The sequence below is a fragment of the Acipenser ruthenus genome, chromosome 7, assembly GCF_902713425.1.
Source record: "Acipenser ruthenus chromosome 7, fAciRut3.2 maternal haplotype, whole genome shotgun sequence".
NCBI classification, from domain to species: Eukaryota; Metazoa; Chordata; class Actinopteri; order Acipenseriformes; family Acipenseridae; genus Acipenser; species Acipenser ruthenus.
In genome coordinates, this window is record NC_081195.1 from 4516216 (window position 1) to 4804573 (window position 288358).

At 37.1% G+C, this 288358-nt stretch overlaps 5 protein-coding genes across 13 annotated transcripts in view; 2 read left to right on the forward strand and 3 right to left on the reverse strand.

Moving 5' to 3' along the window:
- Positions 1–42314: 42314 nt before the first annotated feature.
- LOC117415253 (homeobox protein Nkx-6.2-like) lies at positions 42315–45200 on the forward strand. The gene is made up of 3 exons (XM_034025350.3): positions 42315–43083; positions 43620–43792; positions 44341–45200. Exons 1-3 carry the CDS (start codon positions 42669–42671, stop codon positions 44587–44589), a joined length of 837 nt encoding a protein of 278 aa, XP_033881241.1. The 5' UTR covers positions 42315–42668; the 3' UTR covers positions 44590–45200.
- Positions 45201–47767: 2567 nt separating this feature from the next.
- LOC117414695 (inositol polyphosphate-5-phosphatase A) lies at positions 47768–181043 on the reverse strand. Its single transcript, XM_034024461.3, has 16 exons — positions 180488–181043; positions 144370–144411; positions 132994–133094; positions 132357–132444; positions 104836–104899; positions 103922–104025; positions 98738–98790; positions 97478–97597; positions 88357–88441; positions 70798–70893; positions 70224–70298; positions 60100–60173; positions 52403–52514; positions 50303–50371; positions 49451–49535; positions 47768–49348 (listed from the first exon to the last, which is right to left on the reverse strand). Exons 1-15 carry the CDS (start codon positions 180560–180562, stop codon positions 49455–49457), a joined length of 1239 nt encoding a protein of 412 aa, XP_033880352.1. The 5' UTR covers positions 180563–181043; the 3' UTR covers positions 47768–49348; positions 49451–49454.
- Positions 181044–207902: 26859 nt separating this feature from the next.
- Positions 207903–221144, reverse strand: LOC117415927 (PWWP domain-containing protein 2B-like). Of its 6 annotated transcripts, none has more exons than XM_034026865.3 (4): positions 220652–221144; positions 219124–219424; positions 214037–215653; positions 209277–211676 (listed from the first exon to the last, which is right to left on the reverse strand). In XM_034026865.3, the coding sequence occupies exons 2-4, from the start codon at positions 219264–219266 to the stop codon at positions 211604–211606; spliced, it is 1833 nt and encodes a 610-aa protein (XP_033882756.1). In that variant the 5' UTR covers positions 219267–219424; positions 220652–221144; the 3' UTR covers positions 209277–211603. The 6 variants fall into 6 exon arrangements, with proteins under 6 accessions (XP_033882757.1, XP_033882758.1, XP_033882756.1 ...); XM_059026153.1 differs by lacking the exon at positions 220652–221144 and adding an exon at positions 219979–220629; XM_034026866.3 differs by lacking the exons at positions 209277–211676; positions 220652–221144 and adding an exon at positions 207903–209270 and having other exon boundaries at positions 219124–220628.
- Positions 221145–221265: 121 nt separating this feature from the next.
- Positions 221266–232781, reverse strand: LOC117416032 (leucine-rich repeat-containing protein 27-like). 2 transcript variants are annotated; one of them, XM_034027048.3, is made up of 11 exons: positions 232537–232781; positions 232104–232371; positions 231790–231920; positions 231175–231233; positions 230430–230582; positions 228963–229206; positions 227144–227281; positions 223332–223437; positions 222150–222298; positions 221828–221954; positions 221266–221526 (listed from the first exon to the last, which is right to left on the reverse strand). In XM_034027048.3, the coding sequence occupies exons 1-11, from the start codon at positions 232575–232577 to the stop codon at positions 221428–221430; spliced, it is 1515 nt and encodes a 504-aa protein (XP_033882939.3). In that variant the 5' UTR covers positions 232578–232781; the 3' UTR covers positions 221266–221427. The 2 variants fall into 2 exon arrangements, with proteins under 2 accessions (XP_033882939.3, XP_033882941.3); XM_034027050.3 differs by lacking the exon at positions 227144–227281.
- Positions 232782–233778: 997 nt separating this feature from the next.
- Positions 233779–288358, forward strand: part of LOC117416033 (serine/threonine-protein kinase 32C-like) — a 57874-nt gene continuing 3294 nt past the window's right edge. The window contains exons 1-12 of one of the 3 annotated variants that reach the window (XM_059026154.1): positions 233779–233833; positions 234770–234989; positions 262619–262674; positions 275120–275271; positions 280003–280176; positions 282070–282107; positions 284691–284780; positions 285517–285620; positions 285723–285839; positions 286938–287063; positions 287428–287559; positions 288023–288090. In XM_059026154.1, coding sequence (XP_058882137.1) covers positions 234908–234989; positions 262619–262674; positions 275120–275271; positions 280003–280176; positions 282070–282107; positions 284691–284780; positions 285517–285620; positions 285723–285839; positions 286938–287063; positions 287428–287559; positions 288023–288090 — 1139 coding nt within the window. In that variant the 5' untranslated portion in view covers positions 233779–233833; positions 234770–234907. Of the gene's footprint in view, positions 233834–234473; positions 234990–262618; positions 262675–275119; positions 275272–280002; positions 280177–282069; positions 282108–284690; positions 284781–285516; positions 285621–285722; positions 285840–286937; positions 287064–287427; positions 287560–288022; positions 288091–288358 lie in introns of those variants that run through there. The other 2 variants (XM_034027051.3, XM_059026155.1) reach the window with 2 other exon arrangements.

A 288358-nucleotide genomic window follows, 5' to 3' on the forward strand; every position in this document is an offset into this window, starting at 1 on the left:
TAAGTGATCAGGTGGATGTGTATGAAACGCAAGTTCCATAGAGATTACTGACAGACAGCTAACCCGCACTTTCGTCACGTGAGGGCCTTCTGCAGTGCCTGTGCTTCTAAAATAGCCTATATGTACAATACTAAATCCATATATTATGTTATTTTATTTAGCTTTTTATTCTTTTAATATGCAAATAATGTATGTGATGCTGAGGCCTGCAAGAGCTGCTTTAATAAATATTAACATGTATCAGCTTGCACCCATAAACTAATGTTATTATGCACCATAATGCTTCAAGCAACTTCTCTAGGTATTTAATTAATGCAGGTACGCGAGCTGTTGTGAAGAATTTTATTCAATTATTACTTACATTCATGCCTTGCCATATTTAATTGAAACAATCAAAACAAACAACACAACTATAAAATGACATACATTTTTTTAGATGAGGAGGAAAAGCATTATGGTTTTAATTAACACTGAAATTTGCATTTTTTAAACAGTGTATTTACATAACATTCTTTAACCATCTGCCATTATATTTCCAAGCATACAGCAGTAGAGGTTTGATATTGAATGGGTTCCAAGTATTGTACATTGCTGTAGTTTCCTTTTAGTCTCAGAATGAGGAAGACATTGGAATAAACCATGGTTAGAGACAATGCAAAGTGTTACCATGTCACTTAATGTGCTACAGACTCATCACACTCACCTCCATAACATGTACAATAATGGAATTAATCATAAGAGGGAAACTAGAGGATTATCTATATGGCCATGTCATCATAGGAGACAAAACGGATTCAGAAAAAGGTGCTCTTGTCTGACAAACCTCATAGACTTCTTTGAAGAATTGACTGCAAGGATGGACACAGAAAAGAGCCTATGACATCATATACTTGGTCTTCCAAAAAGCCTTTGACAAAGTGAAAAGCAACCAGATTAATCCCAGGGCTATGAAGACATGCTGCAAGAGCTGAATCTATTTAGCCTAGAACAAAGAAGAATTAGGGGGGACATGATTAAAGTATTTCAAATCTTAAAGGGAGTTGACATAGTTAACCCGAACCAATACTCTGAGCACAGTACAGAAACCAGGACAAGAGGACACAGTTGGAAATTAAGCGGAGATAGATTTAGAACAGAGGGAAGGAGACACTTCTTCACACAGAGAATGGTGCAGCTACTAGAAACCGGACAAGCTTAGATGGGCTGAATAGCCTCCTCGTAAATTGTGTTATGTTTTTAATATCTACCAAGCATTCTCATTTTTGGTATAACATGTGTTCTAGCTTTCAATAACATACATTGTTTGGATACCTCTGCATTGAAAATGTAGTGCAAAAATGATTAATAGCATGTCAAGCCATGTTGATTAACTTTACAAAGGGGAAGTGAAGGAAATCAGCTTCATTGTAGTAGTGAGGATATCAGGGGAGATGTCAATTTAGATGATTTACAACACCACTCTCTAGCAGATATTCTCTAGCAGGAGAGGATCAATTTTGAAGGGATTAATACTTTGCAGAATGTTAATACATCCTCAAATTGTGAAAAACTAGCCTCTACGGCTTTGGCATATGCTGTAGCACATACACAGCTACAGGAATCAGGAGACTCATTTTGTTGTTGGGTTTGGCACTTAACTCTGCTCTGCTTTTTACCTCCACATACTGCAGCAGGCCTGTTTCCATCAGAGCCCTTTTGTAAAGAAGGAGTATTCAGTTCCTGGGTGGTATTCATCATCTTTTATTTAATTTTATTAGTTCCCAGTGGCTTTGTGAAAATCCTGATAATTAACTGTTTTTTGACGTTTTGTCAGGTATTGTACATATTAGAGTGGATGGTGAATAATAGAAGTGTTTTAAGGTGTTGGTTTACCACCAACTAATTCCATGTTTTACTCAAAGGAAAGTGTTAGATTTAAAATCTCAACAGTGAATCACAACCCCATAGGACTCCATATGCCATTTAAGTACTTGCTAGTTTTTTCTCCAAAGAACACTCTGAACCTCTTCTTTTTATTATTATAATGGCTGCACATCGAAACACCAAGATCCTGTGACATTTAAGCTTTTTGCCTCCTATTGATGGTTTAAAATTACCTTTTTGGGGCAATTTCCACTCAGGTTTTCTTTAGTGAAATATTGTTTCTTATACATTAGTTGTTGTATTAGGTAACATACGTTCTTTCAGTATGCTAAACTAAGACAATAAAGAATAAGCATTTTATACTGACCAACACAACTAACACGCAAGTGGATCCTGTGCTTTTGAGTATTTTCGTGTTAATTGTTGGAACACATGCTAAAATCTGCAAAGCATTTGTCTGCTACCATTTCACTCGCAACATCACGATAGCTGGGGTCTGTCTCCCTGTAACAGATATTGAGTAAACAAAAGTGCTAACAAGTTGCATTCTCTAGACATAGCAGACTGTTGTTTAACACAATGATTTCATTCAGATCAAACAAGCCTATACATAACCTATTTGCAGTATGATTTCCACACTTGGTCTCAAGAATTACCTAAAGGGGTGTGACAGAATCTATGAGAGCTGTGTAAAGGGAACAGAGTGCCCCAGACTGGATGGTCTGACAGTTCATTTCAGGGAAAGGTGGGAGTCAGACATTTAGAAAGGGGGAGGGGCTACGGTACACCAAGTCATCACCCCAGAAGGGAAGTGATGTGGCAACCGCGGATTGGAGGAGAAATGGTTGCACTTGCTAACCAAGGGGGCGTACAAAAGGGGACGTGGCTAGGCAGTCTGTTCCTTTGTTATGTTTAAGTTCAAACCGCTAAAGGAGAACCTGTTTAGTGTTTGTTTGTTTTGTCATGTCTAATTATATACTTGTTTGTTTATTAGACGGCTAACACGTACCGGGAGCTGTCGCTTAAGGCCAGCACCAACCCGGACAATACTTCACAACTGTACACAAATAAATTGTATTTCACCACTTGCACATTAGCACTCGCTCTGGACTTGTGATCGTGTGTGTGTCTTCGTGTGTGTTCTACTGTGTTTATTATTTCGAGACTGTAACCCGTTGTTTGAAACAGTGCAATACACATTGCTGTATATTGCCTGGGATTATTCTTTGCGGTCGCCAGACCGGGATTACAAAAATAAATAATTGTTTGGATTGTGAACTTTGTTGTCTGTCTTCTGTTTCGTAATCACATCACCACTACACCTGTGCACTGCAAACCACTATGCCACAAGGGGCAATTGATGCATTTCAGTGAAAACAGATTTTTGATTTTGAATATATTCAAGATATTGAATCATAAGCATGTACACAAATACCATGACCATACATGGGTATGGATAATAATACATTGGTATTGATTACCCTGTATCTATATAATTATGAGACAAATAAATGTAATTTGCTATAAATGTACTATTAAACAAAGTGGAGTGAATAGGTAAGTTGAGGGGGGGACGGAGGGGGGTGATGCTGGGACGCCAGAATCACTGCCGAGCCCTCTTGAGGTGTCGTGGGCTAGTCGACGAAACACCGAGGATGAAAGGTGCTCACTTGAAGACCTTAGCGCAATCCGGACGGTTGTCACGTTGATGTGCTGGGGAGGCCGCACTGTGGTTGATCCCCAGAGCCAGCATCGCAGCCGTTGTGGGTGCTGATGCGCTAGGGAGGCAATAAACTGATTCCTGGAGCCAGCATTATACTTCAGCCATTAACACCAGACAGAAGGATATCTACATCATCATATGGAAGGAAACGCAAATGGATAGAGGCACATATGGATCACATTAGTTTACTGTAAAGCTACATTTTAGTTGGTGCTTATCTTGGCGAGAGCCGTGTTCAAATTAGCATGAAGTTTTAACATCTACTCTCGTGTAATGGAAATCTTAAACAACTATTTCAGATGTATTTAATTACTGAAGTATACAGAGAGAGTGATCAATCTGCTTTATTGCTTCATGCCAATGGCAAGCAATGTTGAGGTATTTAATTAACATCAGCTTCTTAGGGTTCAGGCAGCAGTAAATGTTAATGCAAAGTGTAATGCTCTTTTTTAATTTTTATTTAAGGAACCTGGCAGATGGTGGTTGAATTAATTAACATTTGAGACAGTATCCTGCTGTAAACGTCTACTGTGCTGTCCACTCACATGATAAGCAAACAAATATATGGCATTATCCTTTGATGCCATAGTTCAGAAAATAACAGATTTCAGCACAAAACAATTGCCTCCTCTGCAATAATTATTACTTTGAAGGTGGACAATAGAAATATGAAGACAAAAGACATGGCTTGTTTTATTATTTCTACATAGAGTAATTATTTTTGTGATAGATAATGAGTCAATGTTAAAGGCACGTTGCAATCTAAGTTACAGGCATATTAATACAGAGAAGAGCTTCATTTGGCAGGAAGAGTTGAGAGTTCAGCACGTTAGCTTTCCATGTTCAAGCTTTTTGTCCATGTCTAAAGAACACAAGTTGTCAGCAAATTATAGACCTAAGCCCACTCAAATAATAGTTTGTCTTTATCACATATTTAAGTATATCTGTACATTTTAATGTACCATCAACCATGATGTGCAAAAAATATCATCACGTTAAAAAACATCCCTTTCCTTTCCATTTTAAAAGGTAAGGGTTTGTTACAACCATTCTTCCTCCAACACTGAGTTTGAATCTTTTTTCTTTGTATTCTTTGAATCCAGCTGGCATTATCTGTGCCTGGAGAATCTGAGATGTGTGATCATTTTGAGTTCTTCCTGATTTCAAAGAAATCACACAATGCAGTGAACTTTCAACTCTGCTGGCCCCAATTGCAAGGTCACCGCATCATGTGATTTCTAAGGAATCAGGAAGTTCTCCAAAGAAGTCGGCGACTTGGATTCGGCAGTCCCAAATAACTGCATTTTTTATTTACATATATTTTTTTAATTTAAAGCTGTTTACCCATCGAATGGTAGACTCAAACACCTACATTCATTTTGGATATTAATAGTTTTGTACTTTAAAGGAAGCCTTAATATTGTGAGTGTTGGACTGGTAGTTTCTTGGAGTCACATTGTATTTTGTCTTAAAGGTAATCTGCAATACAGAACCTACACAGTGTTATGTTTTGTTTGAAAATCAATAACAATCTTATTGGCAGGCACCTGTGCAGTTTATGTACAGAAAAATATGTTATATGGCTTAATGGCATTTGCGAATAAAGATCCATTGCAAAAGACTGTACCTGACAGCTATCAAAATACAACACAAATACAACAGTTTATCATGTGGTTAATATATTTTATAAAATATGAAAAATATCATTTTGGCTACGAATTAGCTTAACAGCAAAAAAAAAAAAAACTATTCTAGCAATAATCATCATTACTCTTCTCTGGGTATTTAATATGGTGCTGAACAAACAATTACTGCTACATGCAGTGTGAGGGAATGGTAATGAAGACAGGCATTTATCTAGCAGACAAGTATGAATGCAAGGGAGCAATATCAATGTATGTATTCCTTTGGTGAATGTCAAGGCAGAACTAATGAGCACCTAATTTAACGCCTGAGTTCAACTTTGCTACCTCATTAAATGTGAAGTTGAAGGCTGACAGCCTGACACAAGATATTGGAAATTATATATTTTAGGTCAAATAACCCCAAATCAATTCAAGAGTGTGCAAACTAAAAATGAATTATGTCAAGCATGTGGTTATGCCATAGAATATGATAGGCGTTTACAAAAAAAACCGTTTTCAGAGAATAACGTTGAGCATTTGCAGTCTGTTGCAGTGCTGAAACATAGCAAGGACAAATATTGTTTGGTAGTGTAGTTATTAGCGTGAACTAGTAGATGTTTTCATTTAACACAGCTATCTAGCAGCAAAAATTATATTATGTCTACAGCTCTTTATTTCTATCTGTCTGCTTAATACAGACATTGAACAGGCATTCTGCTCCTACTGGGAATCATTACCGGAGCTGCAATTTGGTAGACTATCCAACTCTTTTTGTAAAAAAAGAAAAATGCTTCCTTTCTTTAACCATCATTTCTTTTTCTTTTTTTTTTTATAAATTTAGTCGTCTCCAATTATTTTTACCCCGGTTTTCACCCCAATTTTAGCATGCCCAATTATTATCTGTATTCTCGGCTCACCGCTCGCAACCCCTCCGCCGACTCGGGAAACGGAGGCTGGAACACGCGTCCTCCGAAACGTGCTCCTGCCAAGCCGTCATTTTTCGCACTGCAGATCCACAGCAATGCCACCAGACCTATAGTGCTGGAGGACAACACAGATCTGGCGGCTCCACTGCAGAACCACAGGCGCCCTATGGGCCACAGGGATCGCTGATGCGCGGTGAGCCGTGGATTCTCCTGCCGACCTAAGCCCTCCCTACCCGGGCAGCGGTCAGCCAATTGTGCGGTGCCCTCCAGGAACTCCCGGTCACGGTCGGCTGTGACATAGTCTGGATTCGAACCTGCGATCTCCAGGCTATAGGGCACATCCTGCACTCTGCGCGGAGCGCCTTTACTGGATGCGCCACTCGGGAGCCCCAACCATCTTTTCTTCTGAGTAATTATGACCCCCTTTTCACTGTCACCAGGCAAAAGGTATACTCTCTCCATTTATTTCTATAAAATCACCAGCACCACCTGTCAGTCAGCACTGGCCTACGTTTCTTTTCTGTCCAATACATTACAGAGGGTGTTTGGCTAAATTAATACATTTTCAAAACTGCATCGAGGGCCACAGGACTTTCACTTTTAAAACTTTGTACTGAGGGGTTAATTTAAAATACAGCACCAAAACCGTTGGGAAGATACTATTAGCAAACATATGGTCTGGAGACAGAGAGAGAGAGAGCTTAAGGCTACACATACAGTTATCCATTGTGAAACCCTCAGGCTGAGCAGACACAGTGCCAGGATGTAGAGAAGAGACACAAAGCCTGTGGCTGAAAATCTGCACACCACCCACAAAACAATATAGTGCTTGAGGATACAAGAAACGCCCACAGCCATTGCAATATGTAGCAAATAAGATATACTGCAGAGGTTAGAATTATTTACTTTTTTCTCACTGAATTATTCATATGTGTATTGTTTACAAATAACAACACAAATTGTGTATCTTTCCACAGGAACTGTATAATTATATATATATATATATATATATATATATATATATATATATATATATATATATATATATATAGTGACAGACCAAGGGGCAGGGTGATCAATGGGAGATATGTGAGGGCAGATACTACAATTACCAGAATCCCAAGTTACAGGGTGCAGTCAGCATACCTGCACAGGGTGTGGCCGACTCCCATAAATAGAGGCCAAATTGGCCAGATCAGAGAGGGAGTTGGAGGAGACACTATGTGCTATGTGCTGTGTGCTGTGTGCTGTGTGCTGTGTGCTGTGTGAGAGAGAGAGAGAGAGAGAGAGAGAGAGAGAGAGAGAGAGAGAGAGAGAAAGAGAAAGAGAAAGAGAGAAAGAAAGAAAGAAAGAAAGAAAGAAAGAAAGAAAGAAAGAAAGAAAGAAAGAAAGAAATTTGTAAACTTGTGTATGACCTGGACTGTTTGGACTTCCTTGCTGGCTATATATACACTTTTATCAGGACATATTTTCCTCTATTGAAATTATACATTTTTTAAAATGTTATTTTGGCACACCATGTTAACATACTGTACTGAATCATAGTACAATTATATTAAAGTATTGTAAACACAATGTTATGTCTATCAAATGATAAGGCATAGTGAAGAGCAGCTAGACCTATCCAGAACTGAACAGCATTTAACCACCTCATCTTCCTCCATAATCATTTGAGTGGGATTATTTTGTGATTTTGTACATTATTTACTATAAGGTACTAGAATTGAACCTCATTGTTTTTGGTATAAAAGGTATTTTTTTTTATATCTATGTAAAAAAATGGCCTCCTACCTTGTGGCCTAAGTCTGTCCACTTCATATCCACCTGTACTCTTGTCCTGGTTTATGTGCTTCACTTGAAATAGTGGCTAGCATTAACTTTGTTGACTCCTAAGATTTTAAAAAAGACAACCATCCCTAACTCTTCTTAGTTTCAGTTTCCTCATACTGTCTTCATAAATGTTAGCTCTGGGATTAGTCTAGCTGCTCTTCGCTTGTAGTGAGGGGACCAGTCTCACCAGTGTATTAAGTAACCCCATCACAACCTCCCTTTCTGTTAGGCTTTTTAATGGCCTGCCAACCTCCCACCCCACACTACTTTGTAGTCGACAGTTTACTACAACACTAAGGACTTCTTCATTGAGAACTTTTTCCAATTCAGAACCAACCAGTGGGTGTTTGAATCCTCTATTTTTTGTGACTGGCATGCAACAATACATTTATTAACATTGAATTGCATTTGCTACTTTTCTGCCCAAGTCTGATGGTGGTTTGAATCACTTTGGATAGGTGTAAGCCAGCTCTGTATGGTTCTATCAAACTCTGTATCAACTGTAGGTGAGAGCATGAGACAGGTGTTGTTAGTGCTGCAGATGGAAACATGCTGTATTCTGTTGATAGAGGTTGGTTTGGCTTGTCATGACCTTGTAGAGAGGCACACACATTGTTCAACTGTCTTCATACCACTTTACCTATGTGGCGTCAAATACAATCAGTGTCTAAGCTGGAAGGAACCTTAAATCTCTGGTTTTCCATAGCGACAGGAAGTATTGTCATTCAACAATGATCAAATTTAGCAACAGCATATAAACAAACACTACCAACACATCAAACACATAAATATACATTAAAATACATTAGTTTAAAGCTTTTCAAAAACCTTTTTTTTATTAAAACACATTCAGTGATGTGTTTTCATCAATCACATTGTACAGTATCTACTGTATTGTATATTCAAATAACTTGGCCAATACTGTCCATTACCCCGTTTCAAGCTATATAACTCAGTCACCTCTCTTCAGTTGACTGTTCTGCGCTAGCTCAGCAGACCATTTAAACATCAAAGACCCCATAATGATTTGATGTCTCTTTCTGATGACATGTTAGTTCCAGGCCTCTTTCATATTCATGTTTCTCCCTGTGCAGAGAAACACTTTCATGTATATGCATTTTTTCTTATCTCTTACATTAGAAATCCAGATAATCATCTATTTCTTTCATGAGAATGCAACTGGAAAATTAACTATTTGTTATTTTACTTGAGAAGAAAACTTGATAGAATATAAACCTCTGTAAACAGGCTATAATTTTATCCAGTACTGAACTTTAGTACAGACTCACACCATACCCGGAATGCTGATTTCCTGGACATAGATTAATTTTTTAATTGGTATTGTGGCAATGTGCCCCGTCCCTGTGTGCATTTGTGTGTTGCGTGCGTGTGTTAATGTTGGTGTATAGTCATTGGTACACGGGATATAAACGGGTCTGTGTTTCACGTGTATTTAAAAAGTGTATATTTGTATTTAGGCACGGGATTGCACATCACGCACGTGCATTTAAAATATAATATGTGAACACGGGGTTTCACGTAATGAATTCACGTGCTGGGATTCAAGTGAATAATTAATTAGTAATTGAATCCCAGCACAAACAGTATAAATAGATGCACGTTTAGTCACTCGTGGTTGGTGTTCGGTGAGTGGAGAACGGGTTAGGAGACGGAGGATATTGTAAAAGTAAAATAAGTAGTGAAATCTGCTCACCGTGTTTGTTTGTCTGTGTAGTCCGTTTTGTTTGTCTGTTTATTTTGGCTCAAGTGCCTGTTTTGTGTTTTGTTACAACCGTTTATTTTCTGTCTGTTTATTCATTAAATGCTGAGCGAAAGCATTCGCTCAGCTCCACCAAACTCCACATCTCTCTGTCGTTTGTGTTCCTGTTTCTGGTCTGACGCCACCCACTCCGGCCGTCTTTGTGACAGGTATCCAAAGTCACTTGAGACCATTTATACAGTTAGATTTCTTCCACGGATAGAATAAGGTACTGTTATAAAAATATTGTTCATGGCTTTACCTTATTGTCATATTATAATGCAATAATTACTATATTGCTGTATCCTATTCCAGAGTAGAGTGAAGTGTTCAGGTTGCATCTGTTTTAGGGAATTAACCTCTTCATACAGAACAGAAGCAACATCTCCTTGACTTCTCCTTGAAGCAACATCTCCTTGGGTTTCAGGCAACACCTGACAAGGTTTCTATGACTATACATCACCTGAGTGCAATGGGAGTCTCTTGGTTCATGTTTGCAAATGTGGTTGATTCTATAACTTCTAATTGTGTTCCTGTGGCAAAGTAGTTTGTAGTGCACAGGTGCAGTGGTGATGCAGTGCTCAGAAATGATAGATACAAGACAGTTCACGGTGAAAAAAGCAGCTCTTTATTTACTGACAAATAATAATACCTGGCTCTACACAATGACGTGTATCGCTCAGGCAAACCACGGGGTTCAGTCCCGAAATAATAATACATTAAACAAGACACACACAAACACAACATGGTCACAAGTCTAGAGTGAGTGCTCTTAGTGAAAGTGGTGATCTACAGGATTATACGTGCACAATGGTGAAGCGTAGTCCGGGTTTAATTGCTGGCGGTTTAGCTACAGCTCCTGGAGGTTAGCCTTCTATAATGACAAGCACAGACAGTTAGAAACAAACAACACTTAACATGATACACTCATCACAGTCTATTTCCTTTCTCAGTCATTCTCATAACCACATCAAAGGAACAGATTACATCATCACATCCCCAATTATACCCTTAGTCATGTCCCCTGCGATAGCTAGTTCAGTCACGTCTCCTCCAATCCATGACTGACACATCGCGTACTGCTTTAGGGCGATGACTTCGGGCATTGTGACTCCGCCCCCTTCCTGGATGGCTGGCTTCCGACTGACCCTGGAATGAACTGCCAAACCAACCAGTATGAGGCACTCTGTTCCTGTTATACAGCGCCCTCACAGATCGGGAGGGAGATTGTTGACTAGGATTCATTCACTCTCTGTCACAGTTCCCCATTGCATTTTTGTGTAAGGTGCATGCATTTGATCAGTGCTATAGGTACATTTAAAACAACCCACTAACACTGTAACCTTTATAATAATTAACCACCAACATCTATTGATACATCTTTACTGTAATAAAATGCTTGTCATTTCTAATATCTTATTTGTCACACAGCCTGTCTGCGTACAGCAGCCTATACTACAGCCCCAGCAGCTTAACCTTTCCACGTGCCTTCCGTGATCATTGCAGGTTTATCAACATGTCCTGATGGAAATGTCACTTGTCTTTTTCAGCTGATAAAAGATAGATATCTCATTAGCCAGCAGGTTGTGTGTGAATTGCTCTGATATTTCATACTGAGGAAAAGAGACATGAGAACCAAGTAAGAATTTAATTAAATAGCACTGCATGTTAATATAAAGGTTGCTGTTTTCCCTAATTGTTACATGTTAATTTTCTTTTCCAATCTGGCTGGAAGTTGTGAAATAACAGAGCTGCGGGAATAAGGTATAACAAATGCTTGGGTAGACCTCCAGGAATTGGTTGGAGATGTAAGATATAGATAGCTGTGAGCAGGAGTAGGTGAAAATCTGTTGGGATTTCTATATAGAGTACATCATACAGCAAAAAGTTCCCTAGGTGATAAGATGTGGTGAACATTTTTTTTTTTTTAATCATAACATATTCATCTTTAAGTGCCATTTTGTAACCAAGTGAACAAAATTATTGTCTCCCAGGATCTAGTGACAATGAACAGCTGGACTTGCTAGAGGTATTAATGGAGGTTTTAACAATGGTAAAAGGGTTTTGTGAGTCCTTCATCTGTGTTAATGTTTTGAGCTTTATTATTTTTAATATGCAGTATTTTTTCAAGCCCTCTTTCATCCATCAGTGCTTTATTTGTTTGGAAAATAGTAGCACATGTTTTCGATTACTAACCACTCAGGTCTCAGTTCCCATTTATTCACATCACAAACACAAATGTGCCTGCGTAACATCACCCACATATATTATAACACCCACATAGCCTTTCATTTCCTTTATGCAACATGGTACAATGAAATCTTGGTTAGGTGTTATCCATGTAATCATGTAGTGGAGAGTGCCCAGTAAAAAGCCAGAACATTTTTTCCCATTCCCATCTCTTAGCTCGTAACTAGTTACCAGAGGTTGTTGGATTTTTCATCAGGCAAGATGGTTAGATATGAGGTTAAAAGATATTGCTGTTACATGTGTGGTAGATTGCAACATCTGTGGTTGTTACACGCATGCTCCAGACTTCATTGTGTGCAGGAGAATGGCAGAGGACAAATTAAACACACAAACATGGAGCAGCCCCGGCTTTTGAACCAACCGTGTTCAATGTCATCAGAATGGGGGTCTAATCTCCAAAAGGTTTGGAAATCCAAGACAAAGTTATATCGAAGGCTGAGCATTCTTTCACTTTTTTAGGTTCACCTTTCACAATTTCACTACTGCTTCCAATGGGACCACAAGCACCTGCTCTATTCTAACTCATACAGTAGAGCTTCTAATAGGTCCTCCAGGTAGGCAGGTAGTTCTAGACATGAATCAATTCATTCTCTGTACTCCAAAAGTACATGTTTGGGGGTAGGCCATTTGAGTTTCGTTATGAAAAAGCTCTACACTACCTCAGCAGATTTTTGGGTGAGAGCACTTTTGGGAATCTCTGATGACAGTAATAAGGAGGAACCGACTTCCCCACATGTGCCTCCCATCTGGTTTCATGAGTTATCTGGCTGAGGTCAAGATAGCAAGCTGTTTAAAATGGTTTTCTTACATTTAACTGTTCCTTTTAGTCAGCATGAACTCATCCACCACACTGAGTCCACTCTAAAACATTTTCAAATTAACAAGAAGCTATTCTCATACATTGTAATACATACATTAAGAGTGATGTTTTAGTCCAGTAATTTCGTTACCCCAACTGATGGACAACACTCCACTTCTTTAAAGGTTAAAAGACAACATATCTGAGTGATTTCTACTGTATAAGCAGGCATGGCTTTAGTTCAGTCACTTTCTGGCAGGCATTTAAACTATAGGTATTTTTCCATTGCTAAATTGCATGACGTTAGTCAAAACACATATTCCATGATTCATATAAATAAACATAAACAATTTTAACATAAACATTTTGCAATCATTTTTTTCTAAAATAACATTCTCTGTTTTAAAAAGAAAAGTTCACACTTGATATAGATTTGGTCTGTTGCACAAATAATGGTAATTGTTGCCCAGTTAATATACAGTATTTATTACTGCACATTGCAGACCCGTTTTATGGGTGTAAAGCCATATATAGACATATATTAACAATCTTGTATGGTTTTCCACACGTACATATGTAAAGTCAACAGAAAAAAATACCATTAGCTTTTTCAAACAACAGGTAATTTTACAGAAGAAATGCAGGTTTTGGGAATAATGAGAATATCATCTGGTTTTAAACTACTGGCAAAAACAAACAGAAATGAAGATGGAATATCATAAGGTTTGCATAGCTGATGGTTAAAATTCAGAATACACTTTGGCCTTTCATAGTAATATTAGACTGGCTCAAGCTATTTTGACATCCTTCTTAAATATGGAATATTTTTTTATAATCTAGTGTATATTTACCTCTCATTTTTTAAAGTCTCCTGACTGCATTAGCAAGTAGAATTATGCTTAGCATAGTGAATCATGGACCAGAGGAACTGAAATCGATAACGTGCTAATTTTGCTCTGAACGTGGCCCACGTGAGTAAAAACACTTGCAAGAAAATATAATGATGCTGACCACTGGTGTAAAACATAATGAGGCATGTAGCCGGACATGGAGGAATTGAATTAGTGCTGCTTGAAATACTGAATGCAGTAGGGATTCAAGGAAATGCATGCACATGGATTAGGGAGTGGTTAACATGTAGACAACAGAAAGTACCGATTAGAGGAGAAACCTCAAAATGGAGCGAGGTAACCAGTGGAGTACCACAAGGATCAGTATTAGGTCCTCTGCTCTTCTTAATGTACATTAATGACTTCTGGTATAGTGAGCAAACTTGTTAAATTTGCAGACGACACAAAAATAGGAGTGGCAAACACCGTTGCAGCAGCAAAGGTCATTCAAAATGATCTAGACAGCATTCAGAACTGGGCAGGCACATGGCAAATTACATTTAATAAAGAAAAGTGTAAGGTACTGCACACAGGTAATAAAAATAGCCATTATAAATACCATATGGGAGATACTGAAATTGAAGAAGGAATCTATGAAAAAGATCTTGGAATTTCTGTTGACTCAGAAATGTCTTCTTCTAGACAATGTGGGGAAGCTAGAAAAATGCATTAGTAAGACCTAGAATATTGTGTTCAGTTCTGTTCACCTCGCTACATAAAAGATATTGCTGCTCTGGAAAGAGTGGAACGAAGAGCGACCAGAATTATTCATGGTTTAAAAGACATGTCATATGCAGACAGGCTAAAATAATAGAATCTATTCAGTCTTGAACAAAGAAAACTACGCGGCAATCTGATTCAAGCATTCAAAATTCTAAAAGATATTGATAATGTCGACCCAGGGGACTTTTTCGACCTGAAAAAAGAAACAAGGACGGGGGGTCACAAATGGAGATTAGATAAAGGGGCATTCAGAACAGAAAATAGGAGGTAGAATTGTGGGAGTCTGGAACCAACTCCCCAGTAATGTTGTTGAAGCTGACACCCTGGGATCCTTCAAGAAGCTGCTTGATGAGATTCTGGGATCAATAAGCTACTAACAACCAAACAAGCAAGATGGGCCGAATGGCCTCCTCTCGTTTGTAACCTTTCTTATGTTCTTATGTTCTTAATCAGTCACTGCTCTGTGCTTTGAAAGATACACCTGAATATGATGAAACCAGCTTACAAAACTGGAATGCTGTCTCACCTAAATGCTGCCCCTAAATCTATGAATGTAGTCATTTATGAACAAATACATGAGGACAGTAATAAAATTGGCAACGGGTAATGCGAAACAGAACTCTGGGAGCTGGATATCTTTCTCTGTGTTCTTGGTTAGAATCAAAGGTTTTTAATGAACCTTTAAAGACTATACATGGGTGATGTGAAAATGTATCCTTTTAGCAGCTTTTTAAGTAGGATCAAATGCAAAACAACCCAAAACTGCCCTTAGGTCTTTATTACAATTTTCACACTACCTCTATGGATAGAGTATATGTTTGTGAATTGTTTTGTGAATGATTTAATTGTACAGGAGGTGAGTTAATCAGTTAATTGATTGTTTATTTAAAAGGGGTAAAACAACATGCAAGAGGAAACAGAGGAAAAGGTGCCGACTGCTATCTTTTTATATTGGAGGTGAGAATGGATCTTTAACAATAAGAAAGAACATTAGCACTGTAGTTTAAACCTCCATTGTTGTTCTTGCTTGTATTTAGACCTTTTAACTATGGCAGTTTATTAATGACATGATTGTAAGCCTGACTACAGCTGCTTAAACACACAATCTTTTAAAAGTGAAGTCTTATTGCACAAAAAATCTAAAGCAGTACAATAAGCACAGAAAACTTACAGATTCAACTTTGCATTGTTATTTAATATAAGCATAACACTTTTACATTCACACTTGCATGAAACAGTAACAAAGCATGTAATTCAGGCAAAATTTAATTTAAATAGAGAAAAATAATTGCTATGGACGTTTTCCTGGCCTTGTTCAAAAACCCTCAATCTTATAATACAACTCTATGTACACTACATCAGGGGTTCCCAAACTTTGCTTGCTCATGTGACACTGCATTAGCCAATACAATTGAGGATTATATTCAGATTATTTAAAAATGCATATGAATATCAACTTCTTTCAAGCAACTATTGCCCTCTGACATCACAGGTTAATGAAATATATTGGCTGTAGTTTTCAATTTACAGTGGAAAACTGTGACAGACAATGGACAATAAAGCCCAAAGCCCTCAAGGGAAAATAATTATCCTATAAGCCTCAACTCCATTCATTATTTGTATATTATAACCTGGTCAAGTCATGATCGATAGATCATTTTTTTTCTACTAAATTCCAGGGCTAACAAAAGTCACCGATAATATTTAGCACTTCATCACTGTAGTCCAGAGGAGCTGGGTTATACACCACTGATACACAAATAGGACAGGTCAGGGGTAAGTTATCATCATCGGTTTTCATCTTATTCCAGTCTACCTTAACAACGTCAATAACTGTATGCAATTTAGTTAATTAAAATCATTGGACAAAACACCCACAGCCATAATACAGAACATTAATTTGCTTGAGGTTGTTCTGTTAAACACCATTATCAGAACCTTTGATAACAAAACCAGAACTCACAAATTAATTTAATCCTAATTACTTGTCCTCTACAGTACTTCTTTGGGGTTGCAATTAGGTCATTACTGCTTGTAATTATTTTACTTTTATTGTATCCATACAAATCTGAAAAGAACAGTATAATATATTTGGAGGATAATTACTGAAATGAACAATTGACTATTTTTTCTTGAATAGGATTCTGCACATTAAAACTCTCTGAAAGAAGGGCATCACATTTCTGAGCTAATCTGACGACCAGTAAGATTTTGGAATGTCCCTTTTATTTTATTGTACTGAATGCAGGGTTTTAAAAAAAAGTTTTTATTTTTTGTATTATTTCAGTTCTCGAATCTATGAATATAACACTACTGCTCCAGCTCCCTTTTAATGTTCGGGGGCGGGAGCTGAGGCCCTTCATTGTCGTCTATCATTACCAATGTCCTATTTAAACTCTAATCACGTACACCTTCCTGTCTAGTGTTTTTGTTTTTTGCAAATGTTCAGACTTCGTCAAATCGTGCTTAAACCTGCTTTCTTAAGCATGTCTAAACTTTGTCACCTTGCCTTCTTGTCCGATTCGAATGATTTAAAGTAATTAACCTCTGTTCCTACCTGCTATGAAGATACTTCTCATCCTATGGTCTCTTTCTCTCTGGCAACAGCAGCTCCATCGCCAGTCAATCCTGCAACCATCCAGTCTCTAGCCCAGGAACCGCACCGTTCAAAACCGCTCCTGTACTCACTCTCTGCTGCGTCTCCATTATAAAGATTGGCCCATCGCCAAAGGCATTAACATTCCCGCTGGCAGTGATCGCCTAGCTCTTTTTAACTTCTACTGTGAATCTTTGTCCGCAGAACATGTCTTTCCTCCTAGCCTGCAAGCAACTTCAAGCAGACACTCCTCCCCCGCTCCATACACCACACACACTCCCACTGAGCCTTCTCAAATCTCTGTTCCATCTGGAGACACCATCTTCCACCCACATTAGAGCATCTTCAACGATTTAAAAGACCTCATCCAGCCCATTGCAAACTCTATTTCAACCATCAATGCCTGGCTCGACAACTTAGAAAACCACGTCATACCATCAACATCAGTGGCCATTCTTACCTTCCCTTCAACCTCTAATCCTGCAGTAGCTTCCGCTTCCGGTACCTTGTCTTCGGTCCCCACTATTGACATCCCGCATCAGCAATTGCATCTGGTTCCCACTCAGTCTCTACCATTAGGCCTCATTCTCTCTCACCTAATATTCGAAAACAAATACCTGAAGGTAAAAATATCAACTTAGTTTCTATACTTACCTCCACTTCTGAGTTTCTGGACCATCGTGTAGTTGATTGTGGGGACCTTTCAGTCACTGTTAAATCCCGTGACCCATGCCTTCTTAAGAATTTAACCCTGGGGGAGTTTGTTCTCTCTTTTTCTATTTACCGTGACGTTCTCTGCCTAACAGCCGCCACAAGTTGGATCAATATTTATTTTACATTGTGGAACTCTCAGTTAGATAAGGGGGTACTATGTTCTATGAGTATCACAAAGCATTTTCAGCTAAAGCTGCTTCCATTTTATCATCAAACCATATAATCGACTAGTCTTCCCCTGACCTCTTTAACTGCATTTTCAGTGATTTGCGAACTAATGCCTGTGGCGTTTGCACTTCCACAGCACATTCTACCTCCCTCTGTCCAAAAGCAGCTGCAAGCTCATTTAAACCTGGTCAATGCTCCATCCCTACACGCTTCAACACAAGATTATCTGCTCCAAACCCCATCCATTCATCAGCTCCACCTGACAGATCCACAATCCATGACAGATACAATCGCAATATTAAGCTCTCCGGCACCAAACAGATCTGTAATAATTTCAACTCTGCTGTTTGTTACATCAAATCCTGCAGATATCTCCACATCTGCAGCTTCTGCGGTGACGCTTACTCTGCTCATCTGCTCATCTTTTCCCACATGAAAATCAAACCTACTGTTAGTCTCCACACCCATAAACGTTCCAGCTCTAGCAAAAGCGCTTCAATATCATCCAGACAAACTATTTACTTCTTATCTCATTGACGGCTTGTCAAATGGATTCTCCATTGGCCTTTCTGAAATCCCATCATCCTCTTACACATGCCAAAACCTTCACTCTGCCTTAAACAAACTGTCAGCTCTCTCATTCAATCTGAAATGAATCTCAGTCTCTCACAATTTTATAATTCAAGCCCATCACCTTCCTGGTACTCACAATAACGCTGCCAATACACCTTCTCATCTACAGGTATCCCGATTTCATCAACTGGTCCCTTCAGTGTCCCCACTCCCTCTTCAAACTCCATAAATCCGACATCTGCTGTTCAACTGAATTCAACACTCTCCCACCTGCAATCTGCCCGACACTACATGGCCACGGCTCGAGCTCCTGCTATTAAATCATCCTATACTACTGGCTGGAAAACATTTGCAACCTTTTGTGCTCAAAAACCATATCCAACCTGTAGTAGGGAAAGCCCCTACCAAGTGCGAAATGACTGATGACTGATAGCAGTTCAAGAAGTTTATTACAATGCGCGCAAGGGAAGAGCAGCAATGACAACAGTTCACTCTCTCTTGGTTATTGACAAGGTAGCACAATATTTATACAATACTAGCGTAGCAAAAATAGGCAGATTAACACGTCAGCATGGTTATAGAACTTTCTCGATGATGAAGATTTCCTTAAGGGGTTATTTTTAGTTAGGCGGTTTCACCTCAGAGTAGACATAACAGTGCCCCAGTCACATCTTATCTCTTGAGAAACACATTTCAAGCAATTTCAATACAACAAACTGTGCTCAAAACACCACGTGATTCTTCTTAACCCTTTAGATGTCACATCACATATTAGCTGCATCTTCAAACCTATCTCGTTTAATCAATAACGGGTCTTAGCTTTCATCGTCCATGCAAGAGATTCTGTTCATCTGGTCCCTGCTACCATTAAATCATATCTCTGGAATCCAGTACTTTTACCACCTCATGTCTGTGCTTCCCTCAACTCTCCTATCCATTCCATCAGTTTGTTTGACAAGCCGAGGGATCCTCAAGAGTGCCCCCCCCCCCCCCTCCCGCTTCACTCTCTCGCCTACCTATATCAACAGCCAATCTACATTATTTAATCTCAACCCTCTGGAAAGGCTGCTTGATGACCTGGTTATGGAAGTCACGTGCTTAACAGCATCCTTCGGCTTTCTCAGATGCTCAGAGTTTACCGTTACATCAGCTTCCAGCTTTCCTGCATCAGGCATCTGTCCCTGCAACCTTTTCCTGTTTCCAGACTCACACTTCCACATCTGGATCCGCTGACTGGTGCTAAGTAACGGGAACAGAGTACTCTGGACTACTTGGCCTGACACGTTCCGAGGGCTAAAAGGAAGTCAGTCATGTAGAAAAGAGACAGAGCTTCGGTACACTAACTCATCAACCCGGAAGGGAAATGATGTGGCAGCCGCGGAGTGGAGGAGCGGCTGCAATCATTTACCAAGGGGTCATGAGTGACGATACAAATAGGGGTCGAAGCAATGTTATCTGTTCCTTCGTTTTGGTTATTTATGAAAGCGACCCGGAAGGACCTGTATTGTTGTGATTAATCGTGAGTGTTTGTTTTGTTCTGTCTATTTGTTTGTTTGTATTCACTAGACAGCTAACATGTTCCGGAGCTGTCGCCAGAGGCCAGCACAAACCCAGAAGAGCACTGCACTCGTATCACTATAAATTGTATCTGTACCACAATCATTAATTCACGCACTAACCAGATTTGTGTATGTGTTTTGTGTTTAATGTGGGGATACAATAACAGGACTATTATTTTGGGACCAGATTATAAACGTAAGTAATGCACGCCGCTGTATTACTTACCAGCAGTATTACTTACCAGCAGTATTATTTAATGTTTGTTTTGCCGTCAGGCACTGGACAAAAACAAATAAAACAAACCTTTGCACCTGGATTACAATCTGTAATCTGTTCTTTAATCACCTGCACCTGCACACTATTAACCACTTTGCCACACTGTCTTACTGTCTGTGACTGTTTAAAGGTGTTCTGATCTTGGACCTGATACAATAAAGTTATGTTAACAATCATTAATTGGGCTTGGCAGGATACTTTTTAAGCAGTCATGCAAATCCAGTTTGAACTTCTTAATAAGATGATAATCTGACAAGTAAGTTTTTGTGACTTTCTGAATTTGGTCTTCTTTAGAGATCTAAGTAAGTGCTGCAAATTATCAAGTCCTTTCTACATCTGTTTTAGGGACAATGTAGAGGAGGGAAATAGCTCCAGGGAGGTCAAAGAATAACGATCAGCATAACATTCTTTTAGCATTTTGAATTACTGGAGCACTTTGATCAAACATTTTTGTTATATAAAAAACTGCATGCTAATTATGCTTTGAGAATTACAAATTTAAAATCACGAAAACGTTTCTGACTAGCTCTAAGCCTTTAGAATCATTATAATCGTATTCCTTTGAAATTATTTCTTTCATGATAAAAATTAAGTTATCCACTGTCTAAACCATTTTTTTAAGACCATTGTTCTTACTTCATTAGAAAGCAGGTGATTCTTTGCCATGTCGGAATAACCTGTCCTCTATAGAGTGTGCTTTATTGTAATGGTTTCAAGAGGTTTGATTGGTTGTAACTACAGATGGTGGCCTTAATACATAATACAGGATTGAAAATAATATTGTTTAGGTGACTTATTAAGAAACAAGACGGTAAAAATAGCCTTTAAGTATGTATATTGCAGTGATTGTAAAGCAAGGCTGGACTGTAATCCGAATCTTCATATATTTCAAACATCTTAAATGCCTTTGGTGTATCGACATAAAGTTAAACTGCATGACTTTCCAAGGATTCTCTTTAAAACCCTTTCTCCAAACAACAGAAGACTACTAATGTGCAGTGATTAGCACAAATCTTTTCAAACACATTTTTGTTTATTTTAGCCTCGCTCATAATGAAAAGCATTATCATCTTATTCTCACTAATTCATTTTCTTTCTTTTTTAAGTTTCAATTTGCTACCAGTTTCCTGCGGTGCAAATAACATAATCAATGAGCTGTGAACGTGCTTAGATACTGCTGATCTTGCATATATCATTGTTTTAATTCCCTCACTGATCTAAAATGATTTTGGTGCATGTCCACAGAGGCTTCCTCCCCCTTGTGTTGGTTTTTCTCACAGTGGTCCGTGATTCTCTTTGTGGTGGCGAAGCATTTGGCAGCAGCATCTATCAAAACATACTGTCCTGTTGTAGGCTTCCTCATTCAGGGAAAGGTGGCTTGGACACCTTCCTGCAATGCTGGCAACCAACTCCTGCCAGCTTGATGAAGCAGGGCCAAGTGATCCATAAGAGTGTAGCCACATGCCAAACATATTTAACCCTCTGAGGCCTGGGATCGTGTTAACACGATCATACTGAAGTGGGCTTCTAGGACTGCGATCGTGTAAACACGATTAAAAAAAAGCACTTTGTTTTGATGACTTACAGGGCCAGCGTACTTTGCAGTACAGGCTTGAAATACACATCAATGGATAGGGGAGGGGCTGACGTTCACTTCCTGATTATTATTGTTATTATTATATTTATTTATTTATTTATTCATTTTTTTTGTGTGGCATCACTGAAAGGGGAATTTAGTGTCTAAAGGGCGGAGACAGTTTACAGCAGCCCGGCAGGAACTTACTTAGAGCTAATAAAAAAGGGGAACACTGTAAATGTGATGTACTTGACTTGTAATTATATTAGAACATTTATTCTGTCTCATGTGTTTTATATATATATATATATATATATATATATATAATGTTTTTACAACATTTATAAATATCAAGAAACGAGTGGATATAAGCATATACTAGTTCATGAACTAAATGTATCAGGCATTTTTTTATTACTGATAATAAGACTGCGCATTGGGGTATATGGTACCAGAAGCTCGCAGATATAGCTTGGCGCTAACCCATGCAGAGCCTTAAAAGTCAGCAATACGATTTAAAATTTTGCTCTGAAATCCACTGGGAGTCAATGCAGCATGACTAAGACTGGAATAATGGTGTTGCTGCTATATTCATATATTATGCACTTTCCACTGTATTTAATGTACTATTTCATGTATTATGCACTTTCCACTGTATTTAATGTACTATTTCATGTATTATGCACTTTCCACTGTATTTAATGTATTACGCTTTTTTTTACTGTATATCATGTATTATGCATTTCTCTGTGTTTTAAAGTATTATGGATTTTCTTGTTACTGCATCTTGTAAAGCACTTTGTGGTAGTCCACTATGAAAGGCACTATATAAAATAAAGATTGATTGATTGATAGTGTTGCAAGGTTTAAATCTGTCCTATTGAGGCAACTGTAAAAGCAGGATATAGGCCACAGCAGCATTAAACAGAGAGTGCACCTCATTTCAAGACTGTTTATAACAAAGAGCAAGTTTGCTGCTCAGTCTAACTGCACATGCAGGATACTGCAGCAATACCCAACTGACTTACAGTATATACATTTTGTACAAGGCAATTCATGTCACATTTAAGAGGTCCCTATCTTCCATATTATATTATTTTTTTCATGATATGTGGTTAGAGTAACTTTTGGGTTTATTGCTGTTCTTTGATTGCCCTGGATGGTTTTCTTGATGCACTGCCACATAAACAACATTAAATAGTGGAACAGATGGGAGTTAAATGTATTTTCATGTAACTCTAGAAAAATCAAAGAAAAGGTAATATTGAAAATAAACTGGATTCAAAAGTAGTCATTAATGCAGACATATCATCCTAGGTGGGCTTGACTTTGACCATTAAAAGTTGGATTTGTATTTTAAGAGATATGTTTAGTTTCTCACCTTGGAATGCAGATCTAAATGTTACTCTGTTTTTAAGTGGGGCGACTAATACAGTAACAAAAAAAGAGATAACAGAGATGATAACATTTGAAAATAGGAGATTTTCAAAAAGCCAGTGAAAGTCTTCCAATGAGTTCTTATTTTTAATGTCAATGTCTACTAGGGCAGCAGTGTGGAGTAGTGGTTAAGGCTCTGGACCCTTGATCGGAGGGTTGTGAGGTCAATCCCAGGTGGGGGACACTGCTGCTGTACACTTGAGCAAGGTACTTTACCTAGATTGCTCCAGTAAAAACCCAACTGTGTAAATGGGCAATTGTATGTAAAAATAATGTGATATCCTGTAACAATTGTAAGTCACTCTGGATAAGGGTGTCTGCTAAGAAATAAATAATTACACTATTTTGAGAAATACAGTATACTCAATTTAGAGTATAACACAGTTTTATAAGAGTGTGTTTATTTACGGTTGTGCTAAATTAACTTTGTCCTAATCTTTATTAAATCAATGTTCCATACCTCATCGTTCAGACCGGGCAGTTGATGAGCATTTTAAAGCAAACACGTTTGTATAATGAATATTAGTTATGAAAACACATCATTTAAAATGGTGTTCAACCACCGTCTGCCCTTTCCTGTGTGTGACCACACGTACATCAGCAGATAGTTTTCTTGGAATCCTTCCAAGTAGTTCATCACGATTAAAAACTAAATGAGCCATGCAGCAACGTGACTATGAATTAAAAGGAGATGAAATGAAATCTGACTGTTAAGGTACAACTGATCACCCTTAATGTACCCAAACTTTTTACATTTCAGTAAGCAGCTCAGATGCTTTCATGGGTCACTGAGCAGAGTTTTAATTAGAAATGTATAATTGCTGGCTCACTTGATAAAAACACATAACAAAAACGAGAATAAAAACAGGAGGATTTGTCATCTTTCATCCACTAATTTGAGATTCAGTAAAAAAAAAAAAAAATCCAGTAGAAAGCCTATTTTTTTGTGGGGCATTTATCTAAGAGTAAACCATTTTATTGACCATGATTGCTATACAATATGTGTTGTATGGCTGCTTGCTGACATGAAGGAATATCAGGTATTACAAACAAGCTGCAATGTTTGATAAATACGTGATATAAGCAGGGCTTGGTTTTTAACCGATAATAAACGGGGAAAAAAAACCCAGAAGACCTATTTAGAAGATTCTGTTTTAATTTTTTTAATCCGATAACCGTCGGTTTTGGCAACATATCTAAAACAATGTCAGTCATGGAGCACTCTTTTTAAAGGAAAATGGCTTTCAGAAGGTGGGCAGTGTGCAAAGACATTGCAACTGACCAATCATCAAACCAAACCAGCAACATTGCGTCGCCAGTTTGCTTTTATGACGTTACGGTTTTATTCAGTGATAAACCGAAAAAGTTATTGTAAATATAAAACTGCTGTACAGTTCTGCGTAAGTTTTTCTTGTGTACAACGACTGTCTAATTATTATTATTATTATTATTATTATTATTATTATTATTATTATTATTATTATTATTATTATTATTATTACAGCTACATAAATATCAAACCTTAATCAGAGTGCCAGGACAAATGTTTAATCTTAGGGAAAAATGTAATAACAGTATGCTGAGATTAATTACTACAGTACACTATGTTCATACGATGGGGTGGGCAGAAAAAACAAAACAAAACAAAACAAAACAAAAAAAACATAAACTGTGATAGCTATGCGGGCGGTAATGAGCGTACAATGAATCTGTTACTTCTCCCAATTCTCTGATTACAAATGCATCCAGAGTTATACATTGCTGGAATCCTAATGTGGACATCCTCACTTCAACACAGTAAGTTAACGTTCCAGTATGTATTAGTAAAACATTCATTGTATTATAGAAACTGAAAATAGATGTGTTTGAGTGGTGTTTATCTTTAATAACCAAAAATAACCGATTTTGCCAGATAATAATAAAAACTGATACCCAATTTAAAATTCAAGCCCTAGATATAAGTAACTAATATTAATGCTATTAATGAATATTAATACAACACACATCTTTTACAATATATAAACAAGCAACAAACATACCATTTCAAAATCTTTTTTTCCTTGTATCTCTTTTATTTCAATATACCGTAAGTATATAAAGGTAACAGGAATGTGATTTATCATGCCTACACTATAATCAAGCAGTTCACTGCTTTTTGGTGAAGAACTTGCATCAAGGAAATACTACAATGGCAGGCATTGCTGGCAAACACATGGCTCTGGATTAGAACTATATCTGCGTGCTGGTGCATTTAATATATGTAGATTGAATTGAAATGTTAGTGGAAGCTGCAGCTTTCAGGCTTATTGGAAGAGTGCTAACAGTGTAATGTTCTGCTATATATCAGAACATCAATACTACATAAGAGTTGTTAAAGCAGAAATTACTAATCATTAGGCAACCCTCTAACTGTCAGACATAGTTAAAAGGGTTCGTAGAAAGTTTCTTGGCTTGTGTAACTTTGATGGCATTGGATCAATACTTGAGCCTTCTCCGCATCCTGCACAGATAATCAATCCTACACGTTACACGTTCATCATAACCCTTAAATAACAGATTGCAATAAAGATTGCATCAAGGAACACCAAAGACATTGTGTTGTCCACAGTAACAAGCACTTGATACAATTTAAAGTGTAAATTATTTCCCTTTGGTCAAGGTCAGGTGGTTATATGTATTCCTAGTTGCTACAAGTTACACTATGTAAGACATTCAAAAGTATTTATTTGTCAATATATGTATTTTCAAAATAGGAAAACATTTTAGGACATTCTCCTGTTCACTAGTACAGTGTATGTGCTTATCCACGGCTACAAAAGCACTCAATTTGTAATACTGAAAGAAACTTCCAAATCCTTTGTAATCGAAAAGTTAGTCAAAGAATTGTATACATTTCTTTTGTTTACCAAGTTATTAGTTATGGGTGCCCTCTGTTATAAAAGACATACAACTCTAATGAAATGCCTGATGAAAGCAGCTATTTTTTCTTTGTTACTCTGTATCTAAATTCAGTTTTCCAGTGATTGATAAAAACACAGCAGGGTGCCGGTTGGAGATTTATTTTATTTGTTGTAATTCTGACAGTCCTGTATAACCTTTCACCCGCATATTTTCTTTCCCTTTATAAAAAGAGAAACAATCCTGTTCACCAGAATACTTTCAATTACTGTTAGCTATTTCCATTTGAAAAACAACGACTTGCAACAACACGCAAATGTGTTTTCAATGCATACAGGATTTGGAATAAAAAAATATATTAACATTTTAATGGATGCTTGCTCACAGAAGTTACAAATAAATATAAATTGTATAACATCTTCATTTCAGTACCTTGAAATCATTCTTCTTTAAGGAGAGTCCACGTTTTTGTTGTAGTTGTTGTTATGTTATTATTGTTACACTATCAAAATAACTATAAAGATAGCACACATTGTCTCATATATCACTGTCACAAAGACGGCCAGAGTGGGTGGCGTCAGACCAGAAAAGGAATACACAGAGACTTGGGGTTTGGTATAAGCTGGGCGCGTGATCGCGCTCAGCATTTAATAAACAGAAAATAAAAGGTTTGAAACACAAAAACACGGGACACGGCACTATACGCCAAAATAAAGAGACAAACAAAACAGACTAAACAGTGAACAGACAAACGGACAAACACGGTGAGTGAAAACACTAATTACTTTACTTTTGACTTTCTTTTCTCCTTCTCTCTCTCCCGTTCTCCACTCACCGAACACCAACCCCGACTGAGTGAAACTGTGCATCTATATATACTGTTGTGCTGGGATTCAATTACTAATTAATTACTCACTTGAATCCCAGCACGTGAATTCATTACGTGCAACCCCGTGCCACACATTATACACATTTTATCTGCACGTGAAGTGATGTGCCATCCTCGTGCCTAAATATATTTATACACTTTAAACACACGTGAAACACAGACCCGTTTATATCCCGTGTACCAATCTATACACCAACATTAACATACGCACGCATATACACAACACAGAACACACAAATGCACACAGGGGCGGGGCACTTTGCCACATATACCCCCCCTTGTGCGCAGCACACATGGCCTCAACGGCCACCTCCCCCCTTAAATACCCAGCAGTCCAGGCCAAAGTCTCGGGCTGGGAAGGGAGGCTTCAGTGGGCCCATGGCTGGAAATGCTGTCAGCTCCCCTGCCGGTAGTGGCACGGCTGACAGCATGCTGGTCCTGTCCTGCAGCGAAAAAGCTGCGGGGGCAGGTGGTTCCCCGACCTCCCCCTTCTTCGTAGCCGGCAGCTCCCTCCTGTGGGGCTCCGGCCACAAGAACTCCTGCAGCGAAACTGCTGCTGGGGAAAGTGGTCTCCAGACCTCCTCCCCCTTCTTCGTGGCCGGCAGCTCCCCTTTCTGGGGCTCCGGCCACCGTACTCCCTGCGGAGGTACGGGCAGCAGAGGCAGCTCCTGCTCCTCTGCTCCGGGCGGTGGTGGAGGCAGAGGCAGCTCCAGCTCCTCTGCTCCTGGCGGTGGTGGAGGCAGAGGCAGCTCCAGCTCCTCTGCTCCTGGCGGTGGTGGAGGCAGAGGCAGCTCCAGCTCCTCTGCTCCTTGCGGTGGTGGAGGCAGAGGCAGCTCCAGCTCCTCTGCTCCTGGCGGTGGTGGAGGCAGAGGCAGCTCCAGCTCCTCTGCTCCTGGTGGTGGTGGAGGCAGAGGCAGCTCCAGCTCCCCTGCTCCTGGCGGTGGTGGAGGCAGAGGCAGCTCCAGCTCCTCTGCTCCTGGTGGTGGTGGAGGCAGAGGCAGCTCCAGCTCCTCTGCTCCTGGCGGTGGTGGAGGCAGAGGCAGCTCCAGCTCCTCTGCTCCTGGCGGTGCTGGCTCCCTCTGCTGTGGCGGCTGGGCATGTGCACGCCGTGCTGCCTTCAGCAGCATAGCGAGAGGCTGCTGGGGGACACCAGCATCCTGCCCTTCTCCCCCCCAAAAATTTTCAGGGGGTTGAGCCTGTAACCCCTCCCCTTCCGGCTCTTGGGGCTGAACCAGCAGGCATTTTCCCTCTGCTGGTGGCTTGGGTCCCAGGGCTGTGGAAGCCCCGACTTGCCTCCCTTTGGGCTGTGGACGCACCGACTCCTCCCTTTTGGGCTGTGGACGCACCGACTCCTCCCTTTTGGGCTGTGGACGCACCGACTCCTCCCTTTTGGGCTGTGGACGCACCGACTCCCCCCTCTTGGGCTGTGGACGTTCGGGCTCCCCCCACTCAGGCGTAGGACGTTCGGGCTCCTCCCACTCAGGCGTAGGACGTTCGGGCTCCTCCCACTCAGGCGTAGGACGTTCGGGCTCCTCCCACTCAGGCGTAGGACGTTCGGGCTCCTCCCACTCAGGCGTAGGATGTTCGGGCTCCTCCCACTCAGGCGTAGGATGTTCGGGCTCCTCCCACTCAGGCGTAGGACGCTCAGGCTCCTCCCGCTTGGGCTGTGGACGCTCAGGCTCCTCCCGCTTGGGCTGTGGAGGCAAAACCAGCAGGCATTCACCCTCTGCTGGTGGAGATGGGGACAGCAGGTACTCACCCTCTGCTGGTGGAGATGGGGACAGCAGGCATTCACCCTCTGCTGGTGGGCCTGCTACCTGGGCTGCTGTTCCTTTTATCGTTGCCTCCAGGTAGCTGAGGAGAAACTCCACACCTTCCTCCAAGGTGTTTGGGGTGTGTTCCTCCTGATAGGCCTCCCATCTCTCACTGTCCATCATCCACAGGGCCCGGACGATTATGGGCAGAGACTGGGCCTCCAGCCCAGCGTTCTCTAGGAACCAGCCCCGCAGTTTGATGGCGTCTTCTGCCATTGACTTTTTTTTTTTTTTTCCCCCAAAACAATATTTGTAATCTTTTTTTTTTTTTTTTTTTTTTTTTTTTAATCCAGACCCCTCCTGGTCTGACGCTTGGAGGCGCGGCTATCCCACGAAGACACCACGTGTCACAAAGACGGCCAGAGTGGGTGGGGTCAGACCAGAAAAGGAATACACAGAGACTTGGGGTTTGGTATAAGCTGGGCGCGTGATCGCGCTCAGCATTTAATAAACAGAAAATAAAAGGTTTGAAACACAAAAACACGGGACACGGCACTATACGCCAAAATAAAGAGACAAACAAAACAGGCTAAACAGTGAACAGACAAACGGACAAACACGGTGAGTGAAAACACTAATTACTTTACTTTTGACTTTCTTTTCTCCTTCTCTCTCTCCCGTTCTCCACTCACCGAACACCAACCCCGACTGAGTGAAACTGTGCATCTATATATACTGTTGTGCTGGGATTCAATTACTAATTAATTACTCACTTGAATCCCAGCACGTGAATTCATTACGTGCAACCCCGTGCCACACATTATACACATTTTATCTGCACGTGAAGTGATGTGCCATCCTCGTGCCTAAATATAATTATACACTTTAAACACACGTGAAACACAGACCCGTTTATATCCCGTGTACCAATCTATACACCAACATTAACATACGCACGCATATACACAACACAGAACACACAAATGCACACAGGGGCGGGGCACTTTGCCACAATCACTTATACAAAAAGAGACCCTATATATGCACCCTACATATGAACTTATATATCAATAATTAAACTAAAAGTGTTAATAGCTATGAGACTGATCTGCATTTGACATGCAACATGTTATAGATACTTACATTTACAAAGTGGTTACGGAGGATTATGCACACAGTGCTATGTAACATTAATGAAAGTGTTATGAGTGCCGATTAGTGTTCCATTCAAATAAAGCCTTACCAAAAAGCCTAACTAGGTGTGACAGGGAGATCCCTATCACTGATTCCTGAGCAAATGTGTGCAGCTGGGACGTGGAAGAGGAAATGCATTGCTAGGCAACCAATTGAGCAGTTAGGCTCGCCCAGTGCTGAGCTGATCGGAGAGTCCATATTGGCTGGGGGGCGTGTCCGGGAAGGCTGCGTGGAGTTCAAAAAGTGTCTGCGCCACAGCTTGAGGCTACTGCATGGCCATTGCTACACAGACAGGCGCGGAGTGAAAGATTTCGCTTGTTCACAGCGAGGAGAGCGTCCGCTCTGCAGGATTAACTACTACGGAAACCTTCAACTGCAAGATGGTGCTCGTGAAGGCATTACCCAGCTGAGGCTATGAGAAAGAGGCCAGAGTCGCCAGGAGGATGCCGAGACTTTGGGAGCAACAGCAGTAGGTTAGTTTAGGGGCGGTTGATCCCAAACAGTGTATAGCAAGGGTTTGCGTAGTTTAGTAGGTACCTGGAGTGGGAATGTCTCTTTTAGTGAGACTAGCACTTGCCTTTTATTTTTAGCTTTGTTTTGTTCTCTTTATTAAATCTGACACTAGGGCTACCGTTACTGGTACCCTAGTGACATCCGGTGTTAAATCAAATCTGTGCACCTGTGAGGCGTGTCAACACCCACTGTTCTGTGTCTGCCTCAGTATTATTAAGTGACCTCCCCCGTTACACTAGGCCACACTTATTTTTTATTTAATTCATATTCTATACAAATGTGTCCAGACATACTGTATTGATTTTATTAGTAGGAAGTGCAAGTAAATGTTTCAAAATGATTGCATTATGTTTTAGTTGCTATCTACCCAGTAAACGAGATCAGACATTTTCATAACTGAACTACAGTATTTATAGACATTTCTGAGTTCATGTAACTCAGCACAACAGAGCCAGTGTAGGTGAGTGCTTTCAAACTCTCTCAGCTAAAGGTTGAAAAGCTTTTTTATCTTGTACATATGACTGGATTAGCAGCTGCCACTCGAGTATAGGAAAACACAGCCAGCTGTCTTTACTGTGCCACAGCCAGCCCTGGAGTGAGCACAGGCACACAGTAATTGCTGGGGAGCTCACAGCTACACTAACATGTTGTATCCTAGCATAGCATCTGCGTCTTACCCTGTCCTGGCAAACTGAGTGCTTTCTCATCAGCCAAGGGGAGAGTGTGGCTGAGTGGAAGGGGAAGGGGTTTTACTGCTCATGGTACCGTTCCGTAATCATGTGGTTTGAAGTAAACATGTTTGACCAAGTGGTACTGGGCCACAGAGGAAGCTTTAGTAAATCATTTAACTGCTTGTCCTAGCGATTCCTAAAACGATGTATCCAGGACTGGGAGACGTGCATACGACTTTGAGGTTCTCGAAGAGCTTAATGAAAACCCCAGGATGTAGCTGTGGCCCTCTTGAGACTTGATGATTCCTGGATCTATCAGATGCAACCCATATGGAAAAGCATGCCAGTGCAGAAGGACATGACTGTTTTCCTGTGAAGGCTAATCCACACTGTGATGCTCGGAACCCTCCAATGTCTTTTATAGGTCTTTTGCAGTATACATTTTAGTTTATCTTGAATCGAGCTGCTGCAAGATGTTAATTGTGGCCAATTAGGGCGTAAATAGATACAATGCCAAAAAAAAATACAGATTTTAAGAATGTGTTTATTAACATCTATGTATTTAGCTAAATCTGGACTTTTTTTGGTTAAATCTAAGAAAAAATATACGATTTACATTTAAATCTGAGGAAAAACACCCGTTAAAATGTTAGGGTTGTTTTTATTTTATTTTATTTTATTTTTACAGTTGGACTAATTAGCTGTCATTTTATGTATTTATTTAAAATGTTCTATACTTTAAAGAAATAAATAAATAAAAACGTTTTATTTTTTACAGAACTGCACCTTTCATAGTCTCGCCCCGTTTACTGACTATCCCCCCACACTTTACACACCACTGGCCGACAGAACAGACTGCTTATGTAATCTTTGATGAAATTCCCCAGATATCTCCTAATAATACAATATAGTTTAGGCAAACGGAAACAATTCATGGTATCCCTGTAAGAATTAGGATATCTGCACCAGTAAACGAGAGATGAGTGATCACTAGCAGTGTTTGCAGATGGCTGAATGCTTTCACCACAGCAGAAATGTACGCCTAAAAAATTACCAGATTAATGACTACAGGCTACCACTTGCAACATCAGCATGTGCCTGCGGCAGGGGTGAAATTCTACTGGTACTCACCGGTACTCAACCGAGACTTATTTTGATGCAGGTATTGGGTACCGGGACTTATTATTATTATTATTATTATTTATTTCTTAGCAGATGCCCTTATCCAGGGCGATATACAGTCGTAAACAAATACATTTCAAGAATCACAGTGCAAGTAATAATACAATTAAGAGCAAGATAAATACAATGATGAATACAATGACTTTGGTTCAAGCAAGTACAAGTGTGACAAAATACAATTCAATAATACAGCAGATAACAGTGTCAGTGATAGTTACATCAGGATATAATTAAATACAAAATACTACAGATTAAACACTTGGCAGATTATAGTACTCTGAAGTACAGGATTAAATGCAGTAAAATAGGGGGCAGATAAGAGCAAGTAAAGCGCATTTAAGGAAGGGTGATATGTGTCCCAGGGGAAAAACAGAGGAGTTCTACAGGTGCTTTCTGAAGAGGTGAGTCTTGAGGAGGCGCCGGAATGTGGTCAGGGACTGGGCAGTCCTGACATCTGTGGAAAGGTCATTTCACCACTGCGGGGTGAGGGTGGAGAAGGAGCGGGCTCTGGAGGCAGGGGAGCGTAGAGGAGGTAGAGCCAGTCTTCTAGTGCAGGCGGAGTGGAGCGATCGAGTGGGGGTGTAGAGATGAGATGAGGGACTTATTTCATCTTCTTTTTATCCAATGCAGATGCATTCCTCCACTCACACAGTCCACTAGCGCAACGTTTCTCAAATAGCACTTTCATTCAGCACAGTTCATGCTGCTTGCATTCTGTTTCCTCATACTGCTTCTGTTTCTGTTAGCTGCTATTGGCCACATTAACGTCAGTATAATCACTGCATGTTGATTGGCCGAGCTTTCATTCTAATTAGAGTTCATTTTGGCATGTGTCGCAAATCTCTGCCCATTTTGCTTTGTGTCAGTGCTGATTGGTTGATCAACGAGACAAGACTTTAGCAGTGCGAAGTGAAAACAGCAGCATAAAGTAATTATTATTTTCTTAAGTTCAGAGAAACTATCTGAATATTGGAACAAACTTAGCTGCACATGAATCTAAAGGCAAAAATACAGGTCATAAATTACATAACTGAAAAATATTAGAAATAATTATCACAGCACATTTTGCCTTGCCAGAATTTGTGTGAAAATGTGTGTGGCAAGTGATGTGTGGGACAGTAGGGATTAACATTAAAAATAAAAAAAACAGGATCAACAAAGTGCTGCTTCAGATTTGGCAAGTCGGGGATACAGATGCAGGTGTGCTTCATGTTTTCCAAACACTGGCCCAACTTGCAAGGGAAATGTTAAGTATAGTGATCAAAGTTTAGTTTTGTTGTGATCCTAGTATTTTACATTATGACGACTGTAATTAGGGTTGCCAACTGGCCCCATAATTCTTAGACACTTTAAGACAGGTCAGGTTTTTCAACTCACCAATTGAGCACTTAGTTAGTAAAACCTGTCTGGGGACAGGAATTACTTCCTGTGAGGATCGTTTCCATCAGACCTTTTCAGCTTGCTGATTTGCTGTATTTGTCCGATTGGGGAGGGACTGTGTGAAGCAGGAAGAGATATTGAATAAACAGAAACTTAACCACAAGGTTAAACAAGAAAGAGTGTGGGTGAATGCAAAATTCTCTATAAATACTGAATTGCACTATTTTGATAGATATTGTTTACCATATAACATTTCAGGTAATACCATTTTTATAAATGTCGTTATGATGCATTCAACACATTTAATGAAGCCACTCATGCAATTCACACCCACTTCACTAGTTGATTTTAAAATCAACTTATTTGTTATTTAGAGGTGTTGAAAAAAACTTGACCTGTCTGAAAGTGTTCCGGAATTATGGGGTCACTTGGCAACCCAACTGTAATAAACGAAACCCATTTTCTTTGTACAATGGCCCCTTTTCTAAAAAAAAGTTTATTTAAGTTACATTTGAGTTTTCACTTGCATGTACATCTAAAAAAAACAAATAAAAAAAGGCATAAGTAAACCACAGTAATGATATTACTTTTTGAAAATGTGTCTTTTGCCACTTTGCTTATTGTGTAGGAACGACAATGCCACTGTTTCTGGAGTAGATCATGGTAATTAATCACACATAAATACATCAGAGAAGGACACAGAATATATTATTGTTGGATAAGTAATATGTACAAATAATAATAATAATAGAAATAACAGTGATATAGTGTATGTTCTAATCCAAGGCTATTATTGTAGCATGGCCAGGTCCTGTTGTAGGTGAGTACCCAGGGTCTGGAAAGTATGGGGATGATTTCAGAGAATATAATGGAGATTAAAATGGCCAAGTCAAGTATATCATTTTTTTAAGAGTAGTGCCTGGTAAATACAAAATTAGAGGGCTATTTTAGCCCCATATTGTGCATTGTTTGACAGACTTTTTGTATATTTTTTTCATAGCACAGTTTTTTTATGCAATGTTTTTTTTTTTGAAAAATCATTCCTTTTTGTGGCTATCTTGAAGGAAAACGCCCTCTCTACAGCAGTTACTGCATAGCGTAATATTTCTTAATACTTATCATTTAAGGGTTAACTTAAATGTTATACTGCAGTACATGGCTGAGTGAGACAAGCAGAGGTGTACAAAACTTTCAGTATTTTCAGCTTCTTTGTTTATGGTGAATCGGTTATTTTTTAAGGCTTATTTTGTATTCCTAAATGCTTTGTGTACCGATATGTATACATTTTTAAATTATTTATTCATTGTCACTCAAATTATCTCAATTTTTTTAATGTTTACACCCGGCTGTGCATATGAGTACCTGCACTCTTTTGTTGAGAATTTCACCCCTGGCCTGAGGAGTATTGTCAATTCCTAAAGCATCTAAAAGTGTTGTTGTTTATAAACTTTCTTATGTTCTTAAACTTGAGTCCTCATTATTGTACACCATTCATGTTCTGCATTGAAATCATCCCAGATGAATTCCCACCTGCAGCTATTATTGGATTTCACATGGAAATGCAGCATCAAGATGTGTCATTCTGAAGACAGGGTTCCCAATCCCTACCAGGCTTTCTTTGGTTTCTACTTTAAACTACCCTGAAATGAAAGCACTCTCTTTTAGCCAAACTAATCTACATTAATTTCTTGTGCGATTGCTTCACAGAGATGTGCCTATGATAACAGATGAGTTGTTCCTTTAAAAACACCTTCTTACCTCAATACAAATACATTTCCTGCTGCTTCTGTTTTTAAGCTCTTGTTTCTTTTTGATAGCAGTTCCTTTTCAGTCTTTTCTTGTAGTGTCTCTGTCAGTTCTGTTTACTTTTACTGACAAACTAAAAGCATATTCACACATGTCTGTAATGCATTGTGAACTAAAGCAAATGGAATAGAAAGATTAAGAGGTTCCTCATAGCAGTGTTCCATACATTTTTAATTAAAGCCAAGTGTGCATCTTCTCCTCACAAATGTTCACTTAAAAGCAAATGACAAAATGTATTTTTAACAAGGACAGCACTTTCAATCCAGGACCTCATTTTACTTAATTTTAGACTCTCAAGTCAATAATTAGGACCTGGATAGAACAAAATCCTTTCTGGGCTGGGATAGGGCAGCAGTGTGGAGTAATGGTTAGGGCTCTCGACCGGAAGGTTGTCGAGAGCCCTAACCATTACTCCAGGTGGGGGACACTGCTGTTGTACCCTTGAGCAAGGTAGTTTACCTAGATTGCTCCAGTAAAAACCCAACTGTATAAACGGGTAATTGCACAGACACAGGCAATTATTATTATTTATTTCTTAGCAGACACCCTTATCCAGGGTGACTTACAATTGTTACAAGATATCACATTATTTTTTACATACAATTACCCATTTATACAGTTGGGTTTTTTACTGGAGCAATCTAGGTAAAGTACCTTGCTCAAGGGTACAGCCACAGTGTCCTCAATTTAGGATTGAACCCACAACCCTCCGGTCAAGAGTCCAGAGCCCTAACCACTACTCCACACTGCTGCAATAAGCAAAACCTCCAAACCTCTGTGTTAAAATTGTATTTAATTAAAAATTGTACGTAGGTTTCTCGCAGCTGACCTAATTTGTTTCATTGGAACCAACATTTTCTCAAATTAGCTTCTGAAAAAGCTCTGAAGTCAACATCACCAATGTTGAACAGATGGGTAGTTGTCTATTATATTAAGAATAAGCCAATAGAAATGGCACAAGGAGGTGCAAAGTGCGCCACAGATGGGGCAGGGAATAGCCAGGCTAATTTGGATTGAGAAAAGACACAAAGCATTTCGGATGAGATGTAAAACCGAGGTCCTATTGTAAGTGACTCTGCAGCAGCAGTTGTGATGCATAGTTCACCCCCTAGTCTCTGTAAGTCACTTTGGATAAAAGCATCTGCTAAATGACTAGATGATAATAATAATAATAATAATAATAATAATAATAATAATAATAATAATAATAATAATAATAATAATAATAATATGGAATGTCAGCTGCATATTACACTTTAAAAATCAAAGCAAGGAAGCTGAAGAAAGAACATCAGATGTTTGAATGGCAAACAAGAAAAAAAAAAACTGGGCAACCACGTGTGTGTATAAAACGGCATATACATTTTTTTTTGGTCTTGGTTGTTCACTGTTATCCAAAACACCATTAATGAAAATAAAAGGGCTTCCAATAAAAGAAAAGAAAAATGTGTGCTCAATCTGACACAGTAGTTTTTTCCATATAACCTGCAGCATATTAATATACTTTTTGACAATGTATGTTTATCTTTTGATTTTAGTGTCTTTCATAACTACGTGAACAGGACTTCCTGAAGCAGATATATATGATCGTGCTCAGCTTGGGTGAAATGGTCTCTGTGATGGTAAGAGAAAACCACAACGTTCTCCAGCATGTCTGCTGCGGTGAAAAACACAGAAAGTTTCACTGTATGTAATTAGTCATGGTCTATGAAACCAGCCATGGGTCTTTTTTTAAAATTAAATTCCTAAACTGTTTCTTGGAAGACAGCCAGTTGTCGACTTGTGTGAAAACAGCTGTGAGAACTATAGCTGATACAACATCACCACCTTCTGGAATTACAGGGAACATGCACAACATATACTCTGAATTACTAATTGGCAACTATTTAAACGGTTCATGATATGGGTGGGATTTCTTAATTGATAAGCAGTCAGTCTATTGCAAGCGTTGTAAAATTGTGCTTATTATTGTAGTAAGTATTTAACATATTACTCACATGGTACTTTTTCAGAAGTTGGAAGTCAGTGGTATTTCGGACTATAATGCAGAGTAACAGCATAAATTACCAGCTGCAGCACACACACACACACACAATACCAACTTCAGCACAGACACAGATACAGACACTGAAATGCAGGTGTAGACCAGCGTGTAGTTGTGACGTGTCTCTCCCTCTGTCTCTCTCTGGATTGCGAGTGGAGCCTGCGCTTGTTGAGCCTGGATGATATCGAGCGGCTGGCGACCTGCCCTCTCCCCTTCACCCCTCTCCCATCTTCTCCTCTCCCCCTCTCTCCCCCCTCAGTCTCTGTGTAAAAGAATATAAGTACGCCACCACTGTTTAAAGAATAAAACCTCTCGACATTCCTGTTTATTACCAGCACCAAACCCACTGAGCAAAGGATTTAACAGCCCAAGATCCTAACCACTAGGGGCGCCATTTTACAACAAAGTTAAATATTTACTGACTATTCTTCAATAGTTTGGACTGGAGCATTTTATATGTTTGGTAAGGCAAACCACATAATTCACCCATTCTTAACAAATGCTAAGAACTATATAAAACAATTAACACATTTTCTATTTCTTTAAATATTTATGTTTAATAATAATAATAATAATAATAATAATAATAATAATAGGTCCCTAAAGGGCATATATAACATAACCTTCCATTGTATTTTAATATCTTCTTTAATAGTTAGCATAGTTGAGCTATGTGCATGTTTCTTTAGCCCGTATATATAGCCTACTATTAAAATTGCTATTTGTTTTTTCCAGATTCAAAATATTAATATGTGTCATAATATTATTTAAAAACGAAGGGCTTGACCAATAAAATGTTTGTAATGATAATGTGTCTGTGTGAAAAGACAAAAACTAGGAACTGTTTTTAATCTTCATTGTTTTTATTCTTGGCAAATAATTTAGGCTGCTTTAATTGTGCAGTTGTTCAGTTTATTGGGTCCTACATTAATAAAACAGTATGCTTAATTATATTATGTTTTTTTTGTTTGTTTTGTTGTTTTTTTGTGTATATATATATATATATATATATATATATATATATATATATATATATATATATATATATATATATATATATATATATATATATATATATACATATACACATAATTTCGTTGCGATTTAACGTCGGATCATGTAGGTTTAACCTGGTATTACTCACACACAGCTTTTTTAAGACTGTTTTTCACAGAAAATTGGGCATTTCAATTTACTTTAGTGAGACAGAATTTAACCACATTTTAAATATTCATTTACATGCGTCTGTAGATTCATTCATTTTCAGTCATTTATCAAAAGCTGTTGTGTTTTCTCGTTTGCCGCTAGGTGGCTCCTGGACTCTATGTAAGAAAGACAGATCAGTTCAATGTTGTTTTCATCCCGACTACTGCAGATTTGATCGCGATAAACTTGAGAAACACTTGGGGTTAAAAATCCGAGGGACAGTGTGCATGTATAGTGAAGGCATACGACTGAAGTATAGTCGTAGTAACATGAAGATGTCTTCAAAAGCGAAATTTACAGTAGAAATTAGAATAAAGTAGTCTTAAAGGAACGGATATAACTCGCATGGTGTGTCTTTTTTTTGTGACCCCCTACCCCCTCAAAAACATAAAAATAAAATAATAACGTATAGGCTCAATGTAAAGTTTTCTTTATCAACAAAACGGCAATACATAACCCCAACCACTAATATAAATTCATTGAAATGTGCAATATATACGTGTTATCTTATGTCATAGCAGGTATATGAACTGTACGATACAAATATATTGGCGCCTACGTTTAATCCAAAGGGGGTTTTGTCTACATGGCGTAAATTTAACTTTCCCACATAATAAGACAGATGTGAAGTGTAATAGAAACTTTATGGTAAATGTCATGGAATAAATAACCATGCCATCGATGTCTATTCCTATCTATTAATACAACACTCATAATTTCCTGTGGGCTTTCTGTGTCTCTGCGCATGGCATGTCTTTCCATAGTCGGCGTTCCTGCTCTGGATCCCAATGGAAAACTTGCGTTCAGGTTTTCCGTGCAGGTCTGATGTTTACATATATTTTCTGTGATTGTTGATTTAACGTGTTTTACCCCAATAATGTGTTCTCAATCCCAACAACTTTTGAAAAAAAAGAAAAGAAAACACAAATAAAAAGGCCTACATGGCTAAATGCATGGAGACTTCACAAAGCAGTATATAGTTGTTTTAAGAATGTAGCCTACAGTTTTAGTCTTCTTCGGTCCGGTAATACAAGTGTCAACCACACTGAATTAATTTTAACCATCATTGTCATTTGAGTTTACATTTGACATGTGTCCTTTCTTTTTTTCTTTTTTTTTTTTACACATAAGAACAGTAATTACATGTTATAGAAAAGACAAACGCGGTGTAAATGATTGATGTTTTTATTAATCAATTTTAAAAAAATGTTAAAGCGTCTGTCCTAATTATTAAATAAGCTCATTAAAAAAAAAAATACAAGGCATAAAACGTATGGAAACTATAATCTAAAAACAAACAAACATCTGTTCTGCATTCCATGCGATAAGGTAGGTCTATTTATTTATTGGACCACCACCAGATTCATAATGTGGAAATCTAAATTTAAGGACAAATAAGGTGGGTTTTCAGTGTGCACTGAACCAAGATGTATAAACAACACACACACACACACAAAGGATCAGTTATGTTGATGCATAGACTTTGCTTCATTTATGGTCACACGAGTACCTTTGTATTGATCAAGATGTTTTATCAATACGAGGTTACATTAAAAAAAGAATAAGCCTATAATTTAAATCCACATCATCAACTCAACTGACATTTAAAGTATATATTTTATTTGTGTGTTTGTCAATAAGTAAAACCATGCAAATCTGCCGATAAATAAATCAGACACATATTTAAATGTAGAGGGGGGAGTTATGGTAACAATCGCAAAGCATTGGGCAGTCGCTTCTTCTGTCCGCAATGTCCAACACATTATTCAGTGGCTGTGTGCTTGTAAAACATGGGTAATTGATGTTATGCTTTTTGTTGCTCTAATTTAACATATCTGCAAATGCATTGCCCGAACTAAAAGTGTAGTTTCCACATTTTGACCACCTAAACTAAAAAAAAAAAAAAAAAAAAAGTATGTTAAAGAATTCTTTCGATATTCTGTTTTCTGATGTTCTAGGATCCACTTGCTGGACCTTTTTATATTCTAACATTGCCATATTTGATACGAACAACATTTTCACATCTTGATAAAATATTACCGAAGAGGCCAAGAGCAGCTCTCAATCTGGTGATGTTTAATGTAAAGGGGCCGTGTATACAGTGCTCATCCTTTAAGCAATACACATAGAAAAATAAAGATCATAGGCTAGCAATGGAACTATACTGAATACATGAACAAAGCGTCATCATGATCATCATCATCATCATCATCATCATCATCATCATCATCATAATAATAATAATAATAATAATAATAATAATAATAAATTACGAATTGCACAATTATTTAAAAAAAATGTGTATGTGTGCATATAATTACAACTTAAATATTTCTGGTCATTTTTATATTTACTTATTTATGGAAATATGTGGGATCTATATACCACGAAGCTTTAATGTGAGTGAAAACGTTATCATACAAAATAATAAAACATTATATATATATATATATATATATATATATATATATATATATATATATATATATATATATATATATATATATATATATATATGACTTTGTGTCTGTTTCTGATACAGCATGCATGTAAAAAAAGTACTGAAATGTAATACATTTTGTAAATGTATTGTAATAAATATCAGACGGGATAAATTAGTTATTTGGGCATAACTTTAGGCGTTGATACAACACAATGATGTTTCTGAATTGTAATGTAATTAAATGACAATTGCACCCTAAATCTACCTCGCTTTTTAACATGAATATAAACATGTGTACAATAGTATCCGAATCAACCAATATGACAAAAAATAAATAAATAAATAAATAATAATAATTTAGGGTAATGCAGGAAAAGGAATACGATGAAGCAGTGACTTGCAGTTAACTCGCAATGTTTTATTTTGCTTTAGTTTTTGTTTTGAAAAAATAAAAACTTTTGTACCATTACCATTATTATTATTATTATTATTATTATTATTATTATTATTATTATTATTATTATTATTATTAATTTTCTAATTCGTTTTACAATTAAATATGTGGTGCTTTACTTTGAATAAGGTTGATAACGTACAGCACCAACACCATCTGTTTACTTTCTTTTGATTAACTGCCTGGAACATATACATGAAAATAAAGGTAATTTGAAATGACAATATGCGTAAGACAGTATTGTGCGCTACTTTAAAACATGCATACTACATATCCAGAGTTTTACACGAGGATATGCCTTGCTTCCCTTGCTTAAATATACTATATATTTGTATTCAGTTTAATGTACTGACTATGTCAGCGACCATTGGTTACAAAAGTAAATATATCTTTTTTTTATTTGTGTCAAGTCTTAAAACAATGATTTCTAAAGAACACTGTACCATTAATAGTTCTACAATAAAACCTTTATTGAGTTCTGCTTTGTCCAAGTGACGCGCATGCTAAGTGTCTGCATCAGTGCTCCAATCAGAGTGCAGCTACACTCAATTTTATCCAATGGGAGATTGAACATGCAGGTGGCAGTGCGGTTATCAGTGCATCCCGCACTGCTCTGATCTCAGCTTGAGTCAATTTCACAGGAAAGTCGACCCTAATGCTAGTCATCAAAACCATTAAAAGAGACCTGCTGATTTCCAAGTGGATATTCAATCTGGACATGCGAGGCACCACAAGTGACTAGCACCACCTATCTTAAAAGTGTATTTTTGGTTAGTGAAACTTTAGTGTTTTATAACCTAAATAGTGCGCAAAGAAAACTGACAAGATCTCCAAGATATCGAACAATTACACTCTTCAGTGTTTTAATCTCAACTTCAAAAGCCCCTACGGTACTTATCCTGGGTCTTTTAAAGCCAGGGGGGCTTTTGCTTGTTGATGATCACAAATGTTAGCGGTGGGGCAGATGGATACTAATCGCCAGAGTGCTTTCGTCTTGGGCAGTACACCGCTGGCAGCTCTTCATAACATGGCTGAAATGAAGACATCTTTATTTCCTTACGCTCTGCAGAATCACTCAGGTTTCAAGGCACCTTCGCTAACTAGCTTGAACGCTCAGTTTCCCTTGGGTACGCCACATGGAATTAGTGACATCCTGGGAAGACCCATTACTACAGCCAGCGGTCTTCTTTCGGGACTTCCTCGGATAAATGGACTGACCACTTCAGCAGGAATGTATTTTAACCCGGCTACCGTTTCTAGATACCCTAAGCCCTTGACGGAGCTCCCCGGCAGAGCCCCCATTTTCTGGCCTGGAGTCATGCAAGGGTCCCCTTGGAGAGATCCACGACTCGCCTGCCCGTGTAAGTTATTTTTTCCTGTGTTTAAGGGGGTTGCAATTTAATCAGGATGCGCCATGCTCGCACATGTCATGTCAATAATTTAACAAAAATACATACTGTTGTGTGTTGCTGAATGCATTTTATTTAATTTTGTAAGCGTACTGCACACATCATTCACGCCAAGTTTGTTCAATAATCGTAAATTCTATGTATTATATATGGATCCGTTGCTTTTCAAAAGTTAAGGATAGCATTGGTTTTTGAGTTGACAAACTCGTTTAAGCAGTTCTCCCAGTAAAGATGAACTATGTCAAATTAAAGTAGTTTTTACTGTCCTTAACTCATATTAAATAAACACGTAGCTGTTATATAGGCTTGTATCCCGCATAAATACATTGGCAGTATAAGTATACTATGTTAAGGTATCCATATTAAACTTAAGTTCTATTAAAATTGTTTAATTTTTTTGTTTTAGCAGTTCCATCCTACATTTTGTAACAAGTTAACATGAGTTTTTCTTCCTCCTTGATTGATTTTTTTTTTTTTTTTTTTTTTAGCTCAAGCTAACATGCTTCTTGATAAAGACGGAAAGAAAAAACATTCTCGACCCACTTTTTCAGGACAGCAGATATTTGCTTTGGAGAAAACTTTTGAACAAACAAAATATCTGGCAGGTCCAGAGAGAGCACGGCTGGCCTATTCTTTGGGCATGACAGAAAGCCAAGTCAAGGTAAAGTTCATTTCATGCATTTTATAGTTAATACACACGCTATGAAAATGTTGGTCGATTGCGCATGCTTCGAATTGCGTTAAAATAACTTCATGCAATTTTATGTTTGTTACTGTTTATCTCTAAACTATTCTTCCACTCATGGTAACGTTTAACGTCAACCTATACGTTTAATAAAACATGTCAAAACACTTACAGACCAAAAAAGATGCGGTCATTAGATGATTTCATATTTAAAATCCGTTTCCTTACACCAATGCAAATCGTTTGTTCTCGCATTTTAGGTTGAAATAATGTGGCCTTTAAGCAATGGGAAGTAGGCATGTGCGTTCCTTCTTAGTTTGTATACTATATTTAGTGTCATGAATCAAATAACGTTACATTTAAATGGAACTTAAAATAGTTTTAAAAAATGGATTATTTACCTATCGCATCTGATCTTCAGTGTTTTATTATGACATAGCCTATGTTATTCTAAAGACAAAGGCGATGCTTCACTTTAAACACTCTTTTTAAAAGAACATTTTCTTTTTTATATATTTTTACAGGTATGGTTTCAAAACAGGAGAACTAAGTGGAGAAAAAGGCACGCGGCAGAGATGGCTACGGCAAAGAAAAAGCACGATTCAGAAACAGAAAAATTAAAGGAGAGCTCGGACAATGAGGACGATGATGAATACAACAAGCCGCTGGACCCCAACTCTGATGACGAGAAAATAACGAGATTGCTGAAAAAGCACAAGGCAACGAATTTAGCACTCTTAAGTCCGTCCAGTAACAGCTCAGATACATTGTGATAAACACACACACACACACACACACACACACACACACACGACAAGACTGTACATATTCTAAGATGCTTTTAAAGCGGATTTAACCAGGGTATATGTAAAAAGGAAAGACATGCAACTAGGTGTTATAAGTGATGATATGTGTTGTACAGACTGTAATGTATGCGAGATGTATATATTTTTTACTGAGTTAAGTTATGGAATTGAACAGCTCAACGATACGAATGACCTGGAATGCAACTGATGGTTATTTGTTTTTCAATTTTCATTTTCTGCTTTTTTTTCCTTTCCCTTTCTCTTGTTTTAAGGCACCTAACAATCAGATATTGTGTTTTGTATAGACTGAAATACAACCGCTTGTAAAAAAAAAAAAAAAAAAAAAAAGTTAAATTTGTTGTAAATTTGAAATGTAAAAAAAAAAAAAAAAGAATACTCGGTTTCACACTTCAAACAGGCTTTTTTTTGTTATTTGAAGTAATTTATGTTTTGTACCGCATCAAACAGAAACAGAAAACACAAACTGGAAATTTGCTTTATGTTTAAAAAAGAGAATATTATTGCTTCCATGATAGTTGGGAAAATACTTTGTATTATCAATAAATTATTTAACAACCTTTTGTTTTTAAAATTTGATCTTATTTTGGTCTTTTATATATCTAATTTCACGTGTAAGTGAATCAAGTGAAATTAAGTTCTGGTCTAAGTACAATATATTAAAAGCTCAACCGTTTAAGTAGGCGGTAAGACGTTGCACATTGAGAATGTATTTTCTATAAATCCACTCTATTAAAATGTGTTTTCAAATGCATATTAGTTTTAAGTCGTTTACAACATGTAAAATGAAAGTACAAGTATTTTGATGATACACTAGTATCGTGTACTTAACATTGTACAACTCTGGGCTGGTTTTACAATTTAAAAAGTCATTTTTAGATTTTACAAGTTTGTTATCTTGATGGCTTTATTTAGTTTTTTAGCAGTTTAGTGTTATAAGGCATTGTTCATTCGTGAACCATTTAGTGCTAACATGTTTTTATTTTTTCTGAAAGAAAAAAAACCCGTAGATGTTGAGAATCTTCAAATAAGCCTATAGCTCCTCCGTGTGTTCTTGCTTCTCTGTACCATAGACGGTTTGTTTTAATTTTACAAAAAATAACGGGGCAAAATTAGCACTAATTAGCAAAATGCAGTTTTTAATTAACAATAGCCATTCTCTTTTAAAGTCATTTTTGAAAAATCTTTTCAAGTGTCGATTAACCCGTTCAATGCGGTTTTATATTTATTAGCAAGCCTGTTACCGGCTTGGATTCAGAAATATATTTTAAATTACAGCCTACATCTCAGTAAATATTGAACACATTAGACCTTTTGATAACATGTGTATCACAAATGTAAAACCAAAAATATTGATAGTTTAAAACAGACTCACAGAGAGACGCGATTGACAACCTTGAACACATCATACCATTATCTGAAGTTTTGATGTTTTAAGCATTACATAAATTATAAATAAACCACTTGTTTTGAGATGCTTCACAACGTTTGACCACCGATATAAAACGAACATGTTTGTTGCTGTACTGATTTATTGTATGGTAAAATACATAAAAAGTAGCCTAGATGGATTATGTGTATTTCGGCACACAATTTGTGTCTTTCTTTTAGTGCTGTATAGTATATTTTATAAAACGTTTAAAATTGGTCTTAAAAAAGATTAACAAATAACTGTGTAATCATCTTCTCAGATATATCCTGACTATTAAATCCTGACTATTAAACAGAATTAGACTCGCATTTTAGACGGAAGTCCTGGTTCACGAGTTGATTAATCTACCCTGGCCGGGATGTTTGTAGTCACATTTTTTCCTGTTTCCACTGTGTACAAAACATAACCGAGTTTAAGGGCAGCAACACATTATAATGATGCTATTTCAAAACAAGCTACGGTAACTATTATGGCAGACGTTTAAAATACAAATACCGGTATAGATACGACAGTTTCACAGAAATAAAATCGCCTTTAGTAATCAATAATACCACACTACTGAACACGATTACTGTGTTTTTCAGATTTCTGTTGATCAATTTAAAAATAAAATACTTTTCAATATATAGCTGGTGCGTAATCAGAACAGCGTGATCACACACACACTTTGTAAAGACGTTTTTATTTATTTTTGTATTTATTCTTTTGTAAAATGTTTGCTACTTAGTCTTTTTATTATTTTAAAGTGAATTATGTTTATTTTTATTTATTTATTTATTTATTTGTACTTTTCTTCATGTGTGCACTATAACAGTCTTAACGTGCAGGTCCAAAACATCAAACAGGTTTTGCTCAGAAAAATGTCCACTAATACCAAAATGTTTTGCACTTGAGAACATCTTACATCAGTAGCCCCCCCCCCCCCTTTTTCTCATGAGATCTATTGCTATGTTCTTGTCTGTGAACGTTCTGCCACGTTTGCAATTCGTCTCTCGATTTACCTATGACATTTTAAAACATTTCTTTACATTTATATATATATATATATATATATATATATATATATATATATATATATATATATACACATACAGATAGATAGATAGATAGATAGATAGATATTTGCCGCGTTACTTTTACTTTTTGTTAATGGAGAAGAGATTTTTCTATTCAACAAATACATTTATATTTCAAACACTTTCAAGTAATTAAAAAAAAAAGCTTAGTATTGTGTGGCATATTTCATTATATTAAAGACAGTCCATATTAAAACTAAAGTTAATATCTATTACTTCATATGCTTATGGTCTGTAGAGCGTTTAACCAGGCTGCAGTGTATCAGGTGGTTGCAGCTGCATTCATGTATTAGTGCTTTTATACGTCAGACCTGTGGGTTTGGAACTGGTCATTATATTATTCCTGTGGATTCAACTCCATATGCTGTTAAAATCTAGAAATCCTTTACCTGGCATTCCGGGGCATTTATTATATTCCATCAACATTGTAAGTGTTCAAGGTTTTACTTCGGGAAGAGTTCAGACATCAGACCAACCACCCTAGTAAAGTTTACTTGTAAAATAATAAATAAATAAATACATAAATAAATAACTTTCTTATTTATTGATGTATTTGTTTATTTTTAAATAAAAAGATGCGACACATTTGGCCAAACGTGATTAAAAAGGACACACACCATTTCACTTTCATCGGTTTTATTGCTTGAGAACCAAATAACCTATTCTAGAGGCCATGTAGTTCAAATGGGATGAATCTCTATTTGCTAGATGTGAAGTGTGGTTATATTGAGACGTTGGCACACTGTTGCATGGGACTTGCAGATAACTTTACAAGCATTGTCGTCTACAAACCCAGATCACGCTGTCAAAACATCATTTTGGCTGGCAGAAACAAAATCATTTTCACTTGTAGTGATTGATACCAAAAAATCAAGCATCACTCTAATGCCATCACGCAGTATGTGGACGCTGTAGTGTACTAAATGAAATCAATAAAAAAAAAAATACGTGTGTTTCATCAAAAGACTCTATCATCACTTTCAATGTGCTAAAGAGCTATGGTGGGATATTGCTTGCAACAGTATAGCATTACAGGTTGCAAATAGCTACTTACACAATGAAATTGTTATTTAAGGGTTTTCTGGACTTTATATATACAAATTAAAATTAAGCACAGGTGTTATCTAAAGTTAGACTAAACTAGGTTACGATGTCTCCCACAATATTATTCGTGTTTCCATATACAATACTTGGCACCTTTTATGCAGTAACAAAAATAGACAAAAACAGTTTACAAAATTCTTAAAAGTTACCCAAGCCTGTCTATAAACTTCACATTCAGAACCATAATATTATTATTACATATAAATAAGTTAGAATAAGAGTAATGACAAATTGAGACTGCTATATGTGATAAACAATATTATATATATATTTGCATTAACAATGGACCTGCTAAATACCTTATATAAATTCGGTTTGTTGTATATATTTTAAAATCGCTATACTTGAAGTTACTATCAGGTGATATGGCACACCAAAGCAGTCGTACTAAAAGGTATACTTACTTCAGCACTCAGTTTTGGTAAGATTTATAAATTAGTTTCTTTTAAAATGTATATAAAATGAGAAGAAGCTGATCTGTGATTCAAACCAATTTATCAAGGCAGTGTGTAGCATGCACATAATCAAAACAGAGGAAAAGGCAACCAAATAGAAATAGGTATCTATCCTACCACGGCGACCACAAACTATGGTTCGTTAAGGAAAACTGCACTAAAACCATCAATACCTCTACTTATACAATCCAATGTACAAAAAACTACTAGGATATTGATATACAACTTCTGCATTGCACTTTTATACATCTTTCACATGGAAATAGCTTCTTTATGTTGATGCGTTTTCTAAAAAGTTGTAAATGCGGTATCTAAAATACGTAGTATTTCTGATCTCTATTAGAGTTTTGGCAACAAGTTTCCGACACATAAAAAATATTCGCCATTTGAATTCTGACACAGGACCATACAAGACAGTGAGGTATGTGAGGCTTTTTCTTGAAAAGGGTCCAGACGTTGAAGCGTTGTGTACGATCAGCAGTCTAACAATGTGGCACTAAGGACTCGATTCATCACTACATCTGTAAAGATTGTATGTATTTCTCTATTTTTTTTTTCTTGGCGTCTCATTTTTTTTTCTTTTACTGCTTCTCAGAGGGTCGTTTCTCGTAAAATCTTCTCTCCCCATTGGCACCTTTTCCCTGTCAAACAACATATTTTACAGAAAATGAAGCGACACCACACCTTCTGTACAAAACAAAAATACTTTCAAATAATACAAAAAATAAAATTAAAATATTTACCACATCACTGCACGACACAACACTTGTGCTTATTTGCAATAGGTTTACCTGCCCCAGCAGCTATTTGAAATGATAGGAAAACAGGCTGCAAAAAACAAACAAACAAACAAACAAAAATCTTAAAACTTTGGATGTCATCATGACATTCACCACACTTAAGATGACCATGAGCATATATACTGCAACAAAGATATTAAAAAAAAAAAAAAAAATTACAATGATAAGCACTGTATATACTGTGGTACACTTGGAGATATGAGGATCTGCATTCTAATTATTCTTGCACTTAACAGCAAATATTATTGAATGAAAAATATGCTCAAAAACGGCTTTTAACAATGGCCACAGAAACAGTAGAACCAAAATGTGGTTAATTTTCTCCATGTGTTGGTATTTGGTATTCTTAACAGGTAGTCAAGTAAACTATTAATCTTTGCTGTATTCAGCTATCTGGCTAGCTCCATTGACTCTTAAACTGGCAAAATATGTAAAGATGAGTGAACTACTAAGGAAAGTGTGTAATTTAGACTGCATGGCCTCCTATTTCCACGTTTGATATTTGGTATAATTCTTGGTCTGAAACCAAATAAATACATGTACTACTGAAGGTATGGTAAAGCATATTGATAAACATGATGGCAAACCAGGGTAAATGATGGTAAATCAGTAGTATAACAAAAATGCCATGGTAAATTTGTATAAGGGAGATAAAAAAAAGACTATGACTAGTATTCTACTTTCTGACTTAATAATGAATAGATATTAAGAAATGTTACTTATATCTTGAGCTGGTTAATAAACTCAGTAAATGGGTGTATATACTTGCTAACAGGAGCAACGTATTGACTTTACCTTGTGGTCCCCCATGCACACGTTAGGTCCAATATTATCATAGACCACTGCTTTCTCATCATTTTCTGGCTGTGAAAAGAAAGAAAAAATAACAAATCACTTTCTCAACAAGGTGGCTATTCACAGCCCCGGGGGTTTGACAATCGCTTATCTGAAGAACTTGCTTTTTAGGGGCAGTGAGAAGGCAATCCCAGTGATTTAATACAAACACACTGGGTTTGCCTAAAACCTTTGCTTGGAATCTGGGAGGAACACTTTCAAGTAGTTCTCAGAAAAGTGCTTGATGTTTGCAAACACTTTTCAATAAGAAACGAAGTAGCGGAACATCAGTTGGAGTGACTGAGAGAATAGAAGAACAGTCGACATGGAGAACAATGACAGCAGTTTGAATTTTTTTGCTGCTGTTAAAATTGCAATCAAAAGATGAGGTAGTTCACCGTCTATTTTACAATGCTGTACCGGAGTCTACAGGTACATTTATAGGTCATTTTTGTGAAGGCTTAAACTAGGACGGCTGAGTTTACACTATAAAAAGTTGCCACAAATCCTTCTTAAAAGTGGTTAGTGTAAACAGGGTATTAGTACAGTACTTGATCGGGTAACACAGAAAGTTTGAAATGTAATGTGTGTTTAGAGATAGGCCTACCTACCCAAGTACAATAATAAACAGCTTAAAACCCTTACCATATTCTCAGCTGGTTCTAAAACCAGGGCAACATGATAGAACTGTGTTTTAAACAATATTGTGACCAATTAAAAAAATAATTTTATTTACATTTTTTTATTTTTTATTATTGAATTAGTGATTTAAAAACCATGGTAATATAACTGCTTGAAAAAAAAAACGTTTCCAACATACATCTTTTTAAAATATCGTAACATGTAAGTGATTATTAAATGTTTAGCACAATGACACGGAGACACACATAAATCACACATTTAGGTTGAACTGAAGAGTTTTTAAATATCTTTTTTTGATACAGTACGAGTCTCCGAGCTACACGCCGTCAAGTATGACCAGGAAGGCAAGACGGCATCGTGCCATTTAAAAAAAGAAAATGAACTATAAACTTGAACAGAAATTAACTTCAAACCAATAAGGGAGACTAAGGTTAGGATGACGGCAGAGTGCCGCTGTCTGCATTGAAATAAAATAATATTTCCTTTTGTACTGTATGCATGAGCACTTTCCAATATGTGTTGAGACCATCATGTCACTAGCTCTGGAAGCTGGGATACATTCATCAAACTGGACTTGATAATTTACAAAGGCAGCAGAAAATTGTGGATTTTCGGGCTGCATAATCTTTAGACAGATAAACAAATTACAGCAGCGCGCAAGCAGAAACAAACCTACACTTCGCTGAGCATTCATTACCGCATGCTCTCAGCTGGCGATGCAGCTCCCTGGCAGTGGGCAACCTTTGGTGTGTTAGGGCTCAGAAAGCATAAAATAACATGATGGTGAGTTAACGGACCGTGCCATGATAGATGATGCTGCATGAAGGCTGTTTACAGCCCCATGTCTGTACAATCTGTAACGCCTAGTGTGTGGTACTCAATGCGCCATGAGCTAATTCGTGGAGAGTTACATGGGCTTTATCTTCCTTCTGGGTTCTACATTACAAGCAATTAACCCGCACTTTAAAATAAGAACACTGATATATAGAACGTTTTAGGCAGTTAAGTCTTATATATATATAAAACTAGGTAGAAGTCACATGATGAATTATATTATTTTTGAACCTACCCAAATACAATTATTATATTTATCATAAAGAAATACACACAATTGAAAATATGTTTTTTTATTTTCTCTTTTTTTTCTGAGTAGATATTTTTCTCACCCTTTATTAAAATATATAATATTTGTATTTCTGAATAAAAAAACGCAATCTTTCTTTATTCAAACTAACAATATTTTCAATTGTTTACATAAAAACAGATTGTTTTTGTAGTTTTATTGTTGAAACAGAATGTAGGGTTCAGGCACCAATAATCAGATTTCGAATTTGTTGGCATCTTTTAAAACCCAGTTTTTGGTTCCAAGTTAAAGACATTACCCTCTAAGAATTGGCATGCACTGCAATGCATACTTACCTTTAAAATAAGGTCCTTTGCAGAATAGGACATTAAAATCCGATCGCACCAGGCTGGACATCTAGTATTCATGTACTGCTTTCCTTGACTGCTGTCTTCGCTATATGGATAGCTGGTGAAAAATAAATAGTTTATTCCATTGTAATGAAATGAATGAATGAATTAACAGAACAGACATATTGTAGAGCTATTTTTCACAGAAATAATTCTTATCTTGAAAATAAGCACATTTTGAAATTACTTTGTATTACAACTACGCATAGGTAAGGTTATGGATTAACATTCTAATAGAATTGCACTTGGAACACTATTTCTGAACATTAGAAACATTCCTCAGAATATTTTAGAAGATAACCAAAAAAGGCACAACACACTGTTGCAAGTCAGTTTTAGTCATGATGGCAGGCTTTGATGTTAATAGGCACTTGGTCAGCAGGTCTTTCCAAGACTGCAGAAATAAATATACATTATGTCCCCTTAATAATGATGCCCTATTGAAAATGCTCGTCTTGTGTACCTGGTGAATGCACAATGGGCTCATATTGAATACTCTTTTACTAGTGTATGCTGTACAAACAGGGATACTGCAATGTCTGGCCAAACTCACAAAAAAACTGCTGCTGCCTCTATTTCAAAGCTTCAGTTAAGCTCTGAGAACACCTCTGTGGCACCCACTCAACTGTACACTTTGAATCTTACTTTTGAGAAGAAATACAACAACACAAAAAGAAGAGTGAAACCTTTCCTTCAGGCATGAACAGAAAGAACTGTATTTACCGTGCTACACAACGTGATATAACAGAGTGATGGGAAGCAGTTCTGTCAAATGGGTTTACAAGCTGTACTGCCATCAAAAAGAGATTAGCTTTGGCAACCATCCAAGAGAAAAATGGTATGGAAACTACTGGAACAATCCAGTGATTTAAAGTACCCTTTACACCTCATCAAATTGCACAAGACTTACATTATGAGAATTCAATTTGCTACTTCAGTGCCACTGCAAAGTACACTGTATTTCACAGTATTTCTTACTTGTGTTAAAAAGAAAAAAAAAAAACTTTCTTGACAAGCTCATCATCTGTAATATACAGATCTGCTCTATATACTATAGTCAATATCCTATAGAAACTGTGCCATTGTTGACACCATTTGGATACAAAGTTAAAACAGTTACTGATAACTAAAACAAAATCAGAAAACAGTGTAGTTTGCTAACTTGAGGTCTGGTTCATTTTTAGAAGGCTAAAAATGTACTGTGTAGAGGTACAGTAGCTGGGTCAAGGGTTTGTCAGGCATGCATTCAGTGCCCATGCTTACCATCACAACTAAGAAAAAGTCCTCTCAATTTTGGCCAATATGGATGTAGTTCAAGGAAACCAAACAACTTCTACTTCTATAATTTTCATAAAATATTGATTATATGCAGGGAAGTCTACTAGAAAAGGAACGATTCCCCTTCTAATGCTAGTCATCAGCATTGTAGAAAACCCCTCGAAGCTTAATTTTGTGCTTGACTTTAAATTTTGTAATTGTCCATACTTGGCATGAAAATCCAGTAAATAAGCGGCTTAAACATTTGCACATCAAGGTACCAAATCCCTCCTGCAGTATTTGTGGCACCTACATGCTTTACTTTTATTACAGCTTGTCAGAAACATCATAACAAGACCTCCCGCAGATGATTTCAATTGTTAGGGTTTTACAGTTGTTAAGAGTACATTGAGTGACAGGTTTCCAAAACACAAACATGTCCCACATTCTCAGAGCAAACCATCCATGATATACGTCTCATTTGTAGCAAATCAGGAGTGCAAACACAGGCCCTGCAAACACCACCATTAGAGTATAATGCGTTAAACAGCTGCTGCTTGAAAATGTTACAACCATCGCCATGGCGACCGGGCTAACAGTCGGCTCAAAGGTCATAGCGGGAAGAGGAGAAAGGGGTGGTGAAGGGGTTCAACCAGGCAATCCAGCAGCAGAAGGAAATGTGGGCAAACACAGCTTTGCAATGCAAACAGATCAATTAGTTTTGAGGGCATTTACTTTGAATAAACTATTTAGGCTATGTGGTCATGTTCATGTTTTCAAAGACAACAAAGCTTCTAACACGGAACACAGACACATAAATTCGAACGGCATTAAATAATAATTTAGTAAAGGAACGTGTCCTTCCAAATCCAAGCCTCCCTTTTCCATACCAGCTTTCCTGGAACACCTCTTTAGAAAATAGTACTGATGCTCAGTGTCCCTTCCTGTGTAAACATCCTTAATTCAATCAATATATTGGTGCTTCACTCTGCCCTATAATGACTCTTATTGGCAGCACCATGTATTACAATAATGCAAGGTGTGGTATTCTAGCTATGCTTGCATTAGGGTTACAGGTAGCAAGAAGACACACTATTTTAACCTTGCATCAGAGACTGTGTTGTAACACACACTGTACACAATGAGCTTCTAGGGTAAAAGTAATCCAGTCTTAGAATAAATGGACAATTTACATACTATAGCAGAGGAGAATAGGGAATAGAGTACACTAGTAAATTGTATCAGGAGAACTATACAAAGATACCATATACATTTCACTGTTGATCTGATGTAAATGTTTTGTAAAATGTGTTTAACACACAAAACTACTATACAATTCGTGTGCCAGGTCCTGCACTACTAATTTACCTGAGACACGTTACATTGCACTGCTTGAAATCAGACTGGCTAACTTCAAACTCCAGTAAAAGCATCTATGTACTACGGCTGCTTCCTCTTCATATACTAGAGATCTGAACTCACACCTGTCAAGATACAAGAACACTACTTAAACACCTTGGTGGAGGGCAAAATGTAAAGTGGTTGTGTTGGTAGGCAGGTACTCGAACAGAAACTCTAGATTACATGACAGGCTAATGCAATGACAAACAAGAGAATGATTAATACCTCAGATTACTGTGCTGACAAACTTATCGGAAAGCAAACTTTGTAGACAGGTGTGAACTCTGAAACTCAGCAGCTCCTTATCTTGCCCTTATTACCAACTACAAGAGTAATTATAAGAATTAATGGGTCAGTGTGATAAACCTAGCAAATCGCCCACCTGTATCTTGGTGCCCCGAGTTTCTTAATTCCACCATTCACACCAATAGACCTCTATCTTTTCCCTTGATAATTCTGTACGTTACCGTCACCATGCTGATGTGGTGGAGGCAGCAGCGGCTGGATAATGGCCAATGACCAAGAATGACAGAGAATGACAGGAGCAGCTTTGCTTTTGCTCGCTTTTATCTTGGTGGCAACGGCTGCTAATGAGTGATGGCTCAATGCAACGGTGAAATGAAATCAGGCTGGTCATTGTTATGAAAGAAAAGAACTTGGGTTAACACCTTTTCTCTATATAGCTGAATAAGAGTAGAAACTGTCTTATCTTGTATGACACACACTGCATAAGGACCCAGGGCTTTTATTCATGCATTACTGTTTATTTAGTAGAAAATAAACTACTGAATGTTTGGGCTAGAATAAGGGTTAGGGAATAGGGATGCAGGATACAGTTACAGTAGATGGTAATTTTGTTAGGGTCTTTATCGTGCCTGTCTGTCTGTCACACTATACATGCTGAACACAATAACTACCTTGAATTTCTATACATTTTTCCAAGCTTTCATCATAAGACTGATCTTTAATTTGGGAGTAATCCTGTAAACTGTTTATTAGATACGGATTTAGACTGATGAGGCTGACATCATCACCAAGAACAACCAGTTACAGTACTGTCCTGTGTGACAAGCGATCTGGATTAGAATTATACAACTGCCAGATTTACATCTGGACTATGAGAATAAACATCTGGTTTATGAGTGTCACTGTTTAACACCCTGCTGCTCACATACATCTGCCAATCTAAGAATATGATTATTAAATGATTAATAATGAATAATCAAAAAGTTTTTAAAAGAAGTTTGCCAGTAAGACAGAACATTATGTGGTCCTTAATACTGCTTTAGCATCCATTAAACACAAGACTCTAGACTAGATGGTTAGATTTGTTACTGCAAATTTGCAGCATTAAATTGTGAGTTTCAATGTAAATACAGCACACAGGCTTTTTGGTTTAACTCTGTGCTAATATATCAATATCACATACAGCATATTGTGCAGATAATGAGGATAAAGGCAGGCTTTCTTCATCTGCAACAGAAAACGCTTTAATTTCAGTAACAGCTTACTGCTGGTTACTCAAGCTGTGTTAGCAACAATTAATTAGGCTGACTTCACTTACAATGCTTCATCTAGGCTATTACATGAACTGCATGCTTTATGTAATTCATTAGCCTGGCTTATTCTAAACTGTGATTTAGGACTCATTATTGTTGTATTAGCTTGAGCTTCAGGGAGCAGAAGTGAAACAAATTGGTATTCATAATCTATGAAGAATGCAAGCTACCAAATGGGAGCTCTAAATAGTAAAATACACAGGTGTCTTATGCATCCAAAACTAAAATGATTTAATAGCAAACAGTGATCAAGAAGTGCTGGGAAACACAAGAAAATGTTGTATACATTTTTTTTTTTATAAACCTAGTCTATACATGAGCTTACTGTACATGTACTTATTCTACTGTTAAACACAATATTGCTAGAAAATCACAAACCTTCAAACTACTACATGTTTTTTTTAAACCTTATCCATTATTTTTTTTTTTTTTTTTTTTTTAGAAATCTAAATTTTTCCCACGAGGGAAGATCCTCTCTAGCCCATCCTCACAGACTTGCAGAGTTTCTAAGATGTATGCTAACTTGCCAAGGCTGGTTCCAGCTTGGTCTCAGCTTCCTACTAAACACCAAACGGTGAAGAGACAACTGTATATCACTGCCCTGCTCCCTCCATGTCTGTCTAGACTTGGCAAACACAGCGAAGCAGGAGAGGAGCCATCCATTTTATTAGCACAGTTCCATCACTGCGCGGCTCTAACTGCACAATGATGCAGTGAACATGGGCAGCCTTTACCATAATCACTTCCTAATGGCATCCTAAATAACACTATTAGAAGCTAAATAAATTAGCTTCTATTGCTACTGGCTATGCTATACTCTGTATTCTACTGGTTTTCAGAATATACTTTTAGAAATTACATTTGTTAATTAGTACCATTTAACTGCCTCTATTTGCTGAACATGATAAATATATATTATTATTACCTGGCAACTTTTTTTTTGTACAGACTAAAAACTGTTCTGGTGTCTAGAAAGACCAATGTTTCCTCATTCAAGATGCCCACACACTTTTCCGCAAAATACAGACTGGAGTATCCTGGAGATGTTGGTTAAGGTTCACCCAATAGATTGTGATCTAGTACGGGAGAGACGAATTCAGATCCTAAGTATCGGCAGACATAGACATTATATAGTGAATATGTATTGTAATTGCATGTGTTTCTATCGTGAAGCAAAAGATACAGTTCAAGTTTAGGCGCTTAAGAACCAGACATGTTTAAGTCTGTTACACATAGGACCATGTTTTATCTTTCTATTGTTTGATATGCAGTTCCAACACTGCCACTGTACATCAATATCATGACACCCCAAGACAGTTTTCCAAGCTATGGGCCTAAGGACCTAAACAGACGACTGACCAGGCCTGGTCTGCAATTCTACTAGGTGAGAAAAATCAAGACCGATTTTCCCCGACTGAGAATGAAGTCTTTTTTAGATGACACCCCTACATTAGCCTGGTCTATTTTACGTTGTCTCTGTGCGAAAACAAACTGTTTTGACTTGTTCAGTCGGAGAGCCCGCACTCTAGCACTAGCCAGTCACAACTCCCTGGCTCCAGGACCACCACTAACATGGTAACACCAAATTCAGCACGGAGGTGAGCAGTGTTCAGACTTGTCACATCTGACCTGACTGATGACTTCTTGAACGTAAGCGATATGAATTTACAGCTTGTATCACATTCTTGAAATCCAAACACACGGCACGAGAATGTAACTTTCCCCCAGGGCTCCGGCAGACTATTCGCAGCTGCCAAGTCGAGGAGCACGGGAGTACTTGATATGGACATGCCCGGTTACATCACTGCAAAAGGGGAGAATGGCTGCATTTAGTGGCTCTGTACTCCAAGCTGAACATCCACCGATGCATATGACGTTTTGACATCATGGATGGGATTTATTTTGCAATATGTCCATTGTTTGATGGCATGTACGTGCTTTTGCATGTTTGTACGTGTGCATGCATTGTCACACATGTTATTACTATGTTAATACAGAACTACAATGACATATAAAACATGTATGTGAGAAGCATCAGTATAGCACTGGAAGTGCACTACGTACTGTGTTTGCAGGTAAACATGCATTTATTCATTATGTTTCATTGTATCTATATGATTTAGAACTAGTGTTGAGGATTGTCCTGCAATTGTCATGGAACACTGGCATGTTGAGTATCGTGACGGGTTGTCATAGAAAACATAGAATGAGGTGCATTTATTTCATATTGCCTTGAGTTTAAAGAAACAGCAGTAAAGGTTTGAAACACATTATCAGGTCCTAATAATCTGAAACTCATTTCAGTTTCTCTACCATTAGGTTAGTTTGAAGGCAATATTTAACCCATTTAGATTTCTATGTTATATAATTTACAATACAGAAGCAAATAATTCTGTCGAAGTCATATATTTCTACAAATAAAAGTCATAATGGTAGAATTCACTCTTACCTAACATGCAGTTCTCAAAATGTAATTTCTGTACTAGGCCTTGCAAAGTAATGCAAATAGGCCTTGTGATTAAGTCATGTAGTCATTTAAAAAACACACTGCACCTGCCAAAACCTTGACCTTCGACACCTGTACAGTTTATCAAATAATTAAAGTTTGATTACAGTATTTCATTATGTTCACTGATTGAGTAAGTACCGGTGCTAAAGGTCAACTGGCAATATCACACATGACTACCAAAAAACATTTCATACTAGAAATGTTTGCTTTGCTATTTGAGGTAATTGCAAATTCATTTGTTTGACTTCAAAATGCAGTGTCCCCTTTCAGGAGGCGTATAATTTTCCACTGTGTTAATGCTAAGGAAGGTCATCCTAAACACTTAAAAGCCACATACATGACTTCTTTGTGCATGTCCTTGTGTCTGAAATGTTTACTAGTGGAAAAGGATTTGATTCTGGGCCCGGTCAGGACAGGACTAAAGCTATTTCCACCTGACCCCCCTCCAGCTGGCATGCACACGGGCATCTAATTTGTCAGGCCCATCCTAGAAAGGCCAAAAGGATAGTGGGTTCAAAAGGTTAGGCAACAGCGCTGATGCAGCATAGGGTGATCTGTGAAGTGTGAAGAACTGCGCAGTATGACTCCACACACAATTATAATAAGAAAAGAGAGCCAGCAGGTATTTGTAAACAGCACATAAAGTAAATACACTGAAAAAAATCAAAAATCAAATGTAACTATCACTATACAGTACCTGCTCTCGTCTAATTCTTTAAAATGATTACGTGTGTTTAAAAGCCACTTGAGAAAAAATAAATAAACAATTGGAGTTTTTGCCACATCCTTTATCAAAAGTATTTTAGTTTAGCAATGAAAGGAGGCTGGCAGGTAAATGCGACATAAACCTGTGGCACGACAGGCAGACCAATGAACCATTCAGTGTGTAAACAAAGACAATACCGGCAACGTCTTACCTGGGAGGAAAGGAGATCTGGAGTTCATGCAGCCGATCTTTAAACACTGACAGCTCTCTGTCGTACTCTAAAAGCTGGAAAAAGGGAAAAACATACCATGAAAAAAGTTTCCACAGTTGGGAAATAATGGTGCACAGCTTTAGATTGAAACAATTCCTACTTTAACTAAAATGGGTACCTGATGCATTCGTTCCTATTCAATAATTATTTTTTTTGCTGTATTAAAATGTAATTTAAGCTTTGCTGGTTTGAGGAAATAATACAAAATAAACGTAATAAACAAACAAACAAGAAATATTCATGTACTTTTGAAACAATAACAGTGGTTGGAAATAACACAGGGAGATGCTTAGACTTTCAGGACAGGTGTGAGTCAAACAGCAACCAAATGATCCCCAAGTGGGGGGTAAACCAGTAACTGTTAAAGAGGTATTCCTATCAACCTTATCTGCCAGGGAATGATTATGATCTGACTGCAGTGCGAATCTACTCACTTCTTAATCTTGTCCACTATTCCTCTTCCCATTCCAACGAGTGTCACATTAAAAATCCCCCCCCCCTTTTTTTTTGACGATGGCCACATGTTTACCCGCTGTCTATTAATCATGTCCCATCTCACAGCTGTGCTGATACCATTGTACAAGTAGCAGCATTTCAGATTGATATCTGATTATGACCCTCTCTTCCCTCCTGCTAGCTCATCAATCATTTGTGAAAAGCTCAATTAGCAGCTACTTGTACACATTAATTATCTGTGTGAAAAGCAGGTACCTGAGACACCTGCATCGCTGATTACCTCCCTCCTTCTAGCCCACCCACTGGAGCCCTGCGAAACTGCTGTGATATTCAAATTGAAGGGTTCCAGTCCCAAGGCCACAGTCTCCTTTCCAACAGCTGTGCTGGATTGGGCTGGCCTTTCTAGCCAAAACAACAACAGGGGGGGCTTTTAATACTATATAATAAAAGCAGCAATAATCGTGATATCTCTCTAAATGGGGTTTTGAGTTGGCAGTGTTTCCAGTTCACCATTCCTGCTCCATGTTAACACCAATGATGGCAGCCTTTGTTTCTAACCTGGTGGCACAATCCAGTAGGGAAAATGTTCCAGGTGGCTTCAGTTGAAAAATTGAATCATTTCACAATTCTGCTAATCACCTGGTCCAATGCCAGTCTCAGGAATAAAAAAAAAACAAAAAACTAAAAAACGTTTCGATACAGCTGGTTGTTTCCACAGTTCTCCATTTAGGCAAAGTGGTACAAAGTGGTAGACCAAACTGCACTGATAATCTACATGTCTCTATATCCAGTATATAGTAAATGACATGTACAATGGTACAGAACAAGTGTTTGTAAAGTCTGGAGAGAGACACATTCACACAGCATTTACTGCAGTGATATGAAGGTGCTTTTAAGAGATATTTATTTATTATATATATATATATATATATATATATATATATATATATATATATATATATATATATATATATATATATATATATACACTGCCGGTCAAAAGTTTTACAACACCCCCATTTTTCCAGTTTTTATTGAAATTTAAGCAGTTTAAGTCCAGTGAATAACCTGAAATGGTACAAAGGTAAGCGGTAAACTGCCAGAGGTTAAAAAAAAAAGTTTAGGTTACCAAAAACTGAAAAATAATGTACATTTCAGAGTTATACAAAAAGGCCTTTTTCAGGGAACAAGTAATGGGTTAACAACTTACAGTTGTTCTGCAGCAATGGAAGTAAATTAAGCCTTGAAAGTTGATGCTAACAATTCCTACAGGTGTCCCAACTTTTGTTGATTACTTACAAACCCTCTGTCTGTATAAAAGCAGTGTTGGAACAGACTGTGTTACTACACCCTCTTAAGCATTATTTGGACAGTATTGTACTGCAGGAAGTAGTATATTGCTCTCATAATGGCGAGAAAAAGGCAATTAACAAAGGAAGACAGACAGACCATTATAACCCTTAAAAGTGAAGGTCTTTCCTTTAGAGAAATTGCAAAGAAAGCCTAGGTGTCAGTGAGTACAGTTTCCTACACCATCAAAAGGCACTTGGAAACTGGAGGAAACTCTGACAGGAAGAGGTCTGGCAGACCCAAAGCCACAACAGAATCAGAAGACAAGTTTCTGAGAGTCAACAGCTTGCGTGATAGGCGGCTCACAGGACAACAGCTTCAAGCACAGCTTAAAACTGGTCGAAGTAAGCAAGTCTCAGTTTCAACTGTGAAGAGAAGACTTCGAGCTGCAGGTTTGACAGGTCGAGTGGCAGTAAGAAAGCCATTGCTAAGATTGCAAAATAAGAAAAAGAGGCTTGCCTGGGCCATGAAGCACCACCAGTGGACTACTGAAGACTGGAAGGTGGTCTTATGGACTGATGAATCAAAATTTGAAATCTTCGGTTCATCACGCAGGGTTTTTGTACGCCGTCGAGTAGGTGAAAGGATGGTTCCTCGGTGTGTGACACCAACTGTCAAACATGGAGGAGGAAGCGTGATGGTCTGGGGCTCTTTTGCTGGATCCAGAGTCGGCGACTTGCACAGAGTGAGTGGCACCCTGAACCAAAACTGCTACCACAGCATTTTGCAGCGCCATGCAATACCCTCTGGTATACGCCTAGTTGGTCAGGGGTTCATCCTTCAGCAAGATAATGACCCAAAACATACCTCCAGGCTATGTCAGAACTACCTTAGAAGAAAAGAACAAGACGGTAGGCTTCAGATCATGGAATGGCCAGCACAGTCTCCAGACCCCATCGAGCTGGTTTGGGATGAACTGGACAGAAGGGTGAAAGCAAAGCAACCTACAAGTGCAACACATTTGTGGGAACTTCTGCAACAGTGTTGGGAAGAACTTTCTGAACAATATTTGATATTCATTGTAGAAAGAATGCCACAAGTGTGTTCGGCTGTTATATCTGCAAAAGGTGGCTACTTTGATGAGTCAAAAATTTAGATTAAATTTTGTTAAACAAAACGATTTTGCATAATTGAATTCTGCATTATTATTATTATTATTATTATTATTATTATTATTATTATTATTATTATTATTATTATTATTATTATTAGTAATAATAATAATAATAATAATAATAATAATAATAATAATAATGGTATGCCTTATGTATGTCGTATGTACAGCATGTAACATTTTAATATAAATGGGCCAAATGCACAGACAGCCCTGCATGTCAAGGCTGAATTCATAACCGTATGAAGCTCTTCATTTCGGGGTAACTTAATCCAGCCAGTGGAGTAGAACAGTAGGCATTACTCTTAAGGTGCTACTGTGTAAAAGCAGAGCATTTCTAGATCAGAAGGTGAGGTTTTCTGCATTCATCAAACTCATCCTGCTGGATTCATTTGAGAATTCAGCTGTGAATCAGAAATTAATTTTAAAAGACGAGGGAGAACATATGTGGGCACCCTCCAAAAGAAATAAAAATCTTCTACAAAAAAAGGCTTGTGTGTGATTTTGTAAGCCGGGATATGAAATACAATAACCATTCACAAACTGTACAGTGATGAATATAGAGAAAGTACTGTGACTCTTTATACTGGACCAATCTGTGTGAAAACTAGGGTATCTCCATAGCTATCCCAATTGTTTCAATGCCATTTTACTAATGTTTCTGTACAGATCTAAAACCTTGAAAACAAATGCAAAACTACACCTTACAATTTGTTAAAAATAATCATCTTCTTCTGTTTCTGTTTTATTTTGTTAAAGAAGCAAAACAAAATTAAATGAAACTTAGCACAGTTGTAGGGATTACAATTTGAATTCTGCACTTTTTAAATGTTTAATTACCAGCTCGGCTGGGACTGGCACCCCCCAAATTAGCAACAATAAAACAGACGTCAGCAATGCCTACTGTCTCCTAGAGGCATGGGTCAAGATTTTGCTTTTGCTATCAGTTATTGCAAAAACAATATGGGTTCATAGCAAAACAAAGTGATATCAGACCAACAGTTTTCATGTTACAATGTACATATCAGCCATATAAAGATATGGCATATCTACAAAAGGGGGCAAGCTTTTCCAAGCTGAGCCAACAATCCCTTTATTCTAACTTTGCTGTTTCTGGTCAGTAACAGGATATCTTTGAAAGTGAAAGTTGTGTAATTCATTTAGGAAACAGATAACACCAGAGGCTAAAAGTTCACCTACAGTTCATCTTGAGTCAATTGAGATGACGTTTTTTTGCCTGGCAGAATAGCACCAAGACCACAAATTATATCGATTATTATTAATATTATTTGTTTATTTAACAGACGCCTTTATCCAAGGCGACTTACAGAGACTAGGGTGTGTGAACTATGCATCAGCTGCAGAGTCACTTACAACTATGTCTCACCCGAAAGACGGAGCACAAGGAGGTTAAGTGACTTGCTCAGGGTCACACAATGAGTCAGTGGCTGAGGTGGGATTTGAACTGGGGACCTCCTGGTTACAAGCCCTTTTCTTTAACCACTGGACCACAGAGCCTACAGGTTCAAGGTTTCATTGCTTCACAGGGTTATAGTTAAATGGGATGAAATGACCTTGACGTCACTTGTATGTCTCACAAGCAGACTGATTCAAAGGCAAAGTGTGCCAATTTATAGGGCTTCATTTATTAACTTTAAAACAGGTTTAATGTAAGTTTTATTAATATAAATATATGAAGAAGAACAAAAATCTATCAGGTGCTATCTGTGGCCTGGCTTATAGAGATGTCAAAAGATGTAATTGTGGAATGATTGATTGGTAAGATATAAAAAAAAAAAAAAAAACATCACTGTGATGCTTTGTTGACATTAAAAGCCATCAACACGGGGGAAAATATTAAAGGACATTTCATTTTATTTTTGCTTTCCCTGCAGATGTTCCAGCTTTTCAAATTTTCATAAATTCTTCTTAAACAATAGGTGTATCTTTTTGTTTTGTAGTTTTGTATTTTGTTTTTTGCATTTAATGCAATATGGTCTAAATAAACCCTACAAAACTAAAACCTAATTGAGGTTTTGAATTATAGGAACACTAAAAAGTACATATACAAATAGATATTCAGCAGAAGGGAATATATTGCAATCATTATTATCTGGCCCCTGCTGGAGTTTTAGAAGACAAAACACAATTTAGAGGCTCACATGCTCTGTTAGAGTTGTCGTTTTTCATGGCGTTGGTACACAAAGGACTCTATTTAGATGTGCTGATGTTCAGATAAACCCTCCTGTATCTTAATATCTTCAGATTTGTATCTGTTGATTGACCTCTACTCCTCCATCGCACACTGTATGAAATACAGGCATCATTGCTTAAGTTCTGCACTGAAGTGCATTCAGGGCCAAGCATTTAACTGATAACTTGACTGACCGTTTATATTATTATAATAGGTAGACAATGAGGCCCAATTCCTGTACAATATTAGGTTTAAATATGTTTTTAACCTGCATGCTAACCTCTCCATCCCAGTAAACCCATTTTAAATGCACCATCAGTTACTAATACGGTTTACTAATATCTACTTTTTAAAATGCTTCTAATAATATTCAGTTATATGGTGAGTGCAGTTTGACTACCAGTATGCATGCTCTTGAATATTTATCTCTTGGAGTAAAACAAATGAAGTAGGTCAGTAGAAAACTAAAGTAGCCAATTCAAATGAGCATCCATAAAATAGTTATGATGCAGCTTCAGGTAAACACTGTAATCGATAATCCTACATTAGAGCATATACTTAACATACACGCTATTGTACAGTTATGCGCAGCAATACGAATTATACCTCATCTGTGCTGTGAAACTATTATATGTGCTTCAGTAAGGTCACTTTTTATTTAGAAGGGTGGAATATAACTACTGATGCCAGTGACAGCTGAACTATTAAAAGAGTCAAACCCTTTTTTATTTGATTACTGTTGTGTTCTAAAAGCATGCCGGGAAGATGGCTAATAAGCATTGCTGACAGAAAAGTTCATCACCTGCTGTAGGCTGTCCCCCTGTGCACAGATTCCTCCTTTACTGCAGAGACACCACACAGATACAGTTCAAATAAAAAGGTCCTGAAAAATCAATTGCACTTGAGCAGTGCAGGCGGATCTCCGTGCAGACGGCTGCTCAAATCTCTGTGTGCAATGGCTCAGCGGACCTGCAGAGATTCCCAAACACCATCGCAGAGCGGCTAAGGAAAATGTAATCTTCCCAAATACTCATGAGGACACTCCATTCTGGCTGCCTGACAGCCCCACTTATAATTAATTATACAATTTCGATGGGAATATCGACTAAACAAAGCTATAAATCATAGAAAAAGTCAATAGGCATGGACACATTCAATCATGTCCCAACCAATGATTACTCCTCTCAAAATACAATAATTATTTTCGAGAGCAGGCTTGAATTAAATTTCTGTCAGGCCGGTACAAGTCTAGTAGTTGATGAAGGATGCAATGGATTTTTTTTTTTTTTTTTTTTGGAATTTGTTGCAGGGACATTTATCCTTTTGGAAAGGTAGTTTGTTTTATAAGGATCACAGTGCTGCGTGTTTAACTAGACCATGACGATTAGATTATCTCTGATGGCTCATTATATCATTTATCTTTCTGTATGTAGTCGATCTGGAAGAGTACTTGCTCCCCCTCTTTTCGAAGCAACCTTGTGTCTGGATGAAACAACTATAGATTTTGAAATTTTACTTTGAGGCAGAGCAAAATATGAAGCTAACAATACGCACTTTGAAAAAAAATTATTGGCAGACCATAATTTTCCTGCCACTGAGATTCACAGTTTTATTAACAGGAACAACCCTGGTCCACATATTAAATTGAAAGGCACCGTGAGCATTTATTAATTGCTATTAAATCAGTTTTTATTAAAACATCGGCAGTATATCTGATAAGACAAGTTGTCATTCATGCATTCTGACATCATTAAAGAGGCATTTGACCCTTGTAGAAATTATTACAGGCTATATTTGTAAAATACAAGTCCATCCACAATTGAATCTTTATCCTTCTGCACCATTCACAATGGTCGCCTCTGTTGGCATAATTATTTTATCTTTTGAAAATAGTTCTTCTGCTGCAGTTCATCTGGGAAGAAAATGTCTTTTTGTAGCACAATGGCGTCTTTCAGGTTTAAAAAAAAAGATGTGTTAACAGATAGCAGCTGTTTAAAGTTGCAAAACAGTAAAGCAGTTTGAATATGAGCTACTCTGTAAATCCATTGTGCATCAGGGATTGCTAACTGGTACTGCAAATCACATACTGGTGAAGGCACAGGATTTTATCATTGAGGTGTCACCCTATTTCTAAACATACAGCAAGACTGACTGATCCTAGGGACTATACCCTCAGTAAATGAATAGGAAAGGGCTCTAATATATAAATGTACGTTTGTATATTCTTTCTAAATTATGCAGTAAATTAAAATAAAGAAGAAAGCAGGCTATACAAAGTCAAATTAAGAGCGACAAAATGGTTAACACTGTGGATAAGGAGTCAGGAAATCCTGGTACAAAATACTAGCTCAGTTACTGACTAATTCAGTTCAACATCTGTCCCCTCAGTTGAAAACCTTGGGAGCAATACCAAGTTAACAGGACTAAGAGGAATCACATTTTTAATGACACATCTAAGTCCTACCTTTATCAACAAAGCTTCCTCTAAGTTTACACTTGAGGCGCTTTTCATAAAGATTTAAATATTTAAAAAGTCTGTTTTTAACTATATATAGATCGTCAAAGTAATATTTTAATTTACTTTTTACAAATAAAAAAAAAAGTCATCAGACAACGGAGGCATTGTAATCGATTTGGTTCCGAATCAATTTTCAAGAAGAACTTTCTCAGAAAAAAATGGAGATTGTTAAAAAAAAGGAGGTACGTACCACAAATACCCGAACCGACACAGGAAGGGAAAGGATATACTCACCACTTCTAAAATTTTAATTATTAAAGATATCAAACTAAGGATATCTAACGAAGTCAACACAAAAACATGAGCGTTCCCAAAGTCACTGGCGAGCCACTGTTACACTGAAAACTTTTGGACAAACATGGATTTATGTTCAAATGGATAAGCAGAAGCGTAGGGATACAATACATCACAATGAGCAAGCAAGAACTGGCTTTCAGAGGGCACGATGAAGGCACCAATTCCTCAAATAGAGGTAATTATGTGGAATTACTTTCTCTGATACTTTCTCTGAAAGTATGTTAAGCAATCACTTGTCAATAGCCACAGTATTCTTGGGTACCTCTAACAAGATTCAAAACGACTTCATCTCTTCGGTGTCTCCGATTTTGCTAGGTGCAATAAAAGGACAAAGTACAGGAAGCCAAGTACGTAGCTGTAATGGGAAACGCAGCTCAGCTCTCTTGTGTTTTCAGGTGTGTGACTGACAGTGACCCGAATGAATGGATTTTCTGTGAAAATTTACTAAAAATAAATAATAATAAAAAGGCTTTTAAAAAGACTAAATTCCCATTTGTTTTTTAGATTCTAAATTCAATTTAAATTTATTAAAAATTGTGGACAGGTTAATCGACTGATTAATCAACTAATGCCCATAGATTAACCGATCAAAAATTTGAATCAAGTGACAGCCCAAACAATTTACAATACTATCATAGCATCAAAGAGTATGGATACTTTTGAATTAGTGTTTTTGGAGTTTTGTACAAAATTTCTGTTTCTATATCTATTTCTTGTAACTTTTTTCCTCATCCACAAAAGCAAAACTTTTGCTACAAAAGTTCTCCTATAATTATTTGTTTTCAAGAAACATTTTACAATCTTCTATTTTTCTTCTATTTAACTGGCCAGCTAAATCTGGAGTTTGTATGCAAATTAGCTCCACCCACTTTGTGCTTTCACGTGATTTGATTGGCTCTTGTAATGCTAATTAGGAAATATGCAAATTTCAGCAAGTTAAATATTTAGCTAAATGTTAAATCTTGTAACTAGATTTATCAATTATATCTTCATGTACACATTTAACAAAATATTTATTTATTTTCACAATATTTATAAATCTGGGGAAAAAATTGAAGATTTAAGTTAAATCTGGGAAAAATGGCATATGGCACCCCATATGGCGGCCCATATATATATATATATATATATATATATATATATATATATATATATATATATATATATATATATATATATATATATATACACCCACACAGATGTAGCCTACAGTTTCTGTTTCTTAACACCAGGGGGAGCTGGTTTAATTGAGACCCCCTGGGGAAATGTCTTACTGTACCCTCTATTCTATTGTGACCTCCCGCATGTCAGAGGTCAATGTTTTTATTTTCTGTTGTGAAGGTAAGCCACATGGAATTATTCTCCCTTTTTATCTATGTTGAAATCTTACTTTAAAATTGCCATCCATTGTTATTATCATTTGATATTAATAAGTACCTGTTAAACCTCCTTTGATTTATATTGGGTTGCGATGCAGTGATTTGTGTATGAAGGTATTTTTTATTTATATTGGTTTCCGATGCAGTGATTTGTGTATGAAGGTATTTTTTATTTACGGTTATACAGGAATGATGGGCATTTGTATTTTATTTTGGAAGATCTCTTTTAAATACATTTTAGTTTTTTATATCTGTTGCATAAACAATGTTTTTGTTTTCTGTTGTGAAGACTGGATGACTGTCTGGATGTGACTGCAGGAACACAAGAAAGAAAAACAATACAACTGTGTTTGATCACCCGCAAAAATCAAATGGTTGAATTACTTTTTATTTTAAACCTAAAATTAAGAAATAAGAAAATAACACAACGCAAAGTCACTAGCCAATAATAACTACTGTATGGTCTGAATATTATTTTAAAGAGTTTTGCTGTTACTGGTATAGTACTGTATTTATTTTTTATTTTTTTACTACAGGCAGAGTTAGTCTGTGTGTAGTATTAGTAGGGCTACATAAGGTGGTCTTGCATATATATATATATATATATATATATATATATATATATATATATATATATATATATATATATATATATATATATATTTATTAAGTAATGTGTCTAGTGATTAACTAGACCCATTACAACATGTTAATTGTTTGACAAAAGAGACCATTAACAAAAAAAAAAAAGTTTACCTGAATGCCATTGTTTTCTCGGAAAACATCTTGGTTAATATAATCAAAAAGCTTCTTTTCAAGTTGTAGTACAACCTGCAGATATAAGAGTATATTATTACATACAAACCAATGAACATGTGCTTGTTAGATGCATTCCATGTAAATGTACACATTCACAAGCTAAATAGTTCTTAAAGATATCAGTGATTCTAAGCTTCTTTGTATTACAGATAAGACAGCATCAATTTTCTAAAGTTCTAGTCTTATGCGCTCTCGAGGTAATACCCTCTAATTACTTCCATTGTTAAGTGAGCACAAGTCTTTTTGCACATTACATTCAACATATTTCAGAATACAACAATTTGGTTGTCTACTTTTCTAGTCATCCTATTCCTTATGCTATCTGTAAATAAATAGTATAATATAATCTGATTTATATAAAATATTTCACTGAGACATTCAGTGGCTGCATAAGAACTATGTAGGGTTTAAGTGTAAAGAGTTTACAACAATTTTACATTTTCCACTCTTGGTCTTTCTTGTTTGTTTCTCTGACCCATGTGTGTTTCTTGGGGTAAACTGAAATTTATACCTTTCGGTCATTATCCACCTCTCTGAATATTAACTTGTCTACTTCATTGGTGTCAGCAGCTCGAATGGTCTGCATCGTTGCTGAAGAACAAAGTATCTAAGGAAAAAGAAAGTCTTGAGTTAAGTTCACATTGCAAAAAATGAGACGAAATCAATTGTTCACAAAGAAACGACTACAAAGTTGGCGGAATGTACAGATAGTTTGAAAGTGAAACCCAGGAAAAACACGACAAGACAAACTCTTTTGCTTTTGTATCCCGAATATGAAGAGGGAATAAATGACAGGCTGTGATGTCTGAGAACACTGCTGCTATTGAAGAAGTTGATGAAATATGTTGAAATAGAGAACAGTTCAACTAAATATATTGTGTGTAAGTGTATGGAAATACACAACATGCATAATCAAGTGGGTAAGTTAACCCAACTATACTTGAAATCAAGAAACACGTTTCCTTTCAAATGAACAATGATATTTGACTATTAACAAAACTGCTCCTTATAATCCTTTGCTGACACCCAAGCACATTAAAATTCATTCTTCCTCAGCTGTCATCTGAAAATGAATAGCAGTTAAGAATTTGTACCATCTGAAACTGAATTTCCAATCAATAAGCCTTACCGCTGCACAAACCAAGTTTACAATTCTGACAACATTTCCATCATTCTAATGAAGCCAAGACCCATCTTTTCCCAATGCTTCTTGACCTTTAGTACTAGGATTCGATTAAATTCCTTTTTTAACCTCTTTTTAACATTAGTTAAACATTTTGCCATCTGTGTTTGAAGACAGTTTAGAATGAGATAATCCGCCACAAAACGGTTCCCATACCACACTGCTGCGACATTGGCCGCTTTAAATTCAGAGCACAGGTTAGTTAATCAGGTCAAGCCAATATAGGAAAAAAAAAGCTCTTTAGACTCAAATGTCACAAATCAGTCCGGTTGCCTGAAACGGCACACCAGATTAGAACAAACCCCCGAACAAACTTAAAGCAGAACAACCTCTCAGAGTCTCTAAAGCCAATTTCTAAAGGCCTAACAAATCGCTCCATCTTTCACTCATTTAAACTTTCCAAACGAAGGGTCAATATGGTCCCCTGGCATCCAAATGCTAATGCGCTTAAGTGTGCTTAAGCAGCTTTCCCCAATGAATGGGCCAAAGAAGGGCTAAGAAAGGGCAAGGCCGAGTTACGTTCACTGTAGCTACCCCCGTTGTGACAACAATTCAAGTTATTATTTTGAGTGTCCAGCTTTGCTATCTCCTAAATTAAGGATTTCTTTGGCATAATATAAATTTAGTACTGTTAAAGAGGGGACACTGCTTTTCACATCTGCTTCACAAACAAAAAAAAAAGTGATCTTATTCAAATTAGCCTTTGGAATTACTGACTTTTACAAGCGTTGGGTTTACTTATTCTTTTCAGAATCCCCTCCTGTCAGTTTCACAAATCCCAAACTCAGCCAACCAGAAATCTCTCGGAACCTCAGCTCAGGCAGCTTCACCAATAAACTGCTTATTTAAACAAAACACTATAGTTTTAGGGTAATACAAAAAAAAAAAAAGATTTCCCCATTCATGTTAAAATTGATTCTATATTCCAGAAGACGAACCCCACAGCAAGCGTCTATTAATTACTGGACAGCAGGGTCAAAGTTGCTTGTCAGTTGTGAGGGACTTCCCCCACCCATGTTTTAATGCAGTTGCTGCTCTATATAAACATAATGGCTTATGATAATGCACTTGCTGTAATCTTCTGATTCTGATTCACTAGCTTAAATTTGGAAAACCGTAATTCAAGTTTTCAGACCTAGTAATAAACATATTCCTCCTTTTTTGCCACTCGTCTAAACTGCTCTAGCTGGATAGTGTTTCACATTCTCAGCTTTTTTTCTAACACAAAATGTAGGTTAAAGAGTGACCTGTGATGTTTTAAAACAGTTCCCCCTAAAGGAAACAACCACAAGACTAAATTAAATTAGTTTTTCTTTAATCACAACACAATCACAAAGCTGTATTTATCTAATGTAATAGATTACATTTAGACTTAATATTTGCAGTTAACACATTAGGAGTAAGTTATCTCAACAATGTAGTTAAAGACGAAATTAAAATAACAGGTAGATGGCAGTTAAAAAATGCTCCAAAAAATTACAACGTAGTCTGTCCTCAAATGAGGACACTGGCACGTAATGGGTTCATCTTAATCATAATGGGAAAAAATAAAAATAAATAATAATAATAATAATAATTATAATAATAATAATAATAATAAGTTAAAAATGTCAACTGATCTAAACAAAATCATCCAGGTTATTCCAGGTGTTGCTTCACCCAAGACACAAGGCACATGGTTAGCACAAGCTGCCCCAGTGAATTTCCTCAAATTGTTGAACTTGCAATTACAACATACAATGAAGTTGACTGTTGATCCCAAGGTCATGTGACCACAACAAGACTCTGCTTTCACTGACAACATAGAAAACTGAAGTGTTACAAACTTAACTTTCCTTGTAAATTAAATCTTACTTGCAAAATGACATTAACACTTACAAATGTTCTAGGACACCTCTTTGCTTTTTAGACACTGAAACCAGCTGCTCTTTCTAAGGGGGCAATGGCTTCTTTCTGTTGCTGCTCTTTCTGTGAAACCCACAGCGCATCAGAGACACCCTGGAGAGGATCAGAGGCTTCAACATCTCCCTAAATCCTTAGGGATGAAGCTCTCTAACAGAGGACTTAAACAGTTCAGTTACAGATTGCAAACAAGATGTCTTTGATGACTAATACATTTTTTTGTTATACAAAAACAGAAAATCACTTTCCATTGCTGTTCACACAGGTTCTGTTCATCTAATTTGAGTCTGATTTATACACACTCAGGCTGTTAGATTTCAAAATGTCACATTTTTCAATCTTTGTCAGTTTTTCGTTAAGTATATGGAAAATTACAAAGCTGTACATAATTCAATATGTTAACGTAACATTATTCAGCAGGTTTCATTCCACTTTATGAAGCCAAATTAGTTAATTCTGTAGAGTGATGCAAAACCTTTGACCATAGATGTATGCATTAGATGACATGGTCAGCAGTTCAACGGTGTGATTTGGTTAGGAACAATATGAACCAGCCAGAAATCATTTCAGTTTCTCATGGCCTTTTACACCTCTTTTTAAGAATGATGCTTCAGAGAAGTGATATAAATTGTATGGATTCAATATGTTCAATATTTAATGCATTTTCAAATCTGATTGTATGGTTGAAGCTTCTATCTTAGATCTTATTTATGCTGGTAAAACAACACAGGAGGATTAGTGTGAATGGTCTTCAAGAAGAACCCAGTGGAGGTCCTGTCACTCGAGAGATGTAAATGTAACCATAATCTTAGGCATAACATCTGAGAAACTTCTTTAAAACAATCCTCATTCTTAAAAGTGCCATTCTTTCCCTAATATCTTATGGTCCCATTAAATTCATTTGTCACTGGCGGGATAATGGACAGGCCACAAATCACCAAGCTTTGGAGGGGGTCTGACAAGAGAACTCAGTGTCACCACAGGAAAACATTTGTGTGCTGGCTGTCGAAGAATGATACCCCTTTTTTAACTCCTCTGCTGCCCCATTCTCCTGGGCCCAGGAGGACAAATTGCCCTCCGTGGTTCCTTTTCAGAGGCAGTGCAGCGCGCAAAGAATTGGGACTGAGCAGAAACACAAGGAACAGGACCATAAAAATTCATCACTTTGGCCTCCTGACCTCTCTCTGCTGGGGGTTACAGACACACCCCTGTCCCAGTAAGCGACACTAGTGCAGGGGAGCGCAATTGAGCAGCCGGGCCCTGCAAAATTACTGACACAAAAAATATCTTAGCTACAGGAAAAGCCCACCAGATGCTGCATTGTCTTTTACTTTTTCTTTCTAAAGAAGTGGTTTGACAAAAAAAGAAGGGCTCTGCCACGTAGCATATTGGGTGGAATAAGTGGTGTTATTGTTTCAGGCCAGCTCTGTCACATTGCTGACTCCAGTACAAAGAGAAGCTGACGAAAGATTTAATCCTGACTTTTTCTTTAAGTCAGCAGCTTAAAACCAATCATGACAGATGTCTGCAAGACTGTTTAACATGCAAGATGCTTTAAACTCTCTCAAGGTAATAAAACAATTATTTATTTCTGTAGGTTGCCTTCCCGATAAATTTCATTTAAAAGAAAATACTAATGGCACTAAACACATGCTCCTTTCCACGCCAGATCTTTATTGCTCCAAGCAGCTCGTGTTTTGATTTCTTCTCTTAATGCTCATCTTTTAAAGGATGGCTAATGCTGTCTGATCCCATTCTAAGTGATAACAGAAGCAGCACACTGGAAAATAATCAAATGAAAGAGCTTGAATACAATATAAATATAAATATTATAATCTATATCGACCTTAGTAATATGTGTGTGTCTGTATCTATAGTAGACCAACCATCCTCAGTAAAGTAGGGTTTCTGAAACCTTCTTGAAATAATATTCACACTTTTAACCCTACATTACAAAGTCAATGTTCCTACATCCACAATTTTAGAATTACAAGCACTGCTGTGCACCTGTGATTTGGGCCAATTACAGATTATGCAAGTTAGTTAAGTAATATTTGTTGCTGCTACAGCTTGTTTTAAATCCCATCCATAATATCTCTGGAGAATGAATGATGATACTGTATGGTACAGCATTGATTTCACCTTATTAGTATTTTAAATTATACCGTACCTGAATTGCTTAGAAGTGGCAGTTTTCCTTAACACATCTTTCATGAGTGAAAAGCAGCCAGAAGCAAGTCTATCCATTATACAGTTAAATAAAATATGTGTTTGTCCACATCCCTTACCAAAAGGTCAAGGTACTGTAAAGTGTCTCCAAAGTGCTCCCAAAACACATCACATTTGGAACATTGTTAAACAGCACGTACCCTAGCACGGTATCCTTAATTCTGATGCTCTAGTATACAGTTAAAATGCTTTACAGTATACAGTTAAAATGCCAGCATGTGGTTATCTTTCCTAATGTATTTACTTTTTTGCTGCAAGAGAAGCTGCAGCTTTCTCCGGGAGACGAGACGTTTCACCTTCGCTTCAGCCCCACTTTGGCAGCCGAACCTGGGGCGAGCCCATTCCCTCTTCCCCTCGCCCAACCCGCTCTCCTTCTCACACTTGGTTTGCTTGTCTGTTGCTTCGAACTGAACTCCCGACCGCTGTTTAGCCAGGCTAGTTATAGTTAAAAAAACCTGCTAACTAAAACGATCCACGAGTGGGAATGTTACCTTTTTTTGTAAAAAAAAAAATAGCGTTGATTACATTGTGCTTTATACATGGTTAATTCATGGAAAGCTAGATTTTTGCTTCACTGTATGTGCATTATAGAGAGGGAGTTATTTTGTTTTGTATTTTAGTCAGATGTGTGTTGTTATGTGTCCCGTGGCGCCCCCTCCCCTGTTTATAACGCTCATATTGTTTGTCCTCCGAGACCTGCGTTATAGCGTATATATATATATATATATATATATATATATATATATATATATATATATATACACACACACACAGTGCCTTGCAAAAGTATTCAGACCCCTGACCAATTCTCTTATATTACTGAATTACAAATGGTACATTGAAATTTCGTTCTGTTTGATATTTTATTTTAAAACACTGACACTCAAAATCATTTATTGTAAGGTGACATTGGTTTTATGTTGGGAAATATTTTTAAGAAAAATAAAAAAAACTGAAATATCTTGCTTGCATAAGTATTCAACCCCTGTGCTATGGAAACTCCCAGTTTACACCGATGAAAGAAATTGCCCTAACGAGTTCACAATTACCTTACCATTGGCCTCCACCTGTGAACCATTAAAGTTGCTGTCACATTTTCTGGATAAAAACCCCCACTGTTGAAGGATCATTGGTCAGGCTGTGAATCTGAAGGAAAATGAAGACCAAAGAGCATTCTACAGAAGTTAGAGATAAAGTAATACAAATGCATAGATTAGGGAAAGGGTACAAAATAATATCCAAGTGTTTGGATATCCCAGTGAGCACAGTTGGATCAATAATCAGGAAGTGGAAGCTGCATCACACCACCCAGGCACTGCCAAGAAAAGGCCGTCCCTCAAAACTCAGCGCTCAAACAAGAAGGAGACTTGTGAGAGAAGCCATAGAGAGGCCAACAATCACTTTGAAGAAGCTACAGAGTTCAGTGGCTGGGAGTGGAGTAATGGTGCACCAGTCAACCATATCAAGAGCTCTGCATAACACTGGCCTGTATGGGAGGGTGGCAAGAAAGAAGCTGTTACTCAAAAAGTACCATCTGAAAGAACGTCTGGAGTTTGCCAGAAAGCATGAGAGTGACCCAGCTGAGATGTGGGAAAAGGTTTTGTGGCTTTTTGGCCAAAACTCAAAGCGCTATGTGTGGCACAAACCTAACACTGCCCATGCCTCAAGACACACCATCCCTACAGTGAAGTATGGTGGTGGCAGCGTCATGCTGTGGGGATGCTTCTCATCAGCAGGGACTGGGCATCTTGTTAAAATTGAAGGAAGAATGGATGGAGCAAAATACAGGGAAATACTGTAAGAGAACCTGCTTCAGTCTGCTAAAAAACTGAAGCTTGGGAGGAAATTCACCTTTCAGCAGGACAATGATCCCAAGCACAAGGCCAAAGCAACATTGGAGTGGCTCAAGAACAAAAAAGTGAATGTCCTACAGTGGCCCAGTCAAAGTCCTGATCTCAATCCCATTGAGAATCTGTGGCACTATTTGAAAATTGCGGTCCACAAGCGTCGTCCAACTAACCTGAACAATCTGGAGCAAATCTGCCAAGAAGAATGGGCCAAAATCACTCCGACACTGTGTGCAAAGCTGGTACATACTTACCCCAAAAGACTTAGAAGGTGGCTCTACCAAATATTAATGTGTGGGGGTTGAATACTTATGCAAGCAAGATATTTCAGTTTTTTATTTTTCTTAAAAATATTTCCCAACATAAAACCAATATCACCTTACAATAATTGATTCAGAGTTTCAGTGTTTTAAAATAAAATATCAAACAGAACGAAATTTCAATGTACCATTTGTAATTCAGTAATATGAGAGAATTGGTCAGGGGTCTGAATACTTTTGCAAGGCATTGTTTGTATATATATATATATATATATATATATACACACATACATACATACATAAATACACAAACTTTTTATTCTCATTCCCACCATTTCAGCCTATAGCCCAGCACAGAAACCTATACAGTTCAACAGCACATTGAGAAGTGAAGTACAGAGACCCAGCTCTGAAGTCTGAACTGCACTAAGCAACCATCTTGTGGGTGGGCTTTGTGATACATTTTACCAATTTTTCACGCCCATCCCTCTAAATGTGACCCTGCTCCAAAGCCTTTATACCCCTGACAACTTCACGCAGGAAAACATGCAGCCCCTCTGATAGCATGAAATCGAGAACAAAGGCTCTGCTGGAAGAGAAGGGGGCACTGAGGCAAGATACAGCCTGAGACCCGCCTGGTTCCAGCCAGAAACAGATGTTAGTTAAACCCTAACTTTGAGCAAGCTGAAAGGAAGGCCTTGTAGAAGAAATGGGCCTTAAACACATTGTTTTCAGGCATTTTAAAACAAAACAAAAAGGGGATTGGGCAATATGTCTGCCACAGATAAATCAATACAGAGAAAGCTACATTGAGGGCATGAATTTAAAGTGTGGCATTACGGTGCTCTTAAATATTACCTGATATTTTTCCTGGGTTGTGAAAAGGATGGGCGTTCTCTGATTCAGTGGGCTACTGTTTAACAGACCCAGTTACTGTATCTAACTTCTGAATTGGAAAGAAAAAGTAGTGCCAGTGCATGCTGCTGTGAAGCATTTCAAGTCATGGACTTATCAGTTTCTTCTTCTACAGGTCTTAAGTCACCGAGCTGAATGATTTGTGACAAAAATAATTACTCTTTTCCAAAGTATGCTGAACAGTTTTTTTTTTTTTTCCTTGATTTCAAGAAAATTTCAGTAATTGAAAAAACATCAGAATTAAATTGGGATTCTACCCCTTTAAGTTCAAATCGACAAATAAGGAAATACAGATTTCAATATATTGTTACATAACTCTATAAAACAGCAATTACTGTTCCAGGATCCACTTGGCACATAGCAGAGCCACTGAAAAAAAGAAAAAATTAATGTTCCCTTGCAAAGCACTGCATTAGTCAAAAAATAGACTGACATCATACAAACAAGTACTATTGAAACACACAAAGACCCACTTATGCTCCTGAGTTTATGGTACGTTGCATTGCACTAAATGAAAAGCCACTATTATTAGGAGTTGTTTTCTTTCAATTTTCTAAGCAATGGAATAAAATAAGCCAAAGCTTCATTAAAAAATGTATTTGAGCATCATGTGATCAAACTCTAGTTGTTGTCAAATAAGAAAGACTTGTTTCATAAGAAGGTGGCAGTGTTTCATTAATCTTTTTATAATCTTTTTATCTTTGTACCATAAACATACTCTAAACCAGATTAGTGTCTGGGTGTAGTTTTTGAAAAAGCTAAATGTACAAAAACCCAAACTTTTTAGAAAATGTGTGAAATCTATCAATTGCTGCAATAGTACAGCAATATCGACTCTCCGTTTTAGTCTCAGCTCAGAGCTGCAGTTCACTCTTCATTGCGTTCTAGTTGAAAGCAAGAGAACGAGTATCATTTCAATTAGGGGAAACCATGCCAAGTTCTTCTGACCTTGTTAGCAAGCTCTGGTTGCTTGGCTAGAAATTATAAAACCTGTTTGGCAATCAATAAACACACTTCTTGGTAACAATGTAATCAATCAACATATCAATTCATCTAATGTAGGAAAAATCAAGGTGATTATGCAGAAACCAGTTTCGCTTGATCAACAAAACTGATATGATCACAACATGGCACCCATATTAGCTCACATGTGAAGGGAAGAGTACTGTTACCTTTCCATAATATCTCAGACAGTTTATGAGATATGAACAAAAGTGGCAGCGGATTTAAACAATTTTAAATTAAAAAAAAAAAAAAAACACTTCAGTACAGGGCTGCTCAAAACAGAATTGTAATGTACTTAGATATCCCTTTGTTTTAAATATATATATATATATATATATATATATATATATATATATATATATATATATATATATATATATATAATATATATATATATATATATATATATATATATATATATATATATATATATATATATATATATACTGTATATATATATATATATATATATATATATATATATACTGTATATATCAATCAGCCTGCACATAAGATATCTGAAGCTGTTAGTGAAAGACAGCTAACAACTCACTTTAAACGGATGTTTCTAAATATTTATTACTGAAACAGTTTACAGCGTGACACAATTTGTGTATTGTTGCATTATTTCATGATGCTGACAAACTATGGTACAGCATGTTTTGGCAGAAGTGTGAGTTTGCAGTAGTGTGTTGATATGGCAGTAGTTATGGAAGCTCATATTGTACAGCATTTGGCATCAACACTCCACCTAACAGAAGACCTTTCATCAAGAATAGAGCTCTTTAACATGTGAGCATCCAGAAGAAAATTATTTTCTTTTCCTCATGAATAGCTGAACTAAAGGAGGAGGGGATGGGGGACATCTGTTCCGTTTATTAGAATCCCACTTATTTGTACTGTTTCAATTGTCTTAAAAAGAACAGTCAGTACTTTATTTTTAACAAAGTCATCATTAATGAATAGAATACTTTAAATTGTTTGTTGACTGGAATGTGTTGAAGCTCTCGAGTTAAGACCTCCCGTTAAAAAATAAATAAATAAGCAACCTGGCAACAGAGCTCTGCTGGAGGCCTCAAGGACAGTCACAACGAGGCTCATGGCAGAAGACAAAAAGGCCCCCAAGCTTCCAAATGTCCATCAATCACAATCAGTGTCACCTCTGTGATGAATGGAAGGTGTGGCAGCACTGAGCACCAGGCTGGGATGTGCGGTGATGACCGTCCCTGGCACTGCCGTCACCCTGTGTCACACCATCGCCCTCCGAGTCTCTCCAGCTGCCACTCTCCCAGACACAAGCATAATGACAAAAGAAAAGCCAGGGCCCAGTTCAAACACACGATTATTAATTACACTAATGACGCTTAGCACCCACCCCCTTATAAAAGAAAGCCAGATAATTGTGTTTAATTTGTGAATGTTTTAATTATGCAGCCGGAATCTTTTTGGCAAATCTGATCAAAGTGCCATCTCTTCAGTTCCGCCCTTTAAGCGCCTACTCCTTTTCTCTTTTTGTATTAATGTACATGTCAAGCAAAGACAGTGCTTGCGGTTGCCCACTGGGAATAGTATGCCTCTTATTGTTTCACTGTGTCGTCCTTCACATAATGAAGCTTTATAAGGCCACCAGTGCTGATAAAGTTTAATCTTTTCTGAGTCCAGAAATTAAAACTTGGTTTTACGGCCACATGCTGCCCTGAATCTCTAGGGGTCTAAAGCGTGCGCCCCCTCCCCAGGAACAATGCACTCAGCTGCTCCAATACTAGCCCACTCCCATCCTCTGGAATGATGGAATCAAAAATAATTGCATCATTTAATTTACTCTTGCAACAATGATATGGCTCATTGGCCCCTCGTTGTTTTGAAGATGAATTTAATTAACCTTCAATGAATCTTTGCCCGAAAGGCTGGCAGCAGCAGGGTTGGAATCACTAGTGTCAAAAATCCCAGCAAAGTGAGAGGTAATCAGTGATACCCTGATGGCTAAACGGATGGGTCCTATAATTAATTAGCTTGACTAATGTACTGTATACATAATTACACAACAATGTTCTGATTTATATTGGGGGGGACAAAGTGCCAATCAAAGAAAGGATAAGAAGGAAGACATTACATTGCAGGGGAAATTATATAGTGTTCCAAAACCGTTTTTTAAATCTCCTGTGCAAATTATTTGCCCTAAAAACATAATTTATAATGCAAATACACAAATCTGATGCTTTCCATGTATCCTGTAAAGCAGCTTGCCATAGAAAAAAGAAAGATTACCTTGCTCATTAAATACCATTTACTGCATTCATATTGAGAAAAGCCTGTAAACAGTCAGACCTTTAATTTCATGGTACTCAAGTAAAAGGAAGAGGTACAATGGGGAGACTGATGCATACACACAGAATAACAGCCAATCAAAAACAGAAACATATAACAGGATTTGTTTACACAGGAATGAAATCAAACATGCAAACAGCCCACTGTAATGAAGCTGTAAAGCGTTTGCGATTTAAAAAGGAGCTCTTACTACCAATGAAGACAGATTTCTAATGTAGGCTAGGGAAGGCCACATGTGAGAGCTATGCATAATGTAATCTGCCTGATAGCAATGATAAACTCAAATTGAAACAGGCACAAGGCATGTCATGTGTACAGTCTATCATGTCAGCAATTACCCTCTGCATTGGCCTCTATCAATCCTTAAATTGGACTGTACTGTATAAGACCACCCTTTTCAAGAAATATAATTTACATTTGATTTCATTTAATTACAAAGATTTTAAATATACTATGTGTTATCTGGGATAATACTCTTTAGTGGTGGGGTGGAAAAAGGTCATCTTCGCTGATCCACAAACCACAATGCTACATCCAGCAACTGGAATATACTGATAAATATACTGAGCAAAACCCAGGGCCACTAAAAGTCAGATATTTATTAAGATTACGTGTGAATGGCCTGAACATTTGATTGGCTAAAAATCAGACCCCTACTCCAATCACATCAACTATTCTTTAATAAAAATGGTTTTGCTGTTTTTATCGTCTGTTACCGCCTGCATTCTCTGGTAATCTCCTCTGCATCTCAAATCTGAGATCATTGTTGATGGGACTTGGTTTAAACAAGTTACAATGAGCTCTTAAGTAACAGATCCCATCAAAAACCACACAGCTATCAAGTCATGACACAGTGGATTTTATGAAGTAGATAGTGGGTAAACAATGAGGATACTTTTCCCAGAGCCTGTGGCACCTTTATAGACACTATTATTATTATTATTATTATTATTATTATTATTATTATTATTATTATTATTATTATTATTATTATTATTATTAATAGGTTGCGGCTTGATAATGGGCTGAGAGTGGTATTGGCGTAGCCCATCACAAAGTCCAGTCATGCCTTTATTAATTTGCTGTTTCCGCGGGAAGGGTAGACCACCTTCGGAGAGCTCAGTGACACCATTAGTATCCACGTGGCTGTGCCTTTTGTCCTTCTTTGAAAAGCCCTCTGAATAAGGGTCAATTGCAGTCAATTCTTTCTGTCTGCTGCAATTAATTGTTCCGCCAACTTCGGGCTAGTTATAGCCTTTGGTTACTGACCTCCCAGTAAAAATATGTGAAGAATTTTGCACCTGTCCAACACGGGACAATGCCAAGATGGACCCGAGCATCTAGATGACAGTGCCCTCCATTAGGAGTGTGTCACATGGGTGTATATGACTAAAGTACCTTGGGAATGAGTACCTACACAATGAGCAACGGGTACTTAATTCCCAAACAGCTATTGAAAAAAAATCGGTTACTGCCATATATACTTTGAGAAAAGATAAACCATTCTTATTTTGAAAGAATTTAAAATTGGAAACTGTCATTTACCAACAAAAAAAATAAGGACAGTATATCAATAATAATTAGCCTTTTTTTTTTAAACTGCAGTAAAGCACAAACTAAACTTAGATCTAAAGCAAGCAACAGTTGTGGTACATAAAATGGGTGTTCCAAATGCTTCTAAGAAATTAAATCCCATCCATAAAGCAAAAAGTTTTAAAAATAGCAAAAAAGCACATATGTAATTTGATTAATTAAACTTTTTTTTTCTTTCACTAATAATACCATTTATTTAAAATTTCTGATACCACCAGACATGTAAAAAAGTGGATCTCTGAAACTTTAATCCTCCTGGCTGGAGACTTTCATGGCCCACAGCCCAGCTACTGTGTGAAGCCTCCACTTCCTGCTTCCATTTCTGAAGCCCTGTTGGTCTAAAGCCCCCCTGTGGGGAAGACCCTCCCTCATGCCAAGAAAATCAATCGGGAACATCTGCCTGAACAACTGGAGGGGAAAGGGCACCTCTGCATGCTAAAGTAACAAAATGACAGCTAGGATCAGACACCAAGCTGTAGGTAGCTGAACACATTTATGGAAAAGGGGTCATGACCCTGTACATTTAAACAGCTCTCCGAAGGTGGTCTACCCTTCCCGCGGAAACAGCAAATTAATAAAGGCATGACTGGACCTTGTGATGGGCTACGCCAATACCAATCTCAGCCCATTATCAAGCCACAACCTATTCATAACAATAATAATAGAGTCTATAAAGGTGCCACAGGCTCTGGGAAAAGTATCCTCATTGTTTACCCACTATCTACTTCATAAAACCCACTGTGTCACGACTTGATGTGGTTTTTGATGGGATCTGTTACTTAAGAGCTCATTGTAACTTGTTTAAACCAAGTCCCATCAACAATAATCTCAGATTTGAGATGCAGAGGAGATTACCAGAGAATGCAGGTGGCAACAGACGATAAAAACAGCAAAACCATTTTGATTAAAGAATAGCTGATGTGATTGGGAGTAGGGGTCTGATTTTTAGCCAATCAAATGTTCAGGCCATTCACACGTAATCTTAATAAATATCTGACTTTTAGTGGCCCTGGGTTTTGCTCAGTATATTTATCAGTATATTCCAGTTGCTGGATGTAGCATTGTGGTTTGTGGATCAGCGAAGATTACCTTTTTCCACCCCACCACTAAAGAGTATAATCCCAGATAACACATAGTATATTTAAAATCTTTGTAATTAAATGAAATCAAATGTAAATTATATTTCTTGAAAAGGGTGGTCTTATACAGTACAGTCCAATTTAAGGATTGATAGAGGCCAATGCAGAGGGTAATTGCTGACATGATAGACTGTACACATGACATGCCTTGTGCCTGTTTCAATTTGAGTTTATCATTGCTATCAGGCAGATTACATTATGCATAGATATCACATGTGGCCTTCCCTAGCTTCCATTAGAAATCTGAAGACGTCTTGCTCTATTTACCCATCAGCGAGAAGGGAAATCTGAAACGAGGAAGATGCTGAAGTACAACATTTAATGTCCTTTCTAGTAATCGTGAAAATGTAAACGGGTGGGCATTGGATTGAAGGGTAAATTGTCTGAGATAATTCTATGACTTGGAGGTGTAAAAAGCAATACATTAGAATGGGCCTCATCACAAGTGAAACAAGTTTTCCTACATACTGGCAGTTTAGTTTTTAACACAACTAGGCATAAGCTGCTATAGATCCTGGTCAGTGATTCACAACCCCATTGCACTAGTGAGGGGCCTGACCACTCTTCAGATGCACCAGCACTGCACTTAGGAACAGTCCCATGCTGTGCTCTTACCGCTGCATCCAATCCATAGACAAATAGCATCCTTCTCTCTTATGCACATGTTAAAAGCATGCTTTCAAATACTTGGTCTGCTACAACAACTCAAAGAGTTGCTAGGGCATGGCAATTGAAGATCGCTTTGCATATAATTGCCATTGTTTTTGAGCAACTTTGTTCTGTGAAGTAAAAAGGTGGTTCCTTTCATCTGCCACCATGGGTGGCTTGAGGAATACAGAACTCAACAGCCCTTGCTGGAGAAACACGCTTGAAATTAAATAAACGCCTAACACTATGGGCAAATCATACTTTTTTTTTTTATTTGAGGACATATTTAGAAGCACTAAAAGGCCATTACTTTTTCCATTGTGTCTTTCAGTCCATATCTTTGCATATAGGAACCTATAATGTATGTTTACCTGTTTACTTCTTTTTATAATCTGACAACAACCTTAAAAACTGCTTTTAACAGGTCACCTTTTTTATTAAACTTAAAAAAGTATATTTGAATAACATTCCCTTTACAACCTACATCAGTTAAATTAATCCCTTCTCAATGAATAATCAAGAAATCACCATTATCTCTACACAACACAGGCTTTCGCTTAGCCTAACAACATGTTTGTGTGCATATTGTTTTCTTCCAGTCCAGGTTTTTGGGACCAGGCCATGACGATTCTCCTCTTATTTACAAGTCTGGATCTTATTCTGGCCCAACTCTGAACTATGGCCCAATGTAATAGTTACTAGCGAACTACTAGACAGCTCCTCTTTAGAAATAACAACTGTTGCACAATAGGAGTCAAAAGGAAACAGTGTAGCCTAGTGGAAAGGAGGCAGAGTAGCCTAATGAAAACAAGAGTGTATTACGGGTACCTTGGTTACTGTGGATCATTCCAATTTAGAGTTTGGTTCAAAACAGGCCTGTTAAATCTTTACATTAATTTTGAATTGTTTGATACTCTGTTAGACCCAGGAGTTATCTTTTATGTGAACTGTAAAGAAATACTGTTAATAATTGAAACTAAAACCTGGAGTCCAGCGACCTACAGGGGCCAAGGTCTGACACCCCTGGCCTATTGGTGCGGAAGCACTATATAACCTGTTAGCCTGAGCTCAGTACTAATAACTTCTGCAGTAGATTTTACTCATTGGACCTCACTTTCCCCATGGTGTTAAATAAATGAGAGATTATATTTCAGTGGTGCTGTCCTGTTTTGAGATAGCTGAGACACCAGATGTTGCAGGTATGGTTTCACTTCTTAATTACTGGTTGCTACCTGTTGACAACAAAGCTCATTGAAAAGGCTAAACATGTACACTGAGTTTTAATCTATTTAAACTCAACGACCTTAATAACGACATGTGAAAAAGCATTAACACCCAGAAATTTGTGTACCCAGCTTTTCAGTTGCCAACACATGCTCATTTAGATTTGTTTTATTTTTTTTATTGCTGAATTGTCTCACATTGCTTTCTTTTTGTTATTAGCAATTTCAAATGATACCACCCCTTTTTAAAAAACGCATTTAGGACTTGAAAAATAATAAGCATTTCCATTCTAACCTTGGTGAGACTGGGCAACACAATGCACTTGGTGGACAAACACAGCTGGGATGACCCTGATGAGGTGAATAATGAGCTTGAAATCTGCATTATCTGCTCAATGACAAAGGCAGGGCCAATTATAATTAGTGCCATCAGAGTCTGAGCTTGGACCTGCTTAGCTACTCAGGCTAACAAATCATTGAATGTGCTGTTTGCTCACTAAGGCTTTAACACCATTGAAGGAAGCGGAAGATTTCAGAGTCATCAGAAGGTTTGCTCCTCTGTAATAAATGCATTGGGGGCCGGACCTGCATCAGCCACCTGAAGGACCCACGAGTTAGGCTGTGCAAGAAAGTGTTAAATGAACATTAAGCATCTAAAGCAATCAGTAAAGTTAAGGTTTGCAAAATGCGGATTTATGGGATATTACAAAAAAGGTTTATTATTCCAGACATTATAATGTTTAGTTTTCCAAAGTTCAAAACAATAAAGTGTCAAAGCCAGGAAGCAATTACGTTTCCATAGTATATATTAAATAACTGTCAATACAAAATCAGCACTTCACAAAGATAAATCCACTGTATGTACATCTAAAAACATATGTTTGACATACAGACAAAGAGAGAGAGATTCCTCCATATACCCACAGATTCTGATACTTTCAACAGCATTACATAATGTCCTTAGCAGGTTTCATCACAATTGCATTTTATGTGTGCATTATGTGAGTTTGTATGCCTTTCCAACACAAAAATGCTTCATTACAAAAGACCTGCTCTGAAAATGCCAATCCTTTTTTTCCCCCCTGAATAACGTCAATTAAGCATTCTTTAAGCGTAATGGCCAAAGTGAACAGCTTGTTTGGATGGCATTGCACCAGCATGTTGCAGAGCCAGCTTCTGACTGACATTTACGTCCCTCTTCTGTGCCATCAGTTAAAAATCTTTGAGCATATGTCTGACTACTCTTGAATAGTAAGCTATATTTCTATTTTCCATATGTTTTTTTCTTCTTTTTTTTGACTGGGTTTGAAAATGAAAAAAATAAATAAAAATAAAATAAAATCTTGATTAATTAAGAAATGCAATATAAAAATGGTAAGCATCACGCTTAAAAAACAATCTATAAAGATCAATACAAAATTGTATCCCATGTTACCAGCTATGAGCCCTCATTTTATTAGAAACCAAGTCTGGCACACTAGCAGCGGGGCATGTGGCTAAAATGCATTCCTATTAAATAAGAAGCATTCTGATTTCCATGTCCTAACAACATTATTAATGATCTGTATTTCTTTTAAGGCAGTCAAGAAAGCAGAGTGGAAGTTTTTCTACAAACACAAAACCACTCTTGTATTTGCTGTGCATTCAAAGTATTAGCAAAAGGAAAACAAAACGATACATAGAAAATCAACAGCAATTGCATATTAGGCATCCAGTATAAAAATAGTTTTAAAACAGATGCCTCTACAATAAATTTACTACATTGTCAATTCACTGCAGAGTCTATCCAGTGACTTACCTCCACAACGAGCTTAGAATCCAACCTGAAGTTGAAATCTCCAAAGAGAAAGTGTGGCACCTTTTCAAACCTCTGGTCTGAGATCCTATAAAGAGAAAAGCATTTATTTCATTTTTTTTCGTCTTTACATGTAACTATACTTCATTTGTAAAAACAAAAATCAACTCAAATGTCTTCACTTCTGATAACAAAACAAAACACAATCCTCCTTTAGGGTGTAAATGTTAATCCTTGATGCTTGTATTTTGGAATTCCTGCCTTGCGTACAGTGCCACCTGGTGGTTGAACACTGTAAGGAATGTAACATCCTAAATTTCGACATAACCCTGCAATACAATAGTTTACAATAGACCCACCACTGAGGGGTTTCACCGCTACAATATGTCTGTCGACTGAACTCACTGCATCATTAAATTAAAACAAATAAAATAATATGAATTTTAAAATATTGTAGACCATATTGAGAGAGAGTACAATTATTATTATTCTTGGTCAGGGAGTGTAACAGGGCGAGGTGCCCTGTACATTGTTTTGTTTATTTTATTTTAGAGCGGGGTCCCCCTCCGCCCCTGTGTTTATTTTGTATTGTTTATTTATTTTTATTGTATTATATTTATGACGGCGAAGCGCCGGTTGTTTTGTATTTTAAATGACGCCGTAGCCGTTTGTTTATTATTTAGTAGCGTGGATGGGAAGCCCCATCCACACGGTAATTAATAAACTGGTGCAGATTGTGGCCGAGGGGTAAGAGAATAATTAATTGCAAGATAGTTAAACCCCTCGGCCACGATATAAAAAGGCTGCAGCTCTCCAACTCGAGGTGGGGGTTTTTGGAGCGGAGAGCGAGAGTGGAGAGGAACGAGAGAGTTTAAAACGAGTTGGAAAAGATTACAGGAACAGTGAAGGCTACAGCCCAGCCTGACCTGTATTATTATTTACTTTTGTGTTTGAGAGTCTTTTTTTTTGTTTAAATATTTTATTTATTTTGGTTTGTTAATAAAAACGGCAAACGCCACCTTTAACTGCAGTGCTCCTTGGTGTCAGTTTCCCTTCCTGCTTCTGCCTGACGTCAGACCACCAGTCACCCTGTCACAGGGAGTCATAGCCAGTCCACAAACAGAAACCAAAGGAAATAGCGGTTTATATTAAAATTCAACTAAGGAGCCTATTATTAACTTCTTTACCTAATCATTTACCAAAAAGTGACCTTAAAAAGTGTAAAGATAAGAAATTAAATAAAAGGACCTGCAGGTAATTGATGATACAGGATGCTTGCTGAGCAGATCAGAGGGATAAATCTTAATGACATTACTCTGATAACAATATATTTATGATGCCATAGAAAACTCTCTAGTCATAGCCTCTTCCTGCTATGATGTCATAAATCTAAAGGCAGGTCTTGGAATCAGGTCTTGGAACAATCACAGCTGCACAGAAATCTTTCAGAACATTCTTATCGTGCAATTGGTTTGCAAAATATGGAGCTTCCCTTAGCCCCTTTGAAGGAGGATCCCATTACCCAATTTTAAAGGGCAAGGGTCTAGAAGATGGGGCTTTGGCCTACAAGAGTTCTCTCATTTTAAGGTATTTTGCATCTATTTCTAATGTACCATCTTTAATAATATAATCTTCTGATATGCATGGTATTTCATAATGCTAAGCAACACACTGAACACTGAAGTTGTTTTTGAAGAAGGCGCTTACATTAAAACATGGATGCGAAGTAGGAAAACTTTCTTTAAAGTCTGCAGTAGTGGTCCCACAGAGTATTTGATACACACTGAAAACAGAGGAATGTGGCAATACACACGTTCACTGTAAATATTGTACTTTTGGCAGTCACTATTAGACAAATTGTATCTTATACAATTGCAATTTGAAAGTAACAATGCTGTATTTTTAATACAGTTGATTTTGGGGGTAATCTGTCAGTTAACTAATTCACAGTGTCCTGCATACATCATTGTTTAGGTGGCAACGGGATAGACCTTTTTTTTTTTATGCAACAGAAATTATAAAACTGTGTCAGGCTATCTTGTAAGGACAACAGCATTTCATTCTTACTAATGTATTAATACATGACATCATGCTCTGTGCTGGCTGCAGATGGTTTGTAGCTGCAGTAGTTGGTATACCTTTCTGTTTTTGAGAATTGTTTGTAAAACATTGTTTTCTGCAAAATATGCTGTGGAAAGAAAACTGTTTTTAATACTGAGTAACACCACAACACATTTGCAATCTTGTTTATTTGCTGATGCTAATTTTCAGAGTGCAATAAACATGTGTTCATTATTGGTTTTTTTGTGCTTGGATCATTTTTAAAACAAGATATTGTAAATGGAAGTTGACACATGCTGGTACTGTGATGATTAAAATACTGATTCATTGTTGCATGGTTACCCAACAATGAATGAAACAACTATTAACTATGGATTGGATTGATCTTACATAAAGTTTTATAGACAATGACAACGCACAATATTAAGTACTTTTCTGATCAATTAATATTCATTTCATAAGAACATAGCAATAAAATACTTTTCAACTATTTGTAAGCCTTAATTCAATAATAATAATAATAAAAGTAAATTTAAAAAAAAAAGATAAATAAATAAATAAATAAATAATAATACATTTAAAAAAAAAGAAACGTTCCACAATATTTTCAGGGTAAATTGATGTTTTAACCAACACCTGCCACATTACACAATGGTGTCTCTTAAAGACTTCCTCACTTCTATCTTCAAGAGTCGCCGCAAGCTAAGAAACAGCTCAAGAAGAACAGCATTAAGCAACCGATACACAAGCAAACTCTGGGTGTAGCGGTGCCAATGATGGGATCAGTTGACATGTGGCACACTGATTTGGCTAAACATTTCTCAGCACACATTGTAAGCAGAATCAGCTGCTTTATTCCCTTAATAGCCATGTCTAATGCGATAGCCTTGCTGGTTTTGTCCCAACTCAAGGTATCAGCTGCAGGTCAGAAGGTAACACTCTGTTTACACGATTATTTCCTAAAGCACTTATCTTTCCCTGCGGTGTGAAAGTTGACTTTGCTCCCCTTTGTGAGGCCTGAAGAATTGGTAAATTAGCCACACTGAGCTGGAGCTCAATGGCTTGAGGTGGGAGGTCTGTAAAGCCCCCACTGTGGTGCCCAGCAGGATGCTTATTAGCCACGTCATCACAGTTCATTCATGCAAACTGTAACAGTGTCACCAACATTCCCACACAAAGACAAAGTTCTTCACACAGTCTATAAACATGCTTCCCCTGGCCAATTCATCGCGCCTTGACACTGCTGAAAAAGGGTTTTCAAAACACTGGCTCTCAATGAGGGAGAGCTATTCGTCAGGCTTCCTGGGAAGAGACAAAACGGGGGTCAGCGAATAATTTAGAACACAGTGGACCCGCTACCAGGTTCTCACTAGGCTGTAGTCCAAACTGAGGGGACATTCTTTAATGTGGACAAGTTCACTTTCTAGTAGAATATATGACTCCTTTATATTTCATCATTCAATTGGTATTTGTTGTTTTACAGATCCTTTACAATAATAATAATAATAATAATAATAATAATAATAATAATAATAATAATAATAATAATAATAATAATAATAATTTCACTAATAATAAAACATTTCACTTTATATAGCTCTTTTATGACCAAGGCCATCCCAAAGCATTTTACAAATATTTGTTTAATCAATTTAATTTCAAATCAAACAAATAAATCTTAAGGTGACATTTAAAAACTGTCCCAATCTCAGACTCCCTAATAAGCTGCAGCAGGATTTTCCAAGCTAAAAGCTCTGTCACCTTGCATTGAGACCCTAGGACCAGGAGTTGTAATAATGATACTTAATATTATTGGGAGCAATATTAAATAATATATTTTTATGATTACACACTGCTTTAACCTATTAAACGAAGAATCATATATATGTATTTAATATAATACAATAGTGATAGTTTTTAGTAAATCCTGAATGCTCTAGTGTATAACAGTGACCCCAATGTTTCAGACAACAGCAGCATTTGCACACGTTCCATATGAAATAGCAAGGCATTGTTGTCTCTGAATTCACACACACTAGAATAGGAGTGAGGAGGAGCACAGCAAACTGTCAGGGAAGGTCACTGAAAGGTTACCGGACACAGACATGAACGGCAAAGACAGCTTCAACCACAAGATACTGCCCGGCCAGTTTGGGGGATTTAAAAAACAAAACAAAAAAACAAAAACAACTACTGTACACTTTAGAACTATGTGAAGAGAACACTTGGGTGTTGTTACACACACACACATCAGGGATTCCAATGTCAGTGATTCTAATGCAATTACTCACCAAGAAAAATGGTATTTCCCTTCAGAGCCCTCCATTCAGGATACAGCCCCCCTCCCTTACTCAAATAAACAACCGTAGCCAATCATTATTCCTAAGATTCTAAATCACACATGAGAAATTCATCAAATCACTGTTTAGGGTTTGTCAGAATTCTTCTACACCTTATACTGTGTACAGATGTGACGTCTCATGCATAGAACAACATTGTGTGTAGGGTTTTTATAAGAGTTATCGTTTTGCACGGTTTGAGCAGTCAAAATCAAACCAAACAGCGCAAAATGCCACCTTTCCTACAATAAGAGAACGTTTGAACTTGTAACTGCATTTTGTAAAGAGCATAACTCTTTTTGAAATACAGTGTTATAATTAAGTGAACTCATACAAAAGCACAATACCTTCTAATAAGGGCCAATTTCTGTTCTGTAATATATCTGATAATTATCTAATGATAATTAAAAAAAATAATAATTCTCTTGCAACTGACTTTCAATGTACTCGGGTTATTTTAGAGGTCTATAAAGTAAAGTCTATCTAACTGTAGTTGATGGTTTATTCTTGATAACCCACAGCTGACATTACATTATGTATATTTACAGAACATTATTCCAGCATATGCTAAATTACACCACATGGTTACTCGTCCCATTTATTTACGTGCTATGGATTTGCAAGCCTCATTACAACCAAACCTAATTTATTGCCATAATAAAAGGCAAGGATGCTCGATGCTTAAAACGAACACCCTGTCATTTACACAAGCTTCTGTACATTAGCAAAGAGAGTACTCATTTTATAACCCTTTACACGGTAATACGTTTAATGGATGCCTCCTAAATTGGAAGATGTCCATTTTAATATTCATTTATTTTGATTTCCTTGTAAACCAATAAGTACTGTGCTTCAATAGTTATAGATGTTTATGTTTAGATCATAAGGGTGAGGGAATAACAGGCTTGCAGTAATGCTGCTTCCAATTAAATCAGTCATACTACGTTAGATAGCTTCCTACATGGAGTAAGAGTTTTGACAGTATTTCACTCACAGAACTGACACCATCAACTTGAACTTGAAACCAATAAAAACATGTTTGAGTTTGTAACCAGAGGTTCTTACAGATTCTTGTACTAAGGGCCATCGATACCACTCATTTTTAGAATACAACAGACACCATGTGTAACATAATATAAATGTGTGTGTGTCTGTGTGTGTGCGTATCTATATATATATATATATATATATATATATATATATATATATATATATATATATATATATATATATGTCATACTGGTTTACAGCTTTTGATTTTAAAATATTTTAAAATGCTTTAAGAAAACATTCAGATTCTTTGCATACTTAAGACTGCATTTCAGTTTTGGAATGCAACAGTCTAACAATATAAAGGTAGACTATGTCACACAGCCCCCCACACACTGTTCTGTATTCGCAACTTACATTCTTCACAATCTCCATCTTCTGGTCCATTGTAGCAGAGATTACCAAAACAGAACAATTTGCAATACCCTGGAGAGAAAATGGTTGTAAGACTGCATTTACTTCTGATGCTGTCAGCTTGGAGTTGGCTTAGTTTCTAAGATCCCAACACAGGGCCCCCCCAAGGTGAAAAGCCAGTTCAGTAAGTCAGCCTTACATGACATTAATTCCCCATTCAACAGAGACCTTGGAAACGGTCTGGATATACCATCTGACAGCAGATATTTACCTCTAACTAACCGGACCAACTAATGGGGGGGACTTAACTGACCCTAGGACAAAAGAGACAAGATTCAGAGTCAGGTTGGCTATCAGCCTAGTTTCACAGGAGGATGTTCATTTGCACATTCCCTGTGTGAAAAGTGACAATCCTAAGAGCCATTTAAAACTTTACAACAGATATGAACCAGCAGATGAAGGGTCATCAAACTGCAGAAAAAAAAAAAAAAAAAAGACATTAACTATCACCCATCTTCATCAAGAACCCCCTCGCATTACACCAGCCTCCTCAGAGCTGAATATGTCTTTTGCTAGGAAACCGAGTAGCCTTTATTCCTTCATTCAGCTGCTTGTTCTGGGAAAAGCCCAAAAAGAAACATTTAGATTGGAGGGGTCTTTGAAAAGCGGTGACAGTTGACTGATGAGCATCCATAAAATGACAAAGAATTGTTGTGTGGAGCCTGTGCATCACCTCGACTCTCCCTGGGAAACTAATTGCCCTGAATTGTTAATGGTAACATTATTTTTCTGGCAATCATTTCTTTTGAATGCCCGAAATGAGCATGAAACAGCTCTTTTGACTGAACATAAAAGTTAAATGTCCCAATGTTGATCAAATTAACTTCAGCTATGTCACAATAGACTATATTTGTGAGAAAATAATGAGGGGGACAAAGGGGTGCTTTATGTCAAGATTTCACAGTTGTAATGTAAAAATGTTTCTGTTGAACTAGGCCAGGGCCAATTTCAAAAGGCAACAGAAGCACTGTCACTTGCTAATATATATATATATATATATATATATATATATAAAATCAAATATGGTTATTGCGCAGGAAATACAAAGGAAAATCAACAAACACAAACCAGAATGCACCTGGATTTTACAAGACATTTAGAGAAAACAATTTAAACAAAGCTGTCACAGGGTATCTGTGTTCAAACAAAGTATCTCTGAAATGCAGGTCAAAAAATATTAGCCAAAGTTTTAAAAAATGCCACAAAATAATTAGACGGTGTAAGCTCCAAGAATCTGCATTCACTGACAGACACACATATTAGTGACGCTTCACTTAGTTCAATAAAAACAGATACAAACTGTGAGAAGCTGGTCTGATCTAATTCAATGAAAGTTTAGCTCACTAAACTGTGTTCCTTCTCAACATTGTTCCCCAGCCTTGAAGCGTTTTGCCGATAAACACTGTTTAGCAGTTTAAAGGCTTGGGAGGAAAAGACTTATCAGATTTGTTTTCAATGGCACTAAATCTGCATTATTAGTTCAATGCAGATAAGGGGGATTCAAAGGCCCAGCTTGAAACCTCTCTCGCCTGTGATTATCCAGCACCAAATAGCTACTGTAGCTCAGCTGGAAATGTAGATCTACAACGCTTTAAAGAGAGATTAGAGCAGAGGGGGAGAGGGTAAAAAAAAAGTTTTTGCACTATAGATATTCTCACTTTCCCTTTTTCCTACTTTTTGGAAGGAGTGAGGGCAGACAATGGGCAAAGACGGTTCCCAAAACCTTCCTGAATGGGGACACTGTTGGTGGTAACGCTCATTCAAAGTGAGCTTCAGTGTATTGTCCTCCCCGATCAGCGGATCAGAATAGTGTTTGCTGGTGGCTGCCAAAAGGTTAGCAGCTCCGATGAAAGGACTTGCCTATTATTCACTGCTCCTACAGAACTCTCCTATTGTGTGGCTCGGCCCACTGCTTCAAGACGGAGGTCCGGATCTGTGGCCGGCTGCTCACTCAAAATGAGTGATTCATGCGGAATGTGGCCCCAGTGCGGTGCCGCAGTGCAAAATTCCAAGTTTCTTTTTTCTTTCTTTTTTTTGGGGGAGTGGGGGGGGGGAGACGTGATGGCTTGACGGAGGGATTTCGACAACTTTGGCATTGTCACATTTTAATGATATACATTGTGGCTCCTGGGCACAAGAACTTTAAAATGCTATTACCTTCTGACTTGCTACTGCTTCGTGGGAGGTCTCTAGGTAGCAATTTGTTAAACCTGGCAGGCAAAGTTTTTTCTCTCAACAAAAGATTGATCAGTAGCTTAGGCCTACAGTATTCAATAGTCTGTTATTTTAACATCTAGTTTTACTCTGAAGTAAAATATATGAAAATAAGTTTTAAAATATATTTTTAAAAAGTATGGCAACTTTCTGATCAATGCTTAACACGTAATTTTCTTGTCACCTGAATATGCAACCTGCTACTCTTTATTATCTGATCTATCCAGGAAAAGGCAGGCTTGAATCAGTCACAACCATTCTTGTTTCCAGTGACTGCTCCTATTCATTGACAATTACCATACATCTCAAAACAAGTGTATGAATTTAAAATAATAATAATAATAATAATAATAATAATAATAATAATAATAATAATAATAATAATAATAATTTCCTTGAGTAATTCAAATAGCATCCACAAGGGGGTGCTATGCGTAACACAGAACACACATAACGGAAATTTAAATACAATGCCCCTGAATACTCCAGATCACATTTTTTTTTTCTGGAGAAGCTAAATGACCTTGTTTTAACCAACATAAGTGGCAATTTGACTACTTTTTCTGTACTTCACAAGCTAGATGATTTTCCATTGTGATATGTTTGCTCTTCTCTGGAGGTAAAGAACTTAAACAACCACAAACCAGGATGCATTGATATTCCAGGCTTTTTACCTTGTACTTACCTTATTATACTGGGGTGGAGGGGGGTTGTCTCTTTTAAGTTTTTACATTTTTAAAAACATGTTACAAAACAGAAAGTAGGCCATTTTTTGGACCCGATTGACACACTTTGACCTTAGGGAGGCCATCGTGCTGGACAAAAATAGCTCTTATTTTACCTCACCTGGATTACATGTACCAATGCAAACCGCTTATCAAAAATCAAATACATTTTACTGTGTTACTTCACTGCACATCTCAGGACTTCTAGAGGCACCAAGGCAAACAGGTGCAGGTTATTATGTGACAGTTCAGATTTAAGTTGACATGGTTTCTTATTTATTAAAAAATGAACAAAGAGAAATGCATACTAAAGAGTCTTACCGATCTAGAATGTAACCCATCGCTTTCTGCCGCGTTCCTGAATAAACTGATGGGCTGGTTTCCCAAGCAATCAAATTGGAAGCATCATGGAAAAGATGAATGTTCACCAAGTCAAAAGCACTGTCAAGAAAACAACCATCACATAGTGAGTCATCGTGGAAATGCCCCCAGACTTAGACTGGAAATTAACCTCTGCAGGAGTTAAACCCCATAACTCAGCGCTTTATATCCACCGTAATTGCAGAATCCAATTCCACCTAAGAAAAGCAGAGGCTTGGGTTCACCCCCTCTGTTTTAAGGCACAGCAGACCTTTCTTACAGTGTTTTTTTGATTGTTTTTTTTTAATTATAAATGTAAAAGTCAACATACTGTACCTTTAGATATTACAGATAAAGCGTAATAATGAAACTACAGCATGTGCTTTAGGTTTGTTTAACACTGGAGTTATGAGGTTTCTCATGGCTACACTGACAAGCTATAAAATCTACCTGAACCTACATATTATCTACATGAACATTATATAATAATAGGCACACAAAATGGAACAAAAAGTATTCTTCTTTTTTTTTTGTTTGACCAGATAATTAAATACATATCTTATATTGATTACTTAAGCAAAAACAAATGATTGGAAGACATAAACAGCGTATGTCTGTAAGATTTTATTTCTTCCCCCCAGCAAGCATTGCTCACAAATCATCATTTAGTTATTCCATATTTGTCTTTGGGTCTGCCTGTGGTATCTCAAGAAGACATTACATATTTTGATTCTTATACTGTATTTGACTAAACAAAGTTTTGTGTGGTTTATGATGGATAGGTTTCTTGCATTATTTGCTGTTTTGACAGACACTGACATGAATTATAATGTTCTGTTTTCCACTGAAATATTTCTGATATATTCATAATCACTTGGGGCCTGCCTTTCACAATTCAGCCCTCAATTCCTTTACTTCCCTCTTATAGCTATTACATTTCTCTCTTCTCATGTCATCTTTATATTAAATTACCTCTCCTGAGAAGAAAACACTGATATTCATCAAATGCAGGTTCTTCCTCATGTAATGCCTTGTGTCATCTGTCATATGCAGCTTCTTGAGTAATACGATTATGCCTAATCCAATAGACCAATTCACTGCACAGTGTACAAGTAGACCCAAACTCGCACTCTACAAAGACTCTTGACTTTAAATGAAGACTCAATGCAATCTCTTTGAATAAGTGGATAGATGAATAGCAAATTGGAGTGGTAAACCTACCAATCAGCAACTGACCATCGTGTTCTGATGAAGCCTTTTCTGGACCATTTACACTGTGGAAGAAAACATCATTAAAAAACAGTACATAAGAACATAAGAAAGTTTACAAACGAGAGAAGGCCATTCGGCCCATCTTGCTCGTTTGGTTGTTAGTAGCTTATTGATCCCAGAATCTCATCACGCAGCTTCTTGAAGGATCCCAGGGTGTCAGCTGATTGGAACATCAAAACAATCTGTATTATAAAAAGGTAATTATAGGTATATATAGTCATATACTAATATTTCAAACAGTGTATCCTGAGTACATTCAAATGTCATTTTATTTATATTTCCCTAACTATTTTTTTAAATGATTATTTTTAATTTTTGCGATCAATCGAGAAGGTCCAGGGTTCTTTGCTCCCATATTGAGTTATTACCTGCCTTTGAGCTTTAAGGTAAATGTAAAAAAAAAAAAAAAAAAAGCAATTAACATTTTTGAAGCTACATGCTATTTAAATATTAGAAACCTTGAATTGCTTATTATTTCACTTCACCTACAATTTTTCACCAAGGGTACTATATATAAAACATCACAGTATATTGCATAAACCGATAAAAATATGTCAGATATTGATATTTAAATGTATATTACTTCTGAAAAACACTGTTATCAATTATGAGACATGAATTAAAAAATAATAAATAAATAAATAAATAAATAAATAAATAAATAAATAAATAAATAAGATTAAGTACCTTCTGCACGTAATATAATCAAGCCCATCTTCTAAATGAAAATTGAAGTGCTAAATAAACTACTTAATGGCTGGGCCACATAATTACAAATTGACTGCATGCATTAATAAACTCAAAAACCACATATGTTATAAATGTATGCATAAAAGGTACCTGATTACATTTCACATGCTTCCATCTGCATTACTGCAAGATGAACTAAATCAAATTAAGTGACATCAGTATACTAGAATTAATCCATATGGACTTTCAGAAAACATTTAGCCACTTGCTACTAATGTGTCTACACCCGTGTGAAAGAAAAGAAAAATAATAATTTTATCAGAAAGTAGAATTGTATTTAGAAAAGTTATTATATGAAGCCCAACTGGTGCCATGCATACACAGTATTAAAGATGCTCAATGCGATTAAGTTATAAGTAAAGATGATCTATTATATTGAAAAGTTTTGTATATTCATTTTAAAGAGTATTTTTGTAAATGAATCTTCATAATAAAGCAGTGACTGGATGTTTCACAGTATTAAGCAGGAAAGGGAGGGGGGAGGGGGTGCCACCAGCTCTTTGCACGATATGGCCCTTTTATTAAAATGTGGCAAAATTTAGTTTAAAGAGACATTAACTACAATCACACCATTAGCATTTATCACCTCCTTCTGACACCAAATCTGATCATTCCTGATTTATTCAAGCTCCTTATTAGATGGATGACAAAGCTGCCTTGAATTCATCATTTCTTATGAGTTCCTAGTGGAATGCTATCAGCTATCATTTTACACAGCCTTGGGTGCATACAAATGTATTCACCAAGTTTACTCGAGGTGCAGAATTAACAGTATCTTCTTTAATGTGACACTTGTAGACAAATTGTCAATAAATTGAAATAGTTAGGAAATACCGCTGATTGCATTTAAATTGTAAAGAATAAAATACATTGTATCCCAATGTATTGTGTTGACTACCACATATTAATTCTGTACAATGTTCAAATTCCACTTACTACCTATAATGTGTCTGTTATTTGAGAATCCTCTCCCTCAAATTTCTCATTACAATTTGCAGTTTCAATTCATTGCTGATATATTACACTTCAGGTAGACTGATCTTTAAAATGACTTGCGTCTTCAGTTATTAGAAGAATAATTTTGAAAAAAAGCTCAGCGTTTCAGACAACTATAAAGCGTGACACCTTTGGTCTTGTAAGTGAGTATGTCTGCAATCCTTCACGATGTAATATTCTCTTACATTTATCCTTATCCTATTACAGTTTATTTAACAGCTCAATGTAGGTGTTTCTTGGCTTTATATAGCGTTTGTCAATCCATAGTGAAGTCCAGCACCGATTTATATTGCTTACACATTTTAATCACAGTTGGTCCCCCTCAAGGGTCAAAGGACTGAGTTCTTTAGTTAAAGGTCACAGGACGACAAGCCTTGGTCTCTTCATTAGTTGATGAAGTCGCTTGATCAGCAGCAGGTCCTCAGCTAAGCCAATCATTATCAAGGTCCCCCCCCCCCCCCAGCCCAAGGAGAGGGGATAGGGGGTGTTGTCAAATAGATTTTTCATTACATGTAGCAAGCAGTCCATAAACTCTAGCAGTGTCCATTGATACTCATATCAAATGTCACAACACAAGCAGGCTGAAGGTTTTTTTTTGTTTTTATCACTGACCTTTTAAATCTACCCACAAGACCATTCCCATAAATAACCATGGTGGGCTTCACAGGAGTACCAAACCCTCTATATAATATCAACAGGAGGAGAGCGGTTACAAAGGGTTAATGTCAGACTGCACTGTGAGTAATAAGTAATACACACAAACCATGATTGATATTGTCCAATGCAGTGCCTCCATTTATCTTTATTCTATCATTCCATGCAGAGAGAGGGCCATATCGAATTAAAAAGTGACCCAGCAGGGGTTTATTGAAGTGACCAGAGCATGAGGAGAAGGAAGAGAATGATTAAAGTGGTCAAGCCTGTGATGCAATACTGGCTTCTTAAAGGAACAGCAGGGTTTATAAGGACTGGCATGTGGCAGGAACTGGAGTAAATAAATGAATAATAAAAAGACGGTGGGTCTGGAACAGCTGGCTTTACTAGTGACATAAAGATTTAAATATTCCTCACACTCCTTCAGACAGGCTGGAGTAACAGAATACAAAATATGTATTACTGTCTTTGCAAAATAACTTAAAGCAAATAGAAGAAAGACCACTGCAAAATAGAGTTGTTTATATAAATCCACAATATCTTTCCTGTACCAGCTTGACATAGCAAACATGGATCACTGGTAAGTGATTAAGGGTTGTTATCCTAAAAAAAACAACTTTCAGCAGGTAAATTGCCTTTGACATTTTCACCAAACATATCTTCATACTTACTGGTCTTACAAAAGAAGTACAGCAAATCTCATATACTGTAGATTTCTATGTCGTTATTAACAGAGAGGCTATTTATTTGTCTAAAGACATTTTGAGCTTCCCCTGTGAGACTGATATAGAAAAGAAACAGGTCTGATTGGGTAATACAGATGCAGACATGTCAGACATTAGCAGAAAGGTTTTATTGCTATTGACTCTTACGTGAAGCTCCATACGTCAATTCAGTTTTGGTTTTTGGGTTTTTTTTTTTTAAATCGACCAACAAAGAACCCACATACCGTTTTTGATTTCCCTCCTTGGTTAGTCTCCATGTGACATACCTGGGTCTGTGGGGGTCTGTGGGGGTCTGTGTGCTGTATGAGTGATTTGTTTGCTTATTTCTAGATTTAAACCAGAGACACAAGCTTCACTTTAGGTAACAGTTCTGACCCCAAACCCCATACAAACAGTGAAACCCATTCGTACCATGCAGGAGGGAGGATTTGTAGTTCTTTTTTCTTTTCAGAGATTGTCTACAGATGAATGTGCAGTGCTTTATCAAGACGTGGCATTTAGTTTGTCCCGGTGTTCTCAAAACAGGGGTACAGCGTTCTTAACCTAACATTTTATTAAGACTGGTCCCAGAGTCTCTGTTAATAGGATTCCTTTAGGCTGCAGATGGATTGCGAATACAGGCGGTTTCATCTACTAAAAGACAACATAAATCACCATTGAGAAAGGAGAAACCTTGCTAAGGTTATCGCCAGACTGCCTTCCTCATGAAAGGTTTGCATTAAAGCATTAGTGAAATTAATTCATCTTTCATAAGAGGTTTGAGCAGTTCTGTGATCTATGATAACAACCAGTTTCTCACTATGGGCTTAAAAAAAAAAAAAAAGAAATAGCTCTGATAAACTACACAAACCTGCTGTTTTTAAATGGCCTAACATTATCTAGAGTGCTGTTCCCAGAGGCATCATTTGAGATTCATAACCTGGCAGAGAAGAGACCATAAATCAAGACGAAAAGTTTTGTTAGTTTTCTTTTTTTTTTTTTTTTTAATTATTTCAATTGCATTATGCCTCAATCAATGTAATTACTTTTAGATAATCTTTAAGTGGCAGTAAAAAGGAGGGGAGCTATGTCTTAAACCAATATAGATCCTTTTGTGCATACAGATTTTCATTATCCGCTGAAGCACAGGTCATTTATGAGATGAAAAATCATCATGGCACGGGTTGCAATAGCAGAGCTATTGGCTGTAGTCTTTATTACTTCAACTCATTTTCTCACAGTGAGACAGCAGCAAGACCCTGGAAACATAACAGACTGGAAAAGCAAGGCTCTACTCTGAAACAGAAAATGGGGATACCGATTAGACTGGCACTGACTATACAGTGCAGTGAATTAACATGACGGAACATGCCTGGTCAGTTCTACTCTCTGATAACTCTAGAATGACAAATGTTCAGGAAAGAGAGAAATACTACAGCAGCACCTTACCTTTAGTGGTGTGAACAAGCTTGTCCATCACCCTATTAACTAACTTTGTACAAAACTGGATTTGCAACCTGCAGAACCAAATGGTATTTCCAAGTTTCTTGCAATTATTATCATTATTATCATTATTAGTAGTAGTAGTAGTAGTAGTAGTAGTATTTAGTACTACTACTCTAGTAGTAGAAGAACATTCACATTCATCAATAGTAAAAGTATATTATGCCAGTGTTGCCAATTATGTAAGAAACAATTATTTACGTTTTACATTGTTGACCATTCTTAGTGCTGAATTGCAATCCCAGATCAGTTTACCATACAGAACATCACGCAGATTGAGAGTGTTAGACCTTTACCTTTACATATTCAGGTGATTTCTTAAATAGTCCATGGTGCGGAATGCTGATTATTAGTTACATGTCATGAAAAGCTATTTGGATTCTAGCACAAGCTCTTGTGGTGTTGCCAGCTGCTTTAGAGCTGGTGTTTTATGAACTGTCATATGTGCCACACTGCCTGAGCTGGGTGTAATGTGACGACAGTACAGTATGAAGCTAAAAGAAAGGGCCAATGATAAAGTACATACCCCAGGGAAGTAGTCTTGTGGAAATTTCTCTTTTTCAAGCATTGGAGTGCTTTCTAGCGTATCAGAGTATATCTCTTTACCAGTAACCTTCTTGTATTTTTTGGCTAGGTAGGGAAACAAAAGTAATAATAGGATTGTGGTTATGTAAATTGCAACAATTAGTTTAATACCGGTATTATAAATATCCAGAGGTTCATTATTATTCATACATTAGATATTCAGCACATAGTAGACAAATACACACATAGATGCATGCATACATACATACATACATACATACATACATGCATCTCTTGAAACTGCTCCATCTACTGACACTTGGTCACCTAAATGCAACAGATGTTTATTATGGGCAGTGTCCCCAAGTGTTGAATTTAATTTTCATTGGCCTTTCATCAGTGATGGGGCTCACACAAGAAAGATTCAAAGCAAACATATTACTGTGTGCTAATTTTTTTACCGGTAATTCTCTAGGCATGAGACCAGGTTAGCCATGATAGAAAACAGCCTGATGTTGTAAACGCAGTGACTTCTGTTTCAGCTTCTCTTTCAGCTGGGCCAAAAATGCTTAGATATGATAACTTGGTATTAAATAATAGTGCCAGAAAGGTACGTTTCAGCGACCACTAAGGATAAGGCATCTGGCTGGAGTCTGCAGGAGCTTGGGAGCACCCACTGCTTAGGTTCGGTAACTAAAAGAGGGGAGGATTTGACTGTGGGAACAGAGGACGTTCTCTGACCTCCAGCCCTCCTAAAGTGGTGCAGCTGTAAGGTGACATTGGAATTGAGCATTTCAGATTGGATGTAAAAACTGGGGTAAAACCAATAAGATATTCTTAAAAAGATGCATTTCACACCCACAAGTAAATCGGTCAGATCCCCAAGCTCAAGTGCAGAGAGTTTGAATTTCTTACCTTTAAAATCAAACTGGTGGATGTTTTTCAAGGTCTCATGAAGAAAGTAGCAACATCCTAGTGCCTTTAAAAAAAGAAAGGAGAACTATGAACCTTTGAATTATAATTACGAGATGTACATGTAAAACGCACCAGCTTGACAATGATGTAAATAACTATATAATGCAATTAGACTGCCTGCTAGATTTTACAGAAACACATTGTGACACACAAAAAAGCTTTGACATGGGACTCAAATGGGGGTTTTCATTACAATGCTCCACGGTAGAAGGCTTTTCACTGCCGCTGGCCCTTGTCTGCCACAAACTATAAACTAAATGATGTTAACATCCCCTTCAGTACAAAGTGTACCTTATTACAACCTGCATGTTGAATCACTATCAACAGCAGTATTGGAATGCTTTCTACATAAAAGATCATGTATTGAATACTGTATGGTACTATTATAAATTGTTACACAGCATGTCAGTCCCATTATTTCCCTGTACTAAAACATGCGTGCACAGAGAAGCAGGTGTGAGATGACATGCTGTTTGTACTCTGTCATTTCAGACCTAATTCAGATGCCATTGCTGAAACCTAACCGGCAAGCTGAGACAGAGTGAAGTATGACCAGGAACAGGTCAGCATTAAGTACATTGAGGGTTAAGAGCAGCACAGTCTTACAATGATGGTCTGTTGTCTTTAAGTCATCATTGTCTTAGTGTGGTAGCGAAGTTAAAAAAACACTATGTCAGTTACAGAATTCCACCATCAAGGATCTAATTAATGCGTTATAGATGCCAGTACCATGCATGGTACTGGCATGCCAATGAGAAAAAAATCTGTTGCCAGAGATAATGGAGAATCCTAAGTGTGGTACTGAACAGCCTTCTCATATAAAACCATGTGACAATGGAGCCTTCAACTCTGCCAAGCCCACCTACTCTACATGTATACATGACTTGAATGAAACAAGGAAGGCTGTTCAGTTCCAGCACTTGGGATTCTCAAAGCAGCTCAAAACACAGGTGAAGGCAAATAGAGAAAACAATACATTAATTAAATACTGGAGCAACAGAACCCAGAGCCACTCAGAATGATTGCAAATGGCAGAAAACGTGTGAGACATTTATCGTGACTTATTCTTTAACTTTAAAAAGGAATTTAACTGAATGAGACAAAAAATAAATACAATTTTAAAAAAAAGTTGATTTCATAGTGATTAACTTTCATTCTCACTCTTTTTTCTTCTTTTTTAGCCCTGCCAAAACATACCATTTTTTTTTTTTTTTTTTTACAGCCTGCAGTTTAAGTTTCCCTGACAGTTTCAGGTTAATTCACTGCACACCCTTAGCTTAAAGAAAGATGCAGGGCTATATCCTCCACATTATTCTTCACAACATATGATAGAGATTTAGATTTTTACAGGTAGTTTAACAGACAGGGAATGATTACACACATAAATCTTTAAGGAAAATAGCAAAAAAAAAAAGACTCATCGCAGCGGGAAAGGATTTACTTGTATTTTGTCATTTTCTTTGTGGGAGAGACCTCCTGGCAGCAGGGCTTTGGCTCAGTGATCACTGCATTATTTATGAGAAGCAGCACTTCTTGAGATTAAACATTTGCTGATTTGTCAAAAGCACAAACATGAGGTCCTGCCTATCTCCTTGACATAAGTTCATCCAATGGAAAACACTGTCATGCATTTAACTGATGAAAACACTTCCTTGTGACCCAAACAGTCTAGTTTTTCCCCCTTCTTATGAAGGTGGAAAATCAGAGAGGACTGCTAGTTAAGAGAATCAAGGTGAAATAATAAGGACAGGTAGGATGACAATTGTTATTTGTTCACTTGTAAACCAGCCCCCTTTACCAAGATTATAAAAAAAGCACCTGCTGATTCTTGCAAATTAAATGCTGAAATATTTATTTGGGTATGGAGGGTGTACAAAACACAGAATTTGTTTGTGTTAAGATCAACTATAGTCAGGACAACACAATCTGTGCTACCTTCTACAGTATGAAGTGCACCTCAACGACAACCCCTGTAAAGCACCCCCTGGTGCATAAGATTCTTACTCTTGGACACAATAAGAAACAATGCATCTAAATTTATCTGAAATTGTCCCTGAAAATTGCAAAGCTAATTCAAATAACATAACAGATACTGCAGTTCCAAATATACATATTGAAACAATAATGGGCATATTTGGAGCATAAATGTACTCCAGTCTAATTATTATTATTATTATTATTATTATTATTATTATTATTATTATTATTATTATTGTTATTATTATTAATAATAAAGTAAAACTACGGCTATGCCAAAAAGTTTTGCATCACCTAGAATTGTAGGATTGAGACATTATAAAAATAAAAAAATAAAACATATCAAGATAATTTAGATATTCTCTTTAACATCATGTAATCAAAGAAGCTACAAAATGATATCGTACAAGTCTACTGGAAGCTATAATAGTAATGCAGTATTTCATGTTAGATTTCAAAATGTCACATTTTTCAATTTTTGCAGCAAAATGTGTTAACACTATAGGGTGATGCAAAACTTTTGGCCATAGCTGTATAACCATGTAAAAGTCATGCAGGTAAGATTATTTTTTTCATTTCAGATAAAAGTAGCTCCTTATTTCTAGTTACCTATAGAAGCAGAAATGATATACATATATTAAAAAAAAAACTAAAAAAAAAAACTGTACAAGGCTAACATTCACATAAAAAGTCTATACAACAGTCCAGTAGTTGACAGCATGTTTAAACATATATACATTTAAAAGTTAAAAGTGAATTCAAGTTTTTTTAATTCCATTGATCTTGCTCTAGATATTGTGGTCAGTTTTGCCCTGAGAATATAAATACATTATATTCATGCTGATAAACCTTTGCAGAGATTCCTGTACCAAGAGTATGCTTCAAGCAAAAGGTGTCCACAACGCATTCACTTATCCCATGACATCACTGATACTTTGTTTTTAAGAAGCTTACTGACTGGCTATGCCATTACCTCATTGGCTGTAATTGAGCCAACTAGACTTTATATGATTATTTTAAATGAACTGCAATAAATATATATTTTGTAATAAATGATAAACAATGGTATCTAAATAGTAATCTATGCAGTCATAAAATCTATACTTAAGCCCTGATAAATGTTTAATGTCAGAGTTCAATCCAACTTTTTTTTTTTCCTTCATGCAGAGCCTATTATATTAGTATGGTGCAATTAATCCATTTGTCATTAGACATGACAAGCTCAAAATATGAATTATAGTGGGTCTCTGCTGACAGGAAATGCTTATCTTTTACCAGTCTCTTTACAAAAGTGAATGTCAAGCGTATGTTTGTCACGTCTGGCTTTATTGATTACCTGCCAGATTCACTTGAAATAATTAAAAGTATATTTTACATATTTATAAACCAAACTGTCAAAAGTGCTACTTAATTTTCCATTAGCAAAATGCACTCTATTAACTGCTGCACTTCAGACTAGAGGGGGTTGGAATGAGTAATTACAGCAATTGTAGACAGAAAGACAATAACTGTATATTAAAAACAGGGCTTTATTGGTTATTATGGCAACAGTTTCTTATCAAGTCTCCATGTTGGAGAACATACAAAGGAAACAACATGCTATTTAAAAAGACTTTGTAATACGATATATTTATAGTTGACTATGCCCTCCCAGTGCTGTATTACATTTTTAAAAATATCACTCCTGTATTTCTACTGTTGCGCTGCCAAAAGTATTGTAGCATGCACGGGGGTAGGGGTCAGGGCTGGTAGGTGATGCAATCTGAAAGACATAAGCCTGATATCAACTACTGCAAGGGAGCCGGCACTTTTGTACAGTGGTATCGGCGCTATGCTTCAGAGCGGGAGGTCCCAGGTTCGAGAAGCCCCTGCCTGCAGGAACTGCTGTTCGTTACATTGGTGTTAGAGTGGATGCAGGTACCCCGGAATGCACTGTAGCCTGGTGAGGAAGTCCAAGGGCAGATTTGAGGCTGGCAGGGGAGAGTGTAGTGTGCATGGAGGTAAGGGTCACGGATGCCTGTGGGAACCATGCTTCATTACACTATAATACTATGTACTGTATATGTAAATGTGTAAAGCAGAAAGTGGGGCTCTGGGGGTGGGATATACATCAAAGTGGTAATGTAACTTAAAAATCAGAAATGTTGCTTTTGCGCCATTCCATTATTTATATTGGTCTCAAATGTGACATTTTTGAAAGAAACACACATGTATTTGCATATAACGACAAGATATCTGGTGCTAAATTAGATTGAAGAGTTTGCAGTTTGCAAGCCTTGCTTTCAGGTAGTGTTGCACTTCCTTGGTCATTACAACATGCATTTCTTTCAAAACTGCACATTTCAGACCTACTGTACAGTATGTGACACATAGAAGTGTAAGACAAGTAAGATGAAATTATGTAATTATTTTGATTAATTATGTAATTATTTTGTTAGCTACAACCACTTTAAAGGTTGCCTCACCAGATATTCCCAAGTTCATCCCATAATATAGATACATAGTAGATTGCCTTCATTCAAAATCATGGTTTTAAAACACAATAGCCTTGCATTATTTAGGTTCTGTGAATAGGTCAGGCAAGTATATTCTAATGCCAGGTGTAGCATTTACATGCATGTTTACTCACTATTGTGGATAAGCACCTTCAATTACTGTTACAAGGGCTATTAAAAAATAGCACATGGAGCATTAATGCAGTACAGTATGTTTCCCTGACATTAGGGAGAAACATGCAGTCAGATAAGGGTTATATAATTACACATTTTATAAAGATAATAAACCTTTCAAGACCGATAGATGAATGGTAACATATCTGTATAAAAGGCTCAATTAAGATAAGAAATTATTGATCAGTTAAAACCGTGTTCATGGTTTTGATTGCTAACAGGTAACATTGAACAGTTAATATAGTTTCTACATGAATACTTGGAGTAAAAAAGCATGAGACCTATAACATTGAAATGGATTCTTAAGATTTTAATTTAAAAAAAATGACCCATAACCCAAATATAAGAGTACAAAATTTATCAGATGCTGAACAGTCCTTTAGAAGGTGAAGGAGGAGGTTCTCTCTCCCTCAGGCAGTGTCTAATCAATTAATATGTGGCCAACAATACTTCATTGACAACATGGGGATGTAAAACAAGTTTGTATTTATTTAACCAGAGCATGGTTCAGTTTATAATGATCCCTGGCAAAGCAAATTTTAATCAGAAAGTCCCCACCCATTAATTACATTCATTGTGGGGTTTTGTGGTGGCACATTGTCTCCATAAATTCAAGCACTGTGAAGAAAATCTAAAGATAATGATCTTTAAAAAGAACTAAATAAAGCCCTCTGTGAGACACAGTGAAGGACCAAATGCAGTAACTTTCAGGGCCTGCTTGAGAGTAATGTGTAAAATATTTACATACTTTACATATTAACATATTTGAAGCATATCTGCCAGGCTAAAACGATTAGGGAATAACTCAGTGTTGAGTACTTTCATTTCCACTGAAGTCTTGTGGATCGAAATATTAAATCAAAATTCTGCTTAAGAGGTGTTTGCTCATGTTTTAAATCCACCAAGCTGTGGTGTGTAATTCATTTCTTATTAAACACTCATTTCAATGTTAAAATGTTCATTAGTTGTATAACATGCTTACTTTCATTTTGTCAGAGAGGAGTTGAAGCATTCTCAATTAGTCTATGTGTGTGTGTGTGTGTGTGTGTGTGTGTGTGTGTGTGTGTGTGTGTGTGTGTGTGTGTGTGGGTGTGTGTGTGTGTGTGTATGTGTGTAAGGTTGGCAGCAATCACAGGTGTGGCCACTCCCTTGCCACATCCTACTCAAGAAAGCTATTAGTGCATGTCCATTTAGAAATTAGTCATTCTCTTAGATAAAGTAGCATGGTTGCACAGTGTTTTAGTTATCACTTGTTATTCAAGTACTAAACTTGAGGGGAGTCTTCGTGGGAAAATTCAAACAGGACGCATGTCAGAGTCGGGAATGAAAATGCCTAGAAGAGAAAAACAGGCAATAGAGACACTGCTTTCAGTAGTGAAAAACAGATAGAAAAGCTGAACAGTATTCTAGTATGTGTTTGCCAACTTGTTCACAGTTCAATTGATTAAGTATTCTGGGTATTGAGCTCCAGTGTCTATTACTCATTGAAGGTGGAGAGAATGACCGGCTACACAGGCAAGACTCTCATTAAAAGTTATTCTGTCACTTTTTTTTTTATTTGCAAACAAGTGAGATTGCGAGTGATTTATCATTTCCTGAATGAGGTCTTATCAGTCCAAGTACATATCATTAAACTGCTATTGTTGCTCCGCATAAGGCCTTGTCATTTTGACATGTTTATACCTGGGACTCGGAACATCCAACAAAAGTATCCCACTAGATAAATATATTTAACCCCTTTGAAACTACAGCTGTTGAGTTTTTACAGGGGTATTTTTTTTATATATATTGTTACACTAATTCTCATTAATTTGTTTTTGAAGGAGAACTGTAAGACCTTCTACAGGCCTGTTCTGGTCATCTTTGATACTGTTCTAATCAACACAGGTTTGGGTTGATACTTAAGGTATCAACTGAACAACAACTGTTGTAGGAAATAGTTATTAATGCTAAACCATTGCTCTCTTCACAGGGCTAGTACCAATGCCCTTACATGGAGGGCAATTCAGCTGATCTAAACAATGGCTGAACTAAACAACATCACTGTTTAAATCATCACAACAGACCTCCTTCTAACATCCAATAGTACACGAAAGTCTCTTTAGTATATTTCTGCATGTAAAATTAAGTATGGCACAATGAAGGGCCTTATTCTATAATTCAAACAACATCTGTATTTACATCTGTCACCATTAAGATCAATGGGTCAGCAAGCAGTCTAATACTGGGTATTCCAACTAGCCACCATTGGGGTGAGGTCTTAAAGATCTGGTCTACTCTGTGAACTAAACAACAAATAAGGGTAACATGATAAAGTCTAAGCACCAACACCAAAAGAAAAATGAAGTACTCTTTCTTACTAGTAAGCTTAAAAAAATCTCCTGCTTAAAAACAGAGATTTTCTATTGGTGGATGTTGTGGGCTGCTAAAGCACCAGCTCTATGATAAATAAAAGACAAATTGCGAAAGTTGTCAGGATAAGATTATAAAACACCTGGTAATGAATTCCGAGGCTAGTCACAATGGCAACAAGTAATAACTATATAACTCACTACTTATCAACTTCTATTACCCCATTTAAGCTAAAAATTGTTGACTTATCTCAAAGACAGTCGATTTTTAAGAGTGGAATGATAAACAAGGGTGTGGATACAGACTCAAATCCCTTTCAAGACCTGGTTAACACAAAGCAAACACAGTTTGATAAGACAGACTCGCTGATACTGTACTACATACAGTATGACAAAAGGCTCTATATTGCTGGTCAGTATGACTGCAGACTATCCAGATCATTTTAAAATCCCTGGAACTCCAAAGACAGCAATGGATGATTGATCTACAAACTACAGAAAGCAGTTATGGCTAGGACTAAACAAGGAATAATTGGACAAAGCAGTGCCCAAGCTTGACCTGCCAACAATCGAACCCTTTCCAATGTTGGCCGCTTCTCTGGGAAATATTGTGCATTCATTTCATTTTGCCTCCCCTCCAACATCCAATGGTAGAAGTTAATTAAATTGCTTGTCCATTGTGTTCATCCACTTACAAAGTTAATGATATTGTGCTCCTGAATTAAAGAGCATTTTATAAAGCGTGCTCTATGGAACCTGGCAGGCAGTACATTGTGCAGTTGAACTCTGTCATATCTCCCAGCGGTGGGCCCTCTAATTAGGAGAGAAATGGATGTTTCTATCTGCCAATTTAGAGACAGACTCATCATTCCTCCAGTAAATCTTAAATCGGTACCGATCCAATGGCCGATCTAAAAACAAACACACTGTGTACTTATTTTTTTATTTAAAATACAATTGTATAAAATACACATCCTTCAGCTTGTTATGTTATTAAAATCAAATCCAGATTATTCCATAAAACAACATCTGCAGCTAAATCGTTTGTGGATTCTACCTTCATAAGTGGGTATATTTGAGTCCTCTATTGGGGTATTATTTTTAATCTACATTTTAAGCACAAGTCATTTCTACAGACCTATGTTGGGAAGTCAAAATCTGTAGGGTTTAGGGTCTTCCAAGAGGTAGAAAGTTGAAAGATATTGTGTGTAAAGTTTTTTTTTTTTTTTTTTTGCAAAAGCTAAAGTCATATATGCATTCAGCCAATGTTAGCAATTCATTTATGCAAAGTTATCTTTACTCTTGTTGTGCAATCAGTCATGTAAAAAATACATGAATCAACACACAGTAAAAAAGGATATCCTACTTCTTTAAACCGTCTTCAAATAAACCAGTTACTTAAATGCCTTTCAATGAATAACCACTTTCTCTTTGTGTGTATATATTATTACACAATCTAGAAAGTGCACACAAGATTTCTATTGTCTATATGAACTCTGGGGACATCCATTAGGAATTCGAATAGCATTACCCTCATTATTCTTTTGTTCTCTGCTCGCTTGCCAATACCATTATTTAATTGCTCCAAATGTACTGAGTAAAATACTTATTATGTAGTTATACTCATTAATTTAAATTGCATTTTGCTATGGATGTCCAGTAATTAAAAATAATATTTCAACCTGTTTGGTAAAGGTATTTCCATTAGTAAATGATAAATATGGAAATTACAGTTTGGGGCTCTAATTGATTTTTTTTTAATGCCATTAATGTTGACATGGAATAGCCATCTATCAAATGTATTGTCTGATTAAAATGTCTGGATTTTCATAGTTCATTTGTTACTTCAGATTTTCACTAAGAGTGCTGTAGCTTCTCAATGCCACTGCACAGCGTATTTGTTCACGGTTGTACTGAAATGAATGACAACAATTTGGTGGTTTTCCCCTTCAGAATCAAATCAGGCTTACATGATACCCAGGTCAGATCCATAATTTCTTTTTTAGCACCTGGAGGGGAGGGTGGGAATCAGACCATGCCCCCTCCCCTTTCGGAAACCCTGGTCTAAAAGTTGACTGATAGCCAGACATTTAATCAGATGTTACTGTGTTTTTTTATTGGGTTTTTTTTTTGTTTAGTTTTTTATGGTGTGGGATAACTCCATTTATAATAACTACAGATATATCTGTTTTGTTTTAAAGGTATGGGCCATTACATTATTAAATACATGACTTAAAAGTGATGCAGTTTTGCAAGAGAACTTGAGCTCAGAGCTCAAAGTAAAGGAGTAAACACAAAACCAAGAAGCCTATAATACAGCCACCAAATCAAATTAAAACAGTAGAGACAGGGAGCTAAATAAAACAGGTCCTTCACAATTTGTGTTTACCTGCGCTCACACACACACACAACGCTGCCGGGGTTAAAGGGGATATGTCAACGCATTGTTTTCCTTTAAGGGGTTCAATGTAAGCTAACACTCAATTTATATAAAAGTTGTGAAAGCAGACATGGTGTAGTACAGCACTCCACTCTAAGTACACTGTGTTACAGCTTCCTGTCAAACGGGGAGTGACTTTTTACTAATTACAATAGCGCCCATACAAGTTAAAAGCATCTATTCGTAATTACAATCGGTGACAAGGGGAGGAAGAATACAGTTAGAGGAAACAAAAAAAAAAGTGCCTCTTAAATGCTCGAGTCGGCAAGCTGTCTACACTGTCTTACAAATGAAAACGCATCTTGATTCTTATGCTGTACATACTGATTTCCAAATCACATGTTCGTCAATGCATAGATTATATTACTTTGTAAAATTATATGAACATGCATGTTAGAGTTGTATGTGAAGGTCTTGTATATATATTTGCTTCTTGCTTTAGAATAATAAAGTGTTCTCAATGCATTGAATATTGGAGATAATTACCTGTCCCATATTTGCATTGGAAACTGATTGCATCTGTCATTTGCATCAGTACTTTCTAAATTACTCGGGGGATGAGGGGGTGTGTGGATAGGACACACAATGCTCTGAATTGCGTAATAAAATCCTATTTTTGAAAATGGTGAAGATGAAACAATACAAATGTTCTGTATGATATTCACACTGTACATTGTTGCTGAAGGATTACTGTTTCAAAGAAAGGGAGCACATGTTCAGGTTAATATTGTGCAATCACTTTACATTGAGTGTGGTAATTCTACAGCCTTGCACTCACTTCACCTAGTAACCTTCACAAACTATATTCAATTTTCTGACAAAAATCAATTTGAGAAGGACCATGAAAAGCAAGAAAGGGCTCATTATTAGATAACCCCACACCACCTCTTTACTGCAGCTTGAAGCTGTATGCCTATGTCTGGGCCCTGAAGAACACTAAAAGCCATTTTTAAATCAATTAACCTGTCCATGTTTAATATTGTTAGAAAAAATGAAAAGCTAAAACAAATTTCAGTGATTTGATGTACATTCATTTCAAATAATCACAAGGTCAAGCCATATGAGCTAATTTGTTTTTAAAAGTGTTAGGAGGCTGCACTGGACATCATATTTAAATCATTGAGAGAGAACAGTGGGCATCTGACTGCAAATTTCAAACATGTGGTTATTTAATTTCTTCTGGTCTATTTATACCCTGTTGTCTGCAAAAACATATAAAACATTCTGTGACATGCTCAATAATTAGATTAGGAAACTGAATTGTGCCATAAAAATAAACAGATTCTATTCTTGGGCAGAACAGTCAAAACGACAAGATGAAAATAATACAATTCAGTAGAAGCATTAAATACTACCACATTTCATCTGTAGTTTTCAGCTAATTTGCAATATGCCACAATTAGAGCTGTTTAATAACTGCCATAAATATGCTGAATACTGTAATGCCCTGGTGATATTAAGGAGGTGCTGTATTGCTGTATTGCAGTAAAGAAAAATGAAAGTCCTGCAGGGTCATACAATGCTTGTTAATTTTATTAAGTGCTCCTATAGTATAGTGGTTTGGATATGGGTTGATGTAAATGGAAGGCTGGTTGACTAAACAATGTAAAACTCTCAGGCGATTGGGTGATACAATGATCTAAAGGCCTGTAAGAGCACAGTACTGATCAGGAATATTTGAGGAACTGCCAAAGCCCAGTACGTGTTTTAAACAAGTTGCAGAACCCAGTATTTAAACATGTGCCTCTTTGAGCAGCCTTCATTATCAGCTCTCTTTCACACTTGCCATTAGCAAGGCTGGAACTTTTTCCCTTCTTTGGGCCTCCTCCAATACACTAACCACATTTTCCCAGTGCTGACACTAAATCCATGGAAACTAATCATTCGGGAGATAGATGAATCCTTAAATGAGCATCAGTTATTCCAAGTTTGTGTTAACTGGAGTTTAATGTGTTCAAATTTGCAAATGTTAAATTACAAAATCTTCAGCTGTTCTCATGCTGAACGTAACCAGAGCATTGCCATTTGGGCTCAAGAAGCACAATAAAGACAGCAATGTGAAACACTAGGGTTCATTTGTTAATAAAGAAAAACTTAATTTATATACTAAAAAGGTCACATTTAAACTACAACTAGCACAGAGCACCCCAAATGCAACATAAAACAGAAAAACTGCAATGCTTGTGTCCTTATCTTAGCAATTTTATGTGAAAAAAATAAAATAATAATAATAATCTGATACTGTATCTAATGGAAGCAACCAAAAAATGTTCTGATACAATTTGATGACCCTGCTGTATATGCAATTACTGAATGTGTTTAGGAGGATCATTGTAATGTCTGAAAAGAATGCACGTATGATGTATGATTTTCCTGAATGATGTATCCATTCAGGATGTTCTACTTTAGATCAGGAATAAAGAACCTTACAGTTATTTGCAAAACTTAAAAATTGCAGATGACAGAGAGGCCAAGATTAAGCAGACAATTCTAATAGGAACTGGGATTATACAGATTACTTACACTGCTTCTGACATTCATTAAACTCTGCATATTAACCTCCTGCCCCTTTAAAAACACGAGATAAACTCAGAGAAATGCAGCTTTCAGACAGCTCAGAGCCCCGTGTGTGTGTTATTAGTGTTCCTGCTAATCCCAGCGTTCTTTTACAAGACTCGGGAGAATTCCTTCTTCAGATTCTCTGCTAATGTGTTTCTACTTGATTTATGACTTATTTTGGTTATCTATTAAAATGCAATTATCAGCCTTCCTAGGAACATACAGAATGACATTCAAAGTGATTCCTAGCCTCGATAAGGATGGACAGGTTACCTCACACAAACATAACCGCTTAAGGGCTATCAGGGATTAAAGCGTCCCTTTATTGAGATTTCAAGGCTGTGTTCCTGCAGGCTTGATCATGCGCTACACGGCACTGAATGTTGCCTAATCAGAGGTTTATTGCGCTACACACTTCTATTATGCATACGCTATCACAGCCTTTAAAGTCTGAGGGAGTGGTTCAGTGATCATGTACAGTTCTTAAACTAAAATGCAACACCCCAGCCTCAATGAGCTAAATAGCATTAACATTGTATAATAAGATTAATGATTCTTCTTCTTCTTCTTCTTCTTCTTCTTCTTCTTCTTCTTCTTCTTCTTCTTCTTATTATTGTCATCATCAAGATGGCATAAAATAGCTTTATAAAAATCTGAAATAATCTTTTTTTCACAGGTTTGTTTATCCTGCTTCAGTACATCATCAATTCCAACTGCACCTGATGGTCATTTGCTAAGTTAGGGACACTTTCTAAATATATCAATCTTATGGCTTGAGTTCAAGATGAATGAGCATCCTCACGGCCAAAACAATATCCTGTCCAGACAAAGAGAAACAATTTCATCTCCAGTAAGATGTTACACCTGAAGAAATCTTCCCAGCCGATGGGTTATATATACTTAGCTAGAAAAGGTCAGAAAACTCAAGTGTGCTGGATAAATAAACACTGGCGAGGTGGATGAATCACAGGAGAATTGGTGCATGGCAGTGAATGAATAACCTGCAAACATTTCCCAAACCCCATTATTTCCCTTCTTTTCCAGCAGGCCAAAGATTCATGTCCTTGCATGCTGCCAGTTCATTACAGAGAAATATCATTCCTCTTCTGGCACAGTCTGGACAGCCCTCTCATCCCCAAGAGGACCCTTTAATGTTTAATTCCCCATCATCTGCTCCAGTGAACAGCTTAATCTCTGCTTGTATGATCAATACTATATCAGTGTAAATTAAAATGACAATTTTAAAGTAATTAAGCCTGTTAATGCTTGATTCAAATGTCATTATTTGCGCAAGGGATCGGGAGAAATGACACCGTGTCCACGGTGACAGGGAAATGTTTTAACTGGTGCAATCCTGTTGCCGTCCCAGTCACCAGAGGCTTAAGGAAAGCAGATTAACTCGAAGCTCTGACTGCCAGGATACCTCTCCAATTTCAGAAGAGATAACCCAATTTGAGAAATCTGATTTGTAGCACCAAACTCAATTATTGTGATATTAGATGAAAACTGTCAGGGAGGAAGAGCTTGCAAGGAAGAAAAAAAAAAAAAAAATTGAAAAAATGTTACACAATAAAAATGCACTTAACTCCAGAACGAAATCCCGCAGTAATTGCATTATTTGATTTGTGTTTTTTTTGTTGCTACTCTTCCCATTTTTGAAAGCCTTTAAAATAATTGGAATGGTTAGCGTTGAATAAAAGAGCTGCAGCTTTAACCTGACTGCTGATGCTATTTAAAACAGATCTTGTTCGCAGTAGAAGTGCCCACTGTCCTTTCCATGTACAGCAGCATTTATGAGAAGAGTCAAATTAAATCATTACATTGTTGGATCTCATAAATGAATCTATAAACCTCAACTGGCTCAGATAAAATCCACAGCTGTTCCCTGGACTAGCCATTGTAATTACCCAGCCCATCCTTATTATAGGGCTCTGACACAGCACTTCCAATATGCCATTAAAATGCCCCTGCTGTGTTACATACCCCTATAAACACAAAAACGCTTGATACCCAGGGACAATGGCACGTTGGTGGAAGAACCATTAGGACTAGACACAATTATTTCTCTTTCCTCAAAAAACGTTGCAAATGAGAACTGAAGGATAAAGGGAGACAAAAGCTAAAGGTTTCTTAGATGGGCAAAAAGAAAACAGATTATTTGAAATCTAATCATTTCTGGCCCATTAACTGTATCACCACATTTTAAAACTTGCAATTTCTTCATAGTGCTGTATTGTGTTTAATTGCTGATTGTGACCTGGGGACTGCATTACTGCCCCCTCCCTACCTGTCAAGATGTGCCCAGAACAATGACAATGACATTCTCAATCAATAACACCAAGGGTGCCATGTTTTAGGCACCAGGTGGCGCCATGCAAGGATTTAATCTTGTTTAAATCGAAGAAAGCTTCCAAAAACACCTTAATCCTAATCTGATGGCCCTCAATTGACCTAGCAGGCCAGGCGGCAGCATGAACGCTGTGGGGGGGCATCCACTTATTTAGGGCGGGCTCATTTTGGAAAAACAAACCAATTAGCTCGTATTCTCCACTATTTTACTTAACTGTGATGACAATAAACAAACAAATAAATTAATTAATTAATCATATGACTGCGCAATATTATGAACTATGCACACAGCATGAATTACCACAGCTCTTTCCGGAAAATATTTTTTTATTTCTTTTAAATTATTATCATTACCGCATTAGCAACAACAGGGTGTCTGAGTAACAATACTTGAAACGAATACAATCATACAGTGAGCAGGCGCTCTACAGAGATTGCAAAAAAACACATTCCCACACACACCAAATTACTGTAAAGTAACAAATGTACATATAATGCTTACTTTCAACTGCCTATTTAATACTGAACATAAAAAGCATACGCTTGTGTAAACAATCCGACAAGGCGGCCCTACGAAGGGGTTTCCAAACACCAGAAGCAACTAGACATTTTACAAATTACTACTACTATTACTATTATTATTATTATTATTATTATTATTATTATGCTTTGTTCTACTTTAATTTGATTTGATTCATGATTTCTCATAGATTCTTATTTTTTATTTAAGTGATCGTGCCTGTCGATGATGGCTCTACGTGTGATAGTTGACCACGACGGGAAAGTCAAGGTCAACTATCACACAGTGGAGCCATCATCGAGGGGGCACTATCTCCATTAGAACATTATTTTACCAAAAAAAAAAAAAAAAGAAACACCTTAAAACCTAAATTTACCTTGAACTTGTACTGATTCGTCGGGTACCTTTTCGCAAAGTAAAGACGTTCTAAGAAAATAGTCCCGAACATTTTTTTAAATAAAAAACAAGGATGGCATAAATAAAGAGAAAAACGATGCATTTTTAATTAGTAAATCGACTTAAATGTTTTATTAACTTGTTAGGGTTTTAAACCCATATTTATGATCTGGACATTGCCTAAGGAATGTACAGAGCAATTACTGGACAGTCTGTGTACGATGGAGTCTGAACTACCTATACAATCTCTCATTAAATACCACTCTAAATGCCTCCTAACCCAACATGTTTCAACCTTCAGCCAAAACTTCTCTCCTGAATCTACATGAATTGATCAATATCACCGAACTGTCCGCGTCTCGCTTTGTTGTTGTTGAAACTAACACGCTGTGTCTGTGCTCCAGTCGAGCTGACAGTCTGTGATTGGCTCTCGGCAGTTGCAGGTGCAGTATTGGCTGCTTTCGTCTATGCAAAGTATTGATTGGCTGGTTCTGGGGATAATGAAATTAATTTGGACCAATTGTGTCTTTGTTTAGTATTTACTGTCCAATAGTGAACTACGCTTAAAAATACAGCAAATCAAAAATAAAAAGCCAGCACTTACGCGGTTTGATTTTAAATGCTGAGACATTCCAGCGGGCATCTACCGCTATAACTCGGAGCTGACGGTACTGAATCAATTTAGAATCTGAAACTGGTGGGGCACTGGACGGGCCAGGTCCCCTAAGGCCCACCTGTAATGCCGGGCCTGTGACCTAGCCAATCTTGTTGGCAGTATTGTGATGTTAACAGTGTCCTCCTAAAACTAAACAGAGACCACCAGACTCATTCTGCCACTTTTTCAAATAGAGTCATCTGTAATTATTTTAAAAATAATACAAAACAGCACCGCAATAGTCTTAAACTGTATTTAAAAAAAACACACACAGGGGCAAACTATAGATCTTCACTGTAGTAGTCAGTGATATTTGAGGCAACCCCAATCTAGCTCAAAGCCACTCCTTGGGAACTCTCACCTCTGAACCCTGCCCAGCTCCAGTAGATCTTTGTCCTTTAAAAAGGTAAGATGACTGTATGAAAAGGCTCTATTTTTTATTACCCAGAGCTAGATATTTCTTTTTTTTTTAATACAAAATGTTGCACACACAATGGGTACCACCTCCAAACTGTATTAGGTAATTAAATAAATGGTACCCAAAAATAAATCCCTAATCCCTTATGATAAACATGTGCTATTGTCTGTATTAAATAATACAGAAACGTGTTTTTTTTTTTGTGTATGGCAACATATTTACCTGTATTGTTATTATTTCTGCCTCATGTATCATGCTAGGGTTTTGCAAATGTCTTTTTAACAATCTTGATTATTTATTATTTGAATTTTTTGTGCACACCCTGGCTCACTAAAGTTCACTACTCTGACACTAAATGGCTCAGCTGTGCTACACATTCTCTTTAGCCTCCTCAAAATATCCCAAAGCCATGTTTCTGTCAAATTAAAGATACCTCTCAACCTTATCTTTTTCAGTGGTGAAAGGGCTTCTATGTACTGCCCATTCAAAGCCAGACTGCTGTTTAGGGACATTTGTCTATAGGGGTGAGATATGTGGTATACAATGGTGAGAATATTGTAAGTTACTTCAGGGTATTAAAACAAAGTAATAGTATAGGCTTTTTCATAGATACTGCATAACCTTTTTTTAAGCACAGCACTTTAGGAAGAATGAAATAAGGCATCATTAAGCTGGGTTTGGTTTGGTTTGACTGCTTCGTGGAAACTGGGCACAATATTTGATAATCAATATAAATGTGCTTTTCTAAAAGCAAGACAAGCTGGTTAGAAGTTGTACACCACGAATCAAACACAGTTTGATGTTAATAAATGAATCAACAAATGCAGTCAATCTCTGAAAGTAGGCCTTTTGGCAGCAAAAAAATAATCCGTCACCTCTAAATCCTTGTCTGTCACTGTTCCAAATCTTTACACATCTCCCTGTGGTGTTTTTCCGCTTAGCTGGTTTACAATAGACAATCACAGCCAATGTGAGGTCAAGTTTAAACCCTTTATCAATGCCTCAGTTTTCTCAAAGTAATCAAGAAAATGACTTTCCTGTATTCACTCATAAGGTTTCTTTTAAACACTGTCAACCCATTTAAAGCTAAAGACATGTACTTATTACATGTATGGCACCCTCAGTAATGTGTGGTAAAAATGTCCCAAACACGGTTCATCGAAATAGGATAAGTGAGTCTATAGATATAGTAGGCTGTGTAACACTCCCATACATGTTCACACCCTGACTGACACCTATCATTAATGTTCTGGCTCTAAAAAGTTCAAAGTGGGTTATTGGATTGGACTGTTTTGCTGGAAAACAGAAAACTACTGTGATAATTGGATGTGTTCCCTTTAAATATCCTCAGATTCTGATTATATAGTCAGTGCATGATTACAGTTTGACACATACATACATACATACATACATACATACATAAAAAAAGAGAGGTCGGCATTTCCTAGTATCCCCCACATGCTTACTACATACTCTCAATATGCAATATCTAACCAAGTTTCATTACAATAGGGTAAGTGGTTGTCAAGATAAACTGTAGGTTGTGTAAAACTCTGAAGTGTGGCAATGCACCGCCACTATAATCCTGCTGTCTGGGCTACGCATCCCCACAGGCAATAATACAGTGTAACATCTGAATTTATAGTCTCAGCTCTGCCCAAAACTGCTAAACTGCAGAATTAGTTAAACACCCATTAAACTGCAATTTATCAATAACACAGGAACACAGTGCTTAGCCTATAACACGAAAGCTAAATTAATTATTAAATTAATGCCAGTAATGAATAAACGGGAGCCCTTTGCATTTATAAGAAAAACAACCTTTGTGCATTTAATTAGAGTAGCTGCTGTTCTGCATTGTTAAGAGGGCACATTAAAGAACACTGGGCCACATGCAACATCCGGCAAAGTGTTTCTCTAAGCAGAAGTGCCCTATTCATCATGTGCCTGTTGACTTGTGTTTGTGTAACCTAGCTTATTAATTATCAGCTAGTTGAGGGCTCTAGCAATCAATAAGATGTCCATGGAAATTTAACCTAATCATTTGAAATCAATTAGATTCTGCAAACATAATACTTCTTTCTACAAGAAGCAGACAGTTTGAATGCTTTAGGGATCTGCAGAATGGAGGCAGTGATTTGGCTCTTTACAGATTACAAATCTATAGCACAAGGATGATGTGAAGATCTATGGCTCAATTCAGTGCAGATAATAATGGGCTGAGATATTTAAACATCCTTATCTGTGTTACTATAGATGATAGGGCATTGTGCCAAACCAACAACATCTTGGGCTCGGGATCAAGGGTAAGCAAAGATAATGTAAAGAGCAATAACTTTCAAAATGTGTTATTTACATTCAATTCATATTTATGGCCCAATCTGAGTAAGTGATATCCTTATTTTAAAAGTGAAACCAGGTTAAGTATTTGGCTTCATATTCATTTCTTTTCTGTTCCCTTACCTTCTTATAGTGTTTGCATTCCTTCTGAGTGATTCTGATGGCAATTAATCAAATACGTATTTATATATATATATATATATATATATATATATATATATATATATATATATATATATATATATATATATATAAATGTTAAGGCTGTGTTCAGGAGCTACTTTTCAGTTCTAGATGTTTGTCATCCAATAAGCCAATGTGTCTTTATATTAGTATGCACCAGCACCATCTAGTTGCAGTGGACATAATACAAATACAGCCCATGTAAAATAAAAATAAAAAATTAAGCCTGGAGTCGTCCTGTTTTAGATTGTATTGGTTTAATTGATCACATACATGGTTGCTGTGGATGCTACAGTATGTGAAACACTAATAACTATATCAGAAATCTTTTTTTAAATACCCCTGTCCTTATGTTTATTGACAGCTCATTTGCAATTTCACAAAGCTGAATAGCATTAAGATTATGTTAAACATACAGTGCCAACAGGGAGATTCAACACATCTGAAATCATACAGGAATTTCTAGAATATATTATATTATATATATATATATATATATATATATATATATATATATATATATATATATATATATATATATATATATATAAACACACATATACATACATACATACATATATACATACATACACACACAACAGTTATGAATCTGTCAATGACATATATGATGGCTATGTCTTTAGATTTTAATTGGTTATGTCTTTAGATGATAATTTAGTTTTGTTGCTAGAGGTGAAGTGAACACTAAAATGCTTAAAGTATATGCTGTATAAACTTTTCCTCACAACGAAGTCTACCTGCACATGATTGGAGGTACATTTTTTTTTTATTATATTTTTTAAATAAAAGATACATCTATCATAACAATTATATAATTATTCCAGTAAATACACTTTAAATCAAATGTCATTTTAAAAAAATGAGTGCAACATGCCTGTGCCATAATGAATACCAAGCATCTTGAAATCAGGTTTCTAATCTGTCTTGTCTGAAAACACTGAAATCCTAAAGAAGACTCCTACCCTGGGGGGACCACAATATTTCTTTCCTATTCTGGTACAAGCTTTCCCAAATATTGATCTACAATGTACTGTATGAAGGATTGTATGACTTTTATAAACCAAGCAAATGTGTGAAAAGCAACTGTTAAAAGTTTCAATAGGAAAGGATTATGGAAATCAAAGCAAGGAGATTAGCTAATGGGGATATAACAGGTGATGTTAGGCCAGGTCAGAAGGGAGATGTAAATGACATACAGAGGAATCAATAAGTATATGAAAAAACTGCAGTTAGTAGTCTGAGGGGAGAGAGGTATTGTTATAGCTTTTATTTTTCATCACGTCTGTACTACTTAACAAAAGACACAAGTGATACTCCAGCATAGACAAATCACAGTCTCTTTTTGTATTTAATAATAATGTTGTACCAACCACATTGTAGTTTTTTTGTTTGTTTGTTTGTTTGTGTGTTTGCTTCATCAACCAAACTGGAATTTGAGAAAACACATTCCATTTAATTTTTCATCATGAAAATGAACAAATAAAACACATTTTACATAGACCACAGGATCATGTTTTAAAACAGTACAGTGGATACTTACTGGTAATAATGAAACATCTTATTAACTAATTCCATAGTATCCATACTATATATCATAGTTCCAATTTTCACCACATCACGTTTTTTTTTTTAATTAGATTTCAGACCTCTCTCTTGGTAGACACATCATCATTTATCAGTACTGGTGGAAAATACCTCACGCCTGCTTAAAATGCATGGAGCCAGCAATAAAATTAACCTTGTAGCAATTGTTTTGACACACATTTGATGGCCCAATGTCAGCTCATCTGTTACCAGGGAAATAAAAAAGTCAAGTCTAAATGTACAAAAAATTATGACAGAAGGCCCTAAAGAAGCGGGGCTAATTCAAGTTTATTGAGTCAAGAATCAATCAATCGATGGACGAGTGGATTAAGAACAGCTCATTGGCCCCAAGAAAATGATTTGGCTGGAGATTAAGAATTAACAATTTGGAGGGTTGTTGTTTAGAGGGGGAAGGGTAGTTCCTGAGGACTGAAAACCCTGGGATTTCATTAAGGACTGAACTGATTAGAAATCAATGATGAAAGCGCTGACTGCTGACATGCGGATGTGTTTACTGCCTGACAACGTTTCAGCCGTGACCCAGAAAAAAAAAAAAAGGTTTGGCGGGTGTTTATTTGCTCTCAACACCTTCTAAGCGATCAATATTTTTAATTTGGATCCGAGTTATTATTTTTCACATCACAGCGCTTGGGAGCGGAGTAAAGTGGCTCATATTTTAGCGCTAAAAAGATCGATATGACAGTTTCACCTTCACTACGAACCCCAGCGGCTGACGTCCGCACATCATAATGTACAGTATAGGGTGATGTAGGCTGCCTCTGTACTGGAATCACATCATTATCTCTGCTACGCGACCCCAGACAGATATGATTTAGTTTGTCACGAAGGGCCTGATAACCTTAGTAAACCAATCCCACCTTGTACACTTTATCAGCTGTGTCTTTTATGGTGGGTGTTTGGGAGAGAGGGAGTTTATGTTCATAATGAAGATTAGGGTCCTCATCATAAATGCATCCCATTTATTTTTTTTTCTTGCTGAGCCAAGGAAGATCTGTAAACCCCAATTTATTTTCCATACATTTCCTAACAAATTATTTTTCAAAGGCAAAACTGTGCCCTCAGCCCCGCACCAAGCTTGCATGGTCATAATTAAATCGCCAATGCCAGATTCATCGATTGTTATGCAACACAGGGCGTGTGTGTGTGTGTGTGTATGTATATGTGGGATGGAGAGGTACAGTTATGGCCAGACCATATTACAACAGTGACATTTACTTTATTTAAATTAGTTAGGTCTGTTCTGGCATTCCCCCGTATTAAAATGAAAGGTGTTTGAATTTGGTTTGTAATGTTTAACCTGGTTATATACTGCCACCTGGACAGTCTTTAAGTAAATGTCATCCATTGCAGATCACTTCCATTAAATCATTGCTAAGACTCCTAATATTTTTTTTAGTAATAGGAATGCCAGCTGTTGATGAAGGAGTATGGTTGCCTTGTGAGCTAAAAAGTAGGACTTAAAACATGAAAAAAATAACTTGTGTACTACTGTAGCTTCACTGTCAGACAGACAAGCTACAGCTTTCTCCACAGATCACAACATCACAGGTAATACATCTGTATTGCTAAACAGCCTTTCAGTGGCGATTCCATCACTGAACCACACTAACTGAGGAATCAGATCAGCTCCTTCTCACAGTGAAGTGCCAAAATCTGACATCTAGATAATCTTGTTGCTTCACTGTGCATGCATGGGGATCACTGGTGCTGGTTTTATGTATTTGGAGATGTTTACAGCGCCTTTTCATTCCTGACAAACTTCCTTGAAGCCCCACATAAATGACAGACTCATTGCAGCAGCCGGACAGCTGAGACAAGAAGCTTGTGTGGTGGGCTGATGCCTCATTTCAAAATCAGAACGATCTGATACCAAATCAAATATTAAAAAAATAAATAAATACAGTTTTAATGTATTTGCCACCAAAGAGGCTGTAAACCACACAACCCTTCCTTGCCATGCATCCTGCTCAAATTCGGAAACACAGCTGTTTCTGTTGCATATAAAGTGGCATCTTGCCACAGCAGCCGATGCTCAAAGGGTTTGTTTGTTTGTTTGACAGTCTGAGATTGACTTTGGTGTTTGTGGAAGGCTTGTCTGGATTGACAGCCTTGTTCTGTATATTACCCACAGGGCAGTGCAACGCTAAACACACCCTTCATCTCTACAATGGGACACAGTCTCTGCATTTTAGTTTTTTTCTGTCTGCGAATAATAACAATAATTTAGTGATGAATATTTCTTTTTTTCATTTTTCAAAATTTAAACAAACATTAAAACCAAATAAATCTGGTATACCCATACTGTCAAATTACTTAAATTTCCCTGTGTGTAAAGCCCTACAAAAGATATTGAATATGTCTTTAAGAAAAAAAAAAGAAAAGAAACAAAATGACCAACCTGGATTCAATATCCTGTAAATGATATTTTACATTTCGAGTCTCTACGCAATAAATAAAGCACTAAACTGCTGTGTTTCTTTGAGATCCTGTTAGTGGCAAATAATAATAAACCATGATAATGCCTATCTGTTGTTTTTAAAACAAGGATATCAGACTGGGTATATTTCAATGTCTTGTTCTTTCTAGTTTTACACATATCTATGGCATGGACAGAGTGTGGGACAACTGGAGAAATCAAAGAAGAATAAGTCCCTGATTTCTTTCTCATTTAGTCGTTTCTGAAGTTAGAGTACTGAACGCTGTTAATGTTATGTCCTTCTATTGATGTTCCATGCCTTGCGAGGGACAACTAATGGTTTTTCTATACTCCTCAATGGTGGTCAGTTAAATGATACACATTATTTCTGTGCTGTTAGACCACATTGATCAATAGACTGCTTGAAAAACACTGAAAACCTGGAGTGGAAGGGTTTCCTCTTTCTGGGCTCCAGTTACAATTTGCTGTGGTCTGCTCTCATGGCGCTTGACAGAAAGGGCAGAGCAGATTAAGTGATGCAAGTAATTAAAAGTAGGACACTCTCTGCATTTAGCAAAATAGTAATAAGGATCAGTCAGAGTCTCATAATAAATGCAGTCAGATTTACAATGTCTGTAAAAGGCCCTGAATACATACGGCTGACCCTCATAATGTCACCCGATTGCTTTAGTCTGCGTGATGCTGTTCTGCAGCGTAAAGAACTAATTTCTTATTCAATAAAAGGCTTGGCTGTTTGACAGTTTTTAGTGGTCCCTGTTACCCCGCAGTAAGGTCAAAGGGACTCTGAAGGGCCCTGGAAAGTCTTGGGGTTAAACATGTTTGGTCCACTGACTTAATTAAAACAAATCTCAGACGGGGTAATAAAGGGAGAAGAAAAAATGGTTGCAAGAAACCAGAATTTGAAAAATACTTCAACATCCATAGTGTACTGCAGTTCTGGTCTGAAAACAGATACTGTAAAATTTGTTGCTATTTTAATTCCTGCTGATCATTATTATTAGTAGTAGTAGCAGTAATTACACAGTGAAATAACATTTAAGAGTTTTTCATTCAGTAGGTTTTTCACAACAGTAATAAGTGTGGTTAATAAGGTTGCAAACATTCACTTAAGTCTATTGACTGTCCAGCACATGTTCTTCCTTAAGTTGCAGGTAGCTGTTAACCTTTGGCCAAGCTGCACTGTTTTAAACAAAGGTGTGTCTTAAGTTTCGCCCTTCACAATCAATAAGCGCCCTCATTACACAATTGACAAACACTAACACGCTCATTATTTAATATCCATAAACAACAGCCCTGTTCCTCTGGTAGCAGATCATATTTAGGAATCAATCAGTCCTATAGACAAACACAATAGCAGGTGCCTTACATACTTTTATTTTATTGTATTATAATCAATTAGTTTAACATTTCAATACGTTTTCTATTTTTAAAAGAGCACACTGTAAAATAGGAAGGACCTTTTAACTGTTATCACACTATTCATATTTATCTTGATCAAACTTCTTAATGTTTTTTTAATGTCTCATATGAGTCTCCAGAACTAGAATTGCAAAAACTGTCAACAAATCTTAAACTGGTTCCTCGATTAGATGTTATTTAAAGAAATGGGAAATAATCACTATTGTTATCTATATACAGTACTAAGCAAGGTTAACAGGACCAACTGTAAAACAGCCACTGCCACTGTTGGGAATGCATTACAGCAGAGCAGATATTAACTAACACAGCTTTTTATTTGTTTGTTTAAAATCTTAACTGTGGCTGACCTCTACTTAGCAATGGCTTGCTGTATGCACAGTTGAATGCAGCTGGTGCAATTACAGCTTTGGCCACAAAGTTGCACAGTGTGCAATGCGAAAATCCTATTCAACAAAATCAGAACTGTAACACTATTAAAAAAGTGTAAACAATTTTACTCATAATATTTATTAGAATTATGTATTTATTTTTTGCATTTCTAATTTGTCCAATTTCTGTGTTCTTGTGCATATTTTAGCCTTTTAGTCTTGTTCCCCTTTCTTAACAGAGGTATTCTTACTGCAACACATCCTTTAAGTCCTGATTTCAAGAGTGACCTTCGTACTGTTGATTTGATGGACAGCGACACCTGTGCCTTCTGCCAGTTCTGTTGTCAATTCAACGTGTATACCTCAAGTGTGTGTCTGTGTGCGTGTGTGCGTGCATGCGTGCGTGCGTGCATGCGTGCGTGTATGTAACAATAATAGGCCCTTTTTAGATCTCAGAATTCTATGACTCAGTTCTGTGACATACAGGGCAAGATTTTCAAAGTGGTGTTAACATCACATCATTATTAGTTTTATCTGGACAATGTTCTGAAAGAAAAAAATAATAATTAAACTAATAAGAAACAACCGATTATTGTAAAACTATTTACAGATCCTTTAATTATGTCTGAGTGCTTTTCTTTTTCATTTCTGACTCTATAGTGCTCATAACCAACCAGTCTATACTGCACTTGGTCAGACTAAGGGCATACCATAAACAGTTCCCAAGTGAAACTATAAAAAGGCATGAGGGAGTTACAGTTACCTTCCCTTTGCTTGTGTGTAATATCTATACTGTGAATGAAGTTTGTTTGGGGGTGAGGGACAAATCTTTTCCACAGCCCAGTTGGCACAGGGTCATGCACTGCTCAATTCATTTTCCTGTGCATTATTCATTGAAATAAAATATCTGGAAACAGTAAGGTAAAATAAATGAATGAATGAATGAATGAATGAATAAATAAATAAATAAATAAATAAATAATAACAGACAGTATTAAGCTGTCACCCAGACAACAGGTGACTTTCATGGAAATGACAGAATCGAAAGTCTATATCATTGAGGTATTTCCACTATTTGAGAGATCAGCTAGCAAGAGACCCTAGCAAGAAAGAGGAAACTGGACTGCAGTCATGTGTCCGGGAAGATTTAGTTAGAGATTAATTGTCAGTTTAGAAAATAACATACAAACCTAAAGCCTTAAAAGATGGAATCCTATCAGCGCTTTTAGTTCCCAAGCAGAAACATTTAGTATCACATAATTCGAAAACCTGCAGAATGTCTATGCAGTTAGATTCTTATTTCCATCCCTGAAGCTGTTTTTTCAGAAGGCAGAGAAATTGTTGCATCTTAATTTCTCATCTTCACAAGAAGCAACAATTTGGCTCCACCTTGAGGCATTCAGCCCTCACTACACTGACCCCAAAACATTGTTTGAGATGTTGTGGAGAGGATGGTCAACACAGGAACAATACTTATGGATGCATCCTAAACCATTCAGCTGTGTGGACATTGGACCATTTTGTAGAGCATGAACATGTATGCTGCCAGTCTTTTCCAGTACTTGAAACTTTTACAAGTAAATATAGGGCAGTTTCAGTCTAACTGGAAAAAATAATTACCAAAAACAGATTTGAAAAAAAAAAAAAAAAATTATAAAAACAATTATGCCTGAAACATATTTAAAATAAATACCCCAAATATACTTACAAAAAATAAATCATCTTGATACATATTCAATATCCTGTGTGTCAAATTAAAGTTGTAGTACAATATGGGTCAAACTGTATACCTTATCCAGAGCACTTACAGACAGCAAGATAGATTGTGCCATCTAGTGGGAGTGCACAGATACTGCAACCAAAATATTGCATGCAAGTATATTCTACCTATACCTTTTAAATAGAGTGTGTAATATTAACAGTGTTATGTCAATTCATAAAATAAGCAAATAGGAAATAAAATGTTAATGTATCTTGGATAGCATATTATAAAAATTATTTTGACGTATTACCTTTAAAAAGGTAAAAAAAAAAAAAAAAATCTAACCAGTTTATTTACACACCCTTCCCACCAATGTTACAGTAATCTGAGCTTTGACACTGTTTTTTTTTTTTCTTTTTTTTTTTTTTCTTTTAAATGACAGTTTTATAAAATAATATTAAAATCTTAGGTTTTATCAGTAACTATCAACATTTACCAAGTATGGTGGTAAAAGCCTGGAACTATGAAGAAATATATTGCTTTTTGGACATTTACTGGTTAATCTTATGATTTACAGAAGCTTAGTGTTAAATGTCCGCAGTTATAAAGAAATATATTGCTTTTCAGATATTTGCCGAAAGCTTATTGGTAATTCTTGAGATTTACCAGTAAACCAGTCCAAAGTAAAGCGTTATCATGTTTAATTCTGACATTTAATTCTGACATTTACCAGTAAATCTTGAGATTTGCCAATATTCTGACTTTTACTGTAACATATATAGTAGGCCTTATAATTCGACTGGAATAGTCACAAATCTGATACAGCACCATCTGGTGGTCACATATGCACATGCAATTAATCTTATTTTCTGTGCAACCCCTATTAATACTGGTCTTCTATATAAATGAATATGGGCTGCAACCTCGATATGCCCATTTCATTTTGAGAAGCGCAACATCTCATTGAAAGATTTGACAGCAAAAATTAACTCCATGCTCACTTGTGCTTAGTCTAGGACTCAGCCTGGTGGCATTATTCAGATTCTGTTTACCGTGAAATGTTCTAGGGATTTGTAGTTCTCGTCTAGGTACACCCGGGCTCTGTTGTATTCTTTCATTGCATCACTAGACAGCAGCTCTCTAAAACACACAAAAAAAAAATACAAAAAACAGTAAGTTCATGACAGAAATGTTCTTGCTTTCCTTAAATCAAATGAAGGGGACTGATAAGTGTTTACTTTAGAATTCATGAACATTCCATATTATGATGTAGCATGTTCGGAGTGGAGTAAAGCTTTCTTTTATGACTGAAGCGTTAGTACAAGAGACACAAATGTTTCCATTTTGCAAATGGAAATAATATTCTGGTCGTAATAACAGCCTGGTTAAAACTCTGTATGTTCATCTTCCAAACTTAGAAGCGGGGGGTACTGTTTCCTTCCAAACTACAAATGTAGTGTTTGTGAGCCAGGAGGAAAATATTAACAGACATAAAAAGTCTGTTTAATACAGTTTCTTTTACAGTCTCAATGGAGAGTCGATCCAAACAAAGTGCAGACTGACAGAATGTACAAAAATCATTCAAATTCAAAACATATGCCTACTGTAGATAACAAACTGTTTTGCAAGACACAAAGCAGAATGTAAATGTAATTCCCTCATTCAGCACTGAAATAAATGTGCACTTACTTGACAAACAAATCCACATGAGACATTGAGGCCTCATAGTTCTTCCCACCAACTTCTTGACAGTGTAAAGCAATAAAGTGAGGCTTATGTGTATGTACAGTCTGGAAAGCAGAAGAAAAAACAAGGTTAGCTTACTATTTACAGGCAATTGTATTTCTTCGGAGTTACAAACAAATTAATTCCTATGCATTCTTGTTGAAACAGCTCAATGACAGAAGTTTAAAAGTTAAAAAAGAAAAGACAAAAGAAAGGGTGGTTTATTTTTGGCTCTCCTCTTAAAACAAATAAAACTAAAAAAACTAAACTATCCCCACACACAAAACAAGTGGCATCTGTAAGGGAACAGTAAAATGGATATGAGAAAAATATGTTTCATTGATATGGCCAGTGGTTCATTTTTTCTCCAGTTTCTCAAAGTATGTGGTTATTGATATTGCCAGAGGTTGAATGAGGCAGTGAAAACAGGTTTGTAAAATGAATGCCAAAAGGGCTCACTTTCATACGATACCACGATCAAAACTAACCTAGAAAATCGTAGAATACAGCAGTGAGTCAACTAACAGATCTAGGTCTTTCTCAACAGGAAACCAAAGTCGCCCATCTTAAATCACAGGTTAAAGTAAATTGGCATCTCAAATAATTAACAAGATACTAGCAGTGAAGAAGCAGTGGTGGCTCCACAGGTTTTAACCTCAACCCTCTAAGTTAGCAAACAGTGCCTTCACAGTTTTAGTATTGCTTTTTTCTATAGGAAAGATATTACAGAAAACGTTCTTCTCAGTATCCATTCTGTTTTATCTGAATAAAAGAATGAATAAAATGACCCTATTCAGGGATGCAGACAGCGTAATCTATTCAGCAGGTGTTTTAAAAAATGTGTCTTGTTCCTTTTCATCTCAGCTATTCACATACTGATGTCTTGTTAAAGCACACTGATTTAACAGTAAATTACATTTTCATTTTTGCTGACTTTCCACTAGGTGGCACCAATGTAGCTTCTGCAGGGTTGTGTAGAGGCCATGCAGCAGTGCAACCCAGTGATTACTTGGACTGTATGACTGAACTAACAATCTGTCCAGCAAACCCGTGGGACTAAGATTTGTAAATAGCTGACAAGCCTTAAAGACTTCTGAAAATAATTCTGTGTTGTTGTAAGATGTGATGAAAAACTCCATACAAAAGCACTCCTTGTTGATGGCAAAATGGGACTTAACGATGTGCTCTAAAATAAATAAATAAATAAATAAATAAATAAATAAATAATGCTGCACTGTAAATGTGTACTGTTGGCACAAGAGTTTGTATAATACAGTACATTCCTCTCATACTACCCCCAAGGGGACTGTGTAAAATGGTTTTAATAGGAGTTTGTCAGTTGCAGCTAAGTGAGCATTGTTTGACATATCACAGGCAACAAAACTTGGTATTTTTTTTTCTTTATGAGTTCAAGCAAACTGCTGGGAGTAAATTAAATCCAGGATTCTTTGGCTTTAATATGAAGCAACTTCCCCTCACCCCAAGTCACAAGCAATGTTCAGAAGCTCTCAAAAATTTAAACATCTAACAGCTCCTACAAGATATCATTCGGATCATAATATTACTTAAAAGCGTTTTTCCCCTTGTTGTTCACAATGCAGACACCTCTAATCTGGTAAAATGTACAAAGCATTTTATTACCTCTTCTGTATTATTGCCATGATGTTAGCTGGAACTGTACAGTAGTTAACTGCAGTGTAGCACTACTCTGTAAATGTGGGTGAATATTTGCATTGTACTGAATTATAGTGTACTGATAAACAAATTAGTGCAACTTAATACTGTTGAGAAAATAATAAAATCCCTCCCTTTCATCTCCTTCTCCTTGTCTTCGCTTATGACTAAGCACACATGTGGACTGCATGGACATACCCTTCAAATCCGTTTCCTCAGAAAGATTGAGTTCTTCTATGATCATCACATTTGTATAGATAAGTAACAAGAGGTCGATGTGTGGATGTTGCCTGTTATTCTCACTTATGCTGAAATAAAATAAAACTTACGTACAGGGATCGCTATGGATTTTCACTCAGACCTTTGGAACTGAATGACCCCAGTTCAGGTGTGTTGAGTGGGAATTCCCTATACAAAGATTAGTGTACCTCTCAGTTGAGTGGGAATTCCCTATATAAAGATTAGTGTACCTCTCAGCCTGCACCATAATGGGAATGTCAAGTACTGGATTATTCCTGTATTGACATTTCCCTCAAATCATAGCAGGAATGATGCTTTTAAGGGTTTTATAGCTGGGTATTAGTTAAAAAAAACGACAAGGAAGTAATGGTAATATTTCTAGAAAAGAAATCTGTTTCCAGGGGATCTTTAATAATCATAAAGTAGACAGGGTCTTGGTTTAATGATCCAACAGAGAGGTGGTGTTGCTAACAGCACAATGCAAGATACAGTAACTGCATGAAGTTAAATGAGTGTCATGAGTACTTTAGTTTCTTGCTAGTTATATAGTGTTACAATTATGGGAATCCCCTGAAAATGTCATTTTGCCTTGCTTGAGAATAAGGCTCTAGGTGTTCTTTGGTGACTACCATCCAAATACTGGGGAGATGAGTACAGAATTCAGGGAGTATGGCCACTCTAGCTTGTTAGAGTAAAAGCTATAAATTCAACCTCAGTATTCAGTCCAAAGTGGTAGCAGAGAGAGCTTGACGAAGTCAGTTGTCAAGGCGTTGTCCAGTGTCCACTCAAACAGTACTGACAGGACAGTGGGTAGGAACAACACGTCAATGGTACACGACTAAAATTGTAATTTCCATCAATTCCCCCATTTACAAATGTTTTAGTTTGTTAATCAAGGAGTTAGGCAAGGGTTTAGTGTGCTCTTCAGGGGGATTTGCCATCATCATGTGCAGTAGACATTGTTTTGGACTATAGGTTGTTTGAAGACCAAACAAATAGCATTCGTCTTTACCTGCCTGAAAGTCATTTATTTATTCTCCATTATTTCAGTTTGGTGCATGTGGTGTTCATGTACAAATTACATTTGTATTTAGTTGTGCATGGTCCCAGCAGCACTGGTAATGTGCCAGCGTTTCCTAAATAGCTGTCAAACTAAAAAAAAAAAAAAAAAAAACAACAAAAAAACAATGAGGTATCATCCAAAGGTCTGTGAATGTCAGAAAATTATACATTTGTGTGTGTGTGTGTGAACAAAAAACAAAGCATCCCTCTCCACAAAAGACCATTGCTTATCAATAGGAAATGTGTAACACCTGAACAAAGCCCACTACAGTAACATACAGTTGCAATAATTAATTCCTTTCACAACAAAGGTGGCTGCATGCGTCATGAATGCGTCACCCTGGCATTTACCAAGTCTGTACATAATATGACTTTAATTACACAGTCAAATGCAACATGGATAATATGACTTTAATTGCACAGTCAAATGCAACATGGATAATATGTTTCTACTGGGTGGCATTTGTTTGAGTTCTACATATACCTGCAGAGTTTATCAACATTGACTGCTGAACCACAAAAGGTTTCTGTTCTAAAGAGATCTGCTGTTGCCCACTCAGGTAAGTCTTTCTAAACATTATGTAGTTCACCCAAACCCACTGTTACTGGAATGGATCTATCTACATTATTGATACAGTAATGGGCTTGGTAGCTACAGCATGTGGATTAGTGTGCACTTGATACTAAAAGACACATTAGCCCCATAGTGTGACCTCGTTCATAATCTCATTATCCTTTAAAAATAAATAAATAAATAAATAAATAAATCAATCAATCAATCAATCAATACTCACTGTCCATTTCTTTCTGAAGTTCTATGTGTTTTTTTTGTTTGTTTTTTTGTGCTGTAAAGGTTACTACTCTATAGATGCACCTGCAATAACGCTGTCAACAAGGTGTAAGGCCACCATGGGCATTTATGATATGCACTGATTCGATGTGACAAGACTTCAAAATGTTCTTGAGAGATGGATGGCCACTTCTCAGAGATACCCGTTTCAATTCCTATAGGACAGCTGAGAGGTGGGGATTACAAGTCTGTCCTCCACAATGGCCCGTAGAGTAATCACGGTTCAGACAGTTCCTCTGAAACATGACTAATGTGGGCACTGTTGGAAGCAGAAAACCCTGACAACCAATTGTCTACTATCAGCCCTTCATGATTTAACTTGACTTGCATCAGGGAGATCCAGCTTTTATATATTACAGAAAACAGCCCAGATTGTGAATCATGAGTGAATGGAGTTCTGTCCTTACTTGCTGAAGTGCCAAGGGTCAGCACATTCTAGTTGGGGGATATTTTTCTCCAGTACTTTTATTCGCATATACTGAAAATACTGCAGTGGATGGAAAATAATTTATCATGTAATAAGAAAATGAATTGTTCTTCAGTTAAATAGGTTTCCCAAGTCTCCATTTGTTCCCTTCCTGGTCGATTACAGCATGTCAACAGAACAGAAAGGGAATGCTTGAAGGGGTTCATTACTGTATTTACGGTAATGTTTTTAATACAAACAACGAGCATGACTGATCTGCCTACTTTCAGTATAACACGCTCTTATTGTACACTACCCATATACAACACAGAATGCTAGGTACACTGTGCACCACATGTACACTGCGTAATCTGCACACATCACACAGAACTTCTCCTGTAATTTGTAAAAGGGTGTCCGCTCTAGTCTGAAAATGACTAATATTGGAATGAAACCCACTATAGGTCAAATAGGTCAAAAGAGCAGCTGCCAGGAACAGATAAGAAATGAATCACTCAGATTGCAAGGTACATATAGTTCACAAAACAAAGCTACTTCATTTAAGGACCTTGGGAGTCTTAAAATAACCGAATGCACTAATACTTGTATGTACTATTCAGAAATAGGCAATACTTAGAGCTCCGTGAAAATTTTCAATTTTATTTTTCACAAATGTCATTTTATTACAGATACACATTAATAAAACAACTCAAAGAGAGATTATATATATACTCCTCTTGTTCCGCACAGGTCCCTGTGCCCATATCATAACATGTACTCCTAGTTTAAAGAAGTTTTCTAAAGGAAGGGATTTGAATCCACAAAAATATACTTCAAACGCACCAAACATTTCTTATTCTTGTTACAACATGTTTTTCTTCCTTATATATATATATATATATATATATATATATATATATATATATATATATATATATATATATATATATACACACACACATACATACATACATACATACATACACTGCCCTACTATTGTGGGGGCGTCATAATAATTGCACATACAGCAATCTACCCATTTACAAAAAAACAAAAAAACAAAACAAAAAAAAAACACGATAGGATTTGTATTTCAATCCCATTGCACTGAAGCAGTTACAACAAGCTTTGGGGTTTCTCAGTATTTAAACACTAAGCAAAGCAGATTCATTCATTCATTCAAATCCATTCAAAACCAAAACAGCATTTGCTCCAGTCCAAAGTTTGCATCACTTGAAATAAAACAAAGAATTAACATACTAATGCAAAATATACAAGCATACAAGCCATATTTTCCCCAAAAACAATAAGTAGCTAATGATGCTTAATGACGGTATCTTTCGACTCCCATTCCAGCCGACAGTTGCAAAATCTGCACATCATTATTTTGTCACTGTCATCTGCATACATCCCCTCATGCTCAAATTCTTTGCAGCATTGTTTAATTGTTATGCGTGGTTTAGACATTTTAGAAACAAAGTCGCGTCTCTTCCATCACAATTAATTCCCAAATGACTCGCTTTAAATTATACATCTGCGCAAGTGCTAGTCTGAGCTTCCGTTTCCCTTCAGACCGTGTCCATGGTAACGGCTGAGCCTTGACAACTACGATTGCAAGTATTGATTTAAAGTATTTTCTATATAAACCTCAATTAAAAAATGTCACTGTTTGTTTTATAATGATTTTTCATGTGATTTCTTTTTATATTTGCATTTCGTTTTATTTCGTTTTATGTTACATTTCGTATTTGCGAAAAACACGGGGCTCTAGCAATACTATTCTTTTATACTTTCTTTGAAGCATTGATAGTTTGTGTACAAAACCCTGAATTGTGTTTGTGACACACTGTGTTTGTGACAGCAAAAAAGATTAAGGAGATGTATCAAAGGCCATTTGAGGGAAAGGGTATGGTTTTAGAAATAGTTTAGGTGAGAATGTCATTTCTGAAGACCTGAAAGGAAAGCACTTTAAAAATGTAAGGCATGAAGTTGGGCTGCAAAAATAAATGACGCTGCTATAAATCCCTCTCAAGCTCGAACCACAGCCACATAGGCAACACCCTTCTGTATCGTCTAAAACACAGAAGAGTACATGCTTGAGGTGAAACATTGGGAATGATGGGAGGGTCCTGGTCAGAAGAGGGTCATGATATCTGAAAGCCAGTATTAGAGATGGAATGGATGGGCGTGCACAGTGGGATCTAACAAAGTAAACCACATGCTGTTCACATCTGGAAGCTGACAGAAGTTAGAGGCTGGATCAGAACTTCTTCATTCCAGCTCCTGTGTTATACAAACAAGTTTAATTGTAGAGTCAACTATGGTTTCTGGTGAACATGCTGGATTACCAGATGTCTAGATCCCAATGCAGGCACCCAGCCCTCTTTGACGCCTTCTTGCCAAGTCTCTACACTACAGTATTCATTCCTGTTTCTGCTACCACCTGCAGTAGTAGTGGGTTAACATGGCTTGCAAGACCCACCATTTGTTGTAAAAATGTATCCTGCATCAATACAACATTAACTTTTAACTAAGATAAAATGTTAGCTGTGAAAATAATAAATCAATAGTGACCATGCCAGGAACTGAATGAGCATTGGTGAGCACAGGCCCTCTTGTTCATTAATTTTAAAAATTATAAAGGCAGAATATCATATTGCGAATGTAAGACTGTAAACTAAAATCCATTGTAAAATATATTACTACAAATGACCCAGCATGGTATGAAGGGGTGCTGCTGTTGATCTTGTCTAAAGAATTTCCACAACTATGAAAATATAATGTTGGCATTTCAAATAGGTCCTATAAATATACACAGGGTTTGGCCATTCCTGGCAATAAGATTTATATAAGCTGTGTGAATAAACATTATGTAAGCATGTAAACAATGGGCAATTACAAAACCTGGTTATTATTCTATTTCCAAAGCAAAACCTGGCATACCTCCCTTGTTAGTGTCAAGCACCATTATCTACCAAAAAGGCAATCACTAGAACAATCCTCTCCACAACAGACAGGGTCAGCTAAATTGCTGCAGTTTACCCATGAATCACTGGAGGCTCAGAACCTTCTAGTAAGTGGAACCTGTTCATGTTTCAGTAATGGCTAGAGTAAGGATCTTGTAATCCACACAATTGTATCAATCACTAATGGGTGTTCAGATCAAACCAATAATCCATTAAACACTTGCAATGCAATACTGTACAGGTAGAATCCACACAAGAGTGTGCAAGAAGACTCTTCAAGAAAAAGCAACAATTAAAGGACTGTGGGTCAGGTATTTGGCAGTTATGCTTTTTTTTTTCTTTAATCTCCTCAGGTCTGGGTTTAAAACTGGCTCAGGTCGCAAGTGAAAAGACTCTAATCTAGTCAATCAGACTTAATTTAATCCACTGTGGACTGTCCACATCACTAGACCACCACACAATCTAGTACAATGTACAGTCTCTACATTTAAAACATTTCAAAAGATCATAGCCGTTTAAAAATCACAGAGAGTATTGTGAATGGATTGTGAATCATGCACTCACAATGGCTGCTGCTGGCATGTCTCCAATACTGTAGCAGGCCTGGCTGAAAAGTCGATTATCACATAAAAACTGAAGTGTTTAACTTGCTTGGGTGTATTTGGTAAAACAGAACTTTTAAACCCCACATACAGTTGGAAGCATAAGCCAGGTCACTGAGATGTTTACTGTCATTTGAAAAGTGTTTATTTTGCTATTACTTTTAATTGAACACTCTAGCGATGCTTTCAGGAACATTCTCCAGGACTGATTAGCAATGATTATACATCATTCAGTGTGGCATTAATCATATTTGCGTTTGCCTTGAATGAAGCCATAAGTATTTTCTGACAACAGCAATAACAGGTCTTTCCTCGTTGTATTATATCTGGAATGTGGAATCTGAAAGTCTCATGCAGGCTCAGATTAAAAGCCTGTAAAAACTGATAAATGAAACAGATTTGGGAAGTCAGGGGTATTTGCCTGACATTCGTATTCAATTACCGGTAACTGTGTTCTAAATCCACCATTAATACTATGCGAATATAAATGCCTATTTTAGTATCATTAATATTCAGTAAGACATAACATTTGTTTTTTAGTTATCAATTTTTTTATTTGCATGTTCAAATAGGCCTGTTCTTGTGCAGTCCTACAAGGTAATTCCTCATTCTGTTTGAGGGTTGAAGCACATGTTTCTATGGTGCAGTAAAGCACTAATCAGTAGCACTCAATGACTAGCATGTCTGGTTACTGGACTGAGTTGTCTTCAGAGTAATGACTGCATCACTTTGATTCTCTCACTCTATGTGCCTGCTTCGGTTTAGAGAGTGGGAATGGGTAGCATTTGTGATTCACATTACGCCTACACCCACGACAGACTTTAGTTCACTGTTTTTCTTGGCTGTGAAGTTAAGGCATTGAAATGCACACAGTGCATGGATTGTTAAGGGATCTGAACCTACTTACAAGTAATACAACACATGTTTTTTATTTTTATATGGTAATAAATGCACACTGCTGAAACACTGCTGAAATGGGTTATCAAAACAACTATTTCATTTGTTCAGTTGCCACCTGCTAAACTGCACCTATAATTAAGGAGATGCTTTCTCCAGAGAATGACGCAAATATATATTGTCTTTATTATTATTAGTTCATCGTCCGTAAATTTATGATACTGTAAAAGGTAAACCAATCAACATATTATTATAACAAAGTTCTGGAAGGTTTATTTCTTGTTAAACTAATATAGGTTTAAAAGAGCTCTTAGTCCTCTGCCAGTCCTAGCTCCATTGCTAGTAAAACAGAGAATGTCAAGATGGTTCAAAGTGGGCAATGCCATAATAAACAACAAGTGAGCAAAAAGCAAACATCGATGGAGGAGGCCCACGATAGACCTGTCTTTACTATTAATTACCAATGCACTTTCTTATTTTCTGTACACCCTTGTAAAATTATAGAACAGCGGTTTGCAAAAATATACTGGCGGATGAAATGGAAATTGTTTGCTCATTGAATCAAGCAGACTAGGCTTATGTGACGTGGACATGATTTATAAGGGAAAACATTGCTTTGGGACATGGTCATATTGCTTAAGCGTTCTTTAGCTTTACAGCTGTTTCAGAGGGTAAAAAATGTACAAACTGGAGAGCCAAGGATTTATTTTCATGTTAATTGTGAACAATTTCTCACCTTAGGTCTCTGTCTGTGGTCAGGTTGTAGTCTGACAGTAGTGCCACATCTAGGCTTTCACAGTAGTCTAGCAATTACTTAACTACTGCAGGCCCCCATGCTTGTAGGCACAAGGTGCTGTCTTAACATTATTGTGTGCTCAGGATACCACAAGTTTCCATGACGTCACACGCAGGGACTAGCAGCTGGCTTCAGGCCTGGCTGAGATAATAGAGTTGCTTATTTTAAACAGTCAAACTGCAGTCAAATAATTTCCCCTTCAAACTGAGGCCAAGCTACATACATCTCCTAAGTTGTTGGAGAAACACAAAGAGCCTGTGTGAACTCAACTGTTAAGATTAAGCTTACTCACGTTACCATGGCTGAGATAACTAAACCCATTTCTTTTGACACATGCAGCAACGACTGTCAAAACATTGCAAATATATGAAAACTATTCGCTAATCTGCAACTGAATTCTAGTGTTACCTGAGGTAACAAACATAAAGAAACTGTTAAGTCAATAAATGTCTGGTTTCTAGGTGAAGCAAAGTTCACAGAAGGCTATAGATTGCAAGAAAGTACGAAACATTCATTAGGAAATCACATTTTAGTGATTTTTTTTTTTTTTTTTTTTTAACAAGATTGCAGGTTAGCTTTAAACACACACATATGTGCACCATGCACACACACTTGCACGCACAGACAGGCTTGTGAAGCTTGTTACTCTCAAACGAACAAATTTCATAGACCTCTCACAGAGCCAGCATCACCACTGCAACAGGAAATAAATTGTGATGAAACCAAGATCATTTTCCAGTGATATCTGTATCTAATTATGTATCACATTCTTTTACAATTACACTGTTAAAGTTGACACTTATCTTGTCTGCCTGTCACAGCAATGACGTTCAATTAGGAGCAAGAAGCACACTGGTATTTTTTTAACAGTGTATTAAAACAGTGACTTTTTGTATAACAGAGTTCTTGGTGGTGTCTTCCCCATTACTGATTCTCTTCAACAACTTTCCTTTAATTTAATGTATTGGCCTTCCACCCACCCACCATCTAGACTTTCCCCATCTCTTCCAACTCTTGAAGTAAGTCTATCCAGAGGTTAGGTGAGTGTAAAGTACACTAGTTACATTAACAGGAAAACAAGCATTTGTAAAACAAACAAAAAAGGGGAAAGTTACCAAAAAACCACCCAGAAAATAAGTTGTAAAAATCACACACACAGGTTGTAACAAGTTGATAATTATATATATATATATATATATAAATAATATTATGGCATAAATCCTATGTAAATCTCCAGTGAATACAATTTATGATAAGCTTAATCAACTAATGCACCTAATCCTTGTACTCGAAACACTGAAACTGTGTACTACTCTCATGTTATGCAAATTCATTTCCCCAATCGAGAAAATGGAAAGAGTTGTGGTTTCTCTGATGTTCAACTAGATAGAAGATTAGATACAAGAGAGCAAAAGGTGTTTTTCCAGCCGATGCAACAAATTGATAAACATTGGGTTATCAGACCTATACAACATGGCATAGGGTCTGATCTCACAGCAGAAGACCCAGGAAACCTGGAGGGAATTCTCTGATATACATAATGCTACAAAGAATCAACTTCTGCTTTACGACTCGCCAATAATTCTGTCTTATTCAGCTGCCATTTGAGCCTTGGAATTTAGACGACTGGATTAGAGGAAAACACTGTAAGGCAATGAAGTGATATGATATAGAGAGGAGAGAGAGAGAGAGAGAGAGAGAGAGAGAGAGAGAAATCACTGGCAATGGAAATAAGAGCTCTCTCTCTTCTGGACTTTCAAAAGCCTGCCCGTAATCTACCCCAAACCAAATAAAAAAGTTGTCCATTGCACACAGGGTGATTTAGGGAATGTAAATGTAAATATCACCTGATAAAACTCCCGGAGCCAGGGCTTCTGAAGATTTTCAGGCTGGAAAAGAAAAAAGGAGACAATCAATGTAAAATACTGTCGTAATAACAATTAATTTTCACTCATGCCGAGTATAACATAGTATAACTTAGTATACAAAAAGTCAACATGATGCACTATTTATATTTTAATTGTATGCTTGTATAAATTTAAGACCTGCTAAAATCTGCATATTGTTTCCAGTATAGTATTCAAGACAACATCAAAATGCAATGCTATATTATTAGTGCCTAAAATATAGGCTTATTTGAATTTCTAATCACGCTGCTATTTTCTCAAGTTTTGACCCCATAGCAAATACAGATAATCACTGTTTAACACAAGCAGTGAGAAATAAATAACAGCTCTCTCTTCAGAGCACTGGACAAGCTCAACAAAAAACATCACTCAGACACCTTCTAATGCAGAAAGATCAGCAAGGGAACAGCTGAGTAATGGAGCAGAGTAAATGAGGGGCGGGTGTCCCAATTACACTTCTTATCTGCAAGCACCCTTGAGCAAAGAACAGAAAACATAATGCTCTATAAGTGTTGTCAGACATGAGCTGGATTGGTACAGGACGGGTGACTGACAGCCATTGTTCATTTGATGGTGCAGGTGCAGCATGATTCTCAGCAGTGCGATTATCCCAAGATTACCCTACTGTATCAGCATGCTATCTGTTAGGTCTGTGAGCATTCAGTTTAAACATCGCCAATTTTAATCCACAGCTTCAGCAAAGGTGCCGCTCAAGTGTATTGTTTTGCTATGCCTGTTAAAACTGGGCTGGGACCATCCATTTTCACCTACTGTATTAATGCTGCAAATGAACCAGGGACCATGCAGCTGTGGCCAAAAGTTTTGCATCACCCTACAGAATGAACATATTTTGCTTCATAAAATACAGGGCAGCAGTGTGGAGTACAGGGCAGCAGTGTGGAGTAGTGGTTAGGTCTCTGGACTCTTGACCGGAGGGTTGTGGGTTCAATCCCTGGTAGGGGACACTGCTGCTGTACCCTTGAGCAAGGTACTTTACCTAGATTGCTCCAGTAAAAACCCAACTGTATAAATGGGTAATTGTATGTAAAAAATAATGTGATATCTTGTAACAATTGTAAGTCGCCCTGGATAAGGGCGTCTGCTAAGAAATAAATAATAATAATAATAATAATAAGAGCTACATAAATTCAAATGAAACCTGCTGAATACTGTTACGTTAACATATTGAATTACATACCGCCTTGTAGTTTCCCCATATACTGTGACATTTCGAAATCTAACATGAAATACTGTACTACTATTATGGCTTCTGGTAGACTTTTGCGATATCATTTTGTAGTTTAGTTGAATAAATGATATTAAATAAATTATGTTCATAGCGTTTTTATTATTATTATTTATTTTATTTTTTATTTTTTAATGAATGTCTCAATCCTAAAATTCTAGATGATGCAAAACTTTCTGACATAGCTGTACAGATGGATATATAGCCCTAAACTCAAGACTATGCATCTCAAGGGCCAGAGTTACGGACCACAGCCCTACAGTAAACCATCAAACCATTTCCATTCAGCAACAGACCTCAAAATAAAGCTGGTCTCTAAGCTCTGATGCCTAGACTTTACTGCTTTAATGTTTACAGTAATAAAACTAAACTCAGTTATCCGTCCAGAAGTCAACATGGCAATGAAAACGTTTCCCAATTGATATAAATCTCTTTCATTTCTATCACAGTCTGTGACACCTGCTTAACTGAAACAAGATGGAGGTCTGATGTTTACAGGCTATTGAACTGGCAGAACTTTCCATGCTAAATCCAATTTCTCTTGTAACACTCACATCTTACTGTAAAGTGCAATTCGCTCCCAGTGCGTTCATTTATTTTATGAGATTACCGGCCAAATACATCATTTATTCCATAAGTCCACCTTTCTTTTGTAATATTTATTTAGAAATGTACGTTTATGGAAGCAAGTGTCAACAAAGCCAGTTAAACTCATTAAAGTGAATGCATCTAAAAAGTTATTCTCCAGCCCGATGAAATGAATGGCTGTATGCCCATGGCTGTATGTAATCACACCTCCAGCTGCCACTGAACCCAGTGTCTATTGATGGGCTATATATGGTTACAATATGCGTGTTACAGTAAACAGGATAATGCTCATGTGCAGTATAATTTGTCAAGCACAGTGACCTTTGCCACGCTTCATAATAAATCAAGCCTGGCATTTAATTCCAACTGTAGTGTCATTAGGAAGAATAAGAGAAATGAAAAAGAATATCTTGGAACGGTTTTCAGAATTCCCTGCATGCACAGAGGATTAATGCTTGGTTAGATTCACCAGGTTCCAGGACGTGTGAATAAACAACATCAAAACAATCAGGATTACATGGAAAAAAAATATGGGCACATTACAGCATGGGATACCACAAAGGTAATGCTTTTCCTCTGAACTCCTTAAGGCTGCACCAGATTAATACAGCCGGGGGTCAAGATTAGTAACTTTGCCTACTGGCTGACAGTATACTGTTCCTGGAATGAACCAACTTGTCTCTCTTGACCAGCTGCCAATTTGTGGTTTTATTTTTATTTTTGAAAACATAAACATTAAGATTGCTTTACTGTTTCACATATATTCTATTGTGTTGAGTTTATAAGTTCTGCCTTGAAGGAATAAAACTACTGTAGGCAGCCAACAAACCACTGATGAGTTTGCCAATTCCCTTGTTTATTCTAACTACTGTAGTGAAGGGGACATTTATTTAATATATGGTACTCTTAGAAGCTGTGCTGGCCTGAGTACATGTACATCATGTGGCAGTACAAAGTTTCCCACGGATATCCCGATTTAAATGTGACATTTCATTCCAGTGGAAAGGTTATACAGTACTCATGTAATATAAATGAAATGCTATTGTAATAAACACTGAAATGGAATTCATTTATTGTGAAGAGGAGGCGGAATAATCCTGCGTACCATAACATACTATAGAATCAACTCCAGAAGAATTGTGATGGAAAAGCAAACATCTGCTGTACAGCTACGTCAATCAATATCAGCATCTGGTTTCTGAGGGACAAATGAGAAAAAAATAAAAGGAAGACGGCTTCTTAAATTAGAGAACATAAGTCCCTAAGTTCAGTTCAAAGTACAGTTGTTTTTTTTTTTTTTAGTAAATCGCCAATTATTTTCCAATTATTGTTTGGCTCAGCTCACTGCTACCACCCCCACGCTGACTCGAGAGCGGCGAAGACGGACACATGCTGTCTTCCGAAGCGTGTGCCATCAGCCGACCACTTTTCTTCACACTGCACACTCACCGTGTCGCCACCTCAGAGCTACAGTGTCAGAGGACAACGCAGCTCTGGGCAGCTTACAGGCAAGCCCGCAGGCGCCGGGCCAGACTACAGGGGTCGCTGGTGCACAGTGAGCCAAGGACACCCTAGCCGACCTAAGCCACCCCCCGCCCCCCGCCCCCCCGCCCCCCCGCCCCCCCGCCCCCCCGCCTCGCCCTGCCCTGCATCTTTGAATAATGCAGCATTTTCAAAGCGTTACCAATGCTGTATCTAGGGAAAACATGTGTTCAGCCATTTGGAGTAAAGCAATGCCTTGTGACAAGAACCTCATCTGTTGCTCCTAAATTGATACAGATTTAGAATGATTTTCACTCAGCTAACCTGAATTCCCTGGAGGTTTCCAAGTATGGTTATACTGCCCTGTCCTGGAGCAGAGATATATTTCACTGGAGGGAGTAATACTGCAGAATGAATCACCACTGCTGTATGTCAGGGTTGTGTGTATGTACACTAAAACCTTATCCATAAAGAGGGAGACCATCCTTCTGTTTTAATCTAGACATAACTAGGTAAAATAGTATATATATCTTAAAACAACAATAATACAACTCCAGCTAGCTTGAAACATTTTCAATAAATAAAATGACTAAAATAGCCATACAAAGCCAACAATACATGCTCCTTGACATGCTTATGTAACTGCTTGTATTCTCTCCAATGACTCAAATGGCTTATCGTTGAAATGTTTGTCTAATTTTATTACTAAGTTTCTTTTTTGGACTGAGATTATAAAGTATTTGAAATAACCAGTATCATGGATATTGTTAATAATTAGCGTTAAGGACAAGGTTTAAGGTACAGCTATTTCCTTTCACTGCTCTGTAGTTCTCTCCCTCAGCTTATCAAAATTATTTTTCCTACTAATTAGAATCTCTGCAACCCTATTAGCTGCCTAAAAATAAAATACATATAATTTCAAATTATGCACCTTTCTTCCCTGCCCTACTTTTACTGAAATAAAATGTTTCCAATTAAATTTGTATTATTTTCATAGTTAACTCACACCTAGTTTGACCCACATTCTACTGATATCCATTTGTAATATATTTTTAAACAATTGTATAACAGTTACAATTACCTGCATAACCTGAGCACGTTTCAGTGCATTCCTGGTGATTACTAAGGGGCTTCTGAAGAGCTCCACGCTACTTTAAAATATTTGAGAAATTCTATCCTAAACCCAAACATTAACCCTGATCTACCATGAAATGGCACGTACTTACTAAATGGAAATGTTGCAAAAAAATGTTTTTAATCTAATGAAAGGCCTGCAAGTATTAGTTGACCTTATTCAGTTTATTTGAAATGATCAGTGCACGTATGTTATTTTGAGTATTTAAAATGGGAGGCAAAAATAAGAAAGAGTATCAGACCTGTCATGCATTTCTATAGCGTCTATGGTATGCACATACAGGTTCCTGCATTGATTACTGTAAGTACCTATTAATCACAGACCATCAGAAACTGATTAAACAAGTGGAAAAAATCTATTAGTTGAGAAGATAATGGACGTGAAAATAAAAGCAAAGACATCACAAATGTTTCTTAATGAATAGCTGTAGAAAAATATTAAAAGGGATTTTGGCAAGAGCTCGTGTTTAAAGTTTTGAGATCTTTTGGATTTAACACATTTAATAAACAGTGTCCTGCAAAGGATTTTTTCACAGCTCTGTGTGATAAAGCAGTCAGCTGAGCACCTCTAATGGAAAAAACATATTGAAACAATGCACACACACACACACACACTGACGCACACTGACGTACACAGGCTCACACAAAAAACACTATGGACATTTAGCTCACACGATGGTGGAAAATCCAAATAAATCTTCTTTAACCCTTTGCGGTCAGGTCCGACATTGCAATTATTCCTATCCGGTCCAATGTCGGCTCCTGTCCGACATAATCAAAAAGACGCAAAAAACGGATTTCTAGTCGTTTTTTCTCCGGAAAAAGCCGAGAAAACCATTCAATGGCCGAGTGGGAGCGGCAGGAGCCGAGACAAGCCGAAAAAAAAAGGGTGCCTCTCATGAATAGTCATACTTGCCCCTGGCATCAGATAAGGGCAGCCATAAGGAAACAAGCTGGCTTATACTGCATCAGCGCTCAGAAAATATCACATTTGCAGAGCTTTTTTGAGATGTTGTAGTAATAAAATAATGACTTGGTTCGCATTATTGAGGTGTTTGGTGATAAAACGAGTGATCAGGAGATAATTGATCGGTATGTATGACTATTATTATTATTATTATTATTATTATTTATTTCTTAGTATATGTGAAAGCTATAGCGAACGAAAGGGTGGGGCGGGGCTGGAGATGCCTAGTGAGTGCTTTGTTGAAATGCAGGGCCTTTTAAACCCGTTTGATTGTGGGAAAAAAATACTTTTAAACAGCGCGTCTAAAATTAACTGTGCGTGTGAAAATAAATTGGACCTGACGCGCCTGACACGCACTTAATAAATGGACTGCAAAGGGTTAAAATGTAAAAATAGCACTTGAATGTGGCAAGTTACATCTCCAAATTAGAACCAATCCTGTGTAATTACAAGTCACATACAAAGTGACCCAAACCACCCCTTGAGTACCAGCTTTTAAATTAATGTAAATATTCCAGCTGTGGTAAAGAGCCATTCTGGGTGTATACACTATGTTCTTACATTTCTGTAGGATCTTTAAATAGTGATGTTTCCCTTGGTGGTTTTGTTTCTGGAACATCACATAGCATTGATGGTTATGTCTAAAAAAAAAATTTAAAAAAAAAAAAAATCAGCTGCACATCTTTCTGTCATGCTGGTTTTAGGGCTAATCAAAGACTTCAGTGAACTGAAAAACACATGGGCACCACATGAGATCTTCCATGCCCTAAAGTTCTCTCTCCTGGGAAGGAATACCATAATCCACCCCCACCCCCCCCCCCCAGAGTACTTTTTTAAAGCTAATGGAAGAAGATTATTACAAGGCTGAAGATGGGGAACAAATCCAATGTAAGGTGAACTAGTCACAGAATGAGTTAGATCCCATGATGTGCTTTAACAATTTCTGATTTATTATAAATGGCCCTAGTCATGAATTCTGAACACTATGGGATTGTTTAAAACTACTGTCATTACATGGGACTTTTGAGGTCAATAAAATAAGAAAAAAAAAACCTAAGTGAATTTTATTGTTATGCGTCTCGTAAGCAGTCCTAATCCCAATCATGTCCACCGATGCTCGGGGAGCTTTGCCACTTTCGTTGCCCCCAACTGTCACAGGAGCAAGCCTCTTTAGGAATAATCTGAGTCACAAAATACCAAACTAAAATTACTGCTGCCTGTAATAACTTCAGTGACTCCAGTCTCACGCTGGCATATCTCATTGTTTTTTATTTTTTAAACAGGGGCCAAAATTCTGAGATATCAGTGCTGTGTAAAAAAAATATCAGGTTTGACTTAAAATGTGCCTAGACGTTGCCTGAATGTCAGATGATCAACACCAATTCTGCAGTATTTAGATATTGGTGATAGAAACCAAGCTGCAGTTGGTGTGTGCTTAATATTTTATAGTTTTTAAAATCAGGGCTGCTACGATTAAATCGAAAATCGATTTTTCGATCGATTCCATTCCTCATTATACACATTGATATAAATACTGGATAATTGATTCAATAATTTCATTTTTGTAATGCGCATAGTTAATAACATTATTTAAGTTTATCAACGAAATTGCACCGAACGCCCTGCCTTGTTATTTACAGTATTTCTGCCAGACAAGCAGTGGGAGTGTTCTTCTTTTCCTGCTTGTGTTAACTAGCATCTGATTTGCTGGTCCCATACTACCAGCGAATCGGATTTGAAAATGCTTTGTAAGTACACGCCCCTCTGTGTATTCAATGTAAACAAACAAAAAAGCGTGCCACCTTGAATCCAGAGCAGGACGACAGGCTTGTATTCCTGGCAAACAGCCTGTAAATAAATTGTGCACATTGAAGAAAAGTGACTGTATATAGTTTGCGAAATGTATGTGTGAAAATGTATGTGTGCAGCACAATCATCGATATTTATTTCGAAGTTTGATTTTGTGTGCCCAATTAATCGATTGCTATTTGGCGGCTTAACTGACAGCCCAACTCCCTTAATACAATACACCCTGTATTACTATTGTTACTGTACTGCAGTGTATGCAGGTATCTACAGGGGACTGCATGTGTATCAGCTCAGTTTTAAATCATGCTACCATATACAAAAAATATAACCATTCCTGACAAGTACAGACTGGTGCTATTAAAAGGGTCTCAACTGAAGAAAAGTTGTGTATCCACTGGTAAAGTTAATATCTGAAACTGTTTGGTCTTGAACATCAAGTGAACCAGAAAGTTAGACATATTAGGTCACAACATGCAGTTATATTTTTCCCCCCCAAGGAGTTTCATAAAAGTGAAAATATGAAGACCTGTTTGGGATGAACTGTCTCAAACAAAACACAAGTTTTGTCACCCCTTGTCAAAGGTACAGCTCTGGTCACTGTGTAAAATGACTTCAAAAAGGGTCCCAAGCGGCTCATCCAGTTAAAGCGCTGTCGCGGGGAGCGCAGGATGAGTCACACAGCTTGGACGACGCAGTTCGCTCTAAATTAGACCTCAAACAGTGGAAAGCAAAGCACTGTTGTGTTTGCAAGACATGTACAGTTTATTTCCTGAAAGTTGACTTCAGTTTATTTCATGAAAGGCCAAGTTTTACAAAATAAATCAGTTCACACCATTGACATACGACAGCTTCTTTATTTCACGTTTTCTGACTGCTGTGCTTTTGAAGGGCGAGGTACTGTACTATGCTTGTTCAGAACAGACGGAACCAAGACTAACTCATGCATTACAATGCTTCACCACCTACTGTAGCTTCCAAAACAACTCAAGATTCAATTACAGGTACAGTATTACACAGCTTGACTGAGGGTGCAGTTGAATCCTGTCAGTGAACGCTAGAGCCCAGGCAGCCTGCTCTTGCCAAACAGAACAACTGTTAAGAGAGTTTGAATTTGATTTGTTCTACAACTGCATTTTCTTAACACTAGAACCGCCATGCGGGTCAATTTGGCCCATTTTGGATTTAAAATGTTAAATACTCTTCCGTTGTAAATTGTATGTGTATGTCCGTTCTTGACTTTTCCTAAATATATGAATTAAATATCCAGACGGCGTTTGATAGCCAGAAATCGCAAAAATTATGAAGTTAAAACAGTTCTACCTAGAACCGCCACGTGGGTCAATGTGACCCATGGATTACAATACATGTCTTTTTTTTAATATAATGTAAGATATTCTATTTTTTTTTTTTTTTGTAAATGCAAACAAGACACGCCGCCTCATCCTAGCACACGTGTTTTTTTTTTTTGTTTTTTTTTAAAGCCTTTCTTTGTTTGTAGACTGACTACGATTGCTATGATTGTGGATTTGTCAAGATGCAAACTCAGTGAAAGCCTAGTTGCTTAATTTTCAATGTACCTGAAGACAACAATCCTTCGTTTTGTTCTACAAATGCAACTGTGAGTACATCAGAAGGAAATATTTAATCTTGAAAGTAGTAATTTTGATTGGAATACGGCAAGCTGCACTCAGATGCACACAGCAAACTGAAATGACAGGTAGGATAACAACTTATGTGCCTAATATGAAACGTATGTTATATATTATTTTTTATATTACTATTCGAAAAAAAACAATTTTGGTTTTACAGGTTTGTATGTACCAGTTTACACGTGTTTACACAATAGTGTTCAATGGAACTGCATCTGTGTTTACAACACAGCTCCTGGATGCAGGCACAGTCAGCTGGCAGACGCGTATGCTCCTCCATAGAGTACAATGCAGCCGTCATACCGGAAGTAGTGTTATATTTTATTTTTTTGTAGTATTAGAAACAATTTCGGTTTTATAGTTTTGTGTGTACATGTACCCGTTCACACCTGTACATGGGTATATGTACATACCCGTTTCTTTTGAAATGTGTATTTTAATATATTTTTTCACTGTTTGTAGTCGTGCTGTATATGCGCTCATTTTAAAAATAAAGCCTTTGTTTAATTTTACATTTAAATACGGTGTTTCTGCGATGCAAATGTTTGATATGATGTTAATGAATAAAACTTTTCAGTTGTATCCGATAGTATGTCTTTAATTTTCATAACGAAGCAGTTTAAAAATGTATGGGTCACAGTGACCCATGTGGCGGTTCTAGGTAGTTCGAAAATCTGGCGGTTCTAGTGTTAAACCAGGTTTGAGAAGATTATGAGGCTTTTATGAAAACCATTCTACTGTACAATATGTGATGAGGATAACACATTGCAAGTTTTAGAAGTCATTATTAAATTATCCTTATTGGAAAAAAGTATACACTACTACAAAGTTGTCCTTAACCAACTCGGCTCTTTATTGGTATTTTCATTATACTAAAATTCAAAAGGCACCTTCTGAACAGGTTTGTATTTTCAATGAATAAGGTGGGGGTCACCGATGATTAAATTGCCCTGGGTGAATTTCTAGGGTGCTCATTTCCTTTGAATAAAATTCAATATTTCCATAAAAGACGATGGAACTAATACTCAATGGGAAGCATTTTACTTACAGGTATGGCAATTTCTCTCCAGAACAAATGTGACTGGAAGACAACGGTAGAAGGATTTGTGTCTCTTTAGGTTGCAAGCAATCTAACAAAGTGCTATAGCGGCACACCACAACTGCCAGTCTAACCTGATTAGGGCACATATCTAAAGAGGGGAGCAATCAAGCACCGTTGTACGCTGACTTTTAAAGAATAAAACGCAGTTAAGAGATGGCTTAAACTGTTAAATAAATCTGAAACAGCTGCCAGCTGTATTGATTTTTACTCAAACATTAATCTGGTTTTAAAGCTTCGGGCTACCTGGGTTTCCCTATACTGATGTAATGTGTAGTAACCGGTAATCTCTGTAGCCTTGGTAACTCAGACATGCAAACAAGGAACCATCTTTATTTTCTTTTGTATATTTAATTGTTACCCCAAACCCACCTCCTCACCCCAAAATTACATTTCTCCTATTTTCTCAAACCACATATCCTGATGCTGTCATTGGAAGGTTACCAAAATATGCTGGAATATATTTTACAGTGAGTGTGGATTAAAAAAAGACAAAACAGTATTTAATAGTGTTGGACTACCATTAATTTATCAATCCCCTCATTACTCATTACACAATTTACTCAGATGTGTCAAGCTGTTGTACAGGAAACTGTGGAAAGACATTGAGCATTATGCATACAATAATTACTATAGTGCTATGGAGAAAAAATAAAAATGATACATTAAAAAGCAGGCTGGTATAAAATGGTCAAGCTTTTCATGGTAATAAGAGAAAAGAATCTGTAGGAGTTAGTGTTCTGAAGTCAATTCATCCATAAAACTAGTGGGTTTATTTGATCAACCTATACCCAGGTCGATGAAGACTGGATTGTTTTAGGATCATTTCAAAGCACTCGGGAATCACCCTGGATTTCATCAACTATCCTTGATCATCTCAGAATTACTGCTAAAAATAATGCTATCAAAAATTCCAGCTATAGCTTATCCCATCAGGATATAGGTTGATCAAATCAACACCTTTACACAAGTACTAAAGCAATTTGTTTTACTTGTCTACTTGATTGTGTTTGCAATTAATTTCAGGCAAACCGTCCATTAAATTTAAAAATATGGATGACATTTAATCCTTAACAAAATGCACATTGACTGGTGAGGGAAAGGAACTTCCAGGAAATGTGCTGATGCAATAAGTGAAGCACAGTACGTAGGTGTACATACTGTACTGTGGCAACTGGTGACTGACCCCATGCTTACCAAGAAAACCATGAGAATGTGTTCCTTTGTTCACACAAGAAGCAAAAACTCTAAATAAGAGCAAACGTTTGACTTATGTAAACCTACTGTACAATTTTCTTCAAATTATTCCTAAAAACAAGTTGTTGTAAAATTGCTACAGATAGCTTCAAATAAAAGTTTTGGTTTTATAAGGTACTGAACTCTTTGATCAAAGGAATCAGACAGTGGCCACTTTTAAGTAACATCCACTCTGTACTAATTTGAGAGTGATAAGTGCTGCTTCTAAATTAGCTTCATCTTAAATTGCCAATGCCAAGGTAGGATGGTAAAAGTCAGATATCTTGACTTGAGGTGTCCTTTAATACTGAATACTTCCATAATCATCTAGCAGGCTTTCTCATTACATAATTAATTAGAGCTGGGATTGAAAAGACTCAAAGGGCATTTAGTATTAACCTCAAAATGAGCCAATCCACATCGCTCTCATTAATCATGACAGCTAAACTACTGGTTCATTGAGAAAAAAAATTGCCCTAAACATACTACATCTGTCAATAGAGTTATTTTACATGAAAGTAATGATGCAACATTTTCTGTGAGGGATAATAATTTCTTCAATAGAAAGTGTTGAAGAACTTTATTTTCCAGGTTTCTGAGTGGTTCTCTCCACAAATCCATCATATGCATAAACTGCAGACATGCAAAATGTCTGTGGTCAGTATTATCACCCATTCTCTTCTGTTGAAGATCTTTCTGTTCTTTGCAAGCTGCTTCCTGGAATGAAATCACACCCTGCACTTTTATTGATCACTCCTGTGCGTGTGTGTAGATGCAACACATCTACTTGCGACAGCTGAAATACTGTACACTTATTCCCCCCCAGCCCATACACAGTGTTTAAGTCCTAAAGTAGTCTTGATATACAACAAAGTGTTTTAAATGCAAATAATGTGGTGTAGGCAAATTCAAATGGCAGGATACAGGCAAACTTAACTCATGCTTTGCGGAAACTGTGGTTACTGAAGCATTAAACAAATGGGCTATTACTACAGTACCCTATATTAGACTTTAGTATACAACATTACAAACGGTGTAAGTTTTACAGGACTAAAAAAAAAATTTAAGAAGTTGTTTGTGTGGTTTATTATTGAATTCCTCAAGATATTGAAACATATTGTTCTGAAGCAAGGAAACTGGAGTTTTACATTCTGCTTATAGAACAGAGGCATGACAGTGATGACAGTCATGTTTAGTGACATTCATAATGACAGCTCACCATTACAGCATGGCGCGTGTTGTCTTTGATGTCGACAGTGACGAATAAGTGTTTATTGTAGCAGGACAGGAAAGACGACTTGCAATCAGGAAAAATAATTCTTGGTTAGAGAAATAGTCTCTTCTAGTTTGAGATGAACAGCATGAGAGATAACTTGGTGGGCACTCCTTTGTCTGAAGACATGGGTGTGAATCGCTGCTTTCCATACTGTATACTGTACAGTACGTTATTTCATGGTCTGAGGGACTGCCTATGCAAGTTGAAAGAAACTGCAAAAGAAAGCCTGGAGAAGCAGCGATAGCTGACCTGTGGAACCATATGAGGTTATATTAAGGATTTCATTGTCAATTTGTCAAAAGTTGTTTTTGTACTGTTTTGCTACTGGTATCTGTCACAGTCAGAACTCATCAATAAGGTATGTCAGAATGATCTCCTGCCTAGGATAGATCATTACATTAACCATGTAAGTGCCATGAACAACAAATCAATTACATGCACAACATGTGGAAAAAATCTCATAGAAAATGTCCATGTTCAGGTTTCAAACTATAGTATGGCCAACATGTGCAAGGAGTTCTGAAAATATAGCCTTCCTCAACTCACCCAATCAGTGGTCTGTATGTATTTGTACTGTCGGACACCATGACCTAGAACCTGACATTCTCAAGAATTTCTGCTAAGGAATGTTCATTCCTCATTGCACCAATATTGGATGAGTTGTCCTAAAATGTAACATACTGTGCATAGGGACATGACAGGCACCTATGCTACGCCTGTTGCCAGGGCTATGTGGAGGTGTGGTTGTTTATTTGAATCAGAAAATTATCTCTTTTCCTGTAAACGTGGAATCTGTGACCTTTCTATCGGTTTGAATTCCGTCCTGCACTTTCTTCCTAAAGCACTTCTCACAGCTCCAAAAATGGTATGCTAAAAACAGCTTTTTAATTATTAGCAAATTTGGGAGTTCGATAGCCACAGTAATTATAGGAAGCTGTTTTTGGTTTGGATAAGAATACAGTAGAGTGCAGGATATCCTGTAGAAGCTAAACTTGTAATGGGTCCCTATGTTTAAAGTTGATGGCCAATTGCACTGACAGAGAAACAAAAACAGCAAGTTCCAAGGGTAATAATCAATCACCGGCAATGCAGCCCACACCATTAGTTTTTAAAAATGGCTGGAATGGAGAGGATGCCACTTTAGCACAGACCCAGAGAACCAATGTATCTCTATCGCTATGCCAACACAATCTGACTCTGAAGACCCAGCAATTAGCCACTTAATTAGCTGGATTGAGTAATACAATCAAGCACAAAGACATTCTATTAATACATCTGAAATTCTGCTTAAAGGGAATATTTCTAGGTCTGAAAGCTTAACAACAAAAAAAAGTTTACCATCATTACTTGCAAGTTTTCCATTACTCCCATGCATTGTGGTGCATTGCTTTTTGCTATAATATGGACCATACGTCACCCTGCTCATGCAATGTAAACAGATTCTCACCCCCACCACAGAGTTTATAAAACAGACCTGTAAGGTAATTTCGATGTTACCTCTAGCAATTGTCACTAAAGGGTTCAAAGCAAGCAGAAATCAGCGCAGAAAGAAGCAGCATGGATTTAATGCCCATTCATGCCCGTCATAAAAAAAAAAATGCACTTAACGTTTTCGTAAAGTTTTTTTTTTTTAAGAAGCCTACACTACAGTAAGAACACTTAGGCGCAACAACAGACTCGTCCAGACTCGTTCATGTCCAGTATATTCCATTCACATAGATTCACAGATTCAAAGAGATTCAGCTGCTGCCAAGCCAACTTCTTTTATTAACACAAAAAAATTGGATCAAATAACTTAAAACAAAACAAAGACAAGCATGAATTGCCTTTTTTAATTGTTGATAGTGGTTCACCTAAACAGAATTGTTTTTCACAATTCCTGCTTGGTGGTATTGTCATGAAATTAATTAGAATCTATTTAGCAGACCCACAGAATACTAGCATAACACATGCAATCTTAGTTTTCTACAGATATAGGACTATAATATATTGGTATGGGTTTGCCTTTCTATAGATTATTAGATCAAATGGACACATAAGTAAAGGTGGTTTTTAAAGTATTTAGTTTTGATGATATTCTTTAGGGTTAACTTTTCTCAATCCAAAATGCAAATTATATAAGGTATAGCCTAATTTACAAAAGGAGCACAGCAACATTTACTAAGATTTAGTTACAAACACTGATTATTTCATTTTGTTCTTTTTTGTTATTTCTTTCATAGGATTGTACACAAACTACCTTCTTCAAGGTAAGAAAGCCATGCAACCTACGTTCTAAAGCAATGGTTCTCAAGCCAAAAGATATTGTGGCTGCACTCAATGCTTTATTATGGCAAGCCAATGCAAGGTAACAAAACGAAGCAGCAAGAGGAATCAGAATGCAAGCCCAAACCATGACAACAGCAATGAAATGAGCTGAATGAAAGCATAGCATGCTCAGTTACCACAGAAAGGTCAATTTGGTCTACTGTGGCTGCACAACATCACCTTGGTGGTCCCATTTCAGAAATACTGTGGTTGTTTTCTCCAGTATGTACTGGTATGTGCTGTACATGTAACCCTTTCACTTTTTATCATAATAAAATAAAAAAGGAAAAGGAAGTAATTTATTGAGGTTGACGGCAACATGGCTTTTTCTGGGAGAAAACTCCCAAACTGTACTCAGCAAAACCAGCGGTTTACCTTGGCTAATCATTTATAGGGGACATTCATCCTCATTTAGATATGTATAGCAACACCACAAAGATAACATTTCACCGATAGCAGAAAGTCATGTACAGTTTGCATTTTATTTTAATATAAAAAACAACACTGGTCGTCAAGGCTTAACGTCCATAGTGCTCTCATCTAGAATATCAGTAGGCCACACACATAAAAGAAAGAAAAAACAGTTTAACATTAAAGTGGTGTCTGCCACTTTTTTGTTCAGCCACTATCACTAAGCTGATCCCAGAAATACGTCTGTACCATTTGCAATGCATTCTAAAAATTTAAAAAGCAAGAAGATAAAAAATATCACTATTTTAAGGACCTCAAAAGAAATCAGGGTAATAACTGAGAAAACCAAGGAGACCACCAGCTTAAACCAGTTAGTCCAGTCTCCGTTCCAATGGAGTCCTTTAAGAGAAAAAATATTTGCTGCCTACAAAGGGAAGATACATCAGGCATGTAAAATAAATGTCTATTGTAAAAACATACTTCATAAAAAAAACATACTGCATATTAGCTTGAGCTTATTGCGTCACACTAGAGCTTAAGACACACCATGTAACCAAGACTAATACATCAACTGCTGTAGGAATTGCTCAGCATATTCACACAAAGTCCTTTTGCCATTCTGGTTTTTACAATGTACAGCAATCCTTGAAACATACTAGATTAACCTTTGATCAAACTCTTATATTCTGCTTAACCAGAATTCAGAAGATGAACTGACCTTGTCTTGCTTAGAAGTCATAAACCTTATCGGCATTGTAACACATTTTTAACAGGCACGTCATGAGGTTTATAAAAGAGAAGGAAATACAATTCAAAAAATACAATTCTGAATTCTCACATATATTGTCGATACAATATTTTTCTCTTCTTTTGTTGCATTAAGAAAGTCTCTTAGAATGTACTTCATATTACGGCAACTTTTTACGAGTTTTGCTTTTCATTAGAATGAAACAAACAGGAAATGGTTTGAAGCCGACAGGTTCAATAACACCCAAGCTACTCCATTGTCGTTGCTGCGTTGTCTTTATGATTGCTTTCTTATGACATAGTATAATGTATGCGTTAATTATGTTAAAGAAAAAAACTAAGCTTTAAAAACGTGATGGTCAAAAATTAATATTTTATGCTTGTAATCCATTTTGATAAGTATACTTCTAACCAGCACTGCAGATCACAGAGAATGGTGTTCAGTTAATTAGTGAGTTGAAATTACAATGCTTCAAAAGTGGAAATGAAGCCGAGAGAATGGCATCCAAACTATCTTTTAGTTTTATAATTGCTTCCATTGTTGTAGCAATTCAGGTAAATTCTACTCTAATCAATATGAAGTGCTTTCTATGAAAAACTGCACACTTGCTAATGAATCTTCAGAATGTAATACAATATGTAATACGATCCAGAGCTGTCATTACAGGCCAGCACAAAACCCGGACAACACTGCACTTGTTCAAGATAAATTGTATTTTCACCACAAGCACTACAACACTCACTTTGGACTTGTGACCGTGTTTGTGTTAACTGTGTGTGTTTAAATACCGTGTTTATTGTTACGGGACTGAACCCTTGGATTTAACTGACAATAAACAACGATGTGTAGTCTCGTCTAATACAACAAACAAGTAGATTTTAGACAAGACAAAACAAACAAAACACTCATGATAACAATTATGTTCTCCTTCCGGTTCAGCTTTAACCATACAAAAGAACAGATCACCTCACTACGGTCAATCACGCCCCCTTTGGTAAACGATTGCAACCGCTCCTCCAATCCACGGCTGCCACATGGCTTCCCTTCCAGGTCAATGACTTGGTGTACCGTAGCTCTGCCCCCTCTCTAGATGGCCGACTTCCACCTAAACCTGGGAATGAATTGTCTGGCCATCCAGTCTACGGCACTCTGTTCCCTTTACACAGCGCCCTCACAGGTCGGGAGGGAGATTTATCACAAAGAATCATTCTGTCTCTGTCACAATGCCAAGTAGCTTTGCTTTGAATTTCAGATGCAAAAAAAAAGGTTTAGAAAGTTGAATTAACAAGAAGTCTAGAAGCTTGTAGCTTCACCATGCTGTGTTACCCAATAAATACCCACAAACTGTTATAGATAATGGGCTTAGACATTGCAAGCTGGCAAACCCAGACAACAGCTTTGGTCAGTTTATAAAAAAAAACCCACTTAACCTTTTACTGGTAACTGTAAACATATGCTTGTAAGGGGAAGCCTGTTGCAGTAGTTTCCTGGAAGCAATAAGTATGTTTAAATCCCTATTTGGCTTGTATGGTGTATTTCTTTTCTTATAATTCTGCTACATAATTAGTTTCCCCACATGCTGTGTAAATTACACAAGTTTTCCATATGCATGATTCAAACTGAATCTTCACAATTCTTTGCCACGCTGTAAAGGTGACCTTTCACAAGGTCTGGTAAGTATATCAGTTCTAATGCTGGTTAAATAAAGAAATCCAAATAGCCCATCGATTTTTCATGTTGATATCTTAAGGACTACTGTAATTACTGTGTTATTTAACGTAGACCAGGCTTATGTACAGTACATGCAATTAACAAAGATTGCTGTTTCTCTTGATTATAGGTGGAGAAGGGTCTTCATGTTTCAAGCCCAAATTCCCCCAGAGCAAGGCAAAGACATCCTGTTTGCACTTGGATAAAGCAAATATTGTTTTCACCCAACAAAAGATATTTCACAAACTAATCACATTTTCTACATTTAGCTGACATCAATAGAATAGTCTGTTTCCTGTTTGGGGTGTATTTTAATGTGTTTTGTTGTATTAACAATGTACAGGTTTGAGATTAAACAATATTTTTTTTGATAATGATACTTATTGCTTTTATTGTTCATTTCTAAAAACATTTTAGACTGCACGCCTGTATTCTGATATCTACAAGACTGTCTTTTAGTGGATTTAACTGTAAAAATGACAACATCATCCAAATAAGCAGCTGCTTAGAGGCCTAAGCAGTTTATTCATTAACCTTTAAAAGGTAGCGGGAGCCTCATGTAAACCAAATGGCAAGATAGTGAACTGGTATAACCCCTCTGGTGTTACAAATGCAGTTTTTTCCTTTGATGCTGGTGCCAAAGGAACCTGCCAATACCCCTTGGTTAAGTCAAGTGTTGTAATGAAATGAGCTTTACCCAACGTATCCAATAATTCATCGACCCTGGGCATTGGGTAAGCATCAAACTTGGACACCTCGTTGACCCTCCTAAAGTCTATATAGAACCTAACTGTACCATCAGGTTTCGGGACCATAACAATAGGCTAGACCAATCACTGCTAGATTCTTCAACATTCTTCTAACATGATTTTGACTTCCTTTGCAATCTCTTTACGTTTTGACTCTGGGATTCTATAGGGTGTCTGTTGTACTCTCACCCCTGGGGAAGTAATTATGTGATGTTCTGTCCTGCCTGGTAAATCTGAAAAGGCATCGTCATATCTTTTAAGCAAGTTATGAATTACCTGTTCCTGAATGGCAGACAGATGTACCCCAACTTTGGTATTTTCTGGGCCACCATTGTCTAAAGGCCCCCTCTGGTACAGAAGCTACAAAGACCTCCCTACCCTGCCACTGCTTCAACAAATTGATATCATAAACCTGGTACGGCTTCCTCTTTCCTGGCTGAAACACTTTGTAATTTACATTGGACACATTTTCTACTATCTGGCAGGGACTTTGCCAGTTAGCTAGGAACTTATGCGCATGTGAGGGAAGTAAAACCACCACTTTATTCCCTGGTGCAAACTCCCTCAATCTGGCTCAAGATGAACTCAATCTTTCTTCCCACGTTTCCTTTACTACATCGAGAATTCCCCTTGGCTGCCTCCCACACAGCAACTCAAAGGGAGAGAAGCCTGCAGATGCCTGGGGAACCTCCCTAATAGCAAACATCAGGTAGGGCAGAGAAGTATCCCAGTCCTTTCCATATAGTTGAATGACCTTCTTAAGCATCTACTTTAACATTTTGTTGAACCTTTCAACAAGGCCATCTGTCTGAGGGTGATAAATCTAAGTTTTCAACTTCTTTATTTTACACAATTGACAAAGTTTCCTTAGAATCATAGAAACAAACAGGGTTCCCTGGTCTGTGATAATTTCCTTTGGAAATCCTACCCTGGAAACCACTTCATGAGAGATTTGGCGATATTTTTAGTACTGGTATTCCGTAGAGGAATGGTCTCTGGATATCGTGTAACACAATTAAGAATTACTAATATATTGCTGAAATCCAGATTGGGACTTGTCCAGGGTCCCAATTAAGTCCATACCAATTATTTCAAAAGGAACTTCTATATATATCCAGCTCACATATCACACAGAGCTCTTTTTTTATTTGCCATTTTTTGAAACTGTCGCGCAAATTCTGTTGAGACGGTAAATAAGTGCAAGGTATTTTTGTCATTTGTAGTGAATTCGAACATCTGATTTTTATATCCGAATACATGTCAAAAACTAAGTTGTTAAGCAGCTAAGTTGTTTCCTGACATTTTTATACCATTGCCTGAATATTTTAGATAATAACTGTGTCGGTCCTGGTCATGTTTTTAGAGCAAAGACAAAAAGAAATGTATCATTATTTCCTATTTTACAACATTTTTGTTCCAACAGCAGCTAAAAAACTGCATCAACTGTAACATGTAAATTAACTGATAAGACATTCTCTTTGGATCTTATTTAATCGACATTCAAATGTTCACTATTGGTTGTTAGCTAATTCAAGTGCTTATAATAAATGCAATCAAGTTTAGGAAATGGTAAAATATATAAATAAATAAATAAATAAATAAATAAATAATAATAATAATAATAATAATAATAATAATAATAATAATAATAATAATAATAATAATTGTAACAAGAGAGTGAAGTAAAGCCCTTATCAAATATTTTAGCCATTATTTTTTTCATTAATTCCAAACTATGCTTATTTGAACCTCTGGTCAATTGAGTACACAATAAAACCGGTGCTCTGGAGCTAGCCCTGCTTGATGGCCTTATAGTGTCTTACTGACTTTAATTAATTTCCCATGCCATGAGTTTGTCTCAAATTAGATTTTCCCCAGCTCATGAACTCAAAAGAGCCCTTCCCCTCCCTGTGCTATTTGGGATATTTCCTTTTATAGATGTCATTAACTCTGACAATAAAAAAAACTACTTCACCAAGGACTGATATTTCCCTACTCTGCACGGCCCAATTTTTACAGAAAAAAGCAGTATAACATTAAAACATTTACCTTATCAATTTCACATTGACTGAACCTGTTCATTGTGTATATGGGTTGTTACACAATGCAGCAAATTAATACAGCGGATGTATTAAACATACCAACATACTACTGAACAAAACTGTATAAGCAGCAGACTCTAAAGACCTAAGTAAATCAAACTCTGCCTTCTTTTTCTGTGGAAAAATGGTAGGATATTATCACATTTGAACAATATAGTGTAGGAAGTCTTTCTGAAGGCCAGAAAAAGGAAAACACGGTCAGTCAGTCTCAGAAAATTTCCATAACAGGAGATCTTGTCAGGTCAGGCAGAATGGAATCCTCAGCTTGATTTATAGTACACAATTACACATCTATAATAGCAATGTATTTTTATCACTACAGAAAGACAAAAGCCAGTACATGGAAAACATTTCTAGTTCTGTGTACTTGCGTTTTGTGATGGCCACAGTCTGCTACTGCTTCCTAATTATAAAACTGAGGTCGCTGTTAAGTCCTTTTGTGTGGAGCTTTATTTAATTCTCTGAAAAAGGTATAGAAAATGTTTCTTCACATTTTGTTCCAGCACAAGATTATTTTCATTTTGCAGTATGGGATAAAGAAATGAAAATGTATTTTTATTATTAACTTTAAAATGATAAAAAAAAAAAGATAAGATAACCGTACCATCTTTTTAGAGAGGGAAAAAAGCCAGCATCACCTGGAAATCAGGGCAGTGAATGCATCAGCCAGCACAATCCACATATTGTTTTGTTCAGTCAATTTATAACTTGTAATTTATATTTGTTTATTTTACCTCAGAGGTTTGCTTATATATATACTATAAACTACTTTAGTACCATATACTTCTATCATACAACAGTGTTGACCATAAAAGAAATGGAAATATTATTGCATTTGAATAGATTATACTTTCTGAACCGTTAAGTTTAGTCTGCTTTCATTATTATGGAAATCAGCATAGAAAATGTATAAAAGCAAAGGGAATTAATTTTAAAATGATAATCAGTCATTTCACTCTATTCCGGCAGTCGTTTATTTACTTCTAACTTATTTCTGGGTATGATTTACAGCATATTTTTGAAAAAAATGTTTTTATCTGTATGCACTCCTGTACAGAAAGTAAATAGCCACGCAGCTCTTCCGGCACAGTATGAGAACACGTTCATAAACAGGAATAGGAAGAGTAAAAGGCCATCTAATCTAAGACTTCCAGATTCAAACAGTAGAATGGACAAACAGAACAATTAAGTGATTGACCAGACACTGGGAGTAAACCTTTGACCTGTGGTGCCAGAGGATTGTCTTACTTCTGACAAGACATTAAACAAAAAACAGTGAGAATTACTAATCACCGCAAGAAATATTTAACATTATATAAAACGTATGTTGAATTTTGATTAAATTCCATAACAAGCATTTCTCAGATCCTCCATTTCCTGTTTGAATTACTGGTGCTTTTAAAACAAGTCAGAGTTAGTCAAAACACCTCAGATGTTTCATAGTTTTAACCAGCTCCTTCATCTACTGGACAGAAATATGGAGACACTGAAAACTCCTGGGACGCTCATGTCAACACTGTAGCGCTCAGAATAGCATAATACTGAGGTCCACGATAACTGAGGCCACAATTCTAACACAGTCCTTGAATAAAATTGGTTTTATTTTGGCTGAAATAGTAGAGTTTACAATGACCTCTATGCAGAGTGTCCACAGAAAGTAAGGGGTAGTTTATTGTGTCCATATATTTATATCCTTTTTTTGTGCTCAAGACAGGACGTGTTTGATCTACGACAATATTGCCCTTTGGTGTGTGTATAATCTATATATAGATTATACACACAGAGACACACACACACACACACACACTACTTGATTTATCGCGGGTGTCGGGCCAATATAAATCCGCTATATATCGAGGGCCGCGATATAGCGAGAGACACATAGAAAAACAAATAGGCTAACAAATACTGTACAACCACTCCCTCGTTTAATCGTGGGCATCAGGGTCCAATATAAACCCTCTACGCAACCCATTTTCTCTCATTTCTCGTATAAAAAGCAGCACACCGTTTTAATTTGTACTGCGGAGGGTAATTGCTACTTATCAACTTAAGTCTCCAATTAATTTCATGAATCTTCCTCTCCTTTCTCAAATGCCGAAACCCGCTGCATTGAAAGAATCCATTCCCAACATAGGAGGCTTGTTGCTAGGGAGCTGACATCACTGCCCTGTGACTTTTGCTAGTGCATTGCTTAAAAAGAAAAACTTCAGCAAGTAGATATTTAATTTGCTTTGTGTTATTGTGCAATGCGTGTGTATATGATAACAGTATGATATCAATACTTTGTTTTTAATTGTTTTGTATATTTTTGTTTGTGATGTGCAGTACGAAATAAAATGAACAGTAATTCTAAGTGACATTGTCTATGCATAGTGCAGCTAAGGAACGTGCAACAAAACAGTGTATTATTAAAGTCACCACTACTGGTAAACAGATTTCCTTGACCAAATGCTAATGTAACATTCCAGTTCCAATCAGTGGACAAAAGGTAACAATGAAAGAGCAGATTAGGAATTGCAAGTAGAACTGAAAGACCAAGCTATTTTTAATATTATGGCTGAACAGATCTATTCCAGAACTGACATTTGCTTTTCTATCCATATTAGAAAGCTAAGCAAACTGCCCTAGGTTTATCATACTGTGGTTTATCAGCTAAAATAAGGTGCACATTTGAAACCTTGGTTTGCACAATCCATGGAACTCCGTTCACTTCCAAACAAGGCAACCCCAACACACAAAACAGCTCTGTTCAAGTCCCTAACAATTAAGAGGACTCAAAAACACCTTTTAGGTGTATGCACAGGCATGCCAAGCTGTTGCAAAATAAGTGTCCAAGCGTGCAGTGACAACAACTATATATATATATATATATATATATATATATATATATATATATATATATATATATACACATACATATACATACAGTACTGTGCAAAAGTTTTAGGCAGATGTGAAAAAAATGCTGTAAAGTAAGAATGCTTTCAAAAATAGACATGTTAATAGATTATATTTATCAATTAACTAAATGCAAAGTGAGTGAACAGAAGAAAAATCTAAATCAAATCCATATTTGGTGTGACCACCCTTTGCCTTCAAAACAGCATCAATTCTTCTAGGTACACTTGCACAAAGTCAGGGATTTTGTAGGCATATAGTCAGGTGTATGATTAAACAATTATACCAAACAGGTGCTAATGATCATCAATTCAATATGTAGGTTAAAGCACAATCATAAACTGAAACAGAAACAGCTGAGTAGGAGGAATAAAACTGGGTGAGGAACAGCCAAACTCAGCTAACAAGGTGAGGTTGCTGAAGACAGTTTACTGTCAAAAGTCATACACCATGGCAAGACTGAGCACAGCAACAAGACACAAGGTAGTTCTACTGCATCAGCAAGGTCTCTCCCAGGCAGAAATTTCAAGGCAGACAGGGGTTTCCAGATGTGCTGTCCAAGCTCTTTTGAAGAAGCACAAAGAAACGGGCAACGTTGAGGACCGTAGACGCAGTGGTCGGCCAAGGAAACTTACTGCAGCAGATGAAAGACACATCATGCTTAGTTCCCTTCGCAATCGGAAGATGTCCAGCAGTGCCATCAGCTCAGAATTGGCAGAAAACAGTGGGACCCTGGTACACCCATCTACTGTCCGGAGAAGTCTGGTCAGAAGTGGCCTTCATGGAAGACTTGCGGCCAAAAAGCCATACCTCCGACGTGGAAACAAGGCCAAGCGACTCAACTATGCACGAAAACACAGGAACTGGGGTGCAGAAAAATGGCAGCAGGTGCTCTGGACTGATGAGTCAAAATTTGAAATATTTGGCTGTAGCAGAAGGCAGTTTGTTCGCCGAAGGGCTGGAGAGCAGTACACGAATGAGTGTCTGCAGGCAACAGTGAAGCATGGTGGAGGTTCCTTGCAAGTTTGGGGCTGCATTTCTGTAAATGGAGTTGGGGATTTGGTCAGAATTAATGGTCTCCTCAATGCTGAGAAGTACAGGCAGATACTTATCCATCATGCAATACCATCAGGGAGGCATCTGATTGGCCCCAAATTTATTCTGCAGCATGACAACGACCCCAAACATACAGCGAAAGTCATTAAGAACTATCTTCAGCGTAAAGAAGAACAAGGAGTCCTGGAAGTGATGGTATGGCCCCCACAAAGCCCTGATCTCAACATCATCGAGTCTGTCTGGGATTACATGAAGAGAGAGAAGCAACTGAGGCTGCCTAAATCCACAGAAGAACTGTGGTTAGTTCTCCAAGATGTTTGGGCCAACCTACCTGCCGAGTTCCTTCAAAAACTGTGTGCAAGTGTACCTAGAAGAATTGATGCTGTTTTGAAGGCAAAGGGTGGTCACACCAAATATTGATTTGATGTAGATTTTTCTTCTGTTCACTCACTTTGCATTTTGTTAATTGATAAATATAAACTATTAACATGTCTACTTTTGAAAGCATTCTTACTTTACAGCATTTTTTCACACCTGCCTAAAACTTTTGCACAGTACTGTATATATATATAGACACACACACACACTGAGGGTCCGTGTGTGTTTCTTCCCAATGCAGCTGAAATTAAGTATAATAGTATGACGTAGCTCAAGAATGGTTCACATTCACAAGAACAAATTTAATTTGCAGTTGCAATTAGATTACTGATACTATTTTTATTTTCAAAACAAAAGTACAGTTTTGAAACTTTTAGTAGCTACTTCTCAACATAAACAAAATCATATGTTGAAGGCTTTCACACAATAATAAAGTCATCAGTGCAAATGTACTGTATACAAGGTGAATTATTCCTGGTAAGTCAAACTTAGACCACCCAATGAAGGATTTGCCATTTAATCACTGTAATCACAGGACTACATGGAACAAATTAATTCTTTGTACAGTATCTGTGGTGAATCCTACCTGAAATCTGCTGGACATTCTGTAAATAAAATACGCCCACAGCTAAATGAACCCAGGGAGGGTAAATGTGGGAATTGTTAAACTGGCAAATTCCATCGAGCACGTTCATATCTGCTGAAAGAGTTGTGGTCACGCCACTGAGCATTCCAGTTACACATTACAGGGAAAAAACAAACAAACAAACAAACACCTTGTGTATGATAAACAGCAGTAGAGCATTAAAATCAGGAGTAAAACATCCCCAGGCTGTTATGACGCAATATACATTCAAAAAGCATTTACCCCAGTTTAAAACCTTTAGCCTATTTTTGTTTAAAAGGAAAAACAAACTGCTCATGCTGTACTGGGAAAAGGCTTTTCACAGTACCTTCTAAAATAAATGTATTTCATAAGCAGTTATAAAAAAAAAAAAAAAAAAAAAAACACACCATAAGTCCTCGCTATTCTGAACCCTTTATAGAGCTGTAGAGGCAGATTCACTGGGTTCTACATTCAAACCATAAAAAGTCAGATTTTCAACCGTGTCCTCTAGTCTAGTTATATTTAGCGTTTGTTAAAGTGAAGAAAGCCAGTGCAGTTTCAGAGTTCCTGATCACAGAAAGCTGTAACAAAAACACATGGTTTCTTTTTAAGGGGGGAATGGTATATGTTTTCCTTCACTAAATGGGATAGGAAAGAGGATTACTCAGGACACTGTTTGTGGAACATCATATCTTGCAACTTAATACTGCAAATCCAAACAGAGAAGACCTTATTTAAAGAGTAACAAAGCATACCAATGCACATGACAACTCACATAGGCTGGGTTTACATGAATGCGAGCCATGACTGTGACATTGTCACACAAATACATCGATCAGTGAGATCCTTTGGTCAGTGCGACTGTAAGGGCAGGGTCAATCGCTTTCTCACAATAAAAATAGCTGTAAAAACTCATGTAAACCGGAGCAGGAATCATGCTTGTGTCTCACGAGATTTCAGCAGTCAAGATCCCGTTTAACTGCCGGAATCTCACGTTATTCCTCAGCAAAGCCGTACCACACACACACACAGACAAGAAAGAACACAAAAGACGCTGCAAACGTAAACCTCTCGTATAGCCTATTATTAATGTTTGTATAAATGCATGTTGTTGAGCACAACTAACCGAACTTTTAGCCTCATATTATTATTATTATTATTAGTAGTAGTAGTAGTAGTAGTAGTATTTTCTTTCTATAAATTCTTTAAGATGTCCCAGGAACAACAGAGCTCCACCTCTTCTTCCAGTGCACAAAACTGGAATGAATTGTTAGCATCAATTGGCATATTGTGCAGTAAGTAATGGATATAGTTAACAAACAACATAAATGTACCGTATCGCAAGACATTCACGTTTCATTATAATGTGTGTGTTAAGTGGATTCTGCACCTGGCACTTCTACCACAGCTGCAGACCAGCAGTCACTGGCTTCTCAGAGCAGGGTATAGGGACTGGCAGATGTGTACAGGAACATTAGGATGCTCAGCCTGGTACTCCACCTATAGAACTGCCAGTGCATGATGCTGCTCAGGAACCTCGTATGTATTTTTACATATCCTCCTGTTCTCAATCTTATATTCATATAGGCCTAAGGATCATACTGTTTTTTATTGTATTGTAGTGTAACCCCCAGTGTTCCTAAATGTTCAACATACATTTATAGACTACTTTAATCAAATAAAACTTTTAGATGCTACGCCTATCTATTTTTTAAGTTGTACTTAGAAGTTTTATTTGATATACTTTTATGTGTGTGTGTGTGTTGGAAAGGTAACGAGACACAAACAAGTAATGCGTGATAATTCAGAATGTGCACGACAAGAAGTTAATTCTTTTCTCTTGTTAATTTTTTTTTTAATCTTCATGGCAACGCATAAAGCTCTCCTCACAATACTCAGTCATTCTTTTCCTAATTACTAGGCAGACACTGACATTTAAATATCCCCTACCCTAAATTACTATGAATTGAGTAATCTGCATTGGTACGGCCGACTTGTTTTCCTAAATCAGAACTGCATAGCAACACATTCCCTGAAAAGTACGGCAAAAACATTGTGAGGAAAACGGTCATGACTTGTCCATGTAAACGCTGTCATTGAGGAGAGGGTCACAAAGCCAACTCTTGCACACTGGGGACTGTGAAGCTATAAAGCTATGGAACTGCTTTAGGCATTCTTGTTCTGGTAACTCTTTATACAAGTTTCTGCATGTTTTATGGTTTAGTTCCTTTCTTGATCTAAACAGTGGCAGATATCGATACTGTTACTATTTATATCAATAAAAGAAGAGCCTTTGTGAAATAAATAGTCTCTGAAGACTTTCAAAGTAAATAAAATGACAGGTCCTAATTTAATATATAAAAGGTGACTATTTAAATGTCACAAAAAATACAGTTGGATATAAACAACATACTTAAATGAGTATTACCACCATTAATACATTAATAACAAAAGTTTAAAAATATTGCCAAGTTCAGCAGTACTGAGCTCTGGCGGAAATATAAGAGAAAGCATAGCTGTGTTTGGCATCAAGACCAACTGGCAAGGCAACACTGGAGTACAAATGCTAGGTTTGCTTAACTTTTGATTGTCTACATTCATCCGGTCATGAGGATGCAGTGTGGCCTCACTGTGCTGTACATTTGAACATTTCCAAGGCTTTCCATCCAGAAAGTTGAGCAAGCCAATTATATTAGCTCTCAGGAAATTACAAGGTTTTTTTTTCTCTTCTAAACTTGAAAACATTTATTTACCGCTTTGAAGCTGAGCATAAATTAGGCCCCATTAAAGAAATATGTTTAAAAGAAAAAAGGAATTGGCAAGCTATAATGCCACAGCAGCTGAATGTTATGTCAAATTTTGACTCGAAAAGCTTTCTAAACTAGAACACTAAAATTAGAGATTGAAATTGGGTCAGTTTACACCCCAGAGCCCCCTTTAAAGCAAGTCCATGGGAGACTTGATCACATTTTATAACAAGGTCCTATATATACACAGTTCCATTCCTTTAAAAATGTATACATTTTGAGGAACACATCAGAAAGAGATTCATAGAAAGATGAATATAGAACACTGTAATAACATGTGTTTCACATTTTAGGTTTAATTTACAACAGATGATTTATTTTCAGACAAGGCATGCTGAAGTATCTTTGCAGATGCAGCTGTTTCCAAATACAATATCTTCACCCTTCTGATAATCTTCCCATGCGCAGCGCAGCACCATCTGGCTCCTGTGCAATGCAGGGTGATAAAGAGCTGTAAGTAAAGGGCTGAATACAAGGGAATTTCATACCAAAGATGTACAGCTAATATATAAATAAATATATATATAAATATATATATAAATATAAATATATAAATATATATATATATATATATATATATATATATATATATAGAGAGAGAGAGAGAGAGAGAGAGAGAGAGAGAGAGAGAGAGAGAGAGAGAGAGAGAGAGAGAGAGAGAGAGAGAGAGAGAGAGAGAGAAAGGGTAAAAATGTATATTAAGGCAATTTCTGAAATGCATTGACCAAAAACTATTTAAGGGAAATTATTACATCCAGGCTTTAAACCAAGATCTAAAAAAACACACATCTAAGCATATTTAACAATGTCCAATTGTAGTAGTATACGATGCGAGTGTTATATAAATATTTAAAGGATGTGGGCATCTGAGTTTATGCAACCTTTTTCTTCAGACTCTTTCTTTCGCAGTCTTTTGTAATCCCATCAGCTAATGCCTTTGGTTTCCCTAATCCTTCTGCACGGAAATGTTACAGTTTGAAAAAAAAGTTTGAATGCGGCAGCTATTGCCACTGTAAAAAAAAAAAAAAAGAAGAAAATAAGAAAAAAGAAAAAAGAAAAATGAAAAACAAACTGTCTTCATTTTCAGTGGATTAATCACAGTAAAGATACTGGTTTCTTCTTACAACACTCCCACCCACGCACTTACATTATAAACTTGTTACCTGTTTTAATTCATCTCTGACAGGAAAAGCTCTTTTATAAACTAACCTTTGTTGCACAGATAGTTTTCTATTACACAGCAGTGCAGTCCAGTCCAGGTTCACTGTTAGCATAGGCCCACCAGATGTTGTTGTTTAATATCCTTGGCTATTTTACCCTGACTATATAGTCAACATCTTGGAGATCAGATTTTGTGGGGACTTTTCAGATCTAAATATGTCAATTTTAATTACTTTGAAAGACAAAAAATACATGTCACAGACTCACACACGCATGGTTAATGACACTGGTCTTCAAGTATCCTTCTTTTAGTGATCCTTCTTTTAGTCACTTACAGCATTCTTGGAAAACTTTCCAGTACTTTTTTAAATGATCTAATACATAACAATGTCCATAAAAATGTGACACCAAATTAAAGTAAAATAAATCTAAAAAAAGGCACAGTTTTGTGTCCCAAGACAAGTGCTAGCATAACCTAAATAAAGAGCTGTCGTAGATTCCTTACACCAGGCAATACTTATGTACAAAACACCCCGATTTAGCTCTATGTTCAGATAATATGTTCTGTTAAGGTCAGTAAGATAAAGGTGTCAGTATAATGTGTTGCACACAGAAATAACCTTCGAGAACATCACACAGCCATTCACACTGCCCATCGAGAACATCACACAGCCATTCACACTGCCCATCGAGAACATCACACAGCCATTCACACTGCCCATCGAGAACATCACACAGCCATTCACACTGCCCATCGAGAACATCACACAGCCATTCACACTGCCCAACCAGAACATCACACGGCGATTCACACTGCCCAGCGAGGACATCACACAGCCATTCACCCAACCAGAGGCTTAGTGGTCCAGTGGTTAAAGAAAGGGGCATGTTACTAGGAGGTTGCCGGTTCAATCCTATAACTGCCTCACTGTGTGTGACCCTGAGCAAGTCACTTAACCTCCTTGTGATGTAAAACCAAGGTCCTATTGCAAGTGATTCTGCACCAGGAGTTAATAATGCACAGTTCACCCCCAAGTCTGTAAGTCACTTTGGATAAAAGCATCTGCTAAATAACTTAATAATAATAATAATAATAATAATAATAATAATAATAATAATAATAATAATAATAAAGATCCAGACAGAAAGGTTGCACATGACAAAGTCACAAGAATAGAGTCTTTTATAGTGGCTTCATCCAATATTATTCCTCCCCTAAGCGTACTGTAGGAATAGCTTGTGAACTTGTGGCCTTCTTCCTCTGTGCTTGCCACTGTTTCTTCAAGGTTTAATCTTAGCTGCTGAAGATCACAGCACAGCAGCATCATACTGTACTTCACCTCTTCGAGCTCTCAGCCTACGCTTCCTTTCAAAGAGTGAAGATAAGCTCAGACAACACACATCACTATCACTGAAATCCTGCTCTTAAATACAAACATAAATACAGTAAAAATGCAATAAGCCTAAGATGACAAGATATCTTTTTTTTTTCTTCTTTATTACCCTTTACATTCAACATGAATTCTCGGAAATAACTTCTGGGACTTCGCTGTAGCTGTAATTGAATTTCATACATTTACCTCATTTTATTTTAGCAACTGAATTTTTTTAGTTGTTACCTTATGTACCCCTAATGTGTGTCCAAGACATTTACCCTAATGATAATTACTAAAGTCATGTTAAAGACCTGATTTTAGCCTCTCACAGAATTTCAATCTGTGAGCAAAAATATGCTTGTTTTTGTAAAATCTGTATAACGGTTGCCAAGATATTGTGCACCAATAACTAAATGTTAAGTATTAATTCATTGTAGGATCTTTTGGCAAGACATGTTTTTCTAGCTTATTTTGTGATGCAATATAAACAGTTTATTTCACACACTGTACACGTTTCCCGTTACACATAAGTTCATAAATCTACTATAAGACCATGGGCGCTTGCTGTGGACTGTGTTGTCCAACTGTTATCGGCCACAATTAATAATAATGGCAGCACTGTGCCTTTGCCGCTTTCTGGCAACATCACATTCAAATTCTGCAAGTAATAAGCACAATTTGTTGAAAGGATTTAAAATAATCACAAGCCTGCAGCTGAGGAATGTGCAGATTTATAAAACCATGTCTTAGAACTCTTTCAAAATGAAATCTTACAGATCCGTCTGGCACTAACTGATCCTTGTTTGAGAAAGATAAAGAGCTCGTTGGACCAGCTGCTTAAACATTCAGTCACTGTGTGTATAATTGTACAATATTACATTTCCTATCTATGCTGTACTTTATAATGTATAAATGTCAATGTTGATGACCTTTGACCCCATTTTCCTCCAATAGGAGAATGGCTTAAACAGATTTGTTTCATCACAGAGTGTGTGAACAGCACCTCATATACTACAGATTATATTCAGGAAAGACGCTGTAAACAAAAATGCAGCTGTGCTGTGTTCCATCATAGGCACTGTTGCTTTGTAACTGAACTTGCATATCAACAAGATGATTAAAAACATTAATGGCTAAATGTGTGCTTTGGACAAAATGCCAGACAAAACTGACTCTTATAGAGGTATAGTTAGTGTATTTTCTAGATCTTGATTCATGACTTCTACTTCACAGTCATTGCTTTAGGATACCCGTCTCTAGGGGTCACTGCAGTGTACTTGTCTTAAGTTAATTGAAAGGGAGAAAAGGAAACTTATTCATGCACCAAACCTACTATAACAGAAATGAAGCAAGCTATTATTGGGAGTGTTTTTATTGTTGACTCCAGCCTACTAGATAACCTTATCAAACTACTATCTGTCCTTGAGGTTTTGGCTCTGATGAACCCTATATAAGTTATTTGTGAATTATTGAGTATGCTGGTTTGTTGCATTGTACCAGCACTAAAGCACTGCTAAACATAATAATCTTTTTAAAGAAGCAGTGATTTTATTCAGCTTAGATACGGCTGCTGTAACAGGAAATTAAGAACTTCACACTGCTGGGAGTCCTATTGCTTCCAGTCCGAGAGCAATCAAATTGTTTCCGTGGTGCCAGCTACAGGTAAGCTCTGACTGGGTTTGTACAGACTTGAACACTGCAGGAACCAGCTAATTTGACTACACTCCATGAACGTGGCCTAGGAAAGCACAGATGGGAGACAGTCCAGGTTGCTGGAACAGACCAAGCTGTAAAACAAGCGGATGTTATCCTGGCTTCCTTATCCTTTATGCCAGTGATACATTGTTTCGTAGTTTACATTATCACTGCTCAACCAACTGCTAATATAAAAAGATGGGCGAACGAGCGCCAATGGAACTCAACTTAAACCAGAACTCCAATCCACCATTAAAACCACCACACTCAGGATACAAAAGCTTCTGTTCATTGGCATTGAGAAGACGTGAATTACAACAGGAATGGAAATAAGACTCCTGTTGCATAGCAGGTTCACCCACTCCAGGTTTTCCTACAAGTTTGATTAGCCACAGTGTATAGGCAATCACGGGTGTGTCTTTTTAAACTCAGGAATGAATCAAACTGCTATGCAATAGGAATCTTATTACCATCCCTGTACATAATCAAGCAAATAAAACATTTGGATCTCTAAATGCGTTTTACACATTTAAGTGCTGATTGTGTAACTGCAGAGGACTATCTCAAAATCATTCCCCATAATTACACATCATAACCAAGGGGCTCAGTCAGAACAGCTTGCCAGTTACCAGCATCCTGAGGCATATTTTCTTAAACAGAGGTGCTAGCCCAAGATTCTGTGCAACTGCAATGACTAAAGTAAACACTCCTCTTGTTCCGCACAGGTCCCTGTGCCCACATCATAACATGTACTCCTAGTTTAAAGAAGTTTTCTAAAGGAAGGGATTTGAATCCACAAAAATATACTTCAAACGCACCAAACATTTCTTATTCTTGTTACAACATGTTTTTCTCCTTTATTATATATATATATATATATATATATATATATATATATATATATATATATATATATATATATATATGATGCCAAAAAAAAAAAGACACAAACCCTAAAGGAAACGAGTTTGAAAGAGGGATTGCAGCAGATTAGAATAGCCAGAGTACAGACTCCAAATAACTTTGAGTCAGCAATAGTCTGCAGGCCAGTATCCAAATGAGCTGTACTGTGACTTGAACCCCATAACAAATGCAAAATGTAACTTTTACTGAAGCCATGATCTATATATGGGCAATCAAATCTCACCTTTTCCTACTACAGTGTAGATCTTCTAGTTTACCTACCACCTGGGGCATTCTGGAATAAAGGTGCTACATGACCTAATTATATATATATATATATATAATTATATGATCCTGCTCCATTGCAATGAAGGCTCATAGAAAAATGCATGGTTTATTCTGGCATGTTTAATCCATCATTACACATGGCCATGTCAACACAGACAATGTTACATTTGGTTGTAAACACAAGAGCAGCTTGACAGCTTACTGTTAAACCGCGTCTTCTCTGATTATATTTTTTCCAGTTCCCTTGCCCAGAAAAAAATCAATAAATAAATTCCACTAAACCATGGCTCAGCTTTACTATTATTTCTCACTAAAGGGAACCAGTTGCTGGCTCATAACAGCATTGCACAGCAATAGGCAGACACTGATGACAGTTACAGTATGGGATTATGACAGCCTTGCAGCTGCTTTATAAATGCATCTAGTAAATGTTGTTTCTAATACAGCACTGTGTATATTCAAGACAGGGCTTAACTGGGTTTCAAGTGCATGTGGCTGAATGAAATAAGAAACCTTTGTTTTAGGAACTAACACTATTTTTTTTTTTTTTTATCATCGTGATTCCAGGAAACTGGAAAACAAATGTTGAGCTATCATACATGTAAAAAGCAGGTTAGACATTCAATTTTAGTTCACACAATGTGGTTGAGATTGTGGCTACGACCTGCTTTGCATATAAGCCAGGAATCGATATTTCCTCAAGTACTGACAACAAACAGGACTTTGTTCTTACAGTAGTACTTCAAGGGGCACTTCAAAATGAATGTGTTGGAAAGTTTAAAAAAAAAAAAAGTATGGTACAATAACATTTATAACTTCTGATAAAACAAAATGTTCAATGAAATTGTTTTGAAAGTGTATATTTGGGCAAACTAGCAATCACTAGAGCTATTTACACTTCATTTTAATATACTGTAAAAGATTTATCTGTTGGGAGAAGTTCAACTTGCACTTTCAACTCAGTGAAATAACCGATATTGACCAACAATGTGATATGTTAACTGTTTTTGTCACTGTTACAAATCATTTCACTAGAAAAAAAGTGTACCAATCTGAATGCTTGTTTACAAGAGGCAAATAGTCGACAAAGACTTTTAATAACTCCCTCTGCATAGTAGCTGTATCCATTCCTGTTTAAGAAGATTCCCTTTCCATAGCAGTTTGATCGATTCCTGTTAAATAAGACACATCTGAGCCTGCTACATACACACGGTGGCTAATTAAGCTTGTATTAAAACCTGGAATGGGTGAAACTGCTATGCAATAGGAGTCTTGTTTGTCTGCACATGCATATACAATCAGAACACAGGTAAATATAAACTTTTAAAATAGAACAGATAAAATAGTGAAGTAGACAATATCTCGACTCAGTTTAACAATGTGTGAACCTACACTACAAGTACACACTAATTTCAAAGTACATGCTACAGAGTCTCGCACTTACTGCGGGAACTTTCCTTTAAAACTGGACCTGGTACTACAGCAATTGAACATAATAAGTTGTACTTCTAAAAGTATTCAAAGTGCTTGTTTCCGTACCCATACAATTACAAAAGTAGACCAGGACAGTATTTGCACAACTTTAAAAAGTGATGACTAGTAGGTGGATTTTAAAAGCTGTAAAAGCGTTATCTTATCTAAAAGCAGGAGCGTGTTGTTTATATGAATATATTTTATTGCACTGCAAACTTTCTGAAGTCAGCATTTGTAATTTCAGTACAATGCTTCAACAAACAAAGGTAAGACACCAGTTAACAGTCTGTAAATATAACTAGCAGTGTTTAGTAATACAACTACCTGCTACAGTATGTGCAAATGAACAACAATATTATTGCACAACTACCTTGTTTGTTGACGTTTTACTACCCCCAGTCTAACAGCGCTCATGCTTGTTATTCTGTCATTCGCTGTTTTGTTCTGCTTGCACGTCCAAGTGTTTTTGACTGCATTGCAAACTAGTTATATTTCGATCGGACGGCAGATGCGACTGACAAACCCCCATGCCTGCTTCCCCACATATTCCAACTACAGGCCCTGGATACAATGTTTCACTCAAGAGACAAAAGTGTTCTTTATTTACATTTGAATGCAGATCTACCTGCTGATGCAGCATCTGCAAAGCAGAGACCGCCGCTCAAAACAGGTCTGTGTTACACTTACAGTACACGGTATGAAAAAAAAGATGCATTGCTACTTGATTTTTTTCGATTGCCTTTATCAATAAAGGCCCGCGTTAAAAAAAAAATGCATACCAATCAGAAGTATAGCAGCAATGTGCCGTTACAATAATTCAGTGCAAAAGTCAGCGACTCCCTCTACATTAGATTAACGCCACCAACCAACCCAGCTGCAAGAAAAACTGTCAGTACTTACATCTTCAAACAGAGATCCAACGTTGGCTGTTACGAGCAAAATCCCTGTTGCCTGTGCTACCACCTTCACTGCCATAATGTTCGAATTCAGATTAAAATCACTACAGTTCAAAAGGTATTACAAATCAGCAAAGGTCTAGTTCTGTTAATTAAAACACCTATGAACTATGACTGCACGTCTTAGCAGATCGTTTTGCTCATTGCTGTTTGTGTATGCATCTGGGTCTTGCTGATGTTTAGACTACTCTCGTTTACGGCCATTGTAAAAGTTTCTGTTTTAATCCACGGCGATCGCTGGACTCCTGGTCATTTCAGCTGTCGGTGTTTTCCTGACGTTTGTTGTTATAATAAAAAAAACTCAACCTGCCTTGAAGCAGAAGCTCTGAGAGAACCATTGCCTGGATTGTTTGGAGGCTGGGCTGGAGTACTCTACTGTCCTGACGTCACAGAGCGAATGGAAAGCTGTAGCTCTTAAAAGGGCAACGCTTATTAGGCAACGTAGAACTTGTGTTTTCCTTTTATTGCCAAGTAACTCCGCGGTATCCTTTTGGAAATGGCAAATAGCGCCAAGTTAGCGCTAATAAACACGCACGCACGCACGCACGCACACACAGATATATGTGGCTGTGTGGTCCAGTGGTTACAGAAACGGGCTTGTAACCAAGAAGTCCCCGGTTTAAATCCCACCTCAGCCACTGACTTATTGTGTGACACTGAGCAAGTCACTTAACCTCCTTGTGCTCCGTCTTTCGGGTGAGACGTATTTGTAAGTGACTCTGCAGCTGATGCATAGTTTACACACCCTACTGTCCAATCCTAAATTGAAGTGATTGATGTTTACTTTTACATTAATAGATCTGCTGTAAACCTGCTTTTTTAAAATTAATGAATATGAATTGGGTATTATATTTTATATTAACTGGATATCTTCTAAAACAACAGTACACTTTCAATTCCCAACTATTGCTGGTCACCAGCTAGCCAGAAACCGCTGGTATTTTCTGAAGAAATTGCATTTCTCTACAGAATAAATAAATAAAAACAGGGTGCCAAATCAATCTGATGTACAGAGAGTCACTTTGACATTGCTTCCAAAATGAAAAAAGGAAAGAAAGAACGAATGCAACTTCCTAACAGGAAAATCACAGTGAAGGTTTGATGACACAACATGATAAAAAGGGTGATAAAGCAAGTACCTGTGATCGTAGTAAAACCAGTGCTTTTACATCACTCTGCATAATAGAAACAAAAGCAATCTCAGGGGTCATTTTCAAATGCTCTATTCTTCCAGTAGACACCCCATGTAGTCAAACCTCAATGCAAAGCAGTTTGCTTGTGAGAATTGGTCATGGTACTGCTCATCATATGTGCTTTAGGCTTAATGGGACTTCCACATTAATCTCTAACTAGTTCATGCTGTTGTAGTAGATATGTGGCTTAAATGAATAACCTACTTCACAATAGTCTGAGTGCAAGGAAAAACAAGCATAGGCCTGAAATACTAATCGGATTCAAATCACTTAGGGTTACCTGGGCTTTAAATAAGCCTCTTTAGAATTGAAAGGCAACCTGCTTTTTAAGGGTCAATACCACTTTACTAACTAACTTGCATGAATATGCTTTTTTTTCTGGTGGAGAGAAAACAAAAGCTGTGTATTCTTTAACCAAAAGGATACCATCTTAAACTGAGGAGCCTCCCTTTCTATTAGTCTAAGGAGATGAACAGTGATTGTCTTTATAAGGCTTTATAAGGCTTTCTGGGGCGTATTTGTAACAAACATTAACACGAGCGTGATGTTCTTCTGGTGTGCACCATTCAGATCTGCCACGCTGATAAACATCTTTGTCGTATGGGGCTATTGTGATATTTTACATGGAACAGCGCTTATAGGATGTCAAACCGGACATTATGCACTTCATTGTTCTGATCCGGCAGAAACTGCCTCATGTTAAAAGAACATCAATGCAAATGGAATTGGATTCAATAGTAAGCTGCTTATTAATAGATAGTAGCAGTCTTGGATTCAGGATTTGTAAATAATCAAAGTATAAAAATATTGCTAATTGACTGTGACATACCATAGGATTACATTTGAATCGTGTCTCTTGTATATTTACAGTACAGTATTTACAGTACAGAATAACAAAAACTGTCTAAAATGAGGGGGAAAAGGTTATTATATGTTTTGTTGATTACACATTATTATTTGTTTATTTAGCAGACGCCTTTATCCAAGGAGGACTTACAGAGACTAGGGTGTGTGAATTATGCATCAGCTGCAGAGTCACTTACAACTACATCTCACCTGAAAGACAGAGCACAAGGAGGTTAAGTGACTTGTTTAGGGTCACACAGTGAGTCAGTGACTGAGGTGGGATTTGAACCGGGGACCTCTTGGTTACAAGCCCCTTTTCTTCAACCACTGGACCACACAGCCTCCTTTATACATGTATAAAGACATGTATAACAAATAATTGTATAACACAATTTAATTACAAACATTTAGCAAGCTATAATTTGTATAGCTGGTTATTAGATATTATATTTATTTGACTCATTTCCATTCTACATCTCTATCCACTTTTTAAATGGAGTGCTGCAGTGTTTACTACGAGAGCACTACCAGATAGGACATTGCTTGGTCTATGTGTATTATTTATTAACCTTTTTACAAAATAATTATATTTCCTGTGTTTGTGAAATCGTAGTAATAGGTATCTTTGTTTTCCAGAGCAATGATAGCAAATCCTAATTATTGGTACAGCCCTTTTTTTCTATAAAATTAAAATCTGCATTGTATTTGGAACACACTAAAGACAATTATAGGGACCTCACCTCACCAAGTTCTTGTACCTGTATTAACATGTAAGGAGTATGGCCTGTATTACTGTCACACTGTAGTTTTAACACTGGAGCTGCACACAACACTGCCTAGAATTATTCCCTTATACGTGCTTCAGGCCACATTTGAAATCCAAGTGTGTCAGTTTTCATTGTTTTTTTTCCCTGTTTAACACAAACTTCAATCAAATTCCTGAGAATCTGACGCTAACAGGATTAAGATTACAGTGATATAACAGTCATGGTATAAACACAGCAAATGTTCCGGAGAAAAGCCTAAACAGAGCTGCAGTAAAGGGCAACTGGAACAGACGTAGAAACCCTATAGGGTTGTGCAGGGACGCATTAGTCAAAAATGAAGACAGCGGAAAATTGAATTCTGGAAAACTTCAAATTAAATAGGTCACATAGTTGCAGCTTTTATTAATTAGTCTTGTAGCCTGTCCGATGCAGCTCCATGTCAGTGTATTCAATTAAATGCTACTGCAGATTGAAAGAGTTAGAACGAGGTTAGGGTAAACCACTTCAGTTCAAGTGATGTTTGTGCTTAGACGGCTGCAGTGGTATATGCTACACCAGATTATTTTGAAGATTAGACGTGTCTTTACAGGAACAGGTGAGGCCCTTATTGGTGCTTTATGTGCATTCGGTTTTCACTTGCATGACAAGATTTTCTTAAAAAGATGTGTTTGCTTTACAATAACCTTGTACCATTCTTTTACTATACATCTACTATGTTTTCACCATAATACGCAAAACGCTTTAAAAAAGTAAACATTCTGATTATTCAGTAATATTCTACTTTATCTATTTGCAGCTCCTGTAGGTTTGCACAGTCTTTACTTACACATGGCTCTTGTGAAAATAATTCATATATATATATATATATATATATATATATATATATATATATATATATATATATATAACTAAAGGCACCATTGAATCACAGGTAGATCTAGTTTTGAACCACAAGGTCTTTAAAACCTTTTTAGAACCATGAACCAAAACCACAATTTCTAACCCTGGGTGCACCTGACATTATCTGGATTTCAAAAATACACTATCAAGACCGACCATCTCAAAAGACACACACACACTTATTCCTAATGTATTCCAGGACAATAATCCTACATTAGTTGTTCCGTGGCCTTTTTAAATACTACACTTAGTTCTGAGCAGGAAATCCCAGTGGAAGCAGGAGGATTTGGCAGGCTGAGAAACTTTCTTATTCTTCTTCCACTGGCTGGTAAAAGCCCCTCCCTCGGCACTCTGGGTAATGGAAAAAATGATGTAGGAATTCCAGTCTGTGAGCAAAAATATGCGCACTTTGACCCTTTGCTCTTCCAACATCTAAATTCATTCAGACAGAAATAGAAAAACCTGGGAATCTCAGGGTTTTTAACATCTTAAAGGCACAATGTCTCTTATTTGACTAAGCAGATCCCTCTGGCTAAAATAAGTTAGATTGTGAATCGACAACAAACAAGTTGCAATTGAGCTGCAATCAATATGTGAAATCACATGTTTTGTTATGCGGATTTCAGGTACAAAATTGAAAAGTAAAACGCTTGCCTAAACATATTGTGATCATTTTTTGCTGTTGAAAATATCAGAAAATATAATTATTGTAAGAGAATGTTATGCTAAGGATCTGAAACATGTAACATGAGGCCTACTGTTACATGGTTGCTTGTTCATAAAATGTGTATGGTTTGAAAGGGACATGACACTGTGTGTCTGACTGTGACTAGTGAGAGCAGCAGTATCCCAACTGGTAAATGTCATGGAAGATGATAATATCAATCTATGGGTAGTCAGAAGTTACTGGTGACTGTTAGGGAGAGATGGTGACAATAGAAGGTTGTAAAATCAATGCTGAAAAGCATACTTTATCAGAGCAGTGTGCAGGGTGTTTCATCAGCTGGTCACCTTCCTTATAAAGGAGTTCTTTTATGGGACTGATTCAAGGGAAACTGGTCAGTTATGGAATAATGTATCTAATATATGTTTGAACCAGGATATCAGGGTCTCTACTGAGGGAGAGGCTGAGACCACCAAGCTAGATCCGAACCCAGTTCCCCAGAGGTGAAAGACAAGAGTCCAGTAACTTAGTCATCTGCGCCACTTAGTCCCTCCCATTATTGCAGATTCCTAACTGGTCTGGTTTATAAACAACTGCAACATGTAACATCGATTCTATTACACTATTATTTTATTTTTTAAAATAAACTGTCAGTATTACAAAACAAATTAGATGGTGTCAGTTTAATTTTCCTTTTCACAAGAATCAATGGTTCAAATTGTTTAGATCACTGAATGCTCTTTCAGGACGCTATCTAAAAACCTTGTGTATTTCTAGATACCTGAGATCATCATAAGCAGTGTAACCAGGCTGGAAATAATAGCTATAACACAAAAGGGTCCTACAGGAATTAGATACTGGGGATGTGTAGACCTTGGTATAGTCCAATAGACAATGCAATTGGGATTTCTCTGAATGGGATTTATCTTGTAACAGATGCCACCCGATGGCCAGATGTAAATAGCTTCTTTCGAAGAGGAAAATGCTACTGAATTACAAATCACAGGTTGTCTATAAAATGATTAAGCTGTACTAAGAAATAAAAAAAAAAACTTTGGACTTTGCTTTAATATTCTGTTAAAAAGATTAAATATGCATTACTTCATTTGTAAATCTGTATGTTTTACTACGCTGTTTCACTGAGGTAGACCGACCAGACATGATGTTTTATAGAGCTGCTAGAATAGGGAGGTAGTAGAAACTGTGGCTTCCAAAGAAATACAGTGATAGGAAGACACACCTTGGTCAGCTACTGGAACAACAGCTAACCACCCAGTTGGTTATTTTATTATTGTTACAAGATATCACATTATTTTTACATACAATTACATTCTTTTTTATATATTATTTTTAGATACAATTACCCCTTTATACAGTTGGGGTTTTACTGGAGTAATCTAGGTAAAGTACCTTGCTCAAGGGTACAGCAGCAGTGTCCCCAGCCTGGGATTGAACCCACGACCCTCCGGTCAAGAGTCCAGAGCCCTAACCACTACTCCACACTGCTGTCTCAGTTATAAAAGTCGAAAGCATTTATAAAGCATTTAAAATATTCCTGGTTCATTTTATAACTTGCACTGCAATGTCTTACAACATTTGGTATAATCTACTAGGCATCCTGGACATGTTAATAACATGTTGTTGGAATCTGTGTCCCTCACAGTGTGAAAATCAAGCAGTTTATTTTTTATTTATTATTTTTTTAAATTTTTTTTAGAGATCCCACCAAATAGGTGTATATATGCTAATATAAAATCAGCTCAGGAAGCTCTTTGCATCTCTAATAATGTACGGTGTCTTTTAATCCATGACATATTTGTATTATTCCCTATTGCTTAGATTCCTTTGTGTGCAAGACCTATATAACCAGTCCCACCAGACTAGCTTCTTCTAATATATCTGTTAAATTTACACTCACGTGCCAATTAACTGGAGCTTATTCTCCTTGCTGATTACTTCCAATTTATTTTATAAAGGCCCTTGGCCTAAATCAATCTGTAACGCAACAGAAATAAGTCCGAATTTAAAAACTGAAGGTGGATGAAACATGTTTTTCAAGAAGGATTCATCCAAAGTAAAGTTTAAAAAATGTATTAAAAAGAAGGAAACTCCACTGAGGACATACTTGTTATACTTTGCATATTTCATGTGAAGTCATTTTGCTTTGCTTATTAGAACGTTTTATTTAACTTATTATATTACAGTTTGAAAGCTTGACAAATGGGCTTAGTGTTTGAAAGATAAGACAACATAGGTCCACCCACCCTCCAGTTCCTCTCCACCCACACACTTTATTTTTTTTTTTTAAATATCTGATTAGTGCACTGGTAAACCATACACTGTGTTACACAGACATTAAAACAAGCTTTATGTGTGAGAATCTGTGTGTGTGGGTGAGCGTGTACGTGAGTGTGTGGTTGATAGACCTGATGCCGGTTAATACCTTGTTAAATCAATTTATTATACAAAATACAAAATATTGAAACAATGCAATTGAAATACAGTTGAAATACAAATACTACACATTGAGAATAATCTTTGCCTACATATCATTTGATAGGTGAGGGGAATACAGAAAATGTATCACCTGTGATTGGTGTTGTTTTACCATTAATACAACAGTTCTATTGAAGAGGATACATTTTAAATTAGTTCTTTGAGGGTTTTTTTAGGATAAATTACTCCTGGTACTATTTTCTTTTTAATGTTAGATGAAAACGTTTTCTATCTTCATAACAGTATTCTCAGTTAACCAAATGAACAACATACAAACCATGTAACTGAAAAATGCACTCAGTTCTTTGATGGCTGATATCACCTTTAAGGGCACCAAATGTCACCATGTTTTGTGCTTGGCACAGGACCAAAAAAAAAAAAAATAGACTGCTTTGAAATTATTGTGGTGCAATCCTTAATTTCAATGTGTTAGCGCTGGAGTATTTAACAGACTTTTCTGATGTACAAGGGAAGTTACACAGTTTCCTTTGCTACAATATAAGGCAAATACAGCTTTCAAAACCATAATGAATGTTTGGAGTACTGCATGTGGTCAATGAAATTTTTAAGTAAATGATTACAAAGATTGAACAATACAGTCACCTACTGTACAAGGCTGTACTGTTCTGCTCTAGTAATCCAGCCATGTTTGTATCATATGCTTTATTGGTATATGGAGCCTTCAGTTCTGATTTGATCCTGTGTAAGAGAAGCTGCAAACTGGAAATGCAGCTTCTCAGAATCCACACCTGCATTAGTTTTAGATGTAATCTACCCGGACGTTATTAGTGTTTTCATGCACTAAAATGAGTAGTGAAATCAACATTGTAAACAAGTGAAAAAGTTAAATTTGCGCAGTGGATCCAAAGTCACTTGACTAGTTCACAAACATTTTAAAGAGCAATGAAACTTGATAGCGCACATAAGGCTATGTTTGAGCTCTGTTACTACTTGATCAAACAAGTCTGGATCTTTTGTATGGCAGTAAGGATACTGTGCTAGGGTGTTCAATGTCTTGTGTTCACTCCCGGTCTCTGTCCATGCATCTGATTTGAAAAAGATATTTTTCATAAAAATCATCACATTTTCATTTCAGTTCTTTTGTCTGTGGCTATCATGCAAAATGTCGAGGTAGAATATACAGTAACATTCACAATATATCATTTGTTTAAATGTGTTCATTTATTTACTAGGAATGGGTTTATTGTAATCCAACTCTGAGGCCCTATCTGTTACCTTGACAACACTGGGAGGCAGTTATTTTTCATGGCTGTGTTTCCTGATGAATGTCCTCTTGAATGAAAAAGCTGTTAAATGTTAAAATCAATTAGAATGCTATTTTCAGCAGTCAGTGTTTATTAAACGTCACTTTCGGTTTTGATTGTATAGGCAGTTTTATTACCTCAATTTGGAAAAATATATATTCTTTTTAAAATCTATGTATCAATGCATGGGTGTTAATGCACTACACTGAATTATCAGTCAAGACATCAATGTGCAAAGCTCTGAAGTGTTCTTCACTGAATTATTAATCTGACCTCATTTGCTGGTGTTTTACAGATGGGACTTGGAAGCAGATTAAACAGGAGTGACATATTCATTGATCTGAAGGCCCCATGAGAATACAGTTGAGTTGATCATGAGCCCTAATCTGTTCTACATTAGTTCACATAAAATGAAAAAGGGAGACCAAGAAGCTGACCCCAGTTAAATCCAGTCTTAAAGCACAGAAAGAAATGAAAATACGCATTATTGAAGTCCTCGCTTATTGAAAACAGTATGCTGGTTAGAGCTGGTGGTTTGCAGGTTCTAAGATGGTCTTGCTTGTTCAGGAGACCTGGTTGTCCTGGTTGATGAGCCAGTAAGCTAGCCCAAGTCCTTCTGTAAAATTCATTTGCTGTAAACCTTGTTTGGGATTTTTTTTTTATACCAGCTGTGTGCCCAGTAAAAGGCCACAAGATTCCTACCCCCAACTCTTAGAGATTTGTTTCAATATCAATAACTCAATTATGATTTGTTTCAGTGTAGGATTCATAAAAAAGGATTATCATAAAAAACGTGCATGTGACAACTTACCTTTGGTTTAGTTGACCCACTAGATATTCTCAGTATTTAAACCTAGGGTAGACTTGGATGTTCTGTGTTGCTTTTGTCCCTCCACTTCCTCTCTGCAGCAGTTGCACCATATTGCCTGTCTTGGAGGCTCATGTTTCCCATAGTGAGGCCAAGGAGACCCCAGGTCAAATCATACCTTAACAGAAAAACATCTTACATGTGTTCAGATATCTTGCATAAGCACAATGTCATCAAGTCAAGTATTGTAATTACAAAATAAATAAATAAATAAAAAATTAAATCTCATTACGGTTAAGAAAAGCTATATTTGTTTTGTTTTGTTTTTTCTTAAAAAATAAAAAAAAATCTGCGCTTAGTTAACACTTAAATAAATTAGTGAAATATGCAGGTGCCCAATATACAACCCATTCTTCTCTGATCTCTGTTTTTAATAATATGCCTTTACAATTCTTTTTATTTGATGAAGTCTATTGCAAACCTGTTGCTGTACTGCATGTACTGTACTGTACTGTACTGTATGAAAGCTGATAACATCGTATTGTGACAGCGCTGTCAATAGAAGCAGCTGTGTCTATCATTTCATTCAAGCACTGCAAATTACATCACCTGAACCAGAACATTTGTTCAGAACCCAATGTAAACAGTGTCATTTGTCATTGCTTTGCTGCGTGTTAGCATCTTACTGAGACAGCTGACAGCTTAATTATTATCAATCAGTTGCAGGCTGTTGAAGAGGCGTTGAGTGGGCAGGTCACAGCAGTTTAAGATAGATAGGGTAAAATACTGTATAAAAATAAATAAAACATTTTAAAAACATTCTGTGTTTCTGCATTCTTCTTTCTGGCTTTGGCTATAAGTCTCTGAAGTCAGGTGCCATTCAGAAAAGACCACAAGCGGTGTACAATTGTAATTTCTGCCAGATGTAATTCTACCAACTGAGATAATCAATTGAAAATCTCTATACAAAATCAGTCTATTTCCTGAATTCCACATGTATCCATGCACGCCCGTTTTGCGCACACTTCTCACAGAGGGGACATCACAGTGAAACTAGGCAATTCCCTTGTGAATTCACTGACAGGTTTTACCTTCACCATTTTGTTCAGAGTTTGCGTGTCATTATGTGTGCCTCATTTTCTAAATCTGCCGGGCACGTTATAGTATGGCATACTGCCAGAGTACATCATTATTAACAACAATATTTTGGCTTCCGCTGCAGATGATTAATCACAGACAAATCATGCCATGAGAAATGTATGAATGTCTTGACAGTACTTTGTAAAAATATATTCTACAATGCCACCTTGTGGCCAAACCTGATAAAAAAAAGGTGGTAAATTCAAGCATGTCCATGACTAGATCTCTGGCTGCCAAATTCAATGACAGGGAAATGGAATTGGCCCATCAACCCCAGTTGACGAATCATCATCCACGAAAAGCCAGGATTGTTATCAGTTATTCAAATTAAATTTTCCTTTGGAAGTACAGTATTTTAACTTGGCCTGTTCTAGATTTCAGTCTGACAAAGTAATTTAAGTTAGCTAACAAAAGTCTCCATGTTATGATAAAGATATGATACAAAAAATAAGAATGAGAATTAAAAGGTTTGAATATTGTTCATTCCCTTTTGATAAATACTTACCCATATCAGGTGTATGAAGGATATTATGTGGCTTTACCTCATTTATATCGAGTAGTTATATTCAGATGTTGAACGTCAACCTCCCCATTTACATTCCTCAAAAACTGACAGAGCAATTTCCTCAGGCAATGCTAAATAAACGTAATTGGGGCTACAACTGCTGGTTTGGATACTAATAAAAAAAAAAAGTTTGTGTTTTTTTTTTTTATTGTAAAAACGACATATTAACAGTGTTGGTCCTTCTACAGGACTTCAAAAGTTGTATCAGGTTTATAAAGTCATAAATGTACAAATCATACAGGTTATGTGTTGGAAATGCTAGGTCAATGAAAATGTGTTCCCTTTCAATTCGAAGATGACCACCAAAACATTATGTATGGGATATGCCTTGGTATTTTCTGAGCTCTCTATACCAGAGCTGCCGATAGGCCCCTTCCTGGGATGACGCCCTCTGTCCCGCTTACAGAGGGATTAAATAGTCAAACCACGAAAGCCATGTTCTCTTTTTGCCCCTCAAGATGGTAAGGTAAGACCCTCTGTGTTGGTATCTGAGTATATTGTGAAAAAGAGCTTTTGAGTCAACTGCAGTTCCCTTCAGGCTGAAAGCTGGCTTGCCGCTTTCACGCAATCAGTCACTCATGATTCAGCCTTTTTCTTATTTCTTCTTCAGCAACCTGCTTGTGCTCGCGTTGCAGGCTGCTGCTTTCCTAATTGTGGTACGTGAGTCAAATGCCTGTGCACTATTGATTTAAAGGAGAGTGTTGTAGTTTTCTCCAGCCTTCACTCATGTGGGAGCACGTCCTCCACCGGGGCTAGGCTCTGCCTTATCCCGCTGTTGAGAGACTCAGCTAGCTGGAGTGGCAAACTGGGCACCGGATGTCCTGTCAAGGGAAGGTGCGCATCCGTCAGAGTGGCGACGCAGGTGGTGGAGCACATGTGGGAAAGGATTGGGAAGGTGCAGGTCGATCTATGCCCCCTGTGGTATTCTCTCCACCGCTTAGGCGGTCCACTCGGCGTAGACGCCCTAGCCCACGAGTGGCCCAGGATGCTCCTTTACACGTTCCCGCTAGTACCGGTGCTCCCTGCCTTCTTGGAGAAGGTCTGGTTAGAGAAAGCTGCAGTTCTCCTAGTGGCCCCTCGGTGGCCCCTGAGAATCTGGTTCTCAACCCTATGCCAGCTCATACAAGGCCAGCCCTGGGAGATCTCACTTTGCCTAGATCTCCTCAGTCAGACGAGAGGCACTCTCTGGCATCCGGAACCAGGCAGGTTCCAATTATGGGTCTGGCCTCTGAACGGGACCACTGGACAGCCCTAGGGCTATCAGATGTGGTTATGGGTACTCTGCATAGTTCTAGGTCGCTGTACGCCTGTAAGTGGAAGTATTTTCAGAATTGGTGTCTGACTATAAGTCATGACCCAGTTTCTTGCCCCATGCCTGTTATCTTGCAGTTTCTGCAAGAGCTGCTTGATGCTGGTAGGTCACCTTCCACATTGAAGGTGTATTTAGCGGCTATCTCTGCATGCCATGCCCCCGTAGATTTCGTATCTCCGGGTGTGCATTTTTTGGCTACCCGGTTTCTTAAAGGCACTCTGCGGTTACGCCTCCCAGGAGGGCCGTTCTCCCCGAATGGAACCTTGATGTTGTATTAGAGGCTCTCATGAAGGCCCTGTTTGAGCCCATAAACTCCATAGAGTTGAAGGATCTGTCTTCGAATACAGCCTTCCTCTTAGCTATCACCACCGTAAAGTGGGTCAGTGAGCTACAGGCTCTGTTAGTACTCAGCTCCTGTATGCAGATTTGGGACGATGGCAGCAGGGTGTCACTGCGTACAAACCCTTCTTTTCTCCCCATGGTTTCTCACAGTAGACCGACCCTAGGACAGCCCCTCTCAAAACAGCGACTGTTCCTCTGGATTGTGGATACAGTCTCTGCAGTGTATGACAGTGCTGGCTTACTCCCACCTGGGAGAGTAGCTGCGCACTCCACTAGAGGTTTGGCTACATCTTGGGCCCTCTTCAGAGGTGCCTCACTGTCTGATATATGTACGCCTGCTAGCTGGGCCATGCCGCATACATTCTCCAGGTTCTACCGCTTGAATGTGGTAGATCCTTCTTTGCCTTCAATAGCCACGAGGGTCCTTAAGGTTGCTCGCTCGCACCACTATGCTAGGGTTAAGCAGTTCTGATACGTCCCTCGTAAGCTGCCGTTCCTTCTCCCTTGCGACGGCGCTGGTATACATTTTCCATACGTAATATGTTGGTGGTCGTCTTCAAATTGAAAGGGAACGTTTGGTTACTTATCGTAACCCTGGTTCCCTGAAAGAGAAGATGACAACCAACCAGCGAGGTCGCATTGTTCGCCCTCACGGCTTCGATGCGAAAGGAGAACATGGCTTCCGTGGTTTGACTATTTAATCCCTCAGAGGGCGTCAGCCCAGGAAGTTCAGAAAATACCTACCAATAGGCAGGCATATCCCATACATAATGTTTTGGTGGTTGTCTTCTCTTTCAGGGAACCAGGGTTACTGTGAGTAACCTAACGTTATCTCCAGCCGTCACCATTTGCTTAGATAAGTAATTTCATGGAGTGGGTTGTAATTGATCGAATGCCCAGCAGGTGGCATACTGTATATGTATTGACTTGTACAAGACAGTTCAGAAAGTTCAAAATAATTAATTTGTGTTAAAATATGGTCATGTACCAGTTTTGGCAGTTACTATTGCACAAACCAATATGAATGGATGCCTATGACTCGCATCAGTTAAAAGAAAAACATCTTTCCCTTGAAAGAATGCAGTATGTCCTTGTCATGACTATTGCAATTATTTATAGGTTCCACTAGGTGGCAGGGTTTTAACAGCTGGCAGAGTTGAAAGGTCACATGATTTGAATAGAATGAGGAAAGCTGTACAGCAAGACAAAACGTTGTGCTTCCAGCACTAATTCCCTAGCCTTGTTACCATTACAGATAACTCATAAAGGAAGCGTTCAGGATGAACTTGCACATGGAGGCTTATAAAACACAGTGCTTTTCACTCCAGATAAAGTCTAACTGTATTGTACTTCACAGATGTGACAAGTTAGGAAAATAATGTACATGTTTGTTCAATCACCATACAACCATCTATACAATAATTAACCACATTACCACAGCAAAGGCTTTTATTAGAGCACCCCTTTCCCCTTAGGTCTTTCCTTTCTCAATGAATATCACACTTCCTGTCAGAGGCGCTGGAACAGTTTTTATAGTGGGGGTGCTGAAAGCCATTGAACAAAACTGTAACCCCTATATATGATGGAAGCCATTCAAAGCCAGCCCCTAGTTCCAGCACCCCTGCTTCCCGTGGATTTACATTTGCCAATGAAATGTTTCTTTGCTTAAGTAAAAAGAAGTCCCTTTATTGTCAGAAGTCTTCCAGTTGCCTTTGTTCACCAAATCTTCATTATCATTTCCAGGTCTTTTTCGAAAAGAACAACAAATTCTAGAAGTATTTAAAAGGGTGTGACTCACCTTGTAAATAGCTGCTGCGCAGTGTGCAGTGTGAGTGATGCCAGTTGCCGATGTTGGCTGGGGACCCACACTGTGTGCAGCAATGGCCTCAGTGTTCTTAGAGTTGGGGGGGGGGGGGGGGGCGGGGTTTGTCTAGGGATAGTTCACCTCTTTGTGCTGCAGTGACCCCTACTGGTCATGGCACAGATTTCCCAGGCTGGGCCCTTGCCTCCAGGTTTTAGTAGCTTGTCTGTTGCTTCAGCTTGGCAGGTGAATTCAGCTTGTCAATCGGCTCAGATTGCAGCAGTGAGACAACATTCATATTAGTCATTTTAAACTGCCCATTTCAAATTGGGTTTCTTTTAGTTCTACTATGCATTCCACCAGCGCTTTTATGTTTTCGGAATCCTTTACTAACCCTTAATATTTGAGCTTTTTAAATATTAATGAACTAAAGACAACTGCAATACTTTGTGTGGAATTATTTAAAAAATATTCCTCAAATGAAGTTAGTCGCAGATGAATACAGAACATACATTTTAAGGTTGCAAATAATGCAGTCATACGGGAGGAGTGAAGTTAATTTTAAAGCAACTGTTGATCATTCATTCATATCCATACTCCTGTCGCATCAAAGCATACATCAGCCATGAATCCTTCCTCTTGCTACATTGCATTCCTGGGCCATTTTAGCACTATCCACAAGGGGGCAATGCAATGTAAAGAAGAATGTGCACCTCTTACTGTTTATACACCTTAGCGCATGAGTTTATTTTACTGAAACAACAAAGGAACCTTCTGAGATTACGTCACCATACAAACACCCCCTCTGAGCAGTCCTTAGGGAGGATATAAACGAGACTATGCATTATATGTTGCATTCAGACTGAATTGTAGTCAAGGTTAGTTGGTTTCCTGCTGTTCGGGAATCTGGAAGGAAGTCAAGGCCTCAAGCTGAAAGAAAATGTCAGGTGTACAGAACATTCCACACTGACATGGTGTTGTGTGTCTGAAATCACTGAGTCAGAGCAATGAGTCGCTCAATTTATGACCCACAGAACAAAACTGAAGAAGCCTGGCGAGGGATCGGGATGAAACACATTCTTAGACCTTTATATATAATTTACAGTAGAAATGCAACAACACCAAATCAGTTGTCATCAATTCACATATTTTATTTGTGGATTTAAAAAAAGCAAAAACAAACATATTATACATTATGTAACATAAATGTGCCCTTTATCATCAATGCACCTTATTTATTCCTAAATTGTGCATGAGGGTTTCACATCCTACGATGTTACCTCTATAGTCCAGAATGGTGCACTGGTAAAGTGGCTGTCCATTGGAAGAGGTATAAATCACAGGCTCTGTCTGTATGTTTCGTGGACAATACAGAACCTTAAGTATTTGTCAATAGAAGGAATATAATTGGATCCTGGTGACCTTGCACTAACTTACCTGCTCTACAGAAGATGAACGACTAGCCTGAATTCATGCTTTAATTCACGTAGACAAATAGCTAATGCTTTGCTCTGTGTTTTAGCTTAAAACTTGAGTTTTTATATATTTTAAAGTTATGAATGAAACTCTGTTGAGGACACCTATTGTTAAAAACAACACAATATTTTTTCAGCCTAAAGAACTGAAACAGTCTCTCATATCCACTTTGTCAATGGTAAACTTGGCTTATAAAGTTTTGACATTTGTTTTACCTGAGAATTTAAGACTGTTTAAAGTTTATTAGTTTGTGTGCACAGGGCGCAACTCAATGCTTGTTTGGCAACACTATAACTCTGGCTGGATCAACAGCAGCTGAAGATACAGTATAAACTTCTATTAATACAAGAAAAAAAAGAACTTAAGGAAATTAGATTCCTTGTCCTTAAGCGACTTGTTTCTTCAATTCTGACCTGTCTCTTAGTCAGAGCTTTGCCAGCATGAATCAGTGAGTTGAGGAAACATCATACCAAAAACACAAGTCCATATTAGGCAATGGAATTTAAAACATGACACGATTTGCAAGCAGGCCTGTGGCACAGCAGTGCCCTGTGTTTCACTTGCTGCAGCACCCTGTGAGGCAGACACACTCTTGATTACTATTCTAGCATTCTTCCTGGGGATGTGCACCCTTCTCAAAGCCGGATTTCAGAGTAGACAGGGGGATAGTTAATATATGCTAAAGTGTAAAACTGTAGCAGATGTACTACGTTTAAAAAGCAAGAACTATTAAATGTTGGCCATTATAACCAGCAGAGTAAACAAGTAGCTGTTCTAGGATAGTTTTTCATTTCAATGCCACAGTTCCCACCGGTGTTTGCTTACATGTACTTTAAAAGAATGTGGCTCAAATCAAGGGTGCTCTTAATTAACATTTAACATCACAATATAAACTGATATCAATGTTCTTTTCCTCATTTTACAAACCATGACAAGCAGTGTTAACAAACATACATTTTAAGTAGGTACCCATTGCAGTAAGCATGAGAAACCAACCCATCAATACCATGTATGAAGGAGGAAGATATTTGTCATTTTCAAAATGTAAGTGCAAAGTTCGGCATTGTTCAAGTTACATTTTCTGCAGTCCTATACCAACCCTCTGCTAATACTGAAAAAATGAAATCACAGGCCAGCACAGTGAATCATTGGAAACATGGATAAATGAGGTAAACACCACCTGCCAGTTAAAATATAACGTTATACATCCCCACGTGTTGCTACAACTGTTTAAATAACATATCTTTTCTCTTCATTGTTAACATCCCAACAACTTTTTACACTTATAACTTTAAAGTCTGTTTCCAAGCTATTTTCAAAATGGCCGCTCTAGTGCACTGGGGTTTGAGATCTGTACTCTAAATCTTTCTGGGAAGAGTGATTAAAAAAAACAATTGCTTTTTAAATTGTCAGTTCAATATAATTAAAAAAATGGTTACTTTTATTTTGTTCTTAACACTGCAATGACTTTTAACACCTATTGTTCCTCACTGATGGTATGTTGATTGAGTCTGATTACAGGTACAATGAAGTGCCAGACACGCTCTAATGCTGCTGGACTGTTTGCTGGGTGGGATTTGAAACACGATACTAATCTGCAGGTAAAATATGCAATGTATCCAAAACACGTTAATAGTTGAGGATTTGAATCAGACAGAAAGAGGGGGTATGCTCAAGAAAAGCATGTTGTCAACACATACAATCAGAATTGCATGCAGCTTGCCAAAAAATCTGCTGTGACATTTCCAGCATACATTGTAATGCGAGGGGGAAATCTAATCTAAAATGTCTACACCCCTGGCTCACAAATCCTGTTTTACTTCTGGAAAATCTTATGCCTAATAAATAGATTACAAGATTGTCTTGTTTTTCGGATTACAGTATTTAAGATACATCTGTACTCTGCAATCATGTATATTGTATAAGTTCTCCAGACCAGAACCCCTTGCTCAACCTCCTTGCCCTGTTTATAATTTATTAAAAGTATAACATGCTCGCATTGAGGACAGGGTTAATCAAGTTTAAAAGATCGAAAGGGCAGAAGGATCCTGCGATGTAATTATTACTCATGGCCTGTTACCCTGGGCTTTCTTTACTTCTCATGCCCATTTCCTGTCAGATCACCAAAAAATGGCTGGGAATATACAATCTTAAAATGATACAATTAGTCTTTGGCTGATGTGAAGACATAATCACCATCTTGAAAAGGCAGGATAGTTTCTGAATCAGTCGACATGGAAATGTAGTGTATTCATAATAAATATTGGTTAAAGTTAATGGCCACGTTTTGTGACAGATCTTATTCAACAAGTACAAGCCTGTAGGAATTCAGCGTATAAAGCTGTTTACTCAGTTCTGTGTGTGTGTCTGTGGGGATTTGCAAGTAGTTTGTGGCTACAGCTGCTGCTTCAGTGCATTTCGATTGAGTTTGCATGTGGTGGAGCCACAGTGTATAATCAGCTTTTTCCAGACAGTCAAGCACTAAGCATTTCCTACTGAGTGATGAGTCATTGTATAGTTATGGCGTCCAAAACTTTTGAAAGTAATCCTGAACAGGTAGCCAGTGCAGCTGGACAAGACAGGGGGTAATGTGATCATGTTTTTTACATCTGGTAAGGATTCTAGCAACGGCATTTTGAACCAGCTTGGAGACCACCATGGAGAGCGTTGCAGTAGTCGAGTCCTCAGCCCATTCTAATTCTAAATATAAAAGGTTTGAGCCAGATTTGGTTAAAATAGACTTTTTTTTATATAGGCATACTTTCTTCAGCACTGGCAAATTGCTCATAAATAGAAATATTTCTGCAGTACCTTCTGCCAGAGTTTAATATAGTTGAGACCAGTGTTCTGAACGTCCATACCAGAGGGCTCTCAGGCTGACGGTAGTGTGGGCAATTTCAAATGAAAAACATCCGGTATACTGAACAAAAGGACCGGGGAGGATACACTGGGGGCAAAATGTTGTAGGGGGACAGGGTAATGGTTACACTTTGGTGTACCAGCAGTACTTAGAAAGAAGACATGTTTGACAGAGACGCCACAGGCATGCTTTAAACTTTTCAGTTTTAACACCAGGATTTGGTGACTAAAACAGAACATGACACATATATGGAACAGCTACAAAATTTATAACCCCTCAATGTATAGTAACAGTAGGAACAAAATATTAAGAATCAACATAAAGCATATTTAATCACCAGTGAATTACCATGTTTAGATGTATGCAAGCCAGAGTATCAATATAAAGTTGGAACTAAATGCTAGGCTATATGCAAGTGTTTATTTACATATAATGTATTTCAATCATTAAGTTCAGGGCCACTTGTTTTTCATGAACAGTACGTACAGTACTTTGTATCTTTAATATTCAGGCTGGTCTAGCATGCAGACAACCATGATTATGTCAATATTTTCCTTGGCTGAGAGAAATATATATATATAGGTTTAAAAATTAAATAGTCACTTATTGAACTGACCAAGGAAACATACTTTAGTGAAACTGAAGTAAATGACTTGCTTACAGCAGTCATTTTGCAGAAACTATAGTAGATACTGTAATGTAATGCAGCATTTGTAAGTAAATAAGTAATAAGAAATGCTATTTGCCTGCTGACCAGTGTACTAGATCTGAGAACTGCTTTAAACAAGCTATTTTGTTAACTGTGAAACAAAATAACCTGCTTAATATGTTTAGGAACGTTGTTCTACTGGAGACAAAGACAAAACAGGATGGATAGGGCACGCCTGATCACTATGTAAACCCTTTGTCTGTTTTGTTTAATTCTAGACACTTATTCTGTTGTATGTTGTTGAAGTTCTTGTTTATTTTACGTTATTTAAAAAAAAAAAAAAAAAAAAGCACCACAAAATACATTGTAAAAAAAAACACTAGGCACAAAAAATAACTTCATAGTAAATGAATGAATGCAGACTCCAAAAGGCAGATATGGGACACATGGTCTTTTGAGGTTTGCCCAGGTTCAGCAGAACAAAGGCAGCATTGTTGTTCAGGCCTCTTATCCTAGTGCATCACTAGTCTATTGTTCTGTAATTTAATAACACTAATGAGCACTGTTCAATTTGAATAACGGTACACACGATTTAACATATAAAGAACATCCTGTTATTATATGAAAAAGTATTCAAATGTAAACCTAACTTCTAGACAACTTACAAATACAAGTCTAGTGTATATATTTTGCTACTGCTCTCAACTAATGTAACATATAATTTTCAGCTTAATACTTGAGGTCTTTATACTGGAACTCGTTTTTATCATCTGGGCCACGGATCACTGTACTGTATGTACAATGTCAATCGTGTGGACAGTGTTTAAAAAAGTTGGAAAAGTCAGATGTTCTTTATTAGCCTACTCATGTACTTTATATTGGTATGTGTATGCATGTATACTGTATATAAGAACATAAGAAAGTTTACAAACGAGAGGAGGCCCATCTTGCTCATTTGGTTGTTATTGATGTTATTGATGCCAGGATCTCCTCAAGCAGCTTCTTGAAGGATCCCAGGGTGTCAGCTTCAACAACATTACTGGGGAGTTGGTTCCAGACTCCCACAATTCTCTGTGTAAAAAAGTGCCTCCTATTTTCTGTTCTGAATGCCCCTTTATCTAATCTCCATTTGTGACCCCTGGTCCTTTTTTCAGGTTGAAAAAGTCCCTAGAGTCCACATTGTCAATACCTTTTAGAGTTTTGAATGCTTGAATCAGATCACCGCATAGTCTTCTTTGTTCAAGACTGAACAAATTCAATTATTTTCACATGTATGCATGGGACATTTAAACCCGGAATAATTCTGGTCGCTCTTTTTTGCACTCTTTCTAGTGCAGTAATATCCTTTTTGTAGCGAACCAGAACTGAACACAATATTGTAGTTGAGGTCTTACTAATGCATTGTAAAGTTTTAACATTACTTCCCTTGATTTAAATTCAACACTTTTCACTATATATCCAAGCATTTTGTTGGCCTTTTTTATAGCTTCCCCACATTGTCTAGATGAAGACATTTCTGAGTCAACATAAACTCCTAGGTCTTTTTCATAGGTTCCTTCTTCAATTTCAGTATCTCCCATATGGTATTTATAATGCACATTTTTATTGCCTGCATGAAGTACCTTACACTTTTCTGTATTAAATGTCATTTGCCATCTGTTTGCCCAGTTCTATACTGAATTGTTGGATCACTGCAAACTATAGTAGTGTAATATCTGGGTTTGGATGTCTTGAATAAATACTTATTTAAGCAAACAACTTAATGCAGACTTTGAATAGCTTTATTGTTGCACACCAACAACAGCGGCAGTGTATGTCCAACAGCAGCAGTGTGTGTCCACTGCCTTATACAATACAGTGCTTCAATGCAAAAGGTTGTTGAATAAACGTTATACAAGCACGCTGTAAACAAACTTCAAGGACTGAATATAATCTTACAGCTGGATTTATTTCATATGCATCTGGTAGTAGCACCTGGTCTGGACAACACAAAGATATGGAGGCTCCAAATAATGCTCATTATTTCTGTTGTCTGATCCTGAATAAGATCAAACCATCCAGAACAACTAAAAAACTCAAGCACAGCAGTGTAAACAAACACTGCTGTCAAAATGTCATTAACCTTGAGGACCAAGGACGTGTGAATGCTCCAAGAAGTGTAAAGCGGCCTTGGATTTTTATACCTAGCTCTATCATGACTTTGAAAACCTTTATTTGTTTATTTTTTAACTCTTTCAACACGGATCTCCATACAGGTCTAGGAGAAATAAAAACTGCTGACCAAGCATATAAAACAACAGAACAGTAAAATAATCAAATTCAGGAGGCTGTGTGGTTCAGTGGTTATAGAAAAGGGCCTAGTTCAGCCGCTGACTCATTATAGCCACCTTATTAAAAACAATTAGGCAGAAAACCTCTATAAGAAAGCCAACTAATCTCATTTTTACAAACTGTTATTTTGGATGTTGAGTTGAGATCTTAGCATTTGTTAACATTGGCATGATAGGCTTATTATGATTGTCGAATAGGCCTATTATACTGTATGTGTGGCCTACTGCAATAATGGCTGCATTCCAGCAATTCATTTTGATAAAACTATTCAGTGATAAACTGTAATGCTTATTTTCACATACAATAAGATATTTCCCACAAGACTATTAAATGAATAATACATTTACATGGTTAGTTTCAGGTAGTGATGATTATTTGTTCACACCTACCCTTACGGAAAAAATATATATATTTAAATATATTAAGAAATATAATCTAATATATTGATTAATGTATTTCAATATATTGAAGGATACAAAATGTATATATATATATATATATGTGTGTGTATATATACAGTATATATATATATATATATATATATATATATATATATATATATATATATATATATATATATATATATATAAATTATATTGCACAATATATAAAACAATATGTTATATTACGTTTTTTTTTTTTTATTTGAATGTTTGGTAAGTGGTTGGTAGTCATACAAGTGCATAAAACAACAACATTTAAGACAAGTAAAACCTCATGACTAAAATTACAATATATTGTTTGCCAATATATTTTGACATACAGTATATATATTTTTTTCCATAACGGTATTTGCTAGCATTGACACCAAGTACAGTAGGTTTTTTAACAGCAAATACATAAACCAAGGCAACTTTATAATTTCCATCTAATGGAAGCTCTTAGGGCAAATTTTGATATCTAACAGCACCCTTCACTTTGTGGCTGTCATATGAACGCCTAATGATTTACACATGTTTAAAATATTATTTTTTTATGCATCTTTGTTTATATCTTTGTAAAAGCCTAAACCCTCTAGCAAATCTAATCTAATCTAAACTTAGATTTTCGAGCACTAAAAGCCCATCTGTCAGATGGGTTACAAAGACATCTTCTGTAATAGTGACTGCCTTTTTTCGAAATTGCTTCTTTATTGAACATGCTGCAGAGAGCAGCTTAGATCCAGAAATAGAGGTACGATAACAGCATACCCCCAATCGCCTCTGGTGCTCAAATGCTTTGACTTTGCTAAGTCTCCAAAGACTAATTAAAGATAATAAACATAATGATTGATTCCTCCTTGTATGCACATTTACTAGTGCCTACTGCCTTGCTGATAATACCTTTCAAATAATAAATGAAAATAATTGTGATGCTGATTTGAGTTTATTACATACAATAGTTTAAATGTAGAACACAGTGGCTGATTCATTAGTAAATACTACCCTAGCTTTACTTAACAATTTCATTTGCGCCAAATGGCAATCATGTGGTTTTAACACATTTAAATAATCGCAGATTATTTAGGTTGTCTGCAATAGAGGAAGTATATGCAGTATTTTGAAACACTTTCAATACTTCAGAATGGTATCGGTCAAGGAGGTTTAATACTATAAGTATAATTGCCTGAGTAAGTGCTTATGAATCTAGTCAGAGGTTTAATTGATTTAATTTATTAATTAAGGACATGCTTGAAACAAAGACTTAGACAGAAAGTGTTGACACACCCCATACTACAACAATACGCAATAACTCTGCCCTGCCACAGAGAGATATTGTGTATATTAAACCTGTGTATTCAGACACTCACTGACACACTCATTTACAGTTTGTATAGTCAATGCCAGGCCTGTCACAGGTGATAACAGACTATATTTACATGTGTAGGAAGGACAATAGCGCAGGTATGTAAGGTGTTTGGAATTGTTTCAATGCCGGCTGCAGCCTATCCCTTACCTGCTTGGTGCAATTAACATACTCATTGGGGCACCAGAGGTGCGACTGCAGCATGACAGAACATGAGTTTGGATGTCGTTTGTAATGGTTTGGGCATGCATAAGCATTTGTGGTCGACAACACTTGTCAGTCCCAGGTTGAAACTATAACCACCGATGTGGCACAGACAATGAATATGCTGATTGAGGAAAGTAAGCACAACCCACATCGATCTGGGCAGATCATTGAAGCTCCTTGCTTTGTAACATTTTGTAATGGAGTTGGATTTTTCCTAAAACTGTGTGCAATCCACAGACAAAATGAAGTAATGCAGGTTGTGCACAACACCTGTGCAGCATTTGCACAGTCAAGAGTTCAGCTCTGTTCTGTAAATACATACCAACCAATGCACTTTTTTATTCACAGCACTGTGTTTTTTGCCTTATTGTAACTACAGTAAGCCACACCTACCTGTCAAGTAAAGCCATACATGTACCTAGCCTAAAAACATTATGTATGTATTGTAATGCTAGTTTGTGGTTCATGTTTACCACATTATGGGAAACTACTTTTTTTGAGTAACGTTCACTATTTTCAAATGCCTTTTATCATGTGTACACCCCAATATTGGCCACTTGCCCCCAGCTCATTTTAATTAAAGGCAATTTGTCACAAACATGCATGTTTCTGGTTGCTGTATAATTGCTTATCTTCTCCCCTTTGCACCAGCCTCATTAAAGTCTATAATGGACAGAGCCTGCAAAGAAGCTTATAATGATCCTAATGACACAGTATGCACTGCTGATGCATGGTACTTTTTTTAAAACATGTCTGATCAGACTTTCATTTCTCACTTGTCTGGCAGTGATCTGACGGGTTGAAGACATGTCAACCTACATGCAAGACCAGTTGTATTTTTTAAAAACGACAAAGCAGTAGCTTATCAGCTGTAAAACCGAAAAAGATCACAACGCATTCTCACGGTTTCTAGGCTCAAATTACAATGCTTTAGATGGGGTTACAGCTCTTGGACACTAACAATGATGACTGAGGTTGGCGACACATTGTTTGTGATCAGGCCACAGGCAACAAAGCACAGTAAAGAGCTGTGGCTTGCTGAGAAGATGTAAATGAATCTTAGATTTCGTTAGGTACTGTGCTGCCACTGTGTCACGTAGCAGATGGTCCACACATAGTCTTAAAGGGAGGGTGCCTCTGTTCTCCAGATAATATCTAATCTCCACCAGCTCCCCTTTATTTCCAGTCATTTGTATTATTGTACACTATTGTATGTCTAGAACCAAGCAAAAATAATGACATCAATCTGCAAGCCTCTATATCAACAGAACAACACAAAATCTGATTATGACCTTATTTGCAATGGTTATTAAGAGAACAGTTTGTGTAGTAGTTGAAGCTGTCCTGGCAAGGTGGCACAAGAGAATCAGAAATAAATCATTCAAGAGATACATCCCAAAAAAAAGCCATCTAAAAAAAGCTCAGTTTAGGGGTTCAGTTTCACCTTGCAGTCTGCAGCAACGACATGAGGATTTAGAAGTGAAGCTACAGTATAAATCAAGATCATCCACAACTATCACTCGATAGTATTACATTTAGAAATACTAAAAGAACGTTTGAGAGAGGCAAAACGTTTGTTATTGACTATTACGCTTCTTTAGTATTTCCAGAAAAAGAAAAAAAAAATGCAAAAAGCCAAATTTCATAAAAAACATGTGCCTCAAACATCCAGTGAATGTGCCTGCCACACCGACATAATGGGATGGGTTTTAATGGGATATCTGTTTTATAAAACCTGAATTTTCACAACAATTGTATGCTCTCCAGAATGTGTAACAGTCAAACCAAAGAGTGTGAGAACATTTCATGTTGCTTTTTTTGTCACGTAAGTGATAGGCTAGTATATGAACAAAAAAATACCATGACAGGTATGTGTTTCTAGGTTCCTCTTGGGTTATGTGAGGGAAGAGCTCAGGCAGCCACTGTACAAAGTGAACCAATTCACTACTGCAGAGGAAGCCGTTCAGTGGATTACTGTGGGATCCCAAGAACAGCTGGCATTCTGGTCAGGTGAGGATGCTATGTAGATTATTAAACCCTTCCTCAATTACAGTTTGAAAAAAAAGTGATCATTATGGGTTGTACATAATGACTCAGCCTAGATTTAAATTAGTTAAACCAGAGATACCAAGAAACTGTGTATACTGTATGAGCTACTATCTCTAGTAAAGCTACTAAGTGATAGTACCAATAGCTCTACCAAACTGGACAAGCTCATTTAACGGTCTGCTTTTGTGACTGCTTATCAATACTGTAGCTCAGAAATTGGTATGGAATAAATACATGATATGAGAATAAATCGTGTACTGAGGGATGTGTACTGCTACAGAAATCAGAAAACAAGCCTGTAGATCAGACTAGTGGACAAAAAACATTGCAGGCACCCGACATCCAAATAACACAGGAAAGGGAAGTTGGTCACCAGCAGGATGAACACATCTTAAATGGACTTGCTTGCTTGCATCCCCCGATTTGTTTAGCACACTGCGTTTTTCCTTCAAGTGTATACTGTTCACAACTTGGTTTCTTCAGTAATAGGCATCTTGAATTGAAATATGTAATCATGCTTTTAAACAAAGTGTACTTTGTATTTCGGAATATAGCCTGGGGTAAGAGCAATACAAGATGACCTTTGCTTGTTTAAAAGTAAAATGCCTTCATAAAATGTCACCAATTTCCACTTAGAGTTTTGGATCTTCTCTGAAACAACTCTGGGGACATTTGAAGAAATGTAAAGCTCTCTAACTGTTTAGAAAACTCTAGGTTTCATTCCAGAAACTTGACACCATCATTTGTCAACAACATGCAAAAAATAACATCTTCATGTGAAGTTCTCTGTAGTTTGGTTAGGTTCCAGCGTGATAATGTACAAAGAATAAATCTGCCTTTGGCTGATGCTGCAACAAGCCCTTCAGAAAAAGTTACTGATAGCTCAATATATAAATATATAAAGACATAAACCACCCAAGTTAGATTTTTCAAGAATACAAGGTTAGACAAACTACACATAATTTATTTAAAGGGTGTGATGCTGTCAATCTTTGTAAACCGGTTCAGCATATATTGTGCAACACTTTACACTCCTATGTTCAAACAGTAATGTTGGTGCCTTGTCTGTATGCATGTGGCAAAGGTAATCTTTTAATCTTGGAACAGCAATCACCAACACACCCATGCTATTCAGTAAGCAAATATATCAATAGGGCTTAAAGGGTTCAATGTCCAGATATTACCCAAACATTACAAAAAAAGCCCTTTATTTGAATGTTGATAAAAGCCTGCTATTATCTTTCTTCTAAATAAAGCACAAGCCTATTATGAACATTGTATGTACTTTTCCTACAACACATCACTGCCTTTTAGCATATTTTTTCTAAAGACCCAAGTATTCAGTCTAGTAGATCACGCCACTGAGTGTACTATATACAAATGCCCAAAATTCCTCATTTGATCAGCGATGAGAAATCTGCAATAAAATTCTACAATGTGGGGTCCACAACTGACCTCATGCATGGCAGATGTTGGCACTGCATTTGTAAGTTAACTATTGATCCAGAGATCAGTCCAAACTGATTGTCAGTTGTACTCTACGGACAGATGGCAAAACAAGGGCGCTTGTCCTGTGTGTTACATTTGAGTGGTTAATGGAAAAACAAAACAAAAACAAGCTAGCGCAGATTACCTCAACTAAATATGGTGGGCAATTCTGTCAAAAAAACATGAATCGCCTTCCACCTGTTTTGTAAACATGCAGTTGCCATGCCCTAATGTCAAATTTAAAATTCAATCAGTCTTCCAATAAAAACTGTACTTCAGGAATAAGCTAGTTATATATTTGTTAAACATGAAACAGAGACCCTTTAAAACATTAAAGATCTACCTAAAATATATAGGGACACTACATATTAAAATCAAGTGTAGGAATTCATAAAAGAGACACTGAAACGGCCCATATTGCTTGTATAGTTTATTTTATATACAGTAAAATAAAAACAGCTCACTGAATTCAAAAGTGTCACAGCAAGTTAGTTTATTGCCAAGGCAATACAAGTAGCCGCTCGTTCCAGTAACCACACACCAGAGTGTAGACGTGAACCAGAAAGAACATGTGAACATTATCCAACTCCTAGAAAACAAAGACAAAAAAACAAACAAAAACAAACAAAAAAAACACCCTCGCCATTTCTAGGGCAGTGCAATAACTGAGCTTTAAATATGCAGTATTTCTTTTCTTGCCTCCTCACCCCTCTACGACAAATTATTTGTTTGTCCTTTGTTTGATCAAAAAGAAAAAAAAGAAAAAAACACTATTTGAAGCTTTTCCTGAAGATTCCCTCTCTCTGTAGAATGAATTGGTGTTTGCATTCCCAGCATTCCAATAGCATGTTATACAAATCCAGATGCAGGTTTCTGACATCATACATTTTAAACAACCAGTGATTTATTCTGGGGAAACACTTTTGAGGACAAAAATTAAATAAAAATCAGCAAAATAGTGCATAGGAAACAAAAGGAAAAACTACCGTTAAATGAATTGCTTTGCTTAGAACTGAATCTACTGTTTAGTCACTTAAAACAGACAATTAAAGGTTTATATTCAAATTGTTCAGTTAGTTTTACAGCTTAAACTAAAAAAGAAAACTTGTGTGCTTTTCTAAAAAAAAAAATATATATAAAATATATATAAAAAAAATGTTCTGAATATGGCTAATTTGCACAACAGAATACTGTATTTTAAGACCTTCTAAAATGTTATATGATTTCTTAAACCCAATATCACACAGTTCCCAAATTTGTAAAGTGACAGATGTACACTATAACTTAACAGCAGTTAAGACTTTGTTTTGTTTTGTTTTGTTTTGCTTGCTTTTAAGAACTGATCGGGAACAGAGATGGCATATGGATAACAAACGATCTCTTTAGTATAAACACAATTCATTCCCTAGTTCACTTTGCACGTGCACCAAACGGGTGAATTAACCTTTAGGTAAAATAAGCAGCACCAAATAGACAGTAAAAAGGTTGAGTAAAGTGTTGTAGATAATAAATACATTGAGTTGTAGTAGGGCTATTCACTCTATCAATATAAAGTATGCGCTAGTAAATTCTAAAAAAGAATCTTTAAAGTTGTCCTTGAGATGCTCCTTCTTGGCCTTCCTCCCTAAATTGGCCTCTGCTTTAACCCAGGCTTTCATCATTCTTCAAAGACGACAAGGATCACCTCCCCTACCAATACACTAGGCTTTCCTAGGGAGTACAGCAGGATGTTCATAGGCTCCGGAAACCCTAGGAGGACAGATGTGCTCCTGTCTTCAGTTTCCTTGAATAAAAAGAAGGGATACATGAAATTAGCCACTAACAAATAAAGAACTATAAAGCAGGGCCTCTAATTTCATGATGCGAGACAAACCATTTTTTTGTGTATTGGGTAACAGGACAATGAATATATTTAAATCAACACTTGCTAGTGCTCATAAATAAATAGGCTACCCCTCCCACCCCTCGTGATCCCATCAGCCAAATACCTGTATTAATGGTACTTTACCAAAGTTTTGAAAATCTATTACAACACTAATTTGAGTTAATTCTCAACAGCCATACTCTATTTGTAGTTTGAACCATAGTCTACATTTATAGCAACTAAGAAAGTAGCATTATTGCATCTTTAAGGTACAACAAAAAAAAAAACTATAGTATAAATTGCTTTCATTATACTCTATGCAGAAAGTGATTGTTTATTCATATCCACATAATGTAGTATAAAAGGCAGTTGCTATACCATGAGAAAAGAAATCCAACGAGCAAGATACAACCTGTAGATTTGTTCTCTGACAGCAATCTAGTTTGGCCTTTAGCAAGTACCTCAATCAAATGCCAGCTATGTTGGCCAAAAGGAGGATTAAAGTAAAATGATAAAATCCCCTAATCTGCAATAGATGGAAATTGATGTGGTTAATTTGAGGTTACCAAAACAGTTTGGATTAATGCAACATTATGTCAGCAACAACCATTGCCAACCTCAGGATTAAATATAAAATTAGAGCAATACAAAATAAAATCACCATGACCTACATACACAGTATGCATTTACGTGTATGAATGGAAGTACATAAAGATGTGCAGAAGCCTTCATAGATTACAGTACTCTCAAATGTTTGCTCAATAATGCTCTTACCAAATTGCATCACAACTGAAAACCAGGTATCTAAATAAATATTAAAATGTAACTGTGACCCAGAACCGGTTACTCCCAAAAATGTGCGATAGGAAATGTCGTTACCAAGTTTATTCACAATTGATTAATCACTGCTCTAAATATCTATAACAATGTGACATTGACATATGTATAGAGGATAAATAACCATATGCAAGCTTTACTTGTCAAAGACTATTACATTTATTATAAAAAGACAAAATATGCGGTTACACAGAAACGCAACAGGTCCAAGTTTTTAGGTTGAATTTTAACGCATATGTGGTGAAACCATAATAAAATTCGTAGGTCAAGTTCTTTCAAGACACACCTGCATGCAGTCAAATAAAAAGTGGTTCATATTTTTATAGCTGGTTACTTGGTAACCAATAAACAATGCTCACCCCCTGGAAGGTGAGGGCTCATTAGGGGATAATGACTGAAAACTTGCATGCAAAGTCAACTCTGCAATGGCTTACATTAATTGTACTATAAAATTCACAGGCTAAAACTGCCCCCATAACAATCCAAAGCACAGTGTTACATTGAGATTAACAAGACAGCAAGCAACAAGTCCCTTTTAAAATCTTCAACAGACTCCAGCTTCTGTTTTTGATCTCTCCAGACTTTCTAAGTGAACCAAGAATTATGAGGTGGGGTATGGGTGGATTCTGAAATACAGCACATTATTAAATCTTACAAATAACGGTGTACCCTCAGCACATAGTTTTACAGTGGGCTTGTACCTTTAAATATATCTCTTGATTTCCCCGAGACACAAGCACAGCCAGACATTTAAGACTTCAAGTAAGGAAAGAAGAACTTAAAAGGTGTTAAATGACTTTATGGAAACTGCATGCCGTGACGACAAATCACAATGACGCTGACAAAAGCACAAACAATCACATGGGTGTTAGTTCAAAATAAAAGGCTATTGCAATGCACTTCCTGTCTGAATCTTTCTTTTAAAAAGCTACTTATCACACACAGAACGCTTCTAAACTCCCACCAGGCTTCACAGTTACATCTTGCGTTACAGTAATCACTTTTGTGACTTCTACGAAAAAACAAAACAAAAAAAAAGAACTGTTGACTTCAGGTTTACTTATTAACAGCAAAGCTGACACTTTAGGAAGAAGACCTGGACCTTATGGTAAATATGTTTTGCAAGAAGCATTACTGTACTTCCCTTCCCTTTCTATCCCTTGGTTACCACACAAATACAGTATCGCATTTCAGAATCACTGAGGCACTGAAGATAATATAGATTCACAAAGCCCATACTAGAATTGCGAACATTAATCAGTGATCATCTCTCTCAAGTAAAATTTTGCCACTCAGACTGTAAAAGCATGCAAATTATTGGGAGTGGACTACACCTATTGTATTTTATATGTATTTTTTGTTTTCATTTTATTCTTTGCTGACTGGCTTAACTTCCTTTCATTGCACACCATCGGTCAATGTATACAGCGTAGAATTAATATTACTGTACCACACAGTATATTAATTGATGTTTGGAGCATCAAGTCACTAAAAAAAACAAAAAAAAAACAATTTAGACTGGTATTCATTTTAATATGATGTCTTTCTGAAACAGAATCAAGCACATTTTGCTACCATTATGAATTAGAAATATTTTAATTGAATTGGGTAGGTGTCTACACCCACTTTCCATTCCGAGTCGAAAGCAATTTGTGTTTGTTTCCATCTGCAGCTGACCACGATCAAACTGGTTTGAAATTGAACACATCCCCTTACTTTACCTTTGTGTAACATCCAGTTGCAGGCTACTTTAGCTTGTGGCGCAGATAAAAATGACTTAACCAGTGCCCTCTGCAGTGACATTTGAAACCATCTAAGGAGCGGTACATTCCCAGCTCTCTGCTTTCCTGTCAACAAATTTTCTGCTCAACCACCTCCAATCTGATTTTCGCCCAGCACACTCCACTGAAACTGCTCTTCTCTCCGTCACTAACTCTCTACTCTCTGCCCGTGCCACCTCCCTCTCCTCTGTCCTAATTCTCCTCGACCTCTCTGCTGCCTTTGATACAGTCAACCACTCTATTCTCCTGTCCTTCCTCGCTGACCTGGGACTCTTCGGCACCATTCTTGCCTGGTTCTCCTCCTATCTCTCCAATAACACTTACCAGGTGTCTTGGCATGGCTCACCCTCTGCCTCTTGATCTCTTTCTACAGGTGTCCCTCAAGGCTCAGTCCTGGGACCCCTCCTGCTTTCTCTCTACACTCGCTCCCTGGGTCCCCTCATCTCCTCCCATGGCTTCTTGTATAATTTCTATGCTGATGATTCCTAAATCATCTTCTCCTTTCCCCCTTCAGACTCCAACATCTCCTCCCATATCTATCTCCTCCTGAATGCACTTGCATTATCTTAAACTCAACCTCTCCAAATCAGACCCTTTCTCCCCCCTTTCCTCCCCCACCACTGATCTCTCTCTCTTTCGAATCCATCACCCTCTCTCCCTTCTCATCCACCAAGAACCTCAGTGTCACCCTCGACCCCTCCCTCTCCTACTCTCATCTCTACTCTGGCATGCTCCTGACACTTATTCCTCAGCAACATACACAAAATTTGCCCCTTCCTCACTGATTACTCCACACAGCTCCTAGTTCAGGCCCCGATACTGTCCTGCCTTGACTACTGCAACTCCCTCCTGCTCCCCTGCCTCCAGAACCAGCTCCTTCTCCACCCTTGCCCCTCAGTGGTGGAACGACCTACCCATGGATATCAGAACTGCTCAATCCCTGACCACCTTTCTGCACCTCCTCAAGACATATTTATTTGAAATCACTCTTATCCATTTATTGTACTTACTACTTTATTTTGCTCTTATCAGCCCCTATTTTACTGCATTTAATCCTGTACTTCAGAATACTGTAATCTGCCAAGTTTTTAACCTGTAGTACTTTGTATTTAATCACATCCTGATGTAACTATCACTATTTAATCATATCCTGATGTAACTATCACTATTACCTGCTGTATTATTGAATTGTGGTTTGTCAAACTTGTACTTTACTTGAACAAAAGTTATTGTATTTCTTGCTCTTATTGTATTACTTGTATTGTAACGCTTGAAATGTTTTTGCTTACGATTGTAAGTCGCCCTGGATAAGGGCGTCTGCTAAAGAAATAAATAATAATAATACTTGCTCTTAATAGAATTTACTCTTATAACCAAATATTTTTAAGTTTAACTGCTCTTAGTCGCTCTCAAACGTAATTCTGTCTTTTTATTTTCTCTCATTTTAATTTGCTCTTACTTACTAGTGATTTTATTGTATTATCTGCAATATGATACTTTAACTGTAAGTCACCCTGGATAAGGGCATCTGCTAAGAAATCAATTTAGAAATAAAAAAAACCTACAAGGGCCTACACTGGGAAAGGCATAATGGCCAGGTTAGTTGGCACAATCCCTCTTGGGTCACACTATGCCAAATGCCAGCTTTTGATCAGCAGCCAACTGCAGTACACAGTTTGCAAAAGAGGATCAACAATATCCCCCAGCTACACAGAATTGAAAACCCAGGCCATCTCAAAGCCTTGTTCTTGTACAATAATGAGCCAAGACAGCAGAACTGTGTAAGTGCAGAGAGGATAAAAACAACCTAACCGTGAGCAGGGTACAAAATATTACATTCACAGAACTACCACACGGCTACAATTTCTGTTTGAATGAGATATGAACTGGTGTAAAACACTCTGAATTTGAAATAAAAAAGTGATCCCTGTTTGCAAGCTGCCCTACATTTCTAATATTCAGTGAGGCTTCAGCCAAAGTTTTTTTTTTTTATCCATATAGTTTTAATTACTTGAAAAATGACCAATAGCTATTTCAGTGTACTTGTACAGCATACTACATACCTACGTTTCACAATGTGTGAGGAGAGATGTTATTTCTGGTGTCAAATGTTCAGCTGCCTTGGCAGCTTCGGCAATAGCCCTCCTATACATTCCTTTCTTCTTTCGGTTAAACCTCAAACGGAAAAACTCTAAGAATGGCGAAAGTTTTGACACAGAGAGCAAGGATGTTGTGGGGGAACCAAACCAGGAGACCTTTGCTTCTTGCCACAGTGGTTCGCCATCTTCCTTTTTGCTGGTGCTAATGCTAAGAACACGGGCAGGCCACCAAGGGAAGCCATGAATTTTACCCCACACTATATCTCCTACTGAAACAGTCCGACCTTCTTCTGTGACACACTTTGTGACACTCTTGGTGTGTAATCGAACCGTTAGGGGCGGCACAGTCTTTTGCTCATCTTTTGATGAGGAGGACACGGAGAGGTCCTCTCCGGGGGCAAAGTCACAGAGTTCCGGAGATGCCCCGTCTGAGCTGGAAGATTTGGATTCATCCAGACTATCGTTGCTACAGACTGACAAACTGGACGAGTCTGCTTTCCTCTTACGAAAATTGAGCAGCAGAGTTAAATCGCCATGTTGTTCTACGTCATCGTGTTGCTTATTAAATCCGTCCTCTTCTCCAGAGCTTCCCGAGGACATTTCGAGGGAGCTCCTTTCAGTAGAGTCTTCTGAATGAATATCAGCATTAACCGACCGTGATCTGGTCTTAATTTGTCTCTGTGGATTGTCAACAAATTCAGCCTGATATATAGAAACGCTGTTCCCACCACTATTTCGGGGCTTAAGCCTTATCTTTGGAGGTGGGACATCTGCACTGAAATGCAAAGGCCTGGTTAGTTTCAGTTTTGGAATTGACACAGCTGGGCCACTTGCTGGTTTGTCTGGAAGACTTTTGTTTTCTTGACATTCTTCGTCCCTCTCAAGGCCCCCTCCGTTCTGCATTAACTGTTGTTTGGGGCAGAATGGCTTAACTGAGCCATGGACCCTTGAAGGTATTTTGATCACTTCTCCTTTGCCCTGTGGAGTGCTATAAGATATCTTGATAACTGGACTATGGGGAACAAGTTCAACTGGAAACCCGTCTTCCTCTTTCTTCTCCTTTTTACACTTTTTGCTGTCATTGTCCATCTCCTCCCGTTTCTTTGATTCTTTGACATCGGTGTTCTCCTTTTTAGCAGCTTTGGAATTGTCTCCATCTTTGTTGTCCTCGTCGCTGTTTAAAGTGTTCTTGCACTTTTCACAGAGAACCTGCCTGGGCCGCAATCTAATAGTGCTCATAGTCATTCTGCCAGAATCACGGTTTCGTCGTTTGGTTCTTTTGATTATCCTTGGAGGAGGTTGTGGGACCCACTGGTTATATGTCTGTCTTACCCACAGGGGCTGTGGAAAGGGAGCCCCTTCAAAATATGGAGGGTACTGAGACAGTGCTCCAGGCAAAGTAACAGGAGTAGAAATGGGCCGGTTGTCTGTAGGTTTGGGAGTATGTTTATTACATGGCTGTGGCTCAGTCTTAATGGGTGGCTGGAAACACATGTCATGGGAAACGGTATTATTGTTGCTGCTGCTTGGTACTGGAGGCTCATCTTGATTTGATAACATGTCTGGAAGACAAAACAACCCAGTCCTGCATTCAAAAGAAAAGTATATGATTAAGAAAAAAGGATTAATGATTTAAAAGGCATTATTAATTGAAAACAAATGAAGAAAATATCAGCCTACAACCAAACATGAGATTTACTGTAAGAATAATGTTTCCTCAAACAAAGAATCACAGCATATATTTTAATAAATTATATTCCCTTTTCTTAGTATCTGAACTATCTGTAATTTCATTACTTTTTGCCAATGGACAACATGATGGAAAAATATATATAAATTAACCATTTACCACATTGTACTGTAGCAAGTGATCAACAAAAGAAACATCAGTTCCTTCCTTAAAAGGTGTTACTATAAACCAAACTGCCACTTAAAACAACGTGCACAGGCTAAATTATTGTATGTGCGATAAAGAGATAACATGTATTACCATGTTACAGAACTGGATCTTCTTCAATACCAGGAAATAAAATGTGCAATTTAGGTGGAAGGGAAGCTGTCTCTACGAAATATGTATGAGCAGGCAGTGCTTGCAAGAAACGCATAGATGTCATTTAAAATATTTTGACATGCATTGGAATGAAGCAGCCCTGACTTCGGACACCATCAACTGTATTTTCCAAATACACACACACAAAAAAAGCAAGTGTTCACTAGTTCAGACACTTCCATACAACTTCACCCTTAATGATCCATAGCAGAATTTACTGCCAGGATACTGTAGTGAAGAAACTTTTCAATAGACAACTGTGTTAATACCTTGTGCTCATAAAAGAAAAATATATTTTTTCCTAATTTAACAGGATGGACAGACAGATGCCTCCATGTACCCCCAGTTTCTGATATTTTATTTGTGCTAAAAATGTCCTTACCAAGTCCGTCTCCCCTCCCTTATAAAAATAAATTGGATTAGTGGTTCTCAAGATATATGCTACTGAAATGAAAACTCAGGTGTGACATAGGTGCAGTATGTACACACCAACCCTTCACAATACCGATACACAGGAAAACCAAACTAAGAAAAGATTGTGACAGTTCCACCTGATTTCAGTAAATGACCTTCAAATCAATGCTTTTGAAAATAAAAATAATCACTCTACAGTGGGCAAGCAAAAGTTTAATCTAAACTATCTGAAGACTTTATTTTAATGACACTGTATTTAAAAAGAAAGCGTGCATTTTAAATACAGTTGTTCATGAACTGAGCATGTTCACACATCTGAAGAGAAGTGGGGGTTGGGATGTCTAGCTGCAGCAGGGTATTGTCCTTTTCCAAAGTGTTTCTAACAATACGTTATTCATGATTGTTTAGGATATGAATGTACCTTGTGATTTTTGACATCCTACAACGTTTAATAAAATCATAAACTACACTCTACTGAACACAATAGCTACAACCCTTAAAAGCTGTGAACTCCAAACAAAGGGCCACATGACACAGTGAAATCTCCTTGATCATTCTGAACAACCCCTTTCTTTTTTGTATCATATAGTACTGCAGTTGCTGGATTCAGTTTATTATAGATACTGTTACTGTTGATAGTAGTGCAAAATCTTAACGCTGTAGCTGTGTTTAAAGCACAGAAACACACTGACATAACAAATGCAGTAAAGGGAGGTCATAAATTACACTAAACTGTGTATTTGTGTTGTGTTGGTTTGGTGCCCAACAACAACTTTAAATACTTCATAGAATACAGCTAGTATACAAATATCTCACATTGTTCAGAACTAGACAACCTTAATATATTTCAGTTGCCTCTTTCTAAAGCACATTGGATTAAAAATGCCTTACTGCTTAGGAAGACGCTCCAAGATGGGGGGATGGGAGCCTACAGATCAAGAAAGACAAACTGCAGCAATATTTGGGCAAGGGAACTATTGCAAAGAAGTATATTTTGACAATATGTATAAACTTACAAACAGTTAAAACTTGATTGAAGATTAACACCCAATCCAGACAAGGTTACATACTAAAATATAAAATGCTCATTAACAATGTGCTTGAGACATCTGAAGCTAAGCTGATGAATCAGACTGCCTGAGCACTCCTCGGTTTTATAATGTATGGGTGTTAACTGTTAGTCATGTTCTATTTAGTCCCATGAAATATTAAATCTCGTTTAAGTGACAAATGTAGCAGTGCTTTTCCGAGGTTACCCCCCCAATAATATCCTAAAACACAGAAGAAAATAAAAGGGAACGGGGGAGATACTATTTTGGAAGGTTATTATAATGCTAATTCCAGACTAACACTGTCAAGATTGTAACACAGAGCAGTCTATAAATAAAACAGGCTAAAGCTACTAGCGTGACACAAGGCAAATCCATGTGACTACTTCACAGTTCTAATGACCAACTGTAACCATGCAAGGTGCACCATCCCTTTTATATAACAGCCAAGAGAGTAAACGTTTAGTATCTAGAGTACAGCACTACTGTGAAAAATGCTAATCTACTCTAAATTTCTGAACCCTAACCTTATCAGTTTGCATATCTGCAATTTATGTTTATAATATTATATGCTTAAATTCAAATTATGATGAATTGCTACGCAAAAGATTACCCTACCATGTGCTGACCCTTGTTACACGTGATGTTTAAAAAGTCCCACTAAATAAAAAAATGCGTTACCCAGGCTACACAAAATTGCCAGAGTGTAATACAAAACAAAGAATAGTTATATTTAAATGATTATTTATCAGTTCTATTTAAATTATTAATCATTATAACTAAATAGCTGATGATTTTCATCCTTGTTATTTGCATTTCATCTTTAATTTGTTGTTTATTTAAAATGTAAAATATATATTTTAAAACATTTTGTATCTGATGACCTTTAATGATTAACATTTGTGAAAGTGACTGAAATATAGGCTAATGTACCGACCCATAACCCTGGCAATGAAGAAAAGGTGTTTAAGAATGGCATGTATCAGGGAAACTTGAGTTACTACAAAACGAAATCTCATACTTTAACTTGCCTTTAAAAATGTAACAAAAAGTTGAACGCACTTTATTTTGTTCTATTTTTGTTTTGTTTAGGGGCAGGTAACCCTGCTGGAGTTTCTACAGAATTAACTGTGCAACAAAGCTACCAGGCGCCCTACTCGAACAACTCTGTTTAAACTTTTACAAAGTGATTAAAATGTGCTTTATTTTATAATACGTGTATTACAATAAATAAATAAAAACAAACTAATCAATATCGTATTATATATAATTAATATTATCTGTTTTAATCCTTAAGCATTCTTGAAGTGTTTTAGATGATACTCATGTGGGCATATAAGAGCATTTTAACTAATTGAAATGTGCTCCAATTGTGTATAATGTTGCATGTAAATTAAACTGAATATAAAATGTCCAGCTTGCAATGCACTCCACTTCTGTTTGGGCCTACTGTAGCTCTTGTCTGTCGCCCTCTTCTTTCTGCTTACAGGCCCATCTACGTTAAATACATTGTGAAATTAATCTTTGAATATAAACTCTTACTTTTTGATAGAGTTCAGCAATATTCCAGTATAGCTGTGGTCTCCGTGGCTGAGGGTCACCACTAGTGTGTCGTTGATAATCTGATCGATGTACACTGGGATCCGGTAGCCGGCCCGCAGCTCCTCCGCCGCCGCCGCCTCCATGTTTTCTGGGGTGAGGTGTCCGGCTTGGCAAAGCTCAATCCCGGCTACGGCAGCAACGCTCGCCTCGGTATGTATTCCGTCTCCCTTCTTCTCAGCACGAAGGCTACACCAGGGGACGCAATGACGCCATCACTTCAACCAAGGCAATTACAGCACGACTGCCAGTGGTGACATCACAAAGAAAGCAACACTTAAACGATTGCTCACGCAAATTAAAAAATAAATAACTAAGCAGTCTAATAATGCTGTTTGTATATTACCCCTGCTGTCCTGTTTATCATGGAGCTAGTTGTTACAATGTATTTCATTTTTTCATCTCAGAATTTAGTTGACAACAATTTAGTTGATATTGGCCTACTAATATCGAGACATTTTAATTTTTTTTAATCACAAAAGGGTAAAAAAAAAATCCTTTCATAATATTCCAAAATCGCTTGCAAGAAACCCCATGTAATTAATATTAATAATTCAAAATTAACGAGGAGTAAAACATTCACATGCTCAAAGTATACGGGATTCCAGTGATTTGCTCATTTTCAGCTGGCTTCCTTGGTCCAGAAGGCTTGGTACAGGCTAAGGAGCTGTTTAAGATGGTCCAAGAAAAAAAGGTCCATAAAAATCAATTTACTGTAAAGTTCTAAAGTTAACTGTTTGCTGTCTACACTCTTAAATCTATCTGTTTGCTGTTAATCTTGTCTATGATTTTCCATACCTGCTGGATATCAAGAGACTAGTAAACAATGTGTTTACAACTCCCAAGTCTCAACTGGTCACCAGCTAACCAGCAGCTGAAATTGTATGCATGGTCAAAATACAGGTGAGCTATCGCAGAATACACTGTACATGTAGCCATTGCGCCACTGCATACGTTTATGTGGTAGGGAAGCGGTCTGCTTCAGCACGAAATCAAATGTAGATAATCCCAACGAAAACAATACATGCTGCCTGTTAAGTGTTGACTAAACACGAACAGATGGGTCTTAGTGTTTAGTGCCACAGATTTTTGAAGAAGAAAGATTCACAAGGGAAAGAAATCCACCGGTCTCTATTTTTTTTTCTGCAGGTCAGAGGATGCATTTTACCCTAATCGCAAATCGCCTTTAAATAAGAATACGTGTTAATATGTTATGCAATTGTTGTTTATTACCCCAGTAGCTAATACAACATTATTCTACAGGCTATTGTTAACACCCGTTAATTATTTATTCTTTACAAAAACAACAGTTGTTATACATTTCTAAATGATTAAAAACAAGGTTTAAATACAAGCTAGGTGAACGATCACGGCGTTATACAGTTCTAAGTATGTTGAACTTATAATAACATTACACAGTGGAAATGCAAATATGACAATACAGAAGAAAGAAAACTAAAATAAAGATTACCAGTTCCATCACGAGCTTCATAACAGAGAAGTGGAATAACCAGTCAAGAACAAGGGCCCGGAGTTTACAGAAAACGCCCCTTAGTGGTCAGATTACAAAGGTCCTTGACTAAGGCTGTACAGAAGGTTGAGTGACTTCATTCATGTACTTACTTATTAGCAGCATAACCTATTGTTTTTGTGTGGTTACGTGTACATTTTTTTTAACCAATTAAAGCAGGAAAGGTTTAATTACATTTGTATTATAAGTGCATTTTTTTTCATTAGTTAGTAAATGCTATACATACATACAGTACATCATTAAACCTTCATTCAATCTCATGTTTCAATTCCCTGAATTAAGTATATAGAATCTGGTAATACAAAAATGAAAGTAATTCAATGCTGTAAAGAGTTATAAAGAATGTGGGGATCCTTTTAAACAAAGCAGAATTTTAATTAAATCAGACCCATTTCTCAGTGTGGTTAAGTAGGATCGTTGAATTGGCAGTACAATTATATCTCATTTTTATCGTATACAAAACACACTAAGCACAAGATCATTTAATGAGTTTATTATTATTTTTCTTCAGTTTATATATATATATATATATATATATATATATATATATATATATATATATTTATTGATTTCATCATAGGTAACAAAAAAATAACATAAAACTGGTCTGGTATCTTTAATTATAACAAGAAACAGACATTCTTTTACACAAACAATAAAATGGCAGTTTATGAGAATTTTGCATTAGAAAACACAAGGATGTCAGCTGTTAAATTTCATGAGGATTGCTCGCCAGTAAAAGCAGTAAAACGATACTCCAGTGGAACGTCTCTTTCCAGTTTTCTTTGAACAACTTCAGACTGCAGCTTTTGAGCCTACAGAGAGAAATGATAATACAAAATATATCTTTAAATGTTTAGTTACTGTGTTAATTAAAATCAGATGTTTTAATACACATTCATGGTTAAGCCAGAACATTTAATGTACTAAATATTTCAAGTTCAAGAACTGTAATTATGTGTATTACTAGATTAAGGTAGAATCCACATATTGTGTGTAGTTAACATTGCTAGGTTTAACCCTAAGAACTGGTGTATACAGTAGTCACATTTTCTTTGTTGGTAATATTTTCTTTTTTAATTAGATAATACATTATTGTCCTAATATTAAACTTACAGCTTCCATTTCTGTTCTTGTTGCATCTATTTCCTCTTGGACTGTTCCTTTTGATTTCCTCCTTCTTTCTTGCATCATCTGGATGTGTGCTCTAATCCGATACTCTAATTCTCTATCGCGGGCAGCTCTGTAGGCCAACAGGTAAAAACAAACAATTTAGGACTGTTAATCTATAGCAGTGTTTGGTTCATCCATTAAAGGGACATGTCCGGTCAACAGGATTCTCAGCACCAATTATTATTTTTTCAGTGGTATAATATTTACTTATTGCACAAGTATAAAGCAACTATGAGGGCTGTGAATTTAGTATATTAACCCTCACCTTGCATCTTCAATTTCCTTGAAAGATTTCCTAGTAAGGAGTTTCTTAACGCGGACATGTTCTTCATGTGAACCTTGTTTGATGCATTCTCGACTGTCTAACATACGATAAAAGTCTGGATCCGTTGCATATGGAGTGTTTTTTAGAACCTATAAGAAGGCAACATACAAAATAATGTTTAAACCCCAAAGCCTTACTATTTATATTCTTAAAACACATACCTAAAGATACTGTGGGACACACAAAGAACTAAAACAATGGTGGTTGCCTTCAATACCAATGAGGAAAAATGAAAAGATGATGTAATTTAATAATCTTTTTTACACTTAGATCTCTGGAAGGTGTAAGGCATTTAATATTGTTACTGTCATTAAAATGAACAATTGGTAAGAACTAATGAATTCATTACCACTTCTGGATGGGAGTCACTGATGAACACTGGTTTTTGGATCACCTTCTCTGCAAACTTAATGCACCAAGATCTGTCAGAAAAACTAATAGCTGGCATTGATGGTAAAGCCTGTCTGACTCTCCGCTTAATTTCAAAATACCTGGGAAGTACGTCTTCCACATTCTTTCAAAGAATACAACAATGAAAATATGTTCAGTTTCACAGTACCATTATTGGCACAATAAACATTTTATTATACAGGGTAATAACTATAGCCTATTACTATGCAGTAAGAAATTAACTTTAAAGGGTTCCAAAAGAAAGTTAATACAGCATACAGTGTAAAAACGATGCATTATTTTTGTTCAGTTTTGAGGTTTCCTTATTTTTTATTGATGTGTTCTACTCTTACTTTTATATACCTCTTCAACCACTCTAATTGTAATTATTTTAGTCTTCAATATTTCAATTTTATAAACCAAATCACTAGAGTTGGGCCAATGCCTTGCAATAATTCTGTACCAGTAATCGTCTTATGTCACAGCACCATCTGGTGTAAACAAATTTAATATTAGAAGTCTGTGACTTCTAAGAAGCACAATTGATATGATAAACGGTAGTGAAACACATATTATGTTACAGTATGTAAATGCTCTACCAGATTTTTTATTTATACAAAAGTATGACAGCAGCTCTTTGAATAAGCATTCACAAAAGTTTAGTCCCTTTGGTGACTGGTTAATTCAGTTTTAAAGTTACACCTCTTATAGCTACTGTAACTGCTGATTCACCTCGTCACTTTTTGCAAGGGCCGTACCACCTTGCCTGAACTCCATTTCCCCTTTCTCTTGCATGCATTTTGAATGTTCTCTCCATTCCTTCAGCAGCTCTTGATCTCTGTAAAATAATTAATTTTTTTTTCAGACTGAAAACAAGACAAGGTAATCCAATTACATTTTATTATACAAGATCACACAAGAATATATATATATGTATATATATATATATATATATATATATATATATATATATATATATATATATACACAAACGCACACACACACACACATACACACAACGGTCCAGATAGGCTCTGTACCTGCTGTTTTTACACATTATATCAAAAATACGCTAAATTTAAATTTAATGAGTAAAAATATGCATTTTTGCTGCACAGCTTGTCTGCCTCCCTTAAAACTTCCACTAACAACTACATCTCCCAGAATACAATGTCTTCAGTTACTAGGAAACATTACAAAAGAAAAACCAACCCAACAAACATTATCCAATCTTTGGCTAGCCCTGTTGTCTTTGCAGCCAGTCACAGTAAGAATAAGAAAAAATTGCCAGCAAGCTACACAGGTTGAAGTGTAGATGCAACCTCTAAAAAAAGGTGCCTATAATATTTAAAAAATTGTTTTATAACTTATTAATGCATTTCTGTATGGCTTTATATTGAAGTTTTAACATGTTCAATGAGTTAAAGAATTTATTGTTAAAATATAAGTAATGTAATTAATTTGCAGTCAGTGTGATACCTCAAAAAAAATGCGCTGATCCGATAAAGAACCTTGTAGAACACTCACGTGGCTGTACAGTAGTTCAAAGTAACATTGCAGTTAAAATGGAAGGCTCTTTTTTAATGCCTACCCCACTACCATTACAATATTTATCGAGATTACTCGTGACTTCAAGGTAATGTTGTATTTTACCCCCTGAAAATACATTTCACTCTCTCAGTGTTAAAATTAGAGGGTAAATTACTTACAGACCCTAAACCTTATCTGGAGCGCTGTACACACACACACATTAATCGAGTTCAATATAGTAGATATATAGTTAGTATACTACTACCAGTGTAACAGGTCGCCAACATTTCTGGAGCAAAATAGGTTTTATGGGTGTGATTCGCCAAATATTTTGGTAGCAAATATTTATGGCTTTACAGTATTTTCTTTAAATATAGCTGATACAGCATGAATAAATAACAGAAAATGTTTTTGAAGTTCATAGTGCAAGTTTTGTTCTTTCTTTTGTAGTATGTCTTGTAATTCATTTTCTGTTAGGTCACAGAATCACCGTTCAGCAGTTTTTTTATTGAGAAATTTTTATCTGGTTGTTTAGGAGTGGAGGGCGTTCCTTTGAAAAGGGGTGGGACTGACAGTGATGTGAACCAAGCACATGACAGATGGAGAATATTGCCCGGTGGTGTAAGGATGTGCAGGCAATAGTTGAATCTATTTTTGCTCCTATGATGAGGTTTTATCCAATCACAGGCCAGAATTTCCAAATACTGATCTATATATATACTGATGCACAATGAAAACGCAACAGTCTGTGTTTTACATCAATAGCTCATTGGGCACATACATAATGTTATTTATATTTTAAATAGTGAGCAGATAGGTTTGTTGATTGTTTGAGTAGTATTGTTCCTTGGGATAACAGGTGCTCAGTGTTTGGTATTTGAGTTAAAATGACCAAAATGAGTTGATTAAAAATCTGTATAAATAGCCATTCGAAAATACATGATTTTAATTAACGCAAGAACAGTGAAAGATACAACCATGCCCCGCTTGAGTAATGAAGATCACCTGGTTGCTATCAGCATGATTGAAGGCGGCCTGTCTGTGAGAGAAGTTGCCCAGAATGAAATGCATGAAAATGATTTGCATGCTCTAAGGCCGTTTAGGGATAACATGTTGACAGCTGAGAGACGAAATCATCTCTGTGGGCCAGAGAACATCTGAGGTGGCGGCAGAGAGAATAGTGTTTTATTCACAGATGAATGCCATTTTGCCCTTGACAGACCTGACGGAAGACAACATGCATGGATACGTCGAGGTGAGTGTTATGCTGACTGTTGCGTTGTTCAAGCCAACTGGTGGAGCGGTGGAAGTGTGATGATGTGAGGAGGAGTCTCCTTTATCGCAAGAATGCCTTTGGTGCAGATTGAGGACAACCTTACTGCTCATCGATACATTCACAAAGTCCTTCAGGCAATAGTTTTTTATTTTAGTGTTGATTTTCCAGCAGGACAATGTAAGACCACACAGTGCTAGGATTTACAGGTGCACGACTTCAAGAAACAATGTCGCGGTCTTGCCATGGCCAGCTTTTTCTCCTGACCTGAGTCCAATAGAATATCTTTGAGATCAAATCGCCAGTGCCATCCACAGGCGACAATCGCAACCAGCCAAATCTTTGCCAGATGGCTGCAGCTGCACAGGAAAAGCGGCGGAACATCCCACAGCAGCCTATCCAGAGGCTGATCAGGTCTATGCGTCAACGCAGCCAGGATTGTGTTAATGCTCAGGGAGGTCATACCCGATACTAACTTTGTTTTCATTTTGACAGTGTGTCACGTTTCATACTGAAAACTTATCATGATTCTTTAATCTGTATTTTTGTTCACATTTTCTGTGATTTTGTTTGATATCTATGTTTAAAATATTTGATTAAATCCATTAGACCTGAGTGTTGAGTTTCTTTTGTGCATCAGTATATATAAAGTAAACCCCATGAGACGCTGGCAACTCCTTCTGCAAAGTAAAGATTTTATCTTGTTTTAAAAATTTACATTTTTAAGCAATTTTCACCATTTGAATAGTTCAAGTCAAACTATCTACCTTTATGGTTGAAACTACTGTTGAAACTACCATTTAATTTTCTGTCACATACATCAGCACTAAAAAATAAATACATTCTGATGTTACTCATGGCATTCAATGAAACCAAATCCAAACTTGGTGCCATGTTTTGGCACTTCTTACAAGGATTTTGGTTTCCATGTCATATTGCCTCCCTTCCAAGGCAGGCAACTACAATTCTCATAAACAGATTTAAAATTTTGATTTTCTTCACATGGTTTAAATAAACAATTGATTTGTTTACTTTTTTATAGTAAATAATACCTACATTAAATAGCCTATATACAGGTCATCCAGTTGATCAGTATGTATTGTCTTAAGCTAAAGGCTGAGGGTTTTATCTGAAATTTAAAAGTGGAAAGGACTGGAAAATGAGAACTGAAAATGTAAGATTTGACACTTCTTTTTATGAAAACATGTCAGTTGTACCTACCCCTCCTTATTGCTTTTGTGTGTGGCAACAACATATAGATCTCTCTGTTTCTGGCTCTGCAAACATTTCACAATGTTTTTTGTCACAATACAGCCTTGCATTCTGAAACTGTAAGGAGGTAAAATAGTTCTACCTCATGTCTCATGTTTTCACATTGGCAGAAGATTTATAAATACTGAATTGGTCTACCCAGTCAGTAAATTCTGGGGCAGTGTCACCTGTTAGCAATGTAGCGGTAACCAATTTTACAATTACAAAATCAAAACCTTTAAGTAAAGATTACTAACTTTGGGACTACATTTGAATTATGGCACAATTGTCCTTATAGCATTTTTTTTTTTTTTTTTAAGTACCAAATTACAAAAAGTATGATAACTACGTGCAACTAATTAATGCTAATACTACATTAAAAACAAAACAAAACAAAACAATCACAGTAGTTTAGTTATTTGGTACTTTTCATAATTAAAATATAATTCTAGGGTAAATGAGATCATACAATCCAAGTAAATCTACTCACTTTCTTCGTTGCTCAATTAATGCTTGCTTTTCCTTTAGATCCTTTAGTGCTAATAATCTACGTTCCTGTGCTGTTGTACGACTTTGATTATAATAAGGTGGAAGTTCTGGAAAGGTATACTTTAGTGGAACCTGTTTCCTGAAAGATAAATTCATAATTTAATAATTAAGAAAATCTAACTATTTGAATGCTTTATTTCTGATTGTATACAAGGCATCAGTTAGACAGAAGACCAATGGCAGTAGCATTAATATTGTACAAAACTTTGACATGCTGCAGTTTTAGTCCACTCTGTGAAGATCACACATTTTGGAACAAGTTATCCATATCAAGTATCTGAATGTGTGGTAATTAAGATTGACTGTTGCCACAGACAGAATTAATCAGCTTTTTAAAATGATTCTATTTAACTTGAAAACCAATTTTAAAAACTTTTTTCAAAACATAAGATTAATTCACAGCAGCCTTGCATGCTAACAAGTCCTATAATCTACTTGGATTAAAATCTAAAATAGCCATGTGGAGTTTTTCTTTTGGATTGTTTAAATATTTATATAAAAAGGTTATTACTACAACTGTTGAGGCAGATCCACTGAACCGCATAGTCTTTCATCCCTGTAAGCTTTGTATCTGGCCCTTAGAAGTGGTTTCTATATCCTGAGACTGCATATATTAACTTACTGCTGTTAACTATCGCCAGCTGTTTTCCATATGAATGCAATAATACAAACGGCATCTCCTTTATGAATAAGTAGCCTCAAGTATCATTTTAATTGCTTTTTTACACTTCCTTTATTAACTTTATGTTTTTCTAAATTTGGCTGGACCTGAACAAGCTTCCTCATTACATTCAAAGCATGTAATTTAACCTTACTCTACACATATATAGAAATGCTAAATGCAAGTTCAAAACCAGGTAAAGGCAGTGATACAGAACCATTATAACTCCACTAAATTCTGCCTGGAAGTCCACCTACACATGGGAAAAAAAACAAAAAAACAAAAAAACAGCAAATCACAATATTAGGGAGAACTTGGTTGCATGTGTTTTGTCTTTTCCTTAATAATTTGCCAAGGATTATGGAGGTCAAACGATGGAATGTCAGCAGTGTCTTGATGCAAATTTTTGTGCTCCGAGCCCACCTACTGGATATTTCACACATTACACATAGAAGAACAAACAGGTCATTTTAAAACGTGAAAACCACCTATACTGTAGTTCTAAAATGATACTACACTCAAAGTGCAGTAACTACTACACATTTAAGCAATAGAAATTGGCAACGGAGGCATGTATAAAAGACAAAAAAAATTACAGTAAATCTACTGGTATTCACTGAGATGAAAATTGCTTATTTCTATTTAAACTGATTCAAAAGCAGAAATACTTTAACAGTAAGATTAGTGCTTGAAATAATTTATTTTCTAAGAGGTAGGTGGCGCTGTGAGCTACTGAAATATTGAAAGTGACAATTGCTACACTGCTGTTTGCTTCAAGAGTATTGTAACACACTCTGTGTTATAGGAGGTTGCAGAAAGCTTACAAATTTAAAGATGTATTTTAATTTTTAATTTTTAATGAAAGTATTTAGGTTACTTTCTTTACCTGTGTAATATGGTTGTACTCTTTCACTTTGCTGTTGTTGTACAGATACAGAAAGAGAGAAACATAGAACAGTCCAAAGAGAATCCAAATTAGTGAGCTACAGTTAAAAAAAAATGCTTTGCAGTCCATTGCAAGTGTCAACTTCAACTTTGGGCCCCTACTAATATTTCATACACCACCAATACTGTACTGCTGTCACATCACTAAACCTACCTTTTTGGTAATCTGGCAATAATGGTTTTTCTGGCGCCTTTGCTTGTCAAAACTGCTCGGTCTATAGATGGTACAAGTTGAAAGGATTGGTCCGTATCCCCCATATCAGCCTCATCAGCTTGCATCATCTCCTTCCTCAGTTTTTCAAATCTTTTCATTTCTTCATCATTAGGCCACTCCTCTGACAATTCTAAACTTGATTTCACCAAGTCTGTCAGCTTCAGTTTTTCAATCGGTGGCATCTCTACAGAACAGAGAACATTATTCAGTTTTATTATGTACAGTATAAACAAAATGTGTGGTTAAGAGAGTAATAACCAAGCCTTTAAAAACAGACTTTATTTACATTTAAGGGTGTTTTTTTTGCTCAACCGATATCATGTCAGGATAAGAAAATCCAGATGTAACTTACAGCATCTCTGCAGTGTATAAGTTCATCAAATCAACCCTTTAGTTTAGTTGAAGACAATTTATCCTGCACACATTATATATTATCACTTCCTGCACAACGTGCATTAGGTCCCCACTTAAATCCACCTGAATTTTTAAATAAAGGAGGTCAGGATATTCCACTTAACCTTCTCATTTTTAGTGTAAAAATGTTTCAGCTTATCTTTATCTCAACACAGGTGGCATTAGCGGAAACCCTGAATGTATGTGTTTGTGGTTGTAGATGAATAATATTCTCTTTTGCTGCCAGTAATAACATTACAGTGAATTTAATTTGTAAAAACAACCTGCTCAATCCACATGACTCAGGAATACTTTTTAAGCTATACAGTACAGCATCAGTCCTATACTGGCAATTGCATTTCCATGACCTTGAACTACCTGGTGTTTTATCTAAATACTCATGTAAACTCACTAGTCTGTTTCCAGAGTTCGCTGACTGCTTTTCTGGGTGAGGGATGCTTGTCAATCTGTCTCCTGTAATTTCTAAAAATAGCACATGCCTCATTCTGCAGCTTAGAAGCTAACCCTGTATCAAGATAAAGCAGGCCTCTGAGGTCTGATATGGAAGAATGAAGTGCACACTAAGTTAAAAAGAAAAATCTGACAAAGAAAATATACTAACATTATGTAAATTCATTCTGAAACTGTTCCAGGAAATGTACTACAAAAACACCTTTTGTCCTGTCATCAGAGTCTGTGTATCACTTCATCATCATTTCACATGAAGCCGCTATAATAAATAATTCTACTGTAGCAATGATCACACCTTACAGAAATAGTCACTCCAATGACCCACCCGGGCACTTGGGAGTTTTTTTCTGCTTCAAAGAGAATATAGTAGCTGGTTGATGAGGGATAGCTAATGGATAGATGCATTAGGACTGGGATTACTGATCACTTTATAGATCTAAAAATGTAATGAAATAACAGGCAACAGGTGGAACTTGTGTAGTTAGATATAAATCGTATTTATATTTATTAAAGGTATCCAGTTAAAGTTATGTTCATACATACCTTGACAGGAGTTTCTTGTATAAATAGGTTTTCCTGCCATGGTGCTTCTTAGAAATTTAAGAATAGCTTGCAGTCCTTGATGTACAATGTCTTCAGGAGGGAACTCAATAGGACATTGTCTCAAGCTCAAAGCTCTTAGTGTAATCAAATTACCTTAAAAGACAATAAACATATGTTTTTTTATAGTAGTAAAATATTTTCAAATAGTATGAATTGAAACATTACAGTTTACCACCTACTTTGAATGATGAAAGTACTCAACTTGTAATTTATACAAATCCAGACAGTACAATAAAGTCTCTTTTTTTCATTGACAAATTTGTGGCAAATCTGTACCAAACATAGCTATGTTTAATTTATGTGTGTTTTGCAATTAACATGGTGCTGTTTAGGCATGTGATAGGGGGAGGGTCATGGGGAACCCCTGTGTCTGCTGGCTTTCATTCCAACTGACCTCTCAATTACTTAACTTGACACTTAATTTAACTGATTAGACCTTTTTAACAGTTTTTCAGCTCTTAAACAGTTGCAGGTTTAAATGGAGTTATAACATTTTATAAGTAACTTGAACTCTGCAACTGTTTAACAGCTGAAAACAATTAAAAAGTCTAATTAAACAAATTATCAGTTCAATTAAGTAATTGAAAGCTCACATGGAATGAAAACCAGCAGACAAAGGGGTTCCCCAGGACCAGGGTTGGAAACCAATGGTCTAGATACCTGTATAACATTTACAATAACTCACCCAGTTCTATAGGAAGTTCTTTAATGGGATTCCCTTCCAAAAGTAAGGTGTTCAGGCAGCTTTAAAAAAAAAAAATAGAAACACACAGACATGGGGTCATATCATTATCATTTGTTTATTTAGCAGACGCCTTTATCCAAGGCAACTTACAGAGACTAGGGTGTGTGAACTATGCATCAGCTGCAAAGTCACTTACAATTACTTCTCACCCGAAAGAGGTTAAGCACAAGGAGGTTAAGTGACTTGCTTAGGGTCACACAATGAGTCAGTGGCTGAGGAGGGAGTGGAACCGGGGATCTCCTGGTTACAAGCCCTTTTCTTTAACCACTGGACCACACAGCCTCCTATAACAATGTATTAGTATTAATTTTATCCAGAGCGACTTACAGACGGTAGGGGTGAACTATGCATCAACAACAGAGTCACTTACCTCTCATCCGAAGCGAAACAGTTACCCAGTGGCTAATAAGTTCACATTCACATTTTCAAATGTTCGAAACGCTTAAGAAATATGTTTTTTGATTTCTCAGTTAATTTTTACAAAAGAAAAAAAAAACTCTTTAATTCAAAAGGCTAAAATTAAAAAAAAAAAAACATGTTAAAAAATAAAATTACCGGTGTCGACCAATTCCTGGTGGCAGGCAACTGATTTTGTTATTTCGCAGATCCAGCCAAACCAAGTTGGCCATTTCAGAAAAGAAGTGATCTGGTAGACTGGATATCTCATTTCCTTCGAGGTATAAATTCTTGAGCAAAAGAAAGGGAATTATTAATATTGAGATTTATATAATGCTAAAATATTGTGAGCTGTTGGCTAAATTGTAAACAATATGTAAGCCTTGTAACAAACTAACATGCTAAAATAATCACATTAAAGCCCTTGGTAGGTAACTAATGTATTTGTTTAAAAAAAAAAAAAAAAAAATTACTTCGATTCTTGAAATATTAAATAGGTCATCTACATGCTGAAGGCCCTTTCTACTTAAATCCAACGTGGCTGAAGGAGTGTGTTCAATGTCTTCGACTGCCCTCTTAATTTGTTCAGATGTATAGTGCTCTATAGCTTTTTCAGTATTGTCGCCACGGTCCAGATTGACGTCTTCATCCTCATAACTTTCCTCTTCTTTCAGTGATGCCGTTAAAAGTCTATCCTCATCCATTGTTTTCAGTGATGAATATCCTGTTATTATAATTCGTCTGTAGAGAAAGAAATGTTCAGATAAGTGAAACTGTGAAGAGACCTTGAGGTCTTGAAAGTTTGTTATTTATTGTTTAGTTAGTCCAATAAAATCTCCTTCTCTTTGAAAATGGACTGATAAGCATTACATAAAGTAGAAAACAAAAGTCGCTGTAGCATCTTACATGAATACTGTCCCTTTTGTGTTGTACACCCAACTATTCATACATTGAAATATGAATTAACTTATTATTTAACTTTTGCTTAACTACGTGTATCTGCCTTAAAAATAAACCTAGTTCCGAACGATATAGCTCCTGATAGCTCTACATATAGACACTACCGTTTGCAATACAATAAAAAATGAAAGCAACTTAATATGTCTGCAATTGTTAAAGTAAACGCGTGTGGACACTCGTTTCTATGGTGACATCCCTGGCTAGTAACAACATTTAACTACGGCGTCAGCAGCAGACCAAAATAGGCAATACATCGTAACGCTCACTTAATAATAGTGATTCCTACGTGGCGAAAGGCTTACTCAGAAATATTTGATGTACATTATATAAAACTTTGAAGAAAACGGAGGTTAAATAAAACAAACAAACAAAAAACATTTAAAAACGCATATATATATATATATATATATATATATATATATATATATATATATATATATATATATATATATATATATATATATATAGAGAATCAATTAAAAAAAAAACAGATTGAGAGTTTATGAACAATTTATTGACGAGTGACGTGTTCTAAAGAACAGCACGGCTACACCGACAGGAATATTATGAAGTGACTTGGTTCCTGTTTATCTATGTTTCAAGTGGTTCTACAAAATAGTAAATAGATTATTCATAAAGCATTTAGCGTGCCAACAATAATAAATGCGCAGACCTTCATTGTAATTACTACGGTGTTGATTGTTACGAATACAGCCCAGTAGCATTCTGTTAAGTGAGGAGAATATAATCTAATAACCAAATCACGATTTCGTGTGAATTGTATTTTACATATTTATTGCATAATTATTTGCATCCAAAACAACATACATGATACAGGCAATAATATCACGTTCTAGCTCCATACAACTATTCTGTACATAGTTACAATTCCCCGTAGTTTTCCACTTACGTGTTGAGTTAAATGTGTTGCAGAAAGCAATTTAACACATTTAATTCATACCCTAGTTATGGGAAAAGTTCATCATTAAGTCCATTCTATTTAAACTTAATGCTTAAGTGTGCGATTAACGTAATGCTTGGTGATTTGACAGACCCTAACACACTATACACCGGCAATCTTGGACAACTTTACCTACATTATTAGGTAGTGCAAGATATGGGTTAATCGGAGTCCGTGAACCCTTATGTTTTATGCAACCAGTGACCCTTGCGGCTTTAGGGCCGAGATTCCTGTAACCTAGACAACAAAACGCGGTCCTAACACGTATCAACTTTGCTGCACGTATGTAGTCATTATATCACAATATCATTAGACTACAATCTCTATAGTAACATTTCGTGCACCCATTTATCCACAGAAGTAGGACTTTGAGTAACATGGTGCATTCATCTTCCCATTTATTTTTTTGTCTACACAACGACATGTACGCGGTAAAGTTGCTTAATGTGTTGTCCATTGTTGATCGTTTTTAAATGTCACCTACACTGTCCAGTTTATTTCGTGCAGCTGTGTTTGAAGGTTGTCCCGTTTAATTATTTGCCAGTGCACTACAGTAAGCAAGTATTAATATTGCATATTCGGAAACTATTAACTTATAGCAACGATATGTTCTGCTGCATGAACAAGTCAAAACCTGCATTGTGATTATTACAACAAAACAAACAAACAAAAAAAAAAACTGCCGTTTATTTTCAAGGAATTATTAAAACCCAGATGGTGACCAATAATAACTACAATAATCTCGTTGTTATAACTAAAAAAATATACCTTGTCCAGTTTTCAAAGCATTGAAAAATGTGTCAAAAAGAAAGACTAGCTACATTAGTTTATGACGCAAGAGGAAAAATCACAAAGGGCAAGACTGGAAAATTTGCCTTTAAGGGTTAACGCGTTTCCAGGATCTAGCGCCACCTATCCCCAAGCTGCACAGTGTACAGTATTACAGACAGATGGCACGCTTCCACTCATACGTACACGCGATCATTAAAGCATCTGATCTAAAGAAAAGGGCTGTTGTTTTTGTTACGCTGCTGAAGCTCTCACTCTTGGAGCAAGAAAGAAAATCAATTTAAATCTGCATTGTCCTGTAAACGTGTGAGCAGCATATCTGTAGGAAAAACAAAGCCAGTAAAATACGTCTCATAGAGCGTTCCCTTTACTGTTATTTCCTTGGAAAGCACCCATAAGGTTTTTTCTTTCTTTCTTGTTTTCATTCAGTAACGACAAGCAGAGTAGCCCAAATGGAAAAATGACTTTGGTGGTGAGTGGCATAAAGCAATGTTATTTTTAAAGGTGTACTGCACAGAGCTGCTAGTTCTTTATGAAGTAAGGAATGCCATCTGAGCTCCTGCATAAATGTTTCACTGGAGCAAGTGGAAAAAAAGGATGGGAGCTAATAGTTCTTCCAAGAGGCCAGTCTTTGATGAAAAGGAGGATGGTAAGTTCAAGTTTTGTCTTGATACTTTTCTTTGTTGAAGTTTACAGCTGAAAACAGTCACTTCAGGAATGCAATGCATAAATAAGAGTAATGAATAAAAGTAATGCATGTTGGTCATGGTAAGTGAATCAATACCTATGTAATATACTATTACAGTCAGCACTAGGATATCCGTTACCCAGATACACGTCAGTCGCGTTTTACCGCCATTATATTAAGAATAAAATCAATCCCCATTTTAACAAATTAATGCACTTAACCATCACACGCGATTTCCGACTCCGTCACCAGTTTTCTGATACAAAGCCCATCTCTTCAATGTTACAATTTGTCTGAATATGTAACAGACAGCGTTTTTTTGTTTGTTTGTTTTAAAAATCTCTCTTATGCCAAATCAGTCTGTTTTATATTTTGCAGTTACACAGCGCTTCCTCCAGTTTCACCTGACGAAAATGCAGTCAAAACAAAGCGAACGAGACAAGCTAGGGTAACAGTTAATCATTAAACAGTTTTAGATACTGTGATGTATTTATTTATTTATTTATTTATTTATTTATTTATTTATTTATTTTTTATTTTTGGTTTTGCAAAATTGCATTGACTTTTACGTTTTACGCAGTTCTGTGCATGGATAACATTTAGATTTCATTTTTCTGTTAGGTCGTTTATGGGACATTTTACATACAGGTACAATACGTATGGATTTAAAAGTATGTACTGTATTACAGTTAACGTGTAGTCTCGTTAGTTTTGGCAAGTGATATTTTCAGAATCATGTCGTTATGAATTAAAATACTACTTCTGTTAAACATATAGTAATGCACCAACAAAACCAATACAGTACATCTAAATGGAAGCATACTTTTTTAAAACACAGTCCTTTCAGATATTTTTTTTTAATGTTGCCGGTTTTTCAGGGGGCACAGAAAAGGGTTGGAAGGGGCCAAAATTAAATAATCAGATATGCCTCACACGGGTTTAACCCTCATTGAAGTCAAAATGTTATAGAGTCGGATATGTGAGTGCTGACTGTATATCCTTACTGTTGATATGGCACAGTAAAAAGAGTTTTAAAACATGCCATGCCATATCTCTATATTGTTTTTTAAATTTCAAAAGTAAAGTCTGCCAAATTGTCTGTCTTGTTTCCTTCAATCTTTTATTTTAAACCTAACATTTTTATGCATAGTACACAATGCATAACTCAGTTATGTTTGCATCCATGTAATGATAAACTGCGTTAAACCCATGTTTTTAACTTTGGATTAATAGCAATGTTAAATACTGCACAGTTTTTGAAGAACGCTTGTCTTACTGCACATCTGCATTTGATGTAACTGTCAACATGACACACATGAGAATCTACAATATACCTTGTTTAGAGGCTGGTAGTACTACTCTTAAAAGGGTAGTTAAATGTTAACACCCATACAGCAGTGGAGAATGCACTTATAATGGGTTTTAAACACACATTATATTTCTGTCCATGTATTCACGAGCCAGTCACTGCTGCAGAACAACATTTCTTGTAACTGGCATTGCCTGGAACCCTCATAATAAAGAACAATGGAGGGTCCATCATTTGATGCATCAAACGAGGAGCCCTTAATGTTAACATTTACCCAAATTAAAACAAGATAGATGGAAACACAACAGGTGAGATAGCACACAAGAATGCTTGACTTATTGGAGGCATCAGTTTAGTAACTTTAGAAGTAGGTTATATCAATGAAACCCACACCTTAGTAAAGAAAATAAAAACCAATAGGAATCATAGAGCAACCTTGTTTTCTAAGAGTGTAGCTTCAGTTTCACTTGGTCTTGAAATGTTTTTTTTTCTTTTTCCGATATCCTTTCTTAGTTTTCTAAGTAATGCCTAAAGTAATCTGATTTATGTCATTGAGTAATTTGCTGTATATGCTTGGCATATTTGTAAAATAACATATTTGTTTAAGTGCTTCTCTGTCATTACAGAAGAATTTAAACAATAGTGGACAGCAGGTCAGACTGAATGGGGTTGACAAAGAGCTTTATTTTTTATGTTAAAATAAGCTTTGAACCATGTGTTACTTTAACTATCTATTATAACAGCTTGTATATGGCTGGTTGACCATTAGTCTTTTTTCCAATGAATCAGCACCTGTCAGAGATTGACTAGTTGCGAAGAGAGCAGGGATTTGTTAAATTAGCAGGGGAAATTGAGTATGGTTTGTCTTTATACTGAATTAGCAATGAAGTGGAGACCAATAATGAGGCCAGTCATTATTATCCTCATATCTGAATCAACAGTGGGATTGAATTGCTCTACACTTTTAGCATTTAACATTTTAACCGCAAATATCGTTTTATGCACACTGATAATAATCCTACTATAATATATGCCAATTTCTATATTGTTAACTCAGCAGTTTATGAGACAGTACCAATGTAGTTATATTCATTTAAAGCCACATTTTTGTAGTAATGCAATTGTGTTAAAGTCTATAATAGTACAGGACAGTGGTATGAACCGATACACACTGGTAATCCATTACAGTGCACACCTGGAAACAGGTGTGTCTTGTTCAGGTTTGAAGGCTGTGTATACCAGTGGTGAGATCCTTCTGCTTTCCCATTATTGTTGAATAGTTGCACATAACTCAGCTGATATAGGTCTAGTGGGTGCCTCAAGTGGCAACACACATTTACATATATTTTACTCTAGGAGATTTTCTGATTTCACTGACATTCTTCATTTCCTTTGCCAGTCAATACTATAAGAGTACTGCTGTCTTTCGGTATCTAGAACAATGTACCAGCCAGTCTGCTTGTTATTGCAGACTGTAATCTTTCTTTCTTGAGTTCATTAACATATGACTTCAGTTTAGGCTAACAATATGCATGCAGTAATAGTTATAATTAATACAAGCTTGATTTTATTTATTTATTTCATTCTTGAGATACTACTTTAAAGTACAAATCCAATTAAACTGTGACCTAAAAAAGCACCCTGAGCCCAGCTCTTATCTTCAGCAGAGACAGGCTGTGTTCTGCAATAAATCAGGAGGGTTTGTTAACAATGTCTAAAAGGAAATAACAAACAGCAGTGCTATTGAGCATATGGTACGAAAAACCCTCATATGAATACTGCAAATAAAAATAAAATATGTGATTCATTTATATTTCACCACACAAACGACAGGTTTTTGTGTAACTCGCTAGAGAGGACATTAAAAAGAAGGATTGGATATTTTCAGGGAATCAAAGAAAATAATATTTCTTTTAGATCAAATTGCAGCCTGCCTTCACTTCCAGAAACGATATTAGTTTAGCTTTTAGGAAAGCAGCATATGGCATACATTAGGCAGTACTATTATAGTATCACTTGGCAAGAATAGTCCTGACATAATCAGGTTGTCAGATTTATGGCTCACAGAGCTGCCAAATGGCTGATTTAGCAGATTGTTTGATTAATGCTGAGAACCAATATCAAATTGATTAGGATGCTGTATCATTAGTCACTATATGGACATACATAATAACTCAGAGTCGGTGTATATGACATGGGGTCTAGTTTTCTTTTCATTGGAGCATTGATCCCAGTTAAGATCACTGTCCCACTGGCAGTAATGAAGCAGGTACTTTAAATCAGCACTGGAATGCCTGTACAGTCTCTTTAGTCTCTTTTCAAATGCGCCCAAGTATTATTTTTTTAAAGTAAAACTTTAAGAAACTAAAACACACACAAATAAGTGTTGTTCTAATTCAATTAGCTTGACTAGCCTGTTTTTGTACTGTAGAAGGAAAACAGCTCTCATTTTTTTTTTGTCCACGCAGATCTGATCAAATGACCCAGAATCACGTCACCAAATGAGCCAAGACCCACTGGGAGTGATTTTTGGAGGGTTGTTTGTGTCTTTTCCGCGTCTCTCCAAACAATATTCTCACCTTTCAGTTATACATCTATTTAATCAGCTGGTTAAAAAAAAAACTGTTTTTACAACCATGGATTTATAATCCACAGCAAGAACACACATTCTTACAGTTGCAGGTGTTAGGCTCCTGAGCTATTGACTTAACAGCAAATTAATTTCACTCAATGCAATTTTAAGCAAGGACATCTATTCATATGGTCTTTTTCAATGGATCTGAACAGCAAAGGTGCTAAATTTAGTTGTCAAGAAAAGAACATCATTAAAACCCTTAATGGTGGTTTTCATAAACAGACAGAAATACACCTAAGAGACTTGTACTGTTAGATGCCTGATTTTAGTAACCTTGGCACACAAATAGCTTAATACACAATTATCTAAGCATGGGAAATTTAGATCGACTGCTGTTTAGATAAATAGACACCTGGTAGACACCTGGTAGTGTGTATTTAGAACCTCACCACAGACTCCATGATTAAAGTACATCACATGCATGGAGTGAATCCAGAAGTTCTTCAGTGTTGAGCCTCCGAGGCATGATATCTTAATAATGATATCGCTTTCAGACATGTTTTCAACTCCCCATTGTGTTTTACTCTACTGTAAGTACATTTCCAGTACAGGATTGGTTCTCATGGGGGCAATCGCTTTCAAATTCGTCATTAGACAGGGCCACATTTCAAAACCATTATCCACTTTGCTTCCGCAGTACCTAGTGGTGAATGGTCTCTCTTTCACGGAATGCAGCAGTGGTTTCGGTGGCCATTGGGATCTTTGAATCAGATGTGCATCTTCAGACGGTATTTCTCCATAAAACGTCTATTTGCATATTCCTTCTTATGCTTTAGACTCTTTTACCTACATGTCATAGTGTAACGATTTGGGCTAACCTTTACAGCGTTTAATTAATGTTCGTGCACCAGGTACATAAATATTAACACATTTTCAAATTAAACCCAATTTAATGTTAGAGGGCCTAATAGAACTTCTAAACATACATCTTATCCTAGGCCTGTTAGTTAATAGGAAATGAGTACCTAATCAGTTAGTCAGTTAATTAGCATTAATCACTTCAGAAATCAAGAGAAAACAATTAGCCAGTTAATATTTACAGAAAGGAAAGACTGGTTAATAAAAACATACAGAAAATTATATTTTAACTTATGAGCTCAGAATCAAAACAAATAATGCCTAAGGAAGTTATACTAAGTTAGCTTTTCATTGTATCTGTGGCATTACTACACGGTACTTTATACTGTTAATTTCCCCATTAGCATTAATGTAAATAGCAGTATCAATACATAAAAGCAAAATAAAACCCATCCAGATACACTGTACTCCAAAGAAAAACAGACAAACCACAATACACAATTAATTAACACAAACTCCGGAGTTCATCAAGGGCATACATCTAACAATACAGCAATAATTTTGTATACTTGTGGTTTAGAATGCACAATATCTTTAGACAATAATAATAATAATAATAATAATAATAATAATAATAATAATAATAATAATAATAATAATATATCATAACAATGTATTTAACAAAAATAATTGAGAATTAAAATAATAAACAAAACATAACAGCATGTTGCAGTGTTAAACTACGGCAAATATAGGCTAAGGCAGCGGTTTTAGCAAAAGTCCAAATAGTCCCAAACTTTTAGTAACTAGTTCTCTTGTATTCATGAAGCAATATTATAGCAGCAGAAGAAGCAAATCCAACCTGACGCAAGTAATTCCATTCCTCTGTTCATCCACAACCAGCAACATATAAACAGAAATAAATAGTCTGACCTTTATCTGTTGAATTTTCAGACTTTTTAAACAGCAAGGCTCACAGCTCCATCTTTAAAATTATGCTCTGTGATATATATATATATACACAGCGCCCTCACAGAAGGGAGGTTTATCACCAAGAATCATTCTGTCTCTGTCACATGCTCCCCTGTAGAAATAACGGCTCTTAAAAGTTACATAACTGCACAAGAGTCTTTTTCAATGGATCTGAACAGCAACAATGCGGACAACATTGTAAACATGGGTTGATATTAAAAAACAAAACCAAAGAAAATCGTATGGAAGTAACTGTGTACTCTTGATGAACATACTTTTCTTAAACATGTTTGTATCTGATTAGTAACTGAACCAAAGCAAAACAAGTGCCTCTGAGGTGGCGTTGTGTCCTGCATGTCCTGCTGTAATCACTGGCCTACAGTAAATTAAACAAAGCCTTGGGACTGTTATACAATAGGCAGTGCCAAAGAAGCATACAAATAATATTCACTTTGCGTTTCACTACCAGAACAGGAAATAATTTCCTATTACAGAAACGTATTCTGAGGACAGCAAAGACACTGCCAGTTCCTCTGTATAAATCATCTACTGAAATAAGTTGGACATACTGTATATGTTAACTTTAATTAATGTTCTAAATTGAACATGAATACCCCAATCTTTAAATGTATTTTGTCCAGTTATAAAGCTTCTATAAATGTAATCCTACAGTATTTTCTTTCTTTGGATTTTTCCTGGTACCCCATTTACAGTGACAGGCAATGAAAAAAAAAAAGAACATTAGCATATTTCTGTGCTACGTGAAATATTGAAATTATCAGTGCTTATAATTGAATGCATCGGTGCAAGTACTTGTCATGTTAGCTTACCAAAGTATTTTAAGTAAGTGGCTTATACTGAAGGTGTAGATTTTAAATTCCATGTGTCAAACTACTAAACCCCTCTGAGCAGCATTGATGGTACCTAGTCAGAGCAAGAACCTGTTTCCTCCTAATACAATCACAGTATAATAAATGGCTCTGTGGAATATAGAACCTTGTCTATTACAGTGGCATCCTTGCTGGCAGATTGCGTGGGGAAATGTAATTTTAAGCTCTTTACATGAGTGTGCATTAAGGCAATTCTGGGTTTTAAACATAACCCTGTTTTTTAAGCTTCATCCATCTAAAATGTGCAGTTGAGCCATCTTCCACTGTCTAGATTCATTTGTGTTGTAGCTGTGAGGTAACAAGGAAGAAAGAATAGGGAGAGTGCATTCTTTCAGGATTCATTACTTTCAATGAGTCTTGGCAGTGCGATTGTCATGACCCCAATACAGAGCAGCTGTATAGATTACTCTTCAGGGCTAGCGGTAATGTAAATGACCCAAAGGTTAGTTACTGTTTGAAACACCTTATACACAGAAACATCCTTAGGGTTTTGTGACTTTATGAGACTCACAAGCTTGGCCACGTCAATAAGAATTATGAATTATGACTGTAGCATACACATATAAATAAAAACTAAATGAGAACATAAGAAAGTTTACAAACAAGAGGAGGCCATTCGGCCCGTCTTGCTCGTTTTAGTTTTGTGTAGCTTATTGTTACCAGAATCTCATCAAGCAGCTTCTTGAAGGATCCCAGGGTGTCAGCTTCACCAAAATTACTGGGGAGTTGGTTCTAGGCTCCCACAATTCTCTGTGTAAAAAAGTGCCTCCTATTTTCTGTTCTGAATGCCCCTTTGTGACCCCTGGTCCTTGTTTCTTTTTTCTGGTCGAAAAAGTCCCTTGGGTCGACGTTGTCAATACCACTATGAATCAGATCGCCGCATAGTCTTCTTAGTTCAAAGCTGAATAGATTCAATTCTTTTAGCCTGTCTGCATATGACATGCCTTTTAAACCCAGAATAATTCTGGTCGCTCTTCTTTCCAGTCTTTCTAGAGCAGCAATATCCTTTTTGTAGCAAGGTGACCAGAACTGAACACAATATTAATAACACAGTCTAAATTGTCGGCTATATTGTATTGATTTCAATATGCCGCATAAACTGCGGGTCTGGCGGTTGAAGAAGCAAGTGCTTATAACTTATTCATTTTTACGATTCTGCAGCTGAAACACCGTATGGGTATTTAATTCAAATATTTAGTAACACTTGCACGAGATAATCACATACACGGAGATATTTAAATTGAATTGCAAAAGCCGTTCAAAAAGCGGCTATGGTGGTGATAGTGTTAATGTAGATTAAGAATAACAGAGGACCTAATACTGATCCCTGTGGTACTCCACTTGTTACCTCGCTCCATTTTGAGGTTTCTCCTCTAATCCGTACTTTCTGTTTCCTCCATGTTAACCACTCCCAAATCCATGTGCATGCATTTCCTTGAATCCCTACTGCGTTCAGTTTGAGAATTAATCTTTTATGTAGGACTTTGTCAAAAGCTTTCTGGAAATCTAAATAAACCATTTTATATGCTTTGCAATTATCCACTGTCGATGTTACATCCCCATATAGGTAATTTTCCATTTTGGATCTTATTATATTTTCCATAAGTTTACATATAATAGAAGTCAGGCTTATTGGTCTGTAGGTACCTGGTTCTGTTTTGTCTCCCTTTTTGTGGATCGGTATTACGTTTGCAATTTTCCAGTTTGTCCGTACAACCCCCGTGTTAAGAGACTGTTGCATGATCTTGGTTAGCGGCTTGTAAATAACTTCTTGTTTTTTTGTTGATTTCTCCCCCCTTCTAGTTTAAATGCTTCTGAACCTCCTTGAGGATCTTTTCTCCGAATAGATCAGTTCCCTTTTTATTTAAGTGCAGTCCGTCCCGCCTATATAGATAGTACATGAATAAATTATATGCAGTACTAATGTTCACACTGGCTGTATGAATCATTATGAATTAGTAATGTCAGCAAAGATAATGCATAAACCTTGAGAGCCTTCAGTGCAGTATCCAGTGTTTAGGAGGCGAAATATTTTATTACCACGGTTACGCAGTGCTCTCACATATTTTCAATTGTCTCGTTTGTGTGTTCTGAGTCGGCTAGAGTTGGCGCTCCAATTCCGACTGTAAATACGATGTACATGAGTTTGATTTCCTAGACAGTACAAGAGCACTGTAAGGATTTTGTCGAGGGCAAGGAAACGTAGGTCAGTAGTTTGAAAGACAGTGTCTCATACAGTTTTAAAAGTATTTTGTTTTACATTTTTTAGGAAGGTTAGCTTATCAGCCCTTGTTAGAAAATGAGCTCTAGGGTTGAATATGGGGCGATCCCCTTTTCCATTTCTGTATTGCTTTCTTAGCTATAACAGATTGAAGATATCATGTACTGTATAACCTACTGTTGCAAGTAGTTACAGGAACATGTCTTTTGGGCTCAGTTAAGAAATGAATTGGTTCAACACAAAGGATGCCATGCATTTGAGACCCAATTCCATAATATGGTGTCCATATTGGTTAGAGAATAAAAGGACCATTAGTATTCTCTGCTGAAGATGTGGAGCTGTCACTGTTTTTACATGGAACTAGAAACCATTTGTGTTGAAACTTGTTGAAGACATACCAGAAATGTAGCAAATGCAATTTAATGTCAACTAATTTATAGAACTGGAACAGACTCACCAAGATAAAAACCTTGGTGTTCTAATAAATTAATCGCTATCAACAACCATACAGTGCACAGAAGCAATCAAAAAGGCAAACAGAATGCTTGGGTATATAGCCAAAAGTTTATATCCAAGAATGTCATGGTGTTGAGGTTGAATAATGCAACAAAGAACAACCTGACTAATCCCAGGGTTGAAAGGAATGAACTGTGAAGATAGGCTGAATCTATTTAGCCTAAAACAGAAGAATTAGCGGGGACATGATTGAAGTCTTCAAAATCTTAAAAGGAGTTGACATAGTTAACCCTAACCAATATTTTAAGGACACAGTTGGAAATTAAGTGGAGTTAGACTTAGGACAGAGGGAAGGAGACACACAGAGAGTGGTGATGGTATGGAATGGGTTACCGAGTTTTGAGATCAATCAGTTACTTGGAACCGGGCAAGCTTATATGGGCCGAATGGCCTCCTCAAGTTCGTACATTTTCTTATGTTTTTATGTTTTTAAATATATTGAGACAGATTAGTTTCTGTGGATATATAGATGAATATGTTCATCTGTTAGTGTGTGTGTATATAACAATGATGCTGTGAGTGATATGTCACTGTAAAAACAGATTGTATCGCTAAGCTGTAACAGTCAACAGCCCTTTTATGTCACTCACAGATATATATTTCCAGTTATTTTTAAGATTACTGTTCTTAAATTATAGCACATGTGACTTATTTGACAGCAGATATATTATTATTCTGTCAATGAATGACACCCACCGAGATAAATAATAACAGGCTTAAACTTAATGTTTAGTTAATGAGCAAAAACACTTCCAGTCGGGATATTCAAGGAGGAATGTTGGAAGAAAATACTGACTAGAAAATAAGCAGTGGAAATGTGACTAATGAAACACCAAGAGCATTCTCATCAATTGATATTTGTTGTGGCCAAAAATAACAAATGGCTTGTTCTTTAATTTATTTTCAAGTAGGTCAAAGGAAGAAGTAAAATGAAATACTTCCATTTTGTTTCATATACAGTAGAAATAAAATATAATTTCCCCCAACGCTGTTCAGTTACCACAAAATAACAAGGACAGTTAATGCCAGTTGAAGCATCAACCCATTTTGACCCATCCTCCTCCACAGGACTTCCTCATTTGTACCCACCATGCTTGCTTTTACTTTTGAATGCAAAGGGAAGTCTTTGTGTCCTCCTACTCAGAAACTGTTTGACCATGACCTGTCCTTAATAGTGTGGAAAATGCTTTGCTATCCCAGTGCTTGCTATATTATGTCATATTCTGGGCTTCCTTGCATTGCAGCACTTATTGGGAAGTTTTGTGTATATTCCACATAAAAGTTTATACCACTATTTAGCGTATTGGATGGTACAGAGGTTAATCTGACTAGAAGTGGCTTAATAACCACAGGGACATGTGACCAATTGTACAGGCCGTCAACTCCTCTCGTGGCCCTTTGTGAGTGACCTGAATATAAAAGGCCAGATTCTCAAAGTGTGTCTTGCAATAAAAGAAATGTGCTTATGACAAATATTAAGAGCTTGTAGCCCAAACTGTGGTCTGAAGGGAGCAATGTGAAGTGATGCTGAGTGGTGCAACTTTGATATCCAAGGACAGAGACTAAGTGATGACTTCCCACTGCTTGGTATTAAGGTTATCGGAGTAGTACTGCAGCAGTTTCAAAATGACATTTTCCAATGGCATTAAGACTGAGTTAAATTATGACACTGAACAAGTCATTTCACCCTCTGGTGCCTCAGGGACAGGGTCACTCAGCTGTAAAACCGCATAAGAGCAGGATGTCAAGAAAATGAGACAAGGAGTTCCAGTTAAGCTATTGGAAGTCATAAAATTATGAGAGGAAAAGCACAATTAAAACAATAACATCATACTACTACTACTACGACTACTACTACTACTACTAATAATAATAGTCATAATTATGGTCTTCCTAATTGTGTATGTATTCAGTGGCTGAACAAATCTGCAGCCCTTTGTGGCGGAGTCAATTCCTGAATGCATTTTGAGTGATGTATGCTTTGTATTGTTTTTTGTATTTTTCAATAAGGCATGGACAGTAATTTTAAGAGCACAAAAATCAATTCAACAAAGCACTGACTGACAGCCATGGCAAACCAATCAGATCGCAGATGTTGCGCCTTTTGTCTATTTGTTTGGAACTCAAGAGGGGCAACAGGCATAACATGAACTGGGATTGGAGGAATAAGACAGTCAGGCTTGATTACTGCATATGGAAGAACTGCAAGACGCTCATGTCTTTTTCAACATCGTTCCTCTTTGATGCTGCCTTTGAGCATTCAAGATCAAAATAACAATAATACAAAGGCTAAATGTTATGTATTCAATTATGAATGGGGTGGAATTCTAACTTTGCAACCTTTCGTATTTGTATTCAGAATACAAAGTATTTTTTTTCTGACTTAATAGTGTGAGGTTCAACATGTTGAAATTGATTTAAAAATGATGCCGGTATTTTCTCTGGTCATGATGAGAACAACAATATTGATCTTTTATTGAAGAACAAGACATTTTTAAAAAGAAGACCTATTGTAAGAACTGGTTGGCCATGGATACTGATGCTCCCTTATTCCTTAGATGTGCTATTTCTACACTGTTGACACGTTCTTACAAGCCACTATCGGTAACTGTCCTGTGTGTCTGCACTTTGAAACAGAAAATGATACCTGACCTAGACTTTTGATCCATTCTTGGTTTTACATGACAGGTTGTAATTGACCTGTTATGCTCTAGTCTGTAAAAGATACAAATCAGGAGTCCTGAAGGATACAGAGCTTAAAGCTCAGTACGCACCAGCCCCTTCGTTTCTATTTCTGGCTTCCTCCTTCTGTTGTGACACCCAGTGGATAGTGAGGCCAGTCCCATCCAGATGCCTATAGAAAACCAGGCTAAGATATGCTAGCTTGATTAGATATTCCGCCCTTGTCTGCAGCACTCAAGGTATTTATAGCAGCACATGTCTTCTACTGCTGGGAAGATGGATGAAGGCACACTTTTACTACTCAGGCACAGGGAAATATAAATGAAAAATAACTTGAAAGTAGTTCATTAATTAATTTAGGCTGCCTGCGTTCTTTGTTTTCTTTTGTGATTTTTCTGGTTTGTTTAAAGATCCCAATTTATTATTTCAGCTAAGAGTCAGAATTGACGGTAAATTGAAATCATTCCACTGAAAGAGCTAGGTAACTGTACCAGGATCATGCACAGTGTTTAATCAAACCTAGGGCATGGTGGCAGCATCAGACACTGTATAAATGATTGTTCATTGAATGGTAGTTTCTTTATGCTCGAATGATCACGCATACATTATCCATATCCCTTGACATATTACTTGACAAAAATGAGTATGAAAACTGCCATTTATACTGTTGTATATATTAAAAGGAATAAGCACAAGAAAAAGCCCCTTGTGAATTTGTATTGGAATCCTATGACTTTTTCATGTGACTATTTCTCTCCACAACTATGTGATATGCCTTCACATAAATACTGTGTGTTCGTCTCGAATGTGTAAAACAGAACAAAAAAGAGAGTGCTACTTGTATTTGCTTTTATGTTTTATGTTTTTTTTTTTTTTTTTTTTTTTTTTTTACAATTCCCAAAGCAAGGCACAGAATATTTACAATGAATGCTCTCTGGTGCAAGTTGTAGTGAATACTCTCCAGTATCAGAATTGAGTTGCACTGTATACTGTAAATAGGAGAGCCAGTGGTTTCTTTTTGATACACATTACATAGAAACTGCAGTCAATCCACTGTTGCACACATTTTGTTTTAATTAGTGTGCGTTGTATGTGCTTATAGTAGGTATGGTTCTTTCAGCAGAGTTTTAGCAAAGGGATGCATTGGCATGGAGATCAGGTGTTTTCATGGATGGGTGAATCCAAGAGATGCATAATCTGATGGATATGGATGTAAAAAATGAGGGATGATGTAGGAGAATGTGAATATTCTGACACAGGGTTAAGCATGAATGGATGGCAGGCAGAGTGGATATGTCAAAAAATTTAAACACAAGATTCAAGTCCTGAAAATACAGTGTGTATATATCTTTTCAATTGTTTGGTTTAAATCACGTTAAGAAACCATAGGATCAAGATATGTGCATACTAAACCTGTTTGAAATTATATTGTGCAAAAAGTAGAAATGCTTTGTAAATGTGTCACATAATACTACAGCATAATAGTAAAATGTCTTTGACATGTATTTAAAATGCAAATACACAATAGGCCTCATGTTTCCTGTAGATCACATAACCATGAGGTAAAGAAGAAAGATAAAGAAATATTTTATTGGCCTCAGTTTCAGGCAACAGTCGAGCAGGTGCTCATTTGTAGAGGCCACACATTTGCCTTTAGTGCACCCTTCAAAGAGCAGACAGGAGTATGAACTGGGGGCAAACAAAACATTTCAAAAGAGACCGTCTTTTCTGACCAATAAACAAGTGCTATGGATTTATTTGTCTATACTATAATGTCAAATTGGCCTATTGTGATGAGAGCTTGTCGAATCTTCTTGTTAACATTATCGCATTTAATAATGCTGGAACATAACAGTCTCCCCTGTGTTTACCATCTGTTTAGAAAGTAGGGTTACATAAAACAATCGAGTCCCCTGAAGCCAAACCTTGCAGTGAAAGACACTTTGTAGAGTCATTAGAATTCAAATGTGTCATTGATATTGCTGTCAAACATGTCGGTACGGACGTTTATCTGTCAGTAAAATTGGGTCATTACAGTGTTTTGATAAATAATGACGAACAATAGGAGCAGGCATGTGTTCTACTTGTGTCTAAAGACCACACACTGTACCATGGGTAGTGTAACCTTGGCAACCCTGTGCATTATTGTTTGATCTTAATACAAGAGTGAGAAGCTGGTGTACTGGACTACTATAGAGTCCATGTACTGTTGTTCCCTAAAGGCTTGGGCTTTGACATACATATTCTTTTGTGAAATGACTGATGAAAAAGAGGTGAAACGTCCCCTGCAGCTATGTTACTATATTCAGTGGCGAAAACTGGCAGCCAGACGTGTTACTTGCAGGAGGTCAAAGTCAGCATTTAGAACAGTTTCAGTGTGAGGTTGTTAATTACCTCCACCACGCCACATTAGTTAGGAGGCTAATCATGATTTTCTTGACGCGTTTTAGGGTATAATCGAAACATGAACAAGTTAACCTACTGACTTATATGAGTAAGTTATTATTAATTATTAACATAGCTGGAAGCTGGTGAAAAAGGCCAGATTCACACTACATTTTTTGGTCTCTTTTGGGGTGTGTTAGGAGTGTGCCCAAGAATGGAATGCAGTGTAAAATAATAACTAATACACTTGTGCACACAAGGATAATCAGGATCATCAAATCTAAAATAAATATGTACTGAAATATTTAGCTTTTTCCAAAAATGTAAGGGTGCATTAAAAAATGAATATACACTAAAACCTCAATAAGAGCAGATGTAATGAAAAGTATTTTATTCATTTCAATGATTTTATGTATCTGTATTAAAAAAGTAATATCCTGAGCCATAATAATAAGAAAGCATAACATTAGGTCAGTTGATCTGTACAATATCCAGTGTCCGATCTTCATGTCTTTTACAGCATCCAGTTTGGCTTGGTTCCTGAGTGTAGCATTTGTATGTTTCAGGTTCTACTGTAATTATATCATGTGCTCCTCATTGAATCATTTGACATCAATAACAACATATTTAGATGCATCAAGCCCTCTACCCATAGAGTATGTAAAAGGGCAGTACTTCCAAAAAGGAATACAGAGAAGGCTGAGTACTACAGAATGTCTACCTCTTGAAGGTTTAGACATACATTAGCTATTACAAATGCACGGACTATGAAACTAATGCACTGATGTAATGCTTTCCAAATACCACAGCCAATTGAGTAGTAATCCAATCGTAATCCTAATGAGATTAGGGTTGTAATCTGAGCAATAACATCTCATGATACAATGTGAGTCAGTTAACCCCCATTCAGTAAAAAAAAAAAAAAAATTAAAAAATACACTGTTAAAAATCACACATTGGTAGAAAGCATAAACCAATAGGATAATCCATCACTATTACACCAAACATGAAAGTGGTGGATCTGCTGGTACTGTTGCATCTAAGTAACAAAACCTATAACGTGTGTAGAAATTATTGGACTGCCTGTAATTGTTATGAAAAGTTTAATCAGATGCCTATAGCATTGCTATGGCAACAACGTAACTTAATTTGAAGATTGATTTTCTTATTGAAATCCTATTAAGCCACGTATATTCATAACACATTCTGTCTCATTCATGGGGTTTCCATGCATTTTTTTTTTTTAGCTCTAGACATTTGCTCGAGAAAAATGTCTTGTGTAAAATGCTTTTTTGGGTTTCCAGCCACTCAGTTTATTTTACTCAAGTAACCAGGCTTTTCACCCGACGTCATTGTGGCAGGATAGCAGCAGAGGGAAGACTCAGAGACAGAAAGTGCAGTGAAACCAAAATATTTTAATTAACAAAACACAAATAAAAAGGCACGATGGCCAACCAAAAAGACAAACACAAAACAGGCTTTAAACAAACCCAAAAAAAAACCCTCTCTCTCTCTCTCTCTCTCTCTCTCTCTCTCTCTCTCTCTCTCTCTCTCTCTCTCTCTCTCTCTCTCTCTCTCTCTCTCTCTCTCTCTCTCTCTCTCTCTCTCTCTCTCTCTCTCTCTCTCTCTCTCTCTCTCTCTCTCTCTCTCCTCCTAACAAACACTCTCCTCCTAACATACCCAACCACTCCCTTTTATACAGGTGCCTGGGCTAATTGGGCAATTCGCACCTCATTAGCCCAGGCACATTCCACAAATTCCTCATACATAAATTCACTGAACCACACCCCAATCTCACTCACATCCACTCAAACAATACAAAAAAACCCAAAACCACCACAAAATAGGCTGCACCCCATCACAGTCATGCAAATTAATGGGAAAGGTGGGGGGTTGATATGTAAATTAGCTATGCGTAAAGTACTCGTGCTGTTTTTGAAGATTACTAGTGACATTTTGTGAAAATGTGGTTTCAATGCGCAGAGAACTGGTACACGAGTGAATCTAAGCTGCTGTAATAAATCAAAATACCTCGTGCCTGGTTGGTTAACAATGTGTTTTACTGCTCTTGCCCAAATTGTTTTTGAAATGTCATTAGCGTGGTGTCATGTCGTTAGTAGTGAATACTGTTTCAACTAATTTATCTTACGACTCATTAATTAAAAATAAACTCGGAGGTATAAAATGAAACTGACCAACAGGTACTGCAGATCACCATGGCTGAAAACCGACGTTATACATATTTCCCTTTCATTCAGGCAATACAGCATATAAGGAATCAGTGCCCACTACCCGTATTTGCCCAAGCGTGGTGTTGAATGCTTCCACAGCAGCTATTCGCCGTCCGTACGGATAGGGAGGTGTGATAGAGAGAGAAAGGATCGATGCTGCAAATCTCCCTCCCGATTAGAAAGGGCGCTGTGTAAGGGGGAAGGTAAGCTGCCGCCTAGATCTGCCACCTCGGTGGTAGGTGGAAACCGGAAGGTGACCATATTAGGAGGGGCGCGTAGCTGCAAGTACTCAGGACGATTCCATTGCAGTCAGCTGCGGGGCAGCCCTCTATTGGAGAAATCATGGCGACGCGTTGGCTGCAGGGAGGAGTTTGCTGGGTACAAAGGGGAAGCAGCTATGTCAAAACCTCCCCTTGCGCTGAGAATGAAATGCAAACGGCCGGAGCCTGTATTGTTTTTATGAGTTTGGATTACGTGTGTTTTGTGTTGCAGAGGAGGAGTGAGCCGCGGACCGGCGATTGATAAAGAGCACGTCCTTGCACTGCACAGCACAGCACAGCACAGCACAGCACCACTCACGGCACCACGCTTCTCTGGAGCGAGAGCACTGCGCGCACAGAGAACGCGGGGACGGACAAAGTCCCGTTTTTGTTTATTTTTAGAAAAGCTGCCGTGTACCCCCCCAATACCATCGCTGGTAAAGGGGTGGACTTATTTTGTGTTTGTTGTTATTATTTTTATTATTATTAAAGTCCACAGACTGTTTTGGGAGAAAAGGATTGTGTGGACTGGATTTATTTACTGCACCACTGCACCTGATCACACTTGGTGTCAAGAAGTGGGATTATAAATGGACCCAACCGCATTGGCAGCGCTGTTGGAGGCGCAGGAGCGGAGGCATCAGGAATCATTGACGGCCATGATGGAAAGGATGCATGGCTTGTTCCTGGAGGCCAATCGGGGGAGGGAACCGGCGGTTCAACCAGCAGTACCCCTACCAAGGGTAAGGGTAGTGAAGATGTCGCTGGAGGATGACCCTGAGGCTTACTTAGTTGCCTTTGAAAGGCAGGCAACAGCAGCTCAGTGGCCTCGGGAGTGGTGGGCTACCCAGTTGGGCCCCAATTTGATCGGAGAGGCCCAGGCAGCCTACCAAGCCTTGACACATGAGCAAGCCCTGGTGTACGACCAGGTGAAGCAGGCCATTCTCCAGCGGCTGGACATCACAGAGGAGACACATCGCCGCCGGTTCCGGGAGTACCAGCGCCCCCCAGGACTGCGACCCCGCGTGGTGGCCCAGCAACTAGTGGATCATGTGACCCGGTGGCTCTGCCCCGGCACCAACGATGCAGAAAAGATCACCGAGCTGATTGCCATAGAGCAGTTCGTGAAGGTGCTGGGGCCGGACACCCAGAACTGGGTCACCAGGCATCGACCCACCACGCTAGAGGCAGCAGTCCGATTGGCTGAGGGGTATGAGGATGCCTTGGCATCAGCTCCTGTGGTCGTTACCCCCGCTCCTCCCTCCAACCGACCCCGGACAGGACCGACTCCAAGGACAGGACCCCCACAGCACTTCACCCCCTCCCCCCACGGGGCTACTTCTCATCGGCACCCCACGGGTGGCCTTCCTCCACCCCAATGGAGGGCGAGGTCGACCCCCAGCGGGGTGAGAGCAGAGAACCCCTCCCCACTGCCGAACCGGCAGCGGGACACGCAAGCTCCGTGGGCGCCCTTTCACCCCACGTGTTACCGGTGCCATGAGGTCGGCCACCTTGCGCGGAATTGTCCGGCGGCGATGGAATGTGGTGCGGCCTCCCATTACCTACCAACAGCACCAGGTAAGTCCAGGGGTAATGATTGGGAGGGGCCTTGCATTGTTGATGTACGGGTTGGTGATGTGAGTACCCACGCGTTAGTGGACTCAGGATGTGGGCAGACTTTAATTGAAGAAGCTCTGTTGGCGGGGGTACCTTGGTGGTCACGCGGGGTCGTGGTCATTTCCTGTATTCACGGGGATAACAAGGACTACCCCCTCACTAAATTAGATGTGACGATTGGATGTCATTCCCGCCGCGTAATCGTGGCAGTGGCTGCAAAGTTGCCATATCCAGTTATTTTAGGTCGAGACTGGCCATATTTTGAAACAATGATTAATAAAACGGTAACGCCAGTCTCCGGTAAGACCATGGGAGCAGCGGGGGAAACTATTGGGAAAATATTCCCGCTGCAAGCTGATTTGTTCTATTCCCGATTTCGCCCGAAAAAAACAAAAAAAGAGCGAAGGGTCGAAAAATGGGAAGGAATGTCAATAAGACAAGGCTGGGGTTTGGTGGGGGAAACTTCAGAGTCTGTTAAATGTAAGGGAAAGGGGATTGGGACTCAGTGTGACCTGCGGGGGCAGGTTACTGGGGCCCCCAGTGCTGAAGCTACTGTAGCTCCGCTCGATATCCCGAAGTTCTGGGACCGAGATGTGGACCTAGCGTTGGAACAAAAGAATGATCCTTCGCTGGCACACATCTGGGGGCAGGTTCGGTCTATCGAGGGGAAGGATGTAGAGGATAACCGGCCGCTTACATATCCTCACCACATTATTGTCGGGCATTTGCTGTATAGGGTATCCCAAGCCACGAGCACAAGCCAGATTGTAACACAATTACTCGTTCCTCAGTCTTTTCGACGTGAGATCATGCGGTTGGCTCACGATGTCCCATGTTCGGGCCATTTAGGTAGCGATAAGACTCGGGAACGAATATTGGCTCGATTTTATTGGATGGGAGTCTATAGTGAGGTGACGCGATATGTAGCGGGGTGTCCGGAATGCCAGCAAGTAGCGCCGGGGCGGGTTCGCCCGGCCCCGCTGGTCCCACTGCCCCTGATCTCAGTTCCCTTTGAACGCATTGCTATGGACATAGTGGGTCCCTTGAGCCAGTCTGACTCTGGATACACGCATATTTTGGTAGTGGTGGACTACGCGACCAGATATCCAGAGGCAGTACCATTGAGATCTACTAGTGCCGCAGCAGTTGCTCGAGAGTTAGTACAGATTATAACGAGAGTAGGGATTCCAAAAGAAATCCTCACTGATCACGGAACGAACTTCATGTCACAGTGTTTGAAAGAATTGTATAAATTGTTGCAAATTAAGTCCATTCGAACCTCTGTTTATCACCCGCAGACGGACGGTTTGGTGGAACGTTTTAATCAGACTTTAAAACAGATGCTGAAGCGGTTTGTCACCCAAGAGCAGAAACATTGGGCTAAACTCCTCCCCTACCTGATGTTTGCAGTGAGAGAGGTGCCTCAGAGCTCGACTGGGTTCTCTCCCTTTGAGCTGCTGTATGGGAGGCAACCACGGGGCATTCTGGATCTTGTGAAAGAAGGGTGGGAGGAGCAAACAAAAACTTCCAAAAACATAGTCAAATACGTAATCCTGTTAAGAGACCGCCTGGAATTGGTTGGTCGTTTGGCACAAGAAAACCTAAAACTAGCTCAGCATCGCCAAGAGCAGCAGTACAACAAACAAGCAAGAATTCGGACTTTTCGGCCAGGTGATAAAGTACTGCTGCTACTTCCTTCATCAGAGTCTAAGTTGTATGCTAAATGGCAGGGGCCATATGAGGTGATACGGGGAATTGGTAATGTGAATTATGAAATTAGACAACCCAATCGCCGAAATAAGACAGAAATTTATCACATTAACTTGCTAAAACCCTGGAATGAAAGGGAGGCCCTGTTTATAGCTGGTGACAGTTTAGAAGAGGATTTTGGTCCCACTGTCAATCCATTAGCTGCAACTAACATTCCGATGGGAGAACAGTTACTTCCGGATCAGGAACGTGAGCTCTTCCAGTTGGTGGAAAGGTTTAGTGATGTTTTTTCTGATTTGCCCGGCAGGACTAATGTTATTTCTCATGCTATTATTACTCCGCCAGGTGTCAGGGTCCGAGAGAGACCGTACCGGATCCCGGAGAGTCGCAGGGGTCCCGTTCACGAGGAGGTGGAGGATATGCTCAGGCTTGGAGTCATTGAGCCTTCCCGGAGCGAGTGGTGCAGTCCTATCGTGATGGTGGGCAAAAAGGACGGCTCCACTCGGTTCTGTGTGGATTTCCGGAAGGTCAATGCCATCTCTAAGTTTGATGCGTATCCAATGCCCCGAGTGGACGAGCTCCTCGACCGACTGGGTAAGGCGCGGTTAATTTCGACTTTGGATCTGACGAAGGGGTACTGGCAGATTCCACTCACTCAGAGCTCAAAAGAGAAAACTGCTTTCTCTACCCCAGATGGCTTGTTCCATTTCCGGACCATGCCCTTCGGGTTGCATGGAGCTCCCGCCACCTTTCAGAGACTGATGGACCAGGTCTTGGCTCCTCATCATCAGTACGCAGCCGCATACATCGATGATGTAGTGATTTTTAGCTCCACCTGGAAGGAGCATATTATTAGGCTTTCAGCCGTCCTACAGTCTCTAAGGGGGGCTGGGCTAACAGCCAAGCTGGGCAAGTGTGCATTTGGCAAACAGGAGACCCAGTATCTTGGCTATATTATGGGTAATGGCCGGGTAAAGCCTATCGCCTCCAAAGTCCAGGCGCTGGTGGAGACGGCGATCCCGAGAACCAAGTCACAGGTGAGATCACTACTGGGGTTAGCCGGCTATTATCGCCGTTTTATCCCCGAGTATGCCACCATAGTCAACCCCCTGGTCGATCTCACCCGAAAGGCTGCTCCAAAATTAGTTAAATGGACAGGGCAGTGTCAGGAAGCATTTGATATGATTAAGAAGCGACTCTGTCAAGCTCCCGCTCTGATTTCACCAGATTTCAGCAAAGAGTTCATCCTTCAGACTGATGCCTCCCACATTGGTCTGGGGGCGGTCCTGTCCCAACAAGTTGACGGAGTGGAACACCCTATCATTTATTTGAGCAAAAAAATGGCTCCTAGGGAAATTAACTACTCTGTCATTGAGAAGGAGTGTTTAGCCATCAAATGGGCTACTCATGCTCTTCGCTATTACTTGTTGGGGCGTTCTTTCTCTCTTGTCACTGATCATGCTCCTTTAAGGTGGTTACACACGATGAAGGACAATAACGCTCGGATAACTCGGTGGTATCTGGCGCTGCAACCCTTCCACTATACAGTGAAACATCGTGCGGGTAAGGAGCATCAAAATGCAGATTTTTTTTCAAGGGAGGGGGGACCATTGGGGAATGTAGTGTTGGCCGAGTGTTCCTTCGGCATCACTCTGAGGGGTGAGATATGTGATAGAGAGAGAAAGGATCGATGCTGCAAATCTCCCTCCCGATTAGAAAGGGCGCTGTGTAAGGGGGAAGGTAAGCTGCCGCCTAGATCTGCCACCTCGGTGGTAGGTGGAAACCGGAAGGTGACCATATTAGGAGGGGCGCGTAGCTGCAAGTACTCAGGACGATTCCATTGCAGTCAGCTGCGGGGCAGCCCTCTATTGGAGAAATCATGGCGACGCGTTGGCTGCAGGGAGGAGTTTGCTGGGTACAAAGGGGAAGCAGCTATGTCAAAACCTCCCCTTGCGCTGAGAATGAAATGCAAACGGCCGGAGCCTGTATTGTTTTTATGAGTTTGGATTACGTGTGTTTTGTGTTGCAGAGGAGGAGTGAGCCGCGGACCGGCGATTGATAAAGAGCACGTCCTTGCACTGCACAGCACAGCACAGCACAGCACAGCACCACTCACGGCACCACGCTTCTCTGGAGCGAGAGCACTGCGCGCACAGAGAACGCGGGGACGGACAAAGTCCCGTTTTTGTTTATTTTTAGAAAAGCTGCCGTGTACCCCCCCAATACCATCGCTGGTAAAGGGGTGGACTTATTTTGTGTTTGTTGTTATTATTTTTATTATTATTAAAGTCCACAGACTGTTTTGGGAGAAAAGGATTGTGTGGACTGGATTTATTTACTGCACCACTGCACCTGATCACAGGAGGGTTTCTAAGGGCTCATGACATACAGTTCACCAAATATATTTATTAATGTGGAGGGCAGACACGCATCAAAAAAAGGACAGGAATTAATTCAGTTAGACATTTAAGCAGCTCACTTGCTCTTCGTGTTTAACTTTAGCATAGTTTTTACAGCAAGGGTATTCTCAAACAGCTGCTTTAATACTATAACAAGGGCATAACACAGTTCATGTTAAGTGGTTTTATACAGAACTGTAACCCACAAGAGATATACAACATGACAGGCCAGACACAGCAAAAAACAATAATAATAAAAAAAGCCGCCTGCATTATCATTAAGCTGAACTACTCCACTGCTAACCATAAAATCACCCACCAGCCACTACTTTCTGCCATCTTGGAATCCACAGTAACAACTGACCTGCTCCCTTGCAATATTTATAGTTAAGGATAAACACGCTCATTAACATTTACACGTGAAATGCGGGTTTCCATGCGAAACTGGGTGTGGATTTTCCTGTGTGTTTCGTCAATTACACGAGCAAATGAGATTTACGCTATCCATCTCTTTGGCCGTTTTTTTCGGCCACAAACCTGATTTACATGAGTAATTCTCCCAAATGTGCAAGCGCATCGCTATTTCACGTGTAAATTGACCTGCAGGGAAACCACATGATTGTCAGTTGTTAACAATGTTTTGCTCCCTTCACATCTATATGTCTTTTATTTTTCTTAAAAATATTTCCCAACATAAAACCAATGTCACCTTACAATAATTGATTTTGAGTTTCAGTGTTTTAAAATAAAATATCAAACAGAATGAAATTTCAATGTACCATTTGTAATTCAGTAATATGAGAGAATTGGTCAGGGGTCTGAATACTTTTGCAAGGCACTGTATATATATATATATATATATATTAACTGTTATTATATATCCTATGAGTTCCTCAACTAAAAATAAATAAATAAACATAACAAACAAAGGGTTACTTACTCAAAGATATTTACTCAGTACCACATTTTTTTGCAGAAAGGGGAAACACTCCCATTAAAGTTACCAATCTAGATATAAATAGACTTTTATCTTAAGAACTCATAAGTAGTCTTAATTTGTTTCTTTCTCATTTTAGAATTGTAATGGTGTTTCCTTTCAAATTGTGCTAATGAGGATTTGGAGTAAATAGCTTTGAGAATCAAGTCCAAAGATTATTTTAAGCACTCTCCACATGAATAAAGTGCAGTTCAGGAGAACTAGCTGTTTTTGGAAAAAGTGCAACAGTGACACAAATTTGACCGTCGGTGATATTTCGATTGGTAAACCAAAGTGTTTTTTTACTGAGGATAATCAGGTACAGCATTCATTTTTCAAGGCACTTAATCTTCTAAGTTCTTCTACCCTGTTCTTCTTACAATGTTGTTGTAAAGTACATGTTCCTAGGTCAGCTAACTATGTTTCCTGTAAAGTTCTGAACAGGAAAGCAAGAGCTATGAACATGACACATTGTCATACTTGGTCTTTACATGGGAGATTTCAGATTTTACCATGAGAACTGAGAACAAGAAAAGCATGGAAACCAGTTTACATAATTAGATAGCTGATGTTTCTCAGATACTGCGGCAGCCATCAAAAGGAGGGAGGAGGGTTAGTGTTTGCTGAGTTGTGACAGCAAGATAAATGAACTAGGGAGTATAGCAAATGCTCAGGTAAGTCGAGAAATCTCAATCGGCATGTCTCCTTTCCTTCATATGAGCAGAAAATGGGTCAAGTGCTTTGCAGATGTTCAAGCTAAAAAAAAAAAAAGGTGCTGTTAGGGAAAGGAAGGTACTTTGTATTTGACCTACTTTGTTCACAACTTGTTTCATACACAGACCATTCTGTGTTGAGAATACACATTTTAAGTGTAAACCACCCCAAGGGAATTTAGTCCCCTAAACTCGATTAAGTTTAATTAAATGTTAAATTCAGGGTACTGTCTTTTTTTTACATCGCCCATTGGCATCACTTTCTTTTTTTAACATTTCTAGTTTGCATTCCCAAAATTCACACAATTCACACTCTGTAAGGGTTTGATACACCGCTACTTATCATAGGCAAAAATAAATAAATAAATAAAAATTAATAGATACTGCTTGTGTAATTGCTGTACCATTTTTTGTCCCATTGTATTTTATTATCCAAGATGGAACAACAAAATAGGAGAGCATTCTTACATTACTCCCAAATGGGATATAAACAAACAGTACTGTGTATACTCATCTCTGGTCTAATCTCATCTCAGGTTATCGGGTGCTCAGTTTTCAATGTGTATAATAACACCTTCACATGCGCAATGCCTGCGTCACCCTCCACTAGTTTTATATTTAGCCACATTGGTGTGACCTCGTCTGGTGCAAATAAATGCAATGGTCTTAAAGATACGGTCTAGTAGAATATGTTAGGGAAACAAACATTGTGGTTTTATAAGAGTGATGCACTAGCCTTGAGATTTATCATTTCCCACTATTTTAAATAATAGCCTCTTGATATTTTCATTCAGTGTTCTAGTACAGCTGCGACAAGGCATGCCCCTTCTTGTTGCTTCATGACTCATTATTCTGTTATTATTATTATTATTTCTTAGCAGACGCCCTTATCCAGGGCGACTTACAATTGTTACAAGATATCACATTATTTTTTACATACAATTACATTTTTTTTTTACACATTATTTTTACATATAATTACCCATTTATACAGTTAGGTTTTTACTGGAGCAATCTAGGTAAAGTACCTTGCTCAAGGGTACAGCAGCAGTGTCCCCCACCAGGGGTTGAACCCACAACCCTCCAGTCAAGAGTCCAGAGCCCTAACCACTACTCCACACTGTTGCCATACAGAGCTCATGGGTGTTGTCTGTGATTTCTGGGATGCATTTGCCCTTACATTCTAATTTGTGGCCTGAATACAGAGGGGTGACCTTAATATTGAAGTTGGCTTAATATTACCATCAATAGGAGCAAATGGGGACTGTAAAAAAGGTGTCATTTTTAATGAGGTGGCTTTAAAGCAAGGTTTTCCTGTACTGAATTAGCTTGGTGGAACAGGTCAGTTTTCTAAAATAAATTGCTGCTAATGGAAATCAAGTACTGCAGAAAGAGAATTTGGGCTTTATCTTACCTTCCCATTGATTGTGTATTCATTCTGCATTGTCAAATGCTAGTAAGTGACATTTAACATGGCAACCCCAATACTGAGAAGCATCTGCTTGTTTGAATAAATTAGAATAAAACCTGGCCTGAAGATGGCTTACACAACAATACCAAAAATATACACACAATGTGAATTCTGTTCTAAAATATAGAACTAGTAATACTAAGTTAATACTGGATTGCACTGTGCTATCATAAGTCCTTGAATTTTTGACAGCGACTCGGTCTACAGAAGAAACCACACATTGCATCCCAGTTTGTGTTCACCTATAACATGATAAATGTGATATCACAATATCCAGGAGATTATGTGATAATAATCCAGAAAGCATGATTCTTATTAAGTTCTTTAATAATTGAAAAGCTTAAACACATCTCCCGTTGCTCTACAAATGAAATGCAATCTTCATGAGAAAATGAACCTGCTTCTGCTGTGATTATTGAATTTCTGAACAGACCAAAGGTTAATGAAATGGAAATAAACTGTGTAGAGTATTTCAAGGTGTCTATGAAGTCTTAATGTAAAACACCTTTTGTGTGCTGTGGGGAAGATCCGGTTGCTTTTAATTACCAGTTAATTATCAGTCTTAAAGGACATGATATTAATTTTAAGTCAACCAGTATTCTTTTTTTAATCAATTCTGAAGGTATCCCTATGCACTGTGTTGTTCTACCTGTGGAGTAGAACAGCTGTAGCTTATGAAGACATTTGTGCTGTGTCTTCAGATCTCTGTGGGACATACGATTTCTCTTTGTTGAACACCTCTTCATTATCCACCTGACAAGCTGTACCATACACCCAAACTGTCTCAAAATGAGCTTTGCTGAATATAATATAAACCCTTTTCTACACATTTAAGTCCAAAATGAAAAGGTTTATCCCTCTTTGAGAATAATTTAATAGGAAAGTTGTAAATAAATATTTGCAGAGAAATTGTAGGTTAGCCTGCTTTATTGCTATCTTATGATTAATAGATTACAGCAGTAGCTCCACTGCAGCTATCCTAGTTTCAAAGTTTCCAGAAGAGGGGAATACAACTGAAGCTGTTAATGCTTTTTGTTCTGCTTCAAAAGCAACATGTGTCCGACAAAAGGTGACACATTTTACTTCAACAAATGTCTTAGCCATACACTTAACACGTAAACTAAAAGAGAAATCAATCAGTTATTTCTTTTAGATTACTACATTTACTACATTACAATTAAATTGTTTTATTGTGCAAGATAGCCCCTAGAAAAAAAAATATTTGTAGTTTTGACACAGTCATTAAATGTCTGTGTTTAAACTGTACTGTTTATTTTCTTTATTTAGTGAATGTGAGAAAAAACTACAAAAGCTGTCTGAGCGCAACATTTTTATATTAAAATCTGCAGTTTGTGGTTTCTCTTACAAATGAAACAATTCTTCAAATGTAAGGCGCCGCAAAACAGGATGAGGGATGTAACGTAGGGATGTTTTACCATTTGGGAGGGAACAGAATTTACCATTACCATGAACCTGACCAACTTTTACTGAAAAAAAGAAGGATCTGAAACCGCAATAATATACGTGTTAGGAGCATGAAAAAAACAGAGAGGAAGAAAACGTGTATTTTCTATTTTAATAACTGAAGCATCTCGCCTGGATATTTACATATTTCGAAGCATATCAAAGTATACAAGTCTTGTTGAGGATAGGATATGTTACTGTGTGTGTGTGTGTGTGTATATATATATATATATATATATATATATATATATATATATATATATATATATATATATATATATATCAGGTGCTATGACCGGTATAAAACCTATAAAACAAATTGGTGTTTTGTTTTCTTGCAGTGAATTTTGACCATTTCCAAATTCTTCGGGCCATTGGAAAAGGAAGCTTTGGGAAGGTAAGTATTTCATTGACTTACTATATTATGCATTTGAATGCATTACTATGTTATCCATGTTTTTAATATTACCATTCTTTACAATAATGTTTCATATCAAGGCTGATATCAAGCCTTGACTGATCTTTGCCGAATGGAAATATTTATGCAAACTATATACAGCTACATAGTGAAACTCTAAATGCATTAACATTGGACCCAAGGTAATTTTACGACACTAATTAACCAGCATATTCATTATATAAAATAAGGAAGCATAAATAGCTTTATTAAGTAGGCCCTAAGTAATTATATTTTAATTTCAATTAGTCACAAATACCGTTGCTCCACCGGTTAATTATTTTCAAGTGTTTTTTTATTTTTAATTGTTCATGTCCACTGGGGTCTTGCGAGATTTAAATCTGACCTAAAATAGCTTTTTGAATAATGTTACAGATTTCATTACACATTCTGAGTTTCATTTATTTAATAATAATGCTAAAACTGACTCACTAAGAGATCTGCCATGGGCTTTGAGCATTACATATAAATAAAATGTTGTGTAAATTGAGTATCTTAAGTAATAATAGCTTAAATTCCATTGAATGTTTTATTCTTACAGATACGTAGACTTTCCATGACCACCCAATCTCAAAATCCTTTAAGGAGCGGTCAATGTAAATGACTGTAGTAAGCTTTAGTTTGCATTAAAATGCTGTAAAACATAAATGAAACAGACATGCAACCCATCTGCTATATAACAGTACAATACCCCACTGTACAGTACCCTAGTAAGCTACAGAACTTTGTTTTTACACAAATTGGAAAACATGTAGGAAAATGAAGATTTTTTTTAGATGCTGTATAACCTAATCATTTTTAAAATATTTTTAATGAATTGTTGATACTGTGTTGCGCTCACATATTGGTGTGTATTGATTTTGTAAATAATAAGTACATACAGTACACTGAGATTAGGCAAACATATTGTTGTAATGTAAATTACAGATTGTTTGTCCTGAAGTTGCGCTAGCAAATTTGTACTACGAGGGCCAAACGAAGGGCACAGAGCTATGAAGAACAGACCACTTCAATTCAAACACATCCTCTTAATGGTGGATAGTAATGAAAAATGACCCAATATAAAACACACATCTTACTAGATTTGCTAAAGAGTTTCTGTATACAGTTGAATTACAAAGCATTTCTATAAAAGGGTCTGACTATCATACTAGGGTTTATTCAAATAAGTCCCTTTAAGAAAAGGCTTCTTTCAGCAACACATCAGAGTCTGCTGCAGAATATATTACCATCTGAATGTCTGTTATTTTTAGTCATTAACCATTTGCCTGGAGTCATTGCCTTATTTCACTATTTTTTTTTTTTCACAGAGTTGCTCCCAAAACGTGACCGTATTTGATTCTAGACCATTTCAAGTCAACCTAGCCATATTAGTTGTTTTCCTTTAATGTGTGTTTAACTAAAACTCTTTATATATGTTTCCAACACTATTGCACTTTTCCAAAGTAAGCCTATTGTGAACAGGTTTCGATTCAGGTATTTTGGCTGCTTGGACCTGCACACTCCACGCTTTCCTTTTGCCATGTCTAAACATGAAGAATACAAAATTAGTCGGCATTGTGCTTCACCTTCAGCTGCTAGGCTAACCAGTTACACTGCAGGTAATGAGTTCCTTATCATAGCACTGTGACTTCTTAATTCCAGTAGCCTATGGCAACTGCAGAAGATGTTGGTATGACTATAAGATTGCCTTAGTCTCAGATGGTTGAATTCTGCCATTTATTGTGATAATAGGGCTTCAATTGCACCGGCACTACAGGGGTCCATCTTAACTGTGCAATCAATGCACCATTGGCACAACCCTCAAAGACCAATTACCACTCTGTCAGGCTGGCATAACATCTCTGATGCTTTCATGCTGCTTATGAAGAACAAGGTGGCAATGTGGTGCCAGTGGTTCTGCTTTGCTGAGATTGCAGTGGATTAGAATGACCACCCCTGCAACTCACTTTAGCACAGTTTACAAAGCTGGACACAGAGTGTCCTGTATAGGTTAAAGGAACTGTCCAGCCCCAGGGTGTCTTTCCAATAAGTCAAATCATCCAGTCTCATTAAAGTTCACCAGCCAGCAGGGTAGCCAAACTACTTGAGTTGCTATGAAGCAGTCTGCAATGACACAAGGGGGTCACAAGTTTTATGTCACTATTATACCAAGAAGATGGAAGGTACTGGAAAACCATTAAAATGATTGAGTGGGAGTAATGAAAGAGTTCATATTTGACATTCAGCTTCAATTAAATTTGAATTAGAGCTCTGTGGTGAAATAGAAAAGGAATTAGATACAGCAACAATACACGATAAACTCTTTAAAGGGGTTCTGGAGGCCAAACGTTACTAAATTTAACCATGGAGAACTTAATTCAGACTTAATGGCTTTGAGAGGAAATTAGTCTTGTCAGTGTATCCCAATTAGATTGGGGCAGCTCCTGAATATACCTCAAAGCATTCTGCATGGAAGTTCTGACAGACACACAGTATGCCAGGGGTCCTGGCCAAGTTCCCATGAGACTCAGAGCAGGATTTTCAAAAACCAGTGTTATTGTATCAAACTCGTGGTATAGTAACAAGAGCTTTAGTAGCAAGTGATTTTCAAACAAAATGTGTTAATTAAATCAATCCGTTAATACTTTAAATTGAGTCGATGAGGTCGTTAATGAACGCATTTCTCGTTAAAAAGCTTAAATGTCGCAGGTCACGTACATTACTTCCTGTCTCAACGACTAAATAAGGGGAACTCCTTAATCAAAATGCATGTTAATGAGATGAAGAAAAGTGAATGGAAACATAATTCTCTGTTATGGAAACTACTAGCGTACAGCGAGATGGCTCTCTCACCTCTAATTTCGGAAATCACATTAGAACAATTATTTAATAACAAAATAGGCACAACGACTGCTTGAAAATGCCAAAATCAATGCTACATACCGATTTCTTGATTAACACTGGAGTTATCATTTACAAACTTTTGAAAATCCTGCCCTTCTTTTCCAAGTACAAATGAACTCCTGATAAATTATGACAATTAACACGGATTTGCTTTTAAATTCCCATGCAAACAAAAGAAATAGTGGCAAGAAGCACTGCTCGTTAAGATATTAACATTATTTCGTAAATCAACATAATTTCGGAAGTCATGTTAGCATGATTACTTAAAACGAGATAGGCATAGTGACCTCTTGAAAATGCCAAAATCAATGCTCCATAGCGATTTGTTGATTAACACTGGAGTTATCATTTACGAAAATCCTGCCCTCATTTTCTTAATCTCACCAAAGAGGTTTAGTTTGCATTCACCAACCAGCAATAATAGCAGACACTTATTGATCATCAGCCTTGATCATTCTCTAGATATTTTTCTAATTGGTCTGTTGCTCTGGATTCTGGCAGCATAGTTAATTTAATGGGAACAGGACTGATTTTGTGCTAAAATTCTTGTACCAACTCCTTATGGTAGGAGGAGTCCTTTACTGTACAAATCACTCACTGTTCCATCCAATTTGTTTCAACATCAGATACACACTGGCAGTAATCAAACAACAACAGGTTACCTGGAAAATATAAAACTGTCTGTAAACTTTGTTGGAGATTTATTATAACACCATTTCAGTGGTTACTGTTTCAGTGCTTCAGATTTTAGCAGTACATTACACTTTAGTACTGTGCATAGTCATCATACAGCAAATTCCTAATGACCACCTTATTTATCTGGAGATAGAGAGTCTTTTAGATAGAGCTAAAACTGGATTACATGCTTTTGATTTGTCCGGGGAGCAGCTTTTTTTCTCTTTCACTTACTGCAGAGTCAAAGTCTCACCCCAGCCAAACCATAGATCAAATAATCCATAGCAGCCCTTTTTTGTTATTTTTGCTCTACTGAACTGGATAATATGACTACCGTACGTGACCCTGTTTCTATTCTTTGATGTGATTATATTATATACTGTACCTTATGCATACTGAAGTTTTGTAAGTGGAGGTGCACTGCAAAATCAAAGGTCTACAGACTGGTCCTCAGCTCTCCACACGGGGGAGAACTATCTGTATTTATTATTTACCGATCCCCTTCAACATCATATCACCCCCTTTGACATGCCTTTCCTTGTGTGTTTCACTCTAGTAAAGACTGAACAGTGGTCACTTAAAGATATTGAACACATCCCTATTGTCCAGCCTGCAACATAAAGCAATGGCTAACAGCATCTCAATCATGCTGTACAGCTTTGCCCAAGGACTACAAAAATCCAATAACACATTATGGCTTTGAATCAGTGATACTCAATTAGAAGTATTTATGGTCCACCTAGGAATTACATAAGGAATTAGATAAGAAGATGTAGACAGAACATTGTTAATTCAGGATTTACCATGAATTATTTAATGGAATTTAAATGATAGATTAAGGCTTACACATTACATCCCAATGTATTCCGTACATGGAGAATGACCACAGAATGATAGTTGCTTCCAGGCAAACTCTGTTGTACATACTAAATACAGCTCTTCAGAATTTAAAAATGCTCCTATTTAGTCAGTGGATTAAAAGAATAACAGAAAATCTTGATTTTTCTGAATGATAGAATGATTTGACAATCAGTAAAAATGGGGATCACCATGGGCAGCCAGCACGACGCTGATTTGAAAGCTGTTTGAATGGCAGGTAAATTCATTCTCATTGGTTACTGCCTCTAATTGGGTGTGACAATCTGCAGCAAAGTCTATTCGCTAAATGTCCCTGTGCGGGGTACCCCCACGCCGGGTGTATTTTTGCTTTATTTTGTATAGTTTGGGTTATGTATCATGGGGGAGTTAATGTATATTGGTATGTGAGCACGGGGATGTGGGTTTGTGTGTGTGTGGAATAGTGGTGACAGGGAGGCAGTTCAAATCCTCCCTGTAAAAACGTGAGAATGTGGCTGGAGCCATGAATTGAATAAATGATTAATTAAGGCTCCAGGCACAGGTGTATAAATAGGGTGATCACAGGTGAGAAAGGGGTTAGTGTGTTCGGAGGCGGAATGAGGGTTGGGAGGTAAAGCGAAGCAAAGCTTGAAAAGTCATAACAATTGCTACGCGTGCTGGTTTAACACCAGCACGATACTTATTTGTTCCGTGTCCGTTTGTTTTGTTTGTCTGTTTTGGCCCACGTGCCATTTTGTTTTGTGTAAGTGTTCTGTTTTGTTTAAACTTTTTGTTTACAATAAACACTCGCAACAGCGTGCTCACTCACCAGTCCTGTCTGTGTCCTGCTTTTCCTGGCCTGACATAACCACCAGCCAGCCTGTTCACAGGTCCATAGAGTGAGACGGAAATAATGTTTCTCCAAATATCCCCACAGACTGTATGCAAGGACTGTTCTACAGCTCCACGGTCATGTATTTCTACACAATAGGCATCTTCTCTGCAGTGATTTAGGAACCCAACAAGCACAGCCATTACAGTCATTGAAGTGCTCTAGATTCCATAATCTTAATGGTAGCCAATGATAATACATAACAGACAAAATAATTTCTCTCTTTTTCGTTTTCTCAAACTAAGAGTGTAATACATTTCCAGCATGCTATGGGCTGCATGGATTTTACAGCAAGCTCTTCTAACTGAGCTCAAATATTTGAACTGAAAACACTGATAATTTATTGCAAAGATTCATAAATATTTTATATAAATAATAATATATATACAGTAGCAGGCGCAATTTACACTGCCTCGGAGTTCCTGATCGCATCATAAATTCCAGATTTTCTAAATCCATTGATGTAAATGTTCGGTCTGCTTTTAATTTTTTCAAGCAAATTGGCTTCATCACACTGCCATTCTCATATTCTCATATTCACTTTGACGTCCGACACATTCTTTCCCTTGCCCAGCGCTTCTTTAACCTGTGCTGCATACCAGTCTGTCAGAGGCCGGGATCACTCATTGTATGCCACACTCTGATTGGTGGAAGAATTATTGGCAATCCAATCAAAACCGTCAATAAAGCCAAAATAAATTCCCCGCCAAAATTTCCTGTTATACGCTATTTATTTATTAGCAGACGCCCTTATCCAGTTATCAAAGTTATCTTTGGTATAATATTTTGCTTACCATACTTCAGTTTGTGATCTGCCGGGACCAGCTGGAGTTTTTCAATCTCCTCCTTTTGTTTCACCACCATATTGCAGGCTGTCTCCCTGAGACGAATGGGGGGTGTGGGGGAGCTGTTCATCCTGCTCTTTAAGGTTTTGGGGCTACCTGTCTCCTTGAATATACAAGACCAGCTGCACATATAGTAAAACAAATCCATAATTGGTGGTGTCCCAACTAAATGTTTCAGTCCTTATTTATCAAAGTGAAATTCATCTAGTTACAGTAGCTACCATGCTCAGCTACTGAAAGATGGACTTATACACGGGAAGGAATTGTAATGGAATTGGCCGGAAGGGTAACACTTGTTGTCATTATTAGAAATCAGTGTTTGTGCCTTAAGTTCCCTTTCCCCATGGAAGTCTGTGAAGCTAGCTTAATACGCAAGCCACATAAGAGACTTCAGCTTGTGTCATGTTGAGTAAAGTTACTGAAGATAGCACAGCCCCAGAGTGTTGACCATGTTACTGAATGCATATACTTAATGATATGCAATTAACTCGCTCTGAAATCATTTTTCAGAATTTTTTTTTTTTCTTTTCTGGTTGGCATCCTAGGGTAGTATAAAACTAAACAACCTTAAACATGTAAAGCTATAGCAAACTAAAGTCTCAATTTAATTTTAAAATGAGTTCAGTCAATGTAATAATTGATAGCACTAGCTCACCCTGCTGAACAATAGAAGCAACTTTACTGCAACACAGCTTTATTTAGTCTGTGATTACACATTATTGCATACAAAGTTGTGCTGAAGCTGCTGGCACTTTTAGAATTGACCTGACCTAGAAAATAAGACTTGCTGTTCCTGGCTACATTCAGTATAAACCCTGAATACCATCTCCTTCGCCAGGCAAATCCCAGGAGTGCCGTTCTGTGACAACAATTGATATGGGTTCTAACTATAGCATAATAATCTAGGGATCGGAATGCTTTAAAAAGTAACAGTCTCTAACGACCTTGGCAAAACTACAATCCATTATAATGACAGCTACAGTTAAGAAAAAAATGGATGTGAGGACTATTTAAATGAGTTTGGAACTTTTTTAAGACTGGTAAATTGGGATTGGCTGTGGTCTTTAAGAAATAAAGAACAAATAGGTCTTAAATATTAACTTTGCAGTGAGAAAACAAGCACATTTAAAATTGAATAAACACTTTTTAAATGGGTAGAGCTGAATGGAGCAGAAAGGAAATCATTACTGAATCTCTGACATGAACCTCCCCTCGGCCCCATTATTTTCTTTCCACTCTAATGAGAATCATGCAGCCAGTAGCGCTCTACTGCAATGGGTTTCTTTATGATTCCTCAACCACAATACTCCCTTAATCACAGGGTTGTAATATATATCATTCTATTTGTACCACTCAATCACAGAGACATTATAAATGATGGTGAGAGGTATTTGTTGTGAACTTTCAAAGTTATTGATGGTGATCTGTGTTGTTGATTGCGGTGAACTCTTGTAAAATAATTCGACGATGCCGTTATATTTTCAGTGAGAATGCGGTAGGTCACTGTTTTACAACAGCCATTTAAAATTGTTACTGGTACAACAGGTGTTCCCAGCTGGAGACACTGGTCCTGGAGATGAAAGTGTTGAAAACCACTGTTCTGCTGTATATCAGAAAAGCACATTGTTTTGGGGTCAGTGAAAAAACACCTTAATGCAGCTGAACAAAAGGCTTTTGTAATCATAATTATGTTTCCCATAGAAAAACTATGTAATTATCATTCTGAAAGGGAAACGTAGACTTGTCTGACAAGACAGGTTGGGTGTTTAATGTAGAGGAATGGATTCAAAATGCCAGTTGACGTCAAACAGATGCTATCAAGCCAGCGATGTGTCTTGTACATATTTACCAGCATCCTATAATATCTGTCATATCAAACTTGGAGTGCAGGTAAACAGAGATAGATGCATCCATAAATTGTGATTCACTGGCATTATGCCAGGGCTGGATGGTTGAGAGAAGAGCAGGCTGACCTTGATAGGCACAGGCTGAGTTTCAGTACTCTAAACCATCTGGACAGATGGAACAGCAGTTCAGAATATTAAATAGAGTATCACCACAACAGCCACACTCATAGCCAATGTGTAAGTGTTATGTGCCAGTTACTCAAATGTGCTGCTTTTAAGGTGCTCTGAGTTGATTGGTATTCAATCAAGTAGTAAGAAACCTGCCAATTTAAATATCCATCAATAACATGTTGTGGAATCTCAAAGCTCTTTACTCCCAATTGCCAATAGCGCAATGTATGTGTAGGGCAGCAGTGTGGAGTAGTGGTTAGGGCTCTGGACTCTTGACCGGAGGGTTGTTGGTTCAATCCCAGGTGGGGGACACTGCTGCTGTACCCTTGAGCAAGGTACTTTACCTAGATTGCTCCAGTAAAAACCCAACTGTATAAATGGGTAATTGTATGTAAAAATAATGTGATATCTTGTAACAATTGTAAGTCACCCTGGATAAGGACATCTGCTAAGAAATAAATAATAATAATGTATTCACAAAGTAAAAGCAAACCCATTGAAGTTACCAAACCAGAAATAAACAACTCAGATGTTTAATTTATGGGGCTTTCTAGTAAATATAAATTGTTTTGCATTTATTTGAGGCAACTTTGCTGTATCAAACCCAAGTCTCCCCTGGTGTGCCATGCAGTGGCCTGAAACCTAGTCTCCTAAAACCAAGTTCCAAGCCACAGAGTGGCTTCGAGTTTCCTCAGGTTAAGCCTTACAAACTTGCAGTCAGCCTTTCTAATATATTGTAATATAGATGAAGGTAGAGATGTTGTGGGTGTACAACCCTGCATTTAAAAGCTATGTGTTGATTCATCATTTGACTTGGCTTTGATTTGTTGTACCAATCCACATTTATTTGATTTTATACGTTGTACAGCATATCAGTGGTCCTCAAAGTGCCTGTCGGTTCCCGTGACAGCACCTGACGCAATCTGGAACACTGCAATACTGATCCAGCAGTAGAGGAACTAAAGCCATTACAGTCTACTCTGGGCTCTCAAACTCTGGGCTCTCAATCTCTGCTTTTGTTCCATTTGATAAATATGTTTTATTTTTAACCTCTTTTATATAATTTCATGTTTTGGAATAAGCGCAGTAGTTCGTTTAATGTGGGAAAAAAAGAGAAATGATAATTTCCAGTACCTTCTGACAAATACACAGATGTCCCATTGGCCAGAAAACTTTGAGGACCACAGCCTGTTGTACATTAGAGGTTTGTCGTTAGCATCTCTTATAGATGAGCTGTTACAGTGCTTGATTTAATAATCCCTCTATGGGCAGTAAAACAATTACTTGTCGTCTGTATCTGCTGGTATTGTTAAATAAAGATCATCAATAAAAAGATCAAATAATAATCCCCTGTAGTAAGAAACAGCTGAAAATGGGGTATGTTCTTACTGTTGCAGTAGACATCCGAATGCAATGGAAAAGGTAATAACAATGATTGACTGAGTTTATCTTTTTAAAATATCCAATATCTTTTTCATTTGTACTATTCAGTGAATTACAACAATGTATTTTTCTTATAAAACTGTCATGTTTTTATATCCTGACTTTTTTTCACTCTGATTCTTTTGTAGACATTTCCAGCGAGAGACATTATACTATGATGATAAAATATTTATTTTCAGAAATGTACTATAGATGGTATGAATAATTCTTTAAAATTGGGTCCTAAAACATGTAATATTCTTATCAGGGGGATTCTGAAATTAATGACATTGGTTAAGTAAAATAACAACTGTCTGACATTCTGGATAAGACACATTCTGGTGGCTTTTGGTCAGTTTTATCTTACAACATTGTTGTTAAAGGCCATATACCTAATGAGATAATCCAGCAAATATGTGGTTATCATCTTTCACTATTGGAATGACATTGTAAACGTGTGATTTTTTTGTCTTGATTATTATTATTATTTTTTTAAGTACAGTGGTCCCTTGGTATTTTGCTACCTAAAGAATTTGTGAATTAATGAATCGTGGAATAACTAGAGATCACTGTAGCAGTTTACAGTCACATTGCTTACTCTCAGCAAACAATAATCTTTCAGCTGCGCTTTGCTATTGATCATTTTTATTCCACAGTGGTACTTTGTTATATACAGTGTCTTGAATATACAAACACACATTTATTTTATACAAAGCAATACAATGTTTATATTTATCATCTTACTGGGAGACAAAACATGGGTTAGGTTGAGCGTATGAACCCCTGTCAGAATTACAATCAAGAAAGACATTTTTTCTAAAACTGCTTTTCAATGCATTTTAAACAAGTAACTAGGTAACGCATACAGTACAGTACAGCCCACATAACCTGGGCACCTGTGGGCTATTTTGGAAAAAAAAACATTATAATTTATTGTTAAAAAGGTATTGACTGCTATGTTTACTTCTAAAGAGAGGACCTCATGTTGTAATTGTTGAACTGAAGAGTAATCTCATTGGTTTTGTGCTCAATGAACCAGAAAAAAACAAATCCCAAAGATAATATAGTTTACACCTCACCACGGTCAGCCCTCCTCATTTTGAGATGGGAGTCCTGAATTGTTTAAGTCTCTCCACACTGGTTGTGGTATACACGTGTCTCACTGAAGCGTTATTCTGTAGAACTGCAGGAGGTTGTCAGTGAGAAGGAGTTAATGGAGGGTTTATCTCAGATAGTAGTATTTACATTTCAAAGACCAGACTGTGTAAATAATCCTCTTTAACATGTTAGAAATGACTGCGACATAGAGAGCTTCCCATTCGTAGATACACAGAACCATAACTTCAGCAGCAGCTAGCATGGTCTCTACTGAATAGCTGAGATAAATAAATACATAACCTACATTTTGGTATTTTGTTTACTGAGTACCAATTAGCTGCACATTCCTTTAATTTAAAGAAACATCCATATGCCAGTATAGTAATTTATACAAACATATCCTGGAATATGAATTCCTTGTATGTGCTCAGTTTATCTATGACTGGTTGTACAGGCTGTTCATTTCTACACTCACCAGCTGGTTTAATGAATCACCTAACAGAGCTACCTAGTATTTATCAGCACTACACTCCTATTAACTTTTCAGTATTAGGTCCCTCCACTTTTACAAAAGAGCCAGACTCGACTGCCGTTGTGATTATAGAACTGTTAACCTCATCTTACCAACAGGGTCAGAATCCGCAGTGGCAGTGCATCCCCTACACTGCTTGTTAAAATAATGTAGTATATGGAATCATCATGCTGCAGATTCAGTTTTTATTAGCATTTTTACCAATCCAAATAAATTATACTTTTATTTTTTGGTAACATTTAAACCCCAGGGATACAAGTCAAGTAAATAGGACAGCTCATTAATCCATGGTGGCTTTTGTTCTATCACTTTGTTGCTTACTCTGCTCTTAATATGCTTATAGTTATCACATCAAAGGTGTGGACTTTGCAAATTCATATGCTAATACCTTTGCAGGGCAATTTGATTGTATTTAAATTCATGCTGAAAGCATTTTATAGCTATATTCAAAGCAGTTTAATAACATGCATTTATGCAGTTGAATTTCTGCTCTGGTTATGTATTCATTTCCAGAAACCGTATCATGTTTGTCTTTTTTTTTTTTGCTAACTTGATACTTAAGTTATTACTAGTACGGGGGTGATTTGAAGTAAAAAATAATAATAATGAGAATCAAATGGTTTGTTTAAAAAAGTAGAAGATATTTAAGACCTTGTTAAAATAAAGCAAATTAATTGGTTTTGCTTTACAGTAGTTACCCTTCAGCCGGTCTCACTGTCTCCTCCTCTTTAATTTGCATTCAATGGGAAATGTTTTACTGACATAAATTGATCATTAAAATTATGATCCTTGATGACTGTAATGATAGTAACAATACATACAATATATATTGATGCTCAGACTTGTACTATGTTCTCAAAGCTAATGTATTAACCATTACACCCAGTTGAATAAATGCATATTAATGCTAGAGCTTTATAAGTGTATAAAATTGGTACTTCCAATAAATTAATGGAAGGGGGAGGTGGTACCTTTTGTACAGTGGTTAAAGGCATACATCTACATTTTCAAAATACTCTATGAAATGTTTCATTTTCTTACTGGTGTGTTTTATAATATTCACAATTGCTTTTTCTGCTTAGGTCTTTATTTACCAGGAACTCGTATCCCTTTAAGACACTGAGTATCCCTTTAAGACATGTTCATTTTACCCACAAATATTCTTTGTTCTTGTTTTTAGGTATGCATTGTGCAGAAGAGGGACACAGAGAAGATGTACGCTATGAAGTATATGAACAAACAGCAGTGCATTGAGAGAGACGAGGTCCGGAATGTCTTTAGAGAGCTGGAGATTCTACAGGAAATTGAACATGTATTTTTAGTAAATCTCTGGTGACTATCCTGTGTTTTTAAACTACTTTGATGTATTGCATGGTGTGAAAGAAGTTAGATGACCAAGGTGATAGAAACAGAGCAACACAAACCCTCAAAACTTTAAAATAACATTATATTCAGATTTTATTTTATTTTATATCCATAGATTTTAAAAGTGGGTATTGTTGCATGTGCAGGTGTTCATTTAATATTATCAGCTACTGTACCATCTACTTAAAATCAACCAAAATCAACCACCCAGGCTAGCTTGCAGTATTTTTTGGTGGTTCAGCCTTTTTCAAACAAAAAAACAAACAAAAAAATACATAAATGAAAATTGTGCCTGTATGGAACTTCTATTATCTTTAGTGAATAGAGAGCGCGTCCATCCCATTTTACCAACAATGAACGCTAAGTTTTAAAACACTGCTGTAGTCCATTGCAGTGTTGTCCTTCTCATTCAATTCCAGCCATCCTGCACCTGAAACTCTTACACAAAAATAGATGCCTAGCACCCCCATTTTCTAACAACAGTATTACTCCCTGAAGTGTGTGGCTTGGTAATGCTCTTCTTTATAGTCAACTGCCCAAGTGGGTCATTACCCACTTCATTGAGTTGTGCTGCTAAATTCAGTTTGGCTCCCTCTGCTCTGGGAGTTAGCAGGGCAGAGTATATTCTCTTCCATTATACACAGCTGATGCAGCGACGGGTGGTATGCAAACTTTGCTGCAAGTGCTCCAGAAATCTGCAGAGGGCTTCTTTTTCAGGTCAGATGCTGTTCTCCCCTAGAGCTCCTTGTTTCCATAGTGACTAGAACATGTGATGACAATGTTTACATGATATTAATAATAATACAAATAAAGGGCATTTGTTGCATATTATTATTATTATTATTATTATTATTATTATTATTATTATTATTATTATTATTATTTGCTCACATTCACTTTAATATGTGATTTTACAGGACAGTTATGCAGCTCAGTTATACAGCGACTTTTGAACTGCTTGCATAGTTTTATAGGAGCAAAGATACTATGTACTGTATTTACTTTACCTACAGAAACATTTCTGAAATGAACTTGAGAGCTTGTGAAATGTCCCTTTTAAAGAAGCCAATCTACAGTATTCCTTTTGAATTTGCCAACCAAAATCCTTGCTTTTTTAAACCAGTAGCCTTCACACCATTCTTAAGAAATTCTGTTTGTCTTGTCTTGTCTGTTTGTCTTCAAATGCAAAACTGCATTTGCACAGAGATATGACAAATTACATCTCTCAAAATGTGCTTTGCTTTTCAGTCTACGCTAGGTTTAAAACATGCCAGTTATTACTTAGGAGGGGCTGACCCAACTGAATAATAAAATACATCCCCAGTGTATTTATATGATAGATCATACTGTATGGACAGCACTATTTATATGACAATGGTAAACACCACAGAATTGCATGTTAACATTATTCACAGAGGAACTCTTGGTGTTGCATTATTGTGAAATACAGTTAAGTTTCAAAACCCTTTTATATAGAAAAAAAAACATGTTGTGTGAATCAAACACACTGACACTTTCGTGATTAAATTCAGTGTGTGGACTGGTTTCATAGCATTAATAATGTATTTGACTCAATGTCATGAACCATCAGCATTCTCACTTGCAACATTGATAAACAATAAAGCCCTTCTCTTCTAATGGGGACATTTATAGCTATCCTTTCCTACATATTCAGTGTTGTCAGACAAGTTGAACATTACTTCAAGAACTGTCCAGATTATGATCCTGGGTTTGTTATCGGACCAAGCTTGAAAGGTGTATGTGAAAATGAGATGTTCTGTTGTGTGGAATTTCCTGAACTCATTATTTGTGGCATTTTAGTGGAAATGGAGAGGGGAAAGAGGATTACATTTAGGCTGTATTGAGGCATAAATCAGGTCTGTGAATCTCTATGCATAGTGATGTATCTGTATGATTTAAAGGGCATTGGGAAACAACTGACTTTTTCTCTTTCACATTTTAATTACTTGAGTGCCAATCTTTGTCATTTTAATTTTACCATTTGCGTCTACAAATACCCATGTGTACAGCGTATTAAACGGGAGTAGTTACAGGAGGTGTTGGCACATATTTAAGAACAGGGCATCGAACCTGTCTGAATTGTGCAATCGGAAACCAATGCATAGCAAGTGAGGAAGGAATGTTTTTACTCCCTGCTCCTTGTTTACTTTCTTTAAGAAATGAATTAATTCAGTCCCAGGCAAACATGTCTTACACGGTGTAATAATGCACCCTGAATCCTTGATTTAATTTAATTTGGATTATCTGTGATGTGCCATTTATTATCCTGTTCATTCTAGACCAAAGCCTTCTGAAAGATCCTCCCTCAGTCAGCCATATGCTTCTAAAAAGCACTTAATGAAGCATACTGTAATACGTTTTTACTTGTGATTGAGGTGCACTGGCAGTGCTTTATGCCATTGTTTTTAAAAATGCTCCTTTAAAATGATCTTTTCCATACTTGTACCTTTCTTTTACTAAGCCTGTCCATGCAATTGCACTTGTAATTATACACAGCAGCACTCACACTGGAATATGCAGAAACAGGAGAATGTACAAGGACCAACTCCTACAGGATGACAGTACAGTGACCTCTATTACCTACAAACTGACTTTTAACAAATGTTAGGTTACATATAGGTCAAGCTCAAGGAAAGATATGTAGGCTTTTGGGGTGTGCTTAAAGGAGACAAGTCAATAAACTTTTGGTTTGTAAGATGCCTATTTATTAAACAGATAGCACATAGAAAAATAAACTCAACATTTTAATATGTATGTATGTGTATATATATATATATATATATATATATATATATATATATATATATATATATATATATATATATATATATATATATATATATATATAATTTTCTATGAGCTGTGAGTCACATCTGCATGTATCAACTACTCAAGTCTTGAGTGTCATTTAATCCAAGCTAGGGGAAGGTCTACACTGTATAGTCTTACTGCAAAAGTTTTCTTCAGTTTAATATTAAATGGCACAGCATGGCTTATATTTTTCAGGGATTGACTTCTTTAAATATATCTCTAGGCATGTTCATATCTGTTGTTAAAATGTAATTCAGTATGATTCTTCAAGCCATAGGGGAACCTTCTTCTCCTGTGACATTATAAATGTTGTGTATCGGTCAATGCTAAAACATAGTCTGCCCTTTGCTACAATTATTCATTGAGGATTCATATTTACATATTTTGTAAAATTATTTAAACTAAAATAGTTTCATGTATTGATTTCCTGTCTGTAATAATATCTATGCAACCGCCCAAAATTAGATTCGATGGATCAAATAACATTGTGTTAGATCAAAATGAAATCAGGAAGCCTTTGCTTAATGGAAGCTTTTAACAAGATGACGTAACAGCCCAATCCCCAAGACGATTTTAAAATATTGTAGAAAATGAAGCAACGAAGCAGGGAAAGGTACTAGGAAAAGGCTATTGATAAGGTTTAAAAAAGTTGAAATATAATGGATCAATCCATGAATTTCATCTAATAGAAGGCATACTGACACCTGTATTTTATATTCTATATTGTCAACACACGTCTGCTCCAGACCAATATGACAGAATACCCTTCAGATCACTGTATGTAGTACCCACAGTTGTATTTAAAAAATACAATGGCTTTGAATGGCAATAAAAGCTTCAATCTATAGGACTTTCTCTGTGCCCCTTTTCATAAGTTATATATGTGTAAAAAGCATTCACGTGTAATATTCCTGTCTATTTCTCTACAGCTTAACTCAGTGTTTCACATGCTGAGCGATATGCCAGCATGTCTGTCAGAATGGCCCTTTCTGCTCTTTTCTCCAACTAATTAGAAGCTATTTTCTTCCATTGACAGGCAGACCACCACCCACTACAGAGTGACTGAGAGCATCTATATACATATAGGTTTTATATACTATATACAAGGTTTCATGCAGTGTCTTTCTACTTTCTTTGTGTTTGGAGCCTAAATAATTGTCTAGGTTCTATGAGCTGCTGATAGATACTGAATCTTCACTGTAGCTAATAATATATTCTAATCATAACACCATTTGGTAGCTTGTTTTGAGTTAAGGTCATGGTATAAGGCTACTGTATAGCAACAAAAGTGCAAATAATAATGATGTTGCCGGTGAGTACCAGTGCCTGTTATAGAAAACAAGATAGTAACCATGAGGGTTTTGGAACCATAGCCCACCCCCTGTAGAAATAGGAAAACATAATGAAAGAAAAGAATGCACTGTATCTACAAACCAAAAAAAAAATTAGTTATGAATAGAACTACAGTCTTCCATACACGGGACCTCAGACCCTGTTATTAAAGAAATTCAAACTTGGCTTCCAGCTAAGTCTACCCTGTGATGGCTCTAATTTTTATTTCATTGCTGTTGGTTTTACACGACTCACATCTGAAGCATTTCAAACCCAGAAAACCGTCACCACTCCATGATTATGACATCTGTTTTACACAGTGAGCAGGCTGCAGGATACATACTTTAATCCCCCTCCCTTTGTAACAATGCAGACGACAGACCGTGGGGAGATTTTCAGGTTTCAGTTTTACATATAGACTGTGAATCTGTGCTTGGGGCAAAATTGAGGGTTGTAATGTTGCGACTGTAGGTCTGGGGTGAGTATTTCCAATCTAGTAATTTAGTCATTGACATATTTCTTATCTCCTTGCAGGTACTCATTCCAGGATGAGGAAGACATGTTCATAGTGGTTGATTTGCTCTTAGGCGGTGACCTACGCTATCATTTACAGCAGAACATCCAGTTTACAGAAGAAGCAGTCAAGCTGTACATCTGTGAAATGACCCTGGCTTTAGACTATTTACAGAATCAGCACATAATCCACAGGTAGCATAATGGTGTTTATTATTTAATCAAGATTAGCGAACCATGGTTTTACAGTACTGGCTACCTTAGGAATTCCAGTCCACTGTCTTACATCATACATTATGTGAAACAGCTAGTTGATGGACACGTGTGGTGTTCATTTTTAGTGGCATGCCTGCTGTCTATGTTTTGCGTTACAGTCAAAGACACCCACACAATTTTGTAATCTATATCTTTTGAGGTTTTAGCGTTGAATAAACTAGAGTTAGATTCTAACAAATATAGCAGTATTTTGATGGACAGAGCAGCAATGAGGTATATAGGTTTAGGAAAGTTGTACAGCATGTGTTTGTGATCATATCCCAATCAGTGGTTATCTGAAGTATGTTCTGTACCATCAGTACTGAATGTTTTTTTTTTTTTTTTTTATGTGTCTTCAGTAACAATGGTTCTGTAGCATATTTGCTTTGTTGAGCCCTGTGTGAAGCTTTTTTAACTTCCTGCTGAGAGGACAATGGCTCATGTCTGTGATCCGTGCTAGTGTGAGATATTGGAGTCTGTTTTAATGATCTGAACAGTGACAGATATTAATACCTTTGCTCTTTAAATGAATTTTCTGATATTTCATCCATTTATTGACCCGTTTATTACCATTACTACATACATACAGTAAAGAAGAAAAAGAATCAGGTTTATGTATTGAATCAGGTTTATGTATTGAATCAGGTTTATGTATTGAATCAGGTTTATGTATTGCCACTGTTTAGTTGACCATTGAAATACACTTCAATACCTCTGCAAGAAGAAAAAAAAAATAGTCATGCAGGATTCAACAGAGTAGTATAAATTACACATGTGTTCTATGTCAATCCACCAACCCTAATTACTGCAAAACTTGCCACATTGGAATCTGTTAGACTACTGGTTTCAGTACCTTGCCCTTCTTGGTTCCCTGTAGACCTTCATTATTTATGAAAAGAGATGAAAATATAATAAACACCCAGTCTACGTAGTGTATAGTCCATCCTTTTGTCTTTGTTTGTACATCAGTACACACCCTTTATTGCAATAATTAAATATCCTTGAAGAGCAGCAGGAAGCCTCCAGGTCAGTGTTTTCTGTTCCATACGATGGTTGTTGACAGGCATATACCATGCAGTGATTTGGTTGCACCATCTCAGATAAAGTGTAACCTAGCAACACTCTGTCATACAGCCTGTGAGGAAACGTAATGCAGAACCATTCTGAATACGTACATCAACCTTACTTATAGGGTTTGAAAAATTTTACTTAAAAAAAATAATATAATTATTCCTGTTTTATAAATAATTCTACGGTGCTTATTTGCTTGAACAGAATTAATTATTGCATTTTTGTGAAATGTCAAAAAAAAAAAAAAAAACCTAAAACATTTTGACACTAAAAAGCATAGTCGAGACAACAGAGACAGAGATTTCCTTTAAGAGATTGGCATGTACTGCATACACTTTCAAAAACACTGCTTTTTATCCTCTGTTTAGTTAAAAAAAAAAATTTATATATATATATATATATATATATATATATATATATATATATATATATATATATATATATATGTAATTTGTGAGATATTTCCCCCAGGACAGTTAACCCTAGTGAATACTGTCTAACATAAAGTAGTATTTAGCCTTTCCCTGTGAAATAAGACACCAATAACTTGTATTATTGCTTGATAAAACTATTGACATGTTTATGACAAATATTACAAGTATGTATTATAAAAAGCACATGTGGAATGCTGTATTAAAATAGCCTCTCTGCATCACTTCCTTCTGTTTCTAATCAGGAACTCAATTAAGTTCTCAAGCCGTCTGTTCATAACTCAAAGCTGTTTTCTTTTAATTATATTTGGTTCTTGTGTTTTTTCTTTAGGGATCTCAAACCAGATAATATCCTTCTGGATGAACAAGGTGAGACTGTACTCTATGTCGGATTTGTATATCTTGGGTTTTTTTTTCACAAACGAGTCTTTGCTGTCTCATTTTCACATTCTGCATTTTTTTCCTAAAATGTTTTAGGCAATTGAGGTCATTTTGAAAGAATCAGCCCAGGCCAGAAATAAATGGTCCAAGGTGACACACTGGACGTCATTGAGTAGAGAAAATATCAGGCACCTTTACTTTTCTCTATCAATGTTTCCTTGTAATTGACGGATTCAGTTTGGTGGCTGATGCGTGACTTGCAGCAAATTGCAGCAGTACTTGCTCCTAGCAATAGTGTAGCCAGCTGACATGCCCCATATTACAACCTGCCTTTAAGCAATCATTGCTTTTCTCAATTGTCAAAACAGTTTGTGATCCAAATGTACAATATAACTGTTTACAGTGCGTGACATTGATAAAAGAAGGAAAATACTGTTAAAGGTCTTATTCCTTTTGAATGCAGAGGAGTTATATTTTCAAGGACTTCACAATCATTTTAGTCTTTACTAAATGAAGGTGACATGGCTTTAACAAATCTTGAGTTGGAAAGTATGATGTCAGCAGACAGGAGTACATGTTGTTCTAGATTTCTAAGACCTCTAGTGTGTTGATAGCTGCTGTGGAGCAATATAACCCACAGCTGTGTGTACACACTGCCTCGCCAAACAGCACAGTATTGCAAAGTTATTTGCTTAGTAAAAATAAATTGATGCCTTTTGAGAGCTTAGTGATGAAGCCAGACAGACAACACTCAATAAACTAACATACTCTTCAAGGTACAGTATAAATTAAATTGTAGAATTAATACGGTATGATTCAATAAATTGTTTGCAAACAAATGTTCGCCCTGTAAATAAAAGCAATGCTGTCTGTGCAAAATGTGCACCATCACTGTACAGTGCATAGATTGAGAAAAACGAAATGCTAGATAGCATTGTGATACATGTTTATCATTATAATCGCATATCAATGGCAAAAATAACATGCCTTGAGACCTCATCACCAGACACAACGAAGTAATATTCCTACTCACTAAAAGAAAACAAAAGACTTACGTTTAAGGAACTAGTTTCCTATAACAGAAGAAACCAAAACCTAAAATACATAAAAACTAAAAATAAATCTGTACTAAAATGAGCATTCCATGAAATGTATAATTTCTAGACATTTCTGGAAAACAAAGAATTTTAGGAAAAATCTTGTGTAGCAAAAGTTTTGCTTTTGTGGATGAGGAAAAAAGTTACAAGAAATGTCTACAATTATTTATTTCAGCAATTCTTTTGCAAAGTGCTAATTCAGAAGTATTCATATCTTTTAATGCTATGATAGTATTGTCTACAAGGTGCTAGAAATTTCAATATGATAATGCAGAACCTAATTCTAGAAAATTCTAGAAAATGCTGGATTTTAGGTGAACATTCTTAGAGAGTATAGAAGGGTTAGGTATAGGATGATTGCTGTCATTGACAATAAGTCAATATGGGAAAAAGTAATGCGCAATCTGAAGACCTTAGGCAGAAAATTATTTATTGTCATAAAGCTGGAGAAGGATACAAGAATATTTCCAAGCATCTGAGTATCTTAATTTCAACTGTTGTTTCTATTGAAGTACTGTCACAACGCTCCATCGGTCTGGAAGAAAGAAGGTTCTTTCACCAAGAACAAGTAGAAGAATTGTGAGGAAGGTTAATAATAATCTGAGATTGACTGCCAAATATATTCAAAGTGAACTGGCTGCAAGTGGGACTGGGGTTTTCATTTCAACCATAGGTCGAGTATTGCATGGTGAAGGTCTCAATGGTCGCAGGCCAAGTAAAAAGCAACTCTTAGTAAAATGTCACAAGGACAATCACTTAAAGTTTGCAGAACGGCATTTCAGTCATGGATATCAGTTCTGGTCAAAGGTTTTGTGGATTGATGAAACAAAAATCGAGCTATTTGGTCACGCTGATAGTCATTATGTTTGGAGAAAGTCTAGTGAGGCATACCAACTGTCAAGCATGGAGATGGTAATATCCTTCTATGGGGCTGTTTTTCCTCTAATGGCACAGGAAATTTAGTTCCAATACATGGTAAAATGGATTCCATAGCATACCAAAAGATATTGGCCAATCATCTGAAACCCTCCACTACAAAACTGCAAATGGATGTTCCAACACAACAACAAGCCAAAGCACACATCAAAATCTACTTCAGAATGGTTAAAGAAGAATAAAATCAAGGTTCTGGAATTTCCTAGTCTAAGTCCCGATCTAAATCTGATTGAGAATCTTTGGTATGAGTTGAAAAAGGCTGTGCACAAGAGAAGTCCTCGGAATTTGAATTAACTGGAACAATTTTGCATTGAAGAATGATCAGAAATCACTAAAGAATCATGCCAAAAGCTCATTGACAAATATCCTAATTGTTTAAAAAAGGTTATTATATATATACTGTAATTGTGTGTTCTTAGTTTTTGTTTAGTTTGTGTAGAGATACAGTATTTGTAAATAGTTGGCTGGTGATTTAGTAATTCTATGTCATTAAAAATGGTTGTGGTTTAACATAATACAAAAAGCTTTTCTTTTTTAGGCCATGCACACCTCACTGACTTCAACATAGCAACAATAATAAAAGATGGTGAAAGAGCAACTGCTTTAGCTGGAACGAAACCATATATGGGTAAGACACAAATGCAGTTAATTAGCCTGCCTTTTTATAGACATCAAAACAAATGGGTTTTATTTGCAGACCTTTGGTTGCAAATCATTATCTAGCTTTTTTTTTCCTTTCTGTCTGACAGCATATGCCTCAGCATCATGGCTCAAGTGGTATTTATTCCGGGCAGCACCTGTCTGCTCTCCAGCAAGTTACAGGAATTCCTGACTCTCGAGGCTTTTTTATAACCTTGGATTGTTTCTCAGTTTGTATTTCAGGATGTTTTAGATATAAATGTGAAATCTGTAATCCTTAGTAACCTACTTGGTTCTACCCTAAGCTAAAAGCATTATAGAAACCTGAGGAAGTGAACTCCAATGCTCCCCCTTTATAGTCAGGAGCCATCTAACTTGTATACATCTGCCAGCAGTGCTGCCTTGAAAAATAAAAGGCTGAATAAGACATCCTGTTTGGGAGTTTCTCAAGTGGCTTGAGAACCTTTCTATTCCACTTTCCCATCCGACACATCCAAAACCAGAATAGCTGCTACCTTCAATTTATGGATGAGTAATTCATATTGGCCCTTAGCATTTGCTACACTGCCGAAATGTACACTATAGGTTGGAATTCACAAAGGGATTTCATTACTGGGCTCTTATGTATTCTTACGTTTTTAATAGATTTGTTTTCTTCTTGGAAGAAAAAAGAAAATGGTTCTAATTACTTTTTGGAGTAAAACGCTTTGTAAATGTTTTTTAAGCACCTGAAATATTCCACTCCTTTGTGAACGGGGGCACTGGATATGCTTTCCAAGTGGACTGGTGGTCTCTTGGAGTCACTGCTTATGAAGTTCTTCGGGGATGGGTAATGTATCTCACAGCTGAAAGTAGATGTGCTTTGATACCAGGAGTGGCAGGCAGAACTGTCCAAAAAGATTGACTTGTTTTTGTAATCTCTTCCTCCCAGAGACCATATGATATCCATTCCAATAGCACAGTGGAGTCTCTGCTGCAGTTATTCAGCACAGTGAGTGTGCAGTATGCATCTGTTTGGTCTAAAGACATGGTGGCACTGCTGAGGAAGGTAATTATTATCAGTTAGTAGTACTAATAATACTACTATTATCATTAAAGCTTGTGGGTTTGCTAGGCACATTTAAGAGATTTTATGATTGAAATTGAGGCAAGAGAGTCAAAAGATCACCGTTTCACCTGTCTTTTTTGTTTTGTTTTGTTTTTTTTGCACAGGCACATGGTCAAATAACATGGCCTACCAAGCAGGCAATTTTAAAATATTTCATTCATCATAAAAAAAGGAAGAGAAGAATACACAATTGCATTCCCATTAATCATGGTGGTGTGTTGTTTATTTCTGCCCTACTTCTGTTTATTCTGTTATGACCACATATACTGTACCTCAGGCACAACATCATTACCTGTTTTGTAGCCTCCACTGTTCACTCACAAATAGAGAGATGTTACCTGAATTACTTCAGAATACTGCCTGTTCAGAATTCAAAAAATGTAGTTATCATTATCATTGTACTATTACTAAAATGTTATAAAAAAAAAGCCATGTTTTTCACCCAAGGTTGATCCCATTCTGTGTCCTTACCGCATTGCCAGGTGGAATTATAAAGCTGGCTGACTAGCGCCCTCTCATGGTTTAATAATCACAAACGTCCTAAAGTCTAGTTGAACAACAAAGCAATCGTGTGTGTTTGTAATTAGAATTGAAGTAGACACACACAGGTACATTATGGGGAAGATGCTATTCTTTTTATAAGTTGTGCCCTTGAGTACAGTAATGAAAATATATTAATACAGGTATACACCAGTAGTATGTTTGTAATCATTGTTATTATTATTTATTTCTTAGCAGACGCCCTTATCCAGGGCGACTTACAGTCATTGTGTATGTATATTGTGAATCAGTTCACCACTATCAGTATTTATACTCCTTGATATTTAGAACACTGTACAGCACTAGTATAGTGGGACTGGAACAATACAAACACATGTGTCCCTAGCCAGCAGTCAAAACAAGACGCACCTCATGTGAACTGTATAATGAAAAAACTCTCTAATTGGATTACACTGTACTTTAATTCCATGGCAGCTTTTGTATGAGAAATGCATGAGAAATTAAATATTAAGAAGCTTCTGCCTTTGTGTTTTTCAGTTACTTACTGTGAACCCTGAGCACCGCTTCTCCGGCCTCACGGATATGCAGAGCTCTCCGCTCCTGTCAGATGTGAACTGGGATGCTGTGTATGAAAAGAAGGAGGAAGCTGGCTTTGTACCAAACGTAAGAATGTAAACAATGCAGATACATACACTACCCTGGCTCCAACAAGTATAGGGACTGAGAAATAAAGGTATTTATTACTCCTTTTAGTCAACCCTTTTCCTGTTACAGAAAGAGGTATAACAAGCGTCCCTGTGAAGATGATGCACAATGACACACAGAGAGAGCCAAGATATTTTTTAAGATGTTACATGTCTTCACAATATCCACAGCAGAAATCCAAATACTGTATGTGTTAAAGTGTTGTTATGATAAAATAAAATGATATGATTGTTACATATGGTGAAGTAATATTTTACGGATGGGGTTTTAGGTTTCAGTCTTCAAAAGCCTTTTGTTCAGTTTTGCTCTACTGTTTTCACAGAAAGGCCGGCTTCATTGTGATCCTACCTTTGAACTTGAAGAGATGATCCTGGAGTCCAGACCCCTTCATAAGAAGAAGAAGAGGCTAGCAAAGAACAAGTCAAGGGACAACAGCAAGGACAGCTCCCAGTCCGTGAGTCAGACATGGCTTATATCAGAACTACATGAAACAATCAACAATGCTTCACGCAGAAATCACATTTTCAACCTTTCAGCTGCTGAGAAGATATTCTAAATTATGAATTCATTTCTTGTAAAATATGCATTGGCCTTAATTATGTTCTGAATAATGTACTTGTCTTGAGCTTGTTTTTAATATGTGTTGATTGCACATTATTTAGGTAGGTGGTCTGAATTGGGTATAAATGCCTACATGTTTATAGAAATTTGAACATTGCAGCTAAAAATAAGTTTATCAGCACCACCTAATGAATTATTTCCTGATCATATTCTGATGATTTTAAAATGAGAACTTCATTATACACTAATACAGCTGCGAGTGGTTTTTGGAGAAGTGTATAAACCATTTAAACTAATAAACAAATAAGTTGTGCAGTAAGACAGACACATTATTAAATCCTTGTCCTTTTTTAAAGGAAAATGACTATCTTCAGGAGTGTCTAGAGGTTGTACAACAAGAATTTATGATCTTCAATAGAGAAAAGTAAGTATTGACAAATAAATAACTGTCTGCAGATGTCAGGTCACATTAAAAAATTAGACAAGACCTACTGAGTCTTACATTGAAAACATGTCCAACACACAACCAGTTTACTACCCCTTTCAGTGATAAATATAATTGGGATACCATTTATTTACCAATGTATTTCTTAAATAAATGTAAAGTTAACCATTGCCAGACCACAGCATTCATCCTAATGCAATAGCAAACTGGTACTGCATGGTACTGCAATTTCTGCATGTCTGCATTC

Bases quoted from the DNA above. Each gene is read 5' to 3' on its own strand.
- LOC117415253 (XM_034025350.3), top strand. From the start codon at position 42,669: ATGTTAGCGGTGGGGCAGATGGATACTAATCGCCAGAGTGCTTTCGTC. The intron at 43,084-43,619 runs GTAAGTTATTTT...TTTTTTTTTTAG, and splicing joins TCCACGACTCGCCTGCCCGT to CTCAAGCTAACATGCTTCTT. The intron at 43,793-44,340 runs GTAAAGTTCATT...ATATTTTTACAG, and splicing joins TGACAGAAAGCCAAGTCAAG to GTATGGTTTCAAAACAGGAG.
- LOC117414695 (XM_034024461.3), bottom strand. From the start codon at position 180,562: ATGGCAGTGAAGGTGGTAGCACAGGCAACAGGGATTTTGCTCGTAACA. The intron at 98,791-103,921 runs GTATGTACTTTA...TTTCTTCCACAG, and splicing joins CACAAGACTACTTCCCTGGG to TGTAAATGGTCCAGAAAAGG. The intron at 70,299-70,797 runs GTATAAATTTCA...TTATATCTGCAG, and splicing joins AGGTGGATAATGACCGAAAG to GTTGTACTACAACTTGAAAA.
- LOC117415927 (XM_034026865.3), bottom strand. From the start codon at position 219,266: ATGGAGGCGGCGGCGGCGGAGGAGCTGCGGGCCGGCTACCGGATCCCA. The intron at 215,654-219,123 runs GTAAGAGTTTAT...TTTTGAATGCAG, and splicing joins TTGCTGAACTCTATCAAAAA to GACTGGGTTGTTTTGTCTTC. The intron at 211,677-214,036 runs GTAGGTATGTAG...TGTTTTTTTTAG, and splicing joins CTCCTCACACATTGTGAAAC to TGACTTGATGCTCCAAACAT.
- LOC117416032 (XM_034027048.3), bottom strand. From the start codon at position 232,577: ATGAATAGTTGGGTGTACAACACAAAAGGGACAGTATTCAT. The intron at 221,955-222,149 runs GTGAGGGTTAAT...GTTGGCCTACAG, and splicing joins AAGGAAATTGAAGATGCAAG to AGCTGCCCGCGATAGAGAAT. The intron at 221,527-221,827 runs GTAAGTTTAATA...TTCTCTCTGTAG, and splicing joins CAAGAACAGAAATGGAAGCT to GCTCAAAAGCTGCAGTCTGA.